General features: G+C 45.6%; 6 protein-coding genes across 7 annotated transcripts; 3 read left to right on the top strand and 3 right to left on the bottom strand.

The window, feature by feature from the left end:
- Positions 1 to 4,128: 4,128 nt before the first annotated feature.
- Positions 4,129 to 9,833, bottom strand: BARHL1 (BarH like homeobox 1; the record flags this gene model as incomplete). The annotated part of the gene is made up of 3 exons (XM_082295073.1): positions 4,129 to 4,423; positions 5,976 to 6,198; positions 9,383 to 9,833. 3 exons carry the CDS (start codon positions 9,831 to 9,833, stop codon positions 4,129 to 4,131), a joined length of 969 nt encoding a protein of 322 aa, XP_082151199.1.
- Positions 9,834 to 15,715: 5,882 nt separating this feature from the next.
- On the bottom strand, positions 15,716 to 72,712 carry CFAP77 (cilia and flagella associated protein 77; the record flags this gene model as incomplete). The annotated part of the gene is made up of 6 exons (XM_082295140.1): positions 15,716 to 15,784; positions 25,545 to 25,640; positions 26,846 to 26,948; positions 38,727 to 38,943; positions 39,473 to 39,572; positions 72,587 to 72,712. The coding sequence occupies 6 exons, from the start codon at positions 72,710 to 72,712 to the stop codon at positions 15,716 to 15,718; spliced, it is 711 nt and encodes a 236-aa protein (XP_082151266.1).
- A 290-nt stretch (positions 72,713 to 73,002) lies between these two features.
- Positions 73,003 to 84,057, top strand: TTF1 (transcription termination factor 1). 2 transcript variants are annotated; one of them, XM_082295134.1, is made up of 12 exons: positions 73,003 to 73,039; positions 73,730 to 73,830; positions 73,991 to 74,832; positions 77,075 to 77,334; positions 77,686 to 77,871; positions 78,959 to 79,037; positions 79,316 to 79,446; positions 79,915 to 80,143; positions 81,189 to 81,278; positions 81,498 to 81,563; positions 81,961 to 82,046; positions 82,432 to 84,057. In XM_082295134.1, the coding sequence occupies exons 3-12, from the start codon at positions 74,000 to 74,002 to the stop codon at positions 82,590 to 82,592; spliced, it is 2,121 nt and encodes a 706-aa protein (XP_082151260.1). In that variant the 5' UTR covers positions 73,003 to 73,039; positions 73,730 to 73,830; positions 73,991 to 73,999; the 3' UTR covers positions 82,593 to 84,057. The 2 variants fall into 2 exon arrangements, with proteins under 2 accessions (XP_082151260.1, XP_082151261.1); XM_082295135.1 differs by lacking the exon at positions 73,003 to 73,039 and adding an exon at positions 73,154 to 73,398.
- A 2,036-nt stretch (positions 84,058 to 86,093) lies between these two features.
- On the top strand, positions 86,094 to 112,392 carry SETX (senataxin). Its single transcript, XM_082294998.1, has 26 exons — positions 86,094 to 86,192; positions 87,219 to 87,405; positions 88,512 to 88,692; positions 89,979 to 90,189; positions 90,363 to 90,472; positions 90,942 to 91,161; positions 91,300 to 91,419; positions 92,421 to 92,592; positions 93,177 to 93,267; positions 93,721 to 97,956; positions 98,786 to 98,885; positions 99,301 to 99,477; positions 100,121 to 100,350; positions 100,870 to 101,037; positions 101,164 to 101,320; positions 102,151 to 102,252; positions 102,681 to 102,793; positions 103,507 to 103,578; positions 103,849 to 103,998; positions 104,475 to 104,582; positions 105,257 to 105,444; positions 106,075 to 106,167; positions 106,778 to 106,942; positions 107,406 to 107,543; positions 109,910 to 109,997; positions 110,490 to 112,392. Exons 3-26 carry the CDS (start codon positions 88,513 to 88,515, stop codon positions 111,651 to 111,653), a joined length of 8,553 nt encoding a protein of 2,850 aa, XP_082151124.1. The 5' UTR covers positions 86,094 to 86,192; positions 87,219 to 87,405; position 88,512; the 3' UTR covers positions 111,654 to 112,392.
- Positions 112,393 to 119,751: 7,359 nt separating this feature from the next.
- Positions 119,752 to 162,308, bottom strand: NTNG2 (netrin G2; the record flags this gene model as incomplete). The annotated part of the gene is made up of 6 exons (XM_082295048.1): positions 119,752 to 119,975; positions 120,289 to 120,423; positions 121,003 to 121,193; positions 132,934 to 133,110; positions 144,238 to 144,881; positions 162,096 to 162,308. 6 exons carry the CDS (start codon positions 162,306 to 162,308, stop codon positions 119,752 to 119,754), a joined length of 1,584 nt encoding a protein of 527 aa, XP_082151174.1.
- Positions 162,309 to 194,564: 32,256 nt separating this feature from the next.
- Positions 194,565 to 278,795, top strand: MED27 (mediator complex subunit 27). The gene is made up of 8 exons (XM_082295444.1): positions 194,565 to 194,779; positions 197,275 to 197,419; positions 227,413 to 227,543; positions 251,698 to 251,791; positions 262,199 to 262,306; positions 268,645 to 268,686; positions 275,830 to 275,907; positions 278,333 to 278,795. The coding sequence occupies exons 1-8, from the start codon at positions 194,574 to 194,576 to the stop codon at positions 278,465 to 278,467; spliced, it is 939 nt and encodes a 312-aa protein (XP_082151570.1). The 5' UTR covers positions 194,565 to 194,573; the 3' UTR covers positions 278,468 to 278,795.
- The last annotated feature ends 6,329 nt before the right edge of the window (positions 278,796 to 285,124 follow it).

Below are 285,124 nucleotides of genomic sequence, written 5' to 3' on the forward strand. Positions count from 1 at the left end.
TAAAAGAAATGCACATGCACCTCAAGTTAAGCCAAGTTTGCTTCCAATAAACTTGAAGGTTGATGAGCAAAATGTGTTTGAATTGTGGCGGGATGGGCAGGAGTCAAATTCTGCACTTGGGCAGCTCCAGCTTGGCTCTGAGCTGGCTTCACCCTTGTGCACCACTCAATTCAGGAAGAACCTGGTAGGTTTGGAGTTGAGTTGTGCTCAAATCATCCTTTCATTCAGGCAGGGCAGGGTTTGGTGCTTGGAGCTGTGAGCTGCTGTAGAGTTCCATCATTTCTATCACCTGTGAGTCTCCATCACCTGCAGATCACCACCACCTGCAGGACCAGGGTGTTGTGTGTGTAGAGGCTCCCAAATCCTCTGAGCACCCTAATGCCAGAGGAGCTGCTGGGGGTGACAGTGGATTCCCGTGGCATGGAGCAGGTGGATGTTGCCCTGAACTGCTCCTAAATTTGTCCCCTCTTGCTCTGAGGTACGTGGTGTGTGCTGAAGGAGTCTTGGCTGGGTGAGAGCTGCCTGCTCAGCTGGCAGGGGAGGGGAGCTGGGTTTGGCAGTGTCGGTGGAACTGCAGCTTTGGTTGTGGCTTTGGTCAGGTTTGCTTGTCTGGATTGTGGTGGAGGGCAGGGGCCTCACTGCCCTGCAGCGTGAAGTCCCTGTGTTTGGTCTGGAAATAGTGGCACTGTGTAACTTTTCTACAAAGCTGCCTGTGAGTCAGATTGGGGCTTAGTTGGGTTTGCCTTCCCTTCTCTCACATGCTGAGATTGCAGGAGATGCTCTTGTGCCTTTTCTCAGCTCTCTTCTGGCTCTGTGTCTTTTACCTGTTGTAGGGGTTCACATCCTCTCCTCTGCAACATCTTGAGCTCACACTGCAAGGCTTTGGATTAGGAAGAAGCAAGGAGGTCACCTTGGGGCAGGGGTCACAGTTAAACACCAGGGGCTGGGTCAGACACAAGGCACAGCACTGGTACCCGACTGCTGAGAAGCACCATAACTAAGCAGGATAGAAAGCACCAGAACGTCCCTGCTTACAACACCATGTTTTCTCCATAAACCTGGGGAGAGGGCAGGAAAAGCAGCAGCAGTGTTCTGGGCTTTCCATTCTGACATGGTTTTGTTTGATGCTCGGATGAAGCCCTGAAGTATCTCAGCTACAAACAGTGCTGCTGGTTGCAGTGACTTTGTGCGTGCTGGCAGGTCCAGCAGAGCAGCTTTTGTTCTGTGTCTGTTCCGAGGGTGCTGGTCCTGGTTGAAGCTGTGTCAGGAGGGGAGGAAGGTGGCCCTCAAGCTGGGTAGAAGCCCGGAAGGGACTTGAGAGCCAGGACTGTGTTTGGTCCTGGCAAACCCACTGCACTCTCTGGATCCAGAGCCTGGAGCTGACAGAACCCTACCAGCAGCAGCTTGTCTGTGGGACTTGGTACCCTGGGGGAAATCAATGGAGCAGAACTGGTGCAGTGCTCCAAATGTTTCCTTGCTGATGCTGGTGCTTCTGAACTGTGCTGGTTTTTTGCTTCATAGAATGAATTTCAACCCAGCACAGCCTGTCCCACCCCTGAGGCCTTGCCAGGGTTGTGCCTGCCTGGCACCATCCTCTGGAAACATTTCCAGCCTGCTCAGGGGCTGCTGTAGGTGCAGGGCCGGTGCTGGTGGGTTCTGCTGTGGGACACCAGCTCCCATCTCAGTCCCTGCACACAGGCTGGAGGTGAGGTTGGTCCTTCAGCAGGTTTTGAGGCTGCTGAGATCCTCCCACACACGATGCTGCTCATGTGGCAAGTGCGGTGCTCTCTGCTTAGAGCCTGTGGTGTCTTCCCTAAACTGTTTTATCTTGAAGCTTAACTCTGCTATGAGATCTCCCTGGCAGCGACAGCTCCAGCCCTCACTTCCCCTCTGCTCCCTTTCCTTCCCACCACACCCGGCACTGCCATTCCCCCTTCCCAGAGCAGAGGACTCTGTCCTGCTCTCTCCTACCATCCTTGTAGCACAAACTGGACCCTGGCACTGTGTTATGGTGCTGGCTCAGACCTGCTGGTACAGGGGAGTTTCCAGCTCCTTCCAGATGTGAAATGGCAAATTTAAATATTGCAATTACAAACGTGTAACGATGCCTTGTACTTCATTAATGTAAGAGGAGGAATCTGCTACGGCTACAAGGACAATTAAATATTAGAGAATGTCTTTGATTCACATTCCTGCTGTGTAAATGGGAGGAAGGTTGCTGTATGCTCCTTGCCTTTGCGCTCACAAAATGAAAAGCACACCCACTGCAAGTTGTCCTTTGATAGATTTTTAATATGATTTTAAAGAGTTTTGTTTGGCCTCATTCTTATTCAATGAGATTAATTTAAAGCACTTATCCCCTGGGTTTAAGTCAATCCATGTAGGATTTGGGACGGGGGTTGTTGCCCGGGGAGGGGGTTGTTTGCAGGCCTCTCTGAAAGACTCCTTTCCCACTTCATTAACCCCGAGCTGGGAGCGACCCCCCTTCCTCCTCCTCCTCCTCCTCCTCCTCCTCCTCCTCGCCCAGCCGAGGCCCGGGGATTTACCAAACTCCCCCATTCACATGCAAAGGACCAGCCCCGTCCACAAAGGCCGGGGGCTCTCGCCCCCAGGCGTGGCTGTGCATTTGGCCGAGCCGACAATCGCCCTCCCCGCGGGGCTCGGGGGTGCCGGGGCAAAGCTCCCGGGACGGAGCCGGCCCGGGGGCACTGGGCTGGGACCCGGCCCGGGGAGCCGGGGAGGGGGATCTGGAGGGTCGGTGGGTGCCGGGGGGGCTCCGCAGACAGCCGGGCCCGCCGGGGGGAGCGGCCGGGCCGGGGGACCCGCAGCCCATCTGTCGGCTCCCCGAGCCGGCGAGCCGCTGCCCGGCTGTCCCGGGCACCAGCTGCCGGGCCCGCTGGCCGCGGCCAGATGAGCGACACTTTTAAAGGGTGGAAACAATCCATTTTCCAAAGCGATCATTTAAAGCACTTAGGCAATTATACACTTAAGATTAGCGTTATTAATTCACCGCAGTCGCGGCTATCGCCGCGCCGGGCAGCAGCGCCCCGGTCCCCTCCGCTCTCGCCGGCGGCCCCGCGGCCGGTCCCGCATGCCGGTACTGGGCCCGGGCCCCGGCGGGACACCGAGCCCCGGGGGGACACCGAGCCCCGGCGGGACACCGAGCCCCGGGGAGAGGGGGACTCAGTGCGATGAGAGGTGGGAAAACTCCTCTTCGCTTTCCCTTTCCCTCGGCGGCGGCCGTTCCGCCAGAGCAAACAAGCGGGAGGGGAAGAAGGGGCCGGCGGAGGCGAGACCCGTTTGTTTGTAAAGAAGTTTTATTTCCACATTTAAAAAAGGGGGGAGCGGGAGCGGCCGCGGCGCCCCGAGCCCCCCCCCGCGCCCCCCGCCCGGCCGGGCCGGCCCCGGGATACAGACTGACAAGAATCACTTACACAAATACGCCCTCAGGGTTCACAAATAAATAATTCATATACATTTTGCACCGTATTTACATTCCACCGCTTCTTTTTTTTTTCTTTTCTTTTTAAAATTTTTTTTGGTGGTTTTTTTTTGTTTTTTTTTTTTTTTTTTTTTTTTAGTTTAAGTTACGGACGTCCCAAAGTCTCGCTGGGGCCATCGGCCCGGGCCACCCCACGGTCCTTCCCGGCGGCGGGACCGCTGCCCCGGGGTCGGGGAGCCGGAGATAACGGGGAGGGGTCTCCCCGGAGCCGCCCGTGGCAGGTGTGGCTCGGCTCCCCTGACTGTTCCTGGGGAGGGGGCGGGGAGGCGAAGCCCCCCCGGAGCATCCGACCCCCGCCTGTGCTCCCGGCGCCGTCCCACGCCGAGGTGAGGGGACACGCAGCGGCCCCGCTGCCCGTCGGGGGCACAAGGGGGTAAAGGTGGCGAGTGCCCCGCGGGGTGGGGGCAGCTCTGCCGCCTCCGTCCTGCCAAGCCTGTCCTTGCTTCTGGCATTCTTTATATATATTTTAAAAAAGGAGGGGGTGGTCTCATTTATAATTTTATATATATATATATTTGGGGATGAGCGGGAGTCTGTCTCTTGCTCGCGGCCCCGGAGATGTGGGGTGGCCCCCTCGAGCCCCTCGGGCCGGTGGGTGCCGGCGGGGCTGCCCGGGCGGCCGGGGCTCACCGGGGCTGTGCAGCCCGGGGCAGGACGCCGGGCAGCGGGGGCAGGGGCGGCGGGGGCTCGCTGCCGCCCTGCAGTCCGTGGATGAGGATGCGGGGCACCAAGGGTCTCTGTAGGGCGGGGGGCGGCGCGCTGGGTCCGCGGTACAGGTAGAGGGCGGCGCCGGGGTCCAGGTTGGAGACCAAACTCTGCGGGTAGAAGTAGGGCGAGGGGAACATCCTCTGGAGGGCTGAATAGTTGCCAGCCTCAGCCAGCAGCTCCAGGCCCACCGCCGTCTGCCTTTTCCACTTGGTCCTGGGGGGGACAAGTCGAGAGAAGAGGTCAAGGAGGGGAGGGATGCTCCCAAAGCCGCTCCCGGGCTCTTTTTACTCTTTGCATATCCCCTTTCCCCGGGCTCTGCTCTCATTGCGCATCCCCGCTCCCACCGCTGGCTCCCAGGGCCAGTGTCCCCCGTACGGCAGGGATGGGATGGGATTTAATGGGATGGGATGTAGACCCCATTAATGGCGGGAGGGAGCTTATCTCCCCGGCATTCCCGGCGTGAGCGCCCACGGAGCTTTCCCGGAGGCACCGGAGCCACAGCCCGGCTGGGATCCGATGGCGGGATGCGAATCCCGGCGACAAAAACCGCGACCAACATTCCAGTCCCTTCCTGGGGGTGCAAGTTCCAGGTTGTCACACGACCCGCGGATGACCCAGGGGATCCGTGAGCTGAGCGCGGATGCTGCGACCACCGCGATGCTCCGGCCCGAGGCTGCGGCGGCCCCGCTCCGCCGCCCGGGGCTCCGGGACCCCCTCTGCGGGCCGGGGCTGCCGGGGCCAGGCCGGGCCGCTCGGGAGGCTGCAGGAGTCCCGCGGGGGGACACGCGTGGGGCAGGGTCCCGGGGAATTCGTTTGCAGCGTATATATGTATCTGTGTCTAAATATAAGTACATATACACACACACATATATATATATGCATGTATGTGTATATTTGTATATTTTAAAATATGTGTCTATATCGGTATAGGCATGTGTGTATATATATATATTTATACGTTCATGTGCGTGTGCCGGATTTCGTGGGGAAGCCCCTGCTCCAGGATCTCGCCGCCGGCGGGCCGGGCCGGCTTGGGAAGGGGTTGGGAGCACTGGCTCGGCTCCGGCGTGTCCTTGCAGGAGGGATTTGAGGAAAGGAGGGATGATCACACGGTCCCTGGCCGCCCCTAAACTTCCCCGAACCCCCGGCTCGGGAGGATCTTTGCAGATGGAGAAGTGGGACTGGAAATGATGGGGAGGGAGGGTAAAACCCTGGAGTGAGCGAGGGGACAGGGTGGGGGCTGCAGCCGGAGGTGGCAGTGGCAATGGTCGGGGCTGGGGATATCCGGACGAACCCACTGAAGCCACCACATCACCCTTTTACAGATTTGTCGCTGAAGCGCTAAACCTATTTCCACCAGTAAATTATTCATCATAATAATAATTGTGTAATTACTGTAAAGGGTGTTAATTATTGATGCCCAAAGCAGTAATTGGTATCTATTATTAATGGGCCGATGTGTTATGCTGTTGTGTTTAGCTGGAAGCCCGGTCCTACCTCCCCGCCTTGCCGGGGCTGGGGGCACGGATCGCCCCCCCCCGCCCCACACCCGCCCTGCCTCGGCATCGCTTCTCTTCCCTTGACTTTGGGGTAAAAGGCCCCGGGAGAGGCGGGGACGGGATGGACATCGCCCCTGTCCCGGTGCCAGGAGGGACGGGGTGGTTGTGGGGTGCAAAAGCCCTGCCTGGTTTGGGGGTGCGCGGCCGGGGAGGGGAGCAGGGCGGGATCCCGGCGCTGTGGGCAGGAGGGAACGGTGCATTTTTACCTTCTGTTCTGGTACCACGTTTTCACCTGCGTGTCGGTGAGGTTGAGGGAGGCGGCCAGTTCCATCCTGTCCTGCACGCTCAGGTATTTTTGCCTCTCGAAGCTGCGCTCCAGCTGGGCCAGCTGATGGTCGGTGAAGGCGGTGCGGGCTTTGCGCGGCTTTTTCAGCCGCACCGGGGGACTGTCCCGGGAACTGGAGATCTCTCGGTCCCCTTCTTCTTTCACTGAGCCGAGAGGGAGGAAGAGAGGCCAGGTCAGGGCAGGAAGGGAATTACCCCCAAAAGAGAGGTAACCGAGCAGGGGCTCGGGTCCGAGTGGGGCTCGCGGCACATTTGCTCTGCACCCCCGTAAATTTTAATCCCGGCTGCCCGAGGGAATTCAGGGGCTCCCCGAGCCGGGCCCGACTTTTCCCCGTCCCGAAGGCCTGGGATCGGAGCAGGAACGCTGAACTGTGCCGAGAGGACCCGCGGCCCGGCCCCGCCGCACTTCTGCCCAGACCCCCCCGCATCCCCCTCACCCCTCATTTCTCACGGGGCAGGACCTTCCTCTGGGCTTATTCCCCCAAATTCAAAAGCTTTATCGATGCTTGGGTATTTTTTTTTCCTTCTTTTTTTCGCTCTCTCTCTTTTTTTTTTTTTTTACTTTTTTTTTGAACCAAAACAAACAAACCAAAAATGAAAATTGCGAGGCCACATTTTTTTGGTGGGGAATGTAGCCGTGCTGGTCCTGCCTCTCCCCTCCGCGGAGGAGCCTCCGTCCTCCCGGGGATGCTGCCGGGGCACGGAACAAACCTCCCTGCTCCAGGGCGCACAACGAAATACTGGTGAAATCACTTCGCAAACCCCTGCCCGGGCTGTTATTTATCTTAAAAAAGGCCGACTGAGAGGGGCTGGCGGCTTTTCGTTAGCGCGGTCGGTACCTACGCGCTGGCGGAGCGATGCGAGAATTTACGCCACAAAATGTTGGAAGGTGATGGGAAAATTACCGAGCAAAAACAAAAATACAGGGGGAAAAATAAATTCCTGCTTGTGCTCGCCTTCTCCACCCTTCCTGGAGGAGATTATGGAGCAAATAGGCTCGATTTATACAAATCGGCGGCGTTTGGCGGTTTTTTTTTTTACAGGGGTTTATGTTAAATTTGCTGGTGGCGGGGGTGAGGAGGGACAGGGCTGGAGCCGAACGCGAGCTGATTTCTCTCTGTAGGAAGACAATAATCCGGCTAATTGAGCCACCGGGGAGTGAAACCCTTCAACCAGAAATCCCGGCTCTGGCCGAGCAGGCAGAACGAGCAGGGGGCGATCCTTGAGCGGGGAGATCCGGTCCCGGTTCCCGGGAAAGCGGCAGCCCCGACCCCGCCGGACCCGGACAGGGGGGTCGGTCCCGCTCTCTCCCGGGAACGGCCCGAAAGTTTGTATGGACTTTTCTGAAGAGAAAAGCGGGTCTGGCCTCCAGCATCCCGAGAAAGAAAATCGCCCCCCGGCCCCTGGGCTCATCCTCGGCCCCTAAAAAGTTCCTGCTCGCCAAAGGGCTGCAGGAACGGCGGCGACGGCTTCCCTGCTCGGTTCGGATCTGCCTCTGGCTATTCCTAGCTTTAAAAAAAAAATTATATATACATATATAAATACATATATGGATTTTTTCGGCACTTTGGCCGCTGGGGTTAGGCCCAGCTTCGCAGCCCCTTTGCGGAGTAAATGTGGGGCGTTTTGCCCCCGGAAAGGCTATTTCCAGAGCAGCACAAAAAGGATCGCGCTGGGAGCGGGGATCTTCACCCGCTCCTCCACAGATGCGGGGGTTTTACCCTCATTGAAACTGTGGTTTCCTTCCCATCTAAACTGTGGGTTTATTCCCCTCCACTTCATCAGGTCTTTTTTCCCCTCATTTAAGCAGTGGGGTTTTTCCACCCCCCTACCCCCCCCCGATTTAAGCCGTGTTTTCCCCGCAATTTAAAGGATTCCCCCCCCCCCCCCCCCCCCATTTAAACGGCATTTGCAGCGTGGCCGCGGCTGTCCCGCCGCACGGACAGGAGAGGAACCGAGCGGCGCCGGGAAACGACCCCCACCCAAATCCGACTCCCCCAGCCCGGGCTCGGCCGGCTCAGGGGGATGCGGAGAACCCGCTTTTCTTCTCTCCCCTCCCTTCTTTCGCGTCTCGGCGATTTGGGGCAAGGGGAGAAGAGCTGAAGGAATTCGGGCCGGGTGTAGGAGACTAAAACAAACCAAGGTCGGAATCGCGGCTGTTTTCAATGCCGGCCCTGCAAAGCGGTGGGGCCGATGCTTCCTCCCGGGGCACTTCCAGCCCCGGCACCGACCCCGGGCTCCATCCCCCGTTTGGAGCGAAAATCCCCCCGTGACGTCCAGAGCCTGCCGCCGCCTTTGGAGGCTTAATTGGGTGAATATTTTTTCCTCCATTAACCAGATTTCAGTCCAGCGGCTCCGGGCTGGCCCAGGGTGCATTTGCAGCCGGGACGGGGCTCAGCCTGTCCCCCTTTTTTCCTGCCAATCCCCTCAAATTCAGCGGCCCCGTAAGGTGCCATCGCCTCCCTTTTCTCCCCCCGGCTGGATACCCTCTCCTTTCCCTCACAAACAGCCGGCGAACAGTTTTCCCGGGGAAAAGTTTTGCAGGGGTGATGAGGGTGGGGTGGGTGAAGGCACTCGGGATAAAATGCTCAGGGGGGTGAGGTCTGACCCCAAATCCCCCCGTGCTGTTCCTGTGCCTCTCTCTGCCCCGACTGCTGCAGGGGGAGGCCGGGAAGGGACTGGGGGGGCCCGGGAGGCCGAAGCCCCCAGGCTCAGGGCGAGCAGCCGCCTCATCCAGCCCCACGCCCCGCCGGCGCTGTGGATGCGGCCCGGGGTTCCCTGTCTGTAATGCTCGGTTTTGAACGATTTCCAAAATAATAATACAAATTACAAAAATCGAATCAAACCCCACCGACCGGCTTGCTCGTTTCTCACAGGAGCAGAAGAAATACCCGGCAAATGCATGATTATTTTATTATGGTTTTGTTTTGGTTCGTTTGCTTTGGTTTTTCTTTTTTTTTTTTTTATCCGCAGGCAAAAATCCGTCTCCGGTTCTCCTTTCCCCGCGGGTAGGAACGGCACAGCCGGATCTCTGCGGCGGAAGGCAGCCCCGGCGCATCACCCGGGCGCGTTTAATGAAGCACCGACTGCCCCAACCCCTTCCACCGGGCCGAGCCCCACCGAGCCCCGAACCCCCAAGTTTCCTCAAGTTGGTGCCGACCCCTCGGTCATTTCGGGAGCGACCGATACCGTGACCTCCCCCCCCCTCAGCGGGGCGCGCCGGAGCCGGGTCCGCAGCGAGATCCCAGAGCACCGGGAGACCCCCGGGCCGCCAGAGGCTGTGGGTCCGGGCCGCCCTGCACAGCCCAGCAAGGTGAGCGGCTCTTACCTTTGTACTCCGAGTCCGAGGAGGAGCTGCTGGTGTTTTTTTCCATTTTCTCCCTAAAATCCTCGCCGGGCTTGGTGGGGATCCTGCCCGCCGGCTCCTGCCCGCCGTGAGGTCCATTGGTGCTGGAGTAAGGCGCGCAGGCGGCCAGGGGCTTGCAGTCGGCCAGGATGTCTCTGATGAGGAAGGAGGAGGTGACGGTCCGGGACTGCGAGGGAGCCGAGACCTGCCCCGGCTGGAGATGCGCATCCAGGCCCGGCCGCGGCACCGCCGCCTCCAGGCACTCGCGGCCCGGCGAGCGGGGCGAGGGGCACCCGCTGCTGCCCTCTGAGCGGGGGCTCAGCTCCAGCGGGGACCGGCCGTCCCCCACCAGCGGGTCCCCCTTGGGCACGGCCGGACTGCCGGCTCGGTGGGAGAGGATGGAGTCGATCCCAAACCCGGTGGAGCCCTCCATGGCCCCCGCGAGGTGCCGGCGCTCACACGGGCATTGGCGGGGAGGGCGCGGCGGAAGCGGTTTGATAACGATAATTAACAATAACAGGAGGGAAAAACAAAAAGGCGAAAGAAAGAAAAAAAAAAAACAACAAAAAAAGACAAGGTAAAAAGAAAAAAAAAAAAAAGAGCAAAGTTCAGTCTGGGATCCGGGCAAGAATTGCTGCAAGGCTCTCCGAGGCGCCGCGCGTTAGATCCAGGGCTGCTCCGTCTTCAGCATCGCGCCCAGCTGCACTCACAGACAGACAGACAGGAGAGGGGGGGAGAGGGAGGCAGAGTCAAACTTTGGCCGCGAAGGGGGTGGGGTGAGGGGGGACGGACCCCAACCTCACCCGGGGTCCCGGCCACCCCACCCGTGTCCGGAGCCGCGGCGGCGCGGGGCTGGGGGGCAGCCCGGGGGCTCCCAGCCGGAGGTGGGGAGACAGCGATCGATAGTGAAGGCTTCGCAGCGCCTTAACCACTTAATGATCCAGAAATCAATGGGGAAGGGCGAGGGGAGGGCGGAGGGGGTGGCCAGTCGCCGGGCCGCCGCGGCGCCCCCCTTCCCCGCCAGCACCTCGGACAGCGCCGGGGGAAAAGCGGAGTCACTCCGGAGCCGGCGGTGCCTCGGACAGCGCCGGAGCCGCTGCGGAGCCCGCGGTGCCTTCAGCACCTCGGACAGCGGCGGGAGCGCCGCGCCCTCCCCGAGGGGGGGAACGGGGGAAATGGGGAGAAAACCTGAATTTGGGCCGCCCCGGCTGGGGGACCCCGGCACCCCCCACCCAGCCCGTGTGAACGCGCCCATTGGCCGCCAGGCGTTTTGGGGGATGTCACTCCCCAGCAGGCGACACCTTGGAGCTTGATTAACGGGAATTAATTGTCGCCCGGATCCCCGCGCTTTCCGGGCGGTTTCCGCCCTCTTTTGCTGTCATTATCCCGCTGATGGGGCTCTTAATGGGATGATTAGCCGCGGAGGGCGGGGGGGGTGTGGGTTGGGTGGGTTGTCGAGGGGTTACTGCTTTCTGCGCGCCTCCCCCCGCAATTAGCCGATCTGCCGGTCCCTCCCGAGCAAGGAAAGTTTTGCTGGGCGATAAAATTAAAAACAAAAAATTAGGAGAAAAAAAAAAGAAGAAATAAAAAGGGAAAGGAAAAGCACCGAAACCCTCCCAAAACCCCCAGCACCGAGGCGGCCGCTCTGAGCCCGAGATGAGCCTCGGAGCTGCGAATTTCGTTGTATGCCCTGGAAATCGCTTGTGGCCGAGCAGAGAGGTCCGCGGGGCCGCCGGGCAGCCGCGCCCCCCGCCCAGCGCTGCCGGAGCGGCGAGGACTGGGCATCGCTCTGCCCGCTCTGCCAGCGCCCAGCGGCGGTACCTACTGGTGCAACTGGGAAGGGACCGCACTCAGAGCGGATTTCTTCTGTCGTCAATCGCATTTTAAATAAAACCCCGATGGTCTCAGGCAGGGCTGCCCCGTCCTGCCCGTTTCTGCCGGAGACACCAACTTTCCTCCCTCTCGCCCCGTCGGGGGAGTTGCTGTTGTTGGTCTCCCAGGCTGGAGAAGGACAGGCTCATGCAGGATTCCCACCTTCTCACGGTCAGACTGGCTGCTGTCTCCTCGAGGGTTTTTTAGGGGCTTTTCCCGTGGATAGACCCTTCGCCGCGGAGATAGGAAAATGTCCACACCCGGGTGCGTGAAGCTGCGTCACTTTAAAGCGATGTCGCTGGTTATTTCTCAAATACTCGATTTCTTCTGTTCCCCACCTTCCCGGCCAGTCAGCTGCATCTTGTCCCTCTTCCAAAGCCGCCCTTGGCCGGCAGCTTGGAGGCGACCAAGGAGAGGAGAGCCCCCCTGGGGAAGCCCGGCTGCCAGCTGTCGGGCAGCGGCGCAGGCAGGGCCCCCCGCACCTCCTGCCCTCGGCCCTGCAGGCTCGGGGCCGGCTGCGAGCGGGGCAGTGGAACAAAAGAACCTTAGAGGAGGACAAGCCCAGGAACAAAATCGGCATCAGCCCCGGTCCCAGCCTGCCCCCACCTCGGGGATGCAACACGCCCGTGCTGGGGGTGCTCGTCCTCCCTGTCCCTGAGTGTGGGGTTCCTGCTGCTGCTGCTCTGCCCTGTCTCCCTCCCAGCACAGAGGTGCTGCCCCAGGACCCGGCACTGGGGGCCAGGTCAGTTTTGCAGAGTCCACCGTCCACAAGGCTGGGCCAAGTGTCCCTTTGGACTGGACCAGAGCAATGGATGTGCAGGAGCTGGGCCCAGTGAGAAGTGGTGCCAAAGACCCCAATGGGGTTTTCCAGCTATTTGCAGAGTTTGTGTTGGTTTTTGGGCTCTGGCCTCCTTATTCAACCAGGAGACCACACTTGGGCTGGAAATTGGCACTGGGATCAGGACCAGCACTGAGGCTGTATTTGGGACCAGGAATGGGACTGGAATAGGCAGCAGGGCTGGGAGTGGGATTAGAGTTAGGATTTGGATCAGCCATGCAGTTTGGGCTGGTGAGTCTGTTGCTCTTGACCTGCCTTCAAATAAACACAAGGAAGTCCCCAGATCAGACCAGCTTCCTGATGATGTGCAGGATTTTGGGGGGTATTTGTGTGGGGGGTACAATCCTCATCCCAGAGCAGGTTCTGTATTGTGCCATGTCAAGCCAAGGCCCTGGGGACAGGGACTGTCACTCCTAGGCCATACTTGGAGCTCCCAGCAGCTACAGATGCACTTGCTACTCATGTTCTAAGGTCAGTGTGGCTGACATTAATGTTATCATTACTATTATTACTATTAATGCTGCTGTTTTTATTAAGTTGTTTCAAAACAAACGCCCCAAGGCAGCATTGTGCCCCATTCTGCCCATATGTGGTGTCCCTCCTACCTCACTGGGCACTGGACAAGTGGGGTTCCAATGATTTTTCTGTGGCTCCCAGCACAGACAGGAAATCCTGTCACACACCAAGCAGTGCATCCTTCCTCTGTGTGTCTGCCCTTAAACCCCATTTTCCAGACTGCTCCTGCTCACAAATACATCAGTCAAGAGGAGATCCCTGATGCCATCTGCATTTACAGTCACCTCCTCACAAGCTTCAGTCACAACCCAGGGGTGGATTTAAGGACTGTGACAGCTTTGGGAGTTGCTGTTCATCCCACCCCGCTGGGTGCTGCCGACGGACAGGGCTGGGCTCTCCTGCACCTGTCACCAGGGCAGGTTTGGCCCTGGGGTCAAGAGACAGGGCTGACCCAGGTGTGCCCAGAGGTTTCGGCTGCGGGACACCTTCCACAGCTGGGCCAGGGGCTGCTGAGCTGTGATGAGCAAGAGTTAATCCTGAAACATCTGCTGGTGATGCACAGCCCAGTGTCCTGGAAGGCTCTGGCTGAATCTGGTCCGGAATTCCCCGGAGGCTCTGCTGCCCTGAATCTCCTCCTGAACGCCGGCTGGGTGCTAGCGAAGGCCGTGCCCAGCAGGCCCAGGGAGGGATGCTCGGCAGCGACAGGCTCCGCTGGGATGCTCGGTAACGAAACGAACAGGAGAGAGAGGAGGGCTCGGGGTGGGGGCAGACGGCAGAAGGGAGGGGGACAAGGAGAGAGAGGAGGGCTCGGGGTGGGGGCAGACGGCAGAAGGGAGGGGGACAGCCGAGGCGGGGCGGAGGCGGGCCCGGCGCGGGGAAGCCGCAGCAGCGGTGCAGCCCCGTTACCGGTGGGTGTCACTGCAGGACAAGCGGCGTCCGCGGCGGCGGGGCCGGGACCCCAAGCGGGGCTCCGCCGGCGCACGGGCAGCGGGACACGCTGGCCCACGGCTCGGAGGGGTCAGGGTCGGGCGGGGAGCGCTGGGTGCGGGTCGGGGCCGGGGGTGCCCCGCGCTGTCCCCGAGCAGCCCCTCCGAGTGGCCACACCGGGGACATTTGCGGCAGAGCCTTCCCCAGGATTTCGGGGGCAGCGGGGCAGATCTGTCGGCTCCGAGCCCCACTGAGAGGTGTCTCCTGAACGCACTTCGTTTATTTGGCTGATGTTTTTTGGGTTTCTGGTCTCTTTGCTGGTTTCCTGGGTCTGTCCCAGCCGGCAGCTCTACAGGGGCTTGGTGCACACCGTTCTGTGCCAGCCCTTCCCAGCCGGGCAGGACTCTGGAGGTGCTTCCTTCCCTGAGCACACCCCAGGGACCTCAGTGGCTGCTGCAAGAGGACACTGATGCTGTGGCTGGGCTGAGAGCTGGAGGTGGCTCCCAGCAGGCAGAAGGACAAACCTCGTGCCTGTATTTCTCACACGCTCGTAAACAGTGTCATTTTTAGCAAGACAAGTCATTTAAGGCCCAGCTTCTTCCCTCCCTGGGAGGTGGGAAAGGTCTTTGGTTATAATCCACCTCTGCCAGCTTGGCAAACCCTGCTGTTATCCTCCTCGTTATTTTAGATGGGTTTTATTTAGAGGCCTGTACTAAAAAGAGGCAACCACATACCAGGGTTTTCCCCGGTGTGGACCAGGTGATTTTGTTCCTCCCTCAGCTCAGGTGTGGGCAGGGTGGAGTTTGTTACAGCTTCTTCCTTATAAAAGGGCAGTTTGAGGTACAAGCTGCCCTAAGGAGGGGATGTGGGAAATGCGGGAGCAGCTGCTGGGGAGCCTTCAGTGTCCTGAGGGGTAAGAAAAGCTGCTCTTGCAGTTTACTTTATTGTTTCATCTTAAGCAATATAGTGTAACGTTGCAAAGATCTCTTCTCTTTGAGGTTTGGGTTTCAAGGTTTGGGTGGAAATCTGAGGGGCAATGAGCCCTGAGCTCATCATGGGTTCTTCCTGTCCTTTGGCTGATGGTGGCTTTATGTAGGAGGGCTGGGCTAATCCCAGTGCTGAGGTGTGGAGGCAGAATCATGCTGGGCACATCCACCTGAGCTCAGGGTGCAGTTGGGCTGCCCAGTACAGCAGATCTCACCTCCCAGAGCTCTGGGGTGAACACCCCTGAGCTCTCCAAGCGCCAAGGGAATGGTGAATATGAAAACTGGGAGTTAATTTGGCTTAAAAAGTTGGTACAATCTGAGCTGTAATGGCAGATGTGAGAAGCAGACTACGTAAGAGTCATTAATTATGCCTTTAAAAATAATGGAGATGCACAGTTAAAATAATGACACCTTTTACCAAGTGGTATTTGAGGTGAAATGCTCTGTTGGAAGGAGGTGGATTCCAAGTGTGTTGGTTCCTGACTGAACCTTTGCTGTCGCCTGTGGATTTGGGTGTGGTGATGTTGAGTTGGTGTTGGTAGAGTTTGAGTTTGTTCAGCAAGTGCTTGAAGAAGCTCAGCCCTGAGGCACTCCAAGCACCAGCAGCTATTGCAGGGTGAGTGTGGAGCTGGCTGGAGCCACCTTCAAGTGAAGGCACTGCCTGTGGTGAGGCCTCAGTTTGGCAGAGCACTTAAAGCAGGTGTTTGGATTCCATCACACAGGCAAGGCAATGGCTTTGCTGAATCAGGCACTGATGGGAAGATTTTTTTTGGCAAAGAAATGGGAAGGACTGATGCGATTTTACAGATTTGATATCAGCCAGGACATGGCTGCATCTAATCTATTTGTTGAGATCCAGCAGTGAAGGTGCCTGTCCTGCCTTCCCTGTGGAGCTGTGATGGTGTGAGCACTGCTGTGCTCCTCAGTGTGATGAGAACTGTGGTGTTCAGGTTGTGTTGTGCACCTGACACGAAGTAATGAACAGGCTAAGACACAATCATTCCTCTTGTATTTATGATTTATTTTTATGATTTATTTGGCTATATCTGCATTAGCATAACTGTAAAACCAGAGAGAAAGTCTATTGCCTGTGGAATCCCAGGGTCCAAGGGCTGTGCCCAGCATGGTCCTTGCTGTGGGGGCCCTCTGGGGAAGGGGACCACTCACAGGCACTTCTCAGTGGGAGGCACTGAGAGCCTTTTTACGAGAGTCAGGGTCTGGAAAAGTCCTGAGATGAGGCTCAGCCTATGAGGAAAGGAGCAGAGAGAGGATTGGTTACAGCCAGGAGCCAGCCACAGAAAATAGGTTGAAGCACAGACAGGGAGGAGACTGCAGATTGCAAAAGGGCTTTTGCCTGACTGGGAGATGTTGCTCCAGCTGAAGTTAAACACTTAACCTGCTTAAGATGAAGAGTAGCTTTCTGATTGACCTCAGCAGATTCTTATCCTGCTCTAGCAACAAAACAATGTAATTTTATTATGGTGGGCTTTTTTTGGTCTGACGTTTTCAAAGGCTGCATGCCCTAAGGTGGGCATTGAAATAAATATGCCTTGTTTTCTACAACACAGGACTCTTGTGCCTCACTGAGGGGCCAGGATGGGCTCAGAGCTCCCAGGGAAGCCCCTGGGGAGGTCAGGGGCTCTTACACGACCTACCCTAAAAACACAGAAGCAGCAGCTCCCCAGGAATCACCTTTGAGCGGGGACAGGGTGAAAAAATGCCCGTGACCATAAACAAAAGGGAAGTAATCTGGGGGAGAAAGCTCCCAGGGCCCTTTGGGGTGAGCAGAGGGGCTCGCTCACAGCTGTGTGAAGCAAACCTGCAGTGACTGAAACTCGAGTGTTTTCCATGGGGGGCCACAGGCTCTGCCTGCCCCAGCACAATTCCCTGTGCTGTGCATCTGCCTCGTGTGGCTGTGCTGAGCTGCCTCCTGCTTCCCCCCCACCCCGCTCAGGCTGGCTGGATGTCAGGTTTTGCATATGTAAAAATACAGAGCAGTCTTTGCCCTGAAAAGCTTGCTAGTGATCTCATTAATCAAGACAAACAAAGCGTATTTAGCTATTCCCCCTCTCTGGAGGAAGGCATTCAGGTACTTAAATATGCATTTGAGTGCCTAACTTCAGACAGCTGTTTCTGGATGTTTTTGCTTTCTCACAAATAGCAGCAGTGGCATAACTCCTCTCTGGGAGGGAGAGGTGGGGGAGGCAGAACCAGGGGCTGCTGAAGTAGGTGGGCAACCCCAGAGAGCTGGCAAGGACAATCCCTGGTTGTTCCAACTCCAACCTCCCATTAAAGATGCAGCAGTTTTTCCCTTGGAGCTGGGATTGTTAGAAAAATCCAGTGCTTGCAGGTAAGGACAGCTGAGCCACTTCTCTTGAATGTGCCTCTGTCGTGCTCCCTTATCCACCAGTGCTGGGAACTGGGTACAGGGACATTTCTGCCTGGAATGGGGTTGAAGCCATGGGAGAGGAAAGAGCAGTTTATTCACTCCAGTCTCGGTACAAAGCTCCTGGGTGAGAAATGTCACACTGAGCCACAACTGGCAGTAATTAAAATGAGCAGAGCCTTGAGGAAGTTGTGAGGGATGCCAGCTCCTGCCCTCAGCATGAGTGAGTGGGAAGCACCAGGTGTAGGACAGGGGCAAGTGCTGTTTTAAAAAATGAGAAACCCTCCCAGTAATTAGAGTCCAGATAAGGGTGTCCTTGGGTCAAAGGCCTTATTATGACAGAGACTGCTGTTGAGAAGTCAATGCCAGTGATGAATCCTCATCTCTGACTCTTCTAATTCATATTTTAAATGATGAACCCAGAGGTACCTCCTCTAGAGACAGCTGATGATCTTTGCCATTACTGTGCTGCAGTTATGGGGTTTTATGCCAGGATTTTGTTTGGAGCACTGGCTGCAGCAGGACAGGAACATGGTTTGTAGCAAAAAGCTGAAAGGTTTTCCTTGCAGGAAGATGGAGCTGCCATGGGCTCCAGCTGCTGCTGAGGAGCAATGTTTTGCTGCTGGTCATTGCATTTGTTATTGACAAATGAAAACCTGCAGGACTGTTGCAGCTGGGACATTGTGGTGTCAGTGTTTGCTTCACAGAATCAGAGGAGAAAAAAAAATAATTAGCACTCCTAAAACTTAAATATGTATTGTGGGGGGAGATGTTTTCTTTGGGGTTTTACAGTTATAATAATGTGTTAAATTGCAGGATACATTAAAGCATGTGTGCTAATTGAGGGCCGATAAATTGCATGTGAGATGCAGAAAGGCCAAGCTGGTGCAGGGAAGGCAGAGCTCCCCTGATGGCAGCAAACCCCAGAGACTGAGCAGGGTTTTCTGGGTGCTGTAGCTGCTGGGCACTGTGAGCACCCTTGGGTGCAAAATAAGCTCAGCTTATGGGGGGAGTTTTAGTTAATAGAGCTGGGGTTTATGGTCTGTGGACCTCTTAGGAGGTGTTGAGGAAGAACCCATGAAAAGGCCTGAAACAAGTAAGGAACAGCACCAGGCTCTCCTCCTGGCCTGGAAGGATCCACGGAGATGTGGCTGTCCCTGTTCCTCTCCCAGCACCTGCCTGGCTCTGCCCACCTGCCCCCAGGCAGCTTCCCAGCCTCACAAGATTTTTCACTTTAACAACAAAGCTGCACCGGGACTCAGCCTCGTTTCTTCATCATCTGTTTGATGGAATCCTTTTAGAGGGTGACAAAACACTTTCCTGAGCTCTCTTTACAGGAAACCAATCTCTATTATTTTCTTTTTCTTTTTTTTTTTTTTTTTTCTCCTAAACCCCTTCTCATTTACAGGAGTCTAACAAATCCTGGGGGGGTGTGTTTTGTGGTTTTTTTTTTTTTCCTTTTTTTTCCTCCCCTCCAAAACAACACAAAACAGTGGATTTTTTTTTTTTTCAGGAAGGAGGGAGGAGGGAGTAAAATAAACAATACAGAGAGGGGTAGGGTGCACACGCTGACGCTCAGCGCACCGAGCATCCCTGTACAGACACACACACAAAAAAAAAACCCCAACCCCACCAAAACCCACCCCGCGCGCGCGCGCACATCGAGATGCAAATGATTTTCCGCGAAGCTATCGCTTGTAAAGCTTGACAGAAAATAATGAGAAACACTAAATCTTTTATAAGGTCAACACTCAAGCAGCTGTCAAACAAGAAAAGAATTTAGCGAAAGATCCGCAAAAACTTCCATCGCCTCATTAAATCCAACAGGGCCGGGGCCCGGCGTGGTGAGGAGGCACCGGGGCGCCTCCGTTTTGTGTCAGTAATTTGCGGCGGAGGAAGAGGGAAGACGAAACAGCCAACGCCGAAGGGGCCTTGGGGGAGGCTGGGGAATCGTTAGTGCGCCAGGAGCGGCCTCGGCTCCTAATTGGAAGCATTGGGCATTATCAACGGAGGATTTGCCTCGGCTCCCTGACAGCTCTCTAGGCCTGGAATGATAGCCCACTTGTCAGTGTAAAAGACCATTAAAAACAAACCATTTTGATTTAATTGGAGGCGGTGTGCTGGGGGCCCAGGTGAGGCGCTTCATCAGCCGATGTTGGCTGCTGATGCCTTTTTCCCCCTGTATTGATGGCTTTTTTCTTTTTCTCCCCTCCCTTTCAAAAACTGTCTAGGAAAGAGAAAGAGGTGCTGAAAGATCCTTCACAGCTGCATCGAGAGCGGCTTTCAATAGGGTTGTCAACAAATGCCATGACAAGTTAGAGAGAGGCAGGTACTTTTAAAACAGACGTTATTCTGTCCAAGATGAGCTGTGCTCAGAGGTGAGTGTTGGATTATTAGGGTTACAAATAATGTGGCTTTTCCTGCCAGGAGCGTGCTTAACTGGCTTAACGAATGGGGTTGATTTTTTTCTCTCCCCACCTTTCTAAGAACAGAGGGAGAAATGCAGGACAAGGGAGCCTGGGCTAAATGATCTTTATTTGCTTCAAGCCCAGGAAGGTTTCAAACAGTGCTCAGCAATTTTGGGCTGCTGTATTTAATGTCCCATGGAGATATGGGTTGATGGGGTTTTTTCCTTTCTTAAAATAATGGCCACAGATATTTGCTGGAGTTCACTGGTTGGTTGTTCTGGGCAACAGCATGAGGGAAGAAGAACTAACCCACTGGAGCTGTAACCTGGTGTGTGCCCCCCACCTCCTTGGCAGATGTTTCAGGGTCAGACCAGAGCTGGCAGCTTTCACACTGACCTCATGTGCTTGACATCTGAATCGTGACCCTTTTCATTCCAGGCAAGAGGTTTACTTAAAGTTGTCTTGATAAATAGCATCTCTGCAGAAGTCAGACCAGGGCCACAAATGAAACCTCAAATCCATTTAAAAAGCATTTCTTTGGAGTTGTGCACTGGAAGCAGTGGAAGGTGCTCACCCATAACCCAACACAGTGTGTGTGGTTTCCCCCTGCCACAAGCTGTGAGCACCCAAAATCTGTTCCCTCATGGGTGAGTATCTCCAAAAGAGCAATGAGAATTGGCTGCCAACTGCTCCTTGTGCTGCCTTTGGATACTGGGGCTCGGGTGTAGGTGGAGCCTGCCCTGGAGATGATCCAGGCTGTAAAGCTGCACAAGGAGTTGTTTTCCTGTGTTAATCAGGAGATGTCCAGAGCAGTGGAAATGGCAGAGGAGTGATGGCCCCTCTGTCTCTGAGGGAGACACGAGGAAGTGCTGAACATGGCAGGTAATGGTTTTTACTAAGAGAGAGGGTCAACTGAAATAAGATAAAAGAAGCTTTTTTACAATGAGGATGTTGAAATACTGGCACAGGTTGCCCAGAGAGGTGGTGGCTGCTCCATCTTTGGAAACATTCAAGGTCAGGTTGGATGGGGCTCTGAGAAACCTGAAGATGACCCTGCTCACTGCAGGGGGGCTGGACTAGATGGCACTTAAAGGTCCCACACTAAAATATTCCATGGCAGAGGGCAGAATGAAGGCCGAGGAGTTGAGTGTCCAGGGCACAAGGGATATTGGGAAAGCCTGGACCATGAAAATGCTTTGCTGTGATTTGAATAATTGTATTGCTGGAGGATTTGGCTGTGAGATAAAACAGGAAAACCTCCAGAATCTGCAAGGAAATGTAGTGATGGTGACAGGGACCCAGAGCCTGCAGTTAGCCCTGGAATGGCTGTGGTGTGGGAGGTGACATCTCTGCTGTGGTCGCAGAGGAGAGTGCAGGGCAGCTCAGGGCAGCTGGGTCTGTGCTGCCTGTTTGGAACCCCACAGGGTGTTGTGGTCTCTGTTTGCATTGTGCCTGCTGTAGGCCAGAGATGCTGCTTTGGATTGTCACTGCAGGGCTGGGAGCCACCAACTTGTGTCACTTGGGCCATCGAACAACCATCAGCTGACACTGATTTTAATTCTTTTTGGTCAGCCAAAATCCCAGCTGAAGGGAGGATTGATCTGGTACTGTAGTGACAGGAAACTCTTGAACTCACTGCTTTATTCTTTAAGCACTATTTAGGTTCCAGGAGAGGAGTTTTATAACACTCCAAGTCCCAGAAGTTTTTCTGCCCTCAGACCCAGGAGGATCAATGCTGCACCTGAACAGCCAGCCTACCGTGTGCTGTGTGTATCAAGCCCAGGTTATTTAAGCAGAATCTGTGGCTTTTCTGACAAGACAACAGCTGTGAGATTACATGAGCTGTGCTTGTCAGTTCAGCTCTATAGACAAAAATAGAGGTAAGGCATTAAAAAAAAATGCGGAACATTTTTGTGTGTACGTGTTAAACCTCAGCTGTTAATTCTGACGAAGGATCAGGCTGTGAGCAGATATCGGATCCCTGGTGAGAATCAAATTCCGGAGCCCAGAATTTTGCTGCAAAGTTTATACAGTGGGGATTCCTCTAATTACTTTCAGTGGAAATTTACCTGACAGAGCTTTCCCAGGTAATGCAAGGCATATGTGGGAGAGCCGCTCAGCCGTTGACAGAGCCTTTGATTTTGTGCCAGGTTGCAAATTAAGTCTTTTGCCAAGGTACCCGAACACTTGCTCGTCAATTGCTTATCGCTTATTCATATCGCGCGCCGTGCGTTTCATCTGCTCCGAGAGGCAGCGCACGGTGACAAAAGTCTTGTCCAAAGTTGCTGCATTTTCTTTCCTTCCCCTTGCTTGGTCAAGTAAACAAGCCACCTTTGTGTCTCTGTGAGCTGGGATTCTCTAATGAGCAAAGGAAGAAGCCTGGTGTGTGTCAGTGACAGGAAGTGCACGGAGCTGTTTTGACACATTGGTGAATTCTGTCCTGTGTTGCTGCTTTGTTGCTACCTGAATCCTTCTTGACTTGATAGAGTGGAGGTGGCCAACATTGATGTATTGGTTTGGATAATGACTAACAAACATTCAGATGGAGGTAGCTGGAGCCTCACCCCAGCCTGGCACAGGTGGGGATGCTGCATTTGGGCAGCAATGTCCTTTCCAGAGGTTGGTTGACACCAAGGGTGCTGTTCTGCCTGAGCCAGCAGGTGAGGAGTGACATGGGGACAGGACACATCCACTGAACATGAGGGACTGGAATATTTAAGGCTGAGAGAATTGGGATTGTTCAGTCTGGAAAAGAGAAGGCTTTGGGATGACCTGAAGGGGACTTACAGGAAAGATGGGGAGAGACTATTTGTGAAATCCCAGAGTGACAGGACAAGGGACAATGTTTGAACAAGGATTCAAATTGAAAGAGAGTAGGTTTACTAATCTAATATAGATTAGATATTAGAAAAAAGTCTTCCCAGTGACGGTGGTGAGGCATTGAAACAGGTTGTCCAGAGAAGCTGTGGCTGCCCCATCCCTGGAAGTGTTCCAGGCCAGGCTGGATGGAGCTCTGAGCAACCTGGTCCAGTGGAAGGTGTCCTTTGCTCATGGCAGGGGGGTTGGAATGAGATGATCTTCAAGGTCCATTTCCAACCCAAACCATTGTATGATTCTATGATTTATGTGCATACTGGGTGCCTGACAGTACAGTCCCCAGGGAATGTAGTCCCACATCTACAAATAAATTAAGTTTTGGTGCACAGTCCCAGCCATACTGGCAAAACCTGAGCCCTGGAATTGTCACTGCAGGCAAAGCAAGGCAGAGGCTGTTTGCTTTGGGGGGTGGCTGAGGAAGAGGAGGGCAGTAGAAGCATCTTGCTGAGGTGAGCAAGGAATTAACATCTGCTTAGTTTAGTTAAAAAAAAAAAGAAACACTTAAATGCAGCAACTTTCCCTAATGAGCTGCTCATCAGGACATGACTGGCTCCCTGTGACCCGTTTGTCTTGGTGAGCTGGGGGGCCCAGGAGACCACAGGCCAGATCAGTCCTGCAGATTGAGATGGAGCAGGAGCACCTGGTGTGGGAGAGCCTGTAAATCACCCAGTTAGCTTAACAGTGTGGGCCATTATTCCAAAGCAGGGGGCTGAAACCTAAATCCAAATGAAAATATAGTCAATTTGTCCATACTTTACTGACTGAATGACTATGTAAGGCCATGCAGCTCTGGCAATGCAGGGAGCAAGCAGATGGAATTAGTGGGTAGGGAAAAGCTCCTTTGTTTTCTTCTCTTCCACTTCTTGGGCAAGCTCTAGCATGGTGCCAGGAAAGAGTCTTGCAGGGACTGAATGGAAAGTCCAGTTTAAGAGTCAGCAGAGATATCCATGCCCAGTTTCTGCACCTCTCTGTAAGGGGTCACGGTGGGAATAAAAAAAATCCTTCATGTTGATTTTTATGGGCCTACAAGAATAATCTCACCTTCCTGCTGCCCCTGTTTTGGCTTGTAACTATTTCAGTGGCTGGGTGTTCTGTGTTGCTCCCCTCAGTGGCCAGAAGGATGAGTGGCTTGAGATATCCCACTCCTACACCTCACACCAGCCTTGGATCACACAGAAGTGAAGTTTAAAGTGAGGTGGTGGTCAGGGCAATGGAGTCTCTGAATATTCTTGTCCAGGGTCTGGAGTATCTCCCAACTCATGAGCATCTTCTGTACTGGTCAGAGCAGGACAATGTCACCACAGGCTGGTAGGAAATAATATGCAGATGGAGTCTGCTAAGAAGCTTTCTGTGGAGTGATATTTTTGTGGTTGCTTTTCATATTCTTCTTGCACAGTAGGATGAGGGTGTTACATGGATGAGGGTGTTTTGTTCTATTGTCACCTCTGTAAAGGAGGGACTGCCACTGACTCCTGGCGTCCCTGGGTTTAGCTGAAGGGTTAGGCCAGTCTGGCTTTCAAAGCCATTCCATCACCTCTGTAGAACCCAGCTTTACAGGGGTAATTAAAGAACAGTTTGGAGACCACCAAATGTCTTTGGGAACCCTTAACTTTCTCCAGGCTGTTACTGATTTTAACTGGGTAAACAATTACGGATGTTCAAGAGGAGTTATTTTTCCATGGAGGAAATCATGCACTGAAGGCAAGTGAGTAACAAATTCCTTGATCCAAGTTCTAATGTGGGCTGTGCCTGTTAGATCTGCAGCTGGGGAAAGGCAAACTGTCCAGGGTAATGCAAGGAGAAAGGAGGAATATGGAAAATCTGCAGAGTCTGTACAAAATGAGCTGTCCTTCCTCCCTGGATGCTGCTTTTGGAAAGGAAGGGAAAGGGAGAAGAAGAAAAAGGAGAGAGAAAAAGAAGAAGGAAAGATTTGGAGGTTTGAGAGCTGGGGTGGGAACCCAACCACAGCCATGGATGAAACAAAAGGGAAAGCACAAAGCAAAACCCAGGCTGAAAAATGAACAGTGATGGAAGGGTCTGGGGTGAGAGGAGCTCTAAAGAGGAGCTTGCCCCAGTATCTCGTGTGACTCTCACAATCTGTTTAACAGCGATCGGTCATGTTCTCTCGCTGCCATCGCCGCAGCAGCAGCTCTGAGCTGACAGGCAGTGGGGATAAATGATTACTGACATATGCTAATCGGGCACTCTTAGACAAGATGTTGGAGGAATACATCAAGGTGGTGCAAAATGCATTTCTTGGGCAAAACTCTCCAACTTGTGCAAGCAAATTACCTTCAGGAAGTCACAAGGCTTCTCTGCTGTTTTAAACTGTGGTTAGAAATCGACAGCGTGGCAAAAAAAATAACCCCATCAGAAGAAGGGCTGGGGTGGAGAGCTGAGAGATCTCTGCAGTGGTATCTATCAATGCCAAATACAATTTTGGCCATGTAAACTCCCTGCAGGGTTTCAGTGCTTTCACTTTCTGGTGTCTCCATTCCACTGGCCCAGCTCTTTCCCTTCTTTCCTAAAACCCCCCCTAGCTCTTCACTTGAAGTTTCCCTATAATTTATACCATAAACAAAGTTAATGGAATTCTAACAAGTATCCCAGAGCACAGCAGGTTGCACAGATGAATTCAGGGAGATGTTTAGATCCCATCACTAGAACAACAAATCTTCACCTTGGCTCTTATTTGGATCAATTAAAGGAAGTGTCATGCACATCTGTAATCTGGCCAGACCCTTTGGTTTGTCTCAGGTGAATATTGTCAATCAGGTAGTTCAGAGAGCTATCAGGAGTACAGGCTTTCTGGAAACCTCTAATCCCGGGGTGGAAAAACTTCTTGAAACATCTGGTGTGGTTTGAATCAGTTATGGTGAGAGCTGATGAAATGGCAGGGTACCAAAATGCAGGTGTGACTGTCCTGCTTGTGCAGGGCACTTGTAGAGCAAAGGCCACCCCTGTACTAACAACAAGATATAAAACAATGCTTCTCATCTCATAAAGCTCATGAAAGTGCATGTAAGTTAAATATATTATTATGTGGGCAACTGCTGCCTCTCTTCCAGGGCTTATGGCTGGCAAAAAATATATGTTGTTCAAAACCTGAATCAGAACCCTGATGTTCAAAAGGGACTGATGGTTGAACACATTTGGGACCATTTTAAGGTCTGGGTCATGGGGAGCTTTGAGTTAAGAGCCTCATTCATTGTGTGCTAAGGATGTTACTGAGGCATGTGGGCAAGGTTAGAGTGTCCCTGAGCTCACTCAAGTGCTTGTAGAGGCCCAGAAGAGCTGACTTCAGATGTGGGATGGGGTGTGGGGGGGTCCATACCTTCTCGAAGCGTTGTGGGTGCCAGAAGGACTCCTCCTTCACGGGCAGCGGGTGCGTGCGCAGGAACGTGGTGCGATTTCCACGCATGTCGCTGATCTGCAACCAAAGAGAAACAAGAGTGGGCTCAAACAGCTGCACTTCACTTATCTACAACCAGAGATGAACGAGAGTGGGCTCAAACAGCTGCAGAGCCATGCACATCAGCTCTGTGTCACCCAATGCAGTGACACTGGGATGGATGATGCCAAAAGTCGCTTTGGGCTGATGATCACAAGTGCCTGATCCGGGGAGTTTTCCATGTCCATGCAGCCAATACTGATAGTTGGAATATGATGATGAGAGAAACACGAGCTGCTGTCAGCTCTCAGTGTCCACTTTATAGAGCATCCCAGCGAGGTGACTGCTGCCCACTGGAAGCCCTGTGCCCTGAGCTACAGCAGTGGCTCATGCCTAACTGGGATGACCATAGTGGGGTTTCCTGGCTGGCTGGTGTGTGTTGCTCTCCTGATTAACTGCAGCTCACAGTGCTTGATGGTTCCAGCACAAGCCAGTGCAGGTACCTGGTGAATGTTTTGGCCACTTGATGAAGCCCTGGGAACCTGTCTGCTCTGTGGTCTAGGATACAGGTTTGTGTTGCTCAACTCAGTAACTGGTGGCTGCAGGCTTTGGGAGCCTGATGGAGGCAACTTAGTGATTAAAAACATCAGTCTTTAATAGATAAAGTAGGGATGCACTTTCCAACATCCCAGGCTCGTGTATTCATAAAATAGCTGCTAATTAAGCACACTGTATTCCTGCACTTCAACTATAAAGCACAGTTTGTGATGGCAGTAAGCCCATTGAAATTGGTCATTACCATATTAGCCTGACTCTTCTTTGAGCCATTAACTAATAAAACAGTCATTGGCTGCTTTTAAATGGTATTACAATGTTGGTCTGTTTAACAGCACAGCCTTACCCTGCAACAACTGCTGTGGGTGCTGGCATCAACCACACCAGGCTCAGGGCTGGGGCTGTCCTTTCAGCATTTGTTGGCTCTTCCCTTGTTGTGGCCACTGTCACAGGTAACCTGAGCAGAGCTGATGTTCAAAGGACAGCCTGTGGGGCTCCTGGCAGGGGGGTGCTCATCTTTGTTAGGCTTCATCAGCCTTTTAGTAGTCGGGGGGGTGTGTTCCCAGCTGAGAGCCCTTCCTAGCGTTGGGAGAAACCCACACATCCATCCATCGAGGGGTAGGACAGTGGGTGGTCGTGCCCAGAAGTGCTGTGCACAGCAGGGGAAAGCATTGCTGGAGTATTCCCACCTTTTTCTTTACCACGTGTTGGACTACTGTCCGGGCCCTCTGGCTCTCCATCCACAATTCCTTGTATCTGTGTTGCATGAGGTCAAAAAAGGGAGTGGAAGGCCTGGAAAACATTGAAAGGACACCAATATAATCCTTATAATATTTACCTCCTCGTACTGGTTCATCTCTCTGCTACTGGAAAGTGACTGGTGAGAACATGAATAAAGCCTGGCACTGGGAAAGGCTTTCTCCTCCTCAAGAACCCTCAAACTCACATTTATTTGCAGTTAACACACCACAGCCCCCACACACCTGTGGTAACCTGTGCCAGGGCATTCCCCAGAACTGCAACAATTTCTCTCTTTGCACAACCTGCAGGGCAGGTTTCAGCAGCTCTGTCTGGGCCCTGGTGTGCTGGAAGGACCATGGGGCACCACAGGCTGCAGCTGAACTTTGGGCTGTGCTAGAGCCTCAGGAGAGCACTTCCCAGCTGGTACCCAATGGAGCAGCTCTGGCTGGATTCCATCCAGGGGAAGAACTACTGGGTGCCAAGTGTGTTTTGCTAAAATAAGACTGCTTTTGCTATTAAAATCTCTCTGATGTGGTGCACCAAACGCTGCAACTATGCAGTGATGGATAGGGTGAGAGGAGTAAGTGCTATCCTAAGCAGTATGAATAGGGCTAAAACTGGACCCAATGCAGATGGTCAGGTGTCTGCAGCAGAAAGGGGAGCTGAAATGCTGAGCCCTGGTCTGGTGCCTCAGCTGCACAGACCAGCTGTATTTGCCCCTTGAAAGAGGATGCCAGGGAGCAAGGAGGAGACAGAAGTAGAGAGGAGCTGCACATGACTCTGGCTCTAGAAAAAGAGTAAAAAGGCAGTTGCTTGTTGGCCAGTGTCCCATTCAGCTGCTCTGAGCTGGTGTTAACTTGACCAGCTTGTGGCAAAGCTGCAGCGTGAAATCTTTGAGCCTTGCTCCTTGCAAGTGAGGATACTTCATCAACCACCATGGGAGGCAGACCTGGCACTGGCAGGGACAACGAATCAGTAATTCCTGTGGTTCTGCTGCTATTCCTTCCTCCCAGAAGCAAACAACTGAAGGTGATGAAAGACTTCAAGCTCAAGTTTTATTGGTCCTTGTCCTTGCCCACCTTGCTGAGGAGGGATTTTTCCCATCTTGCCAGCAGCTGATGACTGTGGAGCTCTCACCTCTAGCTCTGCTCCCACCTGTAGCCTGCAGAGCCTTCAGCTGCAGCACCCACAGCAGAGCCAGTGCTTTCCCTGCCTGTCCAGAACAACTGCAGGACACTGGGGACTTGGGGTAGCTGCTGGGCTGCTTCTGGGCCACCAGCTCCACCTGTTTCTGCAAAGAGCCTAGTGCCACAGAGCGAGCTGGTGTTTTGTGGTTTATGGCAGGACTGGGTCCAGAATTGACAGCTGCCAGCTTTTAGCAGCCTGGAGAATCCTTGATGATCACGGAGGGTGCCAGCACTGTGTATGCAAATAGTAACTCTTCTGTTTCTTGTTCCTTCACCCCCGTGGTGACTTTTATTACTTAATTATTGCACACCACATGCTTCAAAACAGCCTAATCTATGGTTGTGTTTTCTAATGATACTGGATGTGCAATCCAGCAATATACATCCCAAGGGGACATTCATATCAGAGGAGACATCCTTCTGCAGGCCTCCTGTTTCATAGATCACATGCTGCAGGGCTTTTCAAGCCTTTGCTTACAAATCAGCTCTGCTGCTCCAGACTGTTATCTGGAGACACCCGGTGCCAAAGGCAACACTGACATTTACCCTCTGTCCCTTCTTCTTTGCCCTCCTTCCCTTCCAGTTTGGCAGTTCATGCTGATCAGAGCTGGGCAATATATTTAAAAGGTTAAAAGACGTGGCAAACCTGTGGTCAAGTGTGTTACTGTCTGTGTGGGTCTCCAGTCTTGTAGTGGGGTGTAAATTGCTTGGTGGTGGTGAGCATTGCTTGTTTGCTCCTGTCCCTTTGCTCTCCAAGGCACGAGCTTTCCTGGTGTGCAGGAATAGCAGGGATGGATGCAGGAAAGCACTGAGCCTTTGTGTGTAGCCTTTGATTATTGATTTCTTTTTTTTTTTTTTTGGAAGTTGAATGTGTTTTCACATCTCTATGGAGGTGACTTTTACCATCTCCAGTGGACCAGCCAGTTGGTGACTGATTAGTCCACAGCTGGCTTGTAAGTAAATGCTTGAAAGGACGCATTTGGGTTGATGCTCTTCAGAGATCCTTCCCTGCCGTGTGATTAATCACATTTAAGTCCTGATCCAGCAAAGTATAGAATTATGCCTGGAATGATGCACGCATGAACTGCCTCTCTCAAATCAGTGGGAATGGCTCGTGTGCTCGGTTATCCATGTAAGCCCTGGTGGCGCTGGAGGATGTGAGGCTTCATCTGGCTTTTCCTCCTTTGAGAGAAACACTGAAAAAGTGGGGAAGAGCAGGGGATATCAGGTAACACCTCTTTAAGGTTACTGGAGAGATCTCAGCGAGGCGGCTTTTCCTTTGTAGGTCAAAGCCTGATCTCAGCAGAGTGGACGGGGAATTTGGCCCCGATATCGGTGCTGCTTGGCAGTGTGACAGCTCTAAGTTGCAGCTGGCCTTTGGGAAAACGTCCTTTTGCCTTAGTGTTACTTAAGGACAGGGATCAATGGCTTGTGTGTTGCCTTTCCTTTTGTCACCCTGCCCAGATGTCGCTCCTGAACAGGGAGGGTTTTGCCGTTGCTGTCTGCGGATGCTGCGGGGAGAGCAGGGGAAGCATCCGCTGGAAATGCTCATTGCACATTAAAACCCATCTCATTCAGAGTAACTCAGATCTCCTTGTTTTGGCTCAAGCACCCTGCCACACAAGGGAAAGGCAAAGAAGTTCTGATAGGATGTAACAAATTATTTATAGTTGTAGGAAAAAAAAAATACTCATCTGCTTCCTTTTATAGTCAAATAGTTGGAGCCACTTCTAATGCTGACATTTTCTAAATATTTTAAAATTTATCTGTGCACATTTTCAAAACTATTATCCCTGAAACAGTTCCTGTCTCTTTAATATAATCTCTCTAATTTACTTTCAAGAGTCAGGGTACAGACCTATTTTCAACTGAAATGACAAGCACCTGCTAACTTGGTTATACGATGTGGAATTCTAGTCTGCCAGACATCTAGAAAAGAACCTGCAGCCTCCTAATAGGCTATTTTACTGTGAAAACAGTGTTAAAAAGTATAATAAAGTATTAACAATATTAAAATAAAACAGTGTAGGCCTTAAATGAGCTACAAACTAGTTAAATCTATTCTATTCAATATGAGCCTTCAGTGCTTTGCAGCTGATACCTCAGAGCTGGGATTTATCTAAAATGAAGGCACCAGGGACATGCAAGAGAAATGGTAATTATAATTTGCAAACATTAGGCTGACACTTTTTTGTGTATGTGTGTATAAATCCTGACAGCTGTGATTTGTGCCAATGCCAAATAGTGCTCTACCGTGCTGGGATGGGCTCACTTTCTGGCAGGCCATCCTCAGAGCAGCAGCTCATTAAAACTTTGGAGAAGGAGAAGTTGCCGAAAACAGGAAGGCGTCAGAACCATCTGAGGGATTTTTGGTACACGCTTGTTGAAAGGTGTTTGAGAAGAGAGCCTTGGGTCTGACAAACTGGAATTTTAGTACCCCTTCCCGTTCACAGTGGGGCAAAATAATTGGTCATCAGTGACTACTAATTTGGTTTAGTAGCCAGAGGCATTTTTTTTCTTCCCAGAAAATCAATGACAGTGCCGAGGTCTGTTCAACGTGATTCAGCTCAAGACGGGTCCTCATTTAGCTCTTGATGCTTCTTCCACTGGAGACAGCTATTTTGTTAAAATGAAATTAAAATCTATCTATAATACTCAGCTCAGGGAGCCGCACCCGTCAATGCCATGCTGCTCTTGAGGTTTCAAGGTTGTCAGTCTCCCCTCAAACTTCTTTTCAAAGGTTTATCTATCAGCTGCAAAATAAGGTACTTTGCAAAAGTGGATAGAAAGGACTTTGCTCAGGAAGGGGCTTTACACCAGCTTGAAAGGTGCAATCAATTTGATTGCTAAGTTGTGTTGTGAAAGGGTAAAAACTTGACTTGTGAGTGTTTTTTTTTTTTTTTTTCTTGTATAATTCAAAAGCATGTAAATATTTTAGTGCAAAGCGCAGCCCGTGGGGTTTGTGTGTGGCTCTGCAGCCAGGGCAGTGCTTTTCCTGCTGCTGCTCAGGATGGGCTGGGGCCGGGAGTGGAGCAGGGAGCAGAGGACACACAGAGGCATCGGCTCCCTGGCGGCTGCGCAGCTCTTGGGGCTGTGCCCAGAGCTCTGCTCCGATTCCAGTGGCAGCTTACAGGCAGCAGGATCTGGCCCTGCACTGGTGCTTATGCAACAGATCAGTCACAGAATGGGATTTGTCTACGGTTGTGACATTAAAATTGTATTGCTGCACCACTGCCTACGCTGAAACTTTAACCCCTTCTTGAAAGGTTAATGAGGTTTCAGGGGGGTTTGGTCGTTGCTGGTGTCCTTCCATCTAAGATGTTCTTTTGTTGCACAGTCAGGATCTGTCTTTGGGGCTTTCAGTCCACAGGGGAAACAGCTACAGGGGCACTACCTTTGTATTCCTTTCTATTTTATTTCATGCTGGGAAGGATTTGTGCTGTGATAGAAGTGTCCTTACAGAATCTCCCCATGGCTTGTGGTCAGGCCAGCAGAACCCGTTCCCACCAGCTCAGGTTGGTTTCTTATAGAAACATGAGGGTTGGAAAAGACCTCCAAGATCAAGTCCAACCAGTTTTTTACTGGGGAACAGTTTGGTCTGCAGCATCTCTGGAGCGTGGGGCTCCTTGGGGCAGCTACCACAGGTATTAACTTCAGTAAATAAAGCACAAGCTGGGGTCTGTGATTCTGTTTGGGGCCGTGGGGGTACCCCCAATGTAGGCAGCAGCGAGGCATTAGTGCTCAGGTTCCTCCGTCCTGAAAGGGGGCTGAGAGCACAGGAAAATTCTGATTACAGCTCCCTTGTAGCGCTGTATTGCCTCCCTTCCTCCCTCGTTACTGATGGGCTGCAGGTAGCAATCTATCTCCCATTAATTTGTCTCTGTGTAACCCAGCAGGAAGCGGGGGTATGATTACAGCTCTGGCCCTTGAGCGAGAGCCGGCACGGCCCCGGCATCCCCCTGCAAACTGCCGGGCTCTGCCTCGCCTTAATTGTTCCCCTTTGGCCCGTGGACCTGTCTCTTCTAACAAGGGCTGCGAGGAGGGCCGAGGTAATTGAAGCACTTAACCAACTCCCCAGCACTGCCTCCTGCAGCTAATTAGGAAAGAGGGCCGCTGGGCTCTTCATTATTTCTTTTAATTGTTTGTGGGTTTTGCATAACAGTGAATGGCAGAAGAGGGATGTGCAGTTAGTGGTGAATTCTTGACTTTGAAATTTGTATAAAAGGTCACTTACAATTTGTTAAGGCTTTCACAAGGGTGAATTCAATTAGCAGCTCAAAGTCCCTGCACGCGTGTGTGGGTGTGTTTGTGAGGAGAGGGAGACATGGCAAAACAAGCTGGATGTGAGTCCAAAGGCTCTTCATTTTCCTAAGAAGCTTGTGGACTGTACAGTAAAGTTATAGGCCCCTTACAGCTTTATGGTTCTCTAAATAGGTCCTGGCAGTAAACCCATGGAGAGGCCCGAAAGATCATCTTTAAATGATCTCCACTTGTCCTTGCTTTCCATTAACCACTGAAGAAAATAACAAGAGAAAAATTGGTAGAAAACACTCAGGGACCAATTTTTTTTGCAGTCTTTGGGCTGGCAAAACTCTCAGTTGCAATAGTGGGTCTTCCACCCGCATGGCGGCCGCGGGATCTGTGCCTCCAAAGCACTGATTACTCGGAATTTCTGAAGCTTCTTTACAATCCTCGTAATTTGGGTGAGGAAATAACAATATAAATTATTTCACTGCAGGCAGCCAATGAGGCAGTGGCTTCTAAGTGTCAGAGGATCTGTTATTTTGCTCAGAGGGCTCATATGTATAGAACAGTAAAAAGAATAAAATCCATTGTAAACATGCACTTTAAAAGATTTATCAGATGCTCATAGCTGTACTTAGGAGTACACATGGTTACAAGAGCACCAATTTGCTTTACTATTCCCTCCCAGGCCGACTGAGATGTTTGCTTGCACTGGTCCTAAAAGCACATATGGAAACGTGTCTTGCAGTGAAGACACCAAGCCAGCTCTTACCCATTAAATAACTGGCTTGACAAGCTGGAATTTGTGTGCTAGCATTGATTTTAGGGTTGGAAATGCCCTTTGGCTGACTTAATTGAAGATTATTTAGGTTTGTCTTCAGCTCATTTGTCTTCTGCTATCTGCTATTATCCTCTGAGAAATTCAGGTGGGATGTGGTTGTGGGACAGAGCTGTTCTGCCTGGAGGTCCAGATCTATGGCTGAGAGTGAACAATGCTCAGTCTGCAGCCATCAACAAATGCAAAACATCCCAACGAGTGAAAAACCAAGAAAAAAACCCCTCCAATGCTGAGCAAAAGAAATCAAAGCACAAGGTCTTTCCCTTGACCTCCATCCCATGCTTGAATCTCAATGGCTGGGTGGGAACATGACTTTGTTTGAAAGGAAAAGATGTTGATGAGGGCTTAAAAGCTTTCTTTTCACAGAAAGGATTCTGTGGTTATTTCCCCCCGACCCAGGTTTCCATTGCACAGGCTGAAAAAGCAAAAGTTGGCAAAGAAAAAGGTCCACTTGTGGCCAGAAATAGTTCTAGGTGATAAAATTTTTTAAGAATTTTTTCAGCTGACTATAATTGATGGAGCTAAACCCACAGACAACAGCCAGTCTGTGTGAGAGTGAATTACTTCCCTATTCAGTGTAAACTAGTTGGTAATAAGGGATCTAAATCTGTCCTTCAGATCTCTTTTTTCCCAGCTCTGTGGCTGATGTGCAGGACCTGAACCTTATGCCAAACCATGACTTGGCTGTTTATTTTCTCTTAAGCCGTCAGCCTGAAGTAGTCAGAAACTCTTACAGCAAGCAAATAACCACTCTGGAGGGGAATCAGTATCTTTGTGGTGCACTCAGGATGTTTTGAAGGGCGTAACAGGTCCTTCTGCCCAAGCAGCTGCTGCAGCCGCTGGGCACAATGCAGGCGGATGGGGCTGGGAGCTCTGTGGTAGTGATGCGACCACATACCCAGCCTGGAACATTTCCAGGAGAAGAAAACTACTCTTGAAATAGAAATTCTTATCTTAGCAATGTGAGAATGGTGGCAGAGGCACAGAGTGCCTTTCACTGTGGAATTGGATAGGATATGTAATTATCCGAGCTGATGGGAGTCCTGTATTTTTTAACTTGCCTGCGTTTTTCTGTCGCCATGAGCCTGACAGTGATTCCAGTCACTGTATTACATTTTTACAATCTGTTTTGTCAGTCCTCAGTGGGTTTTTTTCTCTGTAAAACTTTTGTTTGCCCTAATCTTTAGCATTTTGGTGGCTTTACACTCTCTTTGACTTCCAGTGATCATGGGTCAGATGCACACCTGCTGTAATATTCAATTTTATTGCCTGTCCATCGTTTCCTGGTGGGTTCTTTCCAGGAACACCCTCTGTTCTCCAACATTATTTCTTTGACATCTTTGCAGCTGGTCTACATCTAGATTAGCTTTCTTTCCACAGCCATATATTAACGACCTGAAATGTTCTTTAAGTATCTCAAAAATAAACCTGTCAGTGGAAATACCTCAGCACCTCTTGAGCAGCTTCCTAAACTTTGTTCTGGCTGTGTGCAAACAGCACAGACACTTTGGGTGAAAAGGCCACTTGTTAAGCAGTACATGAGCATTGATATCTCTCTTCTCAGGGAAGGGGAAAGACTGGGACAATTGCAAATGATACCAATTAAAGAGGAGGTATTGGATAACTGATGTCCTTGGCCAAGTGTAACAATTTGAAGAAGAGAGATTGCAGTGACCAAACGCTTTGGAGAGGTGAGTTTGCTGCAGGAACATGATGAAAACAGCTGCCAAAGGATTAAGAGCTGTTTTAGAGAATGGGAGGTGAAATGGAGGCAGGAGATGAAGACAGAAGGAAAATGGGATGTAAAATTCAGGAAAGGGACAGTCGAAGCGAAGGTAGACGGTGGGGGGGACCCGGCAGGAGCCATGGGGATGACAGAGTGCCAGGGAAATCCTGCCAGCACACCCAAGGTCAGCCCAACCTCCAGGCCAACTGCCAAGTGCATGGCAGCCCGTGGGAGGCAGGGTTATGGCCATGCAGGGTTTGGAGCAGGTACAGGTGCAGAATGGCAGAGGATGGCACGTCTGTGCAGTCCTTGTGTCCAGGAATAGGCTCTGGGATGAAGCAGGCAGAATTAGGACGCTCACCAAGAGGTGACTGGAAGCTTTTCTCTCCGAGCAGCCCTGGCAGTGCTGGGCAGTGTGTCCATGCTGAGGGTGCACTCTGCCCTGCTCACTCTTGGGGAGAGAACTGGTGCTTGGGGTACCAGCTGTGTGCTGGAAGTGTTCTGGCTTCAAACTCCTTGTGTGACCTTGCACAGATCAATAGCATCTAAAATCTAGCTGTAGACAGCATCTACATCTTTGTGTTTACTTCTAGTTCCAAAAATGATCCTTTAATGTTGCCTAATTTCAGTGCACAGTGAAATTCAATCAGAAGTGGTGGTCAGGAGGATAAATGTGGGTCTGGACATCTGTTGGGGTTTCCAAATGCACTTTGAATAGCAGGCTGGAGTGACACCAGTGAAGATCCTGGAGGACTTCACAGACCCTCTGTGCCTTTAGGTCTCCAGTATTATCAAACCCCAGCCCACTCAGTGCCCTCCAGCCTTTGCCTTGTAAAACAAGGTTATTATTGCAGAGTATGGGGGCTGGATACACTTGCCAGCAGCACTGTGCTGTGGGGCTATTTTGAATGAAAAGACCTGGGAGGATGGCAACCCTCAGCAGCTCTGTCCTGTGTCATGCACAGGGCATGTAGATGGTATTTAGCTCAGACAGGCATTTTCCTTGGAAGATGCGCCTGTGGAGCTGTGTGTGGTGGGATGAGGGCTGGGGCAGGTGAAGCTGAGCCTGTGTGCTGTTAGCCCAGCACCTGCACACAGTGGATGTGTCCTCTCCTGCAAAGTGTGGTTGCACACGGCAGCTCTTGCAGAGAGCTGGAGCATGAACTGGGGGAGCCTGGCTGGAGGATGCCCCACGGGAGAGGCTGGGACCCCACCACATCCTCGTTACTGCTGACCTTGGCACGAGCACTGCCTGCTGATGGATCGGCTCCGGAGCTGGACAAGCCCCTGGGGAACCACTGCATTATCTATTATGTCCCATCAGTGCCTCCCCTGACCCCTCCCAGCTCTGAATGCCACAGGCATCAGGGAAGGAATAAATCTCTGTCTGGTACTGAGAGAGAGAAGGGAGCGAGAGCAGGAAAAAGGAGAGATGAAAAATGTCCTTTTTATGACTCTCACAACAAAGCTGGCCACATGATTCGTAGCAAACATTACTCTGGGAAAAGGGAGGGAGAGAATGGGGGGGGAATCAGCAAAAAGCAACGCTGCTTCTCTCTCCTGGAAGGTGCCTGGGGGGAATTGTAGAGGGGTATGGGTGACCTTTGAAGGTAAATATCCCAGGAAAAGAAAGGAAAGAGACCTCAAAGCTTCAGAAAGCTCGCTGCAGTGTCTGAGGCTGCCTGGTGAAATGCTCCACACACCGTGAGCAGAAAGCAGAGGCACAAGTGATCTAAGTTAGAGCAGCAGCAGGGCCAGGCAGATATTAACAAGGCACTAATAGCAACCTCAGCTTTTGTGCTTGTTTCTATCTGGGATGATCCAGGAGAGCCCCAGCCTGTGAGCCTGGGGAGAACTCCTGATCCTGGTGTCTCCAGGAGACAGAAGCCTTTAGCAGCACAGCCCAGGGCCTGAGGAGGGGCTGGAGATGAGTTGCCAGGACTCAAGAAGCCCCTTGCCCCTTACCCACCGGCCACAGCCATGGTCCTGTGACAGCTGCTGAGTTATTTGGCTTCCCAGGGAAGCAGCCCAGCCCCAAGGCTGTGGGCTGGCACCAGCTGCAATTCCCACAGTGTGGGATTCCCAGGGCTGTGGGTGCAGACTGAGCAGGATCTGCATTGGGGTTCTGGGCTGTCCCAGAGCACCCCATCATCAGGCAGTGTGTTTCCAGCTGCTTCCAGTGCCATGGGAAAGCACCTTTGCTCTCTGGCCTCCTCAGCCACACTGTCTGTGCTGGGGGATGACAGGCAGGCGCTGCTCTTGCTGAAAAACTTCACTGTGCCTGAGATGTTGATCAGATCTGTTATTTCTAAAAGATATGGAGTGCTTGGAGTCATGGAAAAAGACTGTTTGCCACCGTTTTCTTCTGCCCCTAGACAAGCACGTGCCTTACTTGGGAGCAGCTTCCCAGGCAGCAGCACAATATCAAACAGGGCTTAGAGTCCCAAACCAACTTAAATCCATTGACAACCAGGTCATTTTTAGGAAAATAGGTCTTGCTGTGACCAGGGACCAGCTTGTCCCAGGAATGCTCACCAAAGCTGGTCTCTTTAACTTGCCAGTCATGGAAAAGTGTGTTAAACTCCCACTTTTACCAAAATGGCTGTAACGACTCCTTGATAATCCCAGCAATTCGGTTTTATCTATAACGTGCTTTTAAAGTAAAGGGATAAATACAATCAGTCTGCTTAAAAGGTAGCTATTAAGGAGCAGGCAAGTTGTACCATAATAACTTTCAATTAAAAGCCCTTTCTCACTACTTCTGCTGTTGTGGGGTCTGCAGATTTTCCTTAAAACTTTTGAAGCATGCCTGGGCTTCTTACAGGCAGCCGTTTAACCTCCGTTTATGAAGAAATAAAGCAAAATTGATGTTGATTTTGGTCTACATTGGGGGATACTTTTGCAACATAAAAGCCCTTTTGCCTGCAATTTGCAGAGCAGCCCTGTCACATCGGTGAGGGCTGATACTGATAAAGATAAAGCTTTATAGCTGGGGCATTTGCAGCTAACAGCAAGCTAATGCTACATTTTCATTTTGATGCAATTAATGTTAATGTCTGCTACGAAAATTGTCATTAAATACCATTTTAAAATCCATTCAATTTGCATATGCAAAGCCCATTTACTATCATGTAAAATACACAGTGCTGTTCATCATGTCTTTTCTCTAGAATTTGTAGCTGTTATTTTGCTTGTAGTGATTATTATCTAGCTCTTAAAATGAAACCTAATGCCTGCTCCAGACATGCACAGAGCAAGAAACCCCCCTGGGCTCCAGCAGTAGCAGGACTTTCAGAGGCTTTGAGCACCGGTTTGTGCTGGAGTTGCACTGGCAGTGAGAAGTTTCTTTGCCTCTATCCTGCTCTACTACCAATTTCTGCCCAATGCAGGGTGATGAACTAAGTGGGAGAGGATAGGATAAAGAACTTGAACTGTTCTTTAACTCCACCAGAGTATTTCCACCAGTGCAGAGAGGTAGAAATGCTGTTGCTCTGATTTGCTGACCCTGGGATGCTGATTTTCCGGCTGACAGCTCTTTATATTCCTTTAGATTAAAGGGTTGGCATTGAAGATATTTTTAAGAGGCTTCAAGCCCTTAATGCCACAGGTGAAATGAGGCTGTGTCATGGCACGTCTGTTAGATTCAGGTAGTTGATTATCTGTCAGAAGTGTCATCAGACATGGATGTGATGCTGTGACATCCAGGTTCAGGACACTTCTGCTTTGGGGACTGTGGTAACTGAGACTGGGGAGAGATGGAGGTGTGAGAGAGTAGGTGTGAGGGAAGGAAGGGATAATTTCATTCTGAGGAGGGCCCAAGTCTTCCCCCTTACCGTGCTGGCCTGCCGAAAGTCATGCCTGGAGGTATCTTGCAACCATATCTGAGTATCCCCTCATCTTTGCAGCGAATGTCCTTGAACTTGTAGTACAGAGCAAACTCACGGGCCGTGGTGCAGCCTTCATCCACAGCCATGCGGCCCATGGTGACAAAGTCTCGGGGCATGACCCTTATATGAGGCTTGGCCTTCACTGCGTCCCAGTGGCCTATGGCTGGAGATGGAAGGAAATAGGAGAGAAAAAGATGAGGCATCATGGCTAACTCCTGTTTGGGAAAGCAGATTGATGTGTGTGCACCCTGCATGGGGGTCTTGTGTGGCTAAGGTCCATTTTGTCACGACTTCACTGTGCAGTGAACTTCATACCCTGTCCCACTGCATCCCTAATCCCATCTGAATTGGATGTCTTCTCGCCCTCCACCCTGGCTTGCTCAGGATGCCTGATTTCCTGAGAGCACAAAGCAGGAGCCCTGACAAAGTTACAACAGTGGCCAGGTGCATCACCCTCTGCAGGTGCACCCTCTTTGCCTGGGCTCTGTGTGAGCCTCTGAAAGTTTCCAATGTGACAGAGAAACTTCACTGGTCACCAAGCAGTTGGGGTGATATTAATGAAAGTGGGTAAATGTTGGAGTTCTGCACTTTCAGCTTGACGAGAAGTATTGAAGAGCCCTGGGAAGGAGATGAGTGTTGCTACTAGCATCAGAACTTTGTTGCAGGTCTGTGTTTTAGGGGCAGTGTCCTACCTTCAGGGACTCCTCCATCTCTCTTGTGCAAGTACATCCCATAGGTAAAATCAGGGCCTGGCAGGGAGTAGCAGTTTCTCATGGGCTTCCCCACTTCTGGCTGCAGAAAAGGGAAAAGAGAAGCATATAGAGAATTAACAGAGAAGCATAAAGACCTTTTCTGATATGAAAAATCCCCTGAAAACAGAAGTTTGTAGCAGAACACGGCCACAAGTACCAGGAGTGGCCACTTGGCAAGGGTTTGAATCCCACTGCACAAGTGAGTGCCACAGTGCAAAAAGGAGCTGAAGCCTAAAGGATGCTGAATTTCACAGAAGTTTGTATTTGAGTTATAAAGAGACCTAGCCTTGCTGGAAATAGGGATCCTGACTCAATAGATATGGACTTGAGCTCTTCTTGTTTGGTTAATCTCTGCTTTGGTGGGGATGCCCAGCTGTGGTATCTGCTGGGGAGACTGCAGCTAGTCTTAACTTTACTTTGAGTTATTTCATTTCCAAGTTGTGCATCCTCCTAGAAAACTGACATAAACTTCCCCAGGCACAATCACATGGCTGCTCCTGCCTGGGAATAATCAAGACACAAGGCATGCTGCAGGAGGAGGATAAGGGGGCTGAAGAAGGGAGAGCAGAGCCTGGAGTTTATAGCACAGAAGAGAACTAGAGCTCAATAACCTCATTTCTATTTAGTTTTCAAATGAACTCTTCCCTAGCTCATGTGTGTCCCAGCCTGGTGGTGTCTGTGGGATTAACTGACCTCTCCTCACCCCTTTGTCTCCTCCCTCCCATCTCCATGGTGAAGTCACTGCAGGATGTGTGTCTTGGAACCTCATTGCTGCTTGAAAGGGAGGCAGCAGAGGAGGGAAGGGGAGGGAGCCTGGCACTTGGGGCTGTGTGTTCCTGCCAGGGAAGGCTGGAGCAGAGTCAGGCAACAAGTCCCCAGGAGCCCTGAGGGCAGGGTGTGGGTGCTTCGGGACTGGCTATTTTCCATGGGAAGGGTGTTAGAGGAGCTGGGATATTGTAGGTCTTGTTGGGAGAACGAAAGTACTGAAATACCATTCTGGTGCTCCTCATGGGTGAACACGCCGGGCCAGGAGATGCTGAATCAAACACAGCCCTTTCTGCAGAGAGCCAGTGGAAAAGAAACTGCAAATGAACCATCTCCAGCTTGCCACCATGGCAGGCTGAGGCTGTGCATGTTGATAAAGGACCCAGCTCACTGGAGCTGCTTGTGTAGGAACATCATCCAAACCCAAATCTTTCTTTTGCTCCCAGTCAGCACTGCACAAATCCTGGCCAGGGCCTCAGAGCAGCCGTGGCTCCCCTGTACACTGATGGCATGGTGGCTGCTTTCCAGTGTGCTCTTCTGCATCACCCTCAGCTCAGGCAAAACTCTCACTGAGCCAGTTTTGCCTGGAGAGTGAAGGTTAATAACCCCTGTCCAGAACTGGCACCTTTCAAGAGGGCTCTGTGTTGAGGTCTCTAAAATGTGCTTGTAATTCCTCAAACTTTTACACTTGTGATGCTCTAAAGCAGGTTTGGCATTCCCATGGCTCTCAGGAGCACAAGTTCACCAGAAAATGAGTTTTATGGACCTGCCCTGTGCGAAACTACAGATCCTTTGTTGCAAACAGCCCTTTCTAAAACCCATCAATTCAGCCACGTGATGCAACCACGGCTGCATTTCCCCACCTGCCTCCTGTGAGCCTCGAGCAGAGGGAGGGACTGTCCCTTATCCAGCACCAAGCATGAGGGCAGTGAGTGGGGTTTTAGTGCCACCATGGGTGCGATGCCACCCGGCAGTGACAAACCATCTGTGCCCTCTGTGTGTGCCGGGAGCTCGCGCACAGCGCGTAAACCGCTGCCAGGGATGATAAAGGAGCTTTCACTGCTGATCGATTCCTCCTGTATTTACAGCTATTTTTAGATTAGTTGTCACTGGTGTACAAGGGAAATGGTGTAATGTTCCTCAGAAGCATGAGAAAAGGCGTTTTCCTGGGATCACGTTCTGATAGCGGCTCGGGGAAGTGAGGTCAGAAATCTGCCATGGTGGCAAAGGTGTGGCAGATGGGAGCAAATCACTGAGAAACTGCAGGAAAGGAGAGAGGTTTGTAACCTGTGGCAAAGCTGCTTCCAGACCCTTGAGTGCAGAATTCTAGAATGGAAGAAATTACGGGATTTAAAGAGTCCCTTTTGCAGAGCACCTGAAGTTAACACAGTTGGGTGTTTCCTCCATCACAAAATGAGTGCATGCTCTTTCCTTCTATGATCAGGTGGCATTTTACAGTCACTTTGCACTGAATAAATAAAACTGAAGGTGCTGGATAATTAATTAAAAAAAAAAAATCTGGTCCAATATGTTGAACATGGAGAGAATCTGTGCCTGAAGAAAAATCAAGGAAAGCAGAGGACTCTGGTTGCCTGCCAACATCTTTTACCTACAAAAGCAAAGAAGGGGAAGGATGTAGCAGGAATGAATCTTGCTCGGTGTAATCCAAGATTACAGCCTTTCTCATTCATAAATTAGCAAAATGCTGTTTCCAGCTCACGGGCTGGTTTCATTTGTTTGTCCTGGGGCATTATAGGTGTGCTCTGTCATAAAGCAGTGGGGAAACTGAGCCAAAGCTGATGCAGAAGGTCTTTTTTTTCTTTCTCTCCCAGTTCCAGCACTGTTCTCTGTGTTCAGGTTTAGCCTGTCACAAAGCTGCTTGGCTGGAATACAGATCTGTCTGACAGCTGTGCCCATCAGCAGACAACTTCATTAAACCTCATTAAGATGTCATTTCTCTGCCTTATTTCCCACCTCTTGGCTCTAATTAAAACCGTCTCTCTCTGCATCCCAGGCAGTCCTAATTTTCTCTGGGTACCTTCTGCAAGTTTTCTCCCTTTACGACCTCAGTGAGGAAAATCCAGCATCTTAAATGTTGTTTATCCAGCCAGTTTGGAAAAGACAGCTCTAGACTTTTTCCTGAAGCATTCCCAGAGCACCCAGCAGAGATCAACACCTTGTAGGGCTGCAAGAGATGTGCGCTGAGGCTTTGTTTGCTCTCTCAAACTGTCTTTAAGGGCTTGGCTGATGCATCCTTTCCCCTTGAACGTGGTAATTTCCCTGGTTGAACCAGGTGTGTCTGGGTGGGGTTTGGAGGGTGCCATGCTCAGAGTGGCAGTGTTGGGGGTGTTTGATCAGTGGGGGTACCTTGGTTGGCTGAAAAGTGAGTGCTGTTGGGTGTATTGAGTTATCCCCAGCCTTTGCCAGGTAGTTTCTGATCTGTGCAGCCCTAAGCTTGAGCCCTGGATTTGCATTTGAGTGTTGGAAAATGTTTGCTGCAAAGGAAGAGGAAGGCTCTGAAAGGTGTCTGTTTCTAGAAGTGGAGGCATTGCAAAGGTTTAAGGGAGTGCAAAACCTTTAAGGATTCCAGGTTTTGTTGCAAGACTTATTTGTGTTCCATCCCCTGGTGTTCATGGCCCAGCAACACACGTTGCATCAATTTGCTAAAGATGACTCAGAGAGGCAGGAGACGTGTCCATGCAGAGAGGTACAGAAAGAGACTGAGATGTGGATTTTTAATCCCTGTCTCTGCAGCCTTTCCCTGGGAGGGGATGCTGGGCAAATCCCTGAATCCTCTCTGCTTTGACTCAGCCGGGGCTGCCCGTTCCCTCCTCTCTGGATCTGCCCCGTGGACACCTGCAAACTCTGTGCCGGTGCATTTTCAGCCTGCCAGGCCCTGCCTCCTTGCTACCTTCTGTTCCCCTTTTCATTACACCCCCTTGTACAGTAAAGCCTCCCGTCATGCTGCCATTACTATTATTATTGCAGATTTACTGCACTTGCAGAGTGAAGTGATTGCAGTGACAAGGCCCAGCATTTTTCCCTCCTTCCCCCCGCGACAGCTTGAAATCAAGCCCTTCATTTGCATTTACATGATCTTGCTGTGCAGCTTATGAGATCGGGAGATTTATTTGCTACTTAGCTTGATGTTTGATTACACTCTAAGAAGGCAGTGAGCTACAAAGTGCAGGGATACATCAGAACTGAGCTACTGAAAGCCTCTGGGGGACAGTAACTCAACATCAGGTTTAGGTAGATGAGAAAGGGAATGTTCAGTGTTTTGAGAAAGGCAAATTTGATGAGATTTCTTTTTTTTTAAGGTGTAAGGAAAAACTTACTTTCCTTTTCTCACAAAAAAAAAAAAAAAAAAAAAAAGGGAGAACAAGAATGTTGTTATAAAAAACACACCTGAGAAATCTGGGTTTGTTAGTGCAGAAGAAATCCTAGCAGGGGCTGGTGGCTGCTGGGCTGCCTGGTGCCAACTGCTTATAACTTCCACTCCCAAGAAGATTATTAATAATAAGTTGGCAGTTGTCTTCGAAGCTTTTCATAAGCATTAAAGGTCAAAGCCAAAGGAAGTTTTGCTTGATGGACCATCACAAAATCTGTCCCTGATTTATTCAGCTTCAAATCATGCCACTGAGCTTTAATCCTCTGTAATAGAGGGGAAACTGAGGCAGGGAATCAGTGTGCCCATGCAGGACAGCAAAGAGAACCGAGTTTGGACTGAGGAGAGAAGAGTGGGAGACCAAATTATCCTAGTGTTCTATAGCAGTGGAAGAGTCTTTCCAGAGAAAAGGGTGATGGTTGGGCAAACTGCTGCCTTGGAGTCAGGAACGGCAAAGCTCAAGGATCTGGCTGTGAGTTTAACTCTTTTCATTACAAATACTCCAGACAGGGCAGCCACACTGCTAAACCAGAGTACATCTACAAGTGCAGTCTCCACTAACCTGTGCTCCCAACTGACCTGCACTGGGAGCTGCAGCCTTATTAGACACCAACCTTTGAGTGTCAAGTGTGGATTTGAACAATTTTCCCCTCTAGAACCCGCATTTTGTGTAACGCCGGCAGCAGAGGCGTCCCCTTGCTGGCTTAGAGAGGGCAATGAGAGAAGGCAGGCGGCACTTCCAGCCCAGGTTCTCCCTACCCAACCCCTGGCACCAGCCCCTTCCCATTTCCTTGCTCCCAACAGGGCTGTAACACCAACAAGCAAGGGCCACACACAGTGCCCAACACAGAAACCCCAGTCTAGGGAAGCACCCGCTGTCTGATACAGTCACTGCGCATTCCAACTGCACTTAGCTTTTAGTCTTGAAAATTGCCATGAGATATGCTATTACAATTAATCATTAAAGACTTAAGAAAGAGTATACCCCATTACATAAAAGACTCCAGCGATGATCTTTATCCAACTTGTAAAATGGGCAGACTTGATGCGACTGAATAATTCTCCTCTCATCTGCACAAAATCATGAATGCAAGTCAGACTTTGAGCGTGAAGTGAACACTGCGAGACCAGCTTATAATTACCAAAACTGAAAAAAAGAACAGCGTTTTCTAATGAATGACAAGCCACTAGGTGGAAATCTAATTTGGTCTAATTAAGCAGCCTTTGTGAGGATTTGTCTTTAGATGAAAAGAGGGAGCCAAAGAGATCTAAATGCAAATGAACTCTAGCATTTTGGTTTTAAAGAGCCAGGCATATATGAAAGTATTTGCGTACACAATACTCGCATTTGTCTTTGTGGGTGTATTCACCTTCTGGTTTTCCATTGAAAAATCCTGTTTGCCCCAAAATTCTGGGATGCTGAATATTAGTCCCTCTTTATAGAGTTAGTAGATAATGTGCCGTTGGAGGGACAATTTTAGCAGGAGGGCATTGCAACTGTTAAAACTGCCTTTCTCTGTAACAAGGCTGCTTCTTCCTGCTGTTTGAAAATGGTTTTAGAAAAAAAAAAAAAACCAAAAAGATGTTTTTTGCTAAGGAGTCAGATCCCAGGTCTGCCACAGTCGATGTGTGGCACCGTGTAACTCTCAGGTCTTCGGGGGCACCTGCTGGACCCTGAGCTCCTCCTCGGTGCCTCCGTGTCAGGATGAATTACTTCAGCATTGATAAATCACCAACACCTTGCCCAGTTGTGCTATTTCTGCTGATTCTGCCGACAGTCTCCACGCTGGGAGCAGCCAGCCCAGGTACAGCCCCAAAGGCTGAGACTCACCGAGGTGTTTGACTGTAATTGAGATGGAAATATTGAAAACGATCTTCTCCTGCTCTATTAAACCTGCACCTGACTCTAAGATAAATTTGTGTCTGTGTAAGGTTTTTGTGCCAGCGCTGAAGGTCAAAGAAGCACACGTGTTTCTGTAGAGGGTGTCACAGCTTGTGAAGTTCACATCAGCCCCTGCCTGCTCTCAGTCCTGAGGAAGAAATGTGGTCTGTAGTCAGAAGACAAAGCCCTTGGCAGCAGGGATGGGTTATTCAGGCTAAATGAATGTGCAGGTTACAGCTACTGCTGAGTGAGGTCTTACACCTGTGCCTGATTTTTCCTGAGCTACAACCACCATTCACCTCTAAGAGACAGAATGAGCCTGGGACAGATTTGAGGATATGTAGGGACAATGGCAGGAAGGTTTGGGACAGCATGGGGGGGTCCTGGAGCAGCTGGATGGAGAAGGACATCTCTGTGTCCTTGTTCTCCCTACAGGCAACATCAGTGGGAGAAAGGAGGCATGGATGGGCAGATAGGGTGGGAACATCAGAGTTCTGTCTTGGATGTGGCAGCAGCTTTGGAAACTCAGCGTATAACGTGGGCAGAATAGTGCACAGCACCTTGGCAAAAAAAGCAATTTTACCATCTTTGCAGTTGACTTCCCAGAGAAAAGTGGGGCATCCAGAGAGGAGATGGAAAGGGTGTAGTGGGGTTGTCATTTCCCAGAGAACCACGGCCTTGGGGATACCTGCTGGGCTGCAAACCCTGAAGTCAAATTCTGCCAGGGAATGCTGTTGCTCCATGACTGGCTTCAGTGAGGGCAATGAGGTTCAGCTGAGAGAAGGGTGTGGGCTATTTGAGAATGAGAGAACATTCTCTAAATGTTAAGGAGAATGGACAATGGCTTTGTTTTTAGGTTTAGTTTTTCTTTTTTTTTAATGGTTCTGTCCCCTTTCAGCAGTTACGACCTTTTCTTTGTGTTTCATCCTTAATATCTGTTCTTTGAACCTCCCCATCTGCTACTTCAAGAAAAATCCCTTTATGTTCTCAAGGCCAGATGTTGGCCCAGATTATGTTCAGAGCAACTCATCTCAGTGAAGCTGCTGCTTGCACCATGTAACTCCCTGCTGCTGCTTCAGCTTCATACAGGTAGTTTTCTATTTAACTCCCCTGCTTTTATTTGGGTGCAGTAGGACACACTAAGCTAAGTGCTGCCAATATAGCCTTCATATAAGTCACACTGATATTAAAGGAGTTGAATTCAAGTGAGAATTTGACTGTGGGCCCTTCCAAGCAGACTGGATATGACATTTCCTATATAGTAAAATAGTTCCCCAGCAACACTGAACCTCTGATTCTTAGGCGAAATTAAATTCCTGGCTGCAAATGAGATAGTGGCTGCCTTGAGAGCTACCTGTTATTTCACAGCAGAATTTGTCTGAAGTCAATACACTTGTGGTACCTCCTAGAAGAAAATTCAAATATTTTAGATAAGGAGACAACTTGTTAAATTCAGGCAAACCTCTGGTTCAGGAATCTCTTGGCTTTCACTCAAGGAGAAACTCTAATCTCTGATCAAAGATGCAGGAACTTACCAACTTCAGTCACCTCATGTGCAGAATAATCTCCATTTTCATTAGAGAATAGATAAAGTTTTTGCTCTTAAAAAAGGATGCTGTTTCTTTAATGTAATAAAACCTCAGCAGGACAGAACGTCTTTACTAGACTATCCCTCACTATTCCCACAAGAAATCAAATATAATCCTATTTAAGAAGCTTTAAATAATTTTGAGCTTTCATATTGACTTATTAAAATGCAGCTTAAAAAATGCCTTCCTTGCAATCCCTTTACAAGGGTCAGGGATATAAAATTTGAAGAAATATGATTAGTAGATCAGTTGGAAAGATATGCGGCAGCTTCCGATTTTATTATTTAAAATGCCCTTTAAGAAGAAAAGGGGATTCTGTAAAAGAGTGGCACCATCTCCCTGAAGGAATCCCATCCTGGGGCTTTCAGTCCTGTCTCCTGCATTCAGAAATCAAGACTTCTGCCAGGTTTTTTTTAGACCTGAAGAGCCCTTGCAGCTGGGACAGAAGAGCTGGTTTCTGTGTGCTCGTAGTCCAGAGAAATCGAGGCTTATCAGGCTCAGGCACAGAATAAGCCAGGAGCACCTGTGGCCATTCCTGCCTGGTTCAGAAGACAAAGTGATAACAGAGCTGCAAATATGCCCCAGAGGACAGAGCCACTTCAGGGCTGAGCACAGGTACACTTTGGCCCCCAGAGCCTTTCTTTTAGCACCTGGAAACTTGGAGAGATGAAGAGCTGTAAACTTTCAGATGTTGGTTGGAGTGGGATCAGTCCCTTTTTCACTTTCTAAACGCTACGTGTCGGAATAGAAAATTATAGGATGAAACAAGGATCCTGCTGTGCTGACTTGAACTCTCTGCAGGGTGAACTGTGTCTTGAAGCAGCAGCTGCAGACTCCACCTGAATCCTGAGGGGTCCGGGCAGAAATCTCCTTCCAGCAGATTTCAGTCCAGTTGCCCATGTTCACTCCTGTGGAGTTCAGAGGAAGTGCAGTTCCCCTGGGATCAGCAGGCTTGTAGGGATGTAAATGATGAGACAATTTGACCCCCGCTCTTGAAGAATATTAAATACAATGAACACTCAAATCCTGCTGTCAGTTGGGCACAACTCCCATTAAGCACTGAGGGCCTTGTGCTGATGCAAGAACCTGCCCAAATCATTTGCTCTGTCCTACAGCTAAATGTATTCACCCTGCTGAAATTTAACGGCAAAACCCAGGGAGCAAAATCACACCCTGCCCATTACACTTACAGCCAGCTCCTGTGAAATCCTAATGTGTCAGACTTTCCCAGGAAATAAGGTAACTAATAACTTTACTCCTGCCTAAGGCTGGACTTTGGTCAAGGCTGTCAAGGCTTCTATGATTTTCCAGTGTTTTTGAAAAAAATATCCATGATTTTGACATTCTGTGTGTGTGAGCAAGCAGAGAGCTGTGATAGCTGAACTTCCCAGAGCTGTAGTGCTCAACCTTGGGTGCTCTGCAAGATAAACACCAAAGGGTCCTGAGCCCACTGGTGCCTGTTTTCAGCTCCTGAAGAGCTCAGTGGCAGTCAAACGGGGTTGACTCCTGGCAGGATCTTGCCCAGAGTTTTCTCCTGTGGCAGAAAAAGCAGCAGTGACACCAAAGGCAAGAACAGCAAGCACTGGAGACAGCCTTAATCCTCCAAGGAGCTGTCATGAGGTTTTTCCCTGCCCTGTCTTCCTAATTTTCTACATTTATGACAATTAGTGTGAAACTGGGCTGAAATAGCATTGGGAAGTTGCTGCCAATGCTTAAAAACTCTCATTGCCTACAGGTTGATCTTATTAATGGTGCTAAAAACATGGCAGAAGTTTTGTGGCTTACAAATTAATGCTTGCTTTCTTCTCTCTCTCTCTATATTTTTCTAAAATTCCCCATAATTCTACATTTGACTCCCTCATTGCTTTCCACACCAAATTTTCTCAATACAATTCCAGCTCTGCTTTGTTTTGCTGTTTTTCTCTCCAGTCCCCTATTTTTTTTGAAAGGATAGAACAGAAGGGGTTGGATACTGCTCAGGTATGACATACATCAGCAGCCCAATTGCTTTCAAAGGGGCGACCTTCTGAGGCAACCAAGAGTTGGCTCGAAAAAGTCACTTCCTAACTGCATCATATTTGCTAAATCAGACGTTTTATGTGCTTAAGAATTCTCCGTGTTCCCTTCGTGTTCAGCCATTACAAAAGGCTCCTGCTCTGCTGGAGTTCTGACCCATATTTTCCCTGCTGCAGTCCAAATTTGGTTGCTAAAAGGTAAAGGGGAAAAAAAAAATCTCTGCCTCATCACATCTCTCCCAACCCCTGTTCAGCTGCTGTGGTATTTTCCTTCATTATGCTGCTGCCTCAGACTGTAAACCTCTCTAATTTCCTACATCGCAGCTATTTATTTAAATGCTAACTCGCATTATGAAGTGATAATCCACAAGCGCAGGAGATAATTTATGAAGCATTTAAATTAAGAGGAGCAGCTAATTGGGAGCATGTGTCTTATAAGCCTTGCTAACACCAGAAAACTACAAATTAGGGAGAAAATGGAAGATATTTTTATCTTGCTTTTTTCTTTTGTAATGCACTGAGGAAAAATATTACCATACATCACACAAACACTGCTGCTCTCAGAAGTCTTCTGTTGTTGGCTTCGTAGTTACTCCAACACGCAACACTCTCGTTATTACAAATTCCTCATTATAACACACAAAATCATCTTTGCTCTCAGAGAAGGTGGAACGAGGTGGGGTTTTCTCCAAATAAAGCAGAATAAATTTTCCAGCAAAGGTCCCCTTCTCAGCTGCATGCATTAATTTAAAAGAGCAAAGACTCCCTTGTTATATAGCAATGTTAAAGTGCATTTAATTTAGGACTGCATCACGCTGTAAGAGTTTTATAGGTTTTTGTTGAAGTGAGGATGAGCATAAATGGCTGTGAATCAGGGAAAAGCAAATGAGCTGCGGCCGCAAGGCTGAGGGAATGCGTTTCGGATTCTCTGTTCAGATTTTTGACACCAAAGTCACAAACTTTGTTTTCACTGCAGCTTTGTGGTGGTTTATTCATTAAAAAACTAATATTGACCTGAATGTGAATAGCAATGTGCCTCATGCTGTGCAATTCCCGGGATCCCGCTGTATAATGGAGATGGCTCACTAAATGCTGCTGGGATGGGCTGCGGGGAGAGGAGGGGTTTGACACCCAGGCCAGGACAAGCACTGGGGAAGGTGATAATTATCCCAACTTGAAGGTCACAATCCCGCACCAGATTCCCTGGTTGCCTCAGCAGGGAGGTGCAAGGCTGGGTGTCTTCAGCAGGCAGTTGCTTTTCCCTGTAAGTGCAGTGCCCCTTTGGTGGGTTTTTTTTTTGGGTGTCGGTGCTTTGATCAGAGGAAACATCTGGGATGTTCTCCCATAGGAGCCAGAGGGTTTCTCTGCACTCCCCAAAGAGCATCCCGGGCATCTGGAGGATTGCATTAGCACAGTTCAGAGGGAGCTCGTGGCACATGGAGCCTGAGGCTGACAGTAAGGACCACCTTAACACAGAGCCCTTTGCCAGCCTTCAGCAACCACTTCAGTTTTCAGCACAGCTGAGCGAGATCTTTAGTAAGGATCCTCCTTTACCCAGCAACCAATTCTTGTGGGTCCCTTGTGTGGCTGCTCGAGACAGATTTGCTGTTAGAGTGAAATATTGTGTGCACACCTTGCCTGGCAGGGTGCTTGGGAACCACAGCAAGATCCTTGGACAGAGGATGCTCTGGAAGTGTGTGTGTGAATCCAACCCCTCTACATGACTGCATATGTGTGCACTGCATGTGTAGAAAATACCTCCCTCTAATCGCTGCATTCCTGGTTTTGCTCTTACAAATCTCCCTTTCTGTATATCCTGTCAGAAAACAGTCAGCAAACAGGCTCTGGCATTATTGGAGTTGCTCCTCGATTCGAAGGAAACCATAAATCTGAAACTTCAATCATATCTTTATAATCATTCAGCAAACAGAGATGGAGGATTTATTCAACATGGGATAGCAAAGGGGAAACTGCAGGGGGTTATTGCAGGAGATATTGGTTTAGCTAAGGCAGAACTGCTCCCTCGGGCCTCTCTAGGGCCGAGCCAATGAACAATGGCACCAATGACAATAACAAGGCAATTATGGGGAAGAGGGTGAGGAGGGGGTAATGCTTTGTTAAAGATAGAGGTAAGATTCCAGCATGGTGTCTCTTTTGTGTGCTTTCGGAACTAAAGGATGGTGTGTCTGCCCGGGGTGGTCTTATTAGGAGCTGGTGATCCTAAAAACACAGCAAGTGCTTCAAAGTGCCTGTAGCTTGCATGTGATTGTGCTGCTCTTAGGAGGTTATGATGATTTCCTCCCTAATTAAGTAGGGCTGTCAGTGGGTTCCCCTAATCCAAGCTGCACTCCTGGGCAGGAGATAAGTACATAAATCTCTGCAGACGAAGGTTTGTCTCTCTGGCTGTATGATGATGTTGGATTTTCTGCATTTAGAACTAACCTTTACTCCCAGGAGGGAGTAAGATCAGGGGATCTCCCCTTGCTGGGAAGATGCTCAGACCTTCAGCCAGGTTGGCCACAGTGTTGTGCCACAAGCACTAAAACAGCCCTTCCGCCAATTCGGCCTGGAAAGGCTGTTTTGAGATCACCCAGTGACCTGGTGCCCAGCCTTGCACTTCATTTTCTAGATGATTTTTTTAATAACTGTAGCCAACTTCCAAAATCCTGACTGGAGAGAGAAGCTCAATCCTTAGGTTTCAAATACAAAAAGACTTGAACAACAAAAACAGCATCTGCATTTGCACTCACGGGGATCAAAGTGGGGCAGCACTGGAGGGGGGGCTCCTGTGGGACCTCTCAGCTTCACCAAGCAGCAACACTGGGGTCAGCCTTGTCCTGGGGTCCTCCAGCAACGAAGTTTCCCAAGTACAAAGTGGGAACACAAAAGCCCTAGCACAAAGGGGTGGAAATGTTCCTGGGCGAGCTGGATCCTGCCACTGCTGCCAATGAATGGGACCTGCAAGAAATTAGCATCTTTTCAGGGTGCAAGAGACACAAACATCTCTTTTTTTAAAAAAAAAGATGCAATGGTGCAAAAGCAGGAACCCAGCGATCCATCTCCACCTGCCCTGCCTTCCCTCCCCTTCTTTCAGCAATTTTTCCTCTCTTCCTTTCCCTTGCGAGCCCCTGGGCGGTTTGTTTTTGCCTGCAGAAGGAAGCTTGAAATATTGTGGAGGGGTACAGGCAGTGCTCCCTGTGGCCCTGCCCCTGATGGCAGGAATGCAGCCATAAAATAACCCAGCGCCATCCGTAACCTGTCGCCAGAGCCCCTCTCCGAGGTGAGAGTTTTCCTCCCTGCCGTGGCTGTTAGCTGCAATGTATTTCTCCCTGCACTAAGCACCGTCTTTCCCAGGGCTGCATTACAATGATTTATAAACCCCATTTCTGGGGAAAACTAATAGATCAAAGTGAGGAGAAGGAAAAGGAGACATGAGCAGCTGGAAGAAGATATTGAAGCATGAAACAAAAACAGAAATGAAAAAGTAGTTTGTGGCACTAGTGAGTTGTTCTGTGCTGCACTTCTATTATTGAAAAATAATAGGGGGAATCTGTATTTTAATCCATTTTTTAAAGAGACGTTCAAGTAATCTGAAAAGCTCTTCCTAGAGCCAGCTTGCTTTTGTGTGTTTGCGCATCTCTTACAGAACCAAACACTTACTTTGCTGTTTAGCCTTTCCCTGTCTATTCTCATGTCATACTTAGACTTTCCATGTTTTTAAGCAACATCCAGATTTTCTAACAGGGTAACAGAAAGCGTTGCACAGAGGATTGATGCTCCTCTGGACCTGAGCCTAGGATGTGCTCATTCCTGAGCTAAGACTTGGTCAGTTTTTACAAAGGGACATCACAGACTGAGGTCAGAGTGGCCAGTGAGGTGTTCTGCCTTTGTTTCTGCTTCCTCTCCTGCACAGTGGAGATGAATGGACAAGATTCATCATGTAACCCTCAGCATCAGTCAAGTTAAAACCTGACTGAACTGAGCCAGGAGTACAGACCAATGCTCATCTCTTAGTTCTACAATGATTAATGCATTAGTGTTTGTAAGAGCTTTGGTGATATGGAGCTAATTGGGCTTTTGTGTGTGTTCTGCTTGTCTGGTTCAGCACCAGACATCCCTGACTTCAAACGTAGGCAGGGGTGGAGAATTATTATGAAAATAACCATAATCCTTGTGCAGTGCTTTATATATTCACAGGGCTGCACAAACTTTCTACCTACAATCTCCCCATGTCGAGTGGATGTAAGAGCAAACATTACACACCACTGACGAAATGCACTGAGTAGGACAAACAGCAGATTTGACATAAAACAGACATGTGTGGCAAGACCACAGGGGCTTTTCTAGGAGACTGTACAGAGCCATGAGAGGGAAGCTGAAGAATTATCCCCAGGCACATCCCAAACTTGTTTGAGATTTGTAGGTTTCCATTCAAAGTATTTTTCTATGTTCCTGTTCTTTAAGTTTTCACTCTGCAATTTTCTGTTGCCAGTTCATGCTGCAGTGCTGTGTTCACTTCAGCCTACCTGGTTTGCCTTGGTTCCTGATTCTACTCCATCCTTTGGAGTTGGTAAAAGGGTTCCTGGGGGAATGCAGGTGCAGGGGATATTCATGGATGTGCATAATTGATATTTCTCACAGATAATACAAGGAACCAGCACGCGTTGAATGTCCCTGCTCCGTACAAGGAAGGGCTGTGCTTGTTCACACAGAGGAGCTGTGGGGCAATCAAGTGGTGTGTTTTCCTTTGTGAAAACATGGCCTGTCTCCAGACACATCCAGGATGGCATCCAGGAGCAAACATCCATGATGTGATCTGCTTTCAGCTGCATGTCTGACTGTTGATAAGAGAGCTAAACATTGCCACTTGCAAGATCAACACCGGTCCATTCAATCAGTCTTATGCATCTCTTCCACCCTGAGATGTTCTGTAATTCTATGACCCTCATGGCTGAGCCTGACTTTTGGCTCAGGGCTTTGATCAGTAAGAGCTGGGTGAGTTAAAATGAAAACACAATTAATTTTTTTTTATTTAATTTTTTTGCTCATTCCCTGTGCAACACAGTCTAAAAACATGTTTAAAATGCTTCAAACAAGAGAGGTCATCTTGCTAAAACATTCAACCCCTTCCTTCCTTTGGCTGTGCAGCCCCAAGGAAACACAGCACCACAGAACCACGGTGGTGTCACACCAGGAGGCTGCAGAGGCCCTATTTGGGATCCTGCATGAATCCATTATGCTGCTGACCAGAGCCTGATGCAGCTGCCTCTCCCATGGACCTTGCACTGGTAGCTGCATCCCCTATTACAACAGGTAGAAAAAGCATCCGTGCTCTAATAGCTATTGTAACCCTCCTAAAACTATGACAACATCTTTCTTCTGACTCCCTATGGCCCAGCCAGTCTTTACTCTTCTTGTGTTTCCTGTCTGCAGAGAGAGCTGGCAGGATGAAAGACAGCTGGGAAGGTAGGGAGAGCTGAATGTGGACTAAGAGCTGCCAGAGGAATATGAGAAGAGAATTTTGCCCTATAAGCTTTAATAAGGTGGTGGGTTAAGAGAAATGCAGCTAGGGAGAAAAATGGGGAATGTTCTCTCTCCAAATGGGCACTGCTTCAGTTTGTAAAAGCACCAGGGATTCCCCATGTGGCTTAATTTATTATTTTCCCACTCGTTAAATGCCAAAACAATAAAGCAAAATCTATTGTTAGCTTTAAAATGCAGGTGATTTGCATATGGCTGTGATAGTCCTACTGCTGCCTTCATTTAAACTCAGTAAGCCGAGGTACCTTTAAAAATTATGACTTGTTTTACATTTAATATACTGAACTATGTTAACATAATATTAAGGGGCTGACTTCACAGCTTAATTGCTGATCACGTAGAAGGCAGCTTTAGCAGCAGCATTAGTCTGGCAGAGCTGTGCAGCCTGAGATGAGCAGCTGGAAGAGCAGTCTGCACAAAGGGGCTCGGAGCTGCTCCTTCCCTGCCACAATGCCTCCCCTAAGAGCACCCTGGAAACCCAAAATCATTTTTACTCCCTTATGTTAGAAGGTATTTGGCTTCCTATTGCAAAGCAGAGACTGTGCAGGGCATGCAGGGCATGACTGCACCTGGACAAAGCAGTAGCAGAAAATCAGGCGGGTATTTTCCCCATGCAGTAGGATTTTGCAGAGGGGGAAGGAATGCACCATACCCTGGCAGAGCTGGACACACACTGTTCTTCCCAGCCTCGGGTCTCCAAGGTTGCTGCAGAGATTGTGCAGTTCTGGTGTTGTTGTTGTATATTCTCATTTTCTGCCTTCCTTCTTTGATCCTGGTCCTGTCAGGCTGAATGCAAAGAGGGCAGGAATGGGAATGGGAACCAGGCCCACGCAGACTCTTAACCTCTCCTTGAATCCAGAGACCCTCTGACAATATTTTGGTCGATACAGTTGGCTGAGGCTGCACGAGGCTGCTTGGGAAGGGTGAATTGCTGCAGTTTCCTTTACGCCATCCGTATTTTCAGCACACTGAACCCTGGGCCAGCACTCAACAGCGGGGTGTCACCTTTAAGGAGGCAGCTCCTGCAACTGGCTGACTTGTCCTTGACCCCCAAACTTCCAGCAGGAAAGTGGCACGTGGTGCTACCCTTCTTGTACATTGTCAGAAATGTAATTAGGATCCAAATACTGCACCAGGATGTGTCCAAAATAAGAGGGATCCTAGGCTTTTCAGGAGCTGAAAAGGTATCCAGGCATTACCAGCTACTCCCATCCATGTGTCTCTGACTTCCACACATGACTCAAAAGATTTTGAGGTCTGGACTCCTTAAAAAATGTGCCTTTTTCTCAGTGAGAAAAAAGCATCCAGATTGACAGAGATGTACACCAAGTTCTAGCCCTCTATGATTTAAAAGAGCAAAGTTATAGGCCCCTGAAAATTGAGGTTTATAATAGAAGCACTGGCAAACCCTTAACTACAGAGAAGCTACCAGGCGTTGCAACAATAATTGGGAAGGGAGGGAAAAAAAATCACACTGTGTTTTTCAGTGCTTAGCTAAGAAATACAACAAGAGAGTTTATTGCTTGCAAAACACAGCTGCACTGCCTCAAATTGGATGGAAAAACGAACCCTGATAATTTATTACACCCCTAAAGTCACAAGAATGTACCCATAAATTACTTTTTTGGAGGGGGAGGGAAGTGGTACCACTGTAGTCCATTCTGCACAACCTACTTATTAGTATCATAATTTATTATTATTATGCCCTGCTGCAAATAGAGAGGCAGATAAAACTCAAATCTATTAAAACAACCGCTCCACTTTCTCTGAGCCACTGAGGGACACCATTCCAAAGGAAATGAGATAAATTACTAAGACAAATGTATGAGTCTTGCATTAGAGCACGTAGCTTGTATATATGCAAGAGCAGGAGGATAATTCAAGCAAAAAAGAGTCGTGTTAAGTTTTACCATTCAGGATTCAACACAGAGGGACTGGGATAACATCAAGTGGTCAATTAAATGTTTCTAATGTATAGATTTTTTTTTTTTTCCCCAAGATCCTATGTGTTCACTTGAATGAATGTGCAAAGCTAAAATCACAGCCCTGCTTCTACTGCAAATGTACCTGGATCAGCATGTATTTAAAAATATGCTTTATCCAGCTATTGTGAGGAAGCAGACACTGTATTGGTAAGTCTGGAAATTACATTGATAGAATAGATATGTAAAAATGGATATATCCAAGTGGTGCTGATCAATTGCAGAGCTGATTTGACTTTAAGGTTGGTGAAAGATTGTTTGACATTCCCAGCAGGGCAAAATGGCAGAGCCAAAGGTGCCTTTATCAAGTTCACCACGTGCCTCTGCTAATGGGTTTCTGATATATCAACAGGAATTTTTGTACTATTTTTCCTTCTCTTCATTTCTTTCTGGGGCAGGCAGCTGCAGGAGCAGTTTTTAATGCTGTCCAGCCTCTTCCTGCCACATGGATGGATTAGCAGAAATCATAATTGTTTTGGGAGGTTATTGCTCAATTGCACTCTTCAGGACATGGTTATTGCAAAGTCAGGATGAGTTTGGTGCTCTTGGCCATAGTCACTGGGGTATAATAGAGCCCTGGTTTTGGAAGCTGCTGCTCCAGAATGAGTTTCGGTACAAAACTGCCAGGTCTGAGGATAAACCTGGCAGCAACCTTCTTTCTACACAGCCAATTTGTGGTTTTCACTTTTTTTTTTTTTTTAAATAAAGACATTACATGTGTGATACAAGTTCATTTGGACTTTCCTAAGTAGTGTTTACTCTTCATATTGATGGTGATACTTGGAGTGAAAAATGGAAATATATAAAATTCTTTCCTTTCTGAGCTCAAAGGTACATGAAATACACTCATAAAGCTACTTTTGACATTGCTCCAGGTTTGGGCTTGGACATTTTTGCTCCTGTAACTTATCTATTTGTCTATGTAAGATCGTGAGGGAAGAGAAGGTAGGAGTTTGTTCCACCTTCATTTGAATGTCAGTTTCCAAATCAAACAATTTTAGCTTTTTCTTTCTGGCCCTTTGTTCAGATCCAAGGTACCAGACTTCACAGGGAAAGCTGAATTTCCACTCCTTAAATGACATACTGTTGGTATTTCCTTCAGATGTGGTATCTGCCTCTGGCAAAGTCCAGGGATACCACTTGGGCTCTTTTGGCAGTTTTTCCTCCCACTTTTGCCTTTTCCACAGGGACATGCTCCATCTGCATGGCCTGGTAGTTTCTAGCATTTAGTTTGGTAGCTGGTTACCTTCCTCCTGAGGTTTTGGCACTGCCCATTTACAAGCATGTCACTATTAAAGCCAAGTTTCCAAGCCACTATTCTCTCTCCAAAAGGGGAGAGCGTGATAGGAGCCTAAGCAGAGCAAGGATAGTGAAATTTTAAAGTATTATGACACACATACATTTAATATTACATCACATGTAAGGGAACAAGCACATATGATTGCAATACTATATGACAAATATAGGTCCTACAACATTAAATTTAGTGCCTTGTGATTGATGATCCTTTGTTTCCAGGTTTTCCTTTCTGTGTGTATTACTTCTGTGGGATAAGCATCTTACCAGCTGGAAGAAACATACAACTTTTTTATTTTCTAGCATGTAATTTCTGTTTGATTCACAGCTAATAAATAGGTCATCTCGTACTTTTGAAATGCCAACATGCAGTAATTCAGTGAAATAGAGACTCTACATTAAAAAGCTGTCAACCTCAGTGCAATTTTCCTGCACCTTACGCTCCGGAAAGATACCTTGTCACTCATGGTTCAGCTCTGTTTTCCTGAAATATCTCTTCTTCTGCATAAATAATGAATATAGTTGCATGAAAATATCTGGCACAATGTCTGTTCTTCCTACCACTCTAAGGAGCTGCAGTACAGGCTCTGTATTTATTGGTTGATCTTCCCAACAAATCTTGCTGAAATCACAGGGGTGGTAATAGCGTGGCCCCCTCCCAGCTGCAGGCAGGTGTTCTCTGTGCTAACCCCATCCTGCCCGTCTGCCTCGAGGCAGGGAAATGCTACCTTCAAAAACACTTTGCTGTTTAATTCTTCTCAAAATGGAAAGGCTACACGACACAGAGTAATTTAAAACACTTATTTGCTTTCAAGCTCTTTATATTTCTAATGTGTTACACAGGTCTTGCATAGAAAAAGTATCAGTTTGAAGCAGATCCCAATTAGGAGTTTTTAAAATTAATTATATTCTTTAAAAAAGCTTGCTATAAACCCCATCAGATAACTAAGCCTGTCTTCTATTTCATATGATCTGAAACACACAATTTACTGGGTTTTATGGCTTTCTGCTGGTCGCTCGTTAGCGGTGACACAAGGATTGCAAAACCTGGTTCTGAGGCTCTGATTTCCACCACAAACATTGGAACTGGGCTGCCCTGTTTGCTCATTGAAGGAGCCCTCCAATTTTCTATTCTGATCTGTAAAATCATGGTGGCATTCAAGGGATCTCACTTCCTGAGACAGTTTCCAGATGCAATGCAGGGAAATTTCTGCAGGGCTGCTCTCCCAACCCCTGGGTATTTATAACCCACCCCCACAGCGCACAGACAAAATTTCAAGCCAAAGATTGAATCCTGCAGGTGTTGCTCACACAAATGGTTTCCCCTGACCCCGAGCTCAATAATGGGATGTGAGGCAGGGGCAATGCTGTTCAAAACTGGATCAGCTCAAACCATGAAAAATTTGGTGGTGCCTTTTGTGGGTTTAAATTGAAAGTTGAAACTTGCAAAACGTCAACCCTTAAAAATGGGAAAAGTGGGGTGTGCTAAACCCCTGTGAGCCAGGTTTTACAAGGGATAAAGCTGCTGAATCCTCACAGCGAGGTCCAAAAGTAATTTAAATCTCTTCCCCTCTCCCCTTGCTCCCAATTTCCCCATCCCAGTTGTTGGGAGATGCATCAGCTGAGAAGGAAAGTTGGAAAGTGACACTAATAAGGAGGGCTCAGACGCACTAAGAGTATTAAAAGGTTAGGTCATGGTGTGTTCTATTAAATAGAATATTAATTGAATTCTTGACATCTGAGGTGAACTGTGACATGCTCATGGGATAAATATTGCATTTAACAGAGCATCATGACCTAAAGCTGTAAATACTATAGAGCATCAATGCCAATCCTTCACAATGGATCTTAGCCCCAGTCCTCAGGGTACGAATGCTCCCTTGGAGCTTTGGAAGCTTGAGCTTAAAACCAGCTTCACATTTCTTGTTTCTGGCCTCAGTTAAGTCTGAAATTGCTTCTTCCATCTCAAGGCTACAGTCTGTCTCAGACCTTTGGCTACAGACTTAATATAAAGCTACAACTGGACGTTTCAAATGCCATGTGCTACACAGTTCAAGAAAGGTTGAAAGAAGATTTCTCCATTTCCACCCCCACACCATAAAGAAGATTAAAACATTACAAAGACCAATTAAAAATAGGGAATCTCACGGCAACATTTTCATTAACCCTCCCTGGTTCTTCTTTCTGTCTCATTAGTCATCATAGGGAGAGGAAGGATCATTTTAATTAGCAGCATTGTAAAGCTTTATTTAAGGCAACTGCCCCTCCTGCTGCTCTCTGGATTACCCTGATGGCTTATAAATACAATACCAAATCATTACCAGCCAAAAACAACAGCACGGAAGGGTTTGGAAGAAAGAAGATCCGCTATGGTCAATGTTTAGGGCTCTTTAACAATGTCCTTTCTCCTTATTCAGGCATAATTCAAGCGTAATATTGGGCTTTACAAAACAACTCAATATCCTCTTACAGCAAAGTCCTTTCTAGTTGAGGATACCATGTGTTCAACTCTCTTCCCCTTTGTTTTCAGGGCAGGGAAAGCACAGAACCACATCTGATAGGATAGACATGGTAGATACAATCACAGGTTTTCCAGCATCCCAATTTAGAATTACTCATTAAATTCCAAAATTAAAGGGACTGTGGTATGCTGACAGCCTTTCAGGAGGGAGTGAGTAAGGAGACCCCAGCTGGGGGAGGCTGGGGAAGCAGTTTAGAAAAGAGGATTTTGAGAGTTTAGGAGGAAAACAAAGCGAGAGCCCACACTTCATGGAAAGGAAATTGCTTTTTTCCATTATCAGTTGCTGCATTTAAAGTTTTTGTAGAAATAGCCTGATGGGTCTGTTCTGTTAAGAAATCCTCGGCCAGCATTTCCAGACAGCAGTTTCCACAGCTGGGAGTGCAGTCCAGAGTGCATGTCCATGCAGAAGAGCTCGTTTGCTCTCCCTGACACCCATGAAGGTGTGAGTGACCCCACTGCAGTGCCCAGGTTTATTTTCAAACAAGTTGGAGTCACTACATTGCAATCAGGGATTTGATGCAGCCCAAGATCTCTCACACATGAAAACATCACATTTCTCAAGAGGTAAGATGTACAAAATGTCCTCCTCCACAGCTCTGTTTGGGTTATTAGGATTCTATTAGGTTTATTAGGATTCACCATTTAGATACATGGCCTACTTTCCCTGACCTGAATATTAAACTGTGGTTTCTTCAGTACACCTGGGTCCTGCAACCTCTAATTGTTCATCACTGTCCAGCCAAGGCAGCTCAGTCTTTCCCTTGAAACAACCTATTAGCTACACGTGGGAGTTTTGGTGCTGTGAGTGCTCTGTGGTGGAGTTCCTATGTTGGGACCACAGTCAGGATTTGACTTTTCAAAGTCAGAACATCACACAGCTGAAGTCAGCTGGAAGATTGAGGTACCTTCTTTGCTGTGGGTGCCACATTCCATTAAGGTGTATTAACCACCAAATTCTTCCATTTTATTGCTTGACATGAAAAAAAGAAAATCAGACCAGATGACAAAAACCTCTTAACACTGAAGTGTGAAAGCACAAAATGCAGTTCATCTCCCCCTGAAAACAACCTCGCCCTGACTTCAGCAGAGCACTGAGCACAATGCAGAGGTAATATTGAATTCTTTAAAACACGTGTCTATTCCTTCAGGAAGGTGTAAAAATTACTCTGAGTGCTTGATGTTACCTATGTGAACTATTTTTAGTAATAACAAAAAGGGAGACAGTAATGATGTATCACTGAATGATTAATGCCTTGCTATATAGAGTTTATTTCGTATTAAGATCTGTATCTGTGGAAGTTTACAGGGAGAGGTGGTATCTTTTATGGAAGTAACTGCTACATGTCAGACTGTCACAAATGTAAAATATTTCCACTTAAAACAAAAGGAGGGGGGGCAACACCAAAGTTCCAGTTTGGGACTGACCACAAGCTCTGCTCCCGTCTCTGCTCAGCCAGGCTGAGCACGTCCCAGTCCTGAGCTCCTGTCACCAAAGGTTCATCATCCAACCTGGGGGAGCCCTACAGAGGCCAGAGCACTGCCAGGAGAACTGCAGCTTCAAGGGATCTCAGTCTCCAGAGATCACAGATGCTAAACTCACTTAAAACCAGACAGTGAAAAATAGTCAGAGTAGCAGCAATTGTAAAAGTTTATATAGGAGTTGCTTTGTTTGCTATTTATAGCTGCACTGTATTTTTCTTGTAATACATTTTTAATGACTTATAAGGCCTAGTTATTTATTCTCCTGAAGCCAAATACTTTCTCTTCCCTGATAATGCAAGCGAGTGAGCTTTGCACAGAGGAGCTCTGTGGGAATGGCTGGATCTGCTCCATGGGAATGGCTGGATCTGCTCCCTGCACTGGCCCCAGGCTGGGGGGACCCTGCCCGGCCCTGGGGAGCCCCACAGCACCCAAGGCACTGCTGCACCCCAAGCATGCAGCTCCCCACTGCCTCTCTGCACAGGGACTGCCTGTGGAGAGCCCTCCCTGGGCCAGAATATTTTCAAATTGCTGATTATTCTATCTGTACACAAGGGAGTCTGTTTTTGTGGTTATTTCACTTCACATTTCTTAATTAAAAATTAACTTTACTTTAAAAACAACCCCCAAACCTGCAGTGCCACATAGGCGTGGCCCCTTCCATCTGGGTGTTGAAAAGTTGAGTAGTATGAACAACAGACCAAAAAAAGCAGAAGATGGGACACTTTGAAATGGCAGCTTTTAGCAGAAAATATAATTAATCTGCAAAACCAGCATCCATCCCTAAGCACAAATGCTGATTGCCTCATGATGATTCTAACCAGAACGGTATTAGCTCTACTGTTCTTTCTAAATTGTTATATACCCAATATTTTCTGCTGACTCTTCTTCATATTAGATTAATAACTATGTAATCACTTCATTAGTTTATTTAGATTATGTTATTTTAGGAAATTATTGTTTAGATCAGCCTTGTCCTTCCCATCTCTCTGTGCCTTCCCAGAATTAAGTAATATCTGAGGAAACCAATTAATTGCAACTCGACCGCTGTAATGGGGTCTGCTCTGCAGTGTGGCAATGTCTAATGGAGTTTTAATTTCCCCATGGTGAGTCAACATTTGCTTAAAGAGAGAAAACTCTTAGAGCAAAACACTGCCTGAAACACACACAGCTTCCCCCAAGTCTGGGGGCTGAACATCTTGGGGCTGCTGCTACTTTTGTTGGGGGTAAAATTCAGAGGGCCATGGCTGGGGCACCAAAGAGCATCAATTCCCAGCAGGGGCTGAGGTTTCCTGTGGACTTGTAGGATATGGACGACATTCAGCCCAATCCTACAAGGCTCTCATGCTGCACCTCCCAGCCTTGCAGGGTTGTGGGGGCTAAAATGAATTTGTTACCCAGTGAAGCTTTGACAGCCCTTTTTAATGCATGGCCTTCCTCAGGCAATATTTATTTAAGTGTCCTGGGTCCTCAATTTGCAGTGGCACCAGCAAGTCCTGGTCACAGAGCAGAAGCCCATTGTGGTGGGAGGCTGCCAGACACCAAACCTTATCCCCAGGGAACCTGCTGTGAGACACATGGGACAGCAGAATTTACAATGAGATTTTTCCATTAATTGGCTTGTTCAGAGTATTTAGTACTGCCGGAAGTTACATTTGGGATTCTGGGTGGAGGCAAAGCACCCAGAGCCCTTTGAAATGTCCCTGGAGCCTTCCTTGCTCAGGCCCTGAGCCCCTTCCCAAACCTCCAATGCTGTTGACTGAGGACTGTTTTGCTTGGCAAATGCTGACAAACTTCTAAAGTCGGTCTGGTCTGCCTTCCCCAGTTATCTGACAGCCTAAAAGGTTTGAAACAAAGCTACATTATGATACAACCAAATTCAGCAGCATCTGATTAACAAAAAGGAGGCCACAGCTACCTGACAGCAGCCGGTGGTTATTTTTTATTTCTAAAACAAACTGATGGCCTCAAACATTCATATATGTTTTTTTTTTTTTTTTTTTTGTTTAAACATCTCATTTCCTGGTTTGTTTTTCTTCTGCATCATGCAGGGAAATAAAGTTTTGCAATTCTTCTTCTCATAATAAGTCTGTCCAAAAATGATGTTGCTCGTTGTGTTGAAAGATGGTTTCATTTTCTACTCAAAATTGGTATGAAAAATTTGCCTTGCCAAATGAACATTGTATACTGAACTTGTCAAATCCTCTCTCCTGACACAAATAAAAGATAACATTGGGTGGCAGCATGTAAAACAGCACTGACAAGACAGCTAGGATGGAAGCAAAGAAATGCATATTTTTCTCTTTCTCTCTTCCAGAGCAGGGAATGGGAATGATCCAGGTGAGCGAATGCTGGCGTGTTACAACCAAAAATACATCATCTAAAGACTTAACAAGCCATTTCGAGGCAGCTTCTGAGATGAACATAAGCGATTCCATTTCTGATTAGCAAAATCATGACAAAAGCATCAACTTTTTTCCAAGCAGCCAGGAAAGCTGCTGAGTAGGAAGAGTGGCTGGGTAAAAGGGGTATTCAGTTAAAAGTCACAACTCTGCTGTGCAGGCTGTGAGGACTATTCCTAGCACTGCAGAAAATTATTCCAAGTATATTTAAAAATAAATAAGGTAATGATAACACTTTCATTAGATCTGCAGTCTCACCATGCAAGTGAATTGTTTTTTCCTATTAAAATTGTTGATTGAAGGCTGTTAGCTATTTATCAGCCCCAAAATTACATTTCTTCTCTCCTAGGGGTTGCCTCTTAAAAATCACAACAACTGCATAGTTAGTAACAAGAAAAGACTCCTAAAACTGCAGTTTCGGGATGGGGGGGGCAAGAATACAAGCATGAAACACAGATTGCACCTTCAAATCCCCAATGGCATCACGCTTCTTTGTTCTGCTAAGAAAAATTAACCTCAATCTCGGCTCAAGGTCCCCCGATTGATTATCATAGTCATTTAAATACTGTAATCTCATTTTCAGCATCAGGGAAAGGGAGCGAAAAGAAGAAAAAGAGAAAGAGGTGGGGAAGCGAGGGGGAGAGAAAGAGAAAACAGAATAAATTATCTGACAAAAGGAAAAAAGGCCCTTTCTGCTTACGGCGCCTATTTCAGATCCTTCCACTTGATTGGAAAAGTTGATGAAGTTTAAATGAAGCAGAATTAGAGGCTCAGGCCTCTGAGTATTGACAGGGGCCCATGGAAGAATGTGCAATTCAATAGGCCTGATTTCTGTGGAAAGCAGGGGAAAGGCCTAAATGGTATAATCTTCAATCAAATCTAACATCGACACTGACAAGGCAGGGTAATGAGATAGGCCAGATCAGGCATGTTGGTTAAAGAAATTAATCCCTCTCGCTGCACCAAGAGTTCAGCTTTGATGCCTATTGTACAGAGCCCCGTCCCAGCCTATCTAAATGCTAACTAACTGCAAGTGTGATCTGGGACTGTGCTTTTCATCGCTGGGGCTAAGCTGATAACAATTTTAGCTCCCTGATTACGGTGGCAGAGGTAGGACAGCGGTGCTGGCACCGGGAGCGGGAGCAGAGCAGGGCGAGAGATGACGGATGCAGCCGCCCCTGTGCAGGGAAAGTTGCATTTCTGGTTGTTTTAAGGCTTTAACACATTGTAATATGTGGTAATTAATGGAGTTACAGTCCTGACCAGCCCACTGGAATCCCCTGGGAGCCACTGGAGGGGCTGGGCAGTGCAGGAGGGTGATGGAGAGAGCAAATGTGAAGGGATGTTGGGAAGTTGAAAAGCAGCAAACAAAGGGGTTCTTCTACCTGGGCGAGCAGCCCAAAGCTCCTGGTTAAAAGTAGCATTATTTTTCAGACTGGTTTGCTCTTTAAGAAGCAATACAAGGTTCACTGTGTTTGCTTTGCTGATTTTTATCCCCCCAGCCTGGGAGTTAGACTATTATTTTTAATCAGGTTTCACTTGCAAGATTTTTAGGCACAAACCTTGTGTTGGTTTGCTTAAACAAATCAAACTAGAGATATTTCCCTTGATATTGAAGTTTTCTTACAGGCTGTTGTTGGAAATCTAGTAGTAGGTCCCACTTGCATTTATCTTTGCTACTTCAAATAAATGTGAGTAGGAAAGTCAGTGTAATTTATCTTATAAAGTACAAATGGTTAAAAAAGAAAATATTCTCAGAAATGCAAGTTCTGTCTAATCTGTACAATGTGAGCAGCCAAGCAAGAACAAAACAATCCCTGCAAGATGAGAAAGGCTTCTCAAATTCAATAATTAGGCATAAGAGCATCTCTAAGAATTTGCATGGAAAGCAATCTGCCCTTGGGGAAAGTGTGGCTAAAAACTCCCAAAAATCAGGAACTGAAAATGCTGGTCTCTGCGACTGCCAACAACGTGTTCTCTTTGCTCTACATTCTGCTAGGCTGCACTCAAAAAGAGGGGAATGATCATAGGAAAGGTTTAAAAATAAAGAGCTTTTCACCTTCTCCTTGGGCAGCTGCCCACTGGTTACCTGCCCAACACCCTCCTGTCCAGCAATATCCTCTCTGAGCCCCCACCAGCTTTTCCTCTCTCTCAGGGCACTTTCTGATGCCTCTTCCAGAGAAGGAGAATATTTATTGGTGTTGGAGTGGGAAGCTGAGGCTGGAAAGAGGGCAGAGATATTGCTGTGCTCTTACAAGTTTTAGCTGGGTCTCTGGTGCTGCTCTCAGCCTGCTGGGCTCAAGTGTCCCTGGAGAAGGGTTGGTGGGTTAAGGGCACATTAGTGGGATCTGGGATATCCCTGATTTTCTGTGTGGTGTCTTCAGTTGAATTAGTCTGAAAATCATCTCTTGGTTTAGTGTGGTTTGGGGGCAGCTCTAAAAATGGGTGGTGGCTTTCCCCCAAAGTTTCTCAAATCTTTCTGAGAATAAAGCCTGAGTTTTAGGTTCATCATAAAAATTTATAGCCTGTGGCAGCTCTGGATGCACTGTGAATGTGTGGATCTATTTGTGACCCTTTTCATTTTAGTTTTTTCCTTATCCTGGCCACATCCTCTCATCCTTTGGCTTAATTTTTGTTTTTACAGCCCCACCAAGTCAGGCAAGAGGCTGTACAGATATTCTCTGCTCTGACAACACTGCTATTAGGGTCATAATGCAACAATTTGGTCTAACCATTATTATTGTGCTGGCTGACTTCAATAATGCACTTTTAAATCAAAGAGCCTTTGAAGCTCTATTTCCATTGTATTAGGCAAATAAACATAGAAGATTTTCACAAACATAAAAGGCATTCACCTTGTAATGTTTCTGGGCTTATTAGTCTCACCAATTTGCATTGTTTTGTTCACATAAAGGATCAAAATGCCCTTTTGCTTGATTTTACATCCTGCCTGTGGATCTTGGGAGTGAGCAGCTCCCAAGGCCCAGTGCTGCTGGGGCTCTCCCTCTGCCTGCTGAGTCACAGCTGGCACTTTGGAGCCTGTGTTCCAACAACCAGGAGCAAAAACCCACTACTTTCATTCACGCAGAATGTTTACTTGCCTCTTGGAAGTACCTTATTTATTTTAGCAGTGCCTGTGCAAAATATGGGAGGGCGCTAAAGCTCATAAGGAGTTTAATTTTTAGTGTACCAAATAATTCCTTTAAAATCTTAAATGAGTTCATGCTGAGAAGAAAACCCTTAGAAGTCAGAGCATTGGAATGAAAGCTCAGAACCAAACCTAATGATTATTTGACTAACCAGCCCTTCATTAGTTTATTTCTCTAATGAATTATTGAGGTACTGCATAGACATTTCAGAATACATTTTTAAAAGCACAACACTGGTCTTAGATTGCAAAAATATAATAGTACTTGTGATACAATAATAGTAGTAATAAGCACATAAAATGCTGCATAAACACTAATTAAACCTCAGTGTCCCCAAGCAGCAAGCACAGAAGGCAGGATGCTCAGCACATGCAGTGGTTTGAGGTAAAGAGTATAATTAACACCAAATAAGACAACCTTGTTTCAAATACAGCTCGTGATAGTTGTGGCTACTTTGCTCTGTGTTACAGGGGAGAGACAGACAAACTAAAATCTGCTCTCTGATGAAGTTTCCAATAGATGGATTGATCCCCAACAGCTGTGAGCAGGTTAGGGGTGGGAACAGAGTTATTTAAATCATCACAGCTAACACCTGAGGCAAGGTATCCAAATCCTCTGGAAGCTGCCTCACAGGCTTGTGATCAGCAGTTTGCAGCATGGGGGGGTCTTGGTTCATGTGAAAGCAGCTGTGAGATCCTGGCTGTGGCTGAACCCCCAGATCCCCTGAGGGGAACAGAGACAATGGGACCTGACAGCCCTACCTGGGCTGTGTGGGTGCTCCATGGAAAGGGAATGATTTTGCTCCTGTCAGTCCCATTCCTCACCAGTGCCGAGTTCACCTTGACTCCTCGGCAGGCGGGTGCCAGAAGAGATAAAGAAGATGAGTGGATTTGGAGAGAATGTTAAAAAAAACCCCAAACCACCCAGGAAGCTGAGGGCTAAAGGCTCAAACATGAAGCACAGCATTCGGGTGTAAAAGCCCTGTTGCAGCCACAGTCCAGGTCTATTAATAAAAGCTTCAGAGTGATGGAAAACCTGCCTTTTCAGTAATTCCTGTTCCAAGAGATGTTTGTGATGATGCAGTTTACAGCTCAAAGTTGTAATACTCTTTTTCACACCATGCACTTGTCCATCTTTGTCTCTTGCTTAATTACAGCTTTTTCTTTTCTTTGTTCACAATGTGACACCATTCTAGTTTGACAAAATGCCCCTCCTTGCTTTTGTAGTGTCCATCCTATGGATCATTGCAGAAACCAAAATTATTTTGCAACAATTCTCAGCAGTGCCTTGCTCTGTGACAATCAGACAGCTCAGAAATACTTCATTATGAGCTTCAAGAGGCAGGAAAGGAAAAATGAAAACGTGGCGGGTGATTTCTGCCTTTACTTGGTACCCACGTGGGGAGTGGAGTCCCTTGGTCACCTGGCTGGTGCCCTGCTGTCACCCACAGGGCGCTGCTCCCCTGGGCATGGAGCAGGCTCCTGCATGAGCCCAGGGAAAGTTCTGTGCATCCCCTTCACCCACCAAAAAGGGCAGTTCACTCTCCCTGGCCTGGCTAATCCTTCCTTTGCTGGGAATTCCAAAGCCAAGGCTATCAATGTGCCAGTTCCTGTGTTTTTGTGAGCTGTTAGGATCATGTATTTTTCTTCTGGAGATTGTAGCTGCTGGAATTTTATTGCCTGAATCCTGTAGCTTCTGTTCAATCTCATTTGGAATAAAAGAAAAAATTCCATCCCTTGGGCCTGTAGAGGAAATCTTAGGAAAATGAACCCTAAATGCCCTGGCATTCAGACCAATAAAGACAGCCTGGCATCAGTTGTCATGTAAATAACAAGCTTGTAAAACAAATACTGCACATTCCAGTGGTTCTGTTTGTTAAATCTGCTTTTCCTGCAGTCTGGACTGGGACCTGGTGCCAGCCTTTCCTGGCCAGCAGAGCAGCAGCACCATCCTCCTCCTCTTCCTCCTCAGAACTGCCAGCTTGGAAACAACTTTTCAATGCTGGGAGCAGCAGTAGGGGCTCTGAAGGTGAGCCAGATGCTTCTCATCTCTGCGGGCTTTTTGTGGAGAGCAGTTCCCCGCTCTCTGCATTTCCCCTGGCTCCACCTGAACAGGTAAGTGGATGCTTTGGCACATGGATCTGGATTTCCCATTTACCTTCACACACCAGGGAAGGCAAATCCAACTCCGTGCTGGTGACAGTGACTTTGTCAGTGATACGTTGAACTTAATTGTACCATATTATCCAGACAATATTACTATGAATGTAACCAAGCTGCCATGGGTGACTATTTCTGAAGTTTGTGTTGAGCATGCCAGGGGTTAAATGTGGTAAACTCATATTTCCTGCCCAGAGCTGGTTTATTTTTGTAACACAGAAGTTTTCAGTAAGTTTGTACTGGAAAAGTGCTTGGCTAAGGCTTTTACTGGTGAAAACAGACCAAAAGTGCTTTGCTCAGATTTTTACTGGCATCAGTAGATGAAATGCTTTCCTCAGTTTTATCCTGCAAGCAAATAAATATTGATAACTAAATTAACTCCTTGCTTAATTAAAACACATCATACACTCTAGCAGAGAAACAGAGCATTCATCCCTAGAAATCTTTTTGTGAGAGGATGACGGTTTAAATCTGTGATAGCCAGTGTGTGTGGACATGTCCTGGTGGGAGGCTGGGGCTGGGCAGAGCTGGGGCAGGAGGCTCAGCCAGAAACACAGTCTGGGCAGGGGTCTTGTTTGGGTATCTAGAAGATATAAAAGGGAATTGAAAGAGAAAGCAGGGAGTCCTGTTGTTGGCTGCTGCAAAGTAGGGGATCCGTCACACGTGGACCAGGGTTTTGGGGTCTGAGTGCTATTTGGAGGAAGATCAGGGACTGAGTGTCCCATCCATCTCTACTGGGCCTCAGGTTCTTGTGTATTTGCTGACCAGAGAACCTCACTGGCAGCTGTTGGAGCTGTGTGCTCCTCGTGCCCTCCCTCGGCTGCAGTGGTCTCCAAACCTTTTGTCCTTTTCTTCTAAACTATCTTTGTGTCCTTCAGTTTCAGGTGGCACTGCACAGCATGAGGGTTGGGACCTGCTGGCCATTCTCTTCAGAATGCCTGGTCCCCAGGGCTGCCCTGGGGAGGAAGAGATTCCAGGCTGCAGCTGGAGGCAGGAGGAGGACGAATGGCAGAGGGCCGATGCTGTAAGTGTGTCACCGCTGGTGCGTGCAGTGCCAGCGTTTACCCAGTGAACTGCCACCCCACCCTGTCACCTCCTGGCAGACAGGCTGCTGAATTCACCCTGCTCAATTCAGTACTCCCTGGGGCAGCTGGCAGGGGGGCAGCTGGCAGGGGGGCAGCAGTTTGCTGCACAAAGTTTGCAGCAGAACCTACCATGAAGTGCAATTACTGCTAGTTCCAAGGGTAAAAGCATCCCTGTTAACACCCCACTTACTCCATGCTCAAGGATTGCATTGGGTGGATGCAGATCTCCTCACATCCCTACCAGCAGACACCCTCCTGCAAGGAAGCCCTGAGAGAACAGAAATTGTTCAGAAATTTAACTCTATTTTTTCCCCAAAAAACTTGCTCAAATTTTAGTTTCACCAGATTGTAGAAATCCAGATTGTGTCTTATTAAAACATCCCACAATTTTAAATTGCTCAGCATTCCTACCGCCAGGATGCTCTGCAACAGTTATCCTTCCCATCAAACTTAGGGGACGCAGAGAAAAGAAAGAAAGTAGAAATTGTGGATTTGAAAAAGTGAAGCCACTTCGGAGTTCTGATGCAAAACCTGCTTTTTTTTCTTTGCCTGACAAAATATCCCGATAGATTTTTAGAGTTTCATAAGAAAACAAAAGAAGGTATTCAATATTGCAAAGTCTCGAATTTCCGGTGATATTCCAAATTCCAAAATTTTACGGCCAACTTCCACGCCTGGCGGTGCAGGGGTGCGATTACTGAGGGAGCTGAAGAGCTGAACTCCGGCTGGAAAGGCGCGGTTTAAGCGCCATCGGCGGGGAAACAAGGCTTGGGAGCAGGAGCGGCTGCCCCGGCACGGAAAGGCCAAAGAGCAGCCGGTCCAAGCGCTCGGTGCCGGCTGCGGGAGCTGCGCCCACCGCGCTCCCCGGCCCCGAGCGCGGGTAGGGCTCGGGGCTCGGGCACGAAGCCGTTCTGAGAGTGCCATCCAGGGGATGACAGCCGCACTTCAGCTGCTGCTCGGCGAGCAGGGGGCCGGCGGAGGCGGGGGTTAAAGCGTGACTCGCTGGGGGTGTGGGTGTCGAGGAGGAGGAACCAAACGAAGCGAGATGCTCAAAACTTTCCGAGCCACACCCCGAGCTCAGCCGGTGCACAGGGCGGGGGTACGAGTGGGATTAACAAGTTGAGAAGTGCCAGGAGTTTGTGAAGGGAGCAGAACCTCCACAGCAATCCTAATTACAGAACCACAGAATCAGTTAGGGTGGAAAAGACCTCCAAGACCACCGAGTCCAACCTGTGACTGATCCCCACCTTATCACCCAGACCAGAGCACTGAGTGCAAGGCGTTCCTTGGACTCCTTAGGAATGGTGCCTTCCACCACCTCCCTGGGCAGCCCCTTCCAATGCTGGTGGTAATTTAGGTGGATACAGTTTGTGTGACCCCCGCCCCGGGACCCCTCTGCTGTGTCTGGGATGGAGAGCAGCCCCAGTGACACCTCGGTCCCCGTCCCCAAGAACTTCCCAAACCGTAGACTATGGAAACTTGGGAAAACGCCCGATCCTCGGAGGGAGAACCCATTCTCCTCTGTGCCCATCACCAGCTGGGGACCGCCGCGTGTTTAAAACACGACCACGCTTGTGAAGGAGCAGCGGGGAAACACGATTTCCTTGTCATATAAATCAATGGGGAAAAAACTGGTTTTAACCGCTTTAAGGGAAAACTTCTCCGCTGTGCAGATGCCCGCAGGGACTGTGACCCCCCACCCCGCCGGGGTTCTGTTCGCGGTGGGATGGGGGGTGGCCGTGCCGGGGCAGGGGGCGGAGGGAACGGGGGTCGCGGGGGTCGCGGGGGTCGCGGGGCTGACCTTGAGGATGAGCGGGTTGCGCAGCATGCTGAGCCGGACCACCCCCAGCCGCTCGTTCTCCGTGCCCGGGCCTGCCTCGGCCAAAGTCATCGGCCGCCGCCGGGACCCCGCTCTGCCGCCCGCCATGGCACCGGGGGCCGGTCCCGGTGCGGGGCTCTCTCGGCAGTCCCGGTCCCAGTCCTGGTCGTGGTGCCGGGGGAGGTGTCGGCGGTCCCGGTGCCGGTTCCGGGGCTCTCTTGGCGGTCCCGGTCCCGGTTCCAGTGCCGGTTCCAGTGCCGGTCCCGGCTCCGGGGTTCCCGCACCCAACTCGCGGCGCGCGCGGCGGCATCCGTTTCCAGGCAACGGGCGGTGCGCCGCTCTGATGGGTCCGGCTGGGGTCGCTTCCGCCGGGGGAACGGATGGTTCGGCGGCGGGGCGCGGGGGACCGGCGGCGCGGGCGGACACCGCGTGGAGGTAGCGGGAGGCCCGGCGGGGACGGGGAGCGGGGGGGAGGGGGGGGGTGCGGGTGCCCCTCAGCCTGGGGCTGCCCCTCAGCCCGGGGCTGCCGAGAGCTCTGTGCGTGTGCTGGGAGTCTCCCTCGGTAGCCCCAGGGCGGCGGAGGGGAGCGGCGGGGCCCGGGCCCGCCGTACGCCCGTTCTTAGCCGGGGTTTATCGGTGTCTGGGCTTGTGGTTGGAGTTCCACAGAGCCTTCGGGGCCGCTCGTTCCCCTCGGTGGTGAGGAGGGGATGCCCGGTACCGGCCGGTGGTGCGAACTGCTGTGGGGATGCGAAATTCAAGGGCGCGTGTTTCAAACGTGCCGGGGGTGTTGCGCGGTGAGTGTTTCGTATGTGCTGGCTGTGGAAAATGTGCTAAAAATGCTTCCTGCCTGCTCTGGGTGACTGTATTCTGCAGGAATTGGCCTCTGCCGGACAGATCCGGCAGGGCTGAGCTCGGCTTGGGCTCGAGCAGAGCCCGTCAGAAACCTCTAATTAGAGAATTTTGGGTTTAGTGCTGATTAGTCTCCTATTTCTCAGTTGCTTTTAGCTTGTTGCTGTTTCAGTGCTGAAAGCTGAGTTGAACACAACAGTCTGACGTGGCTTAATTATTCAAAATCAAAGCTAGTAATTATTAAATTTATTAAAAGTGTGTCTTTTGTTGTTGCAGCAAGGTACCTTGAAGGCTGAGGGCAGCTGTGATGCACATCTGGTTGACAAAGAAGGCATCAGTTTTTCCTGGGCACTTTACAAAACTAGCTGGATTAAAAAGTAAGCATCTAAGATAAAATTGAGTTTTTAATTTAGAAGGTTTTGGGTGGGTTTTGTGCTTTTTGTTGGGTTTTGAGGGGGGTGTTTTGGCTTTTTTTTTACTGTGTGTAACCGTGTGTAAATTACAACACTTCAATAAAACTCCTCTCATTTATTTAAGGGAAAAAAAATGAAAGGCAAAGCTCGTGCAGATGATTTTCAAGTCCAGGATTTTGTCAAGAAGAAGAAAAAGAAGAAGAGGAAACACAATGGGTACAAGAACAAACACGAAAATGCTGAAAGTGCAGAGGCTCCAGAGCTCGGCCGCGCTTCCCCGCTGCTGTTTGAAGATGCAGCAGCACAGCGTGGGGAGGGCAAGAAAAAGAAAAAAAAGCTGAAAGAAAAGGGTGAGAAGCAGCAGGCTTTGATAGATAATTACTGTGTGAGACTGGAACATGAAATGAGCAATGGGACTGGAGCAGCTGCTTCCCCCAAGAAGAAGAGGAAGCGGAAGAGTAACGAGAGCACTGATGAGCACAGCGATGTCACCTGTGTCCCTGTGAACCAGTACAGCACCCAGGACTGCCAGCAGGATGCTGCTGATTATGTTTATTTTAAAAAAGCTAAGAAGAAAAAGAAAGGAAAGCTGCCTGAAGAGGACGAGGCGTGTGAGCTGCCTCCCTCGGAGGAACACAGCAAGGGCCACAAAGAGAAATCCAAAAAGAAGAGGAAGAAGAGGAGAGAGGGCAGTGCTCAGGATGTGCAGAAGGACACAGATGGAGCAGCTGAGCAGTCACTGCTGTCATCCTCAGAGCAGAGCAGGGGGCACAGGGGGTGCCCTTCACCTGCAGGCGAGGATGGGGACTGTGATGCTGCTTCTGCCATCAGTGAGGTCTCCATGGAGGTCCCTGCTGATTTTTCTACACCCAGTAAAGCAGCTAAAAAGACTCCAGCACGTGCTAAAAAGGCCAAAAAAAGCAGCACTGTTGTCATGGAAGAAAGCTCTTCGGAGTGTGACATGATGTAAGTTTAGGTTTTGTTTGTGGGGTTTTTTCTTCCTCCACTCCCCAGATATGTTCCTTTCAGGTTATTTGGGTCCCAGATTTTTCATCATTCTGTTTTGTATGTGTTTTAAAGAAAAACTTTCAGGTTGTACAGCATATTGAGGCATTAGAGATCTACTTTAAATGCTCAGCTTTCTTGTGGAGATACAATAACAATTTTTAGGAATGCACCACCATTGCCTTCAGTGTAGGCTCTTTTCTCCTCTTTAAAACTGTAGGTGTAGAAATAATTTATGTGCAAACAATTCACATTTTAAAAAAGAAAAGTGGGGGGAAAGAAAGGGATTTCATTTTTTAAACTTGATATTTGTAGGGAACATGTGCATTTTAACCAAGCAGCTAGTAAGGTCAGCTAAACAGTTTAATGTTCTGTGCAAATAAATGCTCATGTAAGTAGTTCTTGATGTCTTTACAGTGTCTAGAACACAAAATAGGAGCACTAGTAAGAGACAGATGGAAAAAATCTGAGTGCCAGTGGTAGCAAGAGACATTATTTCTTCAGTATGCCCATGGGTGAGAGTTCTTTGGATTTTCAGAACTTCAGAAAGCTCCTTGATTATTTTAAGTATAGAAATTTGGTACTAAATTACAATTTTTCGATTATGTTAAAAGGTTGGAAATGCAAGGCAGTGGATGTGTGAAGTATTTTTTCTTCTGTAATGTTTTGTTCTGTGGTTTGACACTGCTTAAAATGTCAGGCACCCACGAAAACCCTTGACTCACTCTCTGCTGTAGTTGGGCAAAGGAGGGGAAAAAAACCTAAGAGCTCATGAGTTGAGGACTGAGGAAAAAACACTTTAAGGGCAAAACAGGTTCAAATTTAAAGGTACAAAGTAAATTTATTATTTTAGAGGAGGATGATGAGGAGTAAAAGAAGCCTTTAAAACACCTTTTTCCCCCAGTCCCTCCCTCCTTCCCACTGACAGTGCAGGGAGACGGGGCATGGGGGTTTGGTCAGTTTGTCACCCGAGATCTTCTGTTTGCTCAGGGGGAGGAGTCTTTTCTCTGCTGTGCCCTGGGGTCCCTCCCACGGGAGACAGTTCTCTGTGAACTGCGTGGTTCTCATTTCCCAAGCAGCAGTTCTGCCAAATCTGCTGCAATGTGAGTCCCTCCCACAGACAAACAGTCTTCCCAAAACTCTTGTGGCGTGGGTCACTCGTTCATGGGGTGCAGTCTTTTAAGGATAGGCTGCTCTAGTTTGGAAGCAAGGGCCCTCTTTCTCTCTATTCAGGTTTCCCACTGGATTACAGCTTTCTCTGGCATCCACCTGCTCCGGCATGAGCACTTTTCCCACAGGCTGCAAGTGGAATTCTGCACTCCACGTGGACTTTATGGATTACAGGGGGACAGTTTGTTTCACCATGGTCCTCACCATGGCCTGCAGAGGAATCTCAACCCTGACATTTGGAGCACCTCCTCCCCCTCTTTCTTTCCACTGACCTTGGTGCCACCATGTTGTTTTCCCTCACATGTCCTCACTTCCTCCTCTTTCTCCGACTAGAAGAAAAACTGCTGCTCGTAGGCACCATTGCCAACAAATTCCACCAGTTCCAAGATTCTTGCAGCATCCTGCAGCGCTGAGGGGTTGATTTCCCTTAGGTTCTGCATCAGGGAATCGCTCACCGTGTTTTCGCCACCGGCTTGGCGGGCCCACCACCGCGTGGGCAGCGGTGGCTGCCGTGGCACCGACGTTATTTAATGCCTCTCCTCATGTGGGGCACCGGGAAAGAAGCCACCACTGCCACCCCTGCCCTTCTGCCCACGGTGTGGCATGGCTAGGGGCAGCCAGAGCTCGCTGCAAGCCACACTGAGATGATGGTGGTCACAGCAGCACATGGCCACAGGCTGGCCAGAACACGCCGGGGTGGCGGTGGCTCACTGCCCCTGGAAAAAACTGCACGTGTGCTGTTTGAGTTCCTTCTTAAATGTGGCATCACAGAGGGTTACCAGCCTCTCTGATTGGGCCAGCAGCGTGTCCATCTTCAGAGCCAGCAGAGATTGGCTCTGTCGGACATAGTGGAAGCTTCCAGCAGCTTCTCACAGAATTTCTGTGGCCTTCCCCGCTACCAAAAAATCAGACTGTGCCAAATTAACCCAGTAATTAATGAATGTGTTCATTCTTTTAAGGGTAGAGGTGTTAAAAAAGTCTTTGGTTTGGAGTTCTAGCGGTGTATTTTATTTTGTGCCTTTTTTTATATCAGGACACCAAAACCCTTGGCATCAAATAAAAAGAAGAAGCAGAAGAAGCAGAACAGTTCCTTTGCTGAATTGGCAGCCTCTGATGAGGTCAGTCTGGATGGTGAAGAAGGCCTGGACTCTGTCACGTCTTCAGTCATGGATTTGGATGCTGCAAGACAAGAACTGGAAGAGTTTATTCCTCATGTGAAGAATATATCAGACAGTTCAATCAAGAAGATGGCTGGAAGAGACCTAATGAGATTTAAGGAGTTTAAAAAACAGGGTGAGCTCTCTGAAGTCCTGTTGCAGTGAGGAAGGACTGTGCAGCTGTGCTAATGTTTTGACAGAGGGAAAAGTTTCTTGTGTCATGTCTGTTGCACCCACAGAGTCTGGTTCACTTCATTCCATTGACATATTTTCTGTTTCTCTGTTCGTAGCATCTGCTTCCACACTGGCAAATTTCAGTCCACACTTGTGTGTAGATTGCTCATTTCCAGCTGGTTTTGTCTCTTTCAGTTTTCTTTTTACCCCATAGAATTTGCTGATCTTTTCTTATACCCAAGCTAAAACCTGAGATGTGCAAGAGATGGTACTTGAGGTTTGATTTGTTTTTCTTAACCTTTTTATATTTTAGGTATTGCTGTCAAGTTTGGCAGATTTACCCAAAAGGAAAATAAACAAATCCAGAAAAATGTTGAAGAGTTCTTATCACTTACTGGAATAGACAGTGCTGAAAAACTTCTGTTTACCTCGAGGTATCCAGAAGATAAAGACACCATCCATCGCCTGAAAACAGAACATCATTTTTGTGAAAAAATTTGTGAGTATTTAAATTTATTCTCAGACAGCTGAATGTTGTATTCTACAACCCGGTGATATCATGGCATATTTTGTAAAATAATTTTTATTGAAAAGCACTGATGTTGCTAAATTTGGTTAAAAAAGGAGCTGCTGAGATGGTGTAGTTTATAATCTGCACAGTATATTGTTCTTACTATCTGGTCTCAAGTAGGAAGAGTTTAGAGATAAAGCCATAAAGCCCAAATGCAAGTCTGAAAGTCTTTACTGGTCTTGACCACATTTTAAGTGCGTTATTTGCTAAACTATAATTAAGGTTATTAATGGCAGCTGTGATTGATTAAGTCCTGTCTGAAATTGTCACCTGTTCCTAGATCACATAAATAGGTGGCAAGTGCAGGACTGAGGGGGGATGGAAGAAATTGAGCCATGTCAGTTTTCCAAGACATGGGGATCTTCTCAGTGCACCAGGAGCTTTATTCTGTGTGCTTGGTGTCATCATCTTAGGCAAGGCAGAGTAAAGGGCAGCCTGTCATGGATTGGGATATTGGGATCAAACTACAGATTTGTTCCTCTGTGATTATTTCAGACACACAATCCTTCCCTCTGCATTGTCACATTTGCCTGATGTTGACTTTCATTCCAGTCTGGGAAGATTTGGCAGAAAGTCTCATCAGTGTTCTGTGACTCACCTCTCCTGGGCACTGCTGACCAAGGTGGTTGTGTGTTCCCAGGGGTTGGTCTCTGTGGATCTTCCCTTCAGGAGAGATCCTCACTTGGTTTTTGCTGGATGCCCCACTGCCTGCTTTTCCCAGTTGAAACAGTCTGTAAGCAGAAGCCCAGTGTCTCCTCAGCCTCCTGCCTGGTGGCTGTCTCATGTCTCTCTTTTAATGGGAGTATTCAGTATGCCAGTTAAATTTTAATTACACCTGGCTCAAATGCACAGCCATCCATGCAGTTTGTAGCTAGTGAGTAGCAAGAGTGAGTGGAAAGAATCTGTTGTTGACAGCACAGTCATGAAAATGTGTGGTGTTGGGTTTTGGGGTTTGTTTCATTTTGGCCTCACTACTGTGAGAAATGTCTGTTAAAAATGATTCTCTACCTTCCAGCTGAGGGCATACCCCGACCCTGGAGGCTGATATATTATCGAGCAAGGAAGATGTTTGACCCAAATAATTATAAAGGAAGGTAAGGGAATACTTTAAAAGTGTTTCTGAATGTTAATATCAGTCCGTGTTGATTATTTGTAAATTAAAAATGGATACAAATGAAGATCATCTCTCCCATTTGTGCCAGTTATTGTGACTTAACTGATAGTTCAATTTCCCTTATTGATTCCTCTGTTCTAAAATGTGACTTGAATTGATAGTGATGATTAACATTGACCACCTGGAGGGGATACAGCTCTTTAAGAGATTGAAATGGTTTGAATTTACAGCTGAAGCTGTACCCGTTTTCTCAACCAGGTATACTAAGGAAGAAAAAGAAAAATTAAAGAAGTATCAAGCTCTGCATGGCAATGATTGGAAGAAGATTTCTGAGCTGATGTCCCGTTCTAACCTCTCGGTTGCTATGAAATTCTCTGAAATCAAGTCAGGTATGTAATTTTAAGAAAAACAATTAATTTTGTCTACTGTTAGTTGAACTCTTATGTTGTAGGTACCCTAAAGATGAAGAAAAAGTCCTTCAAGTATGGGGTTTAAAATTAATTAATTTGTAGTGGTGGTCCTCTTCTTCTATCCCATGTAGAAGGGATAAGAAAGATTTCTGAAAGAAAAGAGAAAAGATGTGGAACAGAACTGACATCTAAATAAGATGATTTCACAGGGAGGGCAGAAGGAATTTGGCAACCACGTTTAAAAAGATAAAAACTGGGGATCAGTCTGTTCTTTAGTGTTTAGGCTGAACTCTCAAGTCTGGTATGCAGAAGGGTTTCTAGGAGATGTGTTAAGAAGTTGGTCCTATAAATAAAGAACAGGCAAAGTGAATTGTTTGCTCTTTTGCCTTTTCTTCCCTAATCATTTATGATAAATTATGCCTAAACCTGGTGGTTTTTCAATTTTAGCTATTAATTATGGTCCTTGGACAAAGGAAGAGACCCAGAAGTTAATGAATGCAGTGAAGGAGGTGATGAGGAGGAAACTGAAAACAGAAAATCCAAGTTCTCTTTCCTCACTGGAACAGTCAAGCACAGATCCCTGGATTGAACGTGAGAAGCTGTACCAGCAACTGCCATGGACTGAGATTGAAACCAAAGTGGGAAGTCGATATTGGAGACAGTGCAAACAGAAGTGGTGAGGGCTTGGACTAAACTGAGATAGTAAAATGTGTAGTGGGGAGTATTTATTCTGTAAAACCTGTGGTTTTTATCATGATCATTTGGTAGGACAGATAAGACACTGTAGAGTACAGAAGAGGCATTGCATATATGTCTGAGACAAGTAACTCTTTGGTAGCTGGGGCAAGTTTTCTTCTTGCTGTGATAGCAAAGCCTGATTTCTGCCTGATGTGCTGAGGCTGGAGCAGCAGAGCTGATTTACAGGATGAACCCTGGGCATCGTGTGACTAACACCAGCAGTATTATTTAGGTAAAAACAGATGATCAAGACTCTTACGCCAGCTGTTTAACACCAAACCAGCTGCTTCAGAAACTTTCACATAATGTTGTGTAGTTACCTGCAAGAAATGTATCATTTTAAGAAACTTTCCCAACAGACAGGAACAGCAGCTTGTTTGTAAGATATTTTAGGGGAAGTCCTCCCAGCCCAGGCCTACGCTCTGGCCAAGCCTCTGCCCCTGCTAGCTGGGAAGTGTGCCATCAGATCCAGGTGTTTCCATGCTAAAAATACAATCAAGTCACTTTGACTTGCTGATTTGGGCCTATAAAAGCTGGACCCACTTTCAGGGTGAATTTGGAGACCTCACCTACAGGTGGAAACACTGTAGGATTTCCCAGTTGCTGGGAGGGGTTCTCCAGATCCTGGCTGTGAAATGGGGCTCCCCAGTGACTGAGGATCTGGGTGATGGTAAAATATTTAGGCAGTTGGTGATGTATCTTTCTCAATCACTATCCTTTCTCTCGTGTAGTAAAGAATAGGTGCATTACCTTGCTTTTGCTTGTTGCTAAAGCCAAGTGTGTCTTTCTATTGAATGTATAATTTTACTGTTATAAATTGCCTTAATATTCATAGCAAAACAAGACTATTCTTTCTATTGGTGTCTGTGTCCTTTAAATCCCCCCTGTCAGTTGGCAGAACATTGCCTCTCTGTGACACAGCAGCATCTTGATGCTTGGAATTTCTTGAAATGATAAAGACCTGTTTTTGTGTGTTTTCAAAGGAATTCAATTTTAACAAGCAAATTGACCAAAGGGCAGCAGTTATATAGAGGGAGCAATGGATTGCAGGCCAAGATCAACCTTATTAAAAGGTACAGTTCTGAGCACTGGGATGTTTTTGTATCTCTCACTGTTTGAGCTGTGTTTATAAAAGTTTGCAGGGCGAAAACAGCCTGCTTGCAGCTTGATACGTGTTTTGCAATCATTCTTTCTCTGGACAAAATGTCCTGTAATTTCTGACTGGGGGAGCTGGGAGCACTGAATTATGGCTTGAGTTCTGCCTGCAAACTGCTTCTGTCTTAAATTCACAGGTTGTATGAAACAAAAGCAGAGGATGCCAGTGAAGTAAACTGGGATGAACTCAGTAATGCTATTGGGTAAACCTTCTTTCCCTCTTTTTATGGATACAAAGGGTACTGAAAGCAGATGAATCAAAGTTCTGATACCTTTACAGCAATAGGAAGTGTTTAGTTTGGAAACATTACAGTTGCATATCCTGGCATAGCACTGAGCAGGAAGCCATGCCTGCAAGATCTGAAACCCTTAACATTCCAAGTACTGGAGTGTTGTGTATCTGCTTCCAGGTGTTAATCAACTAATGGGAAAAACGATGATTTGATAGTATGAGATAATTATTATTTGAATTCCATCCTTTCTCCCTAAAGCTAAGATAGGGTTTGGCTGGCATCACTCCCAGGAATGGGTAACTCAGTAACAATTAAGCTTTATGATAGCTCCCTGCACCACTAATTCTTTTAACTCTTCTCTTTGCAGAGATGTCCCTAGAGCCTATGTTCAAGCAAAGTTTTATAGGCTGAAAGTGTCCTTTGTCCCTTTATGGAAAAGAAAGACCTTTTCTGGTCAGTATGCCAGCTGTTTGTATATACTCCTTAAGGCTTCGGGCTGAATTTCAGAGGGTGCATATTCTAGTTCAATTTTTTCCTGGTTCGCTTTCTCCTAATTGGCTAAAATCTTCAGCTTTATACTTTATTTACTAAATGCCTTTTTTATAACTTTCAATGTCCTCTTCTTTTTAGTACCTTGGCTTGAAAAGTTTTATGACTGTGCATTTTAATTTCTCTTTGCATGTTTGTGTTGTGTCTGATCTCCCTGCACAGCCACTGTGATCACCACAGAGCAGTACAGAGATTTTGTGCATGTAACACTGACAACCTAATTTCTGTCTGTGGGATGCTGTTCCTCTACACATCCAATTAAAACTACTTTTTTTTTTTCCCCTCATAGAAATTATTGACTATCTGTATGAAAAGAAGCTCCCAGAACTTGAAGAAAAGTTAAGAAAAAAGGAGGGGAAGCACTGTAGTTTTGACAATTCAGCAGCTAGTCAGCAGCAGAAGGCTTTCAGACTCAGTGACATCTTTGACTCCAGTGAAGAGAGTGATTAATTGACTTCCTAAAAGCAATTCCTAATATGCATATTTAACTGCAAATGGGTCTGGTTGAAAGTGGGTACAGCCCACCACCTGCAGGTACCCAGGCTGTTGAGTAATGGGAAATGTCAGGATAGGCACTTCTGATTGTCTTGTTTCATATTGAAGACTGAGTTAAACAGAGCTTTTGTGCCACCTTTTATTATTTTAATGTATCTCTGGTTTTATAAGTTTTCATTTAAGCATGCAAGTTGCTTTCTAAACGTCTCAAAATACTTTTTTTCTGTGGAGTTGAAAGCTGCTGTTTTCCCTTTATGAATGAACTTGGTTTTCAGAACTTTATTTTTTTTTAATTATTTAAAATTCATGGGATTGGAAAAAGGCTTTCAGTTTGCTTTTACATCTCTAATAACCAAGTCTTAAGACATCTGTGTTGATGAAAACAGCACAACTTTTCAGTTGGTTTTTTTTTTTAACAGGTATCTTATTCTTAAAAGCAACTGATTTTATTTTTGATGCAGACTCACACTTTTCTCAGCCCTTCTAGAAAAAAAGGACTTTTGTCCATTACTATTCATCATTTCATGCTAACCAAAATAAATAATTTAAAATGTTTTTATTAATATTTGGAATACAGAGACAAAATTGTGTGTATATATATACATATATTTTTATTGTGTCAAGGAGAATTTCTGCATTTTAATAAGAAAATTAAGCAGTAAGATGGAGGTTGTACACATGTTTTGTATGATATTTTTAACTCTCTGCCTGAAATGATTATTTGTAGAACGACTGAATGAATGTAAAAAACCCCAAAAATACCTTACTGTGTAAAGTCTTTGTATGGCTTGTTTATATTTCCCATATGCTGAATTAGACAGTAATGCAAGAAAAGTCAGTCCCTGCTTTTTGAGGGTCATTTTGATAAGTGAGAACTTCCTTCTTCAATTCTAATAATCATCACTGAAAATCTAGAACTTTCAATCAGCTTGAAATAAAGGCCTTGTTGGAGGGTCTGGAAGGTGACTTACAGCAAGGGATTTTTAAAGGAGAACTTTCCACATTTAACTATGTCTGGCTTTAGTCTCTCTGAAGATAGAAAGCAGTGGGATTTTTGTGAGACAGGCAGGACCTCCCCTCTAATCAGCCACTGCTTTGAGGGTAAAATTTTCCAGCCAAGAGATGAAATGGGATGGGGGGAAGGAAACATATACCACTTCCACTTAAGTCTTTGATTTGCATTGCTTCATGGGTTTGAAGGTTAAAAGCTGAAAAACTTGAATTTCTGAATCTAAACAGTTTGTGTTTTTCAAGGGGTTTTTTCTTGGAAAATGGAGATGCTCTGAATTGTCTGCAGGCAAGAGCACAAACACCTGGTTGTAGAGTTTGTAGAGTAGATCTTGAAGAAATAAACTTCTACCTCCACAATGAGACTTATTTTATTCTTTGCTTTAAAGGACAACTGTTGTAGTTGACTGGAATGCACCTCACTCAAAAGAGAAAGGCAGGAATGTCTTCTTGAGCTAAAAGAATAATTTGATAGAGTTCAATAAATTTGATGGAATTTAACAAAGTTTTAACAATGGTTTTCCAAGGCTCAGTATGTTTGATGGCAAAGTTCACCTTATTAATGACTGCATGGAAGAAACATACAAAGAAAAATTGAGTTAAAATCAAGTTAGTGATTCACAAAGAGTTTTGGAGACACAAAGGGTAAGAAAGACCCTCCAGCTGACTCATGAGGTTCAGAATGGACACCCTTCCTTTCTAACTCCTCCTCAGAGAGGAGTCTGGGTGCAGCTGGATCCAGACCTGATCAGTGTTTTACATATGTCAAGTTTATAATTAATACTGAGTAGGCCCATGAATCAGTGATATTTCATTATTACTAATTCAGCTGCTCTCAGTCACTTACCAAGGATCTGGTGTGAGTAAGGGATTTCTTGGCCTCGGGTAGGGAAATACCATGGGCTCAGATAAGAGAGGTTTCCCTGCTCCTCTGTAGTCACCTGGCCTGCAATCCAGCTGCAATTCAGAGTTATTAGGGTGAAATTGTCTGTTAATCAGCAGTATAGACAAGATAGATGCCTTTGGTTTAGCTCTGCTATCTCATTCTCCACTCTCATTATCTTGCATGTTTGGGCTTCCAAACCACCTTTCAAAATATTTTTCTGAGGCACTTTGACTCCCTTGTCCAAGAGCCAGGAGCATTCCAGCTTGCAGGGTCACCTCAGGGCATGAGCACCCTGTTACTCCCTCCCAGAAACTACCCAAGGAAAACTCTTGCTGATACTTGTTAAAAGCAGTTTCTCTGCAAAATAGAGCAAGCCAGGGCTAGGATTGTAAACTTGGAGCCATCACTGCACTGGCTGCTTTGGGGAAACACAGACCCGAGGAAAAGAGAGGCTTTGTCCATCTCCCTGCAGCCCTGGGAATGGAGTAAGGAAACTCCTTCCCGTCATCTCGTTGGGTGAAGTGTGTAATCTGTTTGCACAGGGGCAAGTAATTGCTTGTTGATTATTTCCCAGGTGCTGAATAATGGCACAAGGAAGCAGCATTTCCCTTTGCCATCCTCTTCCCCGGGCCCATGGGAGCACAGGCACGGGGAGGCAGTTCTTTCATGTGGATGTTTCAATATTACTGCAAACAGAGCAAACTGTGCAGAGGGTTAAAAAAAAAAACCAAAACCAAAGAGGCTCCACAGAATGATAAAGAAAATAACTTTGACAAAGCTTTGTGTATCAGACTGCATTATAAATTAGAGCATGACACATCCTTCAAGTGTAGAAGCACTGCAAGCCCCCTAAAAACTTGGGTGTTTCAAGCAGTTGTGTCGCTTCAAGCATTTTTCTGGCGTGTTCATGGCCTGAGCGGTGTTACAGCACAAAACTCTCGTCTGTGTGGCGTTACCAAAGCGGAGACAGACGTTCCAAGGGTGTGTTCGCAGCACTTCAAAGTTGAGGCGTGTTACGGTGGCAGCAGCTGAAGATCAAACGGGGACTTGCTTTTTTCACCCCCCTCTCCTGTAGGGTCTTAACCGAGAAGTGGAGGCAGGAGAGCGATCTCTGCCGCTTCTCCCACTGCCCCCCAGGCTCTGGGATGGTGTCACCCCTGGGCCCTGCAGGGTCAGAGCCACGAACCTCCAGTGAAGTGGCTTCATCCCCCAGACACAGGGGCCAGGTCTGAGTGGGGAGCAGCCCCTCTCCTGCCCGCTTTGGGATGTGCGGGAAGAGGCACGGGGGCTGTCCAGCTGGATGTCAGCGGCTTCCACTGCACGAGAACCTTCCCCCGGGGACCGTTACCCCTGCGCTCGGTCAGGGGTTGAGCGACGGATGGTATTATTTTAGTATTTAACTAATTCTGTCCTTGAGCCAGTGCCCTGGTTGCTTAACACCCCTCACGCCCAACCTCGCGCCTCAATTTCCCCCCACCGCTTCTCCGGGCCGTCCTCGCCCTTTAAAGCTCCTCCCGCGGGAGGTGGCGAGCGCCCGCTTCCGGCCGCGTCCGGAAGCGCGGGGAGAGCCGCGGCCTCAGGGCGGCAGCGGCGGTGCCGGGAGGGCCGGACCGGGCCGGGCTGTGCGGGGCGGACCGAGGGGCCTGCGGGAGCGGCGTGAGGTGAGCGGAGCGGGCAACGAGGAGAGGGATCGTGTGTGCGCCCGGCGCCGCGCTGGAGGTTATGCTGCCGCCGGGGAGCCCGCGCCCCGCCCGGGACACCCTTTGTGTCAGTCCCTCACGCCGCCTCAGGGCAGGCGCTGCCCCGCCAAGCTGGGTTCCGTTTGGCGGGAAGGGACGGAGGACACCGGGCAGGGCGGCCGAGGCGAAGGCAGCGCTCAGGTGGAGCTGTCGGGGGGCGCTCCAGAGGTTGAGGTTCGTGTTGGGGTTGAGTTGGGGTTGGGATGGCGGTGGGATTGGGATTGGGATTGCGGTAGGGCCGGCACCGGCACCGGGGCGGCTGCGGCGGCTCCAGCCCCGAAACCGAAGGAGTTTTCGGTGCTCGGGCGTTCCGTGCGTGGGTGCCGAGGCTCCGCAGCCGGTGCGGGGTGTCGGTAGCAGCGTTATAGGGCTGCTCGCAACTGCGGTTCGTGTACCCCCCCGCCCACGCTCCTTTAAGCGACTTCCCTACCTAGGTAAATATTTACGCTTTTTCTAAGTGAAAAACGAGACAAACATTGTGTCCGCATTTGAGTGACAGAAGGGATTCTCCTGCAAATCGTACTTATCTCTTCATGAAATGCTTCAATGCAGTTATTAATCTAAATACCAGAGCAATTCTTAAGTGTGAGCTGAACCGAGTTCTGCTGATCTGCTACCTGGAAGGAGGTTATAGCAGGTGAGGGTTGGCCTCTTCTCCCAGGCAGTGAGTGACAGGAGAGGACAGAGCCTCAAGCTATGCCAGGGGAGGTTCAGGTTGGGCATCAGTAGGAATTCCTTCACTGGAAGGATTGTTGAAGATTGGAATGGACTGCCCAGGGCGGTGGTGGGGTCACCATCCCTGGAGGTGTTCAGCTGGATGTGGCACTCAGTGCGCTGGTCTGGGTGACAAGGTGGTGTTCGGTCACAGGTTGGATTTGATGATCTCAGAGGTCTTTTCCAGCCGGGCTGATTCTGTCATTCAGTGGTTTGATTTCTGTTTTGCTCTAGATCTTTGAAATACTACCGAGATTTGGTCACCAGGGGGTGTATTGCTGAGGATACACCTCTGCCCTCTGCACTCAGGACGTGTATGGCTGAAGGGCTCAGCCCCTTCCCTGGCTGCAGGGCAGCGCTGTTCTCCTTCCCACCATGTGACCTGGCACACCTGCACAGCAAATAGCTCCTTTTTTCAAAGGTAAATGCCACAACTGTTGGGTTTTCCCGGAATATGTGTATGTATGAGGAAACTTAAAGCTTGGCTTTATCTATTTTTGTTATGCCGAATAAAAGAAGTAGTTAGCATCTTTCTTTTTATATCGCTAGTTCAAGAGTTCGTGCTTTTGCACCCTTCCATTATCTGAAGGGGCCTACAAGGAAGCTGGAGAGGGACTCTTCATCAGGATCTGTAGTGATAGGATGAGGGGAAGTGGATTCAAACTGACAGAGGCCAGGGTTAGATTGGGTATTAGGAGAAAAGTTCTTCCCTGTGAGAGTGGTGAGGCCCTGGCACAGGTTGCCCAGAGAAGCTGTGGCTGCCCCATCCCTTGAAGTGTCCAAGATCAGGCTGGATGGGGCTTGGAGCAACCTAGGATAGTGGAAGGTGTTCCTGCTCATGGCAGGGAGTGGAATGAAATGACACTTCCAAACCAAACGATTCTGTGAGTCCAGTGTTCTGTTGAATTTTTCGGACTAGCAGGATCTGAGATGATTCTGTTGCTGCTTAGTGAAGAATTTTTGTTTTTAGAGGAATGCAATCTGTGGTGAGAATTTTAGCACACCTTCTGTTTATAAAAGTAACAGACAGGAAAGTTCTGTGTAAATATCCTTTGCTTGTGACAACAGGGATTTGTTGACCTACACATTTTAGCAGGAGATTAAGGAAGAAAGCTAATTAAACTTTGTGCCACTAGACCTAGATTCCAGAGACACCAGTAAAATAATATAAAGAGCTTTGCATTGTAGTTCTGGAAATTGTGCAATGTGTGGGTAAGGAGATTTTTTTTTTTTGTATGTAAAATGAGCTTTCATGCTTTTTTTCCTGGATTGCACGTTTGACTTCAGTGCTTTACTTTTACTGTTTGCTATTCCACAGGCATTTTTTATGTGCTGTCCCTTTAATGCTTTAATCTGTTCAACTGCATGCACCTGTATCTTGTAAGAACACCTGCATGGAGGCTGCTAACGAGTAACTGAAATCCTGACATTCACCACACTTGAAAATTGGGTCCTGTTATGGCTGAAAGGAAATATTTTGTAACCTGAAGGCTTTGGACTTTAATTCCTGCTTCTTTGTACCCCCAGAATGAGCACGTGCCGATGGTGCACACAGAGTGGTGCTGACACCACCGAGTTCCTGAAGAACTATGCTGCTCAAAGGCTGTCCCAGGAAGATTTTGAAGGATCCAATGATGACCTCTGTTACTGCCTGGAGTGTGTGGTTGAATACCACAAATCGAGGGAAGAATGTCCAAGGTTGCATGAGGTAATTAAGAGATTAATTAAGAGGCTTCTGTGGTCCAGCCTCAGAGTAGGGGGAGTTTTATGCAGGGGTTGTGTTTAATTGGGTTTTGGGAATAGGTTGCATTGCTTTTTAACTGGTTTGGGTTTTTATGTGGAGTTGCAAACTGCTGATTGTAAAACAGAGACCCTCTTGTTTTGCATATATTCAAATTGGCAAGAACTAAAACATTAGTTGTAAGTTGCTGACTAGACACTATAGCTTGGACTTCTTTTGTGCTGTGATGGTTTGTCATCTGAAACAAAGAACATCTGCCAGACTAACAGCTCATTTCTTTAATGTATTTTCTCTTTTCCGCTGGTTTCTCTTCAGCTTTTGGGTTGTTCCTGTTTTTGTTCGCTTTCACTTCTTGGTCGTAGTTTTCTCCTGTGTTTGAATTTCAGAGATCTGACCTTGCAAGACCTTGCAATTAATCAAAAAAATTTCAGCCTCCTTTGTAATCCTCCCTTACTAGTATACAATTCTATATTTTTGGAAAGCTTATTTTCCCATCTGGGTATGTGAAGTATGTATTTGTAGCTAATTGATCATAATACAGGTGTCTAAAAGGTTGCTCTTTAGATTGGTCAGCTAGATGTCTCTGGAGTGTAATTCCATGTGACTGGAAGTTCCATAGACTGGAAATAAGAGAACTTGGACCCTACTGCAAGTTCCTTTTTGTGTCCATTTACTGCAGTGTAACACAGCAGTGAATAAACTTGGTGTCTAATTGAGGTTGGGAGCAGTTACTTAAGATGAGTAATGTTAAGTGAGTGAATCCCTACAAATATCCAGAAAATCAGTCAGTCTTTTTGCATTGTTTATATTCTTTTCCTTCCACTAATTGCAAAATCTGTAAGAAGGCAAGATTTTAGAAATGCTTTTCCTATCTTCCTAAATACGATCTTTTCCTGTATTGTGCCTTTCTGTGTATTGGCCAGTGGAACAAAGTTTTGTGACTAAGCTGTGTCCTGAAATAAGTATTGAAATGAATATGACTATTTAACAGAATTATGAAATTGCTTCTGGTTTGAAGGCTATTCTTTTAAAAGTGACTTTGTAGTCTTAACTCTAAAGTGAGAGATTTGGACTTTGCATAATTGAATTCTGTTTCAAAGCTTTAGTGTTTTGGACTATGCGTAGAAAGAAACTTTTCAAAATGAGATTTCAAGTTTTGAAAGCATAATTAAGATTTCTGTACGTGATAATCAATGTCCTCAATCTCTTTCTTTACAAGTCCACTTTGATGGTTTTTTTCCCCCACTGAATAGGACTTGTGGGACTTGGAAACCTCCCGCCTTGTTGCCCACATGGAGAAATCCATGAATGAAGAAACAGGAGAAGATGATGAGTTGTTTCTGATAGATGAGAATGGGGAGACACGTCTGTCTGGATATGTGGGCCCAAATTTTGAGAACAACCTGCGGGTGCCTCTGCTGGAAATACTGAAATATCCCTATCTGCTGCTGCATAAGAAAGTCAGTACGTATCTGATCACATCCTTTTGGAAGGGAATGGTGTTGTTCTACTGAAGGAGGTGAAAATAAATAGTAGTTAAAAGAGAGTGTCAATGTCTATATTTATTTTGATACTAAATAAATTTTTATGTGAACCTGTAGATTAGTCCTTACTATAACGGTGTCTTACCCTTTTAGGTGAGCTGTGTGTAGAAGTGCTCTGTAGAATGGAACTAAGCCACGACTCCTTTCAGGTCTTTGAGAAATACCCAGGAATCTATCTCTTTTTGGTACACCCAAATGAGGTGGTAAGTTCCTTTTTCTGTTCTGCTGAGTTCCAGTCAATCCTGGTTTTGTGCACCGTGTTAATACTGAGGGCACTGAGTGCTGTCTTTGCATGGTTTTAGAAAATCTGTGTGGTGCATTTATCTGTAAATAAAACTTGACATCTGTTACAGTATGCAGTTCTCTCAGAAAATCTTGGTCAGTAACATGTAAATAACATGACATTAGTACAAACCAATTGCTATACTGTTGCACATGAATCCTAAGGAATTTTCTTTGTAGGTATTACCCTGAATTATAGCTTCCTTGTCACCAACATAATCTTGTAAGTAAAGCAAGCCTGTTTCAAAGATTATTTTGAAGACTTATTTTTAATTACTCTATTAATAAAAATATGCCTTTGTTCCAGTTGTAATAGCAGTGCTTCCTCTTACAGAATTGTGGTTTTATTTGTTCTTTTGATTAATATATAACTTTTATTTCAATCCTTAGATTCGTCGATGGGCCATCCTAACAGCAAGGAATTTAGGGAAGGTTGACAGGGATGATTACTATGACTTAGAGGAAGTGCTGACTTGTTTGTTCAAAGTTATTGAGTTGGGGCTTTTTGAGAATCCAGATATTTACAGCTCTTCAATGTTTGAAAAGGGTAAACTCATCCTTCTGCCAGCTCATTTGTATGATACAGCCAACTACAAGAACTATTGGCTGGGTGAGTATTTATGACCAGAAATGAATTTGTGTAGTCTCCCCTTTGTAAGCACTTCTTCCAAGTCAGAGCTCTACAATTTCATAGGTGCTGTATTTTTTCAAATATATAGACAGGTTGCTTCTTTTTTTTCTTCTGTAGGGATCTGCATGTTGCTGTCAGTGCTGGAAGAACAAGCCATGGACTCGTTGTTACTGGGCCCTGAAAAACAAAATGATTTCATGCAGTCTATACTTCACACTATGGAGAAAGAAGCAGCTGGTAACTAATTTTGATGCTGAGATTAAGACAGTTTCTAGCCCATTTTTCATCTTTATCAAATTCCTGGTTAAGTTCTTGGTAGTGTAATGAGAGGTGATTATGAATGAGGCCTGTTTGTCTTTTGGAAGGTGCAATATTTGGGCAATACTGGCAAATACTGGAAGATGACATCCAAAGTCTGAAGTGGAGAAGGGATGGCAGTGCTTTTGCCAAGTCTGACTTGCAGGCTTTGAGAGGACAAACCTCCAATTTCTGTCTCTATTTTCATTTAATGTACAGGCTGCATGTGCATAGAGAATGCACGTTTCATTGTGGCATAAAGTTTGAATTTTGAGTCCTAAAGTAAAGAAACTCCTGAATTTCTGCAACTTGCCTTAAAATTTGACTTCTCCATCTGTCTTTTTGAGGGGACTCCCTTTTGCAGCTGTAAATTTAGAATTCAGATTTAGTAACCCCATGGGTTACCATGGCATCGTCTGGGAATGGCCTGTGAGCTCAAGACCAGGATTGCTTCTTAAATGAGCAGATCTTTATAAACTTTGTGTTTATTGAGGATATATTTTCTTATGTGAAGGAGTAAGAACACACTTGAAAGAACCAATTGCTTTTATTATAAATGTGAAGTATAAATTAGCTATGTAAGTAAAAGAATAAACAGCTGTGTAAGTTGTGCCACTTCTTAGTACAGCCCTACAAAAATCAGTGTGAAAGAATCAGTTTCATAGAGTTGGGAAACATCAGTATTATTTAATATTAATAATGAGCATTCAGGCTCCTGTTGATGTAAGACTGCATAAGGAGCAGTGTCTCTGTGTAGATAAGAGAGTTTGACTTTTAAAATTCTTTCTCCAGGTTAAAAAGTACAATTGCAACTTATTAGAATACTTTTATATTGATATTTTAGAAAGATCAATGAGAACCAGCTCTTGCAATTTCTGCTTAGCCTAAGAATGTCCAGGATTTGCATTTCAACCCTCTCCCCTGTTGCTGTTGTGTTTCAGATGATTCCACTGACCCCTTCTGGCCTGCCCTGCATTGTTTCATGGTTATTTTGGATCAGCTCGGATCTAAAGTTTGGGGTCAGCTTATTGATCCTGTCCAAGCCTTTCAAACCATAATAAACAGTGTGAGCTACAACAATGAAATCAAAAATATTCGCAGTAGCTTTAGGAGGTCAGTTCTTGTCAGTGCTGCTGTAATTTGTGTTGGGGGAGGGAGATGGCAATTAAAAAAATACCATGTTTCCAACTTCAAGCAAAGAAAAGTTGAAGTAGGTCTCCTAAAATTGTGAGGTTTTTTCAAAAAAAATACATGCTCACTTCTTTTTGAAAACTATCATGTCTGTGTTAAACTTGTTAGGATTTTTTTCCTGAATTGGGAAGACTGTTAGTTAACAGTGCTTATTTAGTGCTACAACCAACTTGCACTGAAGGGTTAATGGAGATTTTCCGTGTCTGGGATTTGGTAAATTTATGGGAATTCCTGAATTTTCAGTTGATGGCATTCTGGGCATTTGTTCTATGTGCATAGGCAAATCCATGACTCAATAGAAAACTTTTTCCTGAGGCAGTTGCTTCCCCCACCTCTTACAAGCTGGATAAAACAAGCTCTACACTTTTAAATATGGTACCTTTTCGTAGGTATGGTTTATCACTGACAAGTTCTAATGGTCACTTGGTATCTGAAAAGCAATGTCTATCCTGACTTTTTTAAGGTTTTAATTGTGTGAGTCTGTAATGATTTGTGTTTCTTTTTAGGACAAAATCTGAACCAGAGTCAGACTACGGTGATGACATGATTTCTTGCAGTCAGATTGTGTATAATTATAACACAGAAAAGCCTCAAAAGGTATTAAACCAGCATTTTATATTCCTGTTCTTTGAACTGTAGTCACTGAATGACATTGTCAAGAATAAACATTTCTGAGTGTGTTCATCTCTTGATGTCAATGTGTTGCATTTATGAAATGTCTTTTAAAGGCTTTAAATGTGTTTTTGGTTCTCTGAGGTTAAATTATGCCAGCATGACAGTGTCTTTGAATAGGTCACAATGATTTTTAAAGGAACTACTACTTCACACCAATTTCATAGATAACGTTTTAGGAAATTAGTTCCTTATACATCTGTGGACTCTTTATTTTTTGCATTTTTTAATGACTTACGTTGGGATGTAAGAGATATTACCATTTAATGAACATATATATGAAAGAAAGTAACTTTTATGGCTACAAAAAAGGTGCCATATTACACTGCGTAGGTGTGCATGTCACTGAGGATGTTGTGTGGTGAATGTATTTTTCAGGACACTGGATGGAAGGCTGCCATTTGCCCAGAGTACTGCCCCAACATGTATGAAGATATGCAGACCCTGGCTAACATGCTTCAGTCTGACATTGGCAGAGATATGCGTGTCCATCACAGCACGTTCCTCTGGTTCATCCCCTTTGTTCAGTCCCTTATGGATCTCAAGGACTTGGGTGTAGCCTATATAGTAGAGGTCATCCACTACCTTTGCTCAGAAATCAAAGACATCCTCATCGAACAAATCCAGCAGTGCGACAAAATCTCTGAGTTCTTCCTCCTCATCTTAGTGTCCATTGTTGAGCTACACAGAAGCAAGAAGTGCCTGCACTTGCTGTGGATCAGCTCCCAGGAGTGGGTGGAGGCAGTGGTGAGGTGTGCTACCCTTCCCAGCAGAGCCTTCACGCGGTGCAGTGAGAAGGCGCCAGGGCCGTGTGCCAAGGGCTCGGGCGCGGGGCTGTTCCAGGCCCCGAACTCGGTGCAGCACGCCTGCGTGCAGCTCATCCGCAGCCTGCTCAAGGAGGGCTACCAGATCGGCCAGCACGCCCTCTGCAAGCAGTACCTGGACAAACTCAACCTCCTCCTGCGGGGAAATCGAGCTGTGGGGTGGCAGCTGAGCAGCCAGGAAACCCAGGAGTTGCAAACGTGTTTAAAGCAAGTCATAAGAAGTATAAACGGCAAAGCACTGAGCACCTCTTTGGCTGGAGGAAGCAGTTCAAACTCAACAGCTTTGCCAACCGTCTCTATAAAGCACGAGAGGAATGCATGTGATGATGGATACAAGATGAGTGGACATGAGAGAGAGGACCTTTATTCACCATTTGTCATGTCAAAGGAAGGCAGAGATTGTCAAGAGAACCCTTTCCATAGGAGAAAGAATGCCTGGGAAGAGGAATGCAGAGATGCATCTAGAAGTTCAACAGCTTGCACATCCACAGAAGGCCTCTTGATGCATATTAAAAAGGAACCTGATAACCTGACAGCTCAGGAGTGTATCTTCCCACAGAACTCACTGGCAACAAAAGAAGGTGGGAAAGTTCAGGAAAATAGGAACTGTGATCTTGTGGCAGGGAAATTCAATGCGGATGATCAGTGCTTTAATTCAAATGCCCAGCATGCAGATTTCAGGAGAGGCAGAGAGTTAGAAATCAAACACAAAGCAGAACCCAGAACGCCACCGCATCTGTCTGCTCAAACTCATCTTGATTCCCCATCTTCAAGGAATTGCAAAAGTATGCAGGAGACAAGTGTAAACAGTGTGTTCCAGTCCACACTGGTCCCTACTAAACAGATATCCAAGGAAGCATCACTAGATTCCTCTAACTCTAGAAATGAACCTGGGGTGCAGGGGAAGGAAGATGACAGTACTTTGCTTTTAGGGCGTAATGACGCCTCACTGAAAAAAGTATCAACAGAAGAAAAACCAGCTTCATCGTTGATGTCTTTCTTTAGGAAAAACTCTAACATGCAAACTTCAAACCAGGAGCAGCCTAATTTAAAAGACTTGGATAAATATGACTGCAAAAATCAAATTTCTGAGACCTTCTGTAGGGATAAAATTTCAGCATATGGTTATTTTCCATTTAGCTCTGAAAACAAGAGGGATATGATCAGGCCACTGTCAGTGAAGCGTGAATCAAGTGACAGGTTGTTTGAGTTTTCGGAATATTTCAAGAGGGAGAACAGTTCAGTGGGGAATAAAGAGGAGGATTCTGTGAAGACGGTTTCTAAAGATGATGCTTTATCAGACTCCCAGGTTGATAGAGAGCTCAGTAAATTATCTTTAGCTGCTTATGCCAAAAGCGTCAATTCTTCTGTTGTGTCCAGCCAGGAAAGCTCAGCATGCCACAATGTGTCTGATATTAGAAGGAAAGTGAAAGGTACTGTAAGATCTTCAAATGAGGGCCAAAGTACCAGGTGTCCCTGTGGTGCAGATGGCCCTAACAATCAAGTCATTGTAATTTCAGACTCTTCTGATGAAGAAAAAAGCGTGTCTGACAAGGAGGAAACAAAAACCAAGAATGAAAATGTGTGTGCAGAGCAGTCTTCAGCTTCCAGCAGCATTTCTGATAGTGGCACTAAAAGAGAATCAAAGTCTCCAGGCTCTCCCACGTTACTGGATGATTGTGATTCTCAGTACTTTGAATTTGAAACAGAAGCTGAGGTTTTTTCAGCTTGGCAAGATACTCAAGCGTATGCTGTGGAAACAACACAGGAGTATAAACAAGATCACGTTAAACCAGCAGCTGAGAGGAGTAATTCAGATGAGTTCCAGAACAATAACTTAGATTTATGGGGTTATGATCTGGATTACTTAAGTGATGACACCATGGAAGAAGCAGCAAGCTCGATAGAAAAGCAGACAGAGGATATTTCTCATCAGAATGTAGTTGATGACACAAAAGAAGCAACTAATTCAACCTTGCAAGAATCAGTTAGTAAGGAAGATGCAAAAGGTCAGCTGGAGAAATGTGTAGACAAAGGTACTGCTAAAGGCTTCACTCTGGACTCAAAATTGCCTGAACCCAGAGCATCTACATCTCCCCGCTCCTTAGCTTCAAAGTTGGCCCTTAAGAAAAACAGCACAAGCCCACGGAAGGCCACAGCAAAATGTAAATCAGCACCGGCTGTTCAGAGAAGTCCTAAAAAACCTCCAGTTGTTAAAACAGCCAAAAATAAAACACCACTTCAAAGCATGCCAGAGCGTTCTCAGCCTGGCAGGTCAATGCCTGCTGTGGTTCCTCCAAGAAAAGTTCGGCAGAGTCCTGCTCCAGCATCGACTGTGGAAAAGCTGGGCCTGAAGAAGGGCCCCCGCAAGGCGTTTGACTTGTCCCAACCCTCCCTGGAGAGCCTGGTTCTGCTGCGCAGCCACGGCAAAGCCGCAGGCAGAATTGGAGCTGCACAGAAAAAGAGGACCCAACAGATCGAGGCTCAGCGTTTGTCTGTGAAACATCATAAAAAACTGCTCATCTGCCAAGACCGCCGCTATTCAGGGGAGGCGAGGTCCAAAAGAAGTGGGAAAACTTCTGCAGGAAGTTTGGAGAGCAGAAACAAAGTTACCAAAGCGGGTGCAAAACCTGTGGAACAAAAGCCTCAAAGTTTTGAATTGGCATCTCTTAAAGAATCTGCTGAAAACCAAAGGGAGAAAAAAAGAGAAGAGACTGCTTGTCCCTCTGCCAGTGAGAGAAAATTGGAGAGCCTCTCTATGGAGGAGGTGGCAAGTGCCTCTAAAATGCCTCGTTCTTCAGACTGGAACAGAAAATGGGAGGGTAACAGTGTGGTGGTTCCTCCTGTCCCTGTGGATTCAAGTCTCTCTTCCACTGCTCTTGGAGATGATAAAAATGAGTCTTCAGGAAAAGGTTGCGCTGCCCTGCCTGAGTGTGAGGTGAAAACTTCAAAGCAAAATGGGTGTAAATCAGATGAAAGCAGTGACGAAGGTGATGATAATCTGTTTTTAACTCAGTTAGATCCTGTGGATATGGAGTTATGCTCTCAGGAGGAAAGTGTTCAAGATGCTGCTGTAAGTAGCAAGACCCCAGAGGAAATGGATGTTGATGAAAGTCTTCAGCAGAACGAACCCTCAGCTGTTAGGAAATGTAGCTATAAAGACTGTATGGAAAAGGTGGAAGAACCTGGAGAATACTGTAGTAAACACAAAGCCACCAGCCCAGGGGCAGATCACGTGTTTGCCAAGCCTTCTCTCCTGCCACCTAAAATAAGAAAGCCTTCCACTACCAAAATTTTCAGCTCAGCAAGTTCTTCACGGAACGCAGCCTTCAGCAAAGATCTTGAGGATGTCCGAAAGTTACCCCCACCTTCAAAAAGCAAAGTGAATGCGGCCAAACCAGTGGTGGTCAGGCCACCACTGTATCCAAAACCTGCACCAGCAGGAAATCCAACGTGCAAATCTCCAAGTTTCAGTAATGTACCTCAAGCCCTCAGTACCAATAATGTTCTCCAGTCACAAAATAGACGCTATGACAATGCTTCGAATATTTCCAGAGGGCCTGGCCGAGAAACCTACTCCTCCTTTCTTGGTGCTCAGCAGCGCGATTACAGCATTTTTGTTAACCAAGTCCTAAAGTGGACTTACGAAATGTTTGCAAACTTCAGCCACTTTGGAACTCCCAATAATCTTCTGCAGTCTGTAGTAGCCTCTGTTCCTGTCCGATTTCAGGGCTACAATGACTATTTTAATACATTTTTCCCCTTGATGATGCTCAACGCCTTTGAAACAGTAAGTAGCTTTCTGCCTTTTGGTTTGGTTTCATCAACACTACTAAATTTTATGGAGAGATTAAAACCTGGTTTATGTCCTCTATTTACCTTTGAAAATGTTCAGATACAGATTAGAATAGAGGAATGATTTGGGGTAGATAATCCAAACAGTTGTGTTTAGGACTGGGGACTACCAGAGTTATTCACCTCAGTGAAGTGTTTCTTTTTTCCTGAGTGTGCACCCACAATAAAAAGCGTGACAAAGGATGTGCTTCCTCTCTATAGCATATAAAGTTTAAACCAGAAATCTTTTAAGAAACTGAGATCTTTCAATGACAATGTCTGTAAAAAGAGGATAAATACTAATGTTTTGGTTTCTGTTGAGAAACATGAGAGAATAGGTTAATCCAGGAAGTTGTTTTTTTTCTAGTCTTTACTGGTTTATAGTTTAATAGTGACAAAACACAGTATTCTTTCAATCAGTGTCTGAATGCTTTCAAGTTCAGTCATTGCATCACTTCTATTGAAATAAGGTAGAAAATAAAGTCAATGCCAGATTAATATTGATATTGTAAGGTGAACATGCAGCCAGGGAAAACTCAAGAGTAGTTGTGAAGAGCTTTGAGAAAGTACATTAAATGGGTGAGTAGCAAGGAAGAACTTTTGTTTGCCCTGTGTGTTTACATGTAATGAGTATGCTTATGTGAAAGAAAAGAAATGGGTAGGACTCTTGGTAAATTTACTTGACAGTCTGATAGTTTCATTTATTTCCCCTTTGAGTCATGATAAGCTTTTCTTCTGATACACTAAACCCTTCAAAGTATTATTGTTTCCTTTTCAATGTGTAGCTGGCACAAGAATGGGTAGAAAACCAGAAAGTAAGAGAGAAAAGTTACTGCTTCTACTTACAGAACTTTTCTGCTGACATGAATACAGCACATTTTACAGGTGAGGGTTTTTTTGTTTAATAAAATCTTCTGATTTTCAAGAAGATGATGCTTTATAATGAGCTGGCACTTGAGGAGTTTTTTGTGTTTGCTTTAAATATAGAAAGGATTTCAACTTTGCTATTCTACAGAATGCACCTAAGAGAAATATGTATTTTGTAGGGAATTTGTGCCTTCCATATCTTTCATCTGGGCTTTTTTTCTTCAGCATGTTTTGATAAAGTTGTCCTTGGCTTGCTCTGTTTTTATATAATGCTGTGCTCAGGCTTAAGAGTACAGGATGGAGTTAAAATTTTCACGATAATCTCTTGCTGTAGCCTTTAACAGCTTTAAAAGTGAACAGTACTTCTACAGTCAGAAAATAATTGTAAGCATTTTCTTTTCAATGTTCTGATTTTAATTTGTCTTTTGGGTAGCTCATTTACGAGAGAGTGATTTGGCAAGACAGCTTCATCCAAAGGAGGATGACTTAATCCTCTTGGTGGTCCACAAGGAGAAGGACACCTTTGGGGAAGAAAGTGGGATGGAGAACCACAAAGTGAATCACGTTGGCCTCGTGACACGATTTTCTCGTCCATCTGGCTATGCAAATAGTGAGTAACTGGGCTTGAAATAAAAATGGGATCCTTCTTGGTGCCATGAAATGCTTCTTCATAGCTGGCTGTTGGTAGCTGTAATATACCACTCGCCTCAGAGGAAATGGAGCTGTTTTTCCTCTGTAGCAGGTCTGTTTCATGCTAGAAGCTTTATAAAAAGTCAGGAAATGAAGCTGCAGCCCTGCTTTTCATAATTTTTCTAGAGACTTCCTTCGGTGCAAATGTTACTGCTTCATGTAAAACCAGAAACTAGTGATGAGGAAGTGCTCTGCACACACTTGTAGGATGGTATTGCCGTGAGATACAACGTGCCATGACCTTCTACGATCTCACTGACTAAAACTGTCACTCTCTTGGGAACTGAAACTGTTAATTACCAGGATTACCAAGTACCCAGTACCTGCCTTATTAAAGCAGTGATCTGAGTAGTTGTACAGAGCACTAGTTTTTTGTTTGGTCTTTTTTTTTTTGGTGGGGGTGGGGAAGTGTTGGGATTTTGCAAGAATTCACTGTTGATTCCTTAGTACAAGACAGCATCTTGTTCTGCTGAATTCATTGAGTGACTTACTGGAGTATCTTTCAGTTAATGATTTGGATAGTTTTTGAGTGAACAACTTGGTTTCTTGTTGTTCTTTAACAGGACAAAGGGAGCAGCAAACTGCCTGTCATCTTACTGTGCAAACCCGAGGCAATCTGTCGTTCTTCATCCATAAGCAAGTGAAGTGTGTGGTGGTTGGCTCCCTGGTGACCACACACAGAAAGTTCAAAGGTCTTCTGCTGCTGAGCAGGAGCCCCCTGGCTAAACCCATCATAAATCCAAGTTACAACGATTTCTGTCCCAGAGATCTGCCTGTAGCCTCAGGAAGTGCTGTAAGTCCTGCAGCTGGGAGTGCCAGGGTGCACAAAGAAGGCATTTGGGCCTATGAGTTTTGCAGGTCTGGTTTTTCGTGCTGGCTTTTGAGATGACCAAGAGCAAACAGCCAAGTTTTAAAAGCACTGAGACACTGCCCTTCTCAGAGCTGGCTGATGGGGTGGGAGAGGGGTCTGAACTTGCTCTGGTCTTTGTGCTGTATTGATGTAGGTGTCCTTCAAACTGCTTTCAGTTTTCTTTCCCCTTACTGGGGAAGTGTTCAGGAAATGAAACCTATGATGGAAAGGGTACTGTAAAATAAAGGTGTGGAGAGTGAGCAAAACCTTTGTTACAACTTTCAAGGGAGGGTTTCGTGCATCTAGATAAAACCTAGAATCAAAAAGCTTCCCTGCCCTTCCAGCTTTTGAGTTATAGCCAGAGGGGTGAGGACATTCTGAAAGTACAGAAAATTGATGTGGAAGGTTGATAGGTTGATCAACAATAATGCATTACTTTTTTTGCCCTGTCTATTCCTTCAGGCTTCATGTATGAATGAATACAATGAAGATCAAAAGAGAGCCATTGAGACAGCTTATGCCATGGTAAAGCAACACCCAAGACTTGCCAAAATCTGCCTTATCCATGGGCCACCTGGGACAGGGAAATCAAAAACTATTGTAGGACTTCTGTCCCGTGTTTTGAGAGAAGTAAGTGAACATGATGGGATGGTCATGTGCTGGGGTTTGGTTTACATGAATGTACTATCTGGCTTCTCAATTTCAAATGAAAACAATCTAAGGAGCTTGTTTTGGTTTGTTGTTATTAATCTACAGAACATTAGGAATGAGAAAACAGCTCGGGAAAAAAATTCCAAGACTAAGCCAAACCGTTTTCTAGTCTGTGCACCATCAAATGCTGCTCTTGATGAACTCATGAAAAAGATCATCATTGCATTTAAGGAAAAATGCCAAAACAAACAGGAGCCTTTGGGTATGGTTTGTTTTAAAATTCTGTTTTAATGTTAAATGGGCAAAACCTGGTGGAGGAATTGAAACAGTTGATTATGTACTGTACTTACACGCTCCTCTGAGCAGTTTCTTCCTCTTGCAGAACATGACTGGTACGTCCTTGTACTGTTGTTAACTTTAATGTGCTTTTCTGAAAGGTGTATTGTGGTTTTTTTAATAAATGACACTTTGTTTTCTATAGACATTGACCCTTTCCTCATGCTGCTGGTTTAAGTTCACCAGTTTTTAAGTACTCTTTGGGGATTTGAACACAAGTCTTTTGCCTTTATTTTGAATAAAGTTGGACTTTGTGGGTCATGGGAAACAGACTGAAAATTTTCATGTGTCAGAGCCTCTCATTTTTCCTCCTCCCAGTTTGTGACTAATACGAAGTAGATGAATTCTACATCTAGTTAGTGACAAGGGGGGAAATATCTGCGTTGTAACCAAACATTAATTTGGTATTGACTTACCAACTGCATTACTTGATGGGACTCAGCATTGTCCAATTTGGGAACTCCGGAAGTTTTAGATAAACCTGAGAGTAAGAGGTAGTTTTATTAATTCAAAATAACATTCTTAGTGTTAGCCACCACTAAAACCTGGGCAAAATCTTTATTTTTTGGAGTCTGGAATTACTGATTTTTTTGTAGCTGCATTTAAGTACAAGTCAAGTGCTGAAAACTCCAGATAAGTAGAAAAGGAAAAGCCTTGTTTGATATCCATGATGTTTACATTTTTTTAACTGTCATAGCAAAGCACAGAGACAGTTGGAGTAATTTAACACTATTTGGACTCTGATTTTGTAAACAGGAAATTGTGGTGATATCAAATTAGTGCGACTTGGTGCTGAAAAATCAATCAACAGTGAAGTCCGGGGGTTCAGCCTGGATAAGCAAGTTGAACACAGAATGAGTAAGTAACGTGGAAAGCAGACTTTCCTTCAGTCTCCTCTAAGAGCTTGGTGGTGTTTTCCACATGGACCATGTGTTCCTGTAAGAAGGAAGATTTTTCTACAATAGTATTTCATGAAGCACTGTTTTTCTTAATCTTAGTGTGGAAGTGGTAGTTTATATATGAGCCAAAATCTAAGGAGAAGGAAAGAAATAAACAAGGTGACTTTTTTCTTAAGAAATTACATTACATACACATTAAAGCCATCATTTTTAAGGAATGAAGCATTTGAGAGCTACAGTTGGAAGCAGTTCTCATTGTCTTCATTATACGAGATAAAACTGCAATAGAAGATGGGAAAACGCAGCAAAAAAATCAATTTGTCCAATTTGGAGTTACTGTAACAGTTTTTCTATTCCTCCTGTATGTTCTTCTTTGGTTTATTACAGAACGAAAGCCAGGTGACTGTGACCAGGATATCCAGAAGAAGAAAGAAGCTCTGGATCAGAAGCTGGATATGCTTTCTCGAGAGCGTGCCATGCACAGATGTGAGAAGAGAGAGGTAGCAAGACAATTTTTAATCCTATTTGGGGTTTTTGTGCTCATAACACCAAAAGAACTCTGACTTTTGATGTCACCTCTAAGCAGAACTGTCTCTTCACCTATTTTTTTCAACTAATGGAAAAGTTGGTAGCACCATGAAAGGGAATGAAGAACTTCACATCAGGAATTTTTTTGTTTATTTATGCCAGTATTTTCCACTGGTTGATCATGCCACTTGTTGCTTTAGCATTCAGTAGTCTTCACTTGGTTCTGTCACCAATTAGATTTTAATATAACCATATTTATAAATCTTAATGGTTTCATTTGATTGTATGTTTCAAAGCTCAGGTTTTGTTTCACTGAAAATACAGGAAGATACCTCGTGATCTAAGATTGTGGAATATGTGTTGCACTTGAAGTTTTCCCTTTTTTTTTTTTTTTTTTGTCTAAAAATTTGGCATTTGTACTCAAATGAGAGTTTTCTGGTGGTAAACCAATTCCCAGTTGCACAAAAATGTAAGATCTGGTATCGTGTGTTGCAGAGCCTAAGTATGTTGACAACTTTCCAAGAAACTGATCGGCTTCTTCAGACATGTTTGAAATTAACAGACAGTCTGAGCGAGTCTAAATGTTTAGGAAATGATTCAGGGTGTGGGAGGAAAGAAGGTATATGGGAAATGGGTGGTGCTAAAGGTGGTTTCCCTTTAATTTTTCTCTTTTTAATTTTTCTAGAGTCAAATGTTAAATGATGAAATTGGCAGACTTGCAAAGGAGAGACAACAACTTGCTTCTCAGCTAAAGGAGGTAGGAGAATTTATCTTTAATAAAATTCAGGGATGTATTTTTATACTTGGTGTCCTTTAATTGTGGTGAAATTTAGTTTTGATGTAGCTGGGAGCATTTATAAAGTAGTGGGTAAATGGATCAAGGCCATAAACTTGAGTAAGTTACGGACAGGCAGCTGTGAAATCTGGGGGTACTCTGGCTGCATATTGGGGAAAAAAGCCCAAACAGGAGCACTCACTCTTGCAGTTAAGTCTGAATTTTAACCAGGATGTCCTGCTGTGCTTGAAGGTTCGGGTGCACTCCCAGAAAGTGCAGGCAGACATCATCCTGGAGTCTGACATCGTCTGCTGCACGCTGAGCACCAGCGGGGGGAGCCTGCTGGAATCGGCCTTCTCACGGAAGGGGCTCGATCTCTTCAGCTGTGTCATCGTGGATGAGGTCAGTGAAGCTCTTGGGACCTGCAGCCTCTTCCACCTCCACACCTACCCTGTGCTCTGCTCAGGCAGCCTGGGGCTGTTTGGCTGCTGCTGGAGTATTTGTGGGTTGCCTGCCCTATCCCCAGTAGAACGAATAATTTGTAAGTGATTCTTTTCCTGACTTGTTTGGTGCTGTAATGGTAGACAGCTTTTATTTAGAACCACACTTCAGCCACATTTTTTTGCTGTAGAGATTTCCAGATGGTTTGGTTCTATTTATGTGTTTGGAGAGCTCTGCATATATAATAATAAAATAAATCTGTTGGTAGTTTTTTTACTAGAGAAAAGTCCTTCTTTTCCTCTTTTTTTTTTTTTTTTTTTTAATTTTTTTAGAAGACTTAAAGCATTTCAGTTATTCTGGCTGCGTTACAGAAAATTTAACATACTTCCCTCCTTTGCTTACAACTTCTACTTTTGTCCTGTTTGCATATCCAAAAGGCAGGGCAGTCCTGTGAGGTGGAAACACTGATTCCACTGATCCATCGCTGCAATAAACTTGTCCTTGTTGGAGATCCCAAACAGCTCCCTCCTACTGTCAAATCACTAGTAAGTGTTCAAGGTCTTTGCTTTTTTTCTTGCCATAGAGTGCTTATAGTTTAAGAGCAGTATCTATAGAAAATATTTAAAGAGGGAGAAAAAGATACATTTCAATGGGGCAATACAAGCTTCAAGCTGGGCACTTGGTTTGTGAGGGATGATGTGTTGTTGGCAGTCTGTTATCTCATTTTGGAAGCTTCAGTCAGTACCCTGTTCCTTAAGGAGGATGAAGACTTCCTGTTTGTATGGGGACTTCCTGACCCTACAGGTGTTTTCTAAGGATAAATGTACAAAAGCATGTCCTTGTATCCACGTGTAAGGACTGTTTTCAACACTCCTGATAAAGAAAGGAGGAAAGTCAGGCTGGCTTCTTTAGAGGGGTAAATTGTCTACAGGTTGTGTGTTTGTGTAACAAGATCCCACCTGGAAAGTCTTGCTTTTCATTACGGTTGATGTTCAATTTTAGTGTTTTGTGACTCAGTAAGGGAAGTTGTCTTGCTAAAGATTACACACAAAAATTCAAAGGCAGGTGGCCTTTACTGAGCTAATAAGACCAACACACGTAGAAAACTGAAGTGTGAGTAGTTGTCACTTTGTCAGTGATTTAGAAGTTTAAAACACCAAATACTTTGCCTGCTGGGGAATGAGGTCCCAAATGAAATCTGCTGTTCTCCCTGTGGCAGAAAGCTCAGCAGTATGGCTATGACCAGTCCTTGATGGCCCGTCTGCAGAGGCACCTGGAGGAGGAAGTGCAGAGGGACGTGCTCCACAGCCTGCCCGTGGTGCAGCTGACCGTGCAGTACAGGATGCACCCGGACATCTGCCTCTTCCCATCCAACTATGTTTATGGCAGGACCCTAAAGACTGCCAAGTGAGTAGCTCTCTGTTCTCCTTTCTGGGCAGGGGGTATTTCAAAGCAATTTTTTTTATGTCAGGGTGTTATTGTGAGTTTAAAAACACTTGAGGTTGTGGGAGGGGGAAAGATGGTTAATGGGAGAAAATGTGCATTCCATCTCTATTAGTGCTGGGTGTGATAGATGAGGTGAGTTCCCTTAAAACTGAGCATATACAGAGTGCTGAGAGTTCATTTTCAGGCCTCAAACTATTTGGGTAGCAGGGAAAATTAAGGACTCTGGGGAGGAAAAGAGCTCAAAATTACAATTGTGAAGTGGTTAAGGTTGAAAAAGACCATCAAGCTCAAGTGTCAGCCATTTCCACCATTAAACTATGTCCTCACATGCCAGATCCACGTGATTTTTGAACACTTCCAGGAATGGTGATTCTCACTTCCCTGGACAGTCTAGTGCAATGCTTTATAACCCTTTCTGTGAGAAAAATTTCCTTCTATCTAATCCAAACCTCCTTTGGTGAAACTTGAGGCCAGTTCCTCTCATCCTGGAGAGTTGCTTGTGTTTGATAACCATGACGTAAATTAATGAAGTATCAGTTCTTAGAATTTCTTAGTTGTATGGTTGCCTAGTGATGAAAATGTTATTTCCAGGGCAATAGAGGAGAACAGATGTTCTTCAGATTGGCCATTCCAGCCATACCTGATTTTTGATGTAGCTGATGGTCGTGAGGAGCGAGACAATGAGTAAGTCCTGCATTCTACTCAGCCAAAGTTTAGATTTTCTGAGAATTAATTGCCTACAGAAGAGTTGTCTTCTCTCCTCTGTTGTTCCAATATGCATCAAGTAGCTAGAACTGCATTTTCCAGCTGATGTGATTTAATTTTATGAAAAAAAGAAGTTGAATGGTTTGGGCATTTTTTAAAATCTGAAACTGGTTTTAATCCTGGTTTGTCTCTCTATTAGATGGCAGTAAATGCCTGCAGTCTCTGCTAACTTCAGCAAGAGTTTGAGTTCATTATTTAATCAGTGACTTCCCTTTCCCAGGTGCACACTAAGGAGATACCAGGAGGTGGCAGGCTCAGTCCTCCCCTTCACCTGTTCTGTAAGGAGAGCACAGCTGGGAGGTGCATGGGAATGTGGAAGTGCAGCCTTTCAGTCTCTGCACTTCCCAGGCTTGGTTAGCCCCTCCTCAGGGTCTGCTTGCTAAGATCTTTGAGCCTCTGTGTGAAAAAAGCTGCAAAAGTTCGAAACAGGGGCTGTGACTCAAAATCCCCCATCAAACTGGGCCAAAGCATTGAATTGAAAAGATCTCTCAAAGATGTTTCTGTAACGTTTCCATCGTGTCCTGTGCAGCTCTTACAGCAATCCTCGGGAAGTGAAGCTGGTGATGGAGCTAATTAGAACAATTAAAGAAAAAAGGAAGGATCTGGGCGTTCGTCGCATTGGAATAATTACCCCTTACAGTGCCCAGAAAAAGAAAATTCAGGAACAACTAGAAAGTGTGTTTAAGAATAACAGGTAAAGAAACAACAAGCTTTCAAATGGGCCTTGCATATTAATCCTTTGTTTATCCTCTTAAGTAATGGCAAAAAGTCTCCAGCTTCTTTCTGTACTGCTAAAATTTGTACTTGGTTGTGCCTTTAAAGGGGACATGTAACCCTTTTGCTTAAAACAGGCACAGTCTCCTTGTGCCATTTCTTAGTTATAATCTGTATACATGTTTTGGTTATAGTGCTGTTCTGAATAAGCTGATTCAAAAGACCCTAAAATTCCACGCTGTGTGGACCCAAACAGATTTTCAGTAATGATGCTGATCTCAGAACAGTAAATTCAGCTTTAGGCTCATACACTGAAGGAGAAAACTCGCCCTGGGTGGGTTTGACATAAGCATTAAGGATAGTGTTTAGGCTCTTTGCATCACTATGTTGCTTAGAAATCCAACTCAGAATTAGCAAGCTGCTCAATTATATTTCTTCAACAGCCCGGGAGAAGTGGACACAGTGGATGCGTTCCAGGGCCGGGAGAAGGATTGCATCATCGTGTCCTGTGTGCGGGCAAACAGCTCCGAAGGCTCCACTGTGGCATGTGTGCTGGCCAACAGCACCAAAGGATCCATTGGGTACGAGTCCTGCAGTGATTTGCAATCCCATTTTCAGGGACACAGTAGAGAAAGTCATATTTTTAATAGGACTGGTAAGAAAGTTACAGAGAACAAGTCACTTCTACCAGAATTAAAGGGTATCTCAGTGCATGAATTGGTGTTCCTGGTTTGAGAAGTCTGAGCAAGAGGGGCAGGGAAATGCTGGTGAGGTGCTCTGTATTATGTGCTGATCCCTTTGCACAGCTCCCTTATCCTGCCACTGCCTGCATTTGGCAGGATTGGCCTTGGGATCTTGGCTCTTTGCATTCTTACTGCAGCAGTTACTGTTCTTGTGGCTTTTGGCACACCTTGTAACTTTCTGAATGCTGTTCTTAAAATGAAACCCCTCTTCTGTGGATGATGCTGTCCCGTTAACATCCATAAAGGTCTTGTTAACTAGTTGTATATGTCACTTGGAATGTGATGTAGCAGACTTGGATCTGGGATTTGTAGATGAACGTGCTTATCTTCTGAGCTAGGGGGAGATTGGCAGGAAGTCTTAATTCAAGATTGCAGATTTCCTAATTTTTTATGTTGGTTTTTTCTGTCTGAAACAGAAGGAACTAAACACTGAGTGTGCCGTTTACCCCCAGAGCACTTCCAGCAGTTGCTGATTTGTTTCTCTAACTTGCAGATCACTTTAGTTTAAAAAATGGTAGTGAAAATATGAAATATGCCTTCTTAGAGTTCACTGCCTTTTAAGTTAAACTAGGGGAAGTCTACTCACATAAACAAAAACCTTTGTTTCCACATACCAGGTCTCACTAAGCTGCGTATGTTTCTCTGATACTCATTCTCTGATTGCAAGAAAAATGGCTTTTAATTGTGCTGATCTATGATACTTTGGGAAAAGAAAGAATCCAAATCTTGGAGTAAACAACAATAATGCCTTTTGAAGATTTCTTAATTTGATTGAGTTTGGGAATGGAAGGCATCTGGAACCTGCCAGTTCTTGTGGCTGACAAGAGACTAAACCTCTGCTCTTTTAGCAGGAACTTTCCAGCTTACTGTGTTTATACATTAATAGATAAAGGTTTATATGTTCAAGCTTTGCCAGTGCAGTGCGTTAGCAGCTGTACATGCTGATGGCTTGGACATCTCTCTTTCAGGGTCAGGTGTCCTTGGCAAGGTGTGATGGGATAAGTTTGCCACACCCTTACCTATGATCTTGTAGCCTGAGTGAAGTATTTTGTTCTCCAGGGTTGCTAGTCCAGCATTAAATTTACTCTGAAGGTAACTGGGAGAAGAAAACACCAAAGGATGACAATGGATTCACCCCCCTGCCCCCTTCCTGAGAAAATAATCTTCTTGTCTTTCAGTTGTAAAAGCTGTCAGGAATATTTAGTAGCTTTTCAAGGTCCCCTCTCTTTCATTTCTCAAGATCTAGAGAACTCTCTGTGCTGCTGGATCCACTCCCCTGTTTGCTTCCTGCTTCTCTTATTCCCTGCACTGTCCAGAGTTTTTGAGGTGACTCAGTGGTTTTTGCAGCCTTCACTGCAGGGTTGTGAATTTGCTGCAGAGGTCTCAGTGCAGTGACCACAGAGCCAGGCACTGATAGTGAACCTGCTCGAACAAAGTTGGACTTTTGAGCTGTGGATGTTGTTAGAATAAGCAGTGCATTTTGGAAGCTTTTCCATTAAAGTAGAAATAGTTTGTATTAGTCTCATAAAGCTTTTTTTGAGTTTTGGTAAATGAGTCCTAACAGAAATCAACCTTTAAGAATACATTCAGCATTTGTTTAGGTTTCAGTATCTTGGTTTGTGATCCCTGAAAACCAAACTAGGGAATTTTCCTAGTGCAAAACCAAACTTCTGCAAGGATATACTCTCCCCTCTTGAAGCATGACAAAGCAAAAGTCTGCCTTGACGTGCTTCCAGTGCAGGTCACCTCTAAAATAAAATATTCATATGCACTGTTCAGTACTTCAGTAGGGTGTTTTCCCATTAATCATGCCAAATATTATTAATGTATTTCAGTTCAAGTCAAAAAGAAGCTTAAAGTCTTGATAGGTGAAGTGAGGTTGATGTCCTCAGTACTTTGAGGAACGTTTAAGGAAGCAGTGGTTGGCATTAAGAGGGGATTTGCTCTAAGAAAGGAAACATCAACATCAACAGCAAGAGCTGGAAAGACTTGGAATTCCCTGCAAGGAATCAGTGGTGAAAGAAAGAAAACACAGTTCATGCTCAGCCTTTCACGTAAGGCAGGGCTGCTGCCCCGGGGTCTGGGGATGGGGAGGAAGTGCTGCCATTAATTTCAGTGACATTTCGTTTTATGTCTTTTACTCATAACCCTTAAGCCTTGTGGAAGAAGTAGTTTAGGAGCTTAGTTTTTGTCTTGTCACTCAGGTTTCTGGCAAGCCTCCAGCGGCTGAATGTCACCATTACCCGAGCCCGGTTCAGCCTCTTCATCCTGGGCCGGCTGCAGACGCTCATGGTAGGTGCAGTGTCAATGGAACGGGCTCAGTGTCAATGGAATGGGCTGAGCACCGTCCTCAAACCTCTCCAGTGCCAGGGAATAAACTGTGTGTCCCGAGAGTCCTTGATTTCTGTGCTTTCCCAAGGGCGGGGGGTGCGGGAGTGTCTGGGGGGGATGGTGGGGGGTGGGGTGGTGTTAGTTCGCCGCTAGGGGGCGCTAAAGCCCCGCGGCAGTGAGCGAAACCCCTGGAAATTGAGCAATGGTCATTTTTTGGAAGTTCTGATGGTTCAAAGTGCCTTCCCTGTGTTACAGCAGCCAGAGTGTCTGTTGCTGTTTCGCACCTGAAACATAAGCTTCTTCCATTCCAGAAGGAACATAACAGTGGTTTCCATGACAGTTGTGTCAGGTACCTTGATTAAAGAGGTTGTGCATCCTCTGACACCTCTGTCCGTTTGTGTTGATTTCTTGCTGATAACAGGTTTTTCTTGTTTTTCTTTTTTTTTTTTAAAGGAAGATAAAAACTGGAATAACTTGATTCAGGATGCTCAGAAAAGAGGCGCCATTATCAGGACAACAGAAAAAAATTACAAGAAAGAGGCTCTGAGGATTTTGAAGCTCAGGCCATCAGGACAGCTCCCAGCTGTCCCAGGAGGGACAATATCTTCTGTGGCACAGGCTGGTTCTTCCAGTGGCAAAAGGAGTGAGCCTGGAAATTCTGGGAACAGCCCACGGGAACTTGCTGCTGGCCCTGGCCATGCAGTACCCCAAGGAAGCCGAGGGCCCACACAGCCTCCAGGGACTCCGTCTGCAGATTCCAGGAGGGGAAATGCCCCTGCACCCTCTGGGGCTTCAGCTGCAGATTCCAGGAGGGGAAATGCCCCTGCACCCTCCGGGGCTTCAGCTGCAGATTCCAGGAGGGGAAATGCCCCTGCACCCTCCGGGGCTTCAGCTGCAGATTCCAGGAGGGGAAATGTCCCTGCACCCTCCGGGGCTTCAGCTGCAGATTCCAGGAGGGGAAATGTCCCTGCACCCTCCTGGGCTTCAGCTGCAGATTCCAGGAGGGGAAATGTCCCTGCATCCTCAGGGGCTGCAGCTGCAGATTCCAGGAGGGGCAGTGCCCCTGCATCCTCAGGGGCTGCAGCTGTAGATTCCAGGAGGGGCAGTGCCCCTGCATCCTCGGGGGCTGCAGCTGTAGATTCCAGGAGGGGCAGTGCCCCTGCATCTTCAGGGGCTGCAGCACTTGCTGCCATTCCAGAGAAACCACGGGACCCAAGGCTGGCAAGCCTGGCCAGTCGAACTGAAGCCAAAGGGAAAGAGCAGCCCTTGAAGGACGGCCATCGGTCAGCCCAGAGCAATCCAGGATCAACACCACAGCAAGGCCTGGATGTGTCCTCAGCTGCCAGGGATCAGATTTGCAGAACAGAAAATGCCAAGAAGGCCCAGCAAACCCCAGGACAGTGCAATGTGTTTCCCACAGCCCCTCCCACAGCTCAGCACGAGGGGGACCAGAGAGCAGCTGTGTCCAAAAGCAGTTCCAAAGCCCCCAGTGAAGGAGGTCAGAGCAGTAGCAGTGAGTGGAACAGAGACTCTCGTGGTTTATCAAGGAGACCATCCCAGGAATCGCCAGAGAACACAGAATCAAGCTCTGCCAAGAGAAGAAAGATCTTTCCCTGACTTTACTATTGGCTCATTACTGAAAATCTATTCCCAGATTTCTGTCTAACAGGGACTGTATTTTAAATTATTTAGCACAGCTGGAACCCCCTTATATTGATACGACTACTATCAGATCTCTTTCCCATCCTGTCCCTAATTGTGGAGGGACTTAATACCTGACAGATGGTACCTTTGAGGTTTTGAAAAGAGAAGTTGGGTAGCTGCATTGCTTGAAAGAGCAGTGGGTTTAGTCATTTAGGAAGCTGAGGTTGTAAATGTTTAAGGATGTATATTTGTACAGTACACAGAATTATTTTAAGATATTTGGCAGTTTCCTTGTGTAAATGCTAATTTCTTAGAGATGTAATTTTTTATGAAGAACCAGAGTAAAGCAAAAACAAAACCCAACCCCCAAAACCCAAAAGACAGACTTCTTTTCCCTTTGCACTAATATGTCTAATTTATTTCATAGCGAAACTGAATGTTGAAAATGTGGTAGCGGTGGTTCTTGCTCATGCTCCACTACTGCCTCAGGAAGGAGTGAGGCAGATGTACATTGGTTGAATGGAGAGAATTCTACTTATTTTGTGTATTTTATTGCCTGTTTTTATAGGAACTGAAGAGTTTTTGTTGTATATAAACGTGCCTTGAGTTTTGCTCTTGCTGCTGCTCTATCAGTTGGAATCCCTTTCTTGTTGCAGTGGCAACACAATCTGCAGATTAAAGCCTGTGAGGTCTGTTTGGTCCCACTGTGTCCTTGTGAGGAGGAATCAACAGCACTGTGGGATCTTGGTCCAAGATCTAGTTAACAGTTATTGGTAATATCACTTGAGTTTCTTTGTATGGAGCTTTTGGAGATCCACAGGGATAAAAAGAACAGGTAGTTCTTTCTAGGTGTTACTACTGGATTCTTCCCACTGTGCTGATGAAGAATATGCAGCCACTATAAGAGGATGGCAAAAAACCAAATTATTTTTAAGAAAACCTTCCTCTTGTTACAACATTTCACAATAAAAGTGGAATTATTTCTACTAAGAATCCCTTTGGGTCACTGTGAAGTATCACCTTTTGTTTTCTGGAGCTTGTGCGTGTCTCGGGAGGTGAAGAGCAGCATTTCACATGCACTGAGTTTTGTGTGGAGATAACCTGAGAGTGCAGCTCTCAGGGAATGGAGGAGCTGCAGTGTTGGTATCAGTTGGGTGCACGGAGTGGGCCAGCTTGTACCATCTCCAGGTGTGTGACACCCTGAAGCAGTGTCCTGCTGTCCCTTGTCACCGCCATAACCAGCGTTGTGGCAGTGGCTTTGCTGGAGCAAGCGAGCCACAGTTGAGCCACAATCCTCAGTTCTGTTTTCTTTATTGTAGGGATAATTCCAGCTTTGTCCTTTGAACCCTCTGCCAGCCAGGTCTGTGTGGTCCAGTTCAGGGAGATGCCAGTGCCTTACTGGGCAAAGCACCAGGTGCTGGTTCAGGCTGTAACTGCCAGGAAAACTCACATCCCTAATGCATCCAAGCCTGAAACAAACGTGCTTTACTGGTAGGAGCTGCCTTGGAGGTGTGTGGGGAGGCTTTTATTGCTGGCTCTGCCTGTCCAGCTCATTGTGCTGTGCAGGACTGAATGTTTCAATGTAATGGGAAGAATCTGGGAGATCCCTGTGAGGTGAGATCAGCATCTGTGCATTGTTCAGCTTTAGTTATTTGCTATGTTGCATTCTGAATCATTCAGTGACCCCTGACTCCTCCTGGCAGCCCTGTGTGCTCTTCTCCAGCTGGTGTGATACTTGTGAGGCTGCTGAGTGACTCTGACCTTACCAAACTGGCCATTTCAGTCACTCCCCATCACAGACTCCATACCCTGTGTGTTATTTCCCTTTATGTTAATAGGAACATTTAAAAACTGTCAGCTTCCAAGCCCCTTGGCTCTCGTTGGCAGGGCTGTGCTGCCCTGCCTGCTGTTTGTACTTAGCACATTAAGAGGCTGCTGCTCTGCAAACCCCACGGCTGTGGAAGCCATTTGGACTGTCTTGATGTAAATAAAGTGAAGCTGGCAACAAAATTAATGAGGAAATGCTTTTCTGGTTATGAAATGCAATTTAGTCACAAGAATGTTTCTGTGAAACTTGTAGTTCTCTTTCTCCTTACTCTGCATTTCAGAACATGTTCTGAGAGCAGTACTTGCCACGTGCTGGAAGGAATTTTGTTTTAACATCTCATTTTTGTTGTACTCTATAATGCCTGTATTTTTCCATAAATCATCTTGGAGGTGTGTTCAGTGGCTCAGACCTTTTTGCTGGTTTAATACTAGATTTATCTGACTTACATTGTCAGTCTTCAGCAGTGGATTATTGCTGCCATATCAGTCTGTATCATTAGTCCTGTATTTGTCAATAAAAAATGCTTGGGTTATTGCACTTAGAACACTTTTCCCTCTCCACAAACCACTCAAGAGTAGGTTTGTAGCTTTAATTAACTTGTTTTTTCTTTTGTTTTATACCCATGACACAGAAAACTAAGCAAAATCCAGTCCAAAGCACACTTCTCACTGACTCAAATCTGCAATGAGGAACAAACAGATCAGGTACAATTTTCATAAATTCTCTGCTGTTCCTGTTGTGTGTACAAAGTGCTGAGTAGTGATGGGCAGTCAGTGTGCAAGCTGTGAGTAGAGACTTGCTGTAGCAATTTATAATTCCTCAGAGCTGGTGGCCCTTGGAGGAGGCTTTTTGGTGGTTACTGAGTGTTAAAGTTGGAAAAGTCAGTACAGAAACATATTCAACACAACTTTATGTAAACGACTTTATTGGAGGTTGTGCCAAAACCCTTGGGCAGCAGCAGTATCCAGGTTTTTATACAGAGGCTTCCATGCTGCTTCCAAGCTTGGCAGCTTAATGCTCAGTGCAAAGCCAGTTGCCTCTGTGTTCTTGGGAAGGAGGGAAAGTCTCTTCTAAGTGCTGGACTCTGTTTTGTTCAGGGTTTTCAGAGTGTAGAGGTTTTCTTATTTTTTTCTTTGTACACAAAATCGGCTTTGCAGTAAAGGGTGAGGATAATTGTGGTAGTTCCTTTTTCCTTTAAGGTTTGCTGTAATTGTTTCCATGTCATTACCCCCAGTCATGGTGATGTTAGAGCAAGGCCATGTTCCTTAGCTCTGGGTCCTTGTGCTGTGCTGCCTTCCCAGCTGTTCCTGGGCTGTCTGTGGAGCACCAGAGGGAAACCAGCAGTTTTCCAGGAGCATTATCCCCTCTGGGAAGTGCAGGAGGGAGGTGTTGGCTCCTTGGTGGATGGGGCTGAGGGGTGCTGAGACTGGAGATGCCACTGGATTGTGCTTGACTTTCACAAGAGTTATGCCAGGACATCAGCCTCTCCTTCCTCCCAGTCTGTCCATTCATACTCCCAGTGCTGGTGGGACCATTACAGTGCTGTCTCCTGGAGCAGCCAAGTGCAGCAGCTAATTAGCAGCTGGCTCTAATGAGTGGTGGCACAGGAGCTGGGAGAAAGGTGTGTAGGCTGGCAAGGCACTTCTCCCCGTGCTAATCCATGGAATGGGAATAGCCCCCACCCCAGCTATACTCATGTGGGGGAAGCACGGAGCAGCCTGGGCTTCCAGAGCAACACAGAACTTGTGACTAAATACATTTGTTTGGGCTAAACAACATTCCCAGTCAACATCTGAAAAATACCATGGAACCCCAGTAATGCTAGAGCTGACTTTTGCTCTTTGGCAGTCTCTGCATGGTGAGAAGGGACAGACCAGAGTAGCCAAAGCTGGAGCTGGGCTGTTCATTCACAGCAATCCCGTGGATGAGCAGAACCACGGTCCCAAAAATGCAAGATGCTCTCTCCATTGTGTATGAATTAATGATGGATGAAATGACTGCTGGATTGTAAATGGAATTTATAATATTAATGATATAATACAGTCTCTTGCCACAACGGGTCTCCTTTCCTGTCTTTTTAAGCTGCTTGGAACGGAGCCCAGTGCCTTATTCTTTAGTGGAAATAAATGTAAGCTAAGCAGCCTTGTACATCGAATATCACCAACATGAGACCTCCTGGCCATATGTGCCTGTCTGCTCAGCCCTTGGCTAATCTGCCACCAACTCCCAGGAAAAGCGTGATGGAAATGAAGGTGGTTTTAGAGCACGTTACATCTGCTATTAGGAAAAGGTAGAAAACCTGGTTTTGTAGCCTGGTGCAGCTGTGCAATGTTGCCACTGATTTCAGTGTCACATGAAGCAAGAACTCCCTTTGCTAAAGAGAAACCCCATGAGTTTCCCCTCTATTTTAACCCCTGGAGTGACACAGAGTGGTCAGGATGGAGCTTTTGGAGCCTGGCATTGTTCCTGGCCAGGAGAAAAGGCATTTATGTGGTGAAAGTGGGTGGGTTTAGGCTTTCCTCACACGTTTCACCCTGCAGTGAAACTTGTTACAACGCCTTGAGAATTGAAATGCCAGAGGAGCCTTCAGGAGGGTCTGCAGCTTTTCTCTGCATCTCAAATCAGGGTGTGATTTTTTAGCCATTTTCTGCGTGATTGTGGCCAAACTCTCCAGCTCCCTGCCAGAAGGGCTGAGAAGATGTGGCTACAAAGCTCTTCAAAACCCAGCTCTGCTCTCATTTCTGAGCAAGAACACTCAGCTCCTCCTTTATACTTTGTTTTATTTACATTTGAGGCTTCTCGTGAAAGCCAATTACAGAGCAGAACAGGGCAGTGAGACCATTTTATTCCCACTAAAAAGTGTTGATTCTCTCTCCTCCCGCCTCTGCAGGGCTCCTTACAAATCACTTGCAGATGAGATGTCTGCTGCCTCACCTTTAAAAAAACAAATAACATACCTGGGAACTGCCAATGGAATTCTTTTCCCCCTCCTGCTTTCCAGCTCCCAGGAACTGTAGGTTCAACATTTTACCTGGCAAGTGAGCAAATGTGCATCAGGAAGGTTTTTGTTGCCTTGGGGCTTTTGGTTATTTAAATTTGTCAGAACTCTCAATCGTTAAAATCAGAGTTGCATTTGATGTAAACAAGAAGGATCAAAAGCTCTACTTGTGCTGTTTGGAGAGGTCACTTTCTGCAGACAGAAGTGTAATTTAAAAACTTTTTCAAACTAACCAAATGCTGGTGACGAGATGTACATGGAACCTCTTGAAAGAGCATAAGTGGCTTTTCCCAGAAAGAGAAGTACCTTTTGGTTAACCTTTCCCCAATTAAAGTGTCAAGCTCATTGGACAGCTTCTCCCATTTGGAAGCATTAACTGATGCACAAATGTTTCTGTTTTAAAGAAGATGAACTTTGGGATCTGTGGGTACTTACAGTGATGGTTTCTCTGTGTTATTTCAATAATGCTCCATTCTCTTTGTGCTAACAGATGTCTGCACTTGACAGATCTTCAGCACTGAAGCTTTCAGAAGCTTTAAATTGTTTTTTTGAATACCGAGTTTAAGTTTTGTGTGAGAGGTTTTCTTTTCTGCCTTGCAGTGGCTTGCACTCTGTGATTCCAACTTCTACATTGGACTATTCTATGACTCCAAAACCCCAAAGCCAAACAGCCAACACCCAACCGAGAGCAAATCCCCAAACCAGAAAGGCCGAGTGTAGTTTTCAGCAGCCTTTATTCCCGGACTGGTCTGAGCTTTGTTGTGCTTTTCTGAGGTTACTTTCTACAGGAATTCGGTGCTGCTGCTTGGCATGTTCCTGCAATAAAAGTGTGTATTTGCAGGGAATCCACTGGGTGCAGAGTTTGTCTGGCTTTATGAAGTAGTAAATTTTCTGTTGCTTAATCTAATATTCTAGAGAAAAACAGTCGTGCAGGGAAAGGAGAATGTTGCTTCACCCTCCAGAAGTGCCATTAGAGATCTTGATCTTGTTACAGTCTTTGCTATTACTTGTAAAACAGTAACATATGAGGATTTAAGGTCTGTTGCAGTCAGAAAGTACAAAGAAAAGAGTGAGTGTCGATACCAACAGAGGGCAAACGACTGTGCTGAAGCCAGGGAGGCAATGCTGGGGCCAGCCTGCTTCCTCAAGGATCAAATCAGGGTGAGTTGAACCCTCTTTTATTTTATGGTGGGTTAACTAAGCCCTGTGCTCTGCCTCTGTGATGTTAAATCCTGCTCAGATTGTGTGCTGCTCTTTGAAGTGACAATATCCATCCTGCACCTTCACTTGTGGTTTTCTCTCCTTTTCCAAAGCACAGTCTGTCTCGCTGTCCCCTCTTTGTGGGGGTGGCTGGGTTTTGGTGGCACTGGTTGAGTGCTCAGTATCCAGAGTTAGGGCTGGAAGATGCTGCAGGTTCTTGCCCTTTTGAAACACGGGCTGCTCCTGGCACAGGGGCCCTGAGCAGGATGGGCTGCAGGGACAGGGCCACCGAGAGAAGGTGTTGGAACAGAGCAGATGCTGACAGAGAAGCTCTCAGAGAAGAGCTCCACTCAGGCAAGGACACCAGGCCTGGAAATGCCAGTGGAGGCTGAAGCCTGGATTGTGTGGGGCTCCTGGGCTGGCCCAAGGAGTGCCATGGAGCTGGGATTTGGACCAAGGCTTCTCACCTGTCAAAGAAACCAGCCCAGAACTGAACAAGCCGGAGTTGGGGCGTCCCCCATCTTCTAATCCTGCACTCAATCATCTCCTGGCTTGGTAAGTATTTGGAAATGACAACACTAGAGCTCTTGTGTTCATGACATTCCTGTTAATCTGAGTTACCTCTTTTCTTGTCTCTGGTTTCTCCTGCCTTCATTTATGTGCTTGACTGTGAATGCCTCCTCAGACATGAACACGTTGATGAGCCTTAATGAGTTCATATAATCCCTTTGAGCTCTATATTGCTGCCTAAGAACACTGGCTGTGGCTGCTTAAAAATACAGCATTTTCTGCAAAGGTGCATCATGGCACCAGCTGGAGGCATGGGGGGCTGCAGTGGGGTTGGGACAGCTGAGGTCCCCCTGGAGAAGCATCCCTGCACTGGCCAGCCTTTTCCTGCTGCAGGCTCATTTGGAAATGGCCTTTTCACACAGGACCAGTGCTTAATATATCACTCAGACTTTGCTCATTGTCTACAGTTAGAAGTCTAACCTAGGCTCAGCAAAGTAATTAGGAGAAATAATTAACAGCTCTCAGTGATGAGGCAACCTCTCTCTCCCTCCCCTCTCCCTCACCATGTGGTACACCTTGGTAGTGACTCAGAAAACACAAGAGGACATTATGAATCAAAAAATAAGTCTTTACCTGTAATTAACTGTGCACACAGAAAGGAAAACGTGGTGATCAAGCAGCCATTAATAGTTGCTTTACTGGAGGAGAATACACCAGAATCAAATGCTCATGGCAAAATGTCCCTTTAGGTCGTGGTTCTGTTATAACATTTAATCCAAACAAAAATAAGTCTCTACCAAAAGAAGTATTTGACCCGTACACCATACGGACATGTGTGGATAAGACACTGCACTCCTCACGTTCCAAGTGCCTCATGGCCCCTGTGTTCTCCGTAAATGCAAGAAAACAAAACCCAGCCATGAAAATACAAAATCAATGCAGCAGCTACAGTCGTAGGCAACAGTATGTGCGTGGCCAGGCCCATGGTGGGATGCGGGACTATGCAGCAGGGATGGACCAGAGTCCCCTCTCCCCACCCTCCCCGTCCCCTGCCTGGTGTGTGGTGGGGCTCTGGAGTTGTCATGACAGGCTTTTCCAAAACAGGACGCTAAGAGGAGGGAAAATAAAAAGAACACCCCAGCCTATACCAAAGTAAATAAAGTAATAATAAAAAAAACATCCCTTGGATCGGGGCACTGTTTGCCCAGGGCCCCGGCGGCCCCGGGCCGCCCTGTGCGGAGCAGGACAGAGTCACTGTGCGCAGGGAGGACGGACGGGCCGTGTCCCGGCACAGGCTGTGCGGTCCCCATGTCACCGCCCGGCCCCGGCTCCGCGCTGGGACACCGGGCTGGCTCCGCGGCCACGAGCCAGCCCCGGGCTCCCTGCGTACCTCTCTGCTTGGAAAGTGGACCGAAAGACGTTGTGCAAGTCCTAGCGTGAAGGAAGGCGGAGGAGGCTGTGGGGACGGCCACCCGTCACCTCGGTGTCCCCAGGTCCCTCGGGTGACGCGCCCGGGCTGGGCTCCCTCTGCGGCCTCAGAGGTCCACCCAGCCTCGCAGCTGCAGGGCGAGCACCCCCAGGGCCACGGTGGCCAGGCTGCCGCCAGCACCGAGAGCACCGTCACAGTCCTTTTTGTCCACTTCACACCTGGACTGCTGGCAGAGGACCCCCTTGAAGCCCACGGGGCAGATGCAGCGCTGGTTCTGGTAGCAGGTGCCACCGTTCTGGCAGAGCAGGAGCTCGTCATCGCAGACATTGGCTGCAGGGTGAGAGACAGGGATGTGGGTGTTACACCCCTTGGTTGCAACAGGAACTAGATTTTAGCTCTTAGGGGTTAAATTATCCAGCCCTCCCAGTGCTAGAGAGCAGTTCCAAGGTCAGCAGAATGTAGTGGAGGGGTGCAAACCCCATGGGCAAAGCTATCAAGTCATTTTGGATTTGGGAGGAATGGCCGGGATCTGCTCACCCTGCACCACGAGCATCATGGGGCACCCGAGCCAACAGTGCTGGAGATCCTGCTCCTGTTTGGAGCCATCTCACAGCTCCCTGTGGCCCTGCAGTCGGGTACTCACGGAAGCAGCCCTGTCTCCAGTAGTAGTTGGGCAGGCAGTCGTCACACTTGGGCCCCGTGGCACCTTCCTTGCACTCACAGTAGCCGGTCTCGTTGCAGCGGTCGTGCATGGAGCCGATCTGGTTGCAGTTACATTCTGGCCAAAGACAGGGAGGTCACTGCCTGTCCTGCCTCGAGGTCCCTGCATGCAGCTCCCTGCGGGAGGGGCTGGGGACTTTGGAAAAGTCTGGAGATGTGCTGTGGAAGAGAGCTTAGAGACCAAGGGGCTGGGAGGATGTGGTGGCCTGAGAGGCCCTGACAGTGCAAATGGCCATGGGTACAAACTCCTCTTTGGAGCTGAGCCCCTCCTGGCTGAGCAAGGCATCTGAATCCAGTCAGAAAGCATTCTACTGTGAGGGTGGGGAGGCCCTGGCACGGTTTGCCCCGGAGCAGCTGTGGCTGCCCCATCCCTTGCAGTGTCCAAGGCCAGGTTGGATGGGCCTTGGAGCAACTTGGGATAGTGGAAGGTGTCTCTGCCCATGGCAAGAGGTTAGAGATAGTTTCCAACCCAAACTGTCCTGTGATTCTATGATATTATATAGGCTTTATTGTCAGGGAAGAGGTGCCTTGGCAGGCTGCAGCGACCGTACCAGCTGCCATCCTTGCAGAGCATGCATGTGGGGCAAACACCCTCCAGAGAGGGGCTGAATGAAGCCCACCCACCCCGGGTGCTCACCTATGCAGACATTCTCATCGTCCAGCTCGGCCGAGCTGTTGCGGTAGAAGCCCAGGCGGCAGTGCTGGCAGTGCTGGCCCCGCGTGTTGTGCTTGCAGCTCACGCAGGTCACCACGTTCAGGAAGTCGATGTAGCTGCAGCGGTTGGAGTGGCCATAGCACTCGCAGTCTGCGGAGGAGAGGAGGAGAGAGCTGGGACATTGGCCTGGAGCACCTTCCCTCCGCTGGGAGGAGGAGAGGAGCTGCTGTGGAGGAGAGTCCTGCCTGGGGGAATGCTGTGGGAATGCTGTGGGAATGCTGTGGCCACTGCCAGCACAGGGCTGGGGTGTGCTGGGCAGGAGGAGTGCACACAGTTCTCCACCACCACGGGGGGATAGGGCTGGAAATCATCGCTCAGAGAGCAGAGCAGGGTCAGGGTCCCTGTAATCTTGGGGTGTGGACAGGCAGGAGCCAGCCCCTTGCAATCCCAGGACATAATCTCTTTCAGAAAGTGCATAATCATGGGAGCAGGCAGTGGAGGGGAGTCAGGTGGTAATTACAGAGCTGCCTTGTTAATGAGCAGAGCCCTGTGCCGGGGTTTGGTTTTGGGGAGGCTGCAGGACCTGTGAGGAGCTGGGCTGGGGTGCAGAGTCCTGGCAAAGGCTCTGCCTCTCTGGGGCACAGAGGGGAGTGGCCCGTGGGATGGGGCTGGCAGAGGCTGCTTAAGTGGAGATGAAGCTGCTGCGTGTCCAGGTAAAACCTCACAGCCTCTCTTTTTCCCCTCTGTGTCCCTTCTCAGCAGGCCCATTCCTGTTGTGAAGGGTGGTGCCTCTCAGGTTAAATGTTTAAAATAAGTCTATGCAAGGCAACGTGGCTTGTGTGGGATCTTTCAACAGCTGGTGGACGGGTGTGTGAAGGTTTGAACCAGGGCTTGCCTGGAACAGCACAGCCTGCAAAGGCTGCTGATGGGGTGGGACATGCCACTATCACTTGGCCAAGTGCTCCTGTCCCCAGGGCTGACCTCTCTCAGCTGTGGGCACGTGTTAGAAAACAACCATCTGTGGGTGAATTTGTAGTCAGGGGGATTGGATTATGTGCTTCTTGTGCTCGCTTTTTATTACCATGACTAGGGATGGTGATAACCTTGCAGTGCTGGATCTTACTGGGAGTTTATATGTAAATGTGTTTATGTACTGATATGTGCAATTCTGGAGAGAAGGAGGTGACTTGTGGCCCAGCTGGCCTGGTCAGGAGGTTCCCAGCCAGCAAGGGCAGGGGATAACATGAGCAGAAATTCTCAGCCAGGTCTGAGCTTTCAGAGCCTTCGGAGAGAGGTTTGGAGCTGGGGCTTTGTTCCCAGCAGGACATTAAACATTCAAGGATGGCAGAGGGGTGGCAGGGAAGGGTGTGGGTTGGCATGCACATGCAGCTGGAGGAGGAGATGTGATCAATGACATGATGACCAGGGAAGATGGAGCAGGGCAGAGGTTTCCCCACGGTTCACAGCTGCCTGAGGAGGAGCTGAGAGAGTCTTGTAATCTTGACCCCCTCTGAAAGAACTTCAGCCTCATCAACTGACATCCAAAGAATTTCAGCTCAAATACTGCCTGCTGCAATTCCCAAGCAGTGTTTCAGACTCGGGAAGCACTGCTACACACAGCTAACAGCTAACCACGACTCGGACAGACCCTCCCCACCTTCTCCGTGTCTGAGTCTGCAGGACCACCTCACCTGAGCGAGGTCAGGGAGCCCTGGAGCGCCGCCCTCCCTCCACTTACCTTTGTACGTTTCAATGGGAACCACTGGGCCAGAGTTTGGTTTGAGCCGGATGAGTTTTGAGCTCTTTGAGGATGCTTGAGAAAAATCAGAGACAGGCTTTTTCTCACTGCTCAGCACCACCCCGTGTCCTCCCCTGCCACGAGAACAATGCCGAGCCAAGAGCACTGTGCTGGCATCTATTTCTGCACCAGACAGCTGGGAGCTGCTACATTTCTCCTCTTCCCCTCCCCTCCTCAAAGTCTGATGCATGAAAAACTCAATGCACGAAAAACTCAATGCACAACACTACTGCAGAGCTGGGAGGAGCAACTCACCCACGTGCCCCCTCGATTAGGGTTTGTTGGCGTGGTTTGGGTTGTTTGGGATAAGGATCTACAACTTACAAACCACATCTACAGGCCATGGGCTCGGGCTGATGGAGGTCACGCCAGCTGGCAGCCAAAAATCTGCGAGGAGGACAAGCGCTACGGAGGTGGCATCTGGCAGGAGTTGCTACAGGGTCGTGCAGAGCAGGTGCTGCTCCAGCCTGGCCCGTCCCCAGCAGCACGTACCTGTCTTTTTCCCGTGCTTCTTGCCTGCAGAGTGTGCTGTGCGCCCTGCTTTGCTCTTCGGAGCCGCTACGCCAGGATAAAACAGGTCTTAGAGATGTGCTGGGGAGGGGCCTCCCAGGCCAGCCCAGGGCCATGTTTCCTATGTGTCCTCAGGGTAAAGGGCTGTCCCGGCTGGAACGGGGCTCCCTGGGGGTTGTGCTGTCTCTGTCTCACACAGAATGACCCAGCACTGAGGGTGGAGGCCATTGAACCTTGGGAGGTTTTGGGCTTTGGTGAGCCCAGTGAGGGGCAAGGTTGAGCAGCACTGAGGTCCCACAGGGTGTTTGGAAATGGATTCTGGTTCTGTTGGTTTTTTGTGAAGCTCAAGCCCTTGCAAGTGCTGTGGTGCTCAGGGAGGCCCTGGGTGAGCATTGCCAGCTCCAGCCTCCTGTGTTGGTCACAGCCTCACAGTGACAGTGATGGCAGGAGGTGGCCATGCTCCCCATGGGCTCAGCCATGGTCAGAGTGTGCCCACTCCTGCTTCCAACACCACCCCTGAGGCTGCAGTGGTGCCAGGGCCCTGCTGGTCTCCATGGCTTTCCTTGACCCCAAACATCTCCAAAAAGACCTCCCTGGGGCTGGATGAGTGAGCTGAGCTGAGCTGGACCCTCTGAGTAGGAGATTGTGCGATGGTGGGTTGTGCTGAGGGCAGGTGGGTTGTCCTGGCCTGTGGCACCAAGGCAGAAACCTGCCCTGTCCCAGCCTTGGGGACAGGCCTGGCCTTACCTCGCATGTTCTCAGGAGGGTCTGGTGGCTTTGGCTTCTGTCCAAGGGCTGCTGTGTTTGGTGGGTCATCACAGGTGGCATCAGAGAGAACATCAGATTTAAAACAGACCCCCCCCGGGCTGCTTAAAAAGGTGGCAAAGGGACACTGGAAGCTCTAGGCAGGTGTCTAGGCTGGGTCAGCAGAGCTGTATCTGGTTGAGGATATGCTGAAGCAGGAAGGAGAGACAAAGTCTCCTGAAAATTAGCATCTAGAAGTGTGAAGAGAGGCAGGAAAAATATTCCTAAGGAGAAGGTGTGGGAGCTGCCGGGTGGCTGAGTGTTGGCACATGGTCCTGACGTTGCCCAGGCATGGAGAAGCCAAATCTGCAAAGCACTGTCAGGATGTCAGCACACCTGGCCCCTTGGTGTAGCTGCATCAAAGGCAGCTTTGCCTCTCTGTGAGGCCAGACAGCCCCAGGATGTGGTGATCTGCACGGGAGGGATGCTAAAGTCTACGGCTGGAGCGAGCTACAGGAATCCTGGGTGGGAAACAGGAGCTGAGCGCCAGAGGCAGCCACCAAAGCGTGCGTGTGGTGGGAACCCTGAGGAGGAGAAGCTTCAGCTTCAACAGCCAGAGAGAAACCTCCCAAGGCTCCCACCTGGAGCACCTCAGGCAGTCACACAGGAGACCTGAACAAGGGGATGCATTAGAAGAATCCGTGCTCTAAAGGACACAGGCCTATCCACTCACAGGGTAATTCTGCTCTACAAACAGGCTCCAGCCTCGGGAGGTGACAGGATTTCCATGATCCTCTCCGTTCACCCCAGCAGCAAGCTGTGAACAGTCCTTTCTACCACTCACCACCCTCATCTTGCACGTACACGACTAAACCCCGAGGCTCAATCCAGCCTCACCGGATTCCCAGCTGTGGGCAGGGCACAGACAGGCCCCGAGCTTTTTCCCAGGCAGAGGAGGAGAAAGGCATGGAAAACACAGATCCAGAGCTAGAAACTAAAGTGTTCTCTGAGCTGGTTCTCACTGGCAGGACCCAGCTCAGCCACGTGGCACCTACCTTGTGCTCCTGGGCCAGTCTTGGCCAGGGGAGAGCCCACCTGCAGTGGGGCAGCTGCCGACAAGCTGGGGTAGTCTTGCAGTGATCAAAGGGAAAACTGTGTTACTGGGGGAGCTGGTATCCCATGAGGAGCCCTGCAGCATTCCCACAGGGAGTCAGAGCCCCAAATCCAACACCCAGCCCTGTGCCACGGAGGTCCTTAGGCACTAGAAGGGCTGGGAAGCCCTTGGATTGTGAGGGGCAGCTCAGCACACAGGGGTTTGCTCCTGTGTTTGCAGCAGGATCTGAGCCACCACCCTGCACCCCTCTGCTTTGAAGGAACAGCTGAAAAACAGCCCAGGTGTCCTGGGATGGAGGCACCAAGCCCTGGTTTCCAATCCCAGCTTCCAGGCCCTCCTTCAGGCTCTGCTCTTTTCCCTCAGAAATACAAATTAAAGAATTTCCAACCACCGCAGAGAAGTTGAACCAGCAAGAAATTCTATAGCTCACTTGTTTGGTTTCCCTGCAAACCCTCACCCCCACTGGCTCCATCCCCCTCCCCGGCTCCTCAGTATTGGTAACAATCTTCAGGTTTGCTAGAAAACAAACCAGGGACTAAGAATTTTAAAAGCCATATTATTAATTTCAAGCTCCAGTTGGGTAACATAAGGAGGAGGAGGAAAAAAAAAAAAATCTCTTGATCCTTGCCAAGTTTCAAAGGACAAACCCGAGTAGGAGAGAAATGTGATTTCCCAGCCTCGTCAAGGGGATGATAAACAATACAGAATAAAAAAAAAAAAAAAAAAAAATTATTTTTTTAATGACAAGCTCTAAGAGAAGGTGATAGACATTGTCCTTTTCAGCTGGAAAATGGAAACCAATTGATATTAATACAGTGTTAAAGAGAATATGAAAAAATCCCTGTGCAAATTGGCAAGGGTTTAATTAGAGTCACAATAAAAAACAGCCCTGGAGGCATTTTGCTTTTTAGTCATTCACATACACCTCCACTCAATCGCATTTACAGAGCCAAGAAAATTATTAATGCTCATTATCTGAGAACCTTTCCCTTTGTAGCTCTGGGCCATAATGGACAGTTTTACATTTTGGGAGGGGGAGAGAAACACGTTTTGCCCCAGACCCACTTCATAAAAATGTGAAACGATGGGCGGCTCTGATGGAATTGCTGTTCTGGTGGGCTTCTGAGGAAGTGGAATAAATGGAACCAAGAAGTCACATTTCATAGCAAAAACCATTGGGGAAAACAGCACTGGAGAAGCCTGGAAAAGTCCTTCTCAAAACATAAACATGGGATCCCTTCCTGCAGGACCTCCCCAAAGCCAGGCTGTCAGTGTTCACTTTCTGCTGGAGTTCGTGACCACCCAGCAGGGCTGAGGCTGGTCCTGTTTTTCCCAGAGGTGAACTGGCACTGCTGAGACTGCCATGAACTAAAGGGAGAAAAATTGCAGCAGGGAAAAAAAAAAAGAAAAGAAAAAAAAAAGAAAGAAAAGTTGGGGCTTTTTTGCTTATTTTGAACGTGGGAAAAAATATAACAAATGGCAAGGAAGAAGCTGACAGGCTTCAAGGAAGGTTTTGAAATAACAGAACTGCAGAAGGCAAAGGAGAATAGCACTTAATTCATCCTCCTAAGGGTAACTGCGATTTCTTTTCCTTCCACCCGTTTTGGCAGCTTCCACTGCCTTCAGACCACAGCCCTTGCCCATGAACTCATCCCTCTCGCCGCACGACTGGGCACAAAAAGCATCCTACGAGCACGACCACAGCTCCACCTTGACCACGGAAAACACCACGAGCAGCCAAAGGAAGCAGATGTCTAGCAGCTCCATGCAACCCAAAGACAACCCAAATCTAATCTACTCCTCTAGCCTACGTGCCACGCTGCTTCTGCCGTGCTGCTACCCACTGGTGTGCGGAGGCACCGGGGAGAAGGGAAAAACACGTCGGGCTGGCTTTAAATACCTGATTTTTTCTGTGTTTCTGTCACGGGCACAGAGGAGGCAAACTCAGAGGCTGGTCTGATGATGCTTGCTTATGGTGGGAAGCAGAAATTCAGAGGGCAGAAGACAGTGTGTCAATTAGAGGGTGAAACAGCATGGGGATGGGACAGGGCTCTGGCAGCACTGGTTTAAATGTCAGGCTTTAAAGCAAGGAGGGATTTTTAATGCTTCTAAAATTCAGACAGGGGTTACAACAGAGTATCTCACTTTGGGATTCTGACCCTGCTTGGGGGTCACCTCCTGCAAATATATCCTACCAGGAGCTCAGGGGGTCACCTCTTTCACAAGGTGTCTCCCTTGAGGCCCAGGTGAATTAGATCTGCAGCTTCTTGGGGAATGTCATGGATTTAAAGAAATACTTTATGTTTTCCACGGAGAAGGAGGAACATCTCAGGCCAAAAGGAGATCAGAATTAAGCTGTGCCTTGATTCTCTCTTGCTGGTCAAGGGCACACAGTGGACCTTTGGCATCAAACCCCTCATGCTGCCCAGGTAAGAGCAGGTCCTTGAGCTGCTGGGCGGTCCTGGCTACCCTCTTCTGTGGAGCAGCCCCTCCAGGGACTGTCACCACTCCCAGGCACACCATCCTGGGGTGGGACCTGGCTCTGGAGAAGCACAGATGGGGATCTGGATGGGGGTGAGGAGCTCGGAGCTCAGGCCTGGCTGTATCAAGCCAAGGATCTGGCAGCTGGGCTGCAATTTATTAATTTTGTCCCTTGCCATCAGTTAATGAAAGCGTTAGGAAAACATTTTCTCTGCCCAGGAAGCAGGTTTTGGAGAAGGAATAAACCCTGAGGTGCGTGATGTCTCTCAGGTCCCTCAGAGCAGCCTGCCAGGAGAGGTTACCCCCAGCACCCCAACCCCATAGAGACACTGTCCTGCCTGTGCCAGAGGTGCCACAGAACACTGCAAATCATACAAGAGACACACCAAGCAGCTACCCACATGAACACAGCAAAAAAAATAGCCCTAAAATGGCCCTACAGGTGAGCATGGATAAAAATCAGATGGCCCCAAGTGCATGGTGTGGATGCAGCTATGATCACCTGGCCCTGCTGGGGCTGTGGGCATGGTGTGAGCTCCAGGCTGGGGGGTGGATGAACCTCCTCCTGCACAGGTACAGCTTAGCTCTGGGTGAGGAGCTCTTCCTAACAGAGCTGAGCCTTGCACTCTTTTTCCAGGGTCACTCCAACTCCGTGGAAGTTGCACCTAAACCCTCGGCTCCCTGATTAACTCCTCAAGCAGGGTACTTCCATGAATATATCTATATTTGCATAAACATGCAATCAAGTTTCCTCATCCCTTTGACTGGCTTCTGGCAGCTCCCCCAGACAGACTGTTACTAACATGCTGTGGGTGTAAAACGTCCTCCTGGGAAATATCAGGCCCTGAAAGCATGGCAAAGGGAGGAATGCGTGTCTAATTCCCCCATGAGCAGCTTAAAAAAATGTCCTGCTGTTAAGTTTTATCTGCTCATTTCCAAAAGACAAGGAAAAACACTGTCTCCTTGTTCACAGGGGGAGGGAAGGAGGAACCCCCAGAAGAAGGACAAAAGTTTTCCTCCACAGGGTGATTTCAGAAATTAGGAAAGGACGTTTCTGGCGCGTGTGTGAGCTCCAGCCCTGCACACTCCCGGGCTGCTTGGACAGCGGCCACCTGGGGAATGTTGGAATTCTGCCCTAGGAAAACTGCACCTGCATTACAGCCATGAGTTTGGCCACAGGGACTTGGTGCAGGATTGGGACAACCAGCAAGGACAGAGCAAAGCCTGTGGGCTGCTCTGAGTCAGGTGGCAAGTGGCAGGAGGTCAGGGATAGAGCAGGATGGGGTTCAATTCCCCTCTCCTTCCAGAGAAAGATGTGGTTTAAATTTATTATGGATCAGTAAAGTCTTCATTGCTTTCCTGCTCTGCCTTGTCATGGAGCTGTGAGAGCATCTCTGGCAGCTGTGCCAGAGACAACAGCAAACCAGGGCTTCCTGGAGGCTGGGGGAAGCGAACCAAGTCAGGGTGATTTTTATCCATGTCCCTTTATCATCCTACAGAGCAGAGACCCACAGCTGCCAACACAGCAGCCCCGTGGGAAGCAGCTGAAAGAGGAGCCTGGGAACAGAGTCCTGGCTTCAGAGCGGGGCAGGGAGCATGGCACCCACCTGGCTGGCTGGTGGTGGCTGGTAGGGGGGTGCTGCTGGTAGTGGTGGTGGTTGAGGTGGTGGTGGTGGTGGTGGTTTTTGCGGTGGTGGTTTTTGCAGTGGTGGTTTTTGCAGTGGTGGTTTTTGCCGTGTTTGCTCGCTGCGGTCGCTCGTACGCTGACAAGCAAAGAGAAGAGTTGGGAGGCACTTACTGGGGGGAATGGAGGGTTTCCATGCCAGCCTGCACACCTGTGAGGCTGCTGCTGCTGGGCTGAACTGGTGACTGATTTCTCAGCACAGTCACAACTGGGGCACTGGCAGGATTAAGGCGACGGCGGCTCGGTGACGCTGCACGCAGCCAGGGCATGTGTGTGTGTGTGAGCAGGGGCTGCAGGCTGGGGCTGTATCAGCTTACTCTGTTGGTGCAGATATTGGCTTAAATACTTACAGCTCGATCATAAACTAATTGCCAATTAAGCTGAAAAGGGGAAATGGAGGCATGTCTGGGCAGGGATGGGGCGAGGAGCGAGTGGGAGGTGCCAAGGAGCCCCCAGGCCAAGCTGTGCTTCCAGTGCCCGGTGCCTACGTGCCCAGCTGTGCTCCTTGCACAGTGCCATTCCCTGCTGCCACCCCTCACCAGACTGCCTGCCACCATCAAAGCCAACCAGGACCATTGGCACGTGTTTGTTTCCAGTGGCACCCTTCAAATTTAGGATGGCTTGGGGTCAGCAGAGCCCCTGCAGAGCCGGGTGGGAGGATCCCACCCCACTGCTCCCCACAACAGCCCCGACTGAAGTAACACTGGGACACAAATTCCTGCTTAACTTACACCTGCTGCCCTCCTGTCCTTGTTTGTCCCACTGCTTCATGCAGATTATCGTGCTTAATTTCATAATAGCCCTGAGCTAGTTTAAATACTTAATTTAGGTCACTTCTAGTCTCCTATGTGGGCTAAATAATCTCTCCTTAACTGGCCTTGGACACAAATCCCTCCTGTCCACCTCCTGCACATTGCTCCCAGCGCCCTCCTGGCTTCTGCCCCGCAGAAAATCTTGATGGGGAACGTTTTCCAGGGAAACAAAAGTAGTGCTGAGGATGCCAAGCTTTGTAAATGGGAAGAAAAAAAATTATCAGAATGATTTTGAACAGAAAGGTGAAGAATATATTGGACTGTTGAAACATTTATTTTTTTAAATCCTAAATTACTTGAGGGAGTCTTTTAATTTTTATTTGAAAATTTCAAGCACTTAACTGCTAAAAACCTAAATATGGTTCATTTACCCAGAAAACCTGTCCTCCACTTTTCTATTAGGTGCATTTTTCTTAATTGCAATTTCATTTGCATTTCCCTGAAACGATTCCTCCTCCAATTCTTTCCACTTGCCTGCAAACCAAAGAATTCATTATTCATTCAGCTCCCTGATTTGTCTCTTCTGGAGGGGCACTCCAAACCACAACATTCAAACCCAGGCTTCTGCTTACCCAAAACTCCAGGCTCTTTGATATCAAACTACCTCCAGCTTTGTTAAATAAGGAGCCCTCTCCTGCCATCAATCTTGCAGCAGAAATCCCTGCTGAGCTCTGCTGCCTTTGCTGCTGACACCTCACAGACATATGTTCATATACATACACGTGTACATACAGATGTACACACACTCTATATGCTTTTTTATTGATAGACCAAGGTGACCCAGCCTGGGTCCTACGCCAAATAATTCACACCCAGCTCCTTCTCAGAGCAATTCTGCAATACTGGGGGGGGCCAGGGGGGAGTTCACAGGGAGCACTGGTGATTTTGAAGAGTCTTTTTTTATTTCCTTTCTGGCTGCCATACTAACGAACCTCACGGGGGGAAACCATCCCAGAGGGAGAGGCAAAATGAGGCTACTGAAGTCAGAGGAAGAAAATATAAGACTCTTTGACAGGACAGAAAATGAGGCACAATTAGGGAAGACTTATAGCCTGGAAAATTATAATGGATAGAAAATAACCATATTTTTTTTCCTAGTGGCATCCACAAGGATCATGCACCGAGGTGTTAAATGCCAGCGTTTCACTCAGGGTTTTACTTACTGCCAGAGGCTGAGCCTGCAGCTGCACCTGGAAAAAACAAGAGGAAGCCCAGTCACTGGAAGCAGGACACCATCAGAAGATCATACAGACACACAACATGGGACTCAACAGCAGCTAATTAGTGGGGGCTTGCTCACAGGCACATCAGTTTGCTGCTACAGCTTAAAAGCTGCTTTTGTCAAAGCACAGAAACAGCCAGACAACACTGTCTGGGCTCCTGGCATCTCAAGCCTCTCACCCGGGGAAGGAAAACCAGCGTGGTCCTTGCTGATGGTTTTTTTTCTGTTAACCATTTCCTTGGGCTGCTGTGAAAGCCCCGCAAAGGACAAGCACATCCTTGGAGGAGCACTGGGCTGAGGACAGGTTGTAGGGTCTGAACAGGGAACTAAAGGCCATGGGCCTCCCTGCTGTAGCACGTGGGTGAATCATGGAAAGTCTCAGCTCTGCATGAACATAAAGCACAGGAGCAGTGATGGAAGAGGCAGGACTACCAAGAGGAGAGGGCTTCAGAGAACTGCCTCTGGGGCAGAGGAAGAGGATGTTGATGTGGGGAGAAGGAAGCAGAGGAGAGAGTTGGGGTGGGGAGGAGGAAGAAGACTGAGTGACAGATGGGAAGAGAGATGAATAGGAAAAGGAAGAGCAGAGGAGAAAGAGAAATAGGAAGAGACACAAGGAACGGAGGGGAGGGAAAAAGAGAGAACAGCATGTCTGTGCCTGTCAACACCAGAAACTCTCCCAGGCTCCTTTGAAGCAATGCAGCCGCTTGGTGGGAGCTGACAAGCTCGTTCCCTTTCAAAGAACCTGCTCGTCTACCAGCCCTGGCACACACAAAACATTCCCGTCACGGCCTTCGGAGCCTGAATTTCAGCTTTGATCATCTTAAAGCACATAAATCTTTCAAAAACTTTGGGGGGAGGGAGAGCAAAGATTCTCTTTGGTAATGCTCAAAGCTGGTGCTTGAAAGGCTGGAGTGGCTACTGTGGCTTCATGACATTTAAACAAGTTTGCTAATGTGGAGTGGACAGGAACCCAAGAGGACCCGGCCCATCTGTGATGTGTCCTGCCCCAATTCCCTGCTCGGAGGATGGTGGGAACGCATCCTCCCTCTCGCCTGCGCGCCGCCGCTGTCAGAGCCGTGTTCCAGCAGCAATTGGAGGAGGCTGGGGCTGCGCACGGGGACCGCAGCTCACGGCGCTTCCCTGGAACCCCGGCACGCACGGAACGGGATCCAGAGCGCAGCCAGCACTCCTGCAGCTGAGCAGAGCCAGCACAGAGCCCCGGGGCTGCTCGACAGCCAGAGCTCTGCTGTGCTGAATAACGCCTTTGTCCAAGGGCAATAACTGGCGTTGCCCCGAAGCCGTGGTTATATCTTGGCCCAAGGTCATCCTCCCCATTCTTGACGATCATTTAGATTCACCATTCCTCTACCAGCAGCCAACCAGATCCTCTTTCATTTCTCTCTGTACCAAGACAGGGGTAAGAACCCATTTCCCTTTGGGAAGCTGAGCATCCTGCACGGATTCGAGCTGGAGAAGGACAAGATGAGCACCCGCTCCCATCTGTGGGTGTTGAGCAGCCCAAGGCAGGGCTGGCTCCCTGCAGGTTACTTACATGCATTGGGGGACCCGTTAGGGAGAGGCAGGTAGGACCCTGCTCGCCAGGACCTGGAGCGAAAGTTCTTCTTGCACTTGCCGCAGTCCTGCCCCGTGGTGTTGTGCTCACACTCGCACTGGAGGCTGCCCTCTTTGAAGGTGCACAGGTTGGCGTGGAGGTTGCATTTACACCTGGAGGAAGAAGACAGGGGAGAGCTGTCAGGTGTTACTGCTGCTCCTCCTTGCCCCCAGCGTAATGTTGAAAATGTGCTGAAGCTGGGCTGGTCACCCCTTCCTGCTCTTTCCTGCAGGTTCTTCTCACTGAACTCAGCAGTTTTCCCCAGGTATCTGGTGCTGGGGTTCAGTGTCCACTTCCTCGCCCAGGGCAGATCTGCAGTCTCTCGTCCAAGATGAGACACTTCACTCCCACCATCCGACTGAGGAGCACAGACTGTTTAATGGCAAGTCAGCATCTCCAGCTGAGATACCAGGAAGGCGTCACTCACATGTCAGGCTGTCACAGGAATCTGGGTGACTACCTCAGATGGAGGCTTTTATTGGAGGCAGCCTCGGGCTTTTGGATGGAGGAGCAGGGCTAACCCTGACGGCTGTCAGCCCTTGCCCCCTGTGCACTGTGCCAAAGCCAATAGCATTTTCTCCCGTGGTGTGAGGCTGCCCAGCACAAACCCTTTTTCCTACATGCAGCACAGCCTCATCCTGCTGTGACCAAAATAACACAGACAACAAGCCACCACCAGAATCCACCAGTTAGTCCCCGCCTCATCAGAGAAGGCAACAACTAAAAACACTATTCAGCAATTTGCAAACATTAAGAAACTTTTAATGAGCTGTAGTGCAGTATGCAGGGAATAATTATCTCCGTGCACAATAATTCCTGTTGCTCAGACTCCGGAGGTGACTTGCGCAGAGCACAGAGGCTGAGCCCATAACTCACACGTGGCTCTGGTGACTCCTGGGCCCGAGCTGAGGCCATCAGACAGAGACTTCGGGGACCAAAACATCTCATTTCATTCCAGACAGTCGATCCCTAGCACAGCCCGATGGTTTTCCCTGCTTTGGGCAATAATTTACACTCTCAGAAGCAGAAGCATTAGAAAACAGTAATGCTGTGCCTTCTGTGCAGGGGTGGAGAAGTCTGATGGGGCAGTGCTTCCTTTTACAGGGCTCAAGAGATGCGGAGCTGGGGGAATGAGCTGCCTGCAGAGAAGATAGAGGAAGCATGGCATGCTGCTCCTCGTGCTCTGTCTGCACTGGGATAAGCAGCCTGGATCAGGCTGGGAGCTGGGAGTCTGGGTGCTGGTGCTGCGCATGCCTCCTGCTCTTGGTGCCTCTCCCCCTCTCCCTTGGAGCCCCCAAAGAAGCTCCCCAGCCACCTGCCTGACCCGCTGAGGCCTCCTTTGCTGTGCTCCCCTCACGCATGGCTGGATAAGCTGACCTCATGTATGATTTTTTTTCCTCTCCCTCCCCTCCCTGTCCTTAATTCTAGCAAACCCCGCTCAGAGGCTAAGCATAAGCTGGATGAACAATCTCTCCCCATCTTACAACCCTGCCCTGTCTCTGACCAAGCAGAAGAGGGAATTTTGCAGCCTCTGAAAGGGAGGAAAGAAGAAAATGTGGCCTGGGGAGCAGAGACAGACACTCAGCATGCTCCACTTGAAACCATGTGTTGGTGAGGGCTGGAGATGCCGCGTCACGGCTGAAAGCACTAACAGCCTCCGAGCACTGGTGCTCTGGGAGTAAGCCACGAGTCCCAGCATCCAGGAGAAGGAAGTGGCTTTGGCTGGTACCTACAGCCAGGAGGGGTGCTGAATTTCAGATGCTGCGGGTTCTCTTTGGCTCTGGTGAGGAAGGATTTCAGCTGAGCTGTCCCAGCCCTTTGGCAGAGGCGCTGCCCAGCCCCAGGGTGCTGCGGAGCCTGGCTCTGAATTATTCAGCCTCCACACTGCATGGCCTCCTTCTCTCACTTCAAAATGAGCAGACGAGAGCAAAGCAGGCAAGATAGTGGGTTAAAGCAGGTCAAAGCCTCACCACTGCTGCTCTGGGCCCTGCCTGAACAGAGCAACAGCTTTGGGAGCTGCAGCTCTCCTCCCTCCTCTGCTGATGGGGGCGAAGGGATGGGGCAGCTCCAGGCCACAGCCTTGTCATGCAGCATCCAGCCAAGGGGGGTTTAAGAGCCCCAGGGGAGTGGGTACAAGGATGGAAGGGACTGTCACACCCCTTGTTTTGCCTAAAGTTTGGGATGAGGTGGAGGGTGGTGCTTGGCTCCAGTGTTTGACCCTGTGAGTCAAGGACCAGTCATAGTGGGGACATCAGCCCTGAGTGGCCACCACCTGCCCTACAGTGGCCTGGGGCAGCCACTATCACCACCCTCCACATGTAACACATCCTTGCTCCTGGCATCCCCCACCAAGAGCCAAGCAGGCATTTCGGGGTGCTTCTGGCTCCGAGCTGCTGCAGTGCAGAAGGGCCAGACCTGTCCACCATTAATTTGGCTCCAGCCACAAAGCTTCCTCCAGGCAGTGGGATCCAGCCTTGCTGAGGCACGGGTGTGTGCAGGAGGCAGCCAGAAGGGTCTGCTCGTACACAGACACTGCTCACTTGCTGCTGGGGAGGGCTGAGAGCCCAGCACCAGCTCCTGGGACAGCCACAGCTGCCTCCTGCCCAGGATGGGAACCCATGGAGGTCCCCCAGTCAGGTGTGATGGAGCACTGCTCTTCCCAGGGGAGACCCTCACTTCCTAATTGGTGTAAACAGGGAAAATTAAGTCAAGAGGAAGCAGAGGCAGGTGTTCACCTTGCCTGCCTGTGCCCGGGTCACTGATGTTTCTCACTGCTAGACTCTTTGCCACTGTACAAAAGTTTTGTTATCCAAAGGATCAATTTTACCAGGGAATTGCTTTCTGAATTCGACCTTTGAGGATCATCAATCTAAGCAGGGAACTGTAACCCCAGCAGGCTGACCCCGCAGCACAGCACTTTCCAGCCCAATCAATCAGGCTGCGTTATTTAATGGTGAACCGAGCTGAGCACCCTCAGCCAGCCCTGTTTTGGGCAGAGGTTTTTGCATCCCAGTCTTCCTGCAGCTCAGGCTCAGTGGCTCAGCTTCAACCCCTTCCTCAGGCTTCTGAGCCTCCTTGTCTGGGCCTGCAGCCCAAGGACACGTGCTCACTGATGGTCTGTGCCTATCTTTCCCCAGCCAAGACTCAGCTGGCGGAGACTGGAGTAAATGGCATTAGCCCAGTCCCCTGGGTGGGAGCTGCTAGTCCTGCTCGCCTCTGCTCATCCTCCTCGGCGCCCAGCCACGGCAGGAAGGAGAGGATGAAGGGAAAGGTTAGGAGCTACTTAGCAATGAGGCTTAAAAAGCAGCAGCGGGGCAGACACCTGCGCTGTGTCCTGCAGAAGGCAGCCCCGGCCCCGCTCCAGCCCTGGGGCTGCTCCAGCACTCTGCTGGTTGCAATATGGTCTCTCTGGCTCTGGAGGAGATCTGAGGAGCTGGGAGTGTTTCTCCTCTCTGACTCGTGGGTCAAGGCTGTGCTGACAGTGCTGTTTCTCAGTGCGCATTCAGAGCCTGTGTAGGGTCAGCCATGATGGGGAGCAGCCCCAGAGCACACCCAGCAGGACCCCAGCACCCTCGGGCACCAGGGACACCCATCCTGCACCAGGCTGGCAGTGGGTTACACCCTGCACTTGGCATTAAACAGAAACTGGCTCACAGTGTTCTCAGCAGGAGTGGTCGGAGCAATGTGTGCCCCAAGATGTTACAGTGTGCACAAAGGGGTATTTATGAGTTTATTTTAGTGCAGGTCGTTCAGCTTCTCTCAGACTGGTGCAGTGTGGTCTGATGCTGCCAATGCCTCCACCAGGGAACATCACAGAGCTTGGAGCGCCAAGGAAAGTTTACAGGAAAGTGTCCTTTTTTTTTTTTTTTCCTTTTTTCTTTTTTTTCTTTTTTTTTTCCAGCCATAAAGAACGCTCTTCTGCATTCCTCCATATCAGCATCCTGGAGGTCACAGCAGCGAGCTGCTGGAGAGGTGTCTGGTGCCAAGCCCACGTGTGAGGGAAGGAGATGCCCACACACAGGGAGGGGGTGAGTGCAGCAAACCTGCAGCAAACCTCCCTCTGTGCTGGGAGTAGGAAAACAGCCCCTTTCCCTGAGCTTTCATTAATAATGACGTTTGAACTAATTTTTAAAAGCCATCCCAGCCCTTTGTTATCCTTCCAAGGATTCTTACTTGTTTTACAACCTCTTCCCTGTCCTCAACCCCACCTGCAGAGCAGAGAAGCAAGGCAGGGAAAGGCAAAGAGCATCTCCTCATCCCTCTCCCTTCCTGCAGGGATGGGGCAGCCTTGGGGTGCTGGCACCCCCCAGGCCCGATGCAGTGACACTGCTGTGCTGGGTAGGGCTGGAGGAACTGCTGGGTGGGGACCCAGAGAGCTGCTCCATCCCCTTGTGCCTCTTGCCCAGTTCCTATGAGACAACACTGACTGCCCTGAGCTCCTTAGAAAATCCTGGACATGGAGCAGCAGCAGGCCACCACCTCCCCTGCAAGCCTCTTTCCAGCCCAGCCTGCACACTCCTCTCCATGAGGATGCTCTGCATGGACACAGGGATACTTTGGAAACTGCTGGTCCCCTCCTGCTGGCTCCCGAGCCATCACACTCCTGCTTTTCCCCCCATGGGCTTGGCTTTGCCCCTCTGCTCCCTTTCTGCCGGTGCTGGTGCCGGGGAGAGGCGGCTCGGGAGCGCTGCTAATGACTGCCGGCCAGAGGAAGGCTTATCAGAGCTTTCCCCTGAATTGTTTGCTCTCACTGTAATTGATGAGCCTTTAATGAGTCTTATGGGATGATGTGTTTGAAGGGAGCTCTTTCCTCTCCGTCCCCAAGGAAAACGATGTTTCAACTGATCTGGGCTCTCGGGGAAACATGAATAACTCTTCTCCATCTCTCTATTGTCATCCTCAGCCGCTGCTCGCAGCACGCTCCGGCAGCTGCCTGGCCATCACTTACCCACTTCTACCTGCTCTTTTGCAACTGTTTTGGCAGCTCAGCAAAAGCAGGAAGCAAATCTTTTGGGCAAAGCATAACGGGTGCTGAGCTTGGATTGTTTCTGGCCCATCTGTGCGTGTGGAAGCAGGTAAAAATAGCTTCTAATGGCTGGGCCATGGAAGCACAGTCCCTTTGTGCAGAGCATTTATATCAGGATTTGCCTTGCTGGGAGATCGCTCTGGCAGGGGGTTGCTGTTGCCAGTCCTGGAGCAGGGCTGAAGGGGATGAAGAAGGCAACGATGGCTCATTCATGCCAGGAGCAGGGCTGGGAGCTTACCCAAGGCTGTGGTCCAGGGGCTGAAGGAGAGGAAAAGCCATTTTAATGTGTTGTTTTTTTCAGCTTGAACCACGGTGACAGACTTCTGGCTTTCCCTGCTTTGTGCAGAGCCAAAGAACTGAAAAAAACCCTGAGTTAGGTCAGAGGGTTGTGAGCGGGTTATTTTCCTCGTGGGTTTTTACTTTTGGTTGTGTGGTAGGGATGGGTGAGTCCTCCCAGCAGGAAGGAACCCTCCTCGCTGCCCTCTGAAATGATTTGAGGTTTGGGTTACAAAGATGAGACAATTTAAAAGAAGCCAAAGTGGAGAGCACGCTAGCTGGCTGTTCCCATCCGAGAGGCTATTTATTTTAAATAAGTTGACACTCACCAGCTGTCAAGATCCTGCTGACTGGTGGAACATTATTTATATTCAAAGCTGTCTTAAAAAGCAAACACGAAACCAAACTTCCCCATTAGGGGGTCGGCCAGCAGAAGGGGAGGAAGGGTGAAGAGGACATCACACAGATATGTGAACATAAATATTTGCAGAGTAATGTGTATAAATGCTCTTGGTCTTTCTCCTGGAATGCAATAATGCCTGCAATTGAGTTCATTGGCCAAATTGAATTTGGGCTCCTGTAGAAGTCTCTTTATATTAAGTGCTTTAACATACATCACCTTCTCAGTCTATCGATGAAATTCTATTATCCGCTCAGGGCCGGACACAACTCGGCAACAAAATCAGAGGGGGAATAAAACCCTTCACAAACTGAAGCCAGGAGCAGGTAATAGGACCTTGGGCATCTGTCTCTGGCTATCGACAAAGTGTCAGCAGTGTCTGGGGGAGGGAGGAGCTCTCCGGGTTTCTTTCTCACTCCCTCCCTCCACTCAGAGAGTTTTCTCCCCACCTTGCTGCAGTGGGAGTAGAAACCTTTGCAGGACTCCAGCAAAAAGTTGCTGCACGTTAGCTTAATTTAACTATATGACCAACAGCAAGATTTTGCTTGAACTCAAGCTAATTCCAGCCTGGAGGAATGCCAGGGAAGCTCAGCCATCCAGCTCTCGGGGGCTGCCCAGCATGGAGGCGAGGACGGGCCGAGGAACACGGCGCACAGTTGGCACAGACTTGGCCGTCCTTGACACGAGGATGCTGCTCCCTCCTGGCACCTGAGTTCTGTCTGCCAGGAGCTGCAGGGGAAGGAGCAGGGATGGGCACAGGCAGTGCTTGCCCTGGTTTTTGTGGTCATCCCAAAGCTGCCAATGTGGGCATCAGCTGGCTGAGGGCTGCAGGGGCATTGTGCTGCTTCTTGGAGGATGTCTGGGTGAGCCCGTGGCTATTTTGGGGGTGATGCTCCAGCACTGGGGTTGGGCAAGCTCAGCTGGGGAAGCCCATGCTCTCACAGATCATTCACTCCAGGTCCTGCCTGTTCCCCTTTGGTGCAGGTCCCACCCTGCTCCTCAGGGCAAGATGCTCAACAAGGACACCAGCCATCACACAAGGTCTGAGACCCTCAACAAGAGGGTCCACGGACCAAACCTTTACTCCAATTTAAAGACAGCTTTGCTGGAGAAGTCAAGATCAGCTGGAGGATCTCTCACAACATCATCAACAGAGCCAGAAGAAGGAATGTCCAACCAGGGCACAGCAGCTCAGGGGCAGCTGGGATGTGCTTTGTGTTGGCACCCCTGGTTCAAGCTGAGCTACAACCACAGGGGAGGTGCACTGAGCTGCCTTCACTGAGCTGGCTGGGAGGGCAGAGGAGGCGGCAGTGACCAGGAATTCATTCATCTTTAACGGCAATTCAGCATCAATCATCTCCGCATCTCAAAACTCACCACAAATGCAGAAAAGTTTATCCCTTGTGTGTGGGTACCACTGACCATTTCCAGCTCCATTTATTGCAGGAGATGCTTTTGGGGGTGGCCTTGATCCTCCAGGTCTGGAGTGCCTGATCCTGGCTGTTGGCACCAGGATAACAGGCTGGCCAAAGCTGTTCTGCTCCACTGGCACAAACTCTCCAAGTCATGTGGAGAGAAAATCCTCCTGAAGAGCATCTGTGCATGGAATGAAACACACCAGGGGAAAGCAGGGAAAGAGGTAGGGGAGCACAAAGAGCCTTCCCCTTTAATTCTTTGGTGTAAGCAAAGCAGCAGCCAAGGAAAGCCTAAGAAAACCCTGAGAAAAGCAATTGGTGAAGTGAGGAAAGGAGATGCCACTTCAGAACTAGAAACCTCATCTTGTTGGTGCCTCTCTGGCCTGAGTGCAGCCCGAGAGGAGGCCCTGTTCCATGGAGCTGCTCAGTGATGAGGGATGCTCCCTCCTCCTGCCTTCCTCCAGTGACTGCTCATCACCAGCAAGATGGACAAACAGTGCATGCACTGGGGCAGGGCAGGACAGAGGAGAGAAATCCTAATAATCAGCCTAAAATTGATTCACTTCTGCTCAATCTGATTTCTCCTAACTGGATCCACATGTCCTGGCCATGGCACATTAACTTCAATTACAGCTTATTAATGTCTCCGTGATGGAGCGTGCCCTGCTGAGCACGGCAGTGACTGACGTTCTGAAGAGGAAGAAATTACTCCAAAGAGAGCCAGGGTGGAATGGAAGGAGAACCAGCGGCTCTCACTGCCAGCCCCGGCAGCCAGGGAAAGCTCATTCACCCGTGCCTGAGCTCATTGCTGCTCTGAGGAGAAAATTAAGCAGTGAACAGAGAGATCTGTGGGGAAAAGTCCTTCCACTTCCCTTCTCCACCCTGCCTGGCACTCACACAGCACACAGGCCAAGGACTTGCTTGTGTCTATTCCTGTACTGACTCTTCTGCATCTCCTGTTACTCTGCAGATCAATAGGGACAGGATGGAAGAAGAAAGGGGAAAAAAAAAAAAAGAAAAGAAAAGAAAAGAAAAAGATACCAAGAAGAAAGAGAGTAAAAATAAACTGTCAGCCATGAACGGAGAGATGGACCTGGCTGAGGCTGTGGGAAGAGGAGATGCAGAGGAGACCCTGAGGGACCAGCCCACAGCACCAACACCCAGGAATGAAGCAGTGACCCCCAGGATTCACCAGACCCTGTGGCCTACAGGGCAAGAGAAAGCAGAAAACTCCTTCCCCTTGTCCTTTGCTCTGTCTCTTTCTGCTTTTCCTGAAAGCTCTGGGGAATTGCGGTGAGGGGTTTTTCCTTGGTGTGAAGCTGAGGCGTGAAGGATGGGGTGTGCTTGGATGGGGAGCAGGAGTACATGGACTGAAGGGATACTGAAACCTCTCTGAACCCAGCAGTTAAGGCTGCAGCACAAGAAACCACCGGGGCTCGTGGTCTGCTTTGAGGGCAAAGTGTTTTGCTCTTCCTTTGACCATGAACATCAACTGGAAATGAGCTGCCAAGTGCCTCATCACCCTGTGGGCACTGCCAAGATCCCGGTGCTGTGCAGGGACACAGGCAATGCCACTGTGACAGCACATACTGCTCCTTCACTGTCACACACTGGCCAGCACAGCTCCTTCAGCTTCTCAGGGTTGCTCACTCTGCTGTGCAGGTGGAATTTTCTGGCTGCTTTTTGCCCTTGACCCCTCATTTCCTCACAATCATCTTCCCTCTTGTTTCCATGCCCCCTGTAGTGGGTCCCTAACACTACCCCAGTTTTATCTAGGCACTTTGCTCCTGTTCCTCCAACACGTCCTGGAAGAGGCAGTGTGTGTCCATCCCCATTCTTGCCCACTCTTCCTCCCCCCTTCCCTGCACAGTGCTCCTGTCAGGCTCACATTGATTTCTCCTCTCTTCCTCTCAATAACCCATTCCTTGTTGAGCCATACACAAGATTTAATTTGGTTTTAGTCCCTGCACTGTAACTGGCTTTGCTTACAGCTGGAATTAGATTGCTTTTCAGCACAAAAACCTGCTTGCTGGGACTGGAATGATCACAGGAGCAGAGTTAATTCACAGGGAGCTTCTCCATCTTATACACCACTTATCCACAGCTGCTCAGCTGCTCACCTTCCCTGCCCTGTGCCCACGGGGGCTGGAAGAGTCAGTACAGGACAGGCACTGACCTCTTCCCTGTCCAGGATGAGCGTCCCTCTCTCCTGGGAACCAGCCCAGCAACCTGGAGCAGTGCAAAGCTGCATCTTACGGTAGCTCAGAACTTGAGAGTTTGGGCTGATAAAAGCAGATTTCAGAGTTTTCCCTGTTCCCAGCCAAGGAAAAGCCCTCTCCTCCCAGCGGCCCGGCTGCACTGGAGGAGCCGGTCGGGCAGGTTTTGGCGAGCGGAGGGAGCCGAGAGGGCAGCGGCGGAGCAGGAGCCGCCGCTCTGCAGCAGCCGTGGGCAGGCGGCCACGCCGGCACCGCGCCAGCCCTGGGAGAGGCCGGCAGGGATCAGCCAACAAACCCCAACCTGTCTCGTGCTGGCCACGGCTAAAAAGCAGCATTGCAGCTTCCACAGGGCGTCCGCAGCCCGGCCATCCCTGGCTCCAGCTGCCGTCGGGGTGGCTGTGGAATTCTGGATGTCTCCTAAAGGTTGTGACTCTCCCAGCCCTGGGTGTGTTTGAAAGGGTTTTTTCTCTCCTTCCCTAGCTGCCTCTTCTCACAGAATTTGTAGGGATTTGATGTCTTGAACCAATCTCTACTACTATTGAATGGTATTAAATTTGGCCAGTGAGTTCAAAAGCTGGTGGGGGACTGGGGAGGGTGGAGGAGGACAGCTGAGAGCGAGGTGCTGGTCTGGGGAGAATCCCACCAGCATGGCCTGAAGTCCGAAGTACTGAAGCAACAAGGCAGGCAGGAAAGGTGAATGGCTCAGAGGAGGAAGGTGTTCACGGGACAGCACGAGTGTTTTAACTCTTTGAAGCATCAAGTATCCCGAGGCTGCTGCGGGGCCAGTAACAAGTCCTTGGTTGTCTGCTCATCTCTGCACTCGGAAGCCAAAGCTCATTGCACAAGCACTGACATCACAAATTCAGTCCTAATTTACCAGACACACGTGGAGGTGCTCTCCCACTCCTCTGCCCATGTGCCTGAGCCCCCCAGGGCTCCTCCCTGAGCAATCCCCACGGTGGGCACCCCAACATGCCCCCAGCCCTGCTGAGAGCCACAGCTGCTCATCCCAGACAGGCACCAGGCCGTGAGAAAGACCCTCACCGCTGCCTCCTGTCTGCCCTGGCGGGTGGAAAGGGCTCTCCCATCCCTCACTGCAGCTTCCTTCCCCTTGGAGCCCGTTCAAAGCCAGCCTCGGTGGCACCTGCAAACATTTCTACTTGCAAGTCTCAGAAGCGAACAGTTTGGAACCGATACAAACGGCTCCTCTGTCGCTGTGGTGATGCTTGTTAGCACAGGGTGGGTGATGGGGAGATTCTTCCCCTCTCGCCTGTAAGTCTCGCACAAGCTGGATGGGAAATCAGCCATCTCGGCACTTTTCCACCTTACTTTGCTTTTTTGGTTGATGTCATAACGTAACATATGGCATCGTACAGAGAAATGAAAAACAAAACCCAGGAGAAACAAACCCTCTCCTGCTTCCTCTGCCCCAGATCTGTCGGGGGGTTTACCCTCACCTCAAACTTCATCTGCCAGGGCTGGGGCTGCTCAGGGTGTGCAGGACTGACTGGGGATGACCCACCCTGCTTGTACTGGCAGGGAGCTGGAGTTTAGTGGGGTGAGCCTCATTCCACCCCCCAGATCCACCAACATCATCCCTGAGACATCTGGGCAAAGGCTGGCGGTGTCTGCACAGCTGGGACGGGGTCTTGGAGGGAACTGAGACCCTGAGTGTCCATCCAAGCCATGTCCCAGCTCCCCCAGCACCAGCTGCAGGAGGACACAGCCTTGGAGGTGCCCCAGCCATTCCCTGCAAGGACACATCTGCTGCCCTGCCTGGGGAGAAGGGGTATTAGAGGCAGAAATGGTTATCCATCGGTCAGCAGAAGCGTTGATGGCTCAGTTTTCTAGCAACAACCCTCTTCTCATCCGGAGAGAGACACCCAAAGAAATACAGCAGCCATTACCTGCCGGTGACTTCGATGTTGGAGACAGCATAGAAGTACTTGTACAGGTTCTCCCTCTGCACGTAGGTGCCCCCCAGGGCAGGTCTCAGCAGCCTCATGCGCAGGTCGGTCACTGTGAAGAAGTCCTTGAGCCCTTTGGCGCTCTCCAGCCGGGTGTACAAGTTGTCCATGTTCTTGAGGTCAGGGCCGGCGAAGATGGCAAAGCGGTCCCGCACCTCAAACCGGACAGTCTTCTCTTTTTTGGAGCCCGCCCAGCGGGAATACTCCTCCGTGCAGAGGACCCTGTTGGCACTGGTGGTGGAGAGGTCCCGGACCCTCCGTGCTGGCATGCTGAAGGCCTCCATGCAGTCGTCTGCGTAATACTGGTACGGGTGCCAAGTCCTCCCGTTGTCCAGCGACTTCTCCAGCATCATGATGGTGGGGCGCCCGTACTCGAAGGTGATCACGATGTCGTCGGTCAGCTCGATGCTCTTGTTCCAGGACAGGGTGATGTTGGCCAGCAGCGGCTCCGGGTACCGGCGCCACGTCACGCTCTGCCAGTACGTGGCCAGCCCCTCGTCCTCGCTGTCGAACATCAGCCTGGGCGGGTGGGCCAGGTCGGGGTTGGAGGCGTCGCACTCGTCGCTGCACAGGTACGGGTTCTCCTGGAACAACAACAGCGGTCACCAGAGAGGAAAGCAAAGCCTGGGCATGGTGTGGGCATCGTGGGCACACGGGCCCTGGGTTTGGCTGCTTGTGTCAAACGTTAACTGCTGGGCTGAGCTGGACGGTGCCGGGGGCCTGGCTCTGCAGGATGCTGGTTCTGAGAGCGAGTTTAAGGCAGAAAGATGCGGCTTTGCCTCAGCTCTAAGAACGGCTGAGCTGTTTCCTTTGAAAGGCCCTTTGGGAAAGGACTTTTCAATTTGGCACGGGGGCAATTTTCATAGAAAGCGCCTTCCCTGAAATGGTCTCTGAGAAACTTGGGTTAAGCTTGGCTGATTTACAAGGCTACAGAAAGCTGTGTTCATCCCCGCTGCCTTGGAAGAACTGAATGGCTAAAACCCCCCAAGCACACCCCTGCCTCTCGTGGCTCCTGATGCTGAAAAGTCTGGGGGCACACCATCCCCCCCAGTGCCTTTGAGCACAGCTAGAGGAGGGAAACCCAATTTCTCCAGCTCCAAGCTGGGACAGAACTGAGCAGCAGCAGAGAGAGCAGAAATTTGTGCTTCCTGGTGCCTTGGTCCTCACCTACCCGGAGGGAACAGAGTGGAGGGATGGCTCATCCCATCCAGGTGACAATGTCCACTGCCTGCAGGCCTGGGTTGTGGGAGAAAAGGTCCAGCCATCCCATTTTGCCCACAAGTGACAGTGCACAGCCAGGCTGGTGTGTTTTGCAGGGACACACCTCCACATCCACATGTGCTGAGCTGCACTAGGACACACTGTCAAGGTCATGCACCAAATGTTGAAGTTTTGGGGGCGGGCAGCTGGGCCAATGCAATTATTGCTCACCCATACGTTTGTTAAAGCCCAACATTACTGCCCTGCAGCCTCTGCCTCCAGGAGTGAGCCTGTGGATCAGACCTGCCTTGGGGATTGTGTAGGGCTTTGTTCTAGTGGGCACAGACCACAAAAAACTCTGCAACACACTGCTGATCCTTTTTCTGCATATGAAGCATCTCTTTGCTGTCACTTTGCCTCCCTCTTTGACTCAAAATCCAAAGAATTGGGGAAGCAGAGGGATTGGTATGACAGCGGGCTTTGCTGCTGTGGGACCCTTATCAGGAAGGCAGAGGCACCTGGCAGAGGAGGAGGAGGTGATAAGGCAGCTGGAGCTGCTCAGAGCTGCCGGCTGAAGGTGAGGCGCTTGCTGGGGTGTGAGGTTTGGCTCTCCTGAAGCAGCAGCTTTCAAGGTAAGACTGAGCTGGGTATTGTGCTTTGGTTTGTGGGTGCTTTGTGCGAGGCTGGGAGCCACGGGGAGGTGCTGTGTGTGGGGATCAGCGTGTTCCTGCCCGGCCCTGGGGACTTCCTGCAGCACCAGGGCTGTGCCAGGGTGCGGGGAGCTGCTGCTGGTACATGGGGGCTCCAAAAAATGAGGTGCAGGGCTGGATCTGAGCAGGCTGGTTGTGTCTCTGGCTGCTGCAGGCATGGGAAGGGGCTTCTCCTGTGCCCATGGCTTGCTTTGACCTAGGGAACTGTTGGAGTTTGAGTGCCTCTGACCTGCTTTTAGGGTGCCCTGTGTACACCCAGGCACAGCAGAGGAGGGGATCTGGTTTGTACAAGTGGCTGCTCTCGGGTGCAAAGTGGGGCTGTGCTTTGAACGTGGAAACCTCTCAGTAACACAGCGTGCTTTGGAAAATCCGGGCTTTGCCACCTCCAGCCGGGCAACCAAAAGTCTTGGAAACTACTTAGAGCTTCTCCACTCCATGTCTTTAAAATCGGCCTTTGGTGCCTCCTCGGAGCTCAGAGATGTGCACTGAAGGCAAGCAACTGTTTGCACCAGCACGCAGGAGCCCTGAAAAACTCCTGAGGACACGAATAATTCTGTGTCTGGAGCAGCATGTGAGCAGCACAGAGTAAATAAGGCAGGAGGCTGCTCTGTCAGCACGGGGGGAAAACAAACCAGCGAGTGGCTGATCTGTACATGAGCACCGGGCTCCTCTGCAGGGGGGGGAAGCCCTGGGGACACGAGGGGACTCCTGTAAATACAGCACACGTTGTGTTTGTGTGTGTTTGTGTGTGTTTGTGTGCACGAGGCTGCCAGGGAAAGCAGCACATGCTAAAACAGGTCAAAACTCAAACTGTTTCCAACCCTGTCTTGCTCTGACGCACCCCTGGCTGATGGTAAAGCTGCAAATGCCGTGCTGGGGTTTGTTCCTCCTGTCACAGCCTCAGCTTGGGCGATGTGTGGCTTTTGCCACCTCTGTGTGTGCTGGGAGGAAGAGCAGGGACCAGAGCTGCTGAGCTCCGGTGTGGTGCCCACCCTGCAGCAGGGAGGTCACTCATAAATGGATGCTTGGGTAGATGTTTTTAAAACAAATAGCTGGATAGTTTCTATTACTTTTTTGTTTTTTACTAGCAGCTGTGATAACTGAGCAAAGGAAATCCATGGAGTGCTCAGGCTTGCTTGGGTGGGCAAGGTCAAGGGGTGAGGGCACCTGCCCAGGTGTGCCCACAACCCCCTCAAAGAGGGGGAGATGCTAGCTGGGCTGTGGTGGGGCTCTGAGCCATGCTGGGGGGTCCTCTCCTGCCATAACAAGCTGTTCTGGAGCAGGGATTAAAAAAACCCTGAGATATTGACATATTTAATATGCTCTCCTGACTCGTCACGTTCAGAGGAATTGTTTACCTCTGCTAATGAGACACAGCTTCCTGCTGGGGGATGGAGCTGCCTCTCAACGCAGCTTTGCAGTGGTGCCTGAGGGAAAAGGCAGAAAAATCCCCCTCAGCTGAAGTACTGGGGGCTCTGAGTGTGTTTCCTGTGCTGAGGCAACATATTGTGTTGCAGTATGGTCCTCCTGCCAATGTGGCCATACAGATGGCTTAATAGGACAGTCCTGAAAAGACCATCCTGGAGGTCCATTTTCCCCACTTGTCCGAGGAAGGGTGCAGCAGGTGGAGAACTGGCTTGGGATGGCAGCAGAAAATTCCCTGACAAACCTGCCTTGCTGCTCAGTGGCTCTGTCTGAGCAGAGTCTGTGTCTCAGAGCCATCCTGGCCAGAGGGGCTCTTGCCATGAGCCTTCCTTTCCTTGTGTGCACCACCCTTGAGCAGGTGTGAGATGAATCTCGCTGACTATTTGCCACTTGAGCTGTTCCCAGCATGGCCACAGTGGCCACCTCCAGGGCTGTGGATGATGCTCCTATCAAGCTTTCTTTGGAGCAGCCAAATTAAACAAAGGAAGAACTCTGTGATGAAACCACAATAAGAAAACATCACCCGGGCCAGGATGGGAGGCGGGACAGGTTTCCCTGGAGCACTGAGGGAAGCAACTGAGTCTGATCAAGCATGATCCCCCTCCCCATGTCCCGTCTGGAGGCACAGGGCTGGCCAGGCCTGTCCCTGGCAGGGGACCTGGCAGGTCAGGAGCGGGGAGAAGCGGAGCGAAAGCTCTGTCTGTCTGCCATATGCTCGTCCCAGGGAACGGAGGTGCACAATCCCTGATGGCTCCTGTGTATCCCAACCTGTGAGCGTGCTCAGCTCAGCAGGCAGCACCCCCAAAGATGTCTTTAGCCACCCTGATGCTCTGGTGAGGTGCATGGCTCGAGAGGTGCATGGTTGTAAGGGGGCAAACACAAAAATAACCTCCAAGTGACAGTGCTGAGAGGTGAGGAGAGCCTCAGAAGCCGCCGAGTGAGTCACATCACTACGGCTTCCTCTGCTAAAATGAAGTGTTCCTTTTTGGGGTTAGGTTTATTGAATTGTCCTTCCTCTGCGGGATGCTCGATGCCTTTTCTGCTGGGGGGTTGGTTTGGAGTCAGCCAGGAGGGCAGGGGGGAGCGGAAACAGATGGTCACACTTTGGCTGCTCCGTTGGTCCTGGTAAGATCAGATATAGCACTATTGAAACAATTCCAGGTATTATTTTTGAATCTGGTTTCCTCCTCCAAGCCGTGTGTCCTCCAAAGAATCTGTCCAAAGTCTCGAGATATTTAAGTCTTCAATCTAAAAGTCAGGATGCATTAGCCAGGCAAACTTGGTCTCAGTGAGCTTAAAATAAACCAGTTCACTTTGAGTCTCACGCTATTAAATCAGTCGTGAGTGTCCTCACAGCAACTAAACATTGCAGATCTCAGGCTCTCCAGCTCTTCTGGTTGTGCACTTTTTGGGGTTGTACCAAAGAGCGTTGCAGTCTTGCTTAGCTCTAGCTCAGCCCAAACAGGCAAATCTCCAGGGGACAAACTGCAAGAGCCTCGTTGAGGACACAGTGTCCTAAAAAATGGCATCATAGTAAGGTTGTGCCTGTGTAAAGCAAATCATAGAATGGTTTGGGTTGGAAGGGACCTTTAAAGGTCCAGTCCAACCCCCTGCCATGGGCAAGGGCATCTTCAGCTAGGTCTGGCTGCTCAAAGCCCCATCCAACCTGACCTTGAATGTTTCCACAGGTGAGACATCCCATGGAAACCTCTCTGAGGTTTTACAGTGCCAGTATTTTACCACACTCATTGTAAAAGTTTTCCTCCTTGCAGCTAGTCTGAATCGGCTCTCTTCCAGTTTAAAACCTTGATCCCTTGTCCCAACACTACAGTTCATAATAAAGAGCCCTCCCCATCTTTCCTGTAGACCCTCTTTAGATACTGGGACTCTCAATCCTCCTTGGCAGGGCTCCTCTCAATCCTTCATCCCCAGCCTGGAGTGACACTGGGGGTTGCCCTGATCCAGGTGCAGGACCTTGCACTCAGGAGGATCTCGTGGGCCCAGTCCTTGAGCTGGAAATGTGTCTCAGCCCTGGTGACTGCTGACCCAGCCCTTGGGTTTTGCCTCCTCTTGGTGCCTGGAGCCAGTTCTGGGCAGAAATGCTGCAAAAGGGACTTTCTGAAGGTGAAAGCAGAGACTTGCTCCTTGAGGAGGATTTCTTAAGAAACAAGATATTGGTCTGACAAAGCAGGATGACAGGAATCCAGGATGCTGCAGAGAAGCTGCTCCCCACTTGCTGGGAAGGGGGGGAATGGGGGAAACCAGCCACAACAAAAGGCCCAGTTTTACAAAGCCCAGCTGATTTTTAGGGCTCTTAATGAGTGTAAAAGTTGCCTTTTTTTTTTTTTTTTTCCTAGCAGATAATACCATTTTTAAGCCTCATAGCATAAAATTATATATTTTTGTAGGTGCAATTGCTTGATTAATCATTAGGCTGTTGAATATTTTAAACAAACTAGACATCTGTTGTGGATGGTGAAAGCTGCACAGAAATAAGACTGCAGCTTTTAGATCTCCATGCCAAAGGGAAGCTGGAAAGCAATTGCAACCACTAGCTGCAGAGTGAAGAAAAATAATAATAATAATAAAGGGAGAAAAAAAAAAAAACCAACAAGATTTGAGCAAGGAAAAAAGAGTAGATGATGGGAGAGCTTGTACTGCTCAGCCAAGGATGCTCAATCACAGCTCTCATACCTGGTGTGATTTGTTTAATGGTGTCTTGGGAACCCCCGCATGACTTTCTTTGCTTTTGGGGGTCTCTTCTGCTTGATGGAATTGTGTTTAAGCCAAGGCCTCCGCTAAAACCTAGAGCACTCCGGGACCACTTGCTTTTAATTGCAGTCTCCTAATAAGAGTAATGACAAGGTCTCATCAACTTGGATGAGTTTTGGAAAACAAAACTTTGTATTTTTTTAATTGGGGGTGGGGGTTGGAAATCCTTGGTGTTTTATAGGAAGATTTTTATAAAAAGGGAAAAAGTTAAATGTGTTTCTTCAGCACAAAGATTGGTGCTGTTGTGTGGGTTTCTCTTGGGTACTTTCGCTGTAAGTTTTTTTTGTTCCTCTATGAACTGGCTCTCAAACCCAACCAGAGACCTCTCAGACCTTGGCTGTCTTCAGGCTCTCCTGCAAGTGCTGATGCTGGTTGGGACTGGGGGCTGTTTGATAGCCCCCCAAGAGTCTGCAGAGCCACATCTGGCTCCCTCAGAATGAGGAAAAGCAGGTGACAGCACAGGAACCCCCTTCCTTCCTTCTTGGGACTGCTTGTGACCAAGGAAACCTTGGTCTGAACCTCCACCCAGGAGGACACAACTCCCTCTGTAGCCCCCATCCCATCCAGCTGTGATGCTTAAGAAACTCTCAGGTGCACCCCAAGGCCCCTCTGCCTCCCTTGGGACACCTCCGACGCTGCCTTTGAATTTCTGCTCAAAGGTCAGCAGATGAGGTTCACAAAGTCCCTGCGTTTCCTCGCACTGCAACTGAATCCTGAAATTGGTATCAAATTTCCTCCAAATCCTGCAAAAAAAGGGATCAGCAAAATCTCCATGTGCACCTGATCCCTCCTGCCCCGGTAACGTCCCCGCCGTGGAGCGGTGCCACCGCAGGTGTCCTGCAGCCTCCCCTTCCCTGAACAGCCTGTCACGGGAAGGGCTGATGGCCACGGAACACGGGGGTCCCAACCTGCAGAGGGGAGCAGGGCCAGCCCGCTCCAGCCTGCCTGTCCTGTGGGTGTTCTGGAACACTTTCACCCCAAAGTTTTCTTTTCCCCCCTCCCTGCCCCCGTCCAACGCCCCACTGGATCCGCTGGCTCTGCAGGCTGCAGGATGGAGCTGAAATGACCTTCCCGGCACATTTGCTTTCCTGCTTACGCTGGGATTGAGCTGCGGGGCTTCACTTCCCTTCCATCCCCTGCCCTGCTCTTCCCGACTCTGCCAGGGCTCGCAGGGATCTCCGTTCCCCTCCTGGCTGGGCTCTGGGTTTGCTCCGCTGTCGGTCAGCACCGGGAAATCACCCGCTGAGGGGGGAAGGTGCCTGACCCAGCTCCAGGGCCAGCCACCCTTAACCTCCCCACTGACACAGAGTTCAACCTATTTCCTGCAACACAAATTTTTGACAAGGGCCACCCTGAGCGATGCATCTTTTGGGAGACTTCCTTGGCTTTTCTTCCAATAATCCCTCCAGGATGTGGTGCTGCTTCCCAAACAGAATTGCATTTGCCCGGGAGAAAGCACAGGCTCGTCCTAATGACATTTCAGGGTGTTTTCACTCTCGCTGGTCCTGATCTGAGGGTTCAACTGCTCTATCTGGATTTATGACAAGACAAGGTGATTTTATGATCAAAAATAACATTTGTGAGTAATTAAATCTTGTGCTTCAGGGCATAAACCGTAACCTGCCAGTGGCCAGAGTGGGACTCTAAGAGAGTTGGAAATACTCTCTGACAATTAATTTTCACTCTATTCATGGGCTGGGAGGGATCAGAAGGGTGAAAAAACCATAATTAATTTACAGTGATTATTTCCAACAGCTGGCAAGTGGCATAACTCACTGCAGAGAGGGCTGGGAGCACAGAGAGGGATCAGGAGAAGTACAAGGCCTCTCTTATGCCGAAGAGCCCCAGACGGGCCCTTCCCTGTGAGCCCAGGTGAAGGTCTGTGCCCTCCTCTGAGGGACGTGGGGTGACACTGGGATCTGCCTGGCTGGTCCACTCTTCTTGCACCGATTCCCCTGTCCCCCAGGTGGGCCATGGGCTTTCCCTGCTGCACAGCTGTGACTCGAACCTGGAAAACATCTCAGGAATAGCTTTGGGATGCCTGTCAGTGGGCAGGGAGAGGTCCCTAATGGGGCCAGCACCGCAGCATTGGACTGTGAAGACTTTGGGGATGCTCCAAATGCAAAACTGTGCCTTTTGGAAACAAAATTCTAATAACTTTCTTCAAGATGCTCTGTATCCTCTTTTTTTTTTTTTTTTTTTTTTTTTTTTTCCTTTCTTTTAAAATCCTTCTTTGGTCAAGCTCTCTATATTTTAGGTAAGACAGAAGCTGTCTCATAAAGTAGAAGATACAGTTTTCCCATGGGCTGCCTGTGCAGCTGCAGCCCGAGAGCCACTCGGGAATGTTCTGGCAAGCCCTTCATCTGCACATCCTCCAGGCATCACTCTCCTCTTCCTGGTGCTCCTCCAAAGGGACGGTTTTAGGTGGCCCATGTGGGTAGGACGGTTCTGGCAAGGCACCGGGGTGTTGGTGAGGGGTTATTTCACAGCCTTACCTCTGCAGGGGAAGGGCAGCTCTGGCTGGGCTAGGATAGGATAGGATAGGATAGGATAGGAAGCTCAGGGAGGGCTGGTGGGGTGCTTTGCTCGCTCGTGTGTCCTTCCCCTGCCACCTCCCTCCCCCAGCCATCTGCAAGGGGCTCTTATTAAGGCAGAGACAGCAAAAGGGGAGAAAAGCGTCCTCGCTAACAAGCTGTTTGCTGTTTATGAGCAGGTAAAGGCAGAGCTGGAATGAATTATTAATAGGGTGGAAATGGGGTCCCTCCACAGATCTGCTGCTAATTCTGGCTCAGCCGAATGTCACTCCCTCCATCTCCTCCCCGGCCGTGGTTTGGGGGATTGATTGCTCCTCCGCTTCCTTCCCCTTCCTGCCGGATCCGAGGCTGTCCGAGCACAAGGTCACCGCTGGCCGGGCCTTGGGCCGGGCTGTGCCTGCGTGCGGCTTTGGGAGTCGTGAGTCAGCACAAGCGACCCCGCCGGCTCTGGGCGAGACACCGGGACGCACTCAGCGAGACATTTCGCTGTTCTGCCTCTTCCCTTTGGCCTGAAGCAGATACTCGTTCACCGAGCAGCGCCGCTCGTTCAAGGCTCTCGGCTCCCTTGGGCCCGTCTCTCCGCCAGAGAAGAGATTCAAGCCCTCCTCGTGGCTGCTCTTCCCCTTCCCCCTCCAGCCTGCTCTGAATTCGAGAAGCATCTCCTTCGTATTTCATCCAGGCTCAGCACTGTGCCCTTCTCTCCACCATCACCGTGCCAGGCAGGCTGGGCTGGTGGCAGTGCAATGTCCTATCTCCCAGTGGGGAAACTGAGGCACGGAGGGATGTCAGGAGCAGTCTGGGCTTCACTGGGCATTGAGGGCTCCACGTTTCTGAGGACTGAACTCCCCCAGGCACCTGCAGCCGGGCAAAGTAGTGGCTCCCTCACCCAACCTTGATGTGAGGCTCAAGGAAATCTCTGCTCTCATCCCACGCTGTCTCTGAAACTCTCCCTGTGGCCTGGCAGCATCTCATGAAAACGGTCAGAACTGGTCTGTGCACCGTAAATGACACAACCTCGGCAAAAGGCTGACAGACATCCAGGCAGGAAACATCCTCTACAAAGGGAGCATCCAGAGGGAGATGCAGCTTGTCACGCACAAGGGCTGACCCAAGTCACCTGTCCACCCTCGCAACGCAGCCAGCACCGCTCCTGCACCGACACAAATCCCCTCACGCCCACTCTGTCTAAGCCAGAAACAGAAAATCTGGTTACACGAGGAATTTTAACCTCCAGCCTGAAACCAGCCCAGTCCGTGCGTGACCTCTCCAAGAAGGGCCCCAAGCATGCTGTTTGCAGAGTGACCTGGAAGCAGCACTGCCATTCCCAAAGCCCCGGGATGTCCGGGCAGCAGCCCTGCTGCTGCTGCTGGATGCCCTGCCCCGCACCCTGTCCCGAGAGAGGCGTGTGCAGCTGATTTGGGGGCGGCACAAGGGTTAACTCCGCCCGGAAAATTCCACTCCTAAGCAGATAATCTCATCTGTGCTGGGGATACACACACACACCACCCGCAGCAGCCCGGCCTCCCGTGGCATCATTTTTGAGCAGCTCTTTCTTTGTGAACTGCTAATCCCCCGGTGAGCCGCTCTAACCCCATCCCTCCTGCCGCCCTGGGCTCACCTCCACCCCCACCTCCCCGCCGGGGCTGCACCCCTCAGCCTCCCCCTTTGGCAGTGGGGACTGCAGGGTGACCTAGAGCCTGGGATGAGAGGCTGGTAAACCAGACACCCCTCAGCTGGCAGCCACGGGCACGCGTTCAAAATCGCGGTAGTTTAATCCCATTGACTGCTTTGTAGCTTGTGTCCAAACCCGGACTTTCTGTACCGGGGAGTTGCAAGCTTTGCTCTTCCCAGGCACTTCCCTGAAGCTTGTTTACAAATTAAGCTGCTTGGATTCCGCCCCATCCCTTCCCTGCCAGATTATTAAACCCTTGCATTTTGCTACAGAGATGTATTTGTGTCCGCAGCCCCTAACAGCAGGAGCACAGCAGCAGCGACCTGTGTGCAGGGCTGCGAGTGCATTATTGATTCAGGACTAAGAAAATGCTTAGGAAGTAGGAAAAGTGTCCTGCTCTCTAAAAGCTTGTGCGCCTTGTAAGCTCAATACATGCAGCCTTTGCAGAGAGGCTCGCTACGCCGCTATTAATAATTTATTCTGTAAGAGAGGCTCTGATAGTTTGAATGGGGGAGGGCAGGACGCAGAGCCCGGGGGTGGGAAAGGGGAGGGAGCGGAGGCTCTGCTGTGCTCCTCAAATGGAGGTGCAGATATTCCCCAGAGCCTTTGTGGAGGGGGCACAGTTGGGTGATGGGTACCACGCCAGCCTCTGATCAGGGCTCCTGCGACTGCTGCATCAAGCACTCTGCCCTTGCTGCTGGGTGCAAAGCATTTGGCTTCTTTATGCTCTGTTTCAGGGGAACAATTCAGCAGGTGCCTGTTGGAGGTTTGGACTGAGTTGTGCCAGCCCAAAACGTGTCCTGGCTGTCCCTGAGGGCAGGACAGTGATCCTCCCCTTTGACAGGGCTCCCCAAACCTCCTGACTGGCAGCACTACAGAGCTGAAGCAGCTGACTCAGCCAGCAGATGGGGAGTTACAAACCCTTTGGCTGGGAGTAGAAACCAGTTGAATCTGTGCTAATTCTCCCTTTGGGACATGGAGGTGTCAAGGCAGGACTGGACACAGCGGTGGCAGCGTCCACGTGGAGCTCAGCAGTGGGGGAGCAGAGACCCCACATTGCTTGTGCTGGATGTGCAGCAGCTTGGCAGAGGCTGGAGTGGTGGCACCGTGTGTGGAGCCCCTCAGCAGAGGGAGGGCTGCTGCCTGAGAGGCTCCTGCATGGATGTGAGCCAGTGGGAGAGGTGGGAGCCGGCGGGGATGAGACCCAGCCTGGTGGCTCTGCAGTGCTGAGCTCCTGGGCCAGCAGCCCTGGCCAGGCCCCTCCTGTGGCTGGAGCCTGCCGGGGGATGGCTGAGAAATGCAGAAATCCACCCTGGAGCCAAAAGGCAGAGGTTCCCCTAAGCCTGGCCGTGTGTGGCACAGAGCAGATGTCAGAGGCACCGGTGCCAAACGCTGGAGCAAGGGCAGGGCAGGGCAGTGGAGCAGGGTGGGAGCGGGGTCAGCGCTGCAATGTGTCCCCTCTGGGCGTGCTGGTGGCCCTGCCTGGAAGATGGGGGATGAGTGGGAACCTCATGGGACATGTCTGAGGCTGCAGGGGATGGCTCATCTATGTGGGGTGAAGGCTGCAAGTCCAAATTACTGTTTTCTGGGGCTTTGCAGGCATTCGCTTCTCCCCAGAGGCATCTCCAGAATGGTCACCCAGCAGCGCTGTGCAGTTTGGGGAGGAAAAAGCCTCTTTGGTGTTTTCTAGCACAGAAACCTGTGTTTTGTGTTGAACTACCTGAGTAACTGGGTCAGCTGAAGCTCCATGTCTCAAAAAGTGATGGTAAAAAGGTGGTTTGGGATCTGAAACTAAGGTTAGAACTGGACTTCCACTCAGGGAAACCAGAGCGTGGTATCAGAGCACTCCTTCCAACTCAGGCAGGATTTTCTGTGGGGAGAACTCCTTTTAAAGTTTAGTGGAAAATCATATCTATGCTATAGAATACAATGCAAATTTTAAAATAATAAATAAGAAGGATTTCCCTGAACACCTCTGGCTTCAAAAATTGCCTGTGGAAACCTCTGGTACCTGGAGCTGCTATATGAGTGTAAGGGCTGCTGTAAGATCTGCTCTCCCAGCTCTGACCACACTTCCCAGCAAGTCTTCAGTGTCCGTTCTCTTCTGCTTTTCCCATCCGGACACTGTTCCCTTTGAAGAGCAAAGCTTTTCTTAAAAGTAGTTTACTCTTTGAACAACTTCAAGGTGGGGGAAAACTTTCTGCTCACTGTACCAATTAAATCTGCTTGACAGCTTCATTTTTATCGCCGTGCCTTTTCCATCAGCAAGTGGAAATGATCCTTGTTAGGGGAGTAGCATCCCACTTTACAACAAGATGAATCCCGAACTGGGCATTCAAGGAAATTGTTACAGGCTGTTGAGGGAAAATCCCGTTTGCTCAGCATTCTCTAATTTAAAGCTGAATTGTATTCTTTCATTTTTCTGTGAAGCCTTTCCTTTTAAAACACCAAAATGCTGCCACACTCCGGAGTAGCCTCGGTGGCAGGAGAAGAGCAGTGTGTAATTTGCTGAGCAGCTAATAATGTACAACCCAAGGGTCTGGCCCCAAAGGCAAGGAGCCACTGATCCCGGCTTCAAACAGTGTCCTCTGCAGCAACCCTGATGCTGAAGAGTGATTAAGGGTGGGAACAGAACCAAAAGGCTCCAGCTCTTTCTCCCACACTCAAAAGCAGTGTCACAACAGATGCAAGGGGTGGGTTGGGAAACCTTCCTCTGGGTAGAAATGGCAGCAAGTTGTCTTTTCCAGGCTTTCCTCAAAGGAAAGGGGAGCATTTTCCAGGTGTTATTTTAACATACTGGAGGCTTCAAGGGGGAAGAGGGGCTGTTGGCACTTTGCAGCTGTGAAAAGAAAGTCACATCTTTCCGTCCCTACAACCCTGCCTGGGGTGTCACAGGTGATTTGACAGCAGAAAGTGACTTCCTTGTGCTGCTGAATTTTGGCATAAAGGCAAAGTGATCATCCCCAGGGCCATATGGGTTCCACAATGAAGGGCAAAGGGGAGTTCCAACTTCCTCTGCTACGGCCAAGGATGGGTTTGCAACCAGCAGTGGGTAGCGCTGATTTATTCAAGGAGGAGGGAGAATATCCGCTTTTCTTGGAAAGGATTTTCCATTGGACTTGTACACAGGCTCTGCTTAGCCCAAAGGATGTCCTTGAGCCCTAGGGCAGTCAAAAGGCTGAGAATACTTTGTGCTTTGCCCCCTGGTTATACTTGAGACAAGATAGAACTCTGGTGGGCTGGGAAAGGGCTGTGGGTCTCTGCTCAGGGTACCAGAAGGGATGAATCCATCCTTTAACCACCAGATCACGCTGCATCTTTAAAAATGCTTTTGGTAGAGCACTGCTGAAGCAGCTCTTTTTCCTTTCTTCCTTTAAAAACTTTGGCTTTTCCCTTCTTATTTGAAAAACTTTTGGCTTTTAATCATCCCTAAACCCACAATCCCTTGTTTGCACCTAAACAGGTGTATGAAGATATGGCTGGGTAGAGTTGTATGAGATGGGCTAAGAATGCAGGGAAAAGGGTTCCTTAGCCCAAAGGTTTGTCTGCTTTTTCCAATTTTAGCACCGAGTCCACAGGAGAAATAGTCCTTTAGTACAAACCTTATAACCACATGTCATTCAGAAAAGTTTAGCTAAGAATTAAACCAAACATCCAATTTGGCTGCATGTGTAATGAATAAATAAAGCCTTTTCCTTTCATGTACCTGTGCCAAAGTCAACAAGCTCTATTAGCTGATGAAACAATGCTGACGCCAAATAAAAATACCCCTGACCCATCAATATGGGCTGAGAGCTCGGCCCTGCATCAAAGAGTGTTGTCAGAACAAGAAATACTGTCTCAACACCTTTGTGGGGGGGGGAAAGGCTCCCATTCCTGCATCAAGGTGGGTTCCCTGTGCTCTCACTGGGATGTCAAGGAGCAGCAAAACCATCCCATAATGACCGCGTGCTATGGACACCTCTCCTTGCTTCTGCTGGAATGATTTGGAAACCCCTTGAGCTGCAAACCTATTTGGAGCTGGGACTTTGGTGTCTGCTTGCTCCCCACTGCACTCCCTGTGTGTGAATTCCCAACAAAACCTGAGGAATTTTTATCCTGTGTGCGAAATGCTGACGCTTGAAAGTGAAACTCCCGAAGGTCCCTGCTCCGTATCAAAGAAGTGCTTCAGCATCTCAGAGTATCTGAGCACCTGGGAGCAGCCTGCCAGCTGTGCCACCCTCCTCCTCCTGCCCAGGAGGGTGGGAAGGTGAAGGAACACCACATCTCCCCTCTGTCCCATGTGGATGTGCAGCTTGGCCATTTCCCAGCTGTGCCTGCCCTGCAAACCCCTCTCCTCTGAAATCCACATTCATCTGCTCCGTGCCGTGCCCTGTATGTGATCTTTGAAGTCTCACCACTCCCTCGACATCCTTGGTTAAAAGATCTGTTCCCTATTAGTTTTCAGTCACACTTTCAGTTTCATTCAGGCTTTTATTTACTTATCCATCTGTCTTCCTGCTCCCACCACTCCCCCTGCCCTGCCAGGAGGCAAAGTACAATTCATTTTTCAGGTGACCCTGCCACAAAGGCATTGACATGAATAGGAACAGGTTCAGAAACTGTGGAAAAAGCAAACCCCCTTGACTTTAATAAGCAGCAAAACGCTTCCCAATGAGAAGGAAGCAGCCAGATGTGACCAGAATTGCTACAAAACACAAAGGACGGTCCTCCAAATAATTCCTGCCATCTCTTGAAGCCTCCTCGTGCAGGAGTGTTGTGAGCACTGCTGGAGCTGTGGCAGGGCAGTGCGTGGTCCCGTGGGCTGTGCAGCCTCGCAGGACACACTCGCTGTCTGACAAGGTCCTGGCTGTCACCAGGACTCTGCTCCTCGCCTGCCCACAGCGCTGCCCTGCACAGGGATATGGTGCAGCTCATTCCTGTCTGGCTGCCTTGAGCATGGAGGGGTGTTTGTGTGTCTTTAGTTTTGATTGCAGCTGTCTGAGCAGGGCAGGAGCCCCGCTGGGCTGTGCTTAATTCTGAGTAACGCGAGTTTAACTGCACGGACAGTCCCCTGCTGTTTTGAAAGACACCTAAGAAAGCAATACAGTCACCGTAAGAACTTCTCTGCTGGAAAGCCAGGCTCCTATGAGAACCCACCTGTTACAAGGAAATAATTAAAACCTGAAGAGAAAGGATAACAGGACACCAAAAGGCACCTGAGCAGGTTGGCAGCGAGGAGCTGCTCCGGGTTTGTGCGAGCTGCTCGCCCTCCCCTCTCGCAGCGAGGCCGGGGCTCGGAGCTTGTAACGATCCGTGGGCAGAGACATCGATTTTTGTCCAGCACTTCCTTAGTGCAGGGGGAGCAGAACTCCGCTCACATCCTCTGCGGGCACCGCTCCCTCTCCCTGCACGTCAATAGGTGTCAAGTCACCACCCAGCACCGGCAATGGAAGGGCCATTTCTTGCTGATTCCACTTTCCACTGACCATAAGGGGATGCTCAGCAGTAAGTGGCCACATGTCATTCTCGGTGATAGAGGCCATGAAAATTTACCTTGATGGCCTCCCAGCCCACACCACTCCAGTCCTAAGGCTGGACTGGAGCCTGGATCTCTCCTGCAGCCAGCTCCTGCTCTGTGCACTCAGTGCTGGGTGGGCTCCTTGCTCACCTCAGCAGGGCTGCTCTTCCTCTGCTTCATTTTTATAAGTCAGTCCTCTGGAGAGAACAGCACTGGTGTAAGATGGGGGAGAAAGGGCCGTGAATACAGTGGGATTTCACAAACCTATCCCAAAAAATCTAAAAAATACCTTGCAACATATTATTCCTGTTCTTAGCCTGGTTCTTCACCAGGGAATTGCTCAGGGATGTTGCTGTGAGTGCTGGTTTCTGTTTTGGGAGGCGAGAGCCAGGCCAGGCTGGGGTGAGGCAGGGACAGGAAGGCGAATCCATGTTTTGCATTTGTGCAGCTCTCATTCACGGCTGTACACGGTGTTTGCAAGTGTTAGAGCACATGGCAGGCGTACGCTACAAGGAAATACTGCTGGTGCCCAGAATAGAAAGATTTCAGCTCAGTATTGACTGAATCAAGAGATGCAGAGAGCTGATTGCAGTTTGTGTCTTTTGCTTCCTTGGAGGTCAGTGGAGCTGAAGTCTGGAGCATCCTTAACCAGAGAGGGGTTGCAAGGAGCTGCACTGAGTGTAGTGGAAGCAATCTGGTGTTCTTTTAATCCTTCTGCAGTCAGTCAGATAAATGGAAATACAGACTGACCCATCAATAGTTAACGGTTTTATTTGCAACCTTGGACTTAATCTTTCTTTTCAAATGATCTTTTAAAAGGAAAAGTTGCTACTTATCTGGAATTAGTGGAAATGTCTTCCCTGGTACTAATGAGAGCCCTGAGGCTGGAGGGAACTGGCTAACTACTGGCAGCATGTTCTGATGGTCATAAATGTTTGGCATTCCTTGGTGTCAAAGAACATTTTTGTCTTGGATTTTCAAGAGGTGCCCTGAGCTGTCTGGGCCCAGGGTATTTATTTGGTGGCAAACTGAGGCATGGGGTAGCACTGGCAATAAAAAATGGGACTCCCTGCACTGATTTAGAGGGAGAATTCCCCTTCTTGTTATAATAAAACTCTATAAAATAAACTCTTTTAGAAGACACTCCTTGTCCAGTGCTCAACCCAGTGGAAACCCTGCCAGCATGGGCTGGCTTGGTGTCTGTCCCTTAAATGTGTGCTTGGACCACTCCTGGGGGACCTTTGGGAGGGGGCATTACTGTTTTGCTCTTTGCTTTGACCCCTGAACTCTTTAACAATGTAAAGCCTTGTGAATTATAAATCAAATGTTCCTGCTGAGCTTTGTGGTGCACGGAATGAAATGCAATGATTAATATTTAAGAGAAAATAAGTTAAAGATTTTAACTACAAGGGCAAATGTCTGTCCACAGAGCCCTTTCATGTGGAGCCTAGAAGAGAGGGAGAACCACATTTTCAGGGGCTTCAGTGAAATTTGTGGCTGTCAGACCAACTGCCAGAGCTGTGGGTGTGCAGGGGCCAAACTACCCCACTGCCCTGCCCTTCACTCTGCCTCGAACCGAGACCACACACCCATATCCTATAAAATCCCAGTGCTGGAGCAGCCCTTTGGGATGGGACTGGCGAGCACACCCCACACGCTTTAGCAAGTAGAGGAGCAGCTCACCTCGTGTGCTTGCAGGGGCAGGGCTTTTCCAAAATCCAGACCTTACCCGGGACTTGTTCAGCCCTCCCTGGCTCCTCCTCACCCTCCCCTCAGCATGCCAGCACCATCCCTGCCGCAGGACTGGCACAGCACCGGCATGGGCAGCGTGCCTCCTCCCCTCTTTGCAGACTGACAGCTCCAGGCAGTGGCCGCTGTGGCCACCCTGACCCAGAATGTCCTGACAGTGGCACCTGGGCTGGACACTGCCTCCAGCCACCAGCAGAGTCTGTTCTAAGCCAGCAAATAAGGAGGGAAACACTTACATGGGTGCAGAACCTCTCTGGAGGGTCCCCACAGGTGATTCCTGCCGGGTCCACCCGCACGGTCACGTAATCCTTCATCCGCATGGCCTTGGGCTGACAAGCATAGAACTCCCATGATGGGCCATCGTCCGTGGTCACCCAGGACTTGCAAATGTCATACTGTCCCATGGCCAAGGGGACACAGTGCACGAGGAGAGCAGCCAGGTAGAGCATGGCAGCTGCGGCCAAGCGCGGGATCCCTGGGCGAGGGCAGTGCCGAGAGTCCCGAGGAAGGCAGCTACTGGGCTAGGGGTGGCTCTCGGGCTCAGCATGGAAACTCCTCATCTAAAAATGCTCCAGTCGAAGGAGATCCAGACAGTAACAGGGATGATCCCACTCTGCACGCTGTATCTGGATGCGGGAAGTTCCTCTCGGCATGGAAGCCAACTTTGCAATTCACTTGATTGGGAAAGTTTTGGCCAGAGTTGCTGATCAGTGGTCAAAAATCTTCCTTAACCTCATTTTTCCCCCTTTTATTGTACGAAAGGTCTTCCAAATCAGCATGAAAATATCTAGAGGTGACTCCAGTCAATCAATACAAAGATCAAGTTCTGAGTTGCTGATGAAATTTGATAGGAGTAAATTGGAGAGGCCGTGAGATGGTGCTGGATCAGGTTTTCCTCAACCTTCTGGTCTGCTCCAAATGCATCGCTGTGGAAAGTGCCTTAACCTGTGTCTGCCTTAATTACTGGGGTGTTTGAACATAGCACATAAAATAAATAGAGCATCTGGTCATGAGTACAACTCTGACAAGAGAGACTGCTTGGAGCTAAAATTCCTTTTTCCCGATGGATGGTCGTGTCAGCGTGAACAGCTTGGGTGCCCAGATGCACGGTGGTCCCAGCAGGTGCTGGGTGGTCACTGGGGTGACTGGGGCAGGGCTGGCCTTGGCTTCTCCCACTGCGTCCTGTGGTGGCGGCGAGGATTCCTGCCCCACTCTGCCTTCTGGCGACGGAGCACCAAGTTCCCAAAGCCTTCAGCTGCGAGCCATGGGGCTACCTGAGGTCTCCTCTCTCTCTCATGGTCAGGGCAAAGGCAGAGCTCATCAGCAGGAGGGACCTGCAAGAAATTGGGAGACAAATTAGGTGGGAGCGAGAGGGGACAGTTGGAGTAAGAGGACTTGTACGAACAGGGGTCCCTCAGGAGGCAGAGCCCTCAGCTGGGCTTTCCAAGCCACCAGACAGGTTTTTGTATCAGGGAGATATACAACTTTAATAAAGAGCAATCCATAGTAAGATGCTTATGGCTTTTCTGCTGTCTGGGAGAAGGGAAGGAGCGCTGCCCAATTTAAGGTATCTGCTTTGCAACAGCAGCTGGACAGCAGGAGCTCTAATGGGTCTTCAAATAATATCAAGAAGCAGCTATGGGTCATTAGAAGATGGGGAATATGCAGACACAGAGTAGGGACAGACAGACAAATTGATAGTCCTAAAAAGATAAGCAAATAAATAAGACAGCTGGAGAGACAGATACATTGTCCAGCATCCCCACATATGATTTATCTGAACAATAACATTTAATAAAAAACAATTTAAAGTCCTAATAACATTTAGGTTCACCTAATACAAAGAGCAATGACCTTCCCAGTATTCATTTCAGGTTAGAACAACATTTCTGCAATTTTGTTGTCTTTCCAGTAGAGCTATAAAAATTGTAAGTAATTACAAAACAAAATGACAAAGAACCGAAGCGGGGAGGGGGAAAAAGTCAAACTCTCTCTCAGCATTAGATTCAGGAAGGAGAGCTCATCCAAGAAGGTGGAAGCACATATCCAGAACAGAAATTTACCTTTGGATAATTCCCTCTCTATTTGTTTCCCCAACTTTTCTTCCACAATTGAGGCATGTCTGCTTCAACAGCATGCTTAGCGTTTGCTTTCTCATGAAGCTCAGTTACTAAAGCTCAGAAACTCCAGGTTAACAGATGCATTGATCCGTGTTCAGGGGCTTCACACCGCTCTGCTACCATCTCCATTTCCCCCCTTTTTGCTTGAAAGATTGCTGATTGAGATGAATGAGTTCAGAAAAGAGAAGCTGTCTCTCATGCTTCATTGCCAGCTCTCAACGAAGAGCCTGTTATAGCTGCGTTGGACCTGAATAAACTCCCAGAAAAAGAATAGACTGGCTGCTATTTTTATATTATGAGTAAATGTAGTAAAAATAATAAGCCAGTGTGACACAGTGTTTATAAGTCCTACTTACATCAAAGCTGTCTTTTCAGTTATAACAAGTCAGTTCCTAATTATTACATCAAACTGGTCACTGCCAAGTGCCTGATGACAGTGGAGAGTGAGAGACTCCGCTATTGTGTAGAAAACAAGCAGGGTAGTTTTAATGAGGACTCCAGTGCTGTTAAGTTTATGGATCTATTTTCATAGCCTCAACAATTATATCTTGCACTTGAATGGCTGTCAGGGAGAAACCCAGGTAGAAAGGATCTATAATATCTATTAGTGTCTTGTTATGCTGGCTAAATGTCACGGATTCCCAGGGAAATGAACATTTGCTGGGAAAAATGCATTTACTGTCAGTCCATCAGCCAGGCAAGCAGGTTTGGGGCGAAGTCTGTGGCTCAACACTTACTTAGCCAGTCCAGTCCCTTTGCAGTTGGAGTGTTGCTCTGGAATGAGCCAACATACTGCAAACGGGGCAGAGAGGCTCCCCGAATTAAAGGTTTCACCCTGCTTGATTTGGTTTGATTCTCAGACAGTAAATCTTCACCTGATATTATTAAGAAACTGGAGTTCATGGGAACAAATAGAATCGATGCTCTTTGTTCTCTTTGAAGAGTACTCAGCACTCACTGGGGACTGATAGCCAGAGTATTAAAAACACAAAATTAGATTGTGTCTTGGCTTAGCTGGCTCCAGTTTTTTTTCTTATTATTGGATTAACACCCTATTGAAATAAAGGGACAACGCTGAGCAACAACTGAGCTGCTCTCGGATTAAGAGCAGAAAGTAAACTCAAGGAAGGAGTTTTTAATTTTCTCTCAGAAGTGTTGCTCTCCCCACGAACTCTTCGCTCTCCCCCCGCTCTCATGGAGCGGGAGTTGTTCTCCTCTTTCCCACGCTGACCATCCCTTCCCCGCGCCCTGGACAGCGAAGTTGGGGACCCCCGCGGGGGGACGGGAGCCCGAACCCCGCGATAACGCTGCGCGGCTCCCAGCTGAAAACCTGTAAATCGAACTCGCATTCCACCTCTCTCCCTGATGGATTCGCGGTTCCCGGCAAAACCCGATGCCGCTCCCGCTCCGCCCCATCCTCCCCGGTTTCTTTTACACTAAAGGACTTTGGGGGGGCTGCACGGACCGGGGAGGGAATCGGCGGGGCGGGGAGAGCCGGTGCCCCCGGGCTGGGGGAGCCCCCCGGCTTCCCAAACTCCGAAGTGGGAAAATAAACCCCATCCCGCGGCGGGGAGACGGGGATGTTCTGGGGAGGGGGACAGAGAGCGGGACACCCCAGGAAAGCGTGGGAACAACTTGGGAGGCGCGGGGGGACCCGCAGCGTTCGGGGCTGGGGCAGATGCCGGCGCTGCCCGCCCCCCCTCCGCCCCCGCTTTCCCCCCATCCCCGGCGCTGCGGGTCCTTACCGGGAGGGAGCTCTGCGGCGCGGGGCTCCCGGCGGAGCAGCGAACTTCGGGGCCGGGGGAACCCCCAAAACACACCCTCCAGCCCAGCCCAGCCCTGCCCTGCCCTGCCCAGCTCAGCGCGGCGGGCAGGCGCTGCGCCGCCGGCCCCCAAGGGCAGATGGCCGGGGGAGCTTTGTGCAATCCCGGCTCCCCTCGCAAGTTAATGCCGAGGCTGAAATCCCTTTTGCTCTCACTTTCAATCACAATCGGAGCTTTTATCTCCGTGCCTGATCCCGGCTGCGTAACTTCCTCTGTGCAGCTTTAGCACACACCATCCCACCGGCGGCAATGGGCTTCTTAAAGGTGCAGGAGGAAATGCAGGGGGGGGAGGAGGAGGAGGGAGGGAAAACCACCCGAGGAAGAGGAGGCTGCGAGCGGGAGCCTTCAGCCCCGGCGGCCCCGCGGCTCCCGGTGCAGCATCCGCGCCGTCCCGCTGCCCCCGGTTGGATAACGGCAGCCGGGAATGCCGCTCCTCGGGGCTTCTCTTTTATTTTTTTCCTTTAAGAGCTTAAAAAAAAAAAAAAATTAAAATCATGAGCTCATGTTTGCTCGAGCGAAAAAAAAAAATCTCCAGTCACGAGGGTTTCCCCACACGTGTAAGTGCTTGCTTGGTGTGCCCTGAATATTTTGGGGAGGCTTCTGCTGGCGAAGATGCTGTAAATGAGGCTGCGTGCGTGTGTGTTGGGGGAAGAGGGGGTGGTTGGAATTAATAGGATAAACAAAGCAGGAACTCGGAGATGGGGAAATCAGATGGCAGGGAAATGCTTGATACTGGTGGGATTGTGCTGTGAGATTTAACCGAACCAGGTTTTGCTTTGGAAAGGGGGGGGGGATGAACATGTTGGGCTGTAAGGTGTGACAGCACCTTCCAGCACGGGGCTGGAGAAGCAGCTGGGGTTGCTTAGGTCAACTCTGTGGTGTCCATGCTGAGGGGCAGAGGAGGCTCCAGCTGTACACAAGGTGCATACAACTGTGCCAGGTAAAGGTCCAAGTTTTCCCTGCACCAGGCAGCTGCTGAAGACAGAATTCCTGAGCAGTGACAGGTTTTTGACACGTGGATAAATGACAGTTCATGGATAAACGACAGTTCATTTATGGGGAGGAAAACCAAGGAATCACCACTGGATCCTATGTACATGACCACCAAAAAATGAGTGCACCTTCCTAACCACGAATTCAATAATTTCTAATCCAGAAAATGTGTTGTCCATCTTACAGGTGGTTTGAACCTCATGGACTCAGTATTTTGTTACATGATTTCCTTTCACCCATTGCCCTGAGATCTCTGTGTGGGCTCTCCCATGTAAGAATCCCTGGAAAACACACGATTCATCCTGCAACCAGACAGAGGTGATTTAGAGCTCTTCTGGGAAACGTTTCCCATATTCTGGAGCGTGAGATTTACGAAATGCTGGCATTGTGTCTTGACTGTGGCCCAGCCTAAATGCGACGCTGAGGCACAGGGTGGTCTTTACCTGCAAGGGTGTCTTTGATTCTGGCTCGGTTTCCACTCCAGGACACGGTCTGATACTTTCCACATGGTAACTTCTTCTGTAAACACTTATTCTACAGCAGCAGTAAAACTTAAGTGATAAGCACTGGCTGGGAATCCAGGGCTGGCTAATATTCCTGGATTTCACGTTGTGCCTTTAGGTCTGCTCTGTAGTAATGACTCCCCTGGAAATTCCCCACGTCTCACTTATTACTTCTTTATTAGTTATTATGGTACAGTAACAGGATAAAAAGGAGTTGGTATTTCATTTTCATTCCCTCTAATAGCCACGGCAAAGACCAAGTGGTGTGCTGATTATTGACATCAGAGTTAAGTGATATGCACGCATCATTAGGTTTCAATTGGAAAGAATAACAGCACAGTGTGAGTCGTCACACTTCTAAACTCCGTGGCATTTAAGGAAAAACCAAAGTCGTTTTTCACAGCCCTGCAAGCTCAAAAGATCAGAAGCTGGCAATAATACTTGTATAGACACAGGTAAAAGGCGCTAGCTCCAGGCAAAGCACCGGAATTAACTAATGAGCGCAACCCCCTGGAGAGGCCGGCAGCAGCTGTGGGGCTTGTCCGAGGTTACACAGCGATTCAGGAGACCCAGGAGCAGGCTTGGAGGATGGGAAATCACCCAGCTCCTGGCAGGTCTGGCTCCGATGGTCCTGATGCTGGGAAGGAGAGGGATTGTCTGTGGCACTCACAGAGCCGGGAGCCTGAAGGAAGCGACAAAGCAGTGGCAGTGGTGCTGTCATAGGCAGGAGGCAATGGGGAAGAGTTGGAGTCATCGTTTAATTTTAGACTATTTGCATTCTTTTACCCAAGCACATTTTGCAAATACCTAATGTTGGGTACAGTTTTCTTCTGGATGAAATTTCTGTGAGGAGGAAAAATGGATGTGTTTTTCCTCGAGGGGACAGCTGTGCTCCCTTCCTCATGCCAAGTGCTACCTCCTCACACGAGGAGAACATGGTTGAAAATCAATGGGTCTGCATGGAGATTTAATTACTCCAGCATAGGCAGGTGGAGAATAAGGCCCTTAATATTTAATACAGCCTCTGCTCCCAGAGGGATCCCCAGGGCTCAAGGGCCAAATGTAAGCCCATTAAAATCAGGTGTAATTCTATTGACATATGCGGGCTCGCACCTGTTTATACCAGGGCTATCTCTGGCTCCCTAAATCTAAATGGCAAATGGTGCTTTTGACATGCGCGGAAGAAGAGGGAAGTGTTTTCCGACTTGGGATGATAGAGGATGTACTGAAACAACAGAAGGTAAACGTGACACCTCGCAGTCCCCGCTCGCAGTGGCGATGCACTCGCTAACACCTCAGCTGAGCTGAGCCTGCGGAGAGCGATCCGAGATCACTGCCAGAATAATAACCAAGCTTATAAAGGATCTTTCATTTGAGGATACATATTGCTGTATCCCCTATAACAGCAACGTGTTCTTTTTATGCTCCTTATCTAGCAGCGTGCGGCCAAGGGTGTCAAAGTGCCTCCTGCAAGTGAGTAAGCATTTTATTAGGTGGAAACACACGGCTTGGAATTGTGCTCCGAGCCCAGGAGCAGGTGAGGGACCCCTTTGTGAGGGGTGAGATCTGCCAAGCACAGCTCTGCCCAAACCTTGTTCCAGTGGTAGCTTTCTCCAGCTCACCAGGACCTCTGGGGAGAAGTTTGCCAGGAAAAGGGAGGAAACGACTTAAAGGTGCTTTTGTTTGGGATGTTACAGATGACGGAGGCAAAGCCCAGCCAAGTGAACCTCGCACTTGCAGGGGGGATTTGTCTCATCTCACCACCCTTGTACTGCCCTTTTGTTCTTAGCAAGCTGAATGTGGAGAAAGCTCCCAGCTTGATCAGCATGGGAAGGTTTGTGCTTCCCAGTTCCTCGTGCTTGGTGCAAAGACAAAATCATGGAGTTTTAGAAGGCAGAGAGGCATAATATTTTGTAGTTAGGAGGAATGCTAGAAAACCCACACAAAGACTGAGGAACTGAGCACCAGCCAGCTCTGGCACACGCAGGCCGAGAGGGTGGGTGGGGGACATTTATTTCCTTGCCCTCCCCACAGGCTGCTCTGGCCTCAGCGCCAGACCTGCAGCCGCTCCCCGGCCCCGCTCCGAGGCACACACAGACCCGGGGAGCAGGAGAGCCGAATGCTTCAGTCCCTGGAGTACTCCACATTTTTCTTCCTTTGTGAAAGCTGCTGGGGAAATGGCAGGGAGCATCTGCTCTGGGAGGGGAGGCTTCCCCGGCTGCCTCCTCCCACCCTCCCGCACAAGACCTCGGGATGCATTTTCTGCAGCTCAGCCGGTTTCTCAGGGCCCTGAGTGAATTTTGCCCTCCCTGATTAGATAACCAAAGGAGCAGTGACTTACTCTCCAGAGAGAAGATGCTGTCTCTTTCCTGCCAGAAGGACAGCTGGAGGGAGGGTGGGATTTTCAGCATGCAAGCACTTAGCCAGATCAAGGAAATGGGATGCAAAGCATTTTAGGCTAAGAAAGGTTGTTGTGCAGGGAAACATGAGGCTGCTGTTCTGTTCGGGAGATAACGCTTCTCAAAATGCTCCTGCGTGCCAAACTGCAAGCCTTGACTACAGCAGGTCATTGCCTCTTTAAGGAAAACAAGCATGACAAGTCAGAAAAAAACCCCATCACTGTCTCTGCTGAAAAACTTTGATCATTTAAATATTATTGATGTGCATTAACCCCAGCAGAGATGGGCTGGGTGATGGGAAGTGCTTCACCTTGACACAGGGAAAATACGTTGCTTTCTGCTGCCTTGTCTTTTGTTTCAAATATCAAATAGGAGCCCAGCCAAGTGAATCAGCTCAGGAAGCATTTCGGATGTATTTGATTTTTGGGGAAGGTAGAGCTTTCCTCATCTTTACCAGCTGTGGGGGTGTAAGCATGGATAAAAACAGGAGGACTGTTTAAAGGAGGGATCTATAAATAACAACCCCTCAGAAGGGGAACTTTCCTTTTAACTTACTATTAAAGTGGAAGTGTTTGGAGAATATACAGTTTTGGCTCCGGGGATCTCCTTGGCTGAGCCCTGTGAATTCCTCTAATTCCTGCCTTAGAGAGTGTCTGGCTTTAAAAACAACTGCTGCTACCCCAAGGAGGACTCACCTCAATCCTGTGGATGGATTCCTGTGCTCGGGGAGGGCAGCACAGGGAGAGGAGCTCCCTTCCCAGGGCAGGGCTGTGTTCCCTCAGCAGCTCAAGCCCTGTCCTGGGAGGAGACGCCTTCCACAAAGGCTTTTTAACATGAGGAAGGAACATGTCACTTCTAATGGAGCTGACAGCAGCAGGGAGGGGTTTTAGGTTAGTGGCTGAAGAACACACTTGTAATGAGTGAAGTAATTGAATAAATGCTGACAATTTGATGTGGAAAATGCATAATCAGCTCACTGTGGAAGGTTGACTTACTCTTTTTTCCTTCTTTTCTTAGCACTGGGATAAACACATTCATTCTCACCCAAGCAGGTGATGTTTTCAGCAGCACAGGACCAGCAGACCCATGCACATGTCCCCCTCCCAGGCACACATGTGCTGATTCCCAGATAATTGACCCAGTTATGCTAATATGCTATTAATAAATACATATGTAATAAATCTCAACACTTAACATTTTCTTGGGTCATGTGCTGGTTGAACACTCCCTTCAGTCATTTCGCTGGCTCCAGCTCAGAGCACAGTCCCTGGTCTCCTACTAGAGAGAAGGGTGCCAGTCCCTGGGTAGTGCCAAATGAGGCCCACCCCAAGTGGCACCAAGAGCTGATCATGCAGGAATCACTGGGATTTCAACTGGCTTTTCAGATCCCAAGCACAGCTAATAAACTGTGGATGCAGACAGTAGAGCTGACATAATCCAATGCAGTGACTTTCCCTACCCAACCATCATCTCAGCTCTATGCAGATGGAAGCTCAGTGAATTTCTTGTCATCAAGCCCCCAGTTTTAGCGTGACAATGGGAACAGCATCATCTGTGTCATGTATGTTGGAAGCAATGAATAGAGAGCTGAGCTCACTCATCTATTTGCATATTGAAGATATGGAAAAAACTCCTCTTGCTTACTCTGCTGCCTACTTAAATATCTGTGAATCAAGGAGGAGAATAAGGGCCCTTTTTGTACATCAGATCCCAGTGTCCTTGAATAAAATGATTGCTCAATCCAGCCTTTTGGGATGCGTGTGAGGCTCAGAACTAACTGCTGCCAGGAGCTCTCCATATCTGCAGGGTGGTGGACAAAGGAGAGTTCCTGGATTAAGAATGCTCATCAAGGTGGATACTTTGACTTTATGTCATCAGGGCACCTTCTCCCCTCCACATCCGAGTCAGCACTTGCATATCTGGGGCACGGAGGTTTGACCTGCCAACTGTTAAATAAATCACAGCACACTCCCCCCAAACCATTAGCATGGAACAGCACACACCCAAGGGAGACGAGCTAAGGACACGGCAGTGCACGGGAACAATGAGCCATAGGAGCTTTTCCCTTTTGGATAGAGTTGAAAGAGTTATTTATTACAGAGAACGTGGAATAGCAGAACACAGCAGCTCATCCATATCCTGTGGAGGCATTGGGCTATGACTCCATAGCCAAGGCTGAGCTCATGTTTGGGCTTGGCTCTCCCAAGCCAGCTCTGGATTACCTTCTTTTTCACTCCAACAGCTAGTTTTCCTCGATGTTATATATGTCTTAAGCAGTAGAAGTGAGATCCAGATCAGGCTTTAAGGGATGGCATTTACATGTTTTTTCTTGTGCTTCTGGTATTAATTTCATATGCAGTGGAAAAGTAATATCCTGTCTGTCACTAGAGAGGAAGAGATGTGCGTGTGTGTATACGCAGTCATTGCTAACTGTTGAGCTTTTTCACTCAAATTTCGTTTTGGGGAAAATTTCTAAATTAAAATGAAAACCGGCCACAGAAACGACGAATGTGAAATACCAATAAGGCCAAAGCATGAGATGTTTCCTCTTGTTTTCGTAACTCGTGGTCTTTGTGTGTAAGAGTGTATTGCATGGCAACTGCATTCACGCTTCCCTTTAATAAAAGATCCAAGCAGATGGACTCACTATTAACGTGTATCCCTCAGATTTGCATATTTCATATTCATGCCAAGATGGCACTGAGCTCACATGGGATGAACGAGGCTGATATAAACACAATTGCACCAGATTAATGCAGTGATCAAAGAGTATTGTCCCGGCATCCCCGTTAGGAATCCAGTTTAATATTAGTTATTAATATTGTTAAACTCCTACCGGAGTCAAATTAAGGTCTTCCAAATACAGTCAGACAGGGCTCTTAGGTACTACAAGTTGATGAATATGTTATGAATTCCTGAGAGAGAGGGCTAAGAAACAACATTTGCATCTGAGCTGTGAAGAATCCAACGCTGGAAATGTGCAGACCTAGAGCTTTGGTCAAGCGTGCTGTGTAATTAGGACTCGCTTGAAATTCAGATCTTATCCAAGATCTGTATCTGAGTTTCTCAGAATTCAAGTGCAATCGCTTCTAGTCAGAAGACAAGCCTATCTGTAATATCTCATCAAATATTAGGCATTACAAAGTGGTATTCTGGAGCCCAAAATATATTTGATCGCATTGTTCTAGTCCATTAATCAAACACGGCGCTGTACATACTAATAGGATCAAACATTAGGAAATATTTATGAATGAGCATTGTTGTGACTGCAAAAATTAAACACAGCAGGTTTTAAATACACAAGATCTCAAAAAGGAAAACTTGATTATCTCCTACATATCTGGTGCCAAATTCAGAGTGAATTTTAAGTGAATCTTAGGTAGCTTGTGCTTGAGTAATTTATACCTCCTTGCAGCTCCCTTTAGAGTGTAAATTATACCTGCTCCCACCTCTGCTGAACTGACCCATTGCTCCAAGAATGCCAAGAAAGTGAGGTAGCACCAGTTTTGGAGAGGGGCTGTGCACCCACAGTGCAATGGTACTCAGGGGGTTCAGAGCTCAAACCCAGGTGCGATATCCCTGATGACGTTCTGCCTCTGCAGCTCTCAGTGGAAATAAACCCTTGCTTACCAACAGGAGCAGTAATGTGATGGTATTTCCACTGCTTCTGGGGCTGGGTGGAGTCTGGACATGGTAAAGTCCTGGATTATGGGAGTTTTATCCCTTACTTCAAAGGGGACAGAATTTTGCTTGCTAGATCCAAAGGCAAGGCATGGCAGTGGCATGAGGGATGCGGTAGCCCCACAAGCTGTGGTTTTGTCAAGGATAAATCATGTCAAACCAATCTAATTTTCCTGTGGCAGGGCAGCAGGTCTCTGAGAGGGGAGGAGCTGCTGCTGTGGTACAGCTTGACTGCAGTCAGGCTTTTGACTCTCACTCATGGGGTGTTCCAGGAGCAAGGTGGGGGAATATGGATGGGGAGGAATGCTGCAAGGTACCAAACCAGCTGGGCAAACACCCTGAAAACTGTTTGCTGTTTGCTGTCCGAGTGGAAGGATGGCTTCAATACGGCGCTGAAGGGGTCTGTGCAGGCTCTGGCATTACTCAATACTTTCATCACTGACTTGGGTAGTGGAATATGGAGGAGACTTATTGCATCTGTTGACAATACTGAGCTGAGAGGGGCTGTTAAGTGCTTTCAGATAACAAGAGAAAGGTTCAGATATCTTAACAAACTGAAGAAACAGGCTGGAAAGAAGAGATTGACGAGAGCAAAGCTGAATGTATGAGAACTATTGAAATGTGTGTCCAGAAATGGCTGCATAGGCAGCATTTCTAAGAGAAAGGGACGATACCATGGGCTAGAAGTTAACCCTGAGCCAACTGTGGTGCCCTGGTGTTAGCAAAGCAAAGCTGACGCTGCTGTACATAAAGAGAGTGTGGTGTGGTGCATTGGTACCTTGCTCCCATCTCTGCTGAGTTTTGGGGAGGAGCAGTTTTGTCATCAGACTTCCAGAGAAATACAGAAAATTAAAAGAACAGTCTAGAAAATAAACCTCCCAAGAGGGAAAGAACTGTGGTCCATTGCCTAAGGCTGATGAAGATACAGTAACAATCTCCCCAAATATAAAAGATGCTACAAAAGTAATGAGCTGTTGCTCACAGACAGAATTAGTGGAATTAAACTGCAGAAAAAGCAATTTGGGTTAGACTTTGGGGGAAATGTTCCATCTATAAGAATAGCTGACACCCAGAACAGACCATCTGGGGAGCTTGTGGAATCTCCTTTAAAACCTCCATGATGAACAGGTCAGAGAAACTCTCCTGTCAAGACCGATTTAGGCAGGGTTGATCCTACCCTGGGGGAAGGAGATGGACTAGGTGACCTCTCAAGATGCCTTTTCCTCTTATTCCCTGTGGCTCTGTGTTTATTTTGTATGGCGCTGATATTGCGGGAGCGGAGAGCTTGATTCTGCATATTGGGTAAACATTTTACATTTAAATTGGGAAGTTGTTTATTTGTCAGCCCATTGTTGTTTCAGTTTAAGTTTCACTAATTTAAGTTGAACACTGAATTATAAATTACAGTGATGGTTGTAGGAGGACTGTCTGAGGAGACAGGTACTGAAACCTATTAATCTATTGATCACATTGATTGGAGCGTTTAATTTAGAGTAACACGTTCCTATTTTTAAGTATGTTTTAAAAGACTTTTTTAAAAACAATTTTGTTTTATCACAGTGCAGGAACTCTCCTCCTCTCTTATAGGCGTGTATCCTTAATCAGGCACGTGGAAAAAAACGATATTGGCATATAGGGGAGATGCAGGATGAAACCTTTGCTTCCATAATGAAAGGAAACCATCAGGTTTTTAATGAAGCCAGGCAGGGGTCTGGCTGCCAATTAATGAACACATTATTGCTAAGTGATAGATTTAAAAACAAAGTTGCTCCGTTCTCATAATGGTTCTTGCTCCCCTTTCCTCCAAGCCTGCACGTTTACTGGGAGAGAAGCCCGTCCAGCAGTGGGATGCAGCAGTTCAGGGCCTGGCGATGAATAAGGATCCCAGACTGGAAGGGGGATCTACGACAGCAGAATGTAATTCCACAAATTAATTTGCTCAGGACTCGGGGGTTGGCACTAATTTTGCACTAAATACCAGGAGAGCTTTAACGACCACAAATAGCAAACACTTCAGTTTTTGCTTCGTCCCATTCGGAAGTCAAAACTGCCAGGTTTACAGTGCCCTCTAGTATCGCTCTGGAGCATTAGCTTTGCTTGGCACCTCCGGAGCTGCCACATCGCACAGCATCGCTCACTTACCGCAGTTTTCCTTCAGCGCTTTCGCAGCAGAGCCGCAGCGCTGGGAGAGCGGAGCGGGGCTGAGCCGGGCTGTGCTCGGCGCTGCTGGAGCCAAGGCCCTGCCTTCCAGCCTTTCCTAGGATAAAGAAGCAGGTGGAGTTAAAAATGCGTGTTCTGCTTGGAGGGTTACAGTGAGCAGGCTGCTTGGAAGAACGATGCTTGGAAGAATATGTTCCTGCCCATGGCAGGGGGTTTGGAACTAGACGATCATTAAGGACCTTCCCAACCCGAACCACTCTGTGACTCCTTGTTCAACAATTCGTGCCAATTTGGCAAAGTGATGTTAATAATAATTTGCCTTGAAATGGTACTTTGCAGCTGTTGCTGCAGAACCACTAACTAGCAAAATGCTGGGCAAGGAGAGGGAAGGACAAAGGAGAAAAACCTGAGTCATATGAAACCCATTAGACATTACCCAGGACCACATCCCAGCCAGCTGAGGTCACTTAACACAAGGACTTCTCAGAGCTGTGACCTTCAGCCTCCTACGGATCTCTCCGTGGAGCAGATGCGGGAAAATTCCTTGGTGGACTAAGATGTGGCACCTGCTGTAAGAGTGGGCACATTTATAAAGCACCTCTAAAGATTCCCAGCTGCTGGAGCAGCCTTTGGAGCCTGCCTTGGTAAGACTGAGTCGATGTCGTGCGGGATTTCTGCTGCTCTGAGTGGTGCCTTGGGAAAGGTGTTGTTCCCATGGAGGCAGAGGGGAATCTTAAACTCCTGCTTGCCTCCAAATATGCTGTGCCTGCGAGTTCTTCCTCAGAAAACCCTTTTCACAGGAGTGGAACTTGCAGTGATTTGTAAAAAAGCTGCCTAGATCGTTGTTAGTCTAAGAAATCATCCCAGTTCCTGTCAGTGAATGAGCTGGTCCAGATGATGCCCGTGGTACATTTTCCTTACGGGGAGAATTAAGCAGTGAACTCCAGCAGGCACAGTCAGGCTGGTGGTACATGGAAGTTATTAAGTTTACATTAACTATGGAAATTTAGGAAATGAATTGTTAACATCCATCTTCAGATTTTCATATCATTTTTTATGGCTGCTGATGAGATTGTCACAGACAAAAACTGGCATAAAATGGATCTCCTTTAATAGCCAGCAGTGCTTGCACTTTCTTTGGAAATACACAGCCAGAGGAGAAAGCTTCCTGTCAACTTAGGCATCAATTTCTGGTTGCTTCACTCGCTGGGTTATAACTGAAGTCACTTGAGTCACCTCTTCCTGATGGCACTGCAGAGACCAAAATCTGGTTAATAGAAACCATTGTTACTTTTTGAGAAAATAAATAATTCTTCCTGGTTTTGAACCATGTGTGAGGGTATCACACAGATAAAAAATGAAAATATTATGTGAAATAGTAACTAGTGTGTCTAGAGGACTGGAAGAAGGTAGGAAAAGTGTTATTAAAATTAAATCATAGTGCAAGTAGGAGGTGTAGAAGGTACAGAGGAATCATAAAATGAGACAATTGGTGTTTGAACTGAATCTTATTTTTCTTACTGACTTTCAGAAACCAACCATTTGAGATAGTTTTCCCTCTCTTTTGTATTGAGGTCTGTTTGGTACATGTAGGTGGGGTTGTTTTCCATCGTGTCATTCCTAACTGCAGGACAAAACAGAGGATGTACGGGCATAACCTGCATCCCAAACAAATATTGTCCCTCCATACCCCCTCAGATTTGTAGCACACTGACAATTTGTGAAGCACAGGTTCTCTCTCATCAAAATATTTTCATGCCCTCTCATGAACTGTGCCTTCAGATACTGACCTTTCTTTATTGCCAATGTGATTTCCACACTTGGAGCCACAAGAATCTGAAATAAGAGGTCTGGAGCTCTTTTGCTTTAAATTCTTCCTCCTGCAACTGGTGTGCTAGAAATGAAGGACTATCTCATTGTATATGCAATATGTAAGTGGTTTGACAAGGATGTCTCTTTACAGCTCAAGTGTCAGCTCTGGATGGATGGATCAGGGGTCTTGAAAGACACACTACACATCTCTGCATCACTGTTCATAAAAACTTTACCAAGTATCTCAAATTCCTTGCACAGCAATACAAGCAATTGTCTCAGCTTCTCAAGGGCACTACACCTTTGATAATGAATATATTTAAACAAAAGCGAACAAAACTTCCCCACCTTTGCTGAATATAATAGAAATGCAGCTTTATACTTTCATATTTCATGGGACATGAAGGTTCATCATTTATTGAAAATAAGATGTGGACCTTCAGTAACATCCTGTCTGGATTTCATTTTCAGAGTGAAATGCCTTTCTGGTAAAATACAAGAAAGTGCTTTTCTCAGACAAAACCTTGTGTTCCAGCTGTGTTGCAGTATTCTCCTGACTACTTTCTCCCTTTTGCTGTGCTTTCTGTAATAGCTTATTTTGCCAGCTAAGAAACTTCCTTTGCAAATCCGTTTTCTCCTTCATATTTAAAAATTATATGGCTCATGTGGGCCAATTTCCATAAGCCTTCAGGGACTTCAGATTTACTGTTATTCCTCACTGGCCAAGAGACAAATTAATTTGATTAGAGCTCAACCCTCAAGAGAGAATTTTGAGGGAAGCAGAGTCCAATTAAGGAATACCTGGGGTCAGCTAATGAGTGAACACCCCCCTAAGGAGTATTTGCTCCCTCTTCCATGAGCTTAGCTCGCTGTACATCAGCAACATCTCCAGCTCCAGATGTCACAGGACTTCTCCACGCAGCAGAAGGATGAGGTGTGTTCTGCTGGAGAGCTCATGGTCTGCAGTCACAGGCATGGAGATGAGTGAGCTGATGAGGAGGCAGCTCAACATCAAACCCCAGGCACAAGAACCCAAGGAAGTGGCTAAAAATTTCTCTTGATCCCCGTTCTATTGGACAACCAACCAATGCCAAACAATGCTGAGGACTGGGGACATTGAATGAAGAACAGAGATGGCAGACAACACTTTCTAGCAACAGGGAGAGCAGAACAGCTGTCATCAGTTTCTGAGGCGGCTCTCTTGCCTGCAGTACTTCTCTGACATCCTCACTAAACTGTGCAATGGATGCATTCCCAGTGGGTGAGGATGAGACCATCTAATCCATGGGCAGCACCCGCAGCACCTTGCAAAGTGATATTTGCTGTTCTCACAACTAATGCGAGTGCTGGGTCTGGCTGGAGGACAGATGTCAATGGAAACCTTCTGTGCTGCAAAACATTGTTTGGATGGCTCAGAAGCTCTGTTTCTTCAGAATAAATATCAGATTAATCCAGGGGGATTTGATTGGAGGCAGCATGCTCTGGGAGATGCTGGCTGTAAGATGAGATATGGAACTGAAGTGTACTTGTAACACCTACTTGTAATATTTTAACAATTCAGCAACAACTTTGTAAGGCAGGTTATTAGCTGGACGGGACAAAGCAATTTCAGCCTGAGTAGGTGAGTTCTCTCACTATGAATGTTGCCCCTGCATTTTTATTCCTGTATAATATTCGTGACTTGATTTCTTGCATTGTGTTTCTATGCATTATTAAACACCCACTATTTTCCACTCCAGAAATGGCTGCATTTAGATTTAGGTGAAATTTTGTTGGAGAGGTTAATCCGCAAAAATGCTATGTAAGTGCAAAGTGTTAATTACTACTCCTGTATTTTTAAGCTCAGGACCCGTGGCTTCAGGAATGGAGTTGGTGCATTGGCTCACTAAGTTACTGAATACTCATTTTCTCCCTTTGGAAGAGCAACTTGCTCTCCCCCTTTTCTCTTTTTCTTCTCCTTTTTCTTCCCTTTTTGCCCAGATGCAATGATCAGATTGTCTGTCCTCTTTCTCATTGCAAATTGTCTCCTGAATACTGAAAGATGGCTTGGGAGGTTTGTTCAGAAGATTAGCATCCCTTCCCAGAGCTGTCCCCAACTGTATTCACATTTATAAATCCATGGAAAGGACCCTAAAGAGCAATACAGAACCTGATGATGCAACAAGCCAGGAGACACAAAAAAAAAAAAAAAAAAAAAAAAAAAAAAAAAAAAAAAAAAATTAGGAATAATAGCCTGCTAAGAGGACAAAGATAATCAATACTAATAGCAAAGCTGAAGATTTTAAAAGCCTCTCAATGAAGTCAGGCACAATGCTACCAGGCAGTCAATGAAAAATGAAGTGTGCCTGCAGAGAGGCTGGGGGCAGGTCAGAGAGAGGGCAGACCCTGTTTTGGGAGTCAGCTCCCCTGGATGCCCTCATCCCCAGTAACACAGCCAAGCTGGTAAACAGAAGGGAGAGCAGTGATGGGCAACCAAACACAGCCACATCAGCCAGTCCAAGTGCAACCAGAGGAGGGTGTGTAAGTCACAGAATCATAGTCACAGAGTGATTTGGGTTGGAAATGGACCTTAGCGATCATTTCGTGCCAACCCCCTGCCATGGGCAAGGACACCTTCCTCTAGACCAGGTTTCTCAAGCTGGCCTTGGACACTTCTGGGGATGGGGCAGCCACAGCTTCTCTGGGCACCCTGTGCCAGAGCCTAACCCCGCTCACAGGGAAGAATTTCCTCCTAATATCTGATCTAAACCTACTCTCTTCCAGTTTAAAGCCATTCCCCCTTGTCCTACCGCCACATGCCCTTGTCAAAAAAGCCTGAGAGGACAGAGCATCTCTTTGCCCTGTGCGTCAGCACTGGTGCCTGGCTGTGAGCTGCCTGCAAAGAGGAGGAAGGTTGCTCAGCTGCTGTAGTTCTGCCAGTCCTTGGCCCCTCTACTGAAACTGCTACAAAAGCAGAAAATCACTTCAGCCAGAACTAAAGGCAGCAGCAGTGCTGTGGAGCTGTGCTGGGATCGTTAGGGTGGTTAATATTCAGCAGGCATATTGCTAAAAAGGCAGTGCATGCTAAGGAAAAAAGCAACAAACCCCAGTGCTGCACATAGGTCCTTCTGGCAGAGATATCAGCAGTGACAATGTTGTTTGTACAACAGACAACTTGTATCCCCTAAGAGCAGACCCACTGCCACGCCACATCTCACTGAGGTCATGGTTGTGAAAGCAGTCCTGAATAACATGGGACATCTGCAAGCTGATGAAATAGTGATTAAATGCTTTTTACTGCTTTACTGGTCCTCAGATGACTTCTCTACTTTGGCACAAAATATTCTGGTCAAGCTGATGATGTGGCTTTGGTCAGGGGTCCAATATAAATGGCACTAAGCAGCACCCAAGCCTGTACATCCACATACAGATACATATTTTACAAGAAGCCTCATTTAGTTCATAAATAAAAAAAGGCCTTAAGGAACTCTTTCAGAAGGCCCCCAGTTGCAGAGAAAGGCTGTCTGTCATCATGAATGCAAGGTGGCTGTAACAGGAAATTTTCAATGTATACAGAGACTCAGTAATCCAAAATGTGTTATCAGGCAGAAAACCCAAATCCCTGTAAAGGGCCATCCCTTGCTATAATGCAGGTCTTTTCTATAATAGAGTCAGCTCTGATATAGGACTATTGCTGCACTGCAAGCTGCAGTAAATATTAATGTGTCAAACTGGATGCCACCTCTGTTTCAGGATGGAGGCAAAAGCCAGCCTGATGGAGGATGAGTCGCAGTCCTGCCAGGGAGCTGGTGCATTCCCAGGGCTTGTGGTAAGGAATTTTTTTCTTTGGAGTGATTGGATCCTGCATTTCTCTAAAGAATCACCAAGCCCTCCATTTTACTCTGTAAGAAAGGCATGAGATCTGTCTGTGCTTGGGGCTTGTCTGTGCCTTGGGGGAGTGATATTTGCACTTCATGCTGCGTTCATTGGAAATCTGCCCTTGTGCCAGTCCAGCATTTTGTAATGCAACCCCCCAAGGTCATTCCCTGCCAGGTGACAAGTCTGATGTTAAAATCCCAACATCTACCACCTTGCAAAGAGATTCTGATGTGTACATTGCATTTGTTTCTCACCGTTTCCACAAAGAAAACTAAATATGTTCAGTAGCTGTGTGCCTGTGTATATATCTTATAAACTAATCCTTTCCTTTTCTTGCCTGCATCATGACAGTGTTTAAATAACTTACTTAAGCAGGTGTCTATGAGCAGTATTACCAGACCAAACATCTGAATGTATACTTGTCCTTAAACATAATATTATTCTAAACATAGGATATAAATGTAAGTAAATATTATACTAAATATTCATGTTTACTATCCCATGCAACAATAGTTGATTAAATATTTACTAGCCCACTTACCTGTGCTCTTGTGGGCATAGCTGCCTAACTACTTATGCTACAGAGTGTTTTTGTGGTTGATTAAAATGCAGTTGTGTGTACACCTGCAATGTTTGGCAGGCCGGGTTAAACAGCCACTTACAGAAACAAGCAGTGAATGCTACTCCTTTTAAAAAAAATTCGTTTCTATTATAGATTCTGAAAAATTCATGAAGCTCTTATTAGTGCCATGCTAGGTATCTGAGGAGCAGCAGGCTGGTTCTGAAGTGTTGGGATGCCCACACAGTGTTACTCTGCAAACAAAAAAACCCCACGCATGACAAGCAGCCTCTGTTTGTAATGAGTCCTGATCATTAGCTTCAGCTCACAACACAGGGATGAAAGAGAACTATTTTTTCCTTTCACAGAAATGTGTGTTTCTATCCAGGAATAATCCTGTTAGGTCAGAAGATAGGAAAGAATTGGAGGAGTATCCCAATATTTTCTTCAGCAGAAAATGGAACAATAGGGCAGATGGGAGGAGGACCCTATATCACAGACTGAAGAGGGAAGGGGGTTACATACCCCCACTGCAGCAGGATTCAGGCAGCATTTAGTGTTTCTTCCATCCTTGTTAAACTTTCTGCTTTCCAGGCAAGCACTGTTGCTGCTGTTCACTCAATATATTCCAGCAGAAGCAATTTGCCTGCAATTAGTCAGCAATGCAACTCAGTTCCTGGGCAATCTCAAGTGGCAGCGAGCACAGTTCTTACTCCCCCTGTTCTCTCTAAGCAATTTCCACATCCTCATGATGCACAAGGACCACATCTGCCAACAGGAGATGACCAACTCTACTATTTGAAAAGTCACTGTATAAAACTCTTAACAGAAATAACAGCTTTGGCTCAAATTTAATGGTAAAAAGGTACTTAAAACCCTTGTTTGTGAAACTCATTGAGCATTAAATTATCCACAGAATTTCAACAGGATTGAGGAAGAACAACAAATCTTTGCTTTTATGGTAGAGTCTAAGCAAATAACCTTAAAGGCTGTAGGTTGATGTGGTTGCAATGTCTTTTATTTGAAAAAAATTACCTCTTCTGGGTCAAATCTTAAGCTCATGGCAGGTCGTTATGCTGGAAAACATCTGGTCAACCACTCCACAACCACATAGCATCAACCAGAAGGGCTGGGCAAGGTGAACTTTGTAAGGGAGAAGAGACTGCAATGAAGATGGGAAAAAATTACCTCAAAAGAAAGCCATTACGTGCTTTTTCATCCTAACTAAGTTCATTGTGAAGGGTGGTTGGGAAAAGGGGTAATATGAGACCTTCTTATTGAAAAAAATATTGATTGTTAGGAATCAATAGCATTAAGAAGCTGTGTCTTAAGCACCAAGCTTTGAAGGCCTCCACAAGCTTTTCCGTTCCCTGTCTGTTCTCCTGCCAGAACTTTGATAGATTTAGCCTGCAAACCAGCAAATGCAGTGATTTGATGGTGGCCAATATATATTAAAAAATTAAGGTGTCAAGCATGAATTTTATTACATCTGCAATCAGATGTACTTCCTTCAGTCAGCTCATCTGCAATTAAGTCCAGCTGTTCTCAGTGGAAAGGACTCTTCCAAGGAAATTGCTGTAAAATTTAATGGGAGTATTTTCCTTGGTGCTTTGTTGTAAATATTGTTTTCCTAATAGGCTTGTAAAGGGCTTTGCTTTTTCACTCAATAGGCAGGAGAAGATCTGTAATTTTTCAAACATTAGAAAATGAGTAGATCAGTAATAGAGCTCATAAAACTTATACAAAGATTCTCATTGTACAGCAACAGAAAGAGTTTTAATAACATGAAGAGGAAATTTTTGAATACTTTTTTTTTTTTTGCTCTGCATAGTTTTTTGTTTCCATATGAAGGGCTATTTTTTAACTGACACATCAGACAGTTTGATCAATATCCCTTATTGGGTTTCTTCTGCCTAAAATTGGGTATGACAGCCAGAGAGGGGCACCAGATTGCAGACTTCAGAGGATGATCCTTCATTTCAATATTGCAGTGTAACATCCCACAAGGACCAAAATATTGCACCACGAACCCACGACACTGCAGTGCTTCCGTTTGCTGTCCCAAAATCCTCTTCAGCCTTTAAGCAAATGACGAATATTGCAAACTTTTTTATCTCCTTTGGCTGTGTCCAAAGAGCATCTCTTTCCTTTTTACCACTTAGGCAAATCTTGGATATATTTTTTCCTCTCTTCCAGCAATCTTTCAGCAACATTTTCAATCTGTGTGCTTCTGTCACTTCAGGAGAACAGTGCCTAAAATAAAACAGTGAGATTTGTAATTATTGGCATTATTTTAAGATGTAATGCTGAAGCATTAAATATAACAAAATGAAACTATTTTGAGGGGAAATGTTGAGACATGAATGATAGCAAATGGTGTTACTGTGGATTTATTTTCACCCAACCAAAATCAGACTCCTTCTCTAATGATGAAATATGACCTGGCTCTCGCAGAGAGAGTAATTTGCTAATTTGTTTAACGTTGTTCTCTGTGCAGGAAAGCCTTGCAAGAGAGAGAATTCAGAATGGATCTAAAGTTCAGGTTACTTTGGGGGGACAAAATGAAGCCACTTTTTGTTCTTTAAGACAGTGATCATATTCCTTCTCTGTCAGCTGTGAATACTGAGGAGAAAACAACTCACCCTGGTCAAAAGCTGCATTATCACTGCTGCATTGGTTTGCAGTGAAAGAGGTGAAATTATCTATCAACAGAATCCTTCTGCTGAGGCAGTGGAAGTCTTTCTACTAGTACAGTTTATTTGAAGAGCAGGAATGAGCTATACAGTAGGAGAAATATCCTTTTGCTAGCCCACACCCATATAGCTACCTTGGCAAATCCTCATGACTTAGAATCCCATCTCCCATGTCTGCAAATAGCAAGGGTTAGCTGGCACAGTTTGCAACAGTTCTCCAAAATAGTGTAGCAGAGAAAGTTACAGAGGAAGTATCTGCTGAACATGTATGTTCCTGTGTGCAGGTTTCAGAACAGATTGATAAACCTGTTCAGAGATGATTAATCAAAAAGGTTTGGATCAGGAAATGACAAGGCAGCCAGAGCTGCAGAGGAGTGCAGCATTAGGTCTCTGTAGAAGAACGTCTTTCACAGAAGGGATTAGAAAACAAACCTCAGAAGCTCATGGTTAAGGAAGGAGAGAAGGGCTAGAACACTGTCGAGCTCATACATGATGAACCTGTATATGTATTTTATTTGTATAGTTGCTGGGCTTTGGTTAAGTTATTGCCTCTAGAATACAGTCTGTGATTTTCATCTTGACATAGTTCCTGCAGCTGCAATGTTTGGGGGTTTTGCTGTTGTCTGAATTAATCTGCTGGGTATCCCCAGCCACAAGGACTAGAATAGCTCTCCTTGTTCAGGCCAGTGCTTGTCTCTCCACTTCCTAACCCATATGGGAAATACCTAAAAAACAGACCCAAAGTCACAGTGGGGCCTGTGGATAAATGGCATCAGCAGAATGAGAAAGCTGCAAATAGCACAGAGGCACCATTGTCTGTTCCTTCAAGTTCTTTGTGTGTCTCTTTCCAGCTTATATTTAAAACTTACACCTGATGTATAGGAAATTTAAAGGTGTCTGGGTCACATTTCGGCCAGTACCTGGTAAGGGAAGCAAGCCCAAAAGCACCTTTTATAGCTCCATAACAAAGCAGCTGCTGTAGGAAGCTGGAGATCTGGTTCTGCCTGCTCCCAACATTAAGTGCCTTTATGGTTTATGAGCAGTGATCCATCAGGAGGTGCATGACAGCTTCTGGAGAAAGCTTTCTGGTCTCTGAAGAATTCAAACATTATTCAACCATCAAATTCACAGCCTCTGTATCAGCATTTACCAATGTATTTGGCTTAAGTGAAGAAGAGCATATATAGAAGTCTGGCTCTGTTTAAAATAGTAGATAGTCTGGGATCCAGTATTGAACTGTTTGAGAAGATGCAGGTTCTACCTTGCATCTAAATGTTGTGTTGTTTTTTTCCCCTTCATCTTCACTCTAAACTCAGAAGGTGACCAGAATTAATCTCTGTGTTTTAAGTATAAAAATTGGTCATGGATCTTTGGAGGCTGGAGTGCTCCGAAGTCTCAGGATAATATTTTCCATTCTCTTTGGGATTCAGAAAGCAGAATGACTCTTTCCATGATGTGATGGGAATCCTCATGAGAGCACAAGAGAACATCTTCACCACAGGAGGTTATGGGAGGTTTGCTTTAGGGACGTGACTGGCAGTTCTTACTTTTCACAAAACATCTGTCCCTTCAGTACCTGAAGTTTTGATTTGCATCCAATGTCTTGAACCCAGCTCTGGGACACCTTGTAGACTGAGCTACACATGGAAATAGCATTTATGGGCTGTTGTCTTTGTCCATCAGGAAGTGCCTTGTGTCTACAAACAACTTATCTTCTAGCAGCTTGTCTCACCACTTAGAGGGAAATAATTAAACAGCTTGAGAATGAAAACAAGACTGCTTGGCACCTCTCTTGTCCACTCCTTTTGCATTTCTTGCTGGAGTTCTGAAGTGCCACAGCCAGGTCCCTGCACACAGCTCAGCCCCCCACAGGATCAATAGCAGAAAAGATAAATCTGTTGGAATTGACTACAGGATCTTCTGTCACTAAGTGACAATGAAAAATGATCACTACTTGAATACACTGCATTTTTATCTTTAAATCTTTCAATAGAAGCAGTGTCAATAACAGAGCACTAAATAATCTCTAGATAGAAGGAAAATCTTTTCTTCTTTTTTTTATAAAAGGGAAGATGGATGTCACTTTTTTTGGAGACCTTAAATACTGAAGTATGGAATTAGATCTGCAAATTCCAGGAAATGGTTGCCTGTTTAGACAAACTACGTCTCATTTTAGGAAAGACTGGCTGGATTCTGCTTAAAAACATTGCTTAATTCCGTATCATGAATGCACCAGGGTAACTCAAAGTGGAATATGCAGAAATAAAATAAATAAGGATTTTTTTTCTCATGTTCCTTTGGGGATAATATATCTCTCTGAATTGGATACACCTGCCAGAGATGGCCTTTCTTTGCTTTAAAATATGTCTGACCTTTCCCTGAGCTAACTAGATGCAGTTTACCATATTGGCCCAAGAATAAAGCAAAGTCTTTTTCAGATAATAGCCTTTGGAAAAAATCCAATCTGTTCTGTATCCACTGCCCACGCCACACACCCCAGCCCTGTGGACACTGTCAGCTGGCACAGAGGTGTGGCAGCGGGCTGGCACCGACAGCGCACAGCCCTTTGTGTGGCTTTAGGTTTGCTGCTCTCGGTGGGGCAAGACCCAAAAGGGCTGCCCCTGGTTGGGCGTGCTGGAAGCTCTGTGGACCCACTGTGAGGGCATCTGCTCTGGTTCTGTCCTGACAAAGGGAAGCCAGGCTTTTGTTTGAAGCCAGTTTGTTTCCACATCATCTTGTGCCTCCGCTATCTCCAAGTATTGATGTCCCTTTTATGATGAGACAGCAAGGAACACACTGCTGCCTTTGACATCAAATTGGTTAACTTTTATTTTCCCCTCATGTAGGATGTTTTCCATAACAGTGTCTGAGGGGTTAGAAGCTTCTGGCTAAATCCAGTCCAGTGGCAATTCGAGCAGTGTCAGCTGGGTCCTGGAAACGTGCTGAGTGCTGCAGTGACTTGGGGATGCTCTGTGCACTTTTTGGACATGTGTGTTCCACACGAAACCCCCACCAGAGGCAATGCTCTCTTGGTTGTAGACTCTGTGAACTGAGCTTTGTTTAGATGCCCTGCAGATTCCAGAGTAGGGTCCTGAAGCAGGCAGCAGTGCTGTAGAAGAGCTTATCGATTGAAAACTCCCTTTGTACGTACTCCAAGTTTAGTTCCAGCTGCTTTCCTGAGTAAAGGTCAAGATGAAGCACTGAATTTCTGAAATGCTAAAGTTCTGAATAACCCAGAACTTTGGTTTTTTCTGCCTGTTTTGTCTGGATATCTGTTAAAAAGTGTGGCTGTCTGTCCTCTTTGATGGGTTGATGAAAAATAGTGAGTATGGAATAGCTTGAAGAACATAGTGGTCTATGCAGTTGCTAGAACTGCTTGACTTGTCTGGGAAACAGCAGGTTTCCATGCCCTCATTCAGCCTCAAGCATATTTGACTATATTTATTTTTGTTGTTGGCCTCCCCTTTTGACAGGTGGAAAAGAAAAAGGACCTGCAAGAAAAGCAGTAAAGAGTAAAAAACCTGACCTTATTGTTCCAGGATGGCTGGTCCTTTAAGGGGAAATCAGCCAAGTTTCATCTGTTAAAAATCCTGCTGAGATTGATTGGTGTATGGAGAGGTGATTATAAAAGCCAGCAAGTAGCTTAATTAGGATGGAGAGTTATGAGAAGTAGCTTGGCTTTTGTGAGAAGTACTGGAGCAAATGACTCTTGGCAAGTGGCTGGTGGAATGGGGAAAGCTAAGCTCAGGAGTAAGCAGAATTGCTGCTTGGCATGCTGCATTTGTATTTAGAAGCAATAAAGCTGTGGATTGCCAAACACATGCCTGAATCTGGTTCGTGTCAGGCCTTATTGTCCTGAGATTACACTTTGCACAAATAATATTTACTAATCAGGGACTTGAGAACTCTCTGAACTTGTCTCAGGGATTTTTACTGTGTCAGGCTTTTTAACGAGCTGGGGGAAAAGCAGCCTCGGCTGTTCCAGGCTGCAGGTGAGAGTTTGCTCCTGGCGAGAAGAAATGCCATATACTGTACCACGAACTTCATCATACTGTCCGTCTCAGTGGTGGGTACAGTGCATGCTAAAACTTCCCTGTGCCTGTGCAATGAAGAGCAAGAGCTACTGGATGTCTCAACCAGGTATTGAACAACCATCACTCTCCAAGCTTCCCCTCGCCTGCTGCAAAATCCCTCCGCAAGAACCTGGTAAGGAGGAGAATGGAGCATTATGTATTCAACAAATTCTGCTGACTGCTGCTAGGCAGTGAGGCTGGAATGATTGTGCCAAATCCTGATCTTTCATGATAATGGAAGCGGAATTTTCCCCAAAGCAAGCCAGTATCAGACAGAAAACCCAGGGGACAAGACAGAGCATTTGAAAATACAGCTCAGGCATGAAAAAAAAAGCAAATAGGCTTTAACTAGTTAAATTACAGAATACACGAATATTCCAGAATTATGTAAAAGCCTGATCCTGCAGTCTTTGGGTAAGGAAAACAATGTTTAACTGACTCTAAGGATGCAGAATCATCAATATAGACAAGAAGAAACAACTGGGTCATTCTGTCTCAGCCACTTGCATATTGCAGAACTACTTGTCTGTTCTTGCTACTATTTCATCCCTGCTAATGTCTTATTTAACCTGCTCAGGATAGTTGTGATTTTGCAAATATGCAGACTATATTAAATTTTAACGACATCATTTAAAAATACTTATTTGTGCAGATTTTTCAAAATGACTGGGATCTGAATGTGTAGGGCAACAGAACACGACTCAAAGCCCAATTTAAAGAAAGTACGTTTTCAGCAAGCATCAACAGATAGACTGAAAAGCAAGGCAAAAGCATAGGGGTTTTTTTTAGATGTTGAGTGGACTAAATGCAATGTGAATTTATCTGCAAACCATCTGTGATTTCTGGTATTTTTTGGTGCCTTCACAGCTCTAATTTTAAGCAGTTCTGTAGCCTTTAAATAATGGTACTTTCTTCCCATTCGGTTTTACAGCAGATTCCCCATTTGATCACTGAATGTTTAAAGAAAAGAAGTAACTGAGTTCTCTGCAGATTGCACACATACAGAATAAAACAGCAGCCCTTTATTTTTGCAAGTAAAATTTGACATATTTTGGGACAGAATTCCTCATGCATAAAATAACACCATGAATTTTGCTGGGTATGGTTTACTTTTTGTATTTTGCTTTACACTTCTCATGTAAATTCAGTGCTGGAATAAGGTGTTAAGTTGACATCTCCAAGGAACCAAGTTCCAGAAGCAGCACAACACAACAGCAGATCTCTTTCAATTTTCTTAAAACTGATATCAAGAGTGCCAGTTTCATCAGGCAAGAGGGAATCGAAGAGTCATAATCCAGCCAGCCCTTGGTGGTTCTGCAGAAAAATCTGTTACGTGCTGGATCCTCTGTGTGTCATGGGGACACTTTATAACCGTAAACTGAAAGAAAACACTCTGGATTACTGAATAGCCACACGAAAATTGTAGTTCTTCCAGTTACAGAGACCCCCTAGGGGTACAGGGAGGCCTCCAGGTCTCTTTTCCATCCACCATGATGTGGGAGAAGATCCTTTTGAATGTGAGCCTGGTCGCCTGAGAGCATGAAACAATAGGAAGCTAACTCTATTCATCCCACAGGAAATCTGATGATAACTACATCATTGTCAGCTCAGTTCATTATTTCACTGTTTCTTCTGGCAGGAGGGTTCAGATAAGATTTTTGCTCACTATTGTTGGATATAGTGGGGGATTCTGATTCAGGGAACAATAGGAAAGAAATAGCACTGAAGAGCAAGTCTCCTCCACATCTGAAAATGTCTTGCCATTCCAGCCTTCTCTAAAAGGAGGCAGGACGCATTCCCTTCTCTTGGCAGAAGCCTCAAACATGAGTCGATAACCCCTCAGCTTCTCTTCTGTTTCAATAATGCATCGTGTAGTAAACTCTGTGGCTAACTGAGGACTGAAAACCTGAAAGAAATTAATAGGAATGTAAAAATAGCAAGAACATCTTGCCAATTGCATTATCGAGCATCACAATTATTTGAACAACAACAACAACAAAATCAGTTTATTATATTTATCTGAAGTGCTGTCAAGAATGTAGCAATGAAGTATAAAGAAATGAAGAGGTTCTGGTGATGAATATCAGTCCAGCTTGCCATAGAATAAATATCAGCATTTATCTCTGTCAGAGGAAGATAAAGATAATTTCTTATGTTATAAGTTATTTCAAATATTGAGCCCTGGTCGGACGTTTTGTGAGAGATTATCTGCACTTGCTTTGAAACCCAATAGTGGCCATTAATTGTCTCTCCTGACAACAAAATTAATTTCTCTTAAATGCGAACGCATTTCTAATTGGACACTTTCTTCCCTAACAAATTGTTTACAGTACCTCTGCAAGGATTCTGAAGTCATCCCTTTGCTTTGATGTTGCCGATTAATTACAGCCCACGTGGTTCTTAGTAGCTGCAATTTGAGTAACATACTTTGCTGTGAAAGGCTCATCTTAATTACACACTCCCCCAGCCAGGCTTCTGCTTGAGAAGGGAATGGAACTTCTCTTGCTGCATGTGATGCCAGGCTGGATTGTTACTTCCCCCCCCCCCCCCCCCCCCCTCTCTCCAAGTGAGTTCAGAGCTTATATACGTTCTGAGACTGACAGCACCCAAAATGAAATTCTCTCTTTAGCCACAGAACAGATCCAGAACTGGCAGCTCAGAGCAGTTTTCTCTCTCCCATCTCGTAGTGTCTCTGCTCGGCACGGAGCAGCAGTGATGGGGAGAACTGGGCTCTGCAACAGTGATGGGAGAACTGGGCTGGCTGGAGCATCACTGGGTTAGCACAGGGGTCTGCCACAGCTAATTAGCCAGGCTGAGACACAGGGTTTATTAGTGTGGGCAGGATGCTGCTCTAAGGGAGCAGGGCTGCTGTTTGCACTTCTCCACATGACACCAAGTTGTGCCATGTGGATATGCCCCCTATGCCTTAAATGTGATTTTTTTTTTGGTGGGAGATCACTAGGTCCTTGAACTTCTAGTGGAGAGGGTAAAAGATACCAGCTCTGATGCTTGCTCAGGTGTGGGAACCTGCCCACATTGAGCCAGATAATTTTGCAGGAGCCCACTCAACAGCTGTCAGATAATAAGATTTTTGGATGTTTCAAACATCAGCTGGATTCTTGCTTTTATGTTTTATTAATGATTTTAAGGCAAGAAGATTTTTATCAGTACCTTGGAGATATGCCTCTTCCACATATTTTCTATCCATAATGTCCCCTTACAATGCACCTATAATGAAGATGAAGTGAACATACTGCCTTGGCTTGGGCAAGCTGCCAGTTAAGGAATATTGCTTAAAAGAAACGAGCAACATAGGCATGGCAATGCCCTACAAATGAGCACACCAAATGATGCAGTCTTTTCTTCCTAGATGTGGCAAAACAGGAGGAATAACAAGGGGAAAAGGAGCTCCTGCTCTCTTCTTCAGCCATTATCTGTAGGTGTTGAAGCAGTGCCTGCGTTGACTCCCCACGGAGCCAGTGGAGCTCGGAGTGCTCTGAATTGCCTGTTGTCTGTTCAGGAGAACTTGGCTCCTCATTTATGCAAGAAAAAGCAGATCCTTGGAGCAAAAAATTGTGAATGCCCTCCTTTGAATTTCTAAGGCAAAGCTATGCGGTGCCCTTTGTTCTATAGGGGCAAGTTCCAAATGGTTCCTTATATATTTATGGCTTTGTTTTCAGGCCACTGTTTTGTCATTAGTTTAAAAATAGTAAAACAACTGTCAAACCTTTTTTACTGTTCCAGCTAGGATGTAAAATCAGAACTCCTTGCATTTGGGCACCGCAATGACAGGGACCTTGGAGATAATTAAAATAAGTGCAGTATTGACATCTAAAGATATATGTTTAAAAATATTAAATATTAAATGGAAAAGAATAATTCATTTCCAAGTGATAACGCATAAGTTACAGACATCTGCAATGTGCACCCAGAGTCTGAGCTTTGTAGAGGGAGGAAAAAAATAATGTCATGCAGGAATGATCTCTCAGCCTGCAAGTATTCCCTTATAACACGGCATCTGCTTGACCAATCTATTTCAGTCCAAAGAAAGGTATTTTATGTTTAAAATAACTAGTATTATAGATCCATAAACCAGGTTTAGGTTGCCGGTCTGGCTGAGATAGTCCTGTCCTTTCTGCCTCTGGCTGCTTTTCTTTGATTCAGTATTTTTTAACACAAAGAACTATTCCTATCTTGTTCCTATTTGCCTTACTAAGTGTGCTCAGTCTGTTGCTGATTCTTTGAAGCACGTTGTTACGTATTTCACTGGCTGTGTAGGCTGAACTCCATTGCTTCAGCCTATATTGCTTCCAGGTTTGCTTTGCCCCATTCCTCGGATAGAACAGCGTCCCTAAGCTCAAGAGAGGAGGAACCACAGCCCTTTCATTTTCTCATTCTTCATGCTAAGTAATAGGGTTTCACTTTCCAATACCTCACATGGTGTTCTGAGAACATTTAATTGATTGGATACAATTTTCAGAATCCATCACCTGACAGACAGGAAAGTGTCACTGAGTGGAGGGTGAAGCTTCGCTTCACTTGGCCACTGACACCTCGGCTGTTCCTTGTCGTATTCATTTCCATTTTACATACAAAAAGAAAAAAAAATCACCTATGGCTAAGGGATCTGTGTGGATTTTGCTTACTGAATTTAATTAATACCTTTATGAAAGGGGTTGTTATTTACTTTAGAAGCTGAGAAAACAAAAGACCCATCCGTGTGCTGCAGTTTACTCTGTATGGAGCAACTATTGGCTTGTGCAGTGCTTCATTTACTTTAGCTCTATTCATTTTAGCTGCACTCTAAGGGTGAAAAGAGCTGGCAGTGGCATAGGAAACACAAGCAGCTCCTACAAAATCAAACTAGTACTGTTTAGTGCTTGAAAGCACTCCTGAACTTTGCAGTGCTTTGCAAAGGCTGGGTAATGAGGGCCTTGTTTCAGCAGTAATCACAACTGAAATATAGAAACACAGAATCACAGGCTGGTTTGGGTTGGAAGGGACCTTAGACGTCATCTCGTTTCACCCCCTGCCATGGGCAGGGACATCTTTCACTGCTCCAGGTGTCTCCATCACTAAGACAGGAATTATGATATGGGACCATATATCTCCAGTCTCCCCGGGAGCATCAGGATGATGGAAGTTCTCTTGCCTGCATAAAGCTTGCCTTGCTTCCCGTTCTAAATGGTTTTATTTCTGGTTCTGTGCCTGGAAAACACCCTACAGAACCACAGAATATCCAAGGGAGGGAATAAACCCTATATATATACACCTCATTGTGGTCTGCAGCTTCCACAAGAGGGGAAATGGAGGTGCAGGCACTCATCTCTTCTCTCTGGTGACCAGTGACAGGACCTGAAGGAATGATATGGAGCTGTGGCAGGGGAGGTTTAGATTGGATTTAGGAAAAGATTCTCCCCCCAGAGGGTGCTGGGCACTGCCCAGGCTCCCCAGGACATGGGCACGGCCCCGAGGCTGCCAGAGCTCCAGGAGCGTTTGGACAATGCTCTCAGGGATGCCCAGGATGGGGTTGTTGGGGTGTCTGTGCAGGGCCAGGAGCTGGACTTGATGTTCCTTGGGTCCCTTCCAACTCAGGACATTCTATGATTCTATGATTTTGTAATTTTGTGATTCCAGGCATCTGGATCTGGTGCTGGGTGATGTGGTTTAGGGGTTACAGTAGTAGTGCTGGGTGGATGGTTAGAATTGATGATTTACAGATTCACAGAATATTCCGAGCTGAAAGGGACACGCAAGGATCATCAAGTCCAACTTTCAAGTAAATGACCCTCACATGAACCCACAACCCTGGTGTTATTAGCACCACGGTCTATCCAACTGAACTAATCCCATGATTTTACAGGTCTCTTCCAACCTTGCCGACTCCGTGATTGTTGACGTAAGTGGCCCAGGAAAAGCAGATAAAAGTCTCTAAAAATCGCGTCGCGGCGATCAACAACCTCCCCCCCCCCCACACGCCCGGACTACATTTCCCAGCGTGCACCGCGGTGGCGCGGCGGGGCTGGTCGCGCCGGCCAAGATGGCGGACGGGGCGCTGAGCCCCGGCGTGAACCTGGAGGCGTTTTCCCAGGCCATCGCCGCCATCCAGGCGCTGCGCTCCAGCGTCACCAGGGTCTTCGACTGCCTCAAGGATGGGATGCGCAATAAGGAGACCCTGGAGGGCCGCGAGAAGGGCTTCGTGGCCGCCTTCCAGGAGAGCCTGCACTCCGTCAGCCGCGACCTGGGGTGAGCAGCGGCCCCGGCGGGGGATCCCCCCGTGGGCAGGGAGGGGGTCCCGGGGTGTCCTGGCTCCTCTCAGCGCCCGGCGGGGCCGTTTTCACTCCAGGGAAAAGTTTTAGGCGTATAAATGCGAGAACGCTCCATTTTATTCCCCCCAGCACCGTGCGCGTTACCCCTTCGTGGTGTTCCGCTCCAGAGTCTCCAAAGGGTTGAACGTGCTCATAATATTTATGAGTTTTTGTTCTGGTTTTTGCTCTCGTTTTGTTTTCGCCAAGGACCTCGTTAAATCGGTGGGATTGCATTGACAAGGTTTGGCTGCGTTTGGCTGCAGGGAGATTTTTCTGTGTATTTTGAAGTTTTTTGTTAAAAATTCAAACACTTCCTAGGTGCAGAGTATTCAGTAGCATCTAAGGGGTTCAAGAACGATCGTTTTATTACCAGAACTTGTCAGGCTGGAAAATTATCCCAGCTAAGTGTACTTGCTTAGTACCAGCAGGTGTGGGGTTTTTTTAATGGGGACAAACTGCTGAGGCTGGAGACGTGGAGGGAAATTATGGGCAGAAGAGAGGCTGGCTCACAGTTTCATTCAGCAGTTTTGTGTATGCAGACACAGGAACTGAGTACTTAGTGTACACTTAGGGACATGGTTGAGTGGTGGACTTGGCAATGTGAGGTGTATCCTTGGACTTAATGATAATAAAGGTGTTTTCCAGCCTAACTGACTCAGTGATGGTCCGTGTTGGTCCCACCACTGGGCTGCTGGGTTTGGCTGTATCCTCCTGGGTGCCATCAGCACTGTTCAGGGAGGTGTCCACAGGTGCTTAACCACCCCTTCCCAGAGGATCTTCTGGTTCAGGGTCTTGTGTGCAAGACTTTGTTTCTTGTTGATTAAAAGGCCTTGCTGATTTTTAGTTGTGATCATGGTAATATAATTTGTTACCCACTTCTCTTCTGTTGGGAAAGGTGGTGGATAACCCTTCTCATGAATGACGCTGTACCCAGCTCTAGGGGTAGGTGTTGTATCCCTTTGGTTTTTAGTTTTCAAGCTGAGGAGGCCTCATGGTTCCCTCTGTGGAACCTGAGCTGTTCCATTGGTTATCCTTCTTGCCTTGCTCTGTGGCCTTTTAAAGAGTTATCAGGTATAACCCCAAAATCTCCTTCCCAAACAATAATAGATAACTCAGGAGTTGGACTGGGATCCTTGTTGGTCCCTTCCAACTCAGGGTATTCCATGAACTGGCCTGTTCGAGTAGCAAGGGAATACTCCAAGGTGTACTGAAGTTAATGCTACCAGTGGACTTTGATGTAGTGAAAGTATTGACTGCTGTCTCTGTTCAGCAAATCCTCAGTTATTATGCCTAGTCACACTTATTTTATTGTATTCTTTTGTCAAGGAGTACTAGACAGATTTGTGAGTGTTCCCAGCACCAGAGGCTTGGAAGGAATGTAGGCCAAGGAAACTTGAAGGAATGATGATTAATTTTGTGGTAGTGAAGTGCGGAAGTCTTTTAACTGTCAGTTCCCTGATTGTTGGGAGTTTATTTTTGTAACCTTTCTTAAATGTAAATTGAGATACTTTGGATTTTTCTTCACAGATATTTTCATAAGCTGCCTTTTGAAAAGTCTGAGTGCTGCATTTAATTTAGTGGAAGTTCTGAAGTTCAGACTAGGGTGTAGCACTGGGCAGTCAGAAGGAAAAGCACTTGATTAGTCATGTCACTTGAAAAACTGCTTTTTATATCTGTGCAAAGTGGCCAGCCTTTCTTCTACAGTTGATTAATGCAAGTTTGAAAAACTGCTTAACTTTTGTTATGATTAAATGTTGTGTTTGACAAATGAGATGTGAAGCAATGATAGATCATTTCACAGTGAGGGATTTTTTCATGGGAAAATGGTGCTTATTATGCTTCAGCTGAGTATTTTACATTACAAATATACAAATTCCTCATGGAAATCAGAAGATCCTTCCTTGTCCTGCGAACTTGGAAGGCAGATACTTGATTAGAGTAATCACAGCCTTTGCAGGATTGTCTCTAGGCTTAGGACTAATGCCAGTTCTTGTGTGTATTTGTATGAAGACAATGTTAATTTGGAGTTCTCTAATGAAATGATGAGACATCTGCTTGCTTGGTGGTTAAAAAATTACTTCTAGTATTGCAGGCAATGCTAAAGTCAGAATTTTGTGGTTTCTGAGGGGCTGCTTTGCTCAGGAGGTGCCCTGGGTTGTGAACAGGACCTGCCATAGTCTGACTCTTTCCAGGTTGTTTTCAAAGACTCTTGACTTGTACTTTCTCTCCTAAGAAGAGCTGAGCTTAACAACCAACAGACTGCTTCAAATTGTTTGGGTAATAAGAGTGATTGTGTTTTAAATCAAATTTGGGGCATATTTAAAACTCATTTAGCTACTAAAATAGAATTGGTGCATGCTGCTGTCCCTGGAGGATTGTATGTCTGCGATTCCCAGATCTGACTTTAAAAAATGCCCTTCTGCTTTCTTCCAGTGAACTGGAGCGTCTGAGCAACCTCGTTGGGAAGCCCTCAGAGAACCACCCCCTGCACAACAGTGGGCTCCTGAGCCTCGACCCTGTGCAGGACAAAACCCCCCTTTACAGCCAGCTTCTTCAGGCCTACAAGTGGTCAAACAAGGTAACAAAATACATCTGTGTGATTTGGTTGTGTATTCCCATTGCATGTTGGATTAGTGGTACAGCAGACTTCTGAGTGTTTGGGGCTGTCAGAAGGGCTGGCTTTTTTTAGAATTGAGGAGTGTAATATGTACCTAAATGTACTTTCAAGGATAAAATGATGTTTTAATTAAGAGGAGACTTTTCTGTGATTCCAAGGCATGCCCTTGATCTCAGAGCGGGTATTAACTCCCAAGCATTTTCACATTTAGCATCTTACATAGGTATAAATTAAAAGTATGTTATGTCCTTGCATCTGGCAGTAAACACTGTAGTGGGATATTAGAACAGAGAATCAACAGCTTTTGCCACCTCCAAACTATTTCTAGGAAAGAGTCCTATAGGGAAGTTGTCATCATCAGGAATCTTGGAGCCTTTCCCCACCATTTTCTGCCCATGGTCTCAAAAGCGACTGTATTCAGCAGCTTTGACATTCCTCCTGTTTGCATGCCATATATATGGCATTGAATTTTAAATAGTGTAAAAGAAAAAGGCAGATAATATTAATGCAGTCTTTTACATTAAAAAAATAGTTTTTGCTGAAAGAAACTTCTTTCTCAGCTACATAATTCAGTTTCATAAATCTGTATGTTGAATATATGTAGGATTTGGATAGGTATGTTTCCTTTTCTCCTCTGAACAATCTACTTGTTGGTCAAAACCACTCCTTTCCTCACCTAATTTTCTTATATTAGAAAACATGGCATTGCAATTCTTGTTGGCCTCTGAGCATTGTTATGTTTCAGGTTGCCTGTTCCCATCCTGATTTTTTTGAGCATGCCTATTAATTTTTATAGAAATATTAAAATGAATAAGTATTTAAAAGTTTTCTTAAAATTATGTTTGAAATACTGTAAGCTGTTAAGAAATATAAAAGATGGATTAATTTCTGTTACAATAATTATTAATAGTGAGTGTGTCTGGAGTTGTAGCTTTTAATACCCTTATGCAAGGCAGCAGGAGTAAGCAGGAATAGTAAATCTGAAAATATTTAGAGCATTAAAAGAAACAGATCCACTTTAAATTATTTATTATGGTACATGAGCCAAGAAGACTTTGAGAGTTCACAAATACTTTGTAGGCAAATTCTTGTTACACATTGAGCCAACCATTCTACAGATTTAAGATAGGATACTGCAATAATTGTATGAATACCACAATAATATTAATACAGTAATGTGTCAAAATTCAAATATGTATTAATGTTTTCTAAAATCAGCAGAATTTGGCATTGAGAGAAATTTGGTATGATTGGAAAATGGGGAACAGGGAAGATTTTTAAATGGAGATTTAGTAATTGAGAAAATATTTCTTGTTTGCTTGTGTTCCTTGCTGTTAGCAGCAGATTATTGGCACTGAAGAAAAAATAATTAATTTGCTACTTTCAGCAAAAGTAAAAGTAGGAAGACCTCTAAACTTGTAAGGCAGTTAAACCTTCAGGGATTTAATTACTTCGTTAGGTCATTATCAGAGTAAACTCAGGCAGTGATGAAATAGCTTTGACAGAGCTATTCTAATGTAGTTTTTTATTAACTTAAGAGTGTTATGGAGCTTTGAAGAGCAATTTTTTGTAATCCTGGATTCTGATGTCAGAAAGCTGGAAGTTTTATTATCCTGTGCACTCATATACACAGTGAAATGTTGCAGGAGAAAAACAGTACCTTTTATTTTAGCTGTAAAACAGAAGTCAGAGACAACAGAGATTAAAAAAAACCCACTGGCTAAGTTGCAGAAGATGTGCTGCCTGTGTGAGAGTGTGAGCTGCTGGATTTACCAGCACAGAACCTTCTGTTCCTGCTTAATTCTTCATTGCTAAATACGCTTCTTGAGTAAGAGTTATTTCATTATTTCTTCTGGCCGCTTTCTATTCTTATGTGTCTCTTGTTTCCAGCTGCTTCTCGGGGATGGTTTAGAAGTGATGGTCTGTCAATACACTTTAGGTCTGCCTGCATTTAATTTTTAATTTGTGACCCCTTTGTGGCTTGCTTTCTTGTATTTTTGATGAGCTGAGATAAGGGCATTTTCCTCTGCCTTTGATTGTTCATGCATTACTGATGGCATGAGCAGCCCCATGGCTGCCAGGGGAGGAGACTTCTGGGGCTGTGGTGCCATTCCAAAAGAACATTCACAAAATACAAGGAAAATGAGTGCACAGACTGTTGCATGTTTCAATGCATTCTGCTTATTTTTGAGACCTGAGGAGACTGTTAGAAGTCACTTTTAGGACAGTAATAAGTAAGGTTGGTAATGACTGGGCTATCTATGAGAAGCAAATTAGTATTTGGTATATCAAAGCACTCTCCTGTGGTTCATGAGATACTAGATGTTAGAATAGTTGTTCCTTTTTATTTGCAGCTTTGTTTTGATATTGGGGCCAGCAAATGCCTGATTTCATTCTGGTCTTGGATGCATGGACAAGTTTTCAGGTTGAGTAGCAGTGCTGGGTGTGAAATGGAGTGAAGATCATAAATGAAAAATACTGTGTTTAAGATGCGAGTGTTGACATAGGAGATTAGACTAACCTGACACTTACCAGCTTGTTTTGTTTTCCATAATTAATACTTGTACCTGTGCTTGGTTATGTGTTTGGAGAAGACCCACTTTCAGGTGCAAATTTACTGACCCCTTTGGCTGAGTGCAGTAGAGATGAGTTTCATTTAATTGTGATTTCACAGATACTTGCCCTGAACCTTTTTTTATTGCTCCTGTGAGTCACAGCACTGGTTCCTCCATTTCTGATTTTAAATTTACCTGCTTCAGGAGTAAGAAAAAGTCCAGTGGGAAGAATGAAAACTTCCCTTACAGAAGTGTGTTATCTTGGCAGCGCTTGTTATTTATATGCACCTGCTCTCCTGATATTTACTTACTGTAGTTTATCCAATGGTTTTGCAGATGGTAAAGTTGTCCACGTAATGGAAGCAGCTGTTTGGGAACACAACAGCTTGTCAAATGCATTAATTGCATACACACACAGCTGTAAAGGAACTTTCCTTTTTCAGGTGTTTAACAGCCCTCACCAAGCCATAGCTGAAAAACACAGGAAGTTTTAGTTTATTGTATTGCAAGCAACAGCTAAGTGGCTTTTCTTCTTTGCTTTAGCTTATTTTTATGTATCAGTAGAAATCATGGAAGTGAATTACTTTGCTTCCTGTGGGGTGCATGGAGATGTGTAGTAGCCATGGAGCAGTATTTAGGTCTACTGGAAAAAAATTTTTTCCCCTCCTCTTCAATTTCATTTAAGAAAGGAGGTTATCTTTATTACAATTCAAGTGCTGTTTCCCAGAAGGATCCATATGTACTCTCTAATGTAATACTGAAGATACAATATTAGATAAGGTAAAAATGAGCTATCATTCTGCAAAGTTAATGCAGAGAGAGTATTATGGGTAAGATAGGAAGTTTGTAGATAGCAGTAGGGTTTTTTTCTCATGGACTGTCTCTGTTGAGTCATTGTACTTGAATTCTGGGTTTTGTAGTTATGTACATCTTGGCAGTTGATTTTTTTTTTTTTTTTGTAATAATACACTGCTGTGTCTGAGCAGGTGAAATCTGAGATGACAGTAGCAGTCAGGAGGGCTCCTGGTTTGTGTGTGTGTGTGTGGCCTGATACTGCCTGGAACACTCAGGACTGGGTCTGCAGAGGCTCTGCCTTACCCCTCATTACCAGGTACCTGCTTCTTGCATTATCTTGGAATTCAAGGGAAATCACCACAGAGCAGAAGGCATCAGCTAAATTTAGATTAAAGGAATTTTTGAAAGTCACTTTCTAGACCGAAATACTGATCAAGTTTTGACTTTTTTTTTTAAAAAAGAGATGTCACCTCAGATTTGTGGAAGAAACTGTAAGAACTCTCTTCTCTTGCTCTTCAGGACAGTTCTATGCCAGGTGCCCTTGTGCCATCCTTCCCTGCTCCCAGTGCTGCTTGTTTTCTGCAGGAGATGAGACCACCAACTCATGAATATCAGCATCCTTTACTAAGCAACTGCGTGTTTCTCAATATTTGTTCTCAATACTGGATAACAGAGAGGTTTTGTGGGGGAAAAATTACTTGTTGGTGCTGTGATTAAACCAGTGTCATACTTCCCCACACATAAAGTGTTTAATAAAGCTTGTGGTGGTGTGGTCACTTGATCCAGCTATAGTAATGCTGGTGGTCAGAGTAGGTGCAGGTTTTTGGAGTCCAGGAGTGTCAGCTCATTCTTTGAGTGGTATAAATTTTGGGTTTCCATCTGCAGCTTCAGGGAGGTTATTTATGGCCTGCAGTGTGTACTTGCTCATCCTTTGTCCTTGGCAAAGTGTTCCATGCCCTCGCCCCGTGGGTGCCTTGCGGCAGTGCCTGTTAAGGTGTTTCCTTTGGCTCCAGTGGAACAGAAAATAGTGTATTTTATGTCCACTGAGCAAGGAAAATGTTTTTTTGGGCAGGTTTCCCCTCTCTTGCTGGGGTGCTGTAGGTAGTTCATGCCCCACACTTGAGCTTTAATCACTGTAGAGGTTTTTTGCTTGTTTGTTCAGGTGCAGGGTGTGTGCAGAATGGATCAACTCCCAAACCAAGCTCCAGAATTACTTTCAACCAGTGAAGGAATGCTGTGTTTGTTGGAGAGCAGCAAACTCAGTCTCCCCTGCATTGCTGAGTGACAGCAGCATCAGCAGAGTACACTTGCCCAAGTAAAAATAGTCTTCTGCAAGTCATCTTTCCTTCTCCCCCTTCCTTTGCAGTAAAGGGTCTGTGTTCAGACTTTAAATAATATTATTAGCAGTGGTAGAAGTGGGGAAAATTGAGAGCAATTGTAGTCTTGGAACAGGTGATGTTATTTTAAATTTTCTTCTTCATTTTTAACTTCACTGAAATGCAGTGTTGTATTCCCTGCTGTTTTCAGAGTTGGATTTATCCATGTGCTTTACTTCAGTTCCAACTCTCCTTGAACCCGTGTGTAGGTGTATGTGAGAGGTGGTGGTATTGTTTTATCTTCATGAGATGCTGCTTACAAAACGTGATAACCACGTGTTTGGGAAGGCCATTTTCTACTGCTTCAAGCAGGAAGCAAAAAATCAACTTTTCTGACTTGGTAACTTTTTGGGGAAGTAGGATTTATGTCAAACTATTTAATTTACTTATCTGTGAAAAGATGCTTTTGGCAACTTGGATAAACTTCATAATATCTGTGCATTATAAGTTTTCCAAGTGAACAAAGGTGGACAGGAGTTGTCATAAATTTATTTGAAAGTAATATGCTGGGAAATACAAAACGAAAACAAATTACTGTTGATCTGCATGTGGAAATAGGCTAAAAATATTTGGATTTAAATTTGTTGCTTCATGGCTTCCTCTTGTTTTTACATAAATTTAAAATCGAACTGTTAAGATTACCATTAATGAGTTAAAATGATTTTCTGTCACATGACTGAAGAGAAAAGGTATAGATAGGTTTTGTTTATTCAATTATTTTGATATGTTTCCTGATAAATTATTTGTATAAATTGTGTTTGTTGTAGGGCTCCAAAAAAAAAGAAATCAATAGAGCACGTAGAGAAAGACCAGACTTGTTACAGCTGCACTTGGTAGCTTAGTATTGATTAGACACAAATATTGAGTTTAATGACAATAAATGACATTAAATGTTAACCATGATAGTAGAGAAACACTGCAGAACAGGAAAAAAAGTTAATTCAACCTGATTATAAAAGGATATGTTCATTCCAAGGAACATTAATTTTGAATTTTGGGTGTGCTCAAACATTGTGAATTTATTGTAGTTTTACAGTAGCATCGACAATGCAACTGGATTATTGTGTTGGCACTTCTTGGGAATTTCAGGCAGGTGGCCAAAATTTTGTCCTTTCAGGACTTTTTTTTCTGCAGAAATGCAGCATTATAATATTGTGACATCCTGTTATGTGGAAATCCACAGATTCTGGAGGAATCTGCTGTGTAAAGAGCAGAACCAGAGGTTCCCAGAGGGAGCTGCACTGGAAGGTCCAGCTGTGGGCTCCTTTCCTGTGCAGATCAGCCTCAGGAGTTTATGTTCCTGTCACTGGAGAAATGAATGGCACGTGGACTGGTGGGTTTTGTGCACTGGACACAAAATAGGAGCTGGGCCACTTGCATTCTATTCCTGCTTTTCTTACTAATTGTTGTAACCTTGAACAGGCTGCATGAAATTTTTCTGTGCCTCATTTTTCATGCAGATAGAATAGGATAATATTACTTAACCTACTTCTTGGGAGAGTTTCTAGTCTATATGTGTCTCAAGTGCGTTGAGTTCTTTGGACAGAAATGTTTTGTAGATGCCAAGTATAATATAGCCAGTGACTAATGTTGTTTGCCTGGAAGTCTGGAAAAATGCCCTTTATGGGCTTTTAATTCTGTGTAATTTTGGACTAATGTCTGGTGAAATGCCCTTGCTGTTCAGAATTACATTAATGTTCTGGTTTTCCTTTTCTTTTTGTTTTTTTTTAATATGGCTGGGAAACAGGTGGTTACCTCTCTGCTTCCAACTGCTGCAGTTATTAATTACTGCTCACTTGTCTGCCTGGAGAATACTGATTTTTACTATTTCAGGGTTGATTTTAGTGACCAGCAGTGGCAGGGATGGCAAATTCAGGTAGTGTGCAAATTATCATTGATATTATAATGATGGGAGGGAAAAGCACTGGAAAAGCTTTGATGAGGAAGAAAGTGCTTGTACCAAAATGTAATTTCAATAGTTTATATGTGCTTTACTGTAGAAGGAAAAAGGTAGGGCATGAAATTTTTCTGAGGGTCTCGGAGCTCCGCAATGGTAGTTTAAAAAAGAAAGTGAATATAGTGAGGTGGGGAAAATAGTGGAAACCATAAGGAAAAGAGGGAAGGTTATAACAGTAGCAACAGTAAAGGCAGAATTACCAGCTGCTGCTTGTTAGATAGGGTTTGTTTTCCCTAGAGGTCCTGCCTAGAGCAGTGTCTGGGGCATTGGAGATGGATAACATCACTTATGTCCCTCTTCTCTGTGGAAGATGCATCTTTCCTCCCCAGCTGTGAATCCCTGGAATCTTCATCTCTTGGGCTCTCTTTACTTTGCCTTTGATTCCTATGTTGGTTTCAGACAAAAGTCCAAGCCAGGGCTATTGTAACTATTTTATTTTTATCTTAAAGCTATAAAAGTGGTTTTGACACCTGATAATCTGAATGAAAGGAAATGAAAATTCCCTGTGTGTTTTTTTTCTATGCACTATGGAAAGTTGTTATGGCAGGTGAGAATTTCCAACAAATGCTGACTTGTGCTAGTAGAGAAATTAGTTGGGTTTATTTGACATTTTAGTAGACTGAGGTTACTCTGATACTTCAGGAAGAGAAGAGTTATGAGGAGTAACTTGTTGCTTAAAAAAAAAGAGAAATAATTAGCCTTTGATTCTGACTTATTTTTGCTACATAGTTTGAATGTTTTATATCTGTGATCTTCCCAGAGTTATCGTAGTAATAATTCACACCATGAGGCTGTTGTGAAGTAAGGTGATATGTGTCCAAACAGAATTGTCTTTCTCACTGAATTTTTTTTTAGAGTATTTTGTTTCAAATCTGAAGCAGCCTGAGAGCAGTGATAGGGTGTTTTTCTATTGTTATGCCTAGTGTTTGTTGTTATTCAACGGTATTTTTCAAGGCTCTGATCAAAATAATGCTGTAAGCAGTACCAGTCTCACTTTTCCTAATTATGGGAAGTGATCTATCAATAACACACTATTATAAATCACAGCTCCCTTGTCAGCTGGTGGGAATTATTTAATGCTTTGCAACACCTTTATTTGCTAATGAGTGGGTTTTTTCCCCTGTTTCTTTGATAAGTATTAATGTCCTAGCTGTTAGCCTATTTCAGGATGGAAATGATAGATGTGGCTCTGTTTTAACCAAAATGCTTCTGCCCACTCCTGGTTCTTCCTCCCCTAACTCCTTTTTTCCCTCTGCAAGAACTCCTCATGCAATTCACAGCTCAAATATGTAATTTATAAGTCAGTGATCACTCTCTCTTTCTAAGTTGTGTAGTGTGGTCATCAAACCAAATTAAAACTGCCTTGCTTTGTATTAAGTTTGAATCCAGCTAAGCCAGGCACAGACACAGAAATGTGGCCTGTGGGTAACTCCCGGTACAGCCATCAGAGCAGCAGAAGCAGCTTTACTTTCAGAATCTGAGGAATACAACAAAGTGTAACTGGAAATCCATGTTGTCTGGGGATTAATTGATGAATATGCAGGACTTCAGAACAAGAGCAGCCTTGCAAGAAACCCTCAGACCCAGCATTCCTTTGAATTTCCAGTTGTCCTGCTGCCTCAGCTCTCCATGGCTCAGACTGACTTGCTGCTGGTGATAAAGCCTGACCGTGTCGTGGACAGTGCTACCATGAAAACACAAAGGGTGCTTTCAGAGACTCAGTGTCCTGTCTTGCTTTCTTTGAGGCAAATTAAAGATGTTTGTAAAGCATTCAGTGACCTTCATATGAAGGGCATTCGAAGAATATGAACACTAATATAAAATAACTGATGCAGGTGATAAGCATCCCACAGATATTCTTTATATGGAAAAGATTTTTTGTAGCTGCTAGAGGAAATCAAATAAAATGGAAAATTTAATGATGTCACCCTGTTGCTCTCTACTTTTGTTGTTGTCAGGTCTTTTATTGTGACTGCTATTTGGTTTTCTAATGCACTCATCTGTGTTCTTCTTTGGAGTTCTCTTTTGAAGTTACTGAAGTTGCCCCCTCCCCTGACAATTCACAGTGGATTTATTTGTTTGAATTGCATATAAACAATGCTCAATTCTTCCCTGTTGTATCTTAATCTCATGCTGTTGATAATTGGGTAACAAAACATGGAGATGGCCTAACAGCTAATAAAGTTGAGACTAGGCTGTGTAAGGAACTGTGTAAGCCTGTAATCAAAACTGCATTTCTGACCACTGGTTGCTGCTTCGTGGAAATGTGCATTTGGCAAAAATATGGCAGCAGATTTTTGTTCAGCAGGAGTTAATACTGAGCTGCTGATGTTGAAGGTGTGTAAACCAGAAGGTCTGTGGTGACCCTCAGCATCTCTTGCCTCTTGGGTTCAATGCAGACTGATTTTTATTTTCCTGAGAGGGAAGAATAATTCTGCCCTGGACAAATGGTGGTGTTTTGTGGCTCTGTGACAGTTGAAGAACGTGAATAAGAAATTACAGACCATGACATCAGGACCATTATTGGATAAGAACTGTAGGCTGTGTAACCCTGTGCCTGGCTGTCAGGCTTCTTGAGTAGTTCCAGAACCATGTCTTGGCTCTCCTGAAATCTGAGCGGTGCCATGGTTGGGCTGGGTTGGGGGTTGATAGGAAAATAGAAGAGAGATCAGAATATGATCATTACCCTCAGAGCTACTTCACTCCTAACTCCATTTGCTGCTGGTATATTTTCTTGGTATGAGCTAGCATTTAAATCTACTAGAGCTGTAAAATCCTGAAATTCTGGAAATAAAGACGCTTATCAGTACGTGTTATCATGTCCTTTGCTGATACAAAATTAGCCCAAGCATTTATAGCAGTTCATTTAATCTAATTTTAAGTGCCTGAATGTAATGATTCTTGCAGAAGAAACAAAAAACATGAATAAAATCTTTTAACCACTGACACTTGTTCAGTTACAGTGTATGTGGAAAAAGATGTCCTCTGAATTAATAAAAGAAGATTTAATGAAAGCTGATTGATTTTACCAGGTGCTAGTCTTTCACATTTTTGATCTTTTCACAGAAAGATCAAAAGTTTCTGTATCCTGAGCAGCAGTTATCTTGTTGTGCTCTTTTGTGAAGTTCTTGGCTTAGTGTGAAGCATTCAGTCATGCTTTGGAGCTGCACTGAGTGTGCTGAAAACTTAAGCCCTCAAGTTAAAATGCCTAAATCTGGACTGGGTGAGTAATCTGAGAGGAGAAATGGCACATGGCTGCAGTTGCACACTTGCCTGGTCTTCTAGTGAGTTAAAAATGCATTTCTTGGGGTGTACATTTTTTTTATATGCTCATGATTTGCTTGTTCTCAGATACCTCTTCTTCAAAAGCCCATCTACTGACGAGCTGGCAGTAATAACTAATATCCTTATTAGATGGAATTAGCATGAATCATTGTTATGAGAAGTAATGACCATGTTGAAGTGCTAAGGGTATTTTCAAGCTTACCTCAGACTTGGTTGGAAAGTAGGGTATAATGGCTACATCTTAACAGCGTGTAATAAAATCACAGAGGTCTTTGATGTTCAGAGTTGTGCTTTGGAACAAATAGTTCTATTCAAAACCAGCGCAGCCTTGATTAATTTGATTGTTGTATCTGGATTCTCTAAGCTCCTGTAACTGGTAGTGGCAGAGTACTAAAGGTGCTCTGTGTACTGCATGGGCCATTAGACACAAAGGAGTTGTATCTTGATGTGACATTCTACAATATATTCTAAAATAGATGTATTTACTTCTCATTATATGAAACTGCAATTCCTGGGGAAATCAATATTGAAAATACCCACTAAAAGCCTCCCAGGATCTGCAAGCATGCACAAAAAGGAGCTGGATGCATGTGCTATTACCCACAAGTGGTGGGTTAAAGTGAATTATTTTAATCTTTTCATGTCAACATCAATTCAGTATATTTTCCTTATTGCACCAGCCTGTTACTGCTAAGGAAGATGCAGAGAATGTGGACTGGAGCAGCAAGAGTCCTCAGGTGTCTTTAAACTGTTTTAAGCTGCCCATGGTTTGAAAATATTCAAGAATCTGTGATATGAGCTGTTTGACATTTTTCCTATTCCAAATGCTCAAAGGAATAAATCTACATAAAGAGTGTTAAAATGAGAGAGTCTTTGCGACAATGTCTGGATCTCAGAATGTTACTTTATTTCTCTTTTGGCTGACCACCATGATAAAACAGCTGAATCAAATACGTTCTTTTATGTATAAAATATATTTTTTGGGTTTTGACAGCTTGTTTCCAGTTTTAGTCTAATTCAGTTTGAAACAGCTGTTCCTGATCTCTGCAAAACAGTTTTCTGATGGAAATCATGACATTCTCAACTACTGCAGTGTTACTGGGCTCTGTCTCATTTCAGATGGTGGCTTTTCTTTATGGGAAAAGAATTCTTCATTCAGAGAAAATGTCACTTTGTATCAAATAAGCTGCAGTTAAAAAGATAATGGCTTCCTCCTCCCTCCGAGGTTATCCCTCAGTGAGGGTGGATATATGTTTCTCTTTTGAGAAAAAACATCCCTGTGTGTTTTACCATTAGTTAGGTTTTTATTCTAATGTTCCCTGCCCTACCCATCTGCTTTCAGTTGGGTTCTATTTAGAGTCTTCTCTGCAGTTGTCTCTGCACTCAGACTTAACAAGTTCTCTGGTTTGCCGTCTGCTTCAGTTTTACTCTGGAGTCAAATCTTGTATTTTCAGAATTTTCAGTGTAGCATTTTCAGTTTGCTCAGTGCCATCTTCTTTTTTTTTTTCTTTCTTTTTTTTTTTTTTTTTTTTTTGGCTGCACTGCTTGATGCTTCTTCCAAAGCTGTTTGTAGAAATTTCATAGATGACAGAGCTGATCAAGTCTGTGGGCTCTCTTGTGCCTGATAAAGCACCAGCTAACCTTTCATTTCCAGTTTTCTGGTTCTTTTGGACACCCCACATGTAATATGGAGTGAAGTTAATAACTTTCAGCTTAAAAGAACTTGCTGTGTAGTTGACTCTGTGAGCATGAGTGTATGATGTGGACTTCTCAAAACACTTCTGATGGGGAGGATGAAGGTTTTGGGAGCAGCAGTGTTGCCAAGTTTGTCATGGGACTGGAGGGGCTCTGGAGTTGTACATCCTCCTCCTTCCTCTGTCCTCAGCTTGCTGGATGAGGTTTCACAAGTTGTTCACTTTGTTGTGTGTGTCTTTTTCCATCTATAAAATAAACAACTATAAAATAAGGATTGTGCTACAGAGTGAATGCTCAGAGAAATCCGAGATGCTGTACGTGAGTAGGATCTCTGGTGTTGCTGATTCTCACTTCCAAGCCCACTATGGACTAATATCATCCTGAAGTCTCTTTTGAGGTTGTTTGTTTTTTTGTTTTTGTTTTTTTTTTTTTTTTTTTGAAGGACAGTTTAGCAGCTGAAATAAAACTACTGTCCAACATGACACCAAAGCTTTAAAGCTTTACTTCCCAAAGAGCTGTTAAATATGTTTTCCGTTCCAAATTCAGTGTTTTGCCTGGCAAATACTTTGGAGCGTTTGTAGCTTTCTTTGGTTTTTTTTTTTTTTCCCACAGTCTAAAAAATCAGACTTGGGGCTGCATTAGGATTAAGTGAGATTAGAAACATCTTCTTTCCATCCCTCTTGTGTACCTCATATGGATACATCCTAATTGTATTGATATTGCATTCATCCTGCAAGAATCTAAGACCTTTAGTGTCTGCTGATGCTGCAGTTTTGATGGTGTGTTTTTCTTGCAAGCAAAATCAATTCAGACAAATCTTGGTAACTTTTACAACAAAATAAAATGACTATGCCAGGCAGCTGTGGGAAGTTTTTTAAGCATGGGCATGCTCTTAGATCACACACAGGGTTGTTCCAGCAGAATCAATTGGTTGATCTACTAGATTTAAAGGTCAACTGTAATCACATTTCAGGAAGATTGAAGAAGATATAAAATTGCTACTGTGCTTTTCTGGGTCGCATACCCGCTTGTGGTGCTCTTTGCTTTTCCCCTGTACATCTTCATTTACTCAGCCAGAGCATCAATACAGAAAGGGCACAAGTCAATATGCTCGCTTTCTGCTGTCGATGAGGGAGCTACTTAGTTGTTATTTCCTCCAAGCCAATACTTTCCCTCTGGAAGAGCTGAAGCAGAGAAGAGTTCACTGCACCCGACGGATTTGGAAGGAACAAATCTCTCTTCCAGGGAAAAGCTGTGAGGAAAGCTGCAGTCTGGCTGTCTTGTTAGATAATCCACGCAATTGCTTGAGTTGACGCATCCCAGGGATGATTCTGTCTGTTCAGAGCAGCACAGGTGCAAGAGAGTCAGCATAACCCCCCTTTCATGGGTGGGGACCTTCAAAAGAACTTCCCATTACTCCTGGTTTTTGGTGTTATACAGATGTCCACAGAGACCACGCAGCTTTGGAATGTTCTGTTTTGTAAATATGGTGTTTCAAAGTTGTATTTCCATGTAATAGGCAACAATATTTGCACACACAGGTGAATAAATTTCCTGTTAATTTTTTGCAAGAGCCCAAACAACTGTGTTGCCATAGCAGGTTGCATGAATTAAAAGCAGCAGGGACATGGAATATTCACCTGCTCAGATAAAATTAATTTTCCCTGCAAAATAAGAGTCTTGAAATGAAGAAGGGGTTGATGGGGGGAAAGAGATTTCATTTTAGTTGATAAACCAAAGCAAATTACTGTTAAAGTTTGTTCCCTCATGAACCATACTATTGCTAAATCAGTTTGATAGGATTTTATTCATGAAGTTTTGCTCTTTTCCTGTACTGATAAACTTGTGTGGGTCTTCCATGGAATAGCAGGGGAGAAGTGTTTAAAATGGAATAGACATTCATGGCTTGGAAGGTGTTCCTGCACTGGAGAGTACAGCATTGCAGATGCTTTTAGCTGATCTTCAAACAAATTTCAAAGTAACTTTATGATTTTTTTTTGTGGCTAGTAAATGCATATGTGCTGATGGTCAGGCTGTGGAAAAGGTTTTGTTGTGTTAGCAGAACATGAAAAGATGATTCTTTTCAAGAGTCACATTCCTTCAAAAAATCTGTTGTAGGTCATGTTAACTGTTTTACAAAGGTTATTTGTGGTAGAACTCTCTGAGCCTAAATTAACTTGGAGAGTACTGTCTTTAGTGCATTTTCATATGTGCTAACTTGCAAAATGTAGTAATTCCCAGATGGATGGAAATCAAGGTCTGTGGCTTTTCTCTAAGCATCCATGACCTGCTTTTAAAGCAGACATGGACATACAGCAGTGGCTGAAGGCTCTGCTTGAGTGGGCTGAGGAGACATTTATTGTGCATTTATTTAAGGTGCCCTTTTTCAGAGATTCTTGCTCTGCTGGCTGCCTAAATTCAGTCTGTGTTTTGCTTTGTCAGCCACTGTGAAGTCTGCAAAACTAATGTCTCATGTTCACTTCTCTTATGGTAAATCCGGAAAGGTTCTTTTTTTTCTAAATAAATAATGGACCAGGGAAAGTTTTCAGAGACTTGCATGATCAGACTGGAGCAGCAGCACGTCCTTTGTGGTTTTCCCAGTGACGAAGTCAAACAGAGTCTTGACAGAATGATTTGGGTTTTCTTTTCTTGAAAGTTGCTTAAATCTGTTTATTTTTTTAACCTTTATTGATGTTTGTTTGTCTTCATTAAAAGTGTACTTAGGGAAACAGTGAATCTTGTAAAGGGCAGAAGTAGTTTGAGAAGGGTACTGCAAATGCAGTTATTAATTTCATGTCTGCAGTTGCATGTCATCCTGACCAGTAGGTTAGAAAGATTCTTGCAGGGACTTCAAAGAGGTTGAAAACAAGAATATGTGACATGTTCATGAAGTTTTCAGGCTAAAGGGAATTGTCAGATTGTAAAAGAATATTTCTGTGTGAAAGGAAGTTTGCAAAGTCAGAAAAACCTGTCAGTAAGGATTGTTAGTGTCATGTAAACTTTATGCCTTTTTCTCTTCTTGTTTTTCCTTCAAATCACAGGGCTCTATATCCCTTCTTTCTTCAGTTTGGTAATTGTAGCAGCAGATGCCTCTTGGAATTGAAACAGTTTAATATAAGATCCATCAGTTGCCAGAATAAAATACCCATTAGGAAAGGGGAAGAATAATCCCTTTATTAGCAGGAGTACTTGAACAAAGGTGTTTCATCAATCTTAATAGTTTGCTTTCTTGAGAAGAGCAATGCCAGTGGCCACAGTCTTGGCAGGAGGATGCTGGGACTGTACCTGCAGGTTCTGTTCTAATTCTGGTACAATGTCTCAGGCTTAAGTCTGGAAAAAGAGAAATATATCTGAAAGCATCTTCCTTGAAAAGAACTTGCTTTGGTTTGCTACTTGATTATTACTTTAAAGAACCGTAACATTTGGTTACTCCCTGAGAGGGATGATAAACTTGTGCTTTTGAGTTTCTTTTACAAGTCTACCCCAAGTGCAGGTGGTTGTGTGCTCATGCTGAATTCTAAACCATTTGGAAAACTGTGCAGAGGCCTTTTACCAACATCAGCAACTGTGTCAGTGAGTTTTGATTTAAGAAAAATAATAGGCATATTCTACAGTAAAACACTAGTTTTAGTGGATTTTTAAAAAATGAAAATAATCCTGTAGGTGAAACAGGAATATGTCAGCATAATCTGTAGCTGAGTAGCATCACCTGTCATGGTGTGCAAGGCAAGATGATATTTCCTCTGCTAAATCCAGCTACTGAGCTTGCCCTTTCAACAACCTGATTTATCACAGGAAACTTGCAGAGGAAGAAGGATCTCATGCTTGGCTTTAAATTGAGGCTTTCACCTGTGCTCTGATTCCATAGTGAGTATATATTTATTTTAAGAGGTTCTTACGGTCAAAGAGTTTATAATGTTTTCGCCTTTCTGAAAAGTTTTGTGCTAGATTTCTAGCTTATTTTAAGTCCTTGCATAACTGGTATATTGCTTAGTCACGATGGCCTTGAAATGCAATACTTTAAAAAAATTAGTTTGAGGTCCTTATGCATTTGTCAAGAACTCCTTCACCTGCTCTTTCCTGTGTTGATGTGTTTGTTGATGTGTTCTCTGCCATTGCCTCTGGGTGCGTCCTCAAGGCTCAAACAGGGCCATTTCCATTTGGAACCAGCTTCTTGTCTCCTCCAGCATGGAGATGGAAACTTCCTTTGGCAAATATTGGTTTTGTTCCATGTAAATAAGTCTGCCATAAAGAAAAGCAGACCCTAAAACCCCCTCAGCTTGGTAGTGCTGCCCAGTGCAGAATGTGCCATCTCCATGGTTTTGAGCCTTCATTATGCAGCTTGCACTCCACACACTTTTATTTAAAGCAGAGCTAAAAGTAGAACTAAATAGCTGACGTTCAGAGACGTTTGGTGTGATGCAGAATTCCTGGGAGGGGGCCGGGACAGGAAGAGGAGCGCTGCTCCTGCCAGGTGGATGGAGCTCATTTATTTGCACAGAACTGTCTATGCAGGACTCATGGAAGAACTCTGAAGGGCCCACGCTTTATCATGGAATGTAGGCCAACTGTAATAAGAACTTCTGTTTTCTTTTACTCTCGTTTACTTTTCTTTTGTTTTATCCTCTGAAATGATGGAATTTGGTTTGCTGTGGCTGTTACAGCCAGGCAAACTATTGCTACTGAGCTATTGCAGCATCCCTGTGCTGACTGCTTTTCATGGAGCCATCTCCATATTGCAGAGCCATCTGTTTTCCTTACTGTCCAGGCACTGGGCTCAGTCGTATAAATTACTGACTGCTCCTTAGCTTTCAATTGTTCCTGTTTGTTCAACGTGCTGCCAGCAAGGCTTCAGCTCTCCAGCATAATTTTTAAGTTTTCCTTGCTCTTTTATGTTTTTGTGAACGCCTCAGGCAAAAACTATAGTTGAGTGAATTGTCAGTTGTTCATGTTGCTGAATTATTGGCTTGATAAAATGAACTTTGTGAGGTAGGTAGGTAGTGTCCTCATTAAAAACGGTTTTGTAGCTGGAGAAGTGATGGAAACAAGTTCAAAAATCATGGTGTGTGAGAAGCAGTGTCTCGCTCCACCACCGCCCCAGTTTCCTTAAATGCACACCAGTTTGTCATATTGCTGGTGCTATGAGCTCATACAGAAAGATCCTTTTTGGTTGTGTAAGTATGTGCACTGCTGAAGAGTTGAGGATACTTTTAGAAAATTTAATGCTGAATTTATCAGCTCATGTCTGCTTCGAGATTGTATTTGTAATGTAAAATTCCAACTGTAAATGCAATGTAACAGTTACATCGCGGTTTTTTTAAATGTAATTTCTATTTATCTCTGTCTATCTCTGTCTTTGAGACCAAAAGATACAGGTTTGGGTTTTGTTTTCTTTTTTCTCACATGTGTGATGTGTTTTTATGTTCCCACTTGCAGTGGTTCTCCAACATTCTGCACCCGCAATACTGCAGTGATAGGCACCATGCTGTGCTCAGCTCCATGGGGAGTTTGCTTCTGGCCAGCTCAGAATTGTTGGAGAAAGAGTTGCTTTGGTTTTTGAGGTGAGGAAAATGAGAATAAATGAGAATTTAAGGTAGGGTATTCTGTGTCTGTTCAGGACTGGGAAGTTTTGGAAGGTGGCAGACCATATATATGGGATGCATTGAGGTTTTTATGAGAAGCAGTTGATAGGATGAGGTTGATATCAGTGCACAGTAGGGTGATGCTGAAATTTTGGTACAACACAAACTATGTGTAGGGAGGTCAGTGCTGTTCCCCAGGGTGATCTGGACTTTTTGAAATCATCTAGCTCAGGACTGGGTGGAATAACAGCTATGAACTGGGTGATGCCGGTGCAGGGAAGGAGAACCCCCTCAGAGCCTCCCTGGCTCTTTCAAGAGATAAAGTAATATTGTGATGAATTCTTTTTTTTTAATTTTCCCCCCTTTCATTTTTTTCTTGGTATTGGGGAACATTCAGAGGAAAAGACCAGTAGCGTTCATTTGTTCTGTAGGGGCTTGTAGGCAGCGTGGCCTTCAGCAGAGATGGGTGAAGGAGTTAAAACAATCACTGATATTTGTTTATTATGATTGAGGGAGGAAACACAGCCTTGGTTGAATGAAGCTGTGTGGAATCATTTTCTATTCCAGTCCAATGTTATTCCCTCACTTGTCATGCTCTGGTCATTAGTGCTTTTAATTTACCTTCCAGTGAATGTGCCAGATGAGCCACTGTGACCAGCCACATTTCTGTTTATTTTTCTGATGATGGCCATCTGAAGCAATAGATTGATGTCTGCAGTTTTTACTTCATTAGTAATGAAGTCCACAAAGCAGTGAGAGGAATTTCTGTTTACTTGATGCCTTGAACTGAGGTACTGATAAATGGCTGGGCTTTGATCTGGTAGGATTTTTGTAGTGATTATCATGATACAGAAATAAGGTATGTCCAGGTTTAAATGAGGATCTGAAATGTCTGTGGGCTAAATGGTAGACATTTAAGTGGTAATTGGATTGTTGAAAAGTGCCTGCAAGACAGCCAGTGCATGGAAAATCAAATGTATGTCGGTCTCCTTTGAAATCCATGAAAAATAATAATTTTATTTTCCTGTGGCTTTAACTGTGTCCCACAGCAACATAAAAATGGCTCAATCTCCAAGTCTTAAAACCCTGTGATAACACCAGTGCAAATTCCTAGCTAAGTAATGAATCTCTAATGTTTGTAATTTTCCCAGTTCTATAGTGGCAGTCAGTGTTAGGAATACTGTAGGGCTGGTGTGGGCGGGGATGGTTTTTGCTCATTACAGTGACAGCTGCAAGTCTGGTCTTCAGAAGCCTGGGTTTGGCCCTGAGTATCATTCTCTGTCCCCTCTGTTCCTATTTTGAGCCCAGTAAAAAGAAGCATATGTTTTCTTGCATCAGCTACGTCGGTGTTACCTTGTGAAGCATGACAAGGTCGTGTGTTTATATGGCAAAAGAGGAAATCTCAAATTGTGTTTGAGCTGTCTTAGAACTGCTTTTTTCTTGTGATAGATTAAAGTTTTCCATGATGTAGATGGTTAAATTTTGATTCATGCAGGTATGCATGTGTTGATGCTACAGTGTTGCTCCTGAAATTGGTACTGTTATATTATTAATATTGCAGATCATGCCAAGGAGGTGTCTCGCATTTAATACAGAACATAAGAAGGTTTGCCTACCCCATATGAAAATCTCAAATTGGAACTGAAGATGCTATAAAAATTTAAAAGGAACAAGGTCAGCCTGCAAATTGCATATTTTAAAAAGCAGAAAATCATCTATTTTTAACAGCAAATTTCCTTACCTGTTAGTACCTTTACTAATAACATTTTCGATTATTAACCCTTGAAAATGGTTTTAAGCATAATTTTAATTGTAAAATCACCTAGTTACCATTTGTCTAGTGCTCATTAATACAGGGTTTTCTAGTTGAGAGACAGGAGAACTGAGCCAGAAGCATTTGAGTTCCTGTGCTCCTTCTTTATGATCAAACAAGGTCAATTTATTCCACTCATGAAAGAAAAGGTAATGGATGGGTCACCTGCTTTGTCCCAACGTATATTGAGGAGGGCAAAGTGGGTAAGAGGGTTCTTCATAACAGCAAACAAAACAAAACAAATCTGTAATTGAAAATAAAAGTTTAACAAATTTGGACTGCTGCTGAGGTGGATGGTTTAAACACCTGTGGTAATTAAGCATGGAAGGAATTGGAGAGGAATAGTCTGGGACTTGCCTTCCTTGGAACTGAAAGTTCAGCTTCTCCATTTTTAACTTGGTTTCAGAGAATATCTGGTGGGATGTGCTTTACTTCCAATTAGTGGCTGGTCCAGACAGAAAGTTGCAATGAACTGCTCCAGACTAATCCTTTATTTCATGTGATAGAAGTGGGAGTAGAGATTCCTACCTTGCCATGACCTGGCTGAAAGCCTCTTCTGGCTGCTTCGAAGACTTGCTCAGCACCTGACTGCAGTCATTATCTGTAGAAACTCTACTACAAATCTAGTAAGTAGTAAAAACATTTAGTGTTCTTAAAAATCTGAGATTCCTCAGATCCACACCCAGCATGAGTGGAATAAGAATTGTGAAGGTAAATTTAACAGTATTTGTAAAGAAGCAAGATAAAGCAGGGAAATATGGTAGAAGGCATCTGAGAGGAGAAGTGTGGGCATTGTGTGAGATCCTGCAAATAACATTCTGTGCATGAAAACGGTGCTGAGTAACTGCCTCTTCATCCATGAGATCCTGCAGACTGTGGTAATTTGAGGTCTGGAAAGAAGCACATAATGAAAGTCTGAATCCTTAGCACAGGCAGACTGATTCAGATTGCACAGGCATTATGAAGCATTTCCTAGTTACCGAATTCTTCATTTGTAACCTTAATTTTAATGTAACTTTTTTAGCATACCTAAAAATACATGAAAAACACTACTTTTTTCCTCAAATATACAATATTTCTTAGGTCAGCACAAAACCTCCCACCTCCCTGTAAACGGTGCGTTATAAATACCTAAATAAATACAATAAAAAGCTTTTGGAGAGGATTTCTTCCTTTTGGTTCCAACGAGAGAGGAGTAAATAAAGTAATTGATGTGCCCTGTTAGCTGTCGACCAAGTTTCATGTCCAAGTTTCGTGTGGCATGTCTTTCCTTTGGCATGCACAGAGAAGCAGCGGATTTTAGCACCTCGCCTACAGCATCCACCTCCTGACAGCAAAACTTGTCAATAGAGAAGCATTCAGCACTTCATTATTTCTACAACCTGAGTGCATTTGCGAATTAATTGATGTGTGGGAGGAAAGGCATCTGCTATTGTAGAAGCCCTTAACTGTTGCAGCAAAACTAGAAATAAACTGGTTAGCTGTAGTGAGCTGATACGCTATTGCAGGTGTTGGAGCCTCTGAAGTGGATCTTGTCCTTTTTTCTTGTTTTTGATATTACAAAAAAAAAACCCAAACCCAAACTTCTCACTGAATTGTGACCATGGAAACACCAGCACAATAAAGATAATACCTTGTATACTTCTATATGGTTGCTAGCAAGTCGTTTCGTATTTCTTGCTGGCTCAGCACCAAAAGAGAGTTTTAATTAGGCCTGTAATGAATGACTGGGAGCGTTTTAAAGGCTATTAATCTTGTGGTGTAATTGAGTTAATTATAATATCATTATAAGCTCCCCTGAAAATAGGATGAAGTGTATTCCATTTGTTTTACTCCTAAAGTTATTTCTGAGGTCCCCCGGCTTCATCTCAAATGCTCCTACTGCAAGTCTTCAACAGAGGAAACTGTAAAAGCATTTCATGTGTCATTGCACCAAACCTTCTGTTGTGCATCATCCTAGTCCCAGGCTCTCTGAGCTGCCCCTTTACTGTAGCTGCGGGTGCAGAGTGTCTTTAGTTGGCATTTCCCAGAGTAGCATTTCCTTGTTTTTCTGGTTTCCGATCAGTAACTCACCCGAGTGTGGCAGATGAGAGTAAGAATATGTGATCTATTTTCAGAAATAAAGATTACAGCAGCTTTCGAACTGTTACTCTTTGTGCTGTGGCAAAAAAAGTGTGTAGCAAAAGAGGTGGTTTTTGCAAAGCATATGGCTCTTCCACTCGTTCAGACTACAGTAAGTTTGGGATTTGGTTGTAAAACATCTCTGTGCTTTTTGCACTCTCTAGTCAGAGTGTGACATCTCCAACAGATGGACACATAAACTTTCCATAATCCACTTCTTTCCCTTCAGAAGAGGAGATGAGATTCTCATCTGTAAAAGTTGTTGAGGAAAACCTAATCTGTCGAAGTCTGTTGTGTGCTTAGATGTGGGGACGTGAAAATGTGATGGAGACACAGCTCAGCTCCGCACTGGAGTTCGGCTGTTTCTGGGGCTGTCTGCAGCTGCGAGGTCAGCCCTGCTTTTGTGTGTTCTTCAAACCTCCTTAGAGCATTTGCCAGGGAGGTTGAGGTTGGAAGTCAGGAAGAATTTCTCCACGGAAAGGGTGGTCAAGCGCTGGAAGGGGCTGCCCAGGAAGGTGAAGTCACCATCCCTGGAAGGGTTCAAGAGACAACTGGAGGTGGCACTCGGTGCTCTGGTCTAGTTGACACTAGATTTGGCTGATAACACCATCCTGTTTGCTTTTTGCAACCCTGCATTATCAAGATTGTCTTGGTTTAGTGCTTTTAAAGTCTACAGTGAAGAGTAGTTTCCAACCTTAACCCTGCTGGAATAGTAGAACTGCTTTTTGTCTTTCAGGAACTTTGCTGGTCACACTTTTATATTTTCCATCCTCTTGACTATTACAGATTTTGTAAATAGTTTAGAAATGCCAGCTTGTGATATATGGGCCTCTTTAACATTTCTTTGATTTATGTGCACTATGCTGAAAAAAAGCAGAGGAAGCATATTATTCTGGAAAAGAATGTTGCCAGTCTTCCATTTTTTCAGTCTTAGTTAAAAGCTACACTTTTATCAATCAAACCTGATAGATTCTTTTTGCATTCCCAAAAACATTCATAACTTAACTCTTTGACGTCTAAAGAAATAATTTGCCTAAGACTTTTATAAATGTCTGTTTATTTTTTGGATGTCTAACTTGACATATCTGTTAACCTGATTTTTCAGAAGTTCCAGACACCTGTGGTGATTCCAGGGTTTATCTCTGTAAAAGTCCCTGCTGTTACATGGAAAGGATGAGAGTTAAAACCTCTTATTCAAACTAGTGGGAACAGTGACCTTTAATTAAAGATTTGCTCTTATTTATGGATGAATATTTTCTGTGGGTTGCTTTATAGTATCTAGAAAAAGTGGATAAATTAATCTGATCATGAATATTCTGAAGCCATAGTAGGAATGTTCTTACAGGGGAATAAGCCTCGTGTATTCTGTTCCAAAACTCTCCAGCTTCAAGCTTTAATTGCTTGTTGCTAGTGGGCAGGAAATTAGCATTCCCTGCAGCCTTGCTTCAGGATGCCTGCTAGATGTAAAGAAAGATAGTACCAAAAGTAACCATTTAAGGAAGAATTAGCTCCTAATTTGGCGACTTTGGCCCAGTTTAAACAATATTCCTTCAACCCCTTCTGCTGGTACAGAGGGGTGGTCACCTTGAGTAGAAGAGAGTGGTGATGTCTGGTGTAGCTTGGCAGAGCCTCAGGATGGACTGTGGAGTTGTGATCTTCCAATTTCCCCTTCAGGAAGTCCACAGGAGACTGAGGAAAGCCAGGTTTCCCTGTGCTGGCAGGAAGACCCTCAGCTGGGCTGTTGTCAGACACTCAGTGTGCTTATCTGCAAGTCTAAAGATATTGTGCATTTTAATTATTGTGCAAGTGACCAAAGCTAAGGAAAGGCATTTAACAGAAGTTAAAATAATTAAATTTAATGAGTTAGGGAAAGAATAAATTAGCAGCACTAGTACTGGGTGTTGTTATTACTGTTCCACTGCTTACCCACTAATGGGCTTCCCTCATCTCTGCTTTGACTGCCTGTCTCCCCTTTGTCTGGTTGTGCACCTGTGCTGGTTGGATTTACATAAGCTGCACCGTGTAGGCATTTTGTTGAAGAATATTAATTTCTTTATTTGTCTGTAAAGTGCTTTGTTTGCTGTAGTAAAGCCCACCCTCAGAGCTGCAAATCAAGGCATGGTGCTGGGCAGTTTGGGGAGTGTTTCTGTACCTGATTGCAGCCCTTTATTCTGCCATTTGGGTTTAAAGTATCTTCCCATTTCTTATCTAAGCACCGGAGCACCCCCTGTCACAGAGGCAGCAGGTCGTTCTTCATACTGACATCCTGCCACCTGAGCCCCTGACACCAAAGATTTAGTCTAGGGCTTTAGAAATATTAATTTTAGCAGGAGAGGAGTGTCTCCAGGGTTCTGGTGGCTGTTTAAGGGGGCATGGCAGTGCTGGGGGAAGGTAGTAATTGTGTCCTTATCTTGGAGTTTTAATGATGACTTTCTCCTGCTACAGATTATTTGTCCTATACAAAGATAATGCTTCTGTCAAAAAGGAATTAGGATTTTCTGTCAGATATTGGTCATGTGAGTTCTTGGGTCTTCAGACTTTAATGAAGTCTATTAAAGGAACACACAATTGTGAACACACCCCACAGAGTGACACTAAGACCATTTGCCTATTCTGGACAACCTCTGTACCAACCACCTGCCTTGAGCTCAGGGTTACTTGAAAATGCTGCTGTTTGTTACTGCACCTGATTTTATTTTGTCATTTAGATGCAGAACACAATGTAATAATTCTAGTTTGGTTTTTGTAATTCTGTTATGTGTTTGTGTTGTAGCTGCATATACAATGAAATAAATGCCAGTTCATTTAGTTATCTTTCAGTAAATATGTATGTTCAAACCCTTCAGAGTACCTGGAGGTATAAACATTTCAAGCATAAAATACAGTTATTCTTCTAAAGAGGTAAATAAAGTAGCTTGTAACCCCAGATTGTGATTACTCTGCCTCTTTATCCATTTCAAAAACTACATCCCTTTAAAATTCAGCCTGGTGGCTGTGTAGTGTCCCTTTGTGTTGACATTATCCAAAAAGCAAGAATATGTCACTTCTGTAACTATTAAATGGATTCCAGGAGTTTTAAAAAAAGAACGTGAATGAGACATAGTGGCTTTTGCAGAGACTTTGAACAGTGCAGGTCATTTTATTGGCAGCAAGGATGCAGATGCTGAAGTTTTGACCAATTCCTTGAAGGAAGTGCCATCAAATTTGCTATCTCTGCATGGTAAAAAGCCAAAGACTTGCAAGCACTATTGGAGTGAGGGAACATTCATCAGCAGTCATTCATCAGCAGAACTTCAATGTTTTCGAAAGAAAAGTATGGGGAGAACACACTTTAAGGCTGAAATCTGACACAAATTAAAACAGCACTCTCAGCAAAAACAGAAATTCAGAGACAATGGAACAAAATCCGTAGCAAAGACAAGGTGTTAAAAGAAACAGGGATGTGTATCAATGCATTTCTGTTTGTTGTGTCATCATATAGGTAAATAAAAATGTCTCAGCTTGTTTTTGAACTTCCCAGGTCAGGGAGAGAGGGAGGAGAGAGACCTAAGAGAGAAGGCCTGTGCAGGGCCATGTGCAGGGCTGATGTTCCCAGCCTGCTCTGTATCCTGGTTCATTGACCAGGATGAGGCCGTGGCATCTCACTGCAGTGGAAGTCCCAGCCCAGGCATGAGAGAGGACAGTAAGAGAAGTATGAGCTCATTATTGTCACAGTTTAGTCAGATCAGGATGTTTAGAAAAAGGTGTAACAACTTTTGCACAGGGATTTAAAAAAGGTGGGATGGGAGCAGCCTTTGTTCCTGTTGTGGATAGGTGTTTCTTGCTTAAATATTCTTGTAAACTGGAAGGTGTTCGGTGGGGCATAAATGCTTTTTAAAAAAATAGAATAAAGTGTCCTCATTAAATAGTAAAATAGAGCAACGACAATGTCTAACTTTGCTATTAATTGAAAAACCTGCACCTAGCTGCACAAGAGGAAAACCAGTGAGTAAAGAAATTGAAGACTCTTCTTTTGTCTTATTGATGCTGTTTTGGTCAAGTCAAGAATTCAGCTGTCCTAAAATGATCAAATATTGTTTGGAGAAAAAGAGAATTTCCAAACAGGCCTCATTATCTGAAAAAAGCGTAAAGATATCAATTAAGGTGGTATAATTTCTCTCTTGCCTACTTTAGTCTGTGGAGATGAAACCGTGGGAGTGTCCTGCTTGCTTGCTCCTTGCTCTTTTCAAAAGAGCAAGTAGAGTTTTATCATAATAGACAAATCCCTTGTTATCTGCAAGGGAGAAGTAGTTTAATGATGAGGGGCAGAGCACTGTGCATCCTAAAGGAGGCAAATGTGCATCACCAGGATCAGAGTGAACTCAGAAAATGCCACGGTGGGTGAGTATCTGTCAGCCACCTCTCTGAAAGGCATTCCTTGGAGGAATGGAAATAAACTTTACATTACCAAGATCTGAGAAAATGTTTTTCTGTTTATGTATATGGTCAGTAAATATTTACATAAGAATGGAAAAAGTAACAGGGTAATGTGATTACAAAGAAAATCATTATTCTGATTTCACTTTTTAAAGTGTTGGTGCTTAGAAAGCTTTAATTAATGGCAAAATGTAATGTGCAGCTGAGCTGATGTGATCAGTTGCTAATGCTCCAAGTGATTGGTTTTTTTCTTTTTCTCTTATTCTTTTTTTTCCCTGATTCTTACCTTCTTTCAACCAGTTTTTGCAACTTTGGATGGCCTTGTCAGTAAGTGCAGTGTACTCACTTGTTTGGGCAGCAGTCAGCACATGCAAAATCTCCAGCCCATGAATTATGTAAACTAAAGACCTCTAGACCCAGCTTGATTCTAATGATGAAGCTTTAGCTTTCAAAGTTTTAAATGCACACTATGCCCATGTCTGTGGTTTTGTAACATTCACTGAGAGTAACCCTACAGGCTGAGATGGAAACCTGTCACAATATGGTCAGTGCTTTTCACTTGAACAAAGAGACCTTTTCTGCAGGGTTCTGGCTGTAGCAGAAGTTTTCTGTCTGCTCCAAATCTTAAAGATACCTGCACAAGACAGTATTTTTTGGGGGATGGGTAGGTTCTTTTTGGTTATTTTCGTTGTTTTAGGAGGTACATTACCTTATTTCTGATAAGAAGAGTCACTGGGGTAGAATAAGGAAGAGATATTATGTGATTGACTTCTTTAAAAATATTAATGCTTTCAGAGTTAAATCAATTCTGTAATTGTTTAATACACCTTTTTTTTTGTTTAAATAGTTCATGTGAAAGCCTAACATATCTAGATGAAGAAATTGTTCTCCTTACAATTACAGCTGTGAGGAAAGTGACTCCCAAGTGCTTTCTCTGTTGATGCCCTTCACTTAGTGAGGAAGATTAAGAGCTGTTAATACATGAATATAGTTTTCATATACTCAGGAACACTGAAAATGTGAACTATTAGTGATAGTGTTTTGTTCTAGAAAATACAGCCATGTGGCCATTAACACAGAAAAATAATTAATCTTAAAAAATAATTTTAAAGTAATCCAAGTTCTGTTTTCATTTGCCTTCATGTAAAGCTTTTGTATATATTGCAGTGTTACTTTCAGTACCTTTCCTACATTCCTAAGGAGTCACTTTTGATTTTAAAATGTAGAATTCACACATCTACTTGGAACTGCAGTTTTAAGAAAAATATCAGCTATCATGAGACTCATCATAAACCTGTACAAGTTGGCACTGGGGTATATCCTGGCTGCTAAATGTTGTAAATTGATTTTTGTTGTTGCTGGTTTTGATTTCTTGGGTTTCTGAAATAGATTTTCTGTTTCATCTGCATGTATTGGGGAAAAAGGATTGATCCTATTGATATTATGCAGAAAAATATTTCATTAGGAAAAGCTTAGTCTCACACAAGCCAGGTGGAATTCCCTGAAGCTGAAAATGTGGATGCTTGCTGTAGTGATGGGGAATTCCTTTGCAGCTGATAGGGGAATGATTTGCAGGACTACCTAGTGCTGCACCAGTGCTCATTTCAGTGAGTATTCACCATTCTGCTGGTTTAACTGGACCCAGGTGTCAGAAGCAGAGGGAAGGTTATTGGGAATGTTACTGGGAATGCACTCAGCAGAGTAGGTTTGACCATCAGCACCTTGGCAACTTTTGGCCATGTTGGGTCATGGGGTGTCAGACCCCTCTGAGGTGCTGGAGCACAGCAGCTCTGCTGGTCCAGCCAAAGGCTCTGTCACCCCCTGTCTCATCTCCAGCTGTAGCACGTGCCCACAACGTTCTCTCCAATGTTATTCCAGCCACCAGCATTCCCTGGCTTCAGGACTCCTGGAGCTCAGTGTGGTTTCTGTGTATTCATTAACCCAAAAAAGGGTTTGTGTCCCATGAGCTCATCTCAGCCTCCCTGCAGGAGCCTTTTAGCACCCACAACATCCTCTGACAGTGCGTTTCAGTACTTTTCCCTAAAGTGGAGAGAATGTGTTTGGAAATGGTGTTCTCTTGTTGTTAAGCAAAAATTTGGGGGGATTGGTGTAGTTTTAGCTGAGGTTTTCTCTCATGGTCGATGCTGGCAGACAAAGGTGTTTATTCTGTAAGAGGAAAAGGGAACTGAATGGCACCTCTATTATCCATCAGACCATAAATCTCCTGGCCATAGTTTTGATACTTGTGGTCCTGCTTTGGCACTATTTTCAGGTCTTGCTTCTGCTCCTCAGAAAAATGATTAAGAAACAATTTCCTGATCCCTTCAGTGAACACCCCCTGTTCCCAAAAAGGAGAGCACTCTGTGCGGTACAGTATGTGATGCTTTAATAATGTATAAATCAAGCTGGACAGAAGCTGCCTGTCAGTTTTATTAACTTTGACCTTTTATCCCATTATAAAGATGGTTTGGTAAATATTTAATGGCCGTTACAGGTTTTGACAGTTGGACCTGCATTCATAAGAGCAAAGGTAGATTATGAAGAAATACTTATAATTAATAAAAATAACTTAATCACTGGGACTCAGCCTTGAAGGACAAAATTGTGGTTTAGAATCTATTTATTTTTAATTCCTTTTGTAGTTTTTGGTTGGTGTTTTTATGCCTGACCACTAAATGTCACTAACTGGGAGGTTATAAATGTTTTTAAGAGGTTGCCTTTAAAATCCATCTCTGATTAGCACCGGTGATTACCTCCATCTCTGAGCAAGTGTCCAAATAATGTTGTTTACCTGAAATACCTGCACAGAGAGCATCAGTGAATGGTGTCACCAGCACAAAATGTAAGAGTAAGAGGTAAGATGCAAGAAAGAAAAGGAAAAGCATATTCCTGGAGTTGAAGGGCTCTTCTGCCAGAGCTGTCTTTGCCTTTAATTCCCTGCATATTGCACTCCCTGCACATTCAGGTAGTGAAGATTGAAAACTAAGCCCCTGACACTGAAACATGGCCTTTCAAACATGGACCCTCTATCGCTCTCATTGATTTTTTTTCATTTCAGAAAACTGTCAGAGAAAAACAAATTTGAGCAAAATCCATTGGTTGGGGCAATAAAATCCCCCCCTTCCCTGGTGGAGCTCAGCTCTCTTCCCATTAGGAACACAATGTGTCTTCATGTCGTGCCACGGCTGGGCTCACGTGGCAAAGCAGCCAAGGGAACCAGAAGCCTGTTAGAAATCCTTATGGATGTGCTGAGCAGTGACATCTGAGTCAAACTGGCTCAGGGGATTGCTGCCCTCCTGTTCACAGGTGTTTTTGAGTACATCACTTCCAAGCTTTGCTTCCCTCCTTTTCGCTCAGTCCCTGGAGAGCAGCTTAGTCTAAGACCACTTTGTTTTCTGAACATTTTTAAATCATAGTTTCCTGACCATAACCCATTTTTTATGTGCAGACCTTGGGGTTAGAGGCGTTAACATGTGAAACAGTTCAGCTTTTTCAGAACAAATCTTTAGACAATTTAACGAACACAGAGATTCAGGTGCTGGAATGATGCAGGAAATTGCATTTGTCTGACACTGAGGCTTCCTCCCCTTTCCAGTTCAAAAATGGGGAACTCAGTATGTAATTGAAGGTGTTCAGAGGAGAATTTTTAACTTGTTGCACTTGGAGGTGGTTGCAGGACAGGCAGAACCCTCTAGCTGTTCTTAAATCTGGGAGCTGTGGGAGTGCATTCAAAATCCTGCCGATTCATGTTGTGTCCTTCAGAAATTTTTCTTTTATTGGCAAGGAAAAGAAAAGTTTAGAGGAGAAAGCTACTGAATGTGAATTGTTCTGCAGTGCTATGGAGATGTGCGAGCAGGTATTTTAAAAGCAAGATTTTTCCTTACAGTGGTAGAACCTCCTTTGCAAATGTTTTGTGGTTTTATGTTTAAGAAGAAAAAGATGAGTGTTATTTCTAAAAAGCTGGTTTATGTTTTGAAAGGGTTGCATCTGTCTTCCTCTTATCTTCTTCCTAAAGTGAGAATGCTTAGTCCCTAGAGAGGAGCAGCAGTCTCAATGTTTAAAGGCAAGCCCAAGTTTCAATTGAGTTAGACTTGAGAAGAAGTCCTTGATTCATCATCTTACTTGCCCTGATGCACAACTTGCTCCTCGTACCCATTTCACAGCAGACTTTTTCCATGTGCTTTTGTCCCTATTGTCTTCTACCAAGCAATACATCTGAAATACCACACATTAACGTCCTGACTGGCTGTAATTTGAATCAGGTGCCACAGGTAGCAGAAGTCTGACACAGACAGAGTACTGCAGTGGTGTGTATTTTAATATATATATATATATATATATATGTTTTTTCTTATCCAGTTGCAGTACCATGCTGGGCTGGCATCTGGCCTTTTGAATCAGCAGTCTCTGAAACGTTCGGCCAACCAGATGGGAGTCTCTGCAAAGCGCAGACCAAAAGCCCAGCCAACAACTCTTGTCCTGCCTCCTCAGTAAGTAATTGGATATTTGGAAGAGTTTCCGTGCTGGGGGGTGGCATATTTCTTATTAACTTACTGGTTTTTTGGTTTAATGTTCAATCATCATAATAGGCAACCTCATGCTTGCAGTTTTGTTCCATACACATTCTCTTTGTAGCAGGTCATTAAAAAACTTTTTGCAACACGAGCTTGTCATTGAGGAATGATGCTCACCTGATTAGTATGACTTAGAGCTTCAAGTAGGACTTTTCTGAAGGTCCTGAAAGACTGAAGCCAGAAAGTCTTTGGTGTGAGTACTTTCTCGGCAAACGTCTGTTCCGAGTCCATCTGTTCACCATATGTTAATTTTGCATTGGATCTAAACCTCTTTTACAGGTGACAAGCAATTATGAGGACACTTAGAAACTGTTTGAGGACAGAGAGTATCAACACTTTAAGCAGGCTATATGTAGTGATGCCAGAACCACAGAGATGTGCACAACAAAGCTTAAAAATTAATCAACCACCTGAAATATTTAGTTACATGTAAGAAAATTATTATTATGTAGAAAATGAAGTGCTAAGCAATTGTTCATTGTGCTGAGCATCCTTGTAGTTTGTGGAAACTGCCTGCTTTTCTTCACAAAACAAGAGTCACTGATGTATAAACACTGTGCTACCAAAAACCTCGTAGTTGCAATAATAAAAGTCCATGTTGTCACCAGCTTTCACAGGTGTATGTTTAATGAGTTTCTTCCTTAAAGGAAGTGTGAAAAAAATCAGAGTCAATAGAGCTTTCCCCTTGTATATTAACTTTAAAGTGCTGGTAATTCAAGAATCCATAAAATGCTTGATTGTTTTACCAATATATCCAGCAAAGGAGAGCAGTTCGAAGGGGCTCCAGCAGTAGTTCAAAACCAGATGTTGTTTCTCTGATATGTGTGATGGAACAGGGGTATCTTGTGGCAAACTGGCTGATTAGTTTTCCTCCTTTGTTGGGGTATCTGGAGCTTCAAATGGACTTCTCCAGGCAGTCTGTAAACTGGAGTACTGTGATATCAGTTGACACAGTTTTTTTCAGAGGTCTTAAAATATTTTGGTGGGTTTTGTTTTATTTCTGAATCATGGCATCTCTAGTTAATAGCAATATATATAAAGAGCTAACTTATATTTTTGCATAGAAAAATCTGTTCTTAAACAGTTGCAGCTGTATAAATCTTAATGTGAGATACATAATATACACATTTGAAAGTATTATATTTCTTGTTATCTGTAGATGATTTTCCTTCAGTGGTGGATTTATCTAGGATCTGCAGATAGACTGAAATTTTAGTGTGGTAGCTAAACTTTAGCCAGCAGTTGAATTATGTTTCAGTATCTTATTACCACTTCCAGCATTATTCACAGGGAAAATGTGTTTCTGCTGAGCTGGCCCTTTATCTGTCACTGGGTGCCTCCTCTCTGGCTTCTCTTTGACCTTTCCATATTTGTTCTTGTTTGCTATCTTGGTATGTCTTAAGAGAATAATAGTGATATTAAGGCAAATCAAATACCGGTTGGGCTCAATATCTTGTTTCCAACACAGGGCAGAAGCAGATTGTGAAAAGACTTATGAAAATAGGCTTATGAAAAGTATTTAAAAAAAAAAAAGGTGTGACAAATGGATTTTAATATCTTGATTTTGCTGTAGTTTCATGCAAATAGTGATGAATCATGCAGTGGTATTTTTTTCCCTTCATTCTTTATAAAATGCAAAAAAGAAAACATCCAGGTGCAAAACTACAGATCTCCTTGAAAGGGCATCCTGCATACTAATATTCCCATGGCAATTCAAGGATTTATTTTTTTTTTTTTAGCTTTATTAATTCGTCAAGAAAGGGGTAACTATTTCTTGGTCTATTTTTGCTTTGATGTATGCTATTAAAATTAAGTTCAGTGAAAAGTCATTGGGCTGAGTAACAATGAGTCAAGTGTTTCTTAAATGTTGTTCAGAGCAACAGTATTATCTAGAGCTTTTCTTAAACAGAAGTAGTTGAAACCAGCTGTATGCCAAAATGTCATTTCAGGAGAGCAGGTTGGAGCAAATATCAACACTGCAGTAATTCCTGTCTGCCAGCAAAGGAACGCAGAAAACAGTTACTCAGGAGGTATCAGAGGTGATGATTTGGGCAAAGAATCTCCTAAAACCAATTTATTCTTATGCAGATTTTGCACATGGCTAGTTTGCTAGTAAACATGTCTACACTTGAGTTAAAGGTAGTATTAGAGGGCAGGTTACTAATCTGTTTATTTATGGTCCTTTTCCTTGAAGAAACTGCATGAGTAACTTTTGCTATTGCGCTTTACGTTCTCGGTGGCAGTGGTGCGAGCTGAGCAATTTTCTTGCTCATCCAGGTCTTTGATCTTTGCTGCTGGGGCGAGACTTGGGTTATATTCCACAAACTAAACATACCCAAATGGTGTTTCTCCTCATAAAGGGGGTGATACAGCAGAAAAATGGAGTTCAGTGTCAATTCACTGTTCACTTGAGCCTTCAGTCTCTCTCTCTGCTCTGCTTTTCTTCTTTCCTCTCCAATATGCCTTTTGTTAAAAGAATCCAGTCAAACAAAGCAAACCCAAGCCTGTCTCCGAGGCTCAGCCATCTCTTCCTGCTTTACGCTCGCAGAAGGAGCTGGAGGAAAGGTTCTGCTGATGGCAAAAGTGATTCTTGGTGGGCTCTCACCCCTTTTCCTCCCCAGCCTTAGGCTGCCTTCTGATGTGCTCTGGTTTGGAGGTGAGAAGCTTTAGTTTTTCACTAGTAAATATATGAAACAGCAGCAGCAATTTTGAATCCAAAAGGTGGTGTTGCAAATGGAAGTTCTCTGCCCTATGCAACCACTATAAGGAAGATCTACATTTTCTCACTATTTGTTATTTGTTATTTCTAAGGGTGCTGAGGAGTTTTGAAGAGAGGCCTTTTGGTGTTCGGTTTTGCTTTTCAGTATTGGTTTTCCCTGGCTCTGAAAGTGCAGAAAGGAAGGCTGGATTGATGTGTGTCTCATTCCCAGCCAAATGATCTGTGTGAGAAAATGACTAACTGCTGGCTGCTTTCTCTGCCTGCTTTGTCCCTCCTTCTGTCTTCTATTAACAAGACATCTCCCTGTACGTGCTAATGGATGCGTTCCCTCACATGCCTCTCATCTGGCTGCTGGTTCCTTCCTTCTGTTAAGGAATCTCAAGGCAGTGTTTGCTAAAGTGCTGAGAGCTGTCAGCTCCTTCTGAGTGCCTGGGGAAGCGTCTGCCTGCAGCCCTGCTGGAAACCAGGGTGGCTGCTCCTGCTTGGGAATCAATAAATAAAGACAATAAGAAATGATGGCATAGCTTTTCTTTTCCTCTTGAAATGTAGTAATTGGTGCAGTTAATTAATCTTGTATTATTTTGCTTGGCACCACATCTCAAAAGCAAATTTGCAGTTAAGAAGTTGTCTCCGAGACCCTGAGGAAGCAGAATTCTCTCAGGGGATGCTGAAAGCAGGGAGCCCACAGCGGTAATTCCTGCTGCTGGATCACCCTGCTGGGATCCCAGGGAATCTGGGGTGTCACTGTCCAGCTGGAAAACAACAGCAGTGAGCCACTGTGAGCTGGAGAGGGAAGAAAAGAGGAAGCCCAGGATGTTGTCTGTATTGTTGCAGCAGAGTTCAGTGGCACACACAAGAGGGTCAGTTAGTTTTAATGGGAATTTTTAGGGGTCTCGGTTGCAAACTCCATGACTTTGATAGCTCTGTTGCATGGGGCTTTCTCAGTGCTCCCAGATTAATCTTCTGTCGTCTTTGTCTGGAAGAAAATTGCCAGAACAAGAACTTGATCACCACAGAAGGAACTGAGACTCTTGCCCTTTATTGTGCCTTTTAGGGTCATTTGTTGTCACTTTGTGGTTTTGGAGAAATAAGCACACTATAAACAATAAACAAGTGGAAGTCTGGCTCTTGTTTGACAACTTCAGCCTCAATGAACAGAGAAGTTTGAGTAAAAGAGAGTCCAGTTTTTTTATTTTAAGGCTCTTCAGCTTGTCTTGTAAATCTCTTGTGGTCTGATGTATACCCTAACATGACAGTGAAAATATTGTAATAGATTGAGTAAAAATCTCTGTAAATTTGTACTCTGTGGCTAGGAGCACACCAGCAAAATTACTTTTCTTTTCTTTTTTTTTTTTTTTTAATAAAGGAAAAGACACTGCTGCCTATGATACTGTTCGAGATAAATGAGCAAAAAAATCTGTGGAGATAACTTTTCTTTTAGGAGGTAACTTGAGGATATAGAGACTCTGACTGGCCAGTTTGTTTCTGCTGCTTGTTCTGGGTGAGATGGAGGAGGTCTCTAATCTGCTGTCTACACTTCAGAATTCATCTGGATGATTCTTCTAGAGAAGAAGGATATATTCAAAAGATATATATTTCCTGCATCCTTTGGAGCTGCATTAGCTAAAGATGCTCCATAGTGAGTGGTCTCCTTAGAAAGTTAATTTCCTGGCTCAGCAGGTATTTGTTCATCTGGATTTGGAACAGAACTGTACAGATATCCCAGACTCTTGTGTTTGTTGGAGCTTGATTCAATACCAGCATAGTCAAAGTGTTGTTCTGTCATAGCATTAATGTCTTACCTGTTTAATGGTTCTGTCATATAATTAGTTCTGTCAGATTCTATTGGCTTTGGTCAAGAGCTTTCTTCAGGATACTGAAATTGACTCTTAAGGAAGGATTTAGTATTAAATTAAGAAGTTGCTGGCTTTATGCTGGTTTTAACATTTATATAGATATATAAAACTATACACCTAGTCATCAGATGTGCCAAAAGAAATTATTTGGAACTTAACTTGTATAATTATCATTTTTGCATTAAAGAAAAATCCTGATGAGCCCTTTGCCAAGAGTTTTTTGGAGGAAAGTGTTTTTTCAGTATTTTGTTTTATAAACAGCATCTAATTTCTTCCTATGTTCAGGGATTTTCAGTATGTAAGAAAGAGGCAGGTTATTCTTAAGGTAATGGCAAAGCATGCTTAAGCCAATAAAGGTTCATAAGTTTTGTATTTTTTAAGAGAACATGTTTAAATTATGCTGTGTTAGTCCCTTCCAACCCAAACCATTGTGATTCCATGAGGAATCTGATTCAGTTCAGTGTGACACCAGGTGTAGGGGTGGGGTTATTTAACATGCCAAATGTTGTTATTGCAATAATTCAGTATCAGGAGCTGGACTCCAATCTTTGGGCCTCCTCCTGAAATATTCAAGTGTAGAAGAGCAAAGTGTGTGGCTGTATTTTCTGTTTTGAGAAAAATAATTGGAAGTTCTTTGTGCAGTTCTGAAATTCTTCTTTGCCTGTACTGGCAGAGCTGCATTAAGTATCAATATTCATTAAATACCACGGAGATGATAATGTAATAAAGCAATAATCCTCAGGCCCACATCTATACTTCTCTCCAGAAGAGCTGAGGTTGAGAATGTAATTAAAGATTAAAACTCTGTTTGCATTCTGGAACATGGAGATACCTTTTTGTACATGATGGGGAATTGTATTAATAAGGAAGAGATCAGTTTTCAATATCTTTCAATACTGGGAGCTCATTTCATATCCCTGTTCATGTTTAAGTTTCTCACGGAATTCCTTTAGCTTGATTTCAGCAAGACAGTGCAACAGGAACTGTAAAAGAACATGTTGCTGAAACATGTGACCCTTTTGCTCCACAAATTAATCCCCTTTTATATGAAAGAAAAAAAGATTAAAAATTAGTTCTTTATGCTGTAGGACAATAATATTTACAAGAATAAGTTTAATTACTTTGCAGTTATGTATCATGTCGATCGAACATTAATTTTAGTATTTGGTGTCTTGTGTACAGTTTGGATCACATCAGTGTGCTGTTTTCTTTTTATCTGTAGTTAATGGTTGAACTCCTGTTGCAGAGCTCTTTTGTGAAGCTGTTGTAGTGGGAGTTGCAGTGTGTTGCCATTTATCCCTGACTCCCATACTGATTGCAGTTTGTTCGGGGGTTGTGTGGCCAGGGCAGTGGAATCCCAACGGTGGGGAAGCATCTCCTTTGACTGAACCCATCTGTGTAACAAATTATATGGGACAATTCCAGGGTGATAACACATCATTAACTGTCTTGAACTGAGTTTTCCAAAGGAGCAGCCCTTGGGTGGGTGTTGGATTGTCCTTTTTGGATTTCAGATGTAAAACCAGTGAGTGACAGTCCTTGTCATCTGGATGAGAGATGAGTCTAAGCTTTTAAAGACAGATTTTTTTTTTTTTCCCAGTTGCCCATGTCAGCAGCAGGGACAAATGTCCAGAGCTCTGTGACTGGCTGTTGCTTTATCCTGCTGCTTTGGGTGTGTTTTGTTTAAATATGGTGGGGGGGAGCAGTCTGCTATTAAATGTAATGGCAGTCTGTCTCAGTTATGTGGTATTTACTGTTTAGCACTCAGTATAGTGTAGCTGGAAAGAAAAAACTCCACAGTACAGTTTTGATTTCATGAAGGGCTTTATTAGGCAACTCCAGAGAGATCAAATCCAGTAACATACCTGGGATATAACAGTGGTCATCTCACTATTTGTAGCCAAAGATACCTTATCAAACTCTTCTCCAAAAAAGGCAGAAGGGAATAATCCAGTTGAAATTTTATTTCAATGTAACAGGTAAATTTTAAAATAAGTGCTCTTAAATTGTTTGATGTCTCTGCTTTGTTTTCGGTGCTGTTCATTTGGGTTATGTATCATGTTAACTTTGGGACTTCACAGGTACTTTGTAACCTGTTTAGATACCAAAAAACACGAGCTTTGCTGCTCTATGCATCTTTAGAAACACAGTTCTTTTAAACATTTTAATCTTGATTTAATCTCCTAATGTGTTGATATATCTGGCAGCAGGGGCTTATACAGTAATCTTCTTTGTTTTGTTATGCCAAATCAATGCTTTTTTTTTTGGCTGTACTTATATGCTGAATTTAATTTCATTCCATTAAGTACTATGCAGCTGCATATTTTCTTACAAAGTAGTTACAAAAAACCAGCAGGCATTGATCAACACAGATTGTCCAAAGGAAATACTTTGACTAAAACGGAATGTTCCTTATGATATTCAGTAACAGGAGAATAATTTCTATCCATACAATACAAAAGGATCTTGGATGTTGCTTTATCCATAGTAAATGACTGAAATATGCATTAAAGAAGCAAAGAATGGTTTGGGTTGGAAGGGACCTTAAAGCTCATCCCATTCCACCCCCTGCCATGGGCGGGGACACCTTCCACTATCCCAGGTTTCTCCAAGCCCCATCCAGCCTGGCCTTGGACACTTCCAGGGATGGGGCAGCCACAGCTTCTCTGGACAGGAAACATTGGTTAGGAGGTGAAACTTCACAGTGTATTTTAACATGGAGGAAAAATCTATTTTATTTATTTACTTTTCAACAGCTCTTCTAACCAAGTACTGTGGGAAGAGAGTGCATGCAATTAAGATTTCACAGTTTCTTTACTGGGTGTAGAGCTCTTGTTACGAGAGTGTTGTGAGCCACTGTGGACCAATGTGATGAGCTCTGTGCACGTGCCTGTCACGGAGACATGAGCCAGAAAGCACCTGGGGCTGGTGGCTGTTGACATTTTGTTGTCATATTCCACAAATAATCCCCCAAATAGGATTGTTGTGAGTGTGATGTGGAGCCCTGTGTGACCGAGCACAGCGATTTGAAATCATTCCCATCTACTTTGGGGAAGATTAACTGGAACACTGTATTTGGGAAGTGGAAAAGATGAATCTTTTTGGAGACTCTGGGCCATGTAGCAGTGTTGATCTGCTGTTTCCAGAACATGCACAGATCCAGAGCAGCAGACCCTTAGTGAGTTTAGAGTTACTGGGGAGCACAGCTCTGTTGTGAAAGAGCAAATTTCTGACTCTTTGATGTATGTTTGCCTTAAAGGTAATGTTTGTGTGAGAACTGTGCCATTAAAAGGTGGCAATTAATTAAAAGTTGTTCCACAGTCCCAACCATTAGAAGATGCCCTTGCAGCATTTAGAGCAGAACATTAATATTGCACTGTAGGGAATCCCTGTACTTTCAGTAACAAAGAAAGTTAAGGATGAAGATTTTAATGTGTAATTAAAGACTGCAAATACTAGTTTAACTGCTTGTTTCTGTGTCAAAAAAAAAGTTAAAAAGAACACAAACTACATGTGGTTGAACTAATTAAGACAGTGAGGAACAAGCTAGATAAGAGAGAAAATTTGTATGAATCTAATAATGATATCAAAGCTTTTGCTAAAGCTGTGATTTTATAATAGGATTGTTTTAAACCCACCCCCCCCCCCCCCCCAATTCCCTTTTTTTTTTTTAGCTTTGCTATTTGGGGGATGGGGATTTGAGGCTGCTTGACTGCAGCAGACAATCAATCTGAAAAGAATAAATTAAAACTGCCTCTTGCCAAATTCAAAAATGTATTACAGCAAATGTTTCCATCTGCATTGGTTGTATATTCCCTTGTCAGAGATGAGGAGCAGGAAGAGCAGAGCTGGAATAATGTGGAGCGAGAAGGTCTTTGTATTTTGGTGGCTCAGCCAGACCAGCTTTACTATATAATCATATTGTGTAATGTGATATAAGATCTTTGTGGATGTATTAATTAATTACTTCATTTTTGTACCTCTACAAAGTAACCTTTGTCTGAGAGGAGAACTAAGCAGCAACAGTGGGAGGGGGGATAAAAGTGCTTTCAAATGGGAACCCTGTACCCTTGAGGAGAAGGAAGGTCTAGGTCTGTGTCACAGGAAAAACACTTCAAAAATGCAAATCTTACCTAAAAATAAAGGCAATTAAAGCCCCATGTCGTTTCAGCAGTAACTCTACAAAGGGTGAAGTTTTCCCAAGTGATGAACTGCACCATGGGGGTGTCCTGGGAGCTCAGGGGACTGTTCCCATCCCTGGGGACCGTGGTGGTGCCGGGCTCTGGCTGTGCTCATGGCTGGACTGCAGGGTGTGAGAGGATGCCTAAATGTCCCTTCTAACTACAGAGGATACACAGGAGAACTGCTTTGCTCTGCTTTCTTTACCTGCTGTTAAAAATAACTGTTATTACTTTTTAATTTCACTTTAGGGCATTCTCTGGGTATTTGTGTGTTTACAAGAAATCCTATGGATGGGTTAAATGAAAAAAGCTTGGGGTAGCAAATTCCAGCTGATGACTTCATAGTTTTTCTCCTCTAAATATAATCTTCACTTAAAATGATTTGAAGTATTTTGGTAGAGTTATTTTCTAGGCCCCTTTTCCCAACACACAGTGGGAAAAAATAAATAAAACAGAACCATTAGAAGTTTCACTGGGTGAAGTAACTCAATTTTCATCCCTTTATCGATGCTGCTCTACTGTTATTTCCATTCTTGATGGGTTAATTTTGGAAGGCACTTGGTCTTTGCTGTGTAGGTTTTACCTACACAGGAGTAACACCATCCTTTCCATTTCAGTGATGTTACTCAGCAGCGTGTGTGTGTGTTATTGTGAAAATAAGTGTATCAATAGCGTGATGAACGCTGCTAATTGACATAGATACATTTACCTCATTGTCTGTGTATTGACCCAATTCTTGCCTTTGCATGGGTAACATAGGGAGTGAAAACTGGACAGGGAAGACCTTGTTAACACTGGCAGACTTGGCTTTGGCTTTTTTCTGTGGCTACACACCGTGTCTTTATTGTCTGTGAGTCATGGCCAGGGGAATCCTATAGTAAGCCCTCTAATTTTAGCAACCAAAGGCACCTTAATGCAGCAGTTTTTGCATTGAAATTAAATTTATGCTTTTGTGTTGCTCAGGATTGTTCTTTGAAACTCAGTTTTGGGAAAGAAAGTAAGAGTTTGGCACAGAGTTTGTGGTAAAGTAGTGAATCACTTATTTAACATTTACTGAGCTTGCCTGGAATGGAATGAAATGAAATGAAGATTGTATTCTGTGTAGGATCATTATGCTCCATTGTTGCATGTAATGCTTTGATTCCAATCCCTGATTGTGGAACAGTGTTCTGCCTTTTCATTCTGTGCCATGTGTGTTTGAAAGCAATTAAAAAAGATGCAGTGCCTCCTAAGCAAGTTATTGTAGAGCAAATTACTGTTTTGTTGAGTTGTTCTGTGCCTCAGTTTCCCCATGGGAATGGTGAGAATTTTATCATCTGGAAGCTGTGCAGGAATGCTGGGAGTGACTCGAGCAATATTGGTACAAAGCTGGGATAAGAGGAGGCATTAACCACACCACAAGGCAGATGCCTTCATCCAGGGAAAGAGTCTGGACTTCTCCTTTTTAATTTTGGTTATTCAAGACCAAGTAATTTTTTTTAAAATCCAGAGTCCAGGAGTGACACGTTGTGAGGAATGAATGACCAGATAATTCCTATTTGCAAGGCCTAATAGGAAGCTCTGAGTATCCACTGTCAGCATTTGTTGTGGTAAGTGAGTGGTGATGTATTATCCTGTATCCTTTGTGTTCTTGCCTTTAGGTGCTCATTTCAGTGATGGAAGACAAAGTGCCAACACATGAAATAATTACACACAAGCCTGGCTGGAGCCTGTCAGTGTGTGTCAAGCTGCCTAAACTTCTGTGGCCTCTGAATTGTTGAGCTCCTTTGCTGATTGTTGTATTCAGTGTTTGGTATTAAAATCAAATGTGCTCTAGGAGTGGCAAAAAATACCCTACGGTTTTGATGCGTTTCAAGTTAGAATGTAGTTTCTGTGTCCAAAATAGCCCTGCAAAGCTGAGCTGCCCTGAAGCCAAAACCCAGGCTTTTCTACTTCCCTGTTTTACATGCAGAACCTTCTTTCATTTTAGCTTTTGCATTTTGACAGTTGCTCAGCAGAGATGATGCTTTTGCTCATGACAGATTTCGTGTGTGCCATGTAGACAGGTCTTGAAAAGAGCTGAAAGCCCACTGCTTGTGAACCCTTGAGAAGGACGGTTTGAGGGCGGTGGCTGATGGAAGGAGAAAACAGATATTTTTGAAGAAACTACTTTAAGTAATAATGTAGATTATAGTAGCTTGCTTCAAAATCCCACAGTGAGAAGCTGATGAGTTAATTGAAAGGAGTGCTACAAGGAGGAGTGCTTGGCATTTGAAGTAACAGTTGCATGATTTTTGTAAAATCTGAAATTTGGCTTAAAAACAGTTTCTATGTTGATGCTTCCATGATCTTTTCTAGTTTGAAAGTTGCTCCTCATTTAGACAAAAGGTTCCTTCTTCAACAACATGATTTTACAGCATAGTAGATGATAAACAAATTTAATGCTTTCTAATCTTAGGTATTCCTAAGGAAGTGAAATGGATTTCTTGACGTGACAAAGCAATGGTGGCTCTTGTATCCCTCTTGTAAAATGAGCCTGTGGACAGAAAATGCTAGGTAGAACTATTTTAACATGTGATTATGCTTTTTAAATGAAAATTTATTTTCAGAGCAAAGATAGCAACTTTAACACCACAGACAGAAAATCAATTATAATTTTTGCTAGTACAACTAAAATATTATCTGCTGCTACTAATTTCTTTTTGTTGTTCCATAATTGCTGTCTTCCCTCAGTTTTTTATGAAGTCATCGATAGGGATAAAGATTCTGATATTGAAGCCTGAGTAGTGTAATATCCTTCTTTCTGTTCTGCTCTGTACTTCTGCATCTCTCAGCAGTGCCGTGATTGAATCATCTGTTTCTATGCTTGTATGTATTAAAGCCAGGTAATTTTTGGTGTCTTAGGCATCACTCTCCACCAAAAAGCTCTTAATGCAAGTGAACAGTTTGCTTTTGCACTAATTGCCTTGTTGATGTGTCAGTAAATAAGTACTGGGTCTTAAAGGTGTGCATTTTGCAAATCTCTCAAATTCTTTCTGCTGAAATTCTCAACATATCTTAAAATGCTGGTGGGAAGAAGGTACACAGAGAACCTGGTTATTGGATGGTCTATAGATTTCAAGTTGTTTCAAATATCTCTTTATCTCGTAACCTGCTCTGGTTTGTTTCGGAGAGTTTCAAGGATGAAGTTGTTTTATCTCACATTAAGGTCTCTCCATAGTTGACTTCTGTTGTTTTCAGATCCTAAATAACTAGTTCATTCCCATCTCCTGAGTGTGAAGGAGAGGATGTACTGAGAAAAGTTCAGCTCTGAGTGAGCAGAGCATCTCCAGGTGTCAGGTAGCACTGAGCACTGTAATACTGGGTAGTGTTTGTACACACATGTGCTCTAGGGGTTTTTAAAGCCCTTGAAAAGAATAAAATGAGCCATTTGTTTTGTTTGCCCATGTTTTGGTTTTTTTGCTGTTGCTGACTTCTCACCACTTGACTCAGCTGATGGGATGGGTTGCAGGACACCAGTCAAAGCAGGGAGGTTCTCAGTGGTGGATGTAATTTAATTTGTTTTGTTCTCAGTTAAGCTTTCTCTTCCAGCTTTCCCATCGTCCTTTTCAGAGTTGTTGTGCAATGTTTGTCTCATTGTGTCTTTTGCCAAATAGTTACACAATACAGTCAATGGCATATATTTTGTCTCCTTTTTGAAAATGCCTCTGAAGTGCTCTTAAGAACGGGTGCCATTAGATGAATGCCAGTGTAGTTTATGTTTTGAATCTACAGGAAACTTCACGATTGCAGTTAGGCAAAAAAAGTGAAAATAATTAAATGGTGAAAGAAAAATCAAACACAGAAGTGCACGTCAGTGCACTGAGGAGTGAATGCAAAGTGAGCATGGGTGGGGAGCTCCCTTAAAACATCTGCAAATTCACCAGTGTTTGAAAGTGTAACTGCAGGAAGATCTTTTGAGCCAGTAGCTACCATTTGGTAATATTTTATCTGTTTCTGTAGGGCATCGGTTTCAACTGGTTGATTCACAGTAGCTATGTGGGAGCTAATTAATCATATAATTTGCTGTCATGTTACTGGGTGAACCCGTATCCTGGTAGCAGCATGAATTTGAGATAATGGTTTCCTAATGATTGATACAGCCCTAATGGCCCTGGCGCTCGTGGTTGACTTCAACGTTCCTCTGGTGGCTTTTAGAAAAATCTTTGATATGAGGTTACCCTTAATGAACGTTCTGTCTGCTAATACAGGTAGTTTGCAGTTGTGTGGACTAATACAGCTGAGCCCCTTTCTCTTCTTTATCCAGGATATTTTTAATTAAAACAGCATATTAACAATAATACATTGGTATGCAGTGTACATGTATTCAATATCAAACTGTTCTACAGCTTTTACTCTGTGATGAAGCAAATTTGGGTTGTTTTGTTGGGTTTTTCTAATTTTTAATTGGGTATGGGTTTTCAGAGATTTTCCTAGGAAATTACAGAGCTCTGTATTAGGTGGAGTACTTCAGGAGGTTTGCCTAGTGAGTTTTTCATCAGAAAATTAGTGAACTCTTCCAGAAGAAAACTTTAAGCTTGGACAGTGTAACTGTAATGTAAACAGCTGTCTCAAGAAAAGGAGAAACAGAAACAGGATGTTAAAAACAAAAGGAAGAGTAACCTTGCCTTAAAATACACTGTTGTATATCTCCAAATTTAAGATTTGTGTGTGTGTGCAGGGAATGTCTTTAGCCAGTGTAAAAATCTAATTAAATCTTCTCATGGCAGTGATTCAGGGCTGACCCTCTCTTTACTGGAGCACCTTATTAGAATAATAAACCACTCCCTGCTGAGAGCCACTGGCATTGACAGACAGGCCAGACACTGGGGCTGCTGATCAGAAAGGGTTCATCAGGCTCCTGTTGTCTGCAGGGTCTGCAAGAAATGTTTTATTGGCCCTTCCCTGGCAGCACTTTCGAGATGTCGTTTGGCAGAGTACAGATGTTGGCTTTTCACCAAGTACAGTCCCAGGGACAGGTGGATTATTTTGTACCACTCAGTCACATTACAGTGGACAGTCTTCATTTTTTCTTTGTTTGTTTTTAATAAAGGACTGTGAATGCATAGACTGTCCTTATTTTTTTTTCCTAATCTCTGCCTATTTACTGTTAGAAATTATCTGACAATTTAGAATTTTTCTACTTTGAATAACCGATTTGACATTCCTTAAAGGAATTTGCTCTCCACGAGTTTTGAGCTCGATACTCATGAAGTGGATAGGGAAACGTATTTAGGACCTAAGCTAGGCACTGTTAATTATCATATTTGTACTTACCTTGGGAGATCTTCATTCCTTGGATTTCACTTGGGCACTTCTCTCTCTTAGTTTACCTACATAAACAGAATCATGTTATTTTTTAGTAGGCTGAGCTTTTCTCCCTGATTGCACCAGACATGGAAGTTTTGCAGCGCTTATTCTACTTTAGATATGTTTGGCATTATTGCTAGCTTAGGTTTTACTTTTTAGGGAAGCTCTGCAGGTGGTGTCAAGCGTTGCAGGTACAGGACTACACTTCTGAATTTCTGTATTTCTTACTGTGGTACTTGGCTTTAGTCCAGCTCTCAGCCCCATGAAGGACTTCAAACTCCAGCTCAGAAGCTCCAACATTTCAAAAGCCACAGTGAACTTAAAACCTGTCTGATCTCTGCTGGGGCTGCACATGATCCTTGTGTGAGTGGAAATAACAAATGAGAGGGAATCTGATTACAAGAGTGGGAAAATGGCCAGAAAGGTGCAGTGAATTTCTGCTGTCGCTTTGCTGCCATGTCTGGACTGTGTTCACCAAGCCCAGGAGTTAGAGCCATGATGAGTCCTTTCCTTTAGCCAACTTTCTTGTTCAAGGAAAGAGTTTTTCTCAGAGAATTTCCTCAAGGGAATTCGCCCTCCTCCCCCACGTTGACTTTCAGCGGAAGCCACGCAATTAATTTCCATAAGCCCTATAAAAAATCTCAACCTAAGGAACAGCTTGTCATGCTGGAGGAAGAAGTGATGAAAGCGTATTTTTTATAAAATAATGTTTTTGAAGGGCTTGTCTCCTAAATGTTTATACTGGGAGAGTCTTAAGTTTATAAATGCCTAATTGTACTTGTTATCTTCAGTTTTTCTACTGAAGTGTGAAGATGACCTTGAAGGAGTCTTTTGATAAACCTCTGAGTTGTAAGATAGATTTTTATCTCTGTAGTATCACAGGCAGATCGAAGTACTTGGTCAGAGCATAATTCTGAAGAGCTAAAAACCAGGACTCATTATGAAATTCCCTCAAGAAAACTTAAAGTAAGTGTTCACAAAATTTGAAATGGGTAAACGTTTGTGTAATAAATTGCAGTGGGCTGTACAACGTTTATATCTCATCTTTTCTGCTTTCTTCTTCACCTTTGCTTCCCTCTTAATTACAGAAGAACAAATTGATCTTAAGGATCCTTAGAGGCTGATACCAAGTATCCTAAGTACCCTCAGAACTAGCGATATTAAGACTTGCCTGTTCATACCACAATTTATAATTTTAACAAAGTGCTAGATCTTGAAGTGGATGATTTTTTTTTGAGTGGCTGTTTGAAGTCTATTGATGAAGCCTAAAATTTGAGTCTTTACTGGCTAGTTCTGTGTATTTTGGTCCTGTGTATGAAAGGGTCTGCTCTGCTCTCCTGTTTTGATATATTAGCTATTCTCCAGAGGATTAGATCCTTAATCCTCCCTTCCTCCCAGCCTCTGGAATTTGTGATGCCTTCACTAAGTTCTGGGAGTTGGTGTGCCTAGGAGAAATGATCACTAAGATCTCTTCCTGCCAGCAGTGTCTGTCATGGTCAAGCCCAGTCTATTAAAGGTCTAACTGGGCACAACATCCTGTGTTTCCTGTTCATCAGTCGCTGCACCCAAAGATAAAATCTCGCTGCTTCTCATAAGTATAGAATAAATAATAGGTATCATGCATCATCTGTTGCTGTTCATAAAAGGAGGTAAGTACTGTAATTTCTGCTCTGTTGAGGGAGAAATAAAGCACACAGAAAGAGACTGAAAAGGCTTTGCTGTTGCAGTAAATCTTCAGTAGCAGAGTTGAAAATAGCATGTTATAAAATACTGAATTCTAGCTTGAGAAGGCTGAGCTCAAGTTCAGTGGCAGTGTGGAGTAATGCACAGTGTCAGGATCCCATCAGGTGGTCAGTCCACACAGCGGGGCCTTTCCCAGATGGCAGACAGCCCCACTCAATTCCCTTGGGAATCTGGCTGGGCAGGTGGGCTAGAAACCATCCCAGCCCATCACATTGCCTCAAAGCAGGACTGAACTTGATGCCTTACTTTGAGGCCCTTGACAAAGCACCGTCTGGTGTTTACTGAGATCAGCATCAGCTTAACCCCCTGTCCCTCACTGCAGAACTCTGGGAGTGCAGGAGAGGGGGGTTCACCACAGAGCACTGACCCAGCAACCCCAGATGAACCCCAAGAGGGTAGAGGGGCATTATCCAGCTTTGGAACAACATGGGGAAAGCTCTGGGTGTATGCAAAGGCTGTTTTTCCTTTTTAAAGGACTCTGGCTGGGTCTCTTGGCTTGAGTTTCTCCTGAGGAATTCTGAGACAGCTCTGCTGTATGGAAACGTGTGTGCATGTGCAAATTTAGGCTGATGTGTGGGGCACAAATTGCTTGACAAGTTAGGAATAATTCAGGAACAATCTTTGTAGATAAACACTGATGTAATAATTCTGATTCTTACCCCTGGAAATTACTTGTGTTAGCATTTATTGTTGGGTTGTGGTGCAACATTGTGTTTCATGAAGAAGTGGAAATATAAATACGTATGTGCTGTGGAGTTTTGGTTCTGAAATTATTGTACCACTGATGCTGCATGGTTAAGGGAGGGCTGGTTTTCCTCTCAAGATGTGTATAAAGGAGTTAATGCTTTCTATAAAGCACAGACCAGTGCAGGCTCAGGCAGGATCCTGGTGATGACTGTAAAGTAGATGCACGCTTGCTTTGTTAACCAGTTTTCACACATTCTGATATCCGTATTCCTCTCGTGATTACTGCTGTGAATTAAAGGCATTTTGAAGAGCATTCCACATAAGTACAAGGAAAGCTATTTCAGTACTATAATAAAATACCCCTGGGAATTGGACTGCAAGGTCTCTATTTGTAACTCCAAGTTTTCCTCATGAAAGCTACGCTTTTTAAGGTGGTGCACTGGAATTCAGTGTTGTGAACAGATGTCTTTCTGCTCTGTCTTAAAAAGCAAAGTATGTACCGACAACGTGTGTTTTCAGAGTGTCTTACAGAGGTGTGTGTTCATATTTAATGTAAATGTGCAGATGTCCAGAGACTGTTTGATTCAGCGGCAGGTTTGCATTCCAAAAGCCTTCAGCAGCAGAATCTGTGTTCATTTGTGCCATCACTGTCAGCTCAGACTTTTGAGGACATTCCAAGCAGGTCTGCACCACGTCACTTAGCAGTGGACTCACGGTGGCACTGAAGAATTCAGAATTGTGTTTGCTGTATAAACAATGCCGTTTAAGTAACAACATTTTACCATAAACCAATATTTTATTGTTGTAATAGAATGACCCCAGTGTACAGCATTCCTGGCCCATGATGTGTAGTGCCAGCAAGAACTGTGCTGGCACACGGTGCGTGCAGCCACACAGGGAGTTGAATCATGAAACTGGCTTAGATTTAAACTAATATGTCTTTTTTTTTCAAGCCAGCTCAGTTGTGAGCTCCAGCTCCTACAGCACAGTTGAGGGGGCTGAATGCTGTGCAGGAGGGGATGTGTCAGTGCCTTATGTCACTATTGGTGCTGAAGCCTGAAAATAGTTGAATCACAGCCTCAGGTTTCTAAATGTCTTTGTAAATCCAACCCTTAAACACTCTGTCTTGGCTTCTGGAGAAGTGTCCAAACGATTCCACATGCATCCTTAAGTGCTGTACCAGGTTTGGCCTTTTGTGAGTGAGAAGTGCAGATGGCGAGTGTTTGATACAGCTCTGTGTGCATATGCTTTTGCAGCAGACCACCCTGTGTTTATGTGTAAACACTGCTAGACTATTTAGGCACATAACTTAATCTTTTGCATCCACTCAATAATAAAGCATAATTCCTCTATGACCGAAATAACATCCGTAGCAAAGTTGAAAACAAGCGGATTTGTAAGAATCCATGGAAGTCTCCCTTCTCTCAGGTTTGGATCTTTCAGTGCTTTCAAATGTGTGTTGTCTTCCTTCTCCTCTGAAGGTGGAGTGGAGTTGGGCACAAATTTGTTCCTTAGGACCTTTGTGTCTTAGCAAATTAATTCCTTGCAGCCCACACATCCTGACTTCTTCCCACCTGTGGATTCATATTGCCAAGGCTCTCCAGTGCTGAAACTCCCTCCTGCTCATTCTGTGGTTTAGCCTCAAGACTGAAGAACTGTGCACAGCTCAGATTTGCTCCTTCTGCCCTCACCTCACCTCCTGGTAGTTAGAAGTCAGGTAATTATTTGAAAGAACACTTTGCCTTTCTGATGTGTCATGAATAAAGATTTTATAGCAGGAATGGAGGCATTGCAGGAGTAGCAGAGACCAAGTCAGTGTACAGATGAGGAGGGAAGAGAAAGATGAGCCAAGAGGATCCTGGCTGGAATCTTCCACCACGAGAAACTTGGAAATTGGGTGAGAAGAGAGAGGAAACTGCTGAAGCAGTTTGTTCAGAAAGGACAAGAGGACGGTGTTAACAACTGTATGAGAAAACAGCCTGGCAAGGAAACTCCTAGCTGGAGGAGAAGTTGCTCAAAACAAGCAAGTTTAGTACTGGAGCCAGGAAACTGTGAGCATTTTATAGAGGTTCTACAGAAGTGAAAAGCAAGGGCCTGTGTTAACAATAATAAAAAAAGAAAACCAAGAAAACCTGTGGAATTTGGAGAAGGAGGCAGAGACTTCCAGGATTGTTGTACAGATGTCAGGGATGGTGCCAGCTGTCTAATTTAGTCTCGAGACATGAAGTCACTTTCTCAGCGTGAGTGGTGTTGAATTTCTTTTCACGCTCTTCATTGCCTATCCAAGCAGGAAGTGTCATCTCACCAAAGCTGGCAGAGGTCACTGTTTTAATAACTATTGTTAATTGATGCTTCTGAGCAGCCTTCTATCAACTTGAATTTGCTACCTGCAGAGACTTGCCTAGCAGGTAGCTGAATCAAATTAAAACTTAAATTCCATGATGAATAAATCACACTAGAACTGTGATTACCCTGTATGTGTGAAAATGTACTATTTCTCTAATCAGGCTGCCTGAAAACTATTAAGTCTCTTTATAAGTCTGTAGTATTTTAAATCCTGCTGCTGCTAAAATCTTTAAGTTGTATATTAAGTCTTGTTTCTGCAAAAAATAGCTGTTCCATAGGTCTTGGAACGAGTGCAGGCAAACGCTGTCCCCCGATGCCTCCATCAACCAACCCAACATGTGCAGCAGGGCCAGCTCATGCTTCTGAAATATCACACATGTGAAAAGAAATTATTAACTGGATTGAAAATATGAACTGAAAGCCAAAAAAAAAAAAAAATTTAAAATCTGTGAGCAAGTAAATACTATGTTAGTAAGTGAGAGGATGTGTGGAGAGTTTCCCCTGTTGCTCTCCAGAATATCATGAATCCAGATTCAGCAGAATTGTAGAGTTTATTTTCATCTTACGTGTGGTGTTCTCCACTGAGTGTATAGGAAAGATTAACCTCTTTCATGTTACAAATGTGTATTTTTCCCCCCTTCTCTCTTTTTCTCCATCTTCCCAAGATCACCTAGCAAAATCTTCTTTCTTCCAAAATAAAATTATTATTATAATACCTATATTTCTAATCTTTAAATTGTTGTATTGAGTGGAAAAAATGAACAGCATGCAAGTGAAACACTGTGTGGGATAAATGCTATTTAAGTCTTGGCTGAGCTGCTAAACATCACGCTAACACTGGATTGCTGGATCTAATCCAGTAAAAGTAAAAAAAAAATGAAAAAGAGAGGTCACATTAGAGAGCGAAGCCATCTGTCCAGTGTGGAATTGAAAGGCATTTATAATGAATTACTTTCCTATATTGCTGTCTTTTGGGGGGCCTTAATGTGAATCAAAGAGATGGTACAAGACTATTTATCTACAGAAATGGTTCCTGAATTATTTCTGCATTGTCAACCTGATGTTTTAGCATGAAACTTCTCGGTGAATGTTTTGCATAGATAATTAGGCCTTTCTAAACAGTATTTTCTAACTGGCTTCAAAGGTGTCTTCTGCATGTTCCAGGCATTGTTAATAGGGACTAAAGGATTGATGTGTACACTTACTGGCAAAATGGCAGAGAGATTTTGCAACTAATACTTCTATTACTTTGTTCTAGTGTTGAATTTTCTGTGTGTTCATAACACGGCTTCATTTGAAGTGCAATGTTTTGAATTAATTTTAGTTATTGCTGATGTTCATTAAGTAGATTTATTTTGTTTTGACTTTTGTAGTATTAATCTGGCATGTTTGGAAAAAATCGCTCTTCTACATTAAAATAAAAGTGCTGATTTATAGCGTTGACAGCCTTTGAGAGCATCTGATGGACTGGCTGGCTCTGCACATTCAGATGCAAACCCCTGAATGATACTATTAGCATTTTTTAAGTAAAGATTTTGTGTCTAAAATACAATTTTAATACCTCCTTAAAAATCATGAACCTCTGTCATGAAGGAAAGAAGAAGGAAAAATGGGAGAGGGAAGTTGGTGCAAACCTGCTGTTGAAGATGTTTTAAAAATCTCCTCTCGGACCAGTAAAATTACATTGGGGAAATTGTTTCAGTGCTTGATAAGGTTTAATGAGGTGAAGTCCTGTTGGTTGAGTCTGTTGTTCTTTTCTGAGTAGGATGTTTAGGGATCTGGATTAGGAGGTCCGTATGGATCTGGATTAGGATGCAGGCATTGATGAAGTTACTTAAAGCCTTTTTGAATAGAATGGGACTAACTCAGGATGTTGCAATGAGAAGTTGTTAAATGTTTTTTGAGACCTAGGATAGTTCACAGTATGAAATTCTGTCTATAAAGAGTTTAAATTCTGTGCTGTAAAATGGGGGTTACTGGGTGCAATCTTTTGCAGTCTGACTTCAAACCTTTCTGAACAACCTTTGCATCCTGGAGAAGCGATGGGGAGTTTGTCTAGACACTATTCAGCCCTTCATAGGTGGAACAATGCCTGTTCTAGGACATGAAATTCCATCTTGTGTGTAATTCTGAGAATTCCATTAATTTCTTAAGATGAAAATAGGCAAAGTGTCTGAGCAAATCAATTGCCATTTGCTTTTCCCCGCTTTGCGTTATTTCCTCTGGGTTTGTAAATGCTCATTCCAACCATCATCTTTTGTATGTAGGAGAAAACTGAGATGTGCAAGGGACGTCAGAAGTTAGGAGTGCTTGTTGGCAAAGTAAAATTAGACTTTTCTCCATCCTCAAGTGCTTTGCTTTTCTGAGGCTGGGCAAGAGGTTCTGTAACATAAATAGGAACTATCGTATTTTGAGCTAAAACTGGACAGAGATGTGTAAATTTTGTAAGTGCTTATTTTGGCACTAAATTTATGTATTTCAGTTCTACAAAATAAGTTCCAGACAGCAACTTTTTCTCTGACCCTCTTTCCAGACAGCCTCAGGAGTGCACTTTATCTCTTCTTTATCATGTGTTTCTCAGTTTTCTCTGAAGTCATCACCAGTTACACTTTTGCATTACTTCTCTGTGTCTGATTTCTCATGTCCATCCCTTCACAAGATGTCTTACCAGATGTCCTCTCAGAAGGGCAAATCTACAGAAGAATTTGGCCTTAGATTAGGTTGCTTGTTATTTTATATTTGAGGCCCCAATGCAGTCATACTAATTGAGTCATTATATGTATGTTGAAGAATCTTTCTGTTGAGTGCTCAGAAAAGCCTGATGTCTGCTTGAAAAAAGGCATAGGGGCACAAAACAATGCTATGTGTGTCAATGCTCTTTTATTCCATTGGTCTGGGATCTTCTCTGACATCCCATTGACTGGGAAGAGAAGCAAAGGCTGCCTGTGTGGATGGTCCTGGTAGAGTTCCCAGAGTAAAACATCCTGGAACACGTGGTTTTAACTTTCCTTCTGTCAAGTGGTCTATGAAAAGCAGTACAAAATAACAGACATCTAAGCCCAAAAAGTCATAGTAAGTCACCTTTAAGTGCTTTCAGAAGGTTGTTAATGCAAATTAGAAGATTTCTGCTTTGCTGTATGTGTGATTTCATTTAAAGGGAAGATTTCACAACCCTATGAATTCCCCATTCTGTCTTACACTACTCACAAAAGTAAAAGGTGACAGTTGGGTTTGAGTCAGATTTTAAGCCTCTTGGTCAAGACAAGTTTTGCATTTAAAAATAATCATATCTAAGAAAGACTTTGAAGAATTGATTACCTCCAGCCAGCCTGGATCCCATTTTCAAAGGATGCGTGTACATGTCCGCTGGGATTTTCTGAAGGACGTAAGCAGATTAAATGCCTGAGTCCAACTGTTGTTCACATGATTTAAAATTACTTGCATTTTCCTTCCTTAATGCATTGACTGTGTCAGTGTCTTGTTTGCTGCAACTTCTTATTGTGTTTGTTTTTACCTTCTTACTGCCTAAAGCTTGGCAAATTGGAGAACTTAAGCTATGCAAAAATCTGCATCACGACATGTTCAGAACCACAGAATCTCTCCTTGCCTGTACCACAGCCAGTCGCCCCTGGTCCCCCACAAAAAAGAGATTAATTTATTTGCAGAGCCTGGAGTAATGGCATTTATGAAACAGTATAAACTCTCCTGCTGTATGAAATAAGTCTGGGATTCAGCAGTGTTTGAAATGAGTTGGGTTCGTGCCGTCCATGTGTAGCTTCTTCCTCCTGGAGCAGTGTCTGATGAGCCTCCTCCTTCCCCATGCTGAGGAAGTTCTTGGCTTCTGGATGTTTTTGGCTTTGCTTATCAGCAGCAAGTGCTAATGAGTCATTGCAGTGAATGGGGGAACTTTCTTCTGCACAATGACAAGTGTGGATTAAGGTTTTTGTGCAAAATTGTCATAACTCATTACATTCTTTGGTTACTTCTAAGAGCTGACTTTACCAGCTGAGGAGGTGTAGCTTTCCTGATTTGATTTTTTTTTCCCCTGATTGTTTTAATCCTTTGCAAAGTAGCAATTGGAGCATAGCACCTCACTGTTGTTCAGGGGGTTTTAGCACTAACATTAGAACCTAATTACTTGGAAGAGCAAGAATTCAACATTTTTTGGCCTTTGTTTAAGCAGATTAAAGGGAAATTGTTAGCTTTTTTTTTTTTTTTTTTAAATCTAACTCAGGCAACCAATTTTCCCAAAGTCTTTTTATTTTTTCAGAGCACATATGTGGATTAGCATGAAATCACTTTTATTTAAGAATTCATTCATGGATCTGATTGAGTTGCAGAGTTTGTAAATGGAGTGCACAGATGATACAGACTGTCCTGTAAACACTGCTAAAGCAAATACTTGGATTTTAATGTGTCCAGAGGAGTGGCTGAAGGATGGGAGGCATGTCCATGGGTTGGGGTGATGTGTCCTGGGAAACAAGGTCTCTGTAAGGCCATTTTCAGTGTTAATGGAGGTCAGCTCTTAATTTGATGCCAGGGAACAGGACAACTGTGTGCCAGCTCACCTTGGCCTGCAGAAACAGGGACTATACCCAGCAGAAAGGATGTTATTTTTTTGTGTTTGATTGCTCCAGAGAAACATCTGGAATTTACCAGCCAATGTCAGAGTCACCAGTGCATGAAATAAAGTGGAAAGATTCAGGGGAAAAAAACACCCCTAAGAATCATCCAAAGACTTTGATAAAACCTTTATCTGTTTAGTTTATCAAAGAGAGAGTAAGGACATGACAGCCTGTGAATTCCTACACTGGAAGAGTAATTTTAATCATGTGTCCTTCAACCCCCCGAGGAGAAAGTATAAAAATGCAATGGCAGGAGTTTGAGGCTGACAGATTTGGACTAAAAATTAAGTGAGTGAATGTTTTTAAGGGCAGAGTAATTGATTTTCGAAACAACTTGCAGAGGGCTTTGGTTTGTTTCCTCTTATCAATAACTTTTTGAATTATTGCTTGCATGTGTTTTTGAAAAATATGCAGGTATCAGAGAGAAATTGATTCAGGGAAGTCCCATGAACAGGGTTAAAAAGGGTGATTTTTAAAAGGATGATTGCTAAAAAGGATAAATGTTTTTTAAAAGCATAGTTTTTATAATCTGAGTTTGTGAGAGAGAGCCTGTGTGTTAATGCTGCTGTTTGCTTTGGTTGGTAGATACGTTGATGATGTGATCAATCGGATTGATAGGATGTTCCCTGAAATGTCTATCCAGCTCTCCCGGCCAAATGGAACCTCTGCAATGCTTCTGGTAAGTTGGGTCATTGAATTCCTTGAATTCATTTTCTTAACAAATTGAATTACTGTCCCAAAAATGCAGGTTATTAAAGATTTTTTTTTTCCAGAAAGATACCATTCTTCATTTGTCACAGCAATGCAGCATCTTCCTTGCTCTTAGGCAAATAAGTGATAAAAAGAATTTCCCCTTTAAACAAAAAAATCTATTGCTTTTTTTATTGGTTTTTTGTGATTGTAGAAGTATGAGCACAAACTCAAGTATTCACTGTGGTTTTCGGCAGACTTGGCAATGAGTGAATCTTAATCATGATAATTAAGAAGGAAGAGAATGTTGTGAGGAAGAAAAGAAGAAGGAAACCAATATGATTTAAATTTGTTCACATTGCTCTTGGGTCAGTGAATTTCTGTTGTATGATGAAGTTAAGAATTTGCCTTTGAAGTAAATGAGCAGTAAAGGCTGGATTTGAGATAAACAAGTCCAATACATTCCACTTATTTCTGCCTGACCAAGCAAGATTCCATTGAAGAGGAACCTATTGTTCACATCCATTTTTACGGCTGTTGTGCTTACAGCATAAGAAGTCTTCAAAGCTCTAAAACAGCAAAGTGGAAGAAGAGTCCATGGCATGGCAGCTGGGAGCTGATTTCCTTCTAGGGAAAGGCAGAAGTCACGTATTTTGCCAAATTTTAAATAAAACTGGAAAATAACACCACATACACAGGTGAAGAACTGAGGCCAGTTCAGTCTTCTCCATCTCATATTTCTCATGGAAATTTTGCTATAGCAACTGTTGCTGTGATTATTTTTAATTTTCAAGTATTTTAATTGTATTTAGTTTTAATTAATCAACTGTCTAACATCTCATTATTAACTTTCTTTGAACAGCCACAAACTCACAAGAGATTAACTGAGTCAGAGGTTAAAATAAACAGCTGGCATTAAAACATTTAATCTGCAATTGTTGGATTCACCAAGTGGAACAATATATTCCAGAAAATAATGGGATTCATCAGTGCAGTCCTAAGAAGTTATAAGTCTTACAAGTTTTTGCATTTCCTCTTAAGCTGACTTTGTGTTTTATCTATTCTGCTATAGAAAAAATGTCTGGTTTTGCTTCCTAACTTTGAAACACTTTCCATTCTCCTGGAGCCCTTCTTTGCATACTGAAGTACCTTCCACTTTTGGTGGCTTTTTGAGGTGGTCAGGAAATAGATGATGTTTTTCAAGACTCAGGCACACTTAGGCAATAAGGTAAATTATCTTGGATGTGACCGCCAAGGAACAAGGTTAGGTGGTAACTAAAGGAAGCGCCCTTCACCAGCAGCAGTAACACAGTGAATTCCATGTGGCAGTTGCTCTCTAAATCAAGGACATTTTTGTTTCTACAAGATCCCAGCCCCATGCTGAACCAGTGGTATGTGTATTTTCCTTGGATCAGAGATCAAAAAGATTGTTTTTAAAGTATTTTTGTATGTGATTGTGTGATGGGTTTATCATTTTTTCTTTTAGCCAGGTTTTCCCTCTTCCCCATCTGTCTCAGTTGATGTTGCCAATATGGCACTTTCCATCTGGCCCTGACTGCTACAAAAGCTTTTGCTGTTTTCAGCCACAGATCCTTTAGTGAAAAAGGTGCTGCGGGATGGGCAGTGAGAAGAGCACCTCCCCCAGAAGGAGGGAGGTTTCTTCAGCACTTGTGATTTCTCACTCTGAACTTAGCCCAAGTTATATCTGGAGCTGCTCCCTTGCAGCAGTGTGCTTTACCACAATGCCAAAGGCTCCAGATAATGCTCATTTTATTTAAAAATACTTCACAGCCACATTGTTTGCCCAGAGTTAATTACCTAACTGTGTAATCTCAACCATGCTCATCCTTGAACTGTTCATAGCGCACCTGGTGTCTTAGGAAGGTCCTTTATGCAAAGGTCCAGTTTTTGTAACATCTTTAAACACACTCATTCCATCTACCAGAAAAAAACATGCATTCATCTTCAAATACACTGGTAAGCACTATCCATATCTTAAAAATGTGTAAATTATTGGAGGGAGATGGGGAAGAAGGGGAAAGGAGGCCTGGGAGAGTCTTTGAAACTTAAGAAACGTTGGGGCCTTTGCCAAACAAATTATCTTTAGGAAGAAGACCCAAGAGAGAAAGTCTCAGCCCCGGACTCTACAACTTCATGTGCACATGGAAATCAGTTTATGTCCTAAGCTGTAGAGGTGGGACCTGCACCGCTAAGATTCATTCTGGAAGAAGATGTCTTTCTCTTCAAGAAGGACAAGGAGCTGCTGGAGAGGGTCCTGCAGAGGGCACAGAGAGGATTCGGGGGCTGGGGCAACTCTCTGACAAGGAGAGACTGTGGGAGCTGGGCCGGGTTAGTCTGGAGAAGAGGAGGCTGAGAGGGGATCTCAGCAATCCATGTAAATATCTCCAGGACGTGTCAAGTCAGTGCCAGACTCTCTTCAGTGGTGCCCAGTGACAGGATGAGGAGCAATGGCCATAAACTAAAACACAAAAAGTTTCACTTCAGCATGAGCAAGAACTCTGAGATGAGCTCCCCTGGTTAGGGCATGGTGCTGATAATGCCACAGTTGTGGGTTCAATCTCTTTAGGGGCCATTCATGTAAGAGTTGGACCCAGTGATCCTTGTGGGTCCCTCCCAACTCAGAATATTCTGTGATAAACTTCTGTCCATGGAGGGTGGCAGAGCTGTGGAACAGGTGCCCAGGGAGGACATGGGATCTCCCTCTCTGGAGACATTCCAAACCCACCTGGGCACATTCCTGTGTCACCTGCTCCAGGTGACCCTGCCTTGGGCAGGGGATTAGATGGGATGATCTCCAGAGGTCCCTTCCAATCCCAACAATTCTGGGGTTATGATCTCCAGAGGTCCCTTCCAATCCCAACAATTCTGGGGTTATGCTCTCCAGAGGTCCCTTCCAATCCCAACAATTCTGGGGTTATGCTCTCCAGAGGTCCCTTCCAATCCCAACAATTCTGGGGTTATGCTCTCCAGAGGTCCCTTCCAATCCCAACAATTCTGGGGTTCTGTAATTAGGAGCTGTGTGAGCCTGTTGGTCAGACTCCACTGGTGAGTAACCCTTGTGCTCAGCTGGGCTCTCCCTGACCAGAAGCTGCAAACTTCTGTGAGGAAATTTAACTGCTTCCTCCAGACATTTGAGGAGGAAAAAAAATGAGGAGGTTTTTTATGCTTTAGATTTGTACACAGCAATTGTATCTCATTAGTCTGGATTTATGCTACACAGGCCAAACACATAAATAATTGAAACCTTTCAGAGCCATGTGAGATCCTCAGCTGATTTTAAACAGTTTATTGTGGAATTTCAAGGTGCTGTTTAATCCCAATCTTCACTAGTGATTTTTCAATTAATCTTTTAATCGTACTATGTATAAAATAGACTAAACATAGAATTATATCAGCTCTAGTAACTGTGTTATGCAAAATTAATTTCCAGCAGCAGCACAGGGAACTGTGGACTCCTTAAGGTTTTTGTGAGATTTTGTTGGTCAAATGCCAGGAATTTTAAATAGATAAACCTTACCTTGTATATCAAGAAAACATTAACTAATTTTTAATGAACGAAAATACCTAGATTTTTCTCTTTGGCTGATTAGTTGTATTCCTAGATACATTTTTTTTTTTTTACTATAATAATAGAATTATTTTATGATTATTTCACACACCTTGTTTCCGTTATCAAAATTCAAAATATTTTTTGTGTGAAACAAATCCTGTGTACAATTTATTCATTAATACCAGATATATTTTAGAAAACAGTAAACTTTAGCCCTACTTTTTCAGCTGACAAATATAAATTCCTTAGCATCATTTACTCAGCCAGGCCTACTCAGAGAAGAAGCTTATTTTCTTATCTACATCTGGGAACTACTTCGTCTTTAAATTCTTTTTATCCTCAATATTTGTAAAGAACTACTACAGAAATTACAATCACTGGGTAAATATTTTTGCAGATACTGTTTTGCAGGAACCATTTTCTGTAATTTCTATTTCTAAAGCATAATATGTACAAGTAACTTTCAGTCTGAAAAACGGAATTGTTTCTGCCAAAGTTAGGGCATAAATCACGATTTCTTCTTTCCAGGTTATCTTACAAATTTTTGCTTATAAAATTCATAAAATTTATAAAATGAATAGAATTTATAAATTTTTACTGCTGCCTAGCTTTTTAATAGATCTGTCATAGAAAAATATGAAGCAGGATTTTATAAAGTTTTATTCATTCTCCTTAAAACCAGACACATTTGCATTTGAACTTTCAGATCTTGTTCCCGGCATTTGAAGCAGTCTGATTGTGTGGCAGTGGGTTGTATTACTGCAAATAGGCCAGACATCTGTTCCTTGAAACGGAATAATTCCTTGTGTCTTGTTTTTGTTTATTAGTGTTTTACATAAAACTATTATTTTTTTTGTGGGGAAAATGGATGCTGAAATTTATTATTTGCCCATTAGGAAAGGCACCAGACTGATTTCTGTGCATGATGTTGGAGAACTGGGAGGAGGGGTTGGAATTTGCAAGGTGATTTGGAATCAGTATCGATGTTATACTGATTGGAAACAATTCAATGGTGTTATTTCCAAAACAATTTCTCATTTCCAAAGTGCTTTGCAGTGTAAGCCTTCCCTCTTGCCTGTCAGGTGGTTTATCAGGAAACCAGTGCTCAGCAGGCACTGGATTAAAAGCAGGTTCATGGGAGGGATGTAGCTCTGGTGGTCACATTTGGTGGCTTAGGCACCTGATTTTTAGGCCTGTAGGATGAATATTCATTTAGGGATTTACTGCCTTGGAGACAGTAGCTTGGTTTTGGTGTTTGATGGAACTCCTGGGATGTTTCAAGATCTCTTGTGAGCTCGAGGAATCACTCCTGAGCTCACAGTGGGACTCATGACTGCAGTGGCTTCACAGTTTGTGCCTTAAGATGGAGAACCAGCATTAAAAAAGCATTAAAACCAGCATTTAAAGGGCATTAAGTGTTTGAGGTGACATAGGCAGGGGAGGAATGTCTTGAATTAACAAAGTACACGAGCAGGGGTTGGCAAGTAAATTGAACAAGTATTCTCTGCTTGTCTAATGAAGAATGAGGAAGATGAGGAAGAGTCTTTTCCCTTGGGAAAAGGGAACAAGCATAGAGAAAAGTAGAGGAAGACTTCTGAGAAATGGCCTCAGCTTTGCTCCCTCCACAGGGTTACTGTGCCCAAAGCTCCCAGGTGTGTATTGATATTCCCATAGGTTTATATTGTGGAAGATCAGGCATCATTTTCATCCGTGTAAAATTCCTGGTGTGCTCTAATTTAGAAAGGAAAAAAGAGACAAAATCCGTTTGATCTTCGGTAGAAATGCTGGACTGGTGTGACCCTTCCATAAGTGTGACTGGCCACTGGCAAAATTTGTCCTTGAACCTTTGAACAATATTCCTGTGCCAATTTTTTGCCTTATTAAGAGAATAGGGAATATTACTGAGGGAGAAGAGCCAGCTCATCCTTAATATGGTGGAAGCATTTAAAGCCCTTCATTTATGTTGACTTTTTATCAGGCACTATTGCAATTAGGTTAGACTAATGAAAGGTAAATTCCAGCTCTTGCATAAAAAAAGAAATCCTTGTAAAGAACCTAATTAGTATGTTTGTTTATTTAGACTCTAATGGCTTAATTGCATCTTATCTTGCTATTTACAAATAGGCATCATTAAAGAATAATGAGCATGTGAGGGAAAACGCAGCCATACCAGCAGCAGATGAGACATAAAAAATGAGGGAAAAAACCTCCAGTTGAAAGTCTGTGTGTGTTGGGGTTTTTTTTAAACTTTATTTTTAATGCAAAACCTTTTTTCCCAGCATATATAAATGTGATTTCCATGCATTGTACTGATTAGTAAGAAGGATCTGCGAGTGGGAGGCCGAGCTTATGGCTGGTTCTGTGGCAAAGAGCAGGTGTCTGGCCTTTTGCTGGAAATCTGTAGCTTGGTTACATCTCTGGTTGGATGTTGCCTTATTTCTGAGGTGAATAAAAACCCCCCACACACTTGTGCTCCTTTTTATAGAAGCGAGGAGGTGCCCATGTTAACGGAAAATAATGTTTTCTTTCTTTTAGCTCTGCATTGCAGAGCATCTGCAGCTCAAATCAGCAACAAATTCCCTGGAATGCTGAGGGGAAATCTGCAGCTTTGGGAATTTTTCACAAAGTGTTGGAGCTTGGCGTTGTCAGCTTACGTTTTCCTGATACCAAACTTAAATAAATTTTAAGAAAGAACATTTGTTAATGTGTTGCTTAAATGGTTCATAAAAGGGCTTTGCACTTGATACTAGTTTCAGTGAGGAGGCAAAATTAAAGGGGGGATTTCAAACTCTTTCCTCCAGGCAGAGTTCTGGCATGGTAAATTAATTTTGATCCTTTTCATTTTGGAAACTCATTTGGACCCTGCTTCTGACTTACTTGGAAAGGTACTTTCTTCTTTTCTGATTATAATTGGTGTTAAATGGGAACTTTTTTTAGCAGTCTTACAAGAAATTATCTAAGTCATTCTCCCTGATTATTCTGTTTCCCCCTCTCCCTTTCTTGGCATACTGTGTCTGTCAGATGCTCCTTGAGATTTATCTTGGTGATAGACAAAATATTTTTAAAACTGGGATATTTCAAGAAGATTTTTATTTTATATGTCTTTGTCAGAAAAGCTGCATAATATTGCAGATTTCAGTCAGCTGCCTGTCCTACCTTCTTCTGGGGCTTGCCATTTTAGGAAGCAGGGGATTTATGAATAACTTAACTGTCTGAATTTAGTATACTTTAGTTAAAAGGAAGTTAGAAGTACATTGTTATTACACAGCCCAAAACAGAAGCTGCAGAAGTATTTAACTTGCAACTGTTCCATTTTCAACTCACAGAACTGTGGGGCATATTTTTTCATTCATATTAATTGAATTTTAAAGTGACCTTGTACATGTATTGATTTGAATTAAAATTTTCTACATCAAGGACGAGTTGGCATATATCCTTCAGGCAAAATATTAAAAAGCCAAGTGCTGTCTTAACAGGATATCGACAGGAGAAGTCAAAATTTAATAGGAAAACTTGGCTTAGAAAGGAAATTGTTGCCTTTTTGTCACAATTGAAAGGTATCTTTTCTGTACAAGGAAAGAAATTTCTTTCAGTTGGTACCGTGGAAATGCAGTGCCCATTAAATAGGGACCATCTGGGTGAGTCTGGACCTCCAGGAGAGACCTGCACTCTTGGAGCTTGGAGTAAAACTATCAAATTACTGGTTTACCAAAGCCATTAGGTTTTTATTACCTTCTTTCAGGTGTTCTGTAGGGACACAGTTGTATGACTATAAGTGTAAATTACATTCCATACATAGAGCTTTCCTGAACACAGACTCCCAAGTAGCCAAGTTCAGCAGGGATTGGAATAAAATGGTCTGCTGAAAAACATGATTTGTAAAATACAGTGGAGTAGAACAAAAACATTAAGCCCTGGAAACAGTTACAAATCTTGATTACTGGAGGAAAAAATAAAGGGTATTGCATTTACTGTGTACAATATGGAATGTGCTTCACCCTGAAAATAGCTGTGGAGCATAGTTCTGGCTTCCACATCTAACAGCACCCTCCAGTCTGGTGACAGGCTGTTGTTCATTCTTTGTACTACTACCCTCATTCTTTCAGTGCTGTTAAAATGATGAACTGTAATTTCTGTGAGCTACTCTTTTACGAAATTCTTGCTTCTGTCAGACTTAACTAATGATACAGTCCTACAGAAATCATCTGAAAGTCCCGATCTCTCTTCCAGCCAGAGTAAAATCTACGGGAATCTCTTGTCAAAACAAGAGTGGTACAAAAGAGGGAAGTTTTTGTTCCAGTACCAGGGCACTGTAAGAACCATTTTAGACAAGCCAGCACCAACCCAGCCAAAGTTTGCATTTCCAGGGTGCCTGGGTGCCCCCTGTAAAGGGGGGGGTGCAGCAATAAGACTTTCTCAGGGAGTTCACTGAGGTACCCAGCTAGGGTTGGGTTTACACAGCTCCTTACACATGTGGGAGACAGGAATTTGGAATTTTGATGGTCAGGCAAACAGGTGATCAAGATACTGTCCTGGACATAGTGCAGGATGTGACATTTCAGTGCTATGTTGGATTCTGGAAGTGTGGAGTGAAGCACTGGAAGGGTATGAAGTCAGATCACCTGGATCAGGACAGGGAGCTAATGCAGAAGCATTCGTGCAGGTAAGTCATGTCGGGAGGTTTGAGGCCAGCAGTAAGTTTATTCCAGCAAGCTGGAGTGCCACACACAGGATTTTTCAGCTTGTTACGTTCCACAGATCACTCTGAGGATTTTCAGGAATATCCCACACAGGCTTCAGATCAACCTCAGATTTATTTCTACCTGGCAGCAAAGGGAGATGCCATGAATGCACAATGTAAAGAGAAAGAGGAAAGAAGGGAGCATCAACTGAAGTGTGTGAAGGCAATGGGAATAGGAAATATTATACATAAAGCTAGATCTGGGTGTTTGTAGGGCAGCCTTATCCTTCTTCCATTAAGATTTTTTTTTCTTTAAAAGGTCTTCTTTTCCTCCTTTTAGTTTTATTATGTATGGTTGATATCTAGTGCGGAGTCATAAATAAGAGTCTGTTCTCTCAGCAGACCAGTATCCCACTGAAGTGCCAATTTTAATAAGGTAGAAAAATAAATTGAAAACTGTTAACTCTAAATGTGCTGGCAACTTTTCTCAAAATTTATTCATTTCCTCCTCTTAGCAATTATGACAAAACTCTGTGATTCCAGTGGATGATCGGCATCATAGCTTAGGCACCTCTGGGTCATGACTTTGCATTTTTACCTTAATACAGTGTCAGGTGCTGAAATAACTCTGCCAATTTTCCATATATGCAGACCAACTAGGTCTTGTTGAAGAGTACCCTGGCAAGATACTGCATTTAAACCAAAACTCAGAGCACCTGATAGCACAACATGGTGTTTCCATACATCTTCACGGTTCCTGGTGTGTGCATGGCTCAGGCCCTGATATAAGTTTCTGTCCTTCAGCCTGTCACATTTTTTTGTTCAGAAATAACCCATTCTTCTGACCCATTTTTTATGTTCTTGCAGTATTATGCCTGGGAGCCTGTCTTTTTGAAGTCTGTCATTGCCTTTCCTTCTTGTTTCCCTGTCCCCTCTCTTGCCCTGAACTTGTCCTGCCCTGTTGTTCAGACTCTTCTCTGCTGGAGTTCTCCGTGTCCCATGCCAAAGGCTTGTCATCAGTTCTTTCCAGGGTCTGTGGCTCTGTCCAGCTCTGTAGTGATTAGAGTTAGCTCAGGTTGGGGCTGCTGGTGTTGGAACAAGGTGATGGGTAGGAGTCATTATCAGAAGTTAGAAAGGAATAACATCCAACAGATCAATAAAGGTGCGTATTGACTGATTTCTCTGGGTGCGGATTTGTCTGCTGAGGTCAGCAGTAAAAACACATTTGTTTTAGTGTGTGTTAATCTATACAGGACGAAATGTTGGGAGACAGGCAGAAAATGAGCTGCTGCTGGTTGGGAAATATTAAAATGAACTAATTGTTTCTTTTTTATGTCTGTTTTATGCTTTTGTGGGTGAGGAAAAACTCTAATAATCTCTGCATAACAAAATACAAAGACAGGATTCTTGTTAGACACACAGCTGTATTGAAGTACAGGTTCATCTTTGAAATGTAAATTGATTTCTAGATTAAAATGCCTTCATTATTGCATTTTTGTCAATAAGATAATTTAGGCTTATTTCTGTTGTTATACTCTGACTGACTCTCTATATTTTCCATTATACTAGTCTTATTCTTTTCACTTTAACACTTTCAAAGAAGGAAATGAAACCTTTGAAAATGTAACATTTTCACTTTAAGCTGTAGTTTCCTTTGAAATAATTTTACATTTTTATTGGACAGAAAATGTTTTCCATTAAACTCATGGCATGCTTTTACAAGCCAGCATTAGGAGAGTCCGATTCTTCTTTCAAATTGTTTTCCTCTAAGTCAACTTGTATTGGAGAATATCAAATTCATCGAAAATAATCACATTTGCCCATTGTTTTTGACAAGTTATTGAGTTGTGGTGTTAATAAAATGGAGAGAATTGCTTGGCAGTGTCATGTCTGCACAAGGGAATTCTGTGAACTCATACATTTTCAGTTGCAAATGAATGTTTGTTCTGCACTTTATAGTCTCTCTCCTCCTCATAACACACACTGCTTTTAGATCTTTTATTTTGGTCTCTTTACAAAATATTGAAAACTGAAATTGCATCAACTTAAGCTGTTAACTCGATGGTCTTACAAATTCAGACACAGAATTCAGACACCATCGACTCACCCTCAGCTCGTTTTTGTCCTTCTCCTGTTCTTCACAGGTTACCTTAGGAAAAGTGTTAAAAGTGATCGTGGTGATGCGGAGCCTCTTCATTGACCGCACGATCGTCAAAGGGTACAACGAGAACGTCTACACCGAGGATGGCAAGGTGGGTTATGGCCCATCCAGCAGCACCCTATTGTGTTTGTGCCACCTACTTACATGGCAGAAAACTGGGATCCCATTGCAAGTACACTGGAAACATAACACTGGCAAAAGACTCTGAATGTTTGCAGAATGTTCCAGTTTAAATTTGTCTTGCTTTGCTTGGATTTTGCATCCCCAAATCTCTTGAGTTCTTTCTAAGCTCTGAAGCCTTTGCTTGAATTTCTGATTTATCACCTTAGACCCCAGTTGCTGTGTTCATAGTGTCTGCTGAGAAAACATTTTAGCAGTGTACCAGCACATCAACAGCCCAAGGTTCAGCTTTCTCTCTTCTGAGAGCCATTGAGAAATCTTGGGCTGGTTTTTTTTGGCTTGATAAACACAACCGAGAAGATCATTGGTAGCTGCTCCTCAAGAATTCACTTGCCAGCAGCAGCACATCTTGAACAGCAGCTACTACAGCAACTGTTACTGTTCCCACAAGTGATTTGTTTTGTGAACAGTTCACCCTGCTTGAACCCTGAGATTTCCTGTACCTGCACACACTCCATATGGCTCTCCTCAGCACATCAGGAGATGTTAACGGGGCCTGACGGCCTTAGCTTAGCTTGGGTCTCTTTCCAGGGTGGAATGGTCTCTGTTCCCAAGACATCCTCCAGGACTCTCCGTTGCCAGTAACAGCACTAAATACCTCCATGTTTCACATTGTCTCTCTGGAGCTTTCTCTTCTGATTATGAAGCCTATTAAAATAAAAAGTTCATGATATCAAGATGAGTATTTGGCACCCATAGGCCATGTTATAATGAGGTGAGACTTCTTTCCTTTCAAAAGTGATAACTCTGTTTCAGCACACAGAAGCACGTTGTGTGCTGACCCAGAGTTCATCTGCTCTGAGTCTGAGCCTCAGTTCTCTGGGAAAGGCCAGGAGCTGAGCTGCTGAAGGAAATAGTGCAGCTCTATTTCCCGGGTGAGACATTCTCCCTCAAAGGGCGGCAGATTGGCCTAAGAAGTAGTAAAATAAAAATTGCTTAATTTTGATTTGCCTTTTTCAGATAGGCAGGTTTAAATACCAGTTTGCCGCAGAAGCAGCTGCTCTCTACTCCCTGTATATTTGCATACAAATACAGAGTTGCAGCACCAGCCCCTCTTCACCCCAAGTTCTGCATGGAAGTGAAATGATGGTCTGCTGAGAGAGCACTGACAATGTGTGATGGATTCCTGTGTCACACTTCATTTGGGTGTGCTCGTTTTCTCTGATGAATCCAGTTTCCTTTGAAGCTCCCTTGAAATACAATAATGCTATATATGCTGAAAAGCTAAGTAAGGAGTTCCTTTCTGAAACTCAGCATCTGGCATTGGGATTCTGTTCAGCTCAAGGTGAACTCTCCTAGGAGCTGCACATTGTTCCTCTGCCATCGTTTGCTGCCAGGGGACAGCAGGACTTGCCAAGGCCAGCTCTGGGCACGGGGCACTAACCTTTGCCTGCTGTCAGTGGGGAGCAGTTCTGCTCCTCCAGAGCATTGCTGTTAACACCTGGCTTATTTCTTGCTTTAAGCCAGTCTGCAGGGGAGTCTGTTCTCTACCCATGTAGCTTTCTGTCCCAGCCTGGGCTCTGTGACTGCTCCTGCAAGGCTGCACAAACCTGTGACCTTTACGTGGCACTTCGCTGTTCCAGTGGGCATCACAGAGATTTTGCAAACCTGAAGGTCTCCGTTTTAGGTATAAATAGGAACATTTCATTTGACTGAAGTAGAACTGGAGCTGGAGCCACTTAAATCATGAGCAAATTTGGCTTGGAAGATTAAATAAATGCGTAGCTTGCTAGTTTTGCCAACTGGAGCACATATTGACAAACAGTGAGCTCCTTTTTTTTTGTCACTAATTAACTACTCTGGTAATTGGAGAATAAGAATTAAGATTGTGCTCTCACAATGATTTGCTTTCCTTATTGTGCCTGCTGGGAATGAGTGATTGCAGTCAGTTATGAACAGAGTCCATTGCAATTCCTTCCCTGTCACAACAGATGCTGTTGGGAAGGTACTTCATTGAGGTTTCTACATGATTCTGGCTTCTCAGTTGCTAGCCTGATAGCATGAAAAATGCACTAGCATTGAGGAGAAACACACAAAAAAGTAAGAAGAAGATCAGTGAGTATCATCTTTATTAAATAACAGAAATATGGAGAACCCTCAGAAACACAGTAGGAGGTGATGGTTTTTCCAGGGAGCAGTTTACACAGTCATTGTTGATTTGGGACTTAGCTTATGTATTCCTAAGAAACGTTTAATATTTGTAAACAACAGGGAGAAGAGGAACTAGGTGCTAACATGCAATTTGACAATGCTGAAGTGCCTCTTTTCTGTAAGGCACATTGAAGAAGGGACACTGGATAAGTCATTGTACTTTTCTTTTCACTGGATGAGGGTCTGTTGAGTCACCCTCCCAACTGCACACGGTGAAAGTCCTTTAAGTACAAAAAAGGGAAATTCAGTAGGAGACTTTTTCCAAGAAGAGAGGGGCTTGGGGCAACCAAATGTGTTCAGGGGTATTTAAAAAAGGAGAACTGGCCATTACTGGGAGAGTGGTCACACAGACAATAAGTGAGAAACAGACTGTGCACAGAAGTGGCCAAAGATTTACCCTGTGATCAGGGGAGTCATCATTTATTACTGAAAATACACTGGTTTTTAGCAAATTCTGCATTACTGGGAAGAAAAAAGGAAGAGACAACTGCAAACAGCAGGGCTGTTGAGACTCTTCTGGTCATTCAGTCAGGCACAGTGGCACACCAGCAGTTACCCAGGGAAGCTGACACTGCATTTTCTGGGTTGCTTTATCTTGCTGTGTGCTCACACGTTGTGCTGTGCAGGTTGACAGGTGCTTCCCTGAAAGCCTCACATGGTCTCTGCTGAAGTCTCGTTAAATTGGGTGCCCCCTCTTACACACTTAAACACTTCCAAAATTAAGGTGAAAAAGGAGAAGTTTTAAGCTTGCAGTGAGTAAAACAAGACACGCCATTCTGGGCTTTTATTTTCAAGCTTTGCTTATACAGACAGAATCACTGCATTTCTTAAGTGCTTCGTGTACCTCTCGTGAATTATTCACAGACCCTGCAGAATATGTCTTTGCCAAGCTGCCAGCTGCGTAACTTGGACATTTTTGGTGACACTTTGCAAAAACAATGAGTGAGATCTTGCACACTGACATGTCGTGGGTGCTGGACCTGCTCACAGTTGCTCTTGCTCACCATCCTAACCCTTCATGTCCACCACAGACTGATGCATTTTAATTACCCTCATGATTTTAGTGGTGGCACAGTGCCACCCTTAATTTCAGCCTGTGACATGCTTGTTGTGCATTGAAATTTAACCATGGGTAGTAATTAATTACTTGTGTTTTCCTGATTCCTGAATAAATGAAGCTATGCAGCTCATCTCCACAGGGCAGCTGAGCCATTGGCCTGTGAACAAAAAATCATATTGGGATTTTTTGGCATAATAATACCATGCTTTTCCTTGGATGCAGAGACCAAGAACCACCTTGACAGGGCATGTGGGCACATCACTGCCTAACCAGATTCCTATTTTGCATCCCTTAGACTTAACTAAAGAAACATAAGTGTCTCTGTTGAATTCTCATGTTCAGGAACTTGGGTTATGTTAATGCTATGGCTTCATTAATTACCCCATATCAATAAGAAAAGGCAGCTTTTAGCCTCCTAGCGTAAGAGAGGAGAAGAAATGGTAGTATCAAAGGAAAGCTTCAAAGACAGGCAGAGCTGTCTCTCGGGTAATTTCTGATCCCTGCATTCTCACCACTTCAAAGCTGGATGTGTGTGTGTTTGGGTGAAGGGGGGGCTGAATCCGATTTCTCTAATAAGTGTTGGCACCGGACCTGTTTGATATGGGATGCAGGGAACATTCTGATTTGTTATCGCCTTTGAAATCGCTCAGACGACCTTCAGCAAACGGCCTCTTGTTCCAGCTGCTGGGGGTGGGTGGGGAGAGGGGCACTGGGGAGAAAAAGCCCCTGTTTAATTCACATGCAGAGGATGCCCTGAAATTGTGCTTTCAGCAGTTTTTTAGTTACAAATGTGTGTCTTGATTGAAAGTGAAAAGTTGAAGAATAATAGACCTATAACGATGCATTCTTTAATCTGCCTCTGCCTTAATCCTCAGTTTCAGGGGGAAAGGTGGGCACTCATTTAGGATGTATGCATGGAGCAGGGGCTAGTAGCTTTTCTCTTTTTTCTTTTCTTTCTTTTCTTTCTTTTCTTTCTTTTCTTTCTTTTCTTTCTTTTCTTTCTTTCTTTCTTCCTTTCCCTTTTCTCTTTTCTTTTCTTTTCTTTTCTTTTCTTTTCTTTTCTTTTCTTTTCTTTTCTTTTCTTTTCTTTTCTTTTCTTTTCTTTTCTTTTCTTTTCTTTTCTTTTCTTTTCTTTTCTTTTCTTTTCTTTTCTTTCTCATGGATAACATCATGTCTGCAAGACAGACATTCATTACTTTTTCAGCTTTCCCATCTCCATGCCAGCTAATGAACATTGTGAACCTGTTGGACTCATCTTAAAGCAGCATCTGAAGTGGACTTTTTTTGAGCCTAACTAGAGAGGATCACATACTTGGTTTGATCACTGGAGATTAGCAGACCATCTATACATTCCAATTAAAGCAACTCTGCAGTCAAAGAAAGCTGTAAATTACATTAAAACAAGGGGGTTTTAAAATATACATTAATTTTTTATTTTCAAATGTAGACTTTTCTAATCTGGAAGTGCAATGCTGCCTTCCCAGCAAACACAGGTGGGATAATACCATGTAAATCAAGCTTGGGTCCAAGTCTGGGCTGCACCTTATGAGTGTTGGTTCTTGATCCCACCCCAAGAGCCAGGAAATTTTAAAAGGTTTGTAGGGAGGTGCCTCAGGGTACTCGTGTCTGCAGCCTGGAAAAGGCATTGAGACCTCAGCTGCCTTTTGTCTCACGGCAAGGTCAGCGGTGCTGAGCCGTGAAACATCGATCCTGGACTGGCTTTTGAAGTTTTAGCATCACAGCCTGTCCCCACTGAGCACTGGGGACTCAGGAGTCACTGCTGTGCAGGATTTGGACATGGGCCACTTCACACTGCTGCTCCTAAAAGAACGAGAGCTTTTAGCATTCTGACCATTTTTAGCATGGTGAATTAATCACTTGGATGCAGCATCCTTCCCCCTCGCTTCCCTCACCTCCCTTTAATGTGTTTTATTCACTTCATGTGACTTCCTTAATTTCAGACTCTTTTTGTGCCTTTGAAAAGTCTCATACTGTCAGTTGGAATGTATGGGCACGTAAGGCAGGACTAAAATAATCAGTTGTACCAGCAGAAGAGAGAACCCCCCCTTGTGAGAACATGTGTGTCCAACCATGGTTTCAGGCACCAGAGGAGCTACCCCTGCTTCATAAATTCACTCAGAAGTTCTTCTGTCTAGACCAAGATTCCTGAGATTAATGCTTTATCAAACACCTTTCCCGTGACAAGTTCTGTGCATACAGAATTGTTGAGTACACTGGGATCTGTTGAAAAAAAAAAAAAGTGATTTGCAAGTCCAGGATTGATGGAAGCTCCTCTTGTTTTTCCCTGTTGCTTTTCCTTGACAGAGTCCAAAATGTTCCACAGGGCTGGGCTAAGAGAGCATTAACATGTCAGCTGGAATTGTTAAACACGAGAGCCATTGGGCTGTTCAGCAAGGACAGCCCTACCTTCTGGTTTGGGGGCTAATAAAACTTAAATTTCAGTTTTGTTCTTTTACTTTGTATGTAGGTGAGCACACATTTAAGTCATGGATGTGTGCAGTCATCTACAACCTTAAATTTCTCAGTATGATTTTTGTCTGCAAATGTAAATGCAGTTTCTTGAGGGATGTTTTATTTAGCCCCAGTAGACCCAAAGCTTTGGCTTAATGCAGCTAAATGCTCTTTGTGTCGTTTGTAACTGAATCACTTATTCAACACAAGACAAGCATAAACTTAATAAAAATGCCTTCATTTCAGAAACAGACTCAAGCTGATGAATATTTGCATAGATCAGCCACAACCCCATACAAATGAAGATTTTGCTTTTTTAAAGAGAACTCATTAATTCAACAGGTCTTGTATGTATTTTTTTTTATTGAAACTGTGCTGAACTATGTTCATTTTTCATTGCAATACAAAGGAAATCTTGTGTTATTAATTCCCTTTCTTGGATTGCAACAGGTGAGGGCAAGGGGTCAAAAGAGTGAACTCAGAGATACATCTTTGTTGATCCATTTTCTCTCCAAAGCTGCTTCTTTATCTGTAGTAATATATAACTTTTTTTTTTCCTACTGTAGCTTGACATATGGTCTAAATCCAACTATCAAGTTTTTCAGAAGGTAAGTCTCACATCATTTCTCTCTACCTAGGGCACATATGTGGAATTGATTTTAAATATCTGGGCCGTTATTTTAAGTAATTCAGAATTTATTCTTTGTCATCACAACTTGCAAATAGCAAACAATAATCTGTAATGATGGAAAACTGTGAGTAGAAAAGAAGATCACTTCTGGTGTTATTTAATTTGGATTTATTTCCCATCACAGTTCCAGTCCATGGTTTGGAATAGGGAATTGGAGATTATACTACGCTAGTCTTAAAATTTCATGAGGAATCTTTGAGCATTCTTTCTTTAGTTTACATCTTTTGGGGCAGAAAGGACTGTTTCACGTTCATTTGTATTTTGCTTTGTTGTTTTCATTGGGGTTGGTTGCCTCACATTCCTGAGGGCTTGAGTTTAATAAATCACTGGAACCCCCTTTCCAAAATGAGTTTGGAAATATTTTCCATGCTGTTATTTTTGCCTGCCCTTCTTCCCATGATGGTGTAAGCAAGAGGAGGGACTTACTGGAATGAATGTTACGCCATAAAGTGAGAGAAGACGGATGAGAGAATGGCAGCAATAAAAATATAACTGCTAGGAAGGTTAAAGTGTATTTTAGAAAGATCTATATCTTGCTAGTTTCAAGGAAGGGAAGATTTCTCTTTGAAGGCCTCTTGTCAGAATGCTGTAAGTTCAGATTGATCCGAGTTTAAATTCCAGTTTCCCTACCCTCAAGCCCCAGTTCAAGGAGCTGGAGGCTCCAGCTGCTTCACTGGCTCCTTTCATCCACGTTTGTAGTTTGTGAAACAAATGGGGGTCAGGGACTCGAAAGGGCATAAAAACAGGGGTCAAAAATGTGGTATCTTGGCTGTGTTTATGCAGCTCCCTTCCAAGATTTCAGATGCAGTCAGGAAGGGAGATGTTTGACCTGGGATATTAACCTGCTGGAGAACAAAGGACAGCTTTTGGGGAGCTTGGTTGCTCTCCCTTCTCTGCCTGGCATTAAAGTGAATTTGTGCTTCAGTTGATTCTTTACCCCAGAGATTAGTGGTTTAAATATTCTATTTTAGCATCAAGTAGGGTAATAGAGCAGGAAGTAAAACCAGCATTTGTTTATCAGCCTGCTTTAAAGTGATTTTTGCAGTGGAATAAATGTAAGGTTCTGGAATGACCCGCATCATCTCAATTTCCCAATGTGTGTGTTTGGTTGTATGCTCATTTGGGCATAAGATTGTCCTCCTGGATGTTTTGGTTTAGAATAATTTTGAAGGGTAAAGTCATATTGCTGTAATTTTGTTAAATGATAATAAATAACCAGGTTTTGATAATACAATGGTCTGTAGCAAGATAACAGAGTAGAGTAAATGTACAGTTTGCTTAGATGTCCACATTAAGAACTCGGGGTGCATAAATAGGTGGAGTAAATTTCCCTTCATGTGCAGGTGATGCTTTCAGAGTAGAAGCTGGAGGAGATCAGTGAGAAAACATAAAATACCCCTCTTACTGCTGCCTCTGTGGCTGCAGTATGGATAAATGAGAATCTTTGTTCTCTTCCTAAGTTCCTGTTGTCCAGTTTTCTCTTGATAAATACCAAAATGTTAATACTTACCAAAAAATTAAAACCAACCCAGAAAGACTTCAGGGAAAAGGTGTCCTGTAACCAGTTTGAACAACTGTCTGTGGGGCTTTTTAATAGTAGTTTTATAGATTTTGTTGCTGGCTCTGTCACTTTGTTACCTTGGACAACTTCACCTCTCTTTGGATGAGTTTCTCATCCCTTAGGCTGGGGTAATATTTGCTGACTTCACAAGAGTTCTCACTGAATTGGTTGCATAGAGCTCTCAGATTCTTGCCTGAGAAATGTGATAAAAATGCAAGGTGATGGCACCTTCTAATCAATAGATTGTGTAGATTGAGCTTATAGTTGAAGAAGTTAAGGCTGGGACCCACGTCAAGTTTTCAAACAGGTGATAGGAAGCGCTGTGGTTCAGCATAGTAAATTCTGTGTGGTGCAGTGCTTGGTTTGATTTTCTCTTTATTGTCTAAAGCTGCACTTGTGTCTATTTGTAATAGCCAGGAGCAGTGATTTAGCAGTAGCAAAATGAAGGAAATAGATAAAACAGTGTTACAGAAACTATTATACTCTGTTACCAGGGTAGGATCTGTACTGCAGGATCTTCAGAACAAATGTTTTCATGCCACTAAAAAATCATGAGTAAATGTGTCAGAGCAAATCTGAATGTTCTTGAAATGTGTTTGTCATGGCAGTCACCAATATGGCAATGTGGAAGAAGGAAAAATAGGGATGAGTAACTGCTCCTCCCAAGGAGGAGGCTGGGAAGCCCTTTCAGTGCTGCCTCTAAGTGTAAAATCCATTGCCCCTCTGAAGGACAGGGCTGTTCCTCTTTAAAACCCTGAGCAAGTTCCCAAACTCTGTCTTCAATGATACTATAACAACATCTGGAGCTCCCCAGATCCGTGCCTGGGGGAGCTGCAGGCCTGTCAAATTCTCCCAGGGCTGCAGCATGACTTTCTGGGTTAAGGGCCTGAGACCTCTGATCTTCAATCCAACCCTGTCAAACGAAGCTAAATTTGTCCTGACTTTTTGTTTGCAAACGTTGGCTGTGTCAGCAAGGCTCTTCTCTCTCCTTTTTATTAGGAAGGATACCTGTGTGTGATTTGATGGGGGCCACTCCCAGAAGGCCCATTACTGTTCAAGTGTACAGTCATTTTCCCAGTTCCCTGGAGACTTCCTGAATCTGGTCCTGGGGTGAATAAGCCTTACAGGCACTGAATACACCAGCAGGGTTAGATCCAGAGAATGGAGCTGGGAAAGAAGGGAAGGGAAGGCTGAAAGGGCAGAAGCACAAGGAGCAAAGAAAAGGTTTTTCAGACTTCCATGTTGGTGTGACATTTAAACTCCACAGGAGCAGCAACTGTTTTCATCTTAAACCTCCTTATTTTAACACCTCATGTCTCATGATCCACTAACACAAGAAGAGGAATAAAACAGGAAATAAGGAAAGATTTGGGGGCTTAAAGCTTGGTATACCTGAAGGCTGCATAATTCCAGCCGTTGTGCAGAGGGTTCAAAATTCTAATTGTAAAGCATGGTGCAATGTTCATAACTTTGCATTCAAAACAGAGGGAAGAACAAAGAATTTTGGAACTGCTGTGAATGAATCAAACTGGGAGATGGTACCAAACAGCTGCTCAGTTAAGAGCAGCATAGCTGGTGTTGCTGGGTACTATGATGAGGTTGGCTGTTTAAATCATATGCAAAGGCTTTAAACCCATATATTTCACTCTGATCTCAGAGTCCCATCCTTATTTTCACTTAGTCTTACCAGTTTTAGCAATGCCACAAACTGGTTGTATTTTGGTTTGATCTGCTTCTCCCCAAAGCACATTTTAACCAGAACTTTGAGAAGCTGCTTGTGAGCTGTGTGATCCCAGAGTGATGGCATTTTCACCACCACAAGGGCACATAAGTATTGTAATGTATGAAGATGTATTCTTGTCAATAATCTCAGAGTGAGATCACATGCAGGATGAATGCATGTATGAGACAAACCGTGGGCTGTGCTGCTGCTGCTCAAGGAGAGGAGCTGGGCTGTTCCAGGGTCACCTGCACGGCTGCTCCTGGGCAGGATCAGTCCCTGCCTCTCTTCAAAGACCTCCCTGAGCGAACTGAAACTCTGTGACTCAGTCCAGATAAGCAGAACAAGCGAAATAATAACTGAACACTTTGTGAGCTGTGAAAACAAATGATAAATCCTATGTTTCAGAGAAGTGTGGTGGTGTTTTCCTGAACTGGGAGTGGGGAAGGGTGTGTAAAGATTTGTGTGGAGTTCATCAGTGCCTGTTCCATCCATCATCCTTCCCAGCACCTCTCGGGCACCACATTCTGTGCTCCACATTCCCTCCAGAGAGACTCAGATGTGTTCCTGGAGAGAAGATTGAGTAATGGGAATCCTTGGAAATGAACAAAGGCATTCATGCAGTTTTCCATGCTATAAAAGATCTAAACACTAACAAAATAACTTCCTTTTTTTCTTTCCCTTAGTGCTGTGATCAGCCTCCAGAGCTCATTGCTACAGGCTACTGTTAAGGCCATGAACTTACAAGGGTTTAGAAAAAGAAAAAATTAAAAACCTTTCAGGGGATTTAAAGAATCCCTTTATATTAGATGGAGTTGTCAGTGCCATGCTTGAGGGAATAAACCAGTAAGTGGCAAGGAAAGTTGTGGCTCTTAAAGGAAGTTCTGCACCTACTTTCCAAAAGGGTATTTCCTGGCAGTGAGGTAGAATACATGGGGAGAGGGAGAGCTTTTATAATATAGTCATGTGATGGTTTTATTAGGCCAGGTGTGTAGCTATGTTCACCTGATCTGTGGTGGAGCAAAGCTGTGCCTTAGGTCTTTGCTTATCCCAGTTACAGGAAGTACTTGCTCAGCCTTCTCCACCTGTAAATTGTATAATTTAATTTTTTTTTAATGGATTTTCCAGCTTTGGAAATGCTGTATGACTAAACAGTGTCATCAAAGCCCAATAAAGCCATTTCTGGATGTGTCACCTTTGGAAAACTCATTTCAGCAGAGCAGTACTGTTCCAATGCATTACAACTCTTTCTGTGAAAAATTGAATCTCTTTGCCAGAATTTGTTTTTCCCATGTAACTGAAGTCTCTTTTCCTCAGTCTCCAAGTGCTTAGTTAAACAATGGCTATTTTATTTAGCAGAATTTTGCTGCAGGAGATTGCCTTGTTTTACCTTTTTTTCAGACAAGAAACCCAAATGTTTTTCAATAGATGAATTGTGAAATATTGAGCTCTTCTGCAAGATCTCTTGGAAATCCATTTCAAGGTCCAGAGCAGAGCTATCCCAATCAATGTGTGCTCCCCTGAATATGCTTCCCTGTAAAAAGAGGCAGAGAAATTAGAAAGTGACTGATAACTTAGATAGCAGTAGGTAAGGCACCACAATAAAAGTGAAGTTAATAAAAAAATCCTGAGATGTAAAAAATATCATCCTATAGCCAGAATAAATTAGTTTCTGATTCCAACTTGGCTGGAAGAAAAAGTGTGTCCTTTAAGTGAGCTGGCACATACACAGTTTGTTTTGCTTTACTTTGGTGTGAAATTGTATTGCCATTAGGAAAGCTGGGTATTGATCTTCTGGGATTTTTTTCTTTTCCCCCTCCTCTTTTTTTTCTTTTTCCTCTTGTGTTTTAATCTTGGTCAGTTTGTGTTTTCTCTCATCGTCTTGGGGGGTGTTATTCTCCCTCACTCCCATGCCCTGAGCAGTTTATCCATGGCCCAGCTCTTTTCTGTTTGACATCACGTTCTTTGCTGGGTTAGGAAGGGGAGGGAGGTCATTTCCTTACTCTTCTTCCTCAAATTTGACACCCACTTTGATCTTTTTTAGATACCAGCTCTTGCTTAGGGTAGAAATCGCCTTCTTTTCGTGGAGAAGGCATTATTAGTGTTCCAGCAATGTTGGGATGGCTTTTATCTCCCCAAGGAATCTCATTATCTTTACATTACAATAGGAACAGCATATGGGCAACTTTGCCAACGTGGCCAGTCAATTTAAATTTGTTAAGAGCAGTATTTTTTAAGCAACTTTTTTCAGTACCAAGAGAAAACAACTTTGTTGTTCAGGATTTAAAAAAAAAACCAAAAACAAACTGCAGTTTGTTAGAAGTAGAAATACAGCAGAAGGAGAACGGCTGCTCATAAATATCTTCAGAACTTCCTATTCTTTGACATGTCTGCTACTATCCTATAAAAGCACCATCTTAAAAAAATTCAGATAGCTGGTGGGGCTTGGGTTGGCTTCTGAGCACCACATGAGATGTGTTTAAAAGAAATGGCTGGTTTGAGTTATGCTGTGCTATTAATGCACAGTTCATCACATTATTTCTCATATTTATTTTTACATGGTAACACATAAATGGCTAAAACGGGCCGAGGTCCATTTTGTGAATATTTTTGCAAACTCACCAGAATGTGCAAAATCCTGAAAGTTTTCCCTTCCAAATGTCAGAATCACATGTCCCTGCTCACGCTGAACGGAGCCGCTCTCAGAGCCGGGAGTGTGCGAACGATGGCAGCAGATCCTGGGTCTAAAATAGCAGGAAAACTCAAACAGGATTCGGTGTGGGACAGCCTGATGTGATGCACTGTTCTGTGGAGGAAGTTTGTACAGTGTGAATGAGAGCCTGGCTATTCATGGATTTATTCAGGAATATATCCTTTGGCAGATTCACCTCCCTGAATAGCGTCGAGCACGAGCCTCTCTTTTCTCCAGTGAAACTTGGAGTGTTCCAGCTCCCAGTGCTGAATTAGACTGAACTGCAAACAGGGAACAACTGGAGTTAGCTGGGAATAGCAATGGGAATTTCAGTTCTCACTTTCTCTTACTCAAAGTTTGCTGCAGTCTGTAGACTGGCCCTGAGAAGAGCTCCACTCCTCCATGTTAGAACTAGAAAATACAATTTAATCACTCTCTATAAAGTCATGTATTTTGTTGGAAGCTTTGACATTACTGATGAGGACCATTGAGGTTTAGGAGTTGAAATCTGTGAAAGAGCTCTTTATGGTTGTGTTGTTTTGAGTTCTTTATTGTCCAGCCTAAAGAGTTTTTCCAATAATTTCTTGCATTCAGCCTGGAATTTTTAAGAAGCAGTAAGCTGTTGACTGTGCTGGTAACAGTTGACAGGCTGAATACTGCTAGAAAATTGTATTATACCTGCCAGAAACTGCCCCTTCAGAATAATTTTTTAAATGGTAGTTATTTAAAAAAAAATCTGTCAGCACTGGTTAGTTTTCCTGATTTTTCTTTAATTATTCTTGTTACTATAAATACACATTTTATATGTATTGTGTCCACGTGCAATTCCCAGATGTATGATCTTGTTATGGCTCTGTCTGGGAAATTAAAGGGCTTTTTATCAGAAATCTTCTAGTAAGGGAAGTACTTACAAACCGTAATCGTATTAATTGATTCCTGGTTTCAGAGGAAATGAAACTGAGTAATCCTTGTACTTCCTGCTTTGCTGCCTCTCCATGGAATTTACAGTTTTCCTGCAGGTTAACATTGCTTTGTCTGAAATGGGGAGTGAATAAAGGTATTTTCTTTCTCCTTTGGTCTGATGCAGGTGACAGATCATGCAACCACTGCCCTGCTGCACTACCAGCTGCCCCAGATGCCAGATGTGGTGGTCAGGTCTTTCATGGTAAGTGTGTTGGAAAACACATTTTTCCAGTTATATTTGAGGGTGTTTGCAGTGATTGACATCAGGCAGTTCTGATGCAGTTGTAATTTCCCCAGTTCAAACAAGCTGCACAGTGGAGATTGTGATTCTTGGTGTCTCATACCTGGACAGGGATGAAGAGCTCATCCCATTTCCCCGGGGTAATTGGTGTTGGAAAACTGAGCTGTGAACAGCTCTTCTGTCCCAGCTCTCAAAATTGGCCTGATGATTCCTGTCTGCAAAGGTCTGGGTCATCTGTCATGACAGGAGGAAAAACTCTCCTCAACCAAACTCTTTCCTATGGCCCAGCCCTTTGCCTGTTCCTTCTGTGCAAGTTCTGGATGGACAAACTCTGCTCCACTGGAAGTTCCCTGGTAAGAGGAAATTCCCAGTCAGTGTATTCCAGCTGAGGCAGCTTGGCCAGTTTGGGAAGGGCTGGGCACTACTTCCAGAAGGTTCCATTTTGCTGTATCCAAACTTTGTTCCTCCAGCACATCAGCAGGTGTTTGGAGAAGCAAGGAAATACTGGAGTATTCAGATCTTTTCTTACTGAATAAAACTAATCCAATACTATTCTACCTTGATACACAGATTTAGGTTTATCCCCTTTAATTCTGTTTCTATTTAGAATCGTATTTGTGCAATAAACTTGTATAAGAAGCAGCCCTGTTAATCAGAGGGTGAGAACAAGGAATTATGATTCAGAATTCCTTCTACCAAGATGAATTTGGCAGTGGAGGCTCTTGCTGTTCTCTCTGCCACAGTCTCCCAGTGGAGGATTTAGGGGGAGATTTTCTCTGCAATTCAGGCTTTTTCTTCCATTTCCTTCCCTTATGTTGCCCCTTCACCTGGAGCAATGCAACTGAGACTGAGAAACAAAAATCTCATTTTTCCATTCACTCTTTTGCATCCTTAATTTCCAGTGTGTAATTTCAGAGCAGTCAGGCTCCCCTCCCTGCTGTGCTGGATTGGTTATTTAATAAAAAGGCCACTAAGATGAGAGATTTGCAAAGTGCATCTTAAAATAATAGGTTTTGAAAGGTGAAAGCAACCATTACTGGTCAGATCCATGTTCAACATGGTCCTGAAAAAGAATGTTTAATAGAACAAGTCGTTTGTGTGAGCCAAGGCCCTGCTGTATTGATCAGAGAAAACACCAAAACTTCCAACAAAGCAAAACCAGCACAAGTGTCAATATGTTGAGCCTTTCACCTGTCTCTTGTGCAATCCATGTGACAGGATGTTCTAAAGCCCTAATTTTCTGATGGGAATGAAGAACCCATTCCTTTCTTTTCTGTCAAGAGATGTCTCAAGTGCACAATTTAACTTCATTTACCTATTTTTGTATTATGGCTCAGAAAATTCGATTTCTCGGTAGTGCAACCAAAGCCCATCCAAGCTGAAGTAAATAACAGCAATTTACTTGTAGAGTTGTGTTGCCCTTGTCCCCATATTTACTGCTCAGCCCAGACAAGATCTAGTTCTTCTGGAGGAGAGTTATTGACAGCCCAAGGTTTGGTTGCTATAGAGAAAACTCTGATGAAGATGGAAGGATTTGTTTCAATAAACTCAGCTGACCTCTTCTTCAGAGAACAATTTTCTCTTATCGATGTAATTCAATAGGACTTTATATGACAAGATTCATGTGCATCCTTCACAGGATAAATCTGCTGGTCTAGGGCTTTTTTAGCTGTGTATCTCCTTGAGTGGCGAATTGGGTTATGTAATGCTCATTGCTGCGTGTGACAATGGGAACAACCCATTTCAGAGGCAGGAGCTTCATGAGGGAACATCTGAACTTACCCTGTGCTGTTCAGCACCACTGGCCTTTTATATATATATATATATATGTAGTCATCAGTGTAATCAGGTTTAAAATGGCTCAGTGTTTTTATGACCAGTGAGTATTGATCCTAAAATCGCATTAGAGAGGAAGTTCATTAGCTGGATGTGGGAGTCCTTCTGTCTTAGCTCTGAGGAGCCCAACCTGCAGTGGGAGTGCAGCAGGGGGTGATAGATGGCCATGGCAAGAGACAAACCAATGCTCAGCTGGAGAAGGCACCATCAGGAACAATCATATCCCAGTAAAAATAGGAGGCATTGCAGCACCCGCCTTCCCTCACGATTCTGGAGCTGCGAATGCCTGCTGCTCACAGGGCAGGAATTTCTATTAAAAAATTTGCTTAAGTGACTAAAAAAGCAAGAGATGATTAATAAAGTGGAGAATTCATCTCTACAGTGACCTTGTAATCTTCAGTGTGCTTGTGTTTATAAAATCAACCTGGCGCCTCACTGGGGCCTGGCCAAAGCACATCCTCTGTCCTTACTGCTCCTGTGTGACAAGAATGATGACAAAGGGAAACATCCACATCAAGTTTTCTTTAATTTCTCTCCCTTTTCCTTTTAGACCTGGTTAAGAAGTTACATAAAGCTGTTCCAGGCTCCGTGCCAGCGCTGCGGGAAGTTCCTGCAGGATGGCCTGCCACCCACATGGAGGGACTTCCGAACACTCGAGGCTTTCCATGACACCTGCAGGCAGTAGGAGCCCAGACCCTGCCACCATGAGGACTCAGCACTCTGGGGCTTTGGGACAGCACTGATGGTTCCACTCCTGAACCTCCCTGTCCTAAGCAGTGAGATTGCACTGAAACATTTGACTCTGGAGCAGCCATCTGCGAGGCACAAGTGAGACTGATACATCTTGAAGAAGATGGGAAGGAGCTGTGTGTGATCTGAAATGATCTGCCTGGGAAGATGTGGCAGTAATTATCATTATGCTAAGCTTTAATGAAAATATCCATTGTACAGTTTGCATTTTGTGACAGGATTTGCAATGCTGAAGACTTTTATAAGTTTGAAATAAATTTTGTATTCCCAAAATTTGTGCTGTTCGTTTCGTTACTTGGTCAACAAAACCCTCGGGTTTGGTGTGGATTTTTCAGTGCTGCTCTTTCCTTTAGGAAAACTGGAAACATTTAAACATGCTGAAATGTTGGGGGGGGGGGTGTTGCAAGGCTGCTTATATGAGTGCTGGGATTTTTGCTGTGGAAGAGAAGATTATGGCATTGATTAAACATGGAATTTCAAAGGCATGTGGCAGCTTGGAAGATGCAGTGTAACTTTCTAAGGCAGGGGGGAAACAGATGTTTTCCTTTACTAAAATTGTAATGAGAAATGTTAACAAAATCTGCATGTATTAAGTGGTTAGAAAATGTGTGATGAGCAGTGACAGTCGTGTTCTACAACTGAAAGTAGTGAAATAATTCAGCCCTAAAGCAGTTTCTGCAGCACAGACATCCAGTGTTTCCTAAATGATTTAAAATGTACATGGAACACGCTGGAGAAGAGCAGGATCCCTCCCAGCAATCCCTGAGCTTGGAAGGGCTGGGAAAGTTCATCCTATGAGCCTTGGCTGTTTTTGCTTCCCCCAGACACAGGGAAAGGTCCCTGGTCCTGTCCCAGCCCTGGGGCGTAGTGGGTGAAGTGTCTTCTCTGGTATTTTCTTGACTCCACATCTTCTGTGTCACCCCCTGACAGCCAATTTGATTAATTCCACTGTCATTCTCACCTTGTTCCTCTACAAACCACAAAGGTTTCAGTAATCAGCTGATTTGGGAGCTGGGAAGGGGAACTCTGGAGGTCCCTTGTCACTCCATTAATTGTCAAATAAATTGACAGTGCTGCAGAGTAATTTTTGAGGTTCCTTCTGCCTGTGGACAAGCTTCTGTAGCAGGAGTGGCTTGTAGGAAAGAGACATTGAAAGAAAATGCATGTTTATGACTGTGGAGGCACAACATTGTGTGTGGAGAATGAGTGTGTGTGAGAATGTTGGTAATGAGATCTCTTTTTTTATTTCCCATATTAGTAGTAGTAATAATACTCCAAATCACCAAACAGAAGAATCACCACAGCAGTGGGATAATGGCCATTTCAAACCCAGCTGCAGTTGAATTACCTAATGAAAACTTTTTGTGCTGTTATTTGACCCAAGCAGCCTTCTCAGACCAAAGATCAGCCAAGACAGAACAACGTTTGCATCTTGGATGAGCCCAAGCCTTGGAAATAATCGGCCCCCCCTCCATCCCATTGCTGTGCTAATTAGAAGGCCTGGCTTTCTGATAGCATAAGCATTTTTTTTTTTGTTACTATAAAGGTCATAATATGATATCCAGCCTGCTTTAGGCACTGCTGGCTGCTCCCTTCTGTTTATGCTTAAATAATGGTGTAGAAAGCAAATCCTGAGGTTCACAAAAGTACCGTGTGTGGAATCGTGTCTTGGCATTTGGAGATAATTAGTTGCAGAAAACAGCGTTGTCCAAGTCTGTTAATTGAGCCTGAAATTTTAAACCTGTAATTGGGGAGTCTGATGGAGAGTCACACAATTCACCACAGGTACCTCAGTACAAAAATAATTTGTCTTACTGAAGTGCAACACAAACCCCTTTGTCACATTCCTTCCCCCAGGAAGCACAGCAGAAGGATCAGGATCTTCTCCCCTCGCCAGAGCCTTGGGAGGAGCAGGGATTTCTGTCCCCACAAGCCTTTAAGGGTAGCAGGTTGGAGTGTTTTCATTTGGGGCAGTGAAACTCAGCTCAGGAGTTCCAGCAGTTTAGATTCAGCCTGTTGCCTGTCCCTGCTCGTTGTCCTGGCAGTCCGTGTGCCTGGTGGCAGTGCCTGGTTATCCCTGCGATGTGGATCTCCAAGGAAAGCAGAGGCTGCTCTGAGTTCTGAATGTGAGGGGTGAAAACTGGGAGGTCACTCCTAAGTACAGAGCCATTCTCACAGTTACAGAATTCCTGTGTTCCTTCTCAGCTTTGTCACTTGGATGCTGGGCATTCTAATTATTTCTGTCACCCTTAGAAAGGATGGGTGACCAAAAGCAGTTTAACTGCAGAATGAGTGACTTTGCTCTTTACCATTAGAGTTTGTTGCAGTTATTAAAGCAGTCCCAATCTCTAAGGCAAACACCAAGGACCGTGATCCGTAAGGAGTGATTGGCTCTCACCTCTTCCAGAGCATCTTCCAGACTTCCTTACGCTCATTTCTGCGAGGCCAGTGCTGCTGCGGAATCAGGAGCAGCCAAATTGAGCAGAGAAAGAAAAGGGAAGTGGTGGCCATGCAGAAACAAGAGCTGCTGTGGTGGCTCTGGCTGTGTGAGATGGAGCTGCATCATCCCAGCGTGGTTGTTTCTGTGCAGGATCCATCCAGCTCCCCTCCTGCTGCAGGACAGGTGCAGCCCCTTGCCCTGGGCACTGTCACTTGGTGTCACCCACCCTGAGCCCAACGTGCTCCTCTGGGAAGAAATCCCGTTCTGTTTTCCCCTGTGCAAACCCCTCCCGCTGTGCTCGTGGTGCTGGCGAGTGCTAAAGGTTACAAAATCCATCTTTTTGCTAAGAAAGCAACGTAATTAATGTGAAAGTTTCTCTGGTGCAGGGAATCCACAGCAGATTCGCAGCCGCTCCCCATTCCCTCCCCGCACCCCTCCCCAAACCACTTTAATTTCTCTGCCAATATTGGACAAATGTAACAGGCTCACTTTTTAATTTTCTACTCCCAGGTCTCCCTTGTCCCCTCATGCATTTTTCATCACAGCTCATAGCTCCCTCCCTGCCTGCCCTGTGAACAATATTGATCGACTGATTAAGCCATCAAGCCATGGCAAACAACTTTAATTTTCTAACCAAAGCCTGTTTGTTCTCTTTCCTTTCTTGTATATTTGTTGCCTTTTCCCAAAGTTTTTAATGTTGGCTAGGAAACAAATACATTTTTTTGAATTAATCTCTGGGTTAATTGGTGTTGTGCACCAGCCAGAGGAATCCACAGGGAAGTATTAACCCAGGGGTGCAGCAAGAGAGTGCTGGTGGTGTGGTCCCATTTCAAAGCTAAACCTTTTGGAGAAGGGCTTGAAAAAGATGTAGGAAAAGTTTCCCTTTTTGGCCTCTCACTTTGGCTTTAAATTTTACAGTGCAGAGTGGAATCCCATCACAGCACTGCAGCACCCCTGGCCACACCAACATCTCCTGGGCTCTGGGTGCCTGTCAGGGCTCCTGCAGGTTCTTCAATCCCAAATTGACATCCTTGGCTAAACCCTCTGAAGGCTCACAGGTTTCACCCACCCCACTGCTGCTGCAATGCTCCAAAAGCTGCTGGAATTCTGCAAATGTGAGAGCCAGCTTGCCTTGTAGAGCACTTTTAAGCCCTGATGATGAATCCTAGGGCTGGCAGGTGGGCAGAAGCATCTTTCTTGTGAACTCAGTATGTGGTTTCAGTGAGGCTTGTCAGAATCGCTCTGTGGGTTTGCAAATTGCTTTTCAAGGTAGAAATGCAGCTTAAATATGAGGATATTTGTCTGTCACTGGCAGCCTCTGGGCTCTGTGTTGTGCTGTGGTGCTGCAGTCCTGTCTTGGGTGCTGCTCCTTTGGGTAGCACTGCCCTGTCAGAGCAGGAATGGGGGGTTCTGGTGTGTGGCAGGATCCCCCATCCTGAGCATCTCCACAGCTTGTTCTGGTGTCTCCAGAGCTGTGAATTCCAAAGATGTGGCAGAACCTTCCAGAGGAACTGGCCACACTCCATGGAGGGTTTGCATGAGGGCAGTGCCAGGACTGGCCCCTTCACACCCCTGTGACTGGACTTTCCAGCAGTATTTACCTGGGAATCCATTGCTCCTTGCTCTACCAACACCCCAGAGCCGAGCCCCTGGAGGTGGGAGATGCTGGCATGGAGGGGATGAGGCAGGAGGCTCAGGGTCCCGTTCCAGCTCTCACCCAACACTGCAGGGAAACCTCAAATGTTCCTCCTGCCAGCCACACCTCCACTGGTGTGACCCCAGCATGGATCCGTGCATGGATTTAGCTCACATCTGTGCAAGAGGGTGGCAGATCAGCCTCAAGATGACTCTCAACACAGGTTTCATCAGTGAGCTTGGCCCTTTGGTCCATGTCCTGGACTCCCTCCCCCAGCACTGAGCAGGAACTGTCTCATGGGGGCTGAATCCCACAGCCCGAGCCGAGGTCTCCGATGCCCCGGACATCACGAATGCAGCACTGCAAGTCAGGGCTTCTGTTCTAAACTCACCTGGTGTCCTTCCGAAGAGGAGATTGGCTGCAAGTACACCTGGGAAGGGTCGGCTTCAGCTGGGTTTCTTCACATCAGACATCAGCTGTTTTTCCCATGGTTATTCCCTGGTTGGAAGCAGCAGGGTAAGGAGGGAATTGGTTGTTTTGGGAGCAACAGCCCCAAAACAAAGCTGGCTCTGAGTCACTGGGGTTTGTGTCTCCTCTCTTGCTTTGAGGGACAGTGATTCCAATATCAGATAATTAGGTCTCATAAAGACGTGTGTGTCATGAACTTGTTAGATTTTGTGAGGCTGTCTTTTTTCTTCCCCTTTAAAAGCAAATGATCAAAACAAGAGACATCTCCAGACGTGCTCCTTGTTAACACAAGGAGAGCAGTGACCCCCTGGAAGGGCAGGGGTGTGTCCCTGCAGCAAGCAGGATTTTTTATTATCTGGCATGTTATCCTCTGTGAAGTTCAACAGCAGCACTAATACCTGATTACCGGGTTTGTGTCATAAAAATGAAAGGGGGATTAAAAGATGAAGTATGGCATAGGAATGTAAATGGGCTTTTATTGTCTGTTGAGGTGGAAGAACCCAGGGACAGCTGAGCATTTCTCATTTTATTTACTTTTTTATGTTAATAAGGAGGCTAATTTAAAATGGGAGTCCTTGTAGTTGGTAACAGACAGGGTTGTGCTGATTAAAAAGTTGCTCTGAAAACCAGAGGGCCGGGATCAAGGACAGAGAAGTTTTGTTGTTCAGGTGCTGAGACTGAGCATTTTGGGTTTAAAGGTGCCCCATGCTCTGGTCTTCAACATCTCCAACAGTTCCTGCAAATCAGCTCAGGAGTATTGCCAGAAAACAACAAATACGTGAAAAATATTAATGGTGAGATCATTTCGAATTCATGAGAACAAATATTTGAGTCGAGGACGTGATTATGAGTGGCGCTCGGGACAGTAATGCAGGCTGGGATTGATGTACCCAATTACAATTAACCCGTGCTACCAACGTCCCAGCTATCGAGTTTCACAACAAGCTGCTCCCTCGGCATCCACAGGTGAAGAATTATGAGCAGGAAATTTCGGTGTAGCCTTGGTATAAAAATAAAGCTGATGGAGGAGAGCAGCATCCTGTGTCTGTGCAGCGCTGCCGTGCCCTTGTCTCTCACCATCTGCACCTCCTCCCTGCGTTTTGGGTTTATTAAGGTATTTTTAGCCCTTTTTCTTTCCTTACAGCCTCGCTACTGTTGACAATTCCTCTTTAAAATGCTGAAAAGAAAGCAGGAGTGCTTTTTTAAAGTGTCTTCAGCCAGGGCTCGGGGGTGACAATGGGCTGTGGGTTCCCCTCGGTTCAGAACAATCCGGAGAGCAGCCACAGGCAGAGGTGACCTGTGGCCACTGCTCATTTTCTGCTGGATGAAAAACTCTGCCAGCCATCGGTTCCCGGAGCTGGAGAGGCCAGAACCCGCTGGGGGACCTGAGGGGAAGGGAAATGTCAGATGAGAATGGCAGCTCGGGAGATTTGCCGGCTGGTGCCGCATCCCAGGGAGGGAATAAAGGCGGTCCCGGAGGGGAACGGAGCATCCAAAGGCGGGTGATGTCCCGAGATGCTGAATTTGAGCAAAAATTGCTAAACCACGACCTTAACAGGAGGCTTAATTAGATTTTGTTTTCTTCCTCCGAGGTTTTACCCAGCTCTCCTGTAAATCCTGCTCTCGTGATGAATTCCTCCTGAGCCAGGAGGTGACTCTGATGAAATGCTCGCGCTCGCTTCCAAACCCTTCTTCCTGAACTTCCCAAACCTTGGTTTTCTGACAGAAATGTGCTCCCAGCTAAGGGGAGGGAGAGAAACTGTGCTGGTCCTTTGCATCAAGGTCTGCTCTGCTGAGGCCCCATGTGGTTCTCTGAGCTTTGGGTGGTTTTTCCTCCCCTGGACCTGTGGATGAAGGAACTGATGCTGCTGCAGGATGTGCTGCTGGCCTCAGCTCAGCTCAGGTGCCATCTGGGTCTGAGGCCGTGGAAGGTTACAGCCAAATTAGATTCATTGTATTAAGTACTTTTCTCCTACAGAAACACATGAGGAAATTAATCCCAGAGTATTCAACAAACCCCGCCAAGAAGCGGAGCTGCCAAGCTCTCC

Source organism: Coloeus monedula, assembly GCF_965178545.1.
Source record: "Coloeus monedula genome assembly, chromosome: 21".
In the NCBI taxonomy this organism is placed as follows: Eukaryota; Metazoa; Chordata; class Aves; order Passeriformes; family Corvidae; genus Coloeus; species Coloeus monedula.

Excerpts from the sequence above, each read along its gene's own strand:
- TTF1 (XM_082295134.1), top strand. The coding sequence starts at position 74,000 with ATGAAAGGCAAAGCTCGTGCAGATGATTTTCAAGTCCAGGATTTTGTC. Across the intron at positions 77,872-78,958 it reads TCATTTTTGTGAAAAAATTT|CTGAGGGCATACCCCGACCC; the intron begins GTGAGTATTTAA and ends TCTACCTTCCAG. Across the intron at positions 79,038-79,315 it reads CCAAATAATTATAAAGGAAG|GTATACTAAGGAAGAAAAAG; the intron begins GTAAGGGAATAC and ends TTTCTCAACCAG.
- SETX (XM_082294998.1), top strand. The coding sequence starts at position 88,513 with ATGAGCACGTGCCGATGGTGCACACAGAGTGGTGCTGACACCACCGAG. Across the intron at positions 98,886-99,300 it reads GAATACAGCACATTTTACAG|CTCATTTACGAGAGAGTGAT; the intron begins GTGAGGGTTTTT and ends TCTTTTGGGTAG. Across the intron at positions 101,038-101,163 it reads TGTCCCGTGTTTTGAGAGAA|AACATTAGGAATGAGAAAAC; the intron begins GTAAGTGAACAT and ends ATTAATCTACAG.
- MED27 (XM_082295444.1), top strand. The coding sequence starts at position 194,574 with ATGGCGGACGGGGCGCTGAGCCCCGGCGTGAACCTGGAGGCGTTTTCC. Across the intron at positions 227,544-251,697 it reads ACTCTTGTCCTGCCTCCTCA|ATACGTTGATGATGTGATCA; the intron begins GTAAGTAATTGG and ends TTTGGTTGGTAG. Across the intron at positions 251,792-262,198 it reads GAACCTCTGCAATGCTTCTG|GTTACCTTAGGAAAAGTGTT; the intron begins GTAAGTTGGGTC and ends TGTTCTTCACAG.